The 260,000-nt window shown below is 46.3% G+C and overlaps 4 protein-coding genes across 5 annotated transcripts in view; 1 reads left to right on the top strand and 3 right to left on the bottom strand.

Moving 5' to 3' along the window:
* Window positions 1–272, bottom strand: part of VOPP1 (VOPP1 WW domain binding protein) — a 32,339-nt gene extending 32,067 nt beyond the window's left edge. Inside the window, exon 1 of one of the 2 annotated variants that reach the window (XM_078598377.1) lies at window positions 1–272. This exon is cut by the window's left edge and continues 279 nt beyond it. The gene's annotated coding sequence lies outside the window, so the exon portion shown is untranslated. The other variant, XM_078598376.1, reaches the window with a different exon arrangement.
* A 12,712-nt stretch (window positions 273–12,984) lies between these two features.
* SEC22A (SEC22 homolog A, vesicle trafficking protein) lies at window positions 12,985–22,567 on the bottom strand. The gene is made up of 7 exons (XM_078598375.1): window positions 22,387–22,567; window positions 19,141–19,329; window positions 17,857–18,020; window positions 16,706–16,882; window positions 15,571–15,689; window positions 14,774–14,839; window positions 12,985–13,284 (listed from the first exon to the last, which is right to left on the bottom strand). The coding sequence occupies exons 2-7, from the start codon at window positions 19,323–19,325 to the stop codon at window positions 13,084–13,086; spliced, it is 912 nt and encodes a 303-aa protein (XP_078454501.1). The 5' UTR covers window positions 19,326–19,329; window positions 22,387–22,567; the 3' UTR covers window positions 12,985–13,083.
* A 7,305-nt stretch (window positions 22,568–29,872) lies between these two features.
* Window positions 29,873–70,239, bottom strand: PDIA5 (protein disulfide isomerase family A member 5). Its single transcript, XM_078598374.1, has 17 exons — window positions 70,040–70,239; window positions 66,181–66,307; window positions 56,980–57,067; window positions 56,783–56,857; window positions 56,605–56,650; window positions 54,113–54,205; window positions 48,918–48,978; window positions 44,923–44,990; window positions 43,604–43,695; window positions 39,741–39,812; window positions 39,231–39,367; window positions 38,390–38,460; window positions 36,882–37,045; window positions 35,245–35,375; window positions 34,621–34,691; window positions 32,296–32,430; window positions 29,873–30,887 (listed from the first exon to the last, which is right to left on the bottom strand). The coding sequence occupies exons 1-17, from the start codon at window positions 70,076–70,078 to the stop codon at window positions 30,828–30,830; spliced, it is 1,530 nt and encodes a 509-aa protein (XP_078454500.1). The 5' UTR covers window positions 70,079–70,239; the 3' UTR covers window positions 29,873–30,827.
* A 4,124-nt stretch (window positions 70,240–74,363) lies between these two features.
* LOC144721057 (semaphorin-5A-like) lies at window positions 74,364–233,648 on the top strand. The gene is made up of 23 exons (XM_078598373.1): window positions 74,364–74,903; window positions 130,054–130,364; window positions 143,935–144,034; window positions 146,785–146,830; window positions 185,055–185,117; window positions 188,508–188,606; window positions 189,842–190,055; window positions 190,853–191,213; window positions 192,147–192,282; window positions 194,145–194,370; window positions 194,957–195,149; window positions 195,718–195,838; window positions 197,900–198,117; window positions 201,591–201,734; window positions 206,821–206,853; window positions 209,704–209,863; window positions 218,342–218,612; window positions 219,822–220,070; window positions 221,001–221,171; window positions 222,998–223,153; window positions 224,087–224,140; window positions 225,324–225,652; window positions 226,584–233,648. The coding sequence occupies exons 2-23, from the start codon at window positions 130,163–130,165 to the stop codon at window positions 226,704–226,706; spliced, it is 3,669 nt and encodes a 1,222-aa protein (XP_078454499.1). The 5' UTR covers window positions 74,364–74,903; window positions 130,054–130,162; the 3' UTR covers window positions 226,707–233,648.
* The last annotated feature ends 26,352 nt before the right edge of the window (window positions 233,649–260,000 follow it).

Genomic DNA, 260,000 nt, shown 5'->3' with positions numbered 1-260,000 from the left:
AGCCGCGTCTCGTGTGTGACGATGGGTGGGTGGTGGTGGGGGTGTGTGTGTGTCTGTGTGTGTGTGTGGTGGGGGTGTGTGTGTGTCTGTGTGTGTGGTGGTGGGGGTGTGTGTGTGTCTGTGTGTGTGGTGGGTGTGTGTGTGTGTGACTGTGTGTGTGTCTGTGTGTGTGTGACGATGGGTGGGTGGTAGTGGTGGGGGTGTGTGTGTGTGTGTCTGTGTGTGTGTGACTGTGTGTGTGGCTGTGCCTGTGTGTGTGTGACGATGGGTGGGTGGTGGTGGTGGGGGTGTGTGTGTGTGTGTGTCTGTGTGTGTGACTGTGTGTGTGTGACTGTGTGTGTGTCTGTGTGTGTGTGACGATGGGTGGGTGGTGGTGGTGGGGGTGTGTGTGTCTGTGTGTGTGTGTCTGTGTGTGGTGGTGGGGGTGTGTGTGTGTGTGTGTGACTGTCTGTGTGTGTGTGGCTGTGTGTGTGTGATGATGGGTGTGTGGTGGTGGGGGTGTGTGTGTGTGTGTCTGTGTGTGTGACTGTGTGTGTGTGAGACTGTGTGTGTGTGTGACTGTGTGTAACTGTGTGTGTGTAACTGTGTGTGACTGTGTGTCTGTGACTGTGTGTAACTGTGTGTGACTGTGTGTGTGTGACTGTGTGTAACTGTGTGTGTGTAACTGTGTGTGACTGTGTGTCTGTGACTGTGTGTAACTGTGTGTGTGTGTAACTGTGTGTGTGTAACTGTGTGTGTGTGACTGTGTGTGACTGTTTGTGACTGTGTGTGTGTGTAACTGTGTGTGTGTGACTGTGTGTGTGTAACTGTGTGTGTGTGACTGTGTGTGACTGTGTGTAACTGTGTGTGTGTGTAACGGGGTTCTAACAACAGCGCCCTGGAGCACGACGAGCCAACAATAACCTCTCTTGCAACATGGCGCTCTGACAGCAGCTCACACACACACAGTCTCACACACACAGTCACACACAGTCACACAGTCACTCAGTCACACACACATACAGTCACACAGTCACACACACAGTCACACAGACACACAGTCACACACACAGTCACACAGTCACACACACAGTCACACATACAGAGACACACAGACACACACACACAGTCACAAACATACACACAGTCACACACACACAGTCACACACACACAGTCACACAGTCACACACACAGTCACACACACAGTCACACACACAGACACACACAGTCACACAACAACAACAACAACCGCCATTCGCCACTAAGTGGCGGTGACGTCACCACGACACAGTCACACACACAGTTACACACACAGTCACATACAGTCACACACAGTCACACACACAGTCACACACACAGTCACACTCACAGCACACACACACAGTCACACACACACAGTTACACACACGCTGCCACACTCACACACGTGTTCACACGATGGGTGTGCACACACGCAGACAGCACACGGCACAGTGAGCACCTATGAAGACCGGCACAGTGCACACACACACTCTGTTACACATGCGTGTTCACACGGGTGCGGGTACACACACTTACACGCATGTGCAATACACACGTGCACGTGTCAATTCGCACGTGTATGCGTACACTTGCGAATACACGTTTACAAACGCGAATTAAGGGCACACGTGGCCTCACATGCCCACACGCATGAACACAAATGTGTTCATATACACGTGAGAATGCATGCACCATTAGTATTTGTATTCGGCTTGAAAACTCAGGAAAGCCTCAATGAGTCCCACGACTCTTTTTCCAGGAGGGACCTGCTGGATTTTGGCAGCAGGGAGCAATGTTGTTTCTGCTGTGCGATCCCAATTGAGATATTTACTGGTCATTTTCCAGCAATGGGATGTTTGACCGAATACCGGTTACCAGAGGTGGGACAAAGTCATTGTTATGCAAGTCCAAGTCGAGTCGCAAGTCATCAAATTCATGACTCGAGTCTGACTCGAGTCCAAGTCACATGACTCGAGTCCACACCTCTGCCGGTTACTTAGTTGAACGAAACTATTTTTTTAATGCATGATAGCTCATCGAAGTGGCTTATCATGTGTGAATTTATATCAGCCAAATGTGTCTCTAAATATGGAGGGGAAAACCGGAGGACCCGGAGAAAAATCCACGCGATCACGGGGAGAGAGGCACGCAAACTCCAAATACGCAGCAGCAGCTGGTGTCAGGGTCGGGATCGAACCCACGACCTCCTGTAGACCGGGCGAGGTAGTTAACATCTCATCGCCACCGTGGCGAGACGTTATAATACAATATGTTACAATATTGTACATGAATACAACATTGTTGCAATATTGTATTTGAATACAATTTTGTAACAATGTCAATCGAGCAAAAAAACCTCCATTCTTAAATACTGGCCAGTGCTTATCTCTGAGCGAACAGTGTCATTTAGGGGCGGTCCATAAATGACGTCACGCACCTGGGGGGGGGGGAGGGGTCAGACATTTGTGACGATGTGTGACGAGGTGGGGGGGGGGGTTGAGAAATGAGACGTCACATCAAAATCCGCAACTTTAAATAAATATAGACAACACGTTCTACTTAGTTACATAGACTTTCTAATAAATGTTTTCTCCTACAACATCAGAGTGCAGCGGCACATTTAATACGCACTACAATGACAATAGTTTAAATCGATTTGAAGCATGTTTTATTTTCTAAATGTAAATGTGGTTGGGGGGGGGGCAGAGCTTTGTGACGTCATATTTGAGGGGGGTCTGACTTGTTGTGACGCCGTTTGACGAGGAGGGGGATAAAAATCGTCAAAAATCGCGTGACGTCATTTATGGACGGCCCCTTAGGGTGTAAGGGTGGGAATTTTTTTTCATACAGCCACTTTCAGATCAACATTGCTACATCTTATAATGTATTGACACATTCCAAATAACGTATGTTCTAAATATATATATGCAACGCAATGCGTGGCAGATTCTGGGTGACATGATATGATGGGTAGCGGAGGGGCGGTGTGGCAGTGTTTAGCGCACTGCGTTGTGAAACGGCGACATAAGGTGAATTTATAGTCTTTGGTTCTTTCGGTAAAGTCATGTAGATAGAACAAAATAAAATAAAAATAATCAAAATAATAAACTATATATATTTTAAATAAAAACCAAAAACTCACGACGTTTTGATCGCAACACAAGCGGACCGGAGTTTTTGGTTTTGATTTGTTTTAAATTTAATTTGTTATTATTATTTTATTTTATTCTATCTACGTGACTTTACCGAAAGAACCAAAGGATATGAGTTCAATTCCCGGCCACGGCTAACATCAGTAGCGAGAGATATCTGAACCAGCGTGGTGAAATATGGTGAAGACAACCTCCATGATCGGCACAGCATGGGGTGACTGACCATCCATCAGTGAAAAAGATCATGGGGTCTTCACATTATTATTATTTACATGAAGGACAATTCATCTCTTGTATATATATATTTAGATGTTTACGGTATTTCGCATATCGGTCATGGAAAATTGGAAAACACGTAGATAAGAGAACGTGTTAGGGCATGAATTACATCTCAACGGATTCGAGGGATATTATTTATTGTGTCAAATGTGTAAACAAACACACGCATACAAATGCTCGGGTGTAACTCAACAGGACGAATTGCCTCTCGGTGTGCCGTGTTGAGTGTGCAGCAGCAGTGGCTCTCGTGAATGGCTGGGGTAGTGTGCATGGCTTCACAGTGCCGGGTGTTTATAAAGGCCACTGTGGTACAGCTGCGCCCTGCCCACCACCAGCGCGAATAAACAAGGGCAGCTTTAATTCTAGATTTGAATAAAGAGCAGCTTTGTTCCCACACAGCAGTCAGTCGGGCGGCAGAGTCGTGTGCGCAACGATTCGGCGCTGCATTTTCCGTCCCTGGGTGACCCTCGCACCCAGTGCCGGATGAAACGAGTGCGGGTCCTGGAGCATATATTATAAAGGGGCAATGAATGAAAAAAACACACAAATATTAAACACGCACATGTTTTTACTTGAGTAGTAATGTAAGGGGCCGTCCATAAATGACGTCACGCACCTAGGGAAGGGGTCAGACATTTGTGACGATGTTTGACGAGGGGGGGGGGGTGAGAAATGTGACGTCACATCAAAATGCGCAACTTTAAATGAATATAGACAACACGTTCTACTTAATTAAATAGACTTTTTAATAAATGTTTTTCCTACGACATCAGAGTGCAGCGCCACATTAAATACGCACTACAATGACAATAGTTTAAAGCGATTTGAAGCATGTGTTTTTTTGTGGGGGCAGAGCTTTGTGACGTCATATTTGAGGGGGGTTCTGACTTTTTGTGACGAAGGAGGGGGGGTCAAAAATTGTCCAAAATCGCGTGACGTCATTTATGGACGGGCCCCTAATTGTATTTTTGTCATTTTCTATACAGCCAAAAAATACCACAAATCGCTAACCTTAAACACCCAGTTGTTCATCAAAATTGAAGGCAGTATAGTACTATAGTAATAGCGCAAGTGCAGAATCACTGAACCGGAATTGATAGCTTGGAAGGGTTTAGCGCGGGGCCCTTGAAAGTGCGGGGCCCGTAGCTACTACACATGTACATGTGTAGTAGCTACATGTGTAGTAGCAACTACACATGTAGCTACTACACATGCAGCTACTTTTGCTACTAGGATAATCCGGCACTGCTCTGCGCACAGATGCCCGTTGCTGATATCGTTATGAAGTAAAAAGGCCTCAAGCGGTACTGTAGGCATGAAAGTAATCATTTACATTCATGAAGCGCTCTTAAACAATCGTGCTCAGGGCCACAGCCCCGAGTACCTGTCTTGTTAATGTTTAAGAGAATGTCCTAACACGAAAGAACAAAAAAGTTAACCCATTCGCCGATAACACTGCCTTAAATAGAAGTATGTAAGAAACGACGTTTCAGGCAATAATCCAACGTGTTGTGAAGGGTTGAGTTGAGTTTTTTGTTTGATATTTGTGCTTCTGCAACACTGCCAGTGCAACGTCCCCAAATACGTCAATGCCATTCGAATGAACGATGTTTGAGGATCAGTAGTTGGAAATATTTTAAAGCAAATATTTACGGCCAATATTTCTATCGTGGGGGGAGCGGTGTACTTGAGACAATGGAGTGGTTGGTATGCGAGTAAACTGTAATTAAATGCATGTATCACACTACCTTATTTGCATGTTTTTTTTTGGTAACGTTCATATTTGTGATCCACATCCAAAGAATAGTCCAAACTCGTGATGGAAAGCGTTACGGAATCATGCGTATGCATGGTTTTTCTTCCTTCTGTCTTGGCTCACATTCAAGTAAAACAAATCTCAAAGTTCAAATTCAACTTGGGGAGGTCAATTCTGCTCATCATTCTTCCAGAATCAAAACAATGAACGGCTTTTGGGACAGCAACAATGGTTATTCTATGGACAGAATTTCTCCCACCACACATGGAATTTCCACCACATACTCAGGCTGAACCTATACTCTAAGCTCCAAATGGAGTCAGTTTAAATCTTTGATAATTGAAAGATAACATCCGTTTAGATTTCTATTTTTTTATATGCAAACTATGAATTCCAAATGCGCAGCCTGATTTACAATTACGTAGTTGCATCAAATTACAGCAAGCCAAAAACAGACAATGTCGAATGTGAAAACAAAACGTTTTGGAAAATGTAGCGTTGATACTTTATATGCATAAAAGATCACACCGAACGATGCCTCTTGCAGTCCCATTGATTGTGTAACGGTGGTGGTTTTCTGGAGGCAACCTCACCTGCAGCCCTATTGCCGTGTGAAGGGCACGATTGTGTTTTTTAATGCGCTCGTTATATGCCGGCCCCAGTGCTCTGTCTGCCGCTGTTGATCGGAGAGTGGCAAGCCAGCCAATTACGAGGCTCGGTGCACACTTGAACAACACAGACGTATTTCCACAGGGAAATTAAGACCAACTTGGCGCTCAACGCTACGCTTAGGCAGCTCGGTAGAGACGAACCTGAAAGTGAACGCCTCTCAACGAATGAATGAATGAACGCACGCATGAATGATTTAAAAATAGCTCATTGCATGTTGCAAGTAGAAAAATAAAATGTATATTTCCACAGTTGTTATAAAAATGTGAATTGGGAGATATGTTGACAATTTAGGGCTGCGGTGGTAATTGGGCCTCACTTGTAACTCTCAAAGCTGAACTTGGTGCCACTGGGGCTGAGACGATCGCCTCGTTATCCAAGTCCTGACGCCAGCAACTGCAGTATTCTGAGTTGAGGTTAAATGAAAAATGTCAGGTTTTTTTTATACTATCAGCGAGACGAAAGGAAGATTATGGAGGTTTTGGACGACTGGCGTTCTGCAGGGAATATGATAGTTTACAATGCAATGATTTTTTAAATACCTGTACAGTGCATAATATAGCAGGAACTGGAAACAAGCTTTGGCGGATTTTTATTGAAATTGGCATCATACTGATTTGAAGCTTTCGTGACGGCAGGAATCCATACTCTTTGGTTCTTTCGGTAAAGTCACGTAGAAGGGAAATACATTTATTTTATTATTATTATTTTATTATTTCCCTTCTACGTGACTTTACCGAAAGAACCAAGAAGATGAATCCCTGCAGTCACGAAAGCTTTAAATCGAAAATAATAATAATCCTTAACATTTTCATTCAGTGCCCTTAAAAACATCCAAATGCACGCTTTTGTCAATGTTTTCAGCAAAATGATTTTTTTGAAAAATCCACCCTCCCTCTCTGGAAAATCGTATCATTCTCCAAGCTCTGAACTCACGCAGGGCAACCCAAAACACAAAGCTTATCTGCACACAAGCAGAGAGAGACAACACAGACACAGAGACACACAACTATTGTCTCCGTGTCTGTGTTTTGTCTCTCTCTCAAATTTAGTTCTACCTGATGACGACTGCTTATGTTGCAATCGAAACTTCGTATTCTATTATTTAATGTATTTTATTTCTACGTGTCTTTACCAAAAGAACCAACGAGTAATCCTGCTGTCACGAAAGCTTCAAATCAAGCGAGCGTAGTGGATGACTGAGATGGGCTTGCGTGTTAGGATCGCCGATGTGTAGCTGCGTTACGAAGTGGATCGCCCCGTGTGCTCTTAATAAATAAGCCTTCTACTCGACGTGTCTCGGAAGGCGCTCAATACACATGTATAACACGTCAATTAGCGATGTATTACTTCAATAGGTAAATGTTTTATCTGTTCAGAATGATTGAGAAAACGTTGGGAATAGGATACCAGCACACAATAGCTTGCTCTTCAGAACCAATGTCACAGGATATTTAAGATTTACTTCATAGCATTCAGCAAGTTTTGGTTACTTTTAACAAGAGAGCTGTTGGAAATAAATCATTAAATGATTCAATAACTTAATGGCTTGGAGATTGATGTCCATTAGAGTATGTTAACATTTTAAAAAGTGGCATGGGTATGAGCTCTGCGATTTGTGAAGTTCTGATGTTATTATTTAATGCAGTTAGCTTACACATACGCGTTAGTATATTATATTTTATTTCACAAAGGCACAAACCCCATAGGAACCAATTCACTGAACATACATGCCAAGTCTGTAACCCTCGGTTAAAAACCACCAAAATAAAACTGCAGTGAAACCTCACTATAACGTCCTCCAGATTGACAAACTTTTAATAAATGCATTTTGCCAAAATCCTCGGCACGATCACATGTTAAACATCTCAAAATAACATCATATTAATGTGCATTGCATATTAACTTAATTTTTAAAAGTTCTGGTCATTGTTTACCGCTTCGTACCAGCTTGGTATTGCAGCCTATAGAATCGCGGCAGCCTGACAAGCATTAGCTATGATGTCATCGTGCAAATAACGCCAGCCAAGCCAGTCCACTTGACACTGCCATGTGGCCTTGCTTGTGATTTCTCAACTCGCTGGCGAGAACGAAGCGTGGAGAACGAAGCGCGCCCCATGGATTGGCTGACAGTTTGCATGGCATTGTCATCAAGAGAGGTTGTAAAGGTTCATATTCTTGGTTATTTCGGTAAAGTCACGTAGAAGGGAAATAATAAAATAATAAAAATAAAACATAATAAGATAAAATAAAGTTTTCGTTTTTATTATTTTATTATTTCCCTTCTACGTGACTTTACCGAAAGAACCAATAATATGAATCCATGCAGTCACGAAAGCTTTAAATCGAAGTTGGAAAGGTTGCTGATGTATTCATATATCCATCGAAGACAAATGTAAACACATGAAAATGTACCACACTATTATATTGATTAGGCTCTAGCCTATTAATAAAAGTAAAAATGGTGAAATTTGTAAAACAATTTGAAAGTGTATTTCTTGTAATTTCAGATCAAAGTATTTTCATAATGTAAAAAAAAAGAATAAATACAGGTTATCCACACATATGTTGTAACGAGATTTCACTGTACATGTGTAAGCAAATTGAAAACTCTGAACTGTTGTGTTTAATTAATTAAAAATAAATAAACAGTATTCGGAACCAAAATCAGCTCCTTCACTCGAGCGCCCAAACAGAGGGTTTAAACTTTAAAGCATGAGTTGTTTGATAAAATCACCCAGCTAAGCTCGGTCTCTTAAGAACCTGACGGCTCGAATATAAAGGCAAGACTTAGCGGGTAGCAAGGTGGCTTAGGGGAGTAATTCCTGTTATGGTAGCGAACCAACACTGCAAAAATCCTGTGTTTTAATCCAGAGTTGACAACATGAAGTTACATTTAAAGTCTGATGTTAAGGCATTATTACACTATCATTGTTGTAAAGCTCCGTCGTTGGGCAGGTGACATCGTGAATTTGCATGGTCGATGCATGAACTACTGCGAGAGTTGCAGTGATAACAGCGGCTCATGTGCAAGGGTACGATCGATTGCCACTTCGCAGGACCACGCGCGGTGTAAACGGCGTGGATTGATCATGGCTGATCATATCACAATACTTTTTCAACTATACATTCTAAAATTAAACATTACATTTTTGTCACTGAAACGACGCAAACTAAGAAAAAAACAGACCTCTTATCGTGTAGAGATAGATCTAATCGGTGTTTCAAGCCGACAGGAATATCTTATTTGACAGGTACTAGTCTATTTTACCGAGATGTTGACATCCCCAGCGTTTAACAGTGCTGCTATTTTTTGGTTTTGGAAGCCAACATCAGCTGTAATTCTTGCGGAGGTGCTTAACATCTGGACCTTCCCCTTCTAGCCCCGCCCACCTTCCAGCCCCGCCCCCTCCCCTTCTAGCCCCGCCCACCTCTCCCCCACCCAGTCTGCCACATTAAGATAAGCTCCTCCCCCCTCCCCTTAACCAGTATATAAGATCTTGTCTCTTGGATTTTCCTTCACTTGATACAGTATATTTGGCAGTGACGGTTCCCACCTGAAGACGGAGACTTGTGTTGCCTCCGAAACGTCGTGATTTAATTGAGTTATTTTCATTTATTATTATTTTATTATTATTTTTTACCTACGTGACTTTACCGAAAAAACTAAGAGTATGAATCCTTGCAGTCACGAAAGCTTCAAATCTAGAAGGAATATTACGTTTTGTGAACAATAAAAGATACTTGAAAGCCACAATGAGGAGCACCGTGACAATGTTCCTCTAGTGATGCCATTGCAATGACTGCCATATACAGGACGCTTCAAAAAAATGTTCACACTTCTGTGAATTTGCAACACAAGAAATGTGCCTCCGAGGCTCTAGAGACCACCTGGAGATGATTCCAGGCACGCGTTGACAACGATGACGAACAAGTAGGGACTCTATGACTTTTTGAAGCTATTAACATTACATTTGTCATCATGTTGCAGTTTATTATCCGTTCTTTTCCCATTAAAAACGATAGTCCCTTATAAGTGTTAACATTTTTTGAATCACCCTGTACATGAATACAAGTCATGATGTGTGGTGGCGTCACTGTTATATTAAAAAATGTTATTTCGTCACACTGCATTATATTACGACATATTACAGTGGTGTTCCTGAAAGTCACTTTCAATAATTTTTACCATTAACAAATCTTCAAATACCTGTCTAAAAGCCCAGGGCACACACAGCCTATGTACTTATCAGGGAAATAACCACAAAAGTGTATGTTTTTTAGGCTGTGCCTTCCTTTAATTTTACTCCAGTCGTAGATATGCCTGCATTTATCCTTGAGATGACTGCACTAGAATTGTCTTCATAAAGACGTGACATTTTTACTTAGTGCAATTCTTCAGACGAAATATGACTAATGATATAGCTGTAACTGACGTTACATAATACATTGATATAGCATGGCCAAAGGAACATGGCCAAAGTAAATCATCGCGTAAAAACAAAGTGCGCTATGGATCTTTTCCCTCTGAAAATAACGGAAAGGGCGATTAATTTAGAACATGCTTCTTTGGCCATGGCACAGAAACTAGTATCGATATAAATGGCTAAACCAGTACTTTTTCAGCAGGTGGACCCTCTGACATCCACTGCTGCTTCTGACATGGTCACTTGACAAGCCAACTTTGATGTTAGCACGCTTGAGCCACGTTTGGAAGGTTGACAGTTCAAATCTTGTTTTGGGTTTCGACTTAAAATATTCTCCCTCGGGGGTCAATTACATGAATGCTACTTCGTGGGAATTCAACTGTTGGTTCTTTCGGTAAAGTCACGTAGAAGGGAAATAATAAAGGATAAAACATAATATTTTATTATTTCCCTTCTACGTGACTTTACCGAAAGAACCAAGAATATGAATCCCTGCAGTCACAAAAGCTTTAAATCGAAATTCAACTATTATCATATTGTTGATAGACCACCCCCACTCTATGAATGTGGAATTTACACATTCACTGGATCGGGGATACCAATGGAGATGAGTGGACTATAATGGTTGTTTGGCCAGGGAGAAACTGTGATTTTGGATGACAGTATATTAATGTTATTCAAGTATGTGTTTTATATATATATAACTTAAATGTTAGGAATTTTCACTTTTGGCATTTTGGTTATGACACTGACATTGAATGGTTCATTCTTGTGAATGACGACTCTGTGTTATTATCATTAACTTGAAAGTAGGCAGCATAAGTTAGTAATTTCCTTAACTATTGGGCAGACGTGGCATTGAAAAGATCTATAAAAGAACATTCCATAAAAAAAATATGAACGAGGAATTCAAATAGAAGACTGAATGGAGGGGGATTCACTATTCCTGAGTTACATTTTTTTTACTTTATGCAAAAAATTACTCCCTTCCAAGCCTCCACAGACACAATGCAAACATTTGAGCAACCAATTATAATCTGGCCAGGTGGCACTGGTTATCACACATCTCACATTAAGGTCGTGTCCAAATCTGGTTTGGGGTTTACTCAGCCCATATCTCTCTGATACAATGAGTACCACTTTGTCAGATATCAATTACGATCATTGCATGAAATCATGCTCCCGAATTTCCACCACTGGCTCAGGACCAATAGAAATGAGTGCCACCCCGTGTTTGTAAGGAGACACTTTCATCTTGACATGAACTATGATATACTTATGCAAATTAAGATGACAAAAGCTAAAATGCAAGTTAAATTCACTCTAAATGAGTCAAGCAAGACAGAAATCCAATGGCACAATAGCTTACCAACCACGTCTATACAAGGAACATTTTGTCATGTACTTGCGTTTACTCGAAATACTGGCAAGGGCCGTCTAAGCTCGTGATCACCTTTTGTGCTGGTGAAATGAACAGCAACTGCTGAGGCTGTATGTCCATGTACGTTCAACATCTTTTGCACCGTATGTTGCCAACCGTGCTAATCGGAGGTGTGGAATCGCACCTCCGATGAACCATTAAGTTATTATTTTAATTTGTTTTTAAAATAAATGTAGAGGCTAATAATATTAAACCCCAATTAAAAGACTATGGGAACATGTAAAAAAAAATAGTAACACACATTGTACTCTTCCAAAATATATTAAGTGTTTTTGCTTGGTATGGAAAACATGTGGAGTTTGATTTTTTTTAAGTTGCTCATAATTTTACACGTGTGGATACCCACATTCATAATTTGGCTCGATGGATCAGGGGGCCAATGCCTACATTGGTGCATTCTGCCAGCACTGCTGAGATCCTGGGATAAAATCAAGGAGTCCACTCAAGATTCTGTTGTGCAGCAGATTTGATGTTCTTAGCCATTCGTCAATGATTGCACAATATTAGTTGACATTTGTTTTTGACTAGATATGGTCTGATAATAAAAAAGCCATGGTAACCTATTCGCCACAAAACATGAAGTCTTATCTTGTATTAGGTAAGAGGCCTATAGGTAACACAGACAATAGTCTCTTCCAGGGTTTTTTTTTTCTAAAATGTCACATTGTTACGAGGAATAAAGGTAATTTAATGAACACATTTTATTCGTACCTCGACTTCACTAGAACCCAAGTCCAAATTCAAGTCAAAGTGTTTCGCTGCTCAAACGAGCACCGGGGCAGTGCTCATCTTTGTTGGGTGGCCCAAAGCTGGTGGTGGAAATTCCACATAACTTGAGCAAGTTTATCTATAGGACAAACACGAATGACTCACCAAGTGGTATGCATTTTACCAAACGCAAAAATATGATGGGCTTGGTACAATCCTGATTGTTATTTTCATTTGAAACCCTCGGAATGCTAGTTGAGTTCTCTAGAAGAGTGCTATATGGATGATTAAAGCACAACTTGGATAGGATATGACATTCAAAAGAAACCTATACACTGGAACAGTGGATGTCTGATAGACTCACATCCTCCACAGTAGTGTGGAGTTCCACTACCGGCAAGACTGCCAACACTCATCGGAGCAGAGACGGCGAATTCGCCTTCACCACATGTGAAACAAAAAAATAAAACCACGTAACAAATGAGCAACTTATACAGATGTCAGCTCCCTAAATGTCACTCCGCTGGAAAATCAATTTGGCAGCTTGGCATGTGTGGTAGCCGTTCTCCTTGTAGGCACAAGGTGCCGGTGTGGAATGGGGGTGGCGTGAGTTGGGTGTGGGCACGGAGGGGGTGGGGAGAGGCGGTCGGTCACACGTTGTAGTCGGCGCTCTTCCCGGCGGGCTGCCACGCGCACACCTGCGCGGCCCCCATGATCGACGCTCCCACGTGGAAGAGCAGCTGCCAGGCCGTGCGGGTGTCGGCGAGGCGTGCGTTGCACGCGCACACCACGGCGAGTGACGTGAGAGCTTTGGCTTTCCGCCAATGGCACTGGCGCACGAGCAGGGAGCACTGCGGCGGAGGGGAATGAGAAAGTAGGAGGAAGGACACGTGCACGCACAGACATATATAAAAAGTAAAAAACAAAAGGTGTAGCGTGCTCATGTCACTGCAGGTAAAACGGCCTCTCCTAAAGAGAGATTTGGAGAGCGCCTCTGGAGGGTATTTGGCCTTCTCTTCCACACTCGTGAGAAGACTTGAAAGGGTTGGGGAGTACCCACAACTGTACCCACCACATGCAAACCTGCCGATGGACTATGGTGTACCCATTTATACTGCTGGGTGGACAGGTGTGGGGGAAACGGCGACATTTGGATTGCGAGTCCCGTGTAACAAGAATTACACGACAGCAGCTTCCTGCGTACACGTACAGCCCTTTGTCAAAGCACTGCTGGACAAAGGCCTTCCCATGCCATGCGGGTCGTCGGGGTTATTTGACCATACGTCACCATCCTGCGGTGAAGATAGCGAGTACGGATTTGGAGGCACATAAGTACAGTAGTATAATAGATTTTGCTACACTGCCCTCTGCTGCCCGTAACGTGGCTCCGCACATATCGAAGAAAAGACGAACAAGTCGGCGCACACGGGTAGAGCGCACACGCACACACGCATCTACCTTCAACAGACCGGATTTGTATTATTATGATCATGATTGTATTACGCTTGTTAACCCAGGATAGCCTCACCAAGTCTCATGACTTATTTTTCAGGAGGATCCTGCAGAGTTTTTGCAGCAGGGGCGATGGTTGCTATGTATAACCACAACTGAGTAATTTGTGGGTATTTGTAAAAAAAAAAATGAAGCAAATTTGGACGACACCGACAGACAATGGCCCACTCTTGAGAATGACACCACGGGATGTGCACTGTGAAGCAGACGACGTGATAATGGTTGGTACACCCCACTTGCATTGAACAGTGAACTTCTCCAACAAGCGCAATATGTGGTACTGCTAGGCCAGGGGTTGGCAACCGCATGCGCCTCTTTAAGGGCAGCTTCGTGACGTCGTTTATTCAGGACCACCGTCACGTATTCTCACGTTCTCACGCATCGCAGCTCTTGAAATAGAGCTTTTTTTTTATAGATTTCGAAAACAATGTTTCTTATTATTTTGGTTGCCGACCCCTTTGCTAGGCTATATCACCGCCTCTGACAGATGTATTCATTGTACAAAGATCCCTTGTGTGACGTTATAGACTGTAGGAGTAAGTCATGTGAACAAGCACCGATTATTACAGCTGGTACAGCAAACAATACAGATGATTTAGCCAGTTCCAAGCATTGTTTCCCATCTCCCAAATGCTGATGTATGGGCATATCAGGTACTCATTTAAGCCCGAATTCACCAATGGATGTCCAAGACAAGTTCAATACAACTTGCCACCGATGATGCTTCCTGGACTTGAACACTTGTTGCACGAACCTCTGTGACCCCACTCTCCACACAAACATACACATGCATTTATGTACACTCGCATCCACAGAAGTGCACCGTACCTGATAGAAGGATGTGGAACATGCGAGGAAAAACACCATGATGTTAAACGAGCCTTCTCCATCCTCCTGCGCAACCAAACGACAGAGTAAGGGAGCGACATGAATAAGCATCATTGTGCACCGTCAGCAGACTAATGTTAAACACATAACCAGGTCGTGATGCATACTTCATCATTAACTCCATCGAATAATTGGCCGTCAATATCAGTGTTTCCAGGAGCATTTATTTAAGCAAAGAAAACCATGGATTGGCTATAACTTTCCCGAGTCTCATCAGAAGGATGTGGTTGATTCAAACTGCTACTGGGTCGCTGGGTGTTACAGGCAGAGTGCTCTCCGTGTACATTGTGGGGTCTAATGCCATATTCAGCTGCACTCAGTAAAAAAAATACATCTTTCATAAAAAAAAAACCTTGGTAGACTGGAGGTACATGGCTAAGGTGTTTAACAGCAGAACAAGAAGTAAACCCATGTCTATGCATTGATTATTTAACATCTATTCGTCCTAGGAAGTATTTATTTTGTGACAATCACATTAGCACCTGCGCAAGACGTGCAGGAAGCAATACGTCCGTAAGCAGAGATGGACATCAGGAATTTTTCATCAGCTTTTCACGGGAGGCCACGGGGGACCCTTGACATTTGCCATGACAATTTGTATTTAAAAGCAGGAAATTGGTAAACGTAGAAAGGCGGACGGACGATGGAGAGTTTTGATGACAAGATATTGGGAAACCCTTGAGTGAGAGGAGACGGTGTCTCTTTGTTAGACCCATTGTGAAAGGGAGTTGCCTCACCATGAGCGTGTTCTCGAGGAGGTGGAATCCCCGCACCAGGTTGAGGAGACCGCACACGAAGTTGAGCAGCAATGAGATGGCTCCAGTGACACTAACGGGGCCCAGGTGCGATCGGGGGGCTACCAATGAGAGGACAGGGATAACTGACTCGCACATACACAAGCAGCATGCACAGAACCCCGTAAAAAGTCATTCACTAACATAGAAACACCACAAACACAGCACACCAGAGCTGAGCCAAGTGACTCATCATTGCCGTGGGTCTTGTTGTTGCCTTTTTATGTCAACGAACTGCACACGACGCTATTTTCAGGTCGAGTTGACCATGAGGAGGGCCCAGGACAGGTTCACACACCACTTGCCATTGATACAATTTATTGCTGGGAATAAACACCCAGGTATCCGGGTTTGTAGAACATATTCATTCGCCACTGTGCCGCTACTTCCCAAACACACAGAAACAGACAACAACGACAACCACCGTTCGCCACTAAGTGACGGTGACATTACCACGGCACTTGTGCCTAGGTGCACATTTTTTTTTACTTGTTAAAATTTGGACGATGATGGCGGTACACAATGGCATACTGTTTTGAATGACGTCACAGGATTTTAAATGTTTACTGTGAAGCAGTTGGTACGATTTTAACAGTTAATACACCTGCAGTATTAACCAGGGCGGCCGCCAAGTTCGAACCGGGAACGGCTGCAAAACAAGTGACGAACAAACTACCGCTGGGCCATGTCACCGCCCCAAATGCACTCACCTACAAAGACAAAAATATACCCCGTATAGCCTTAACAGACTGCTGGGGCAAGTGCTGTTAGTGAGCACCTATGAAGGTTGGTACGGCACACGAGGGGGTTTGGTGGCCAGCAAAACGTCCGACCGCCTTTGTCTCCCCAAGTGGCACTGTTTTTACACACCGCACCACCAGGTTCTAATTTGAGGCCGAGTCGACCTAGGGGAGGCCCAGTACCGGTTCAGAAAATCGTCACTGGCGTTGGCCGTGAGCGGGAATGGAAGTCGGGTCGCCGGGTTCGTAGCGCAGGGCGCTAACCGCTACACTACCGCTCCCCACACCCACCCACTAACACGTTTACACACACACGGGGACACACACAGGGGACATACACAGGCTCGTGTGGACCGGCTCTGTACTGGTGGACACCCCTCCGTTGGCGAAGTCTCTCTCCGACAACTGATGCGGTGGCCTCAGGCGCAGCTCGGTCTGCAGCTCGGTGAGGTTGAGGCGAACGCTCAGCGACCGCGGGCTGTTGTACCTCTGCTTCGTCTTCTGGATGAAGGTGTCTGCTCGCCAGAGTCCGACATCACTCAGTGTCACCATTGCAAGGTGAATTCACTCCCTGAATTCGCTGTGCTATGGAATCCAGTAAGAGCCTCAAGTAATTAATTATCATTGCAAAAGTTATACACGAGTGCAAATATTTTCAAACTTGGCAAGTGCCCAAAGTGATTTTTGCCACTACATGGATGCTTTGCTACCCGTGTTGGGAGGGTTCATGATTAAAGGTAGTTGTTGATTATTAATTACTCCAGGTCATTGGCCCCCACATTTCTGGAGCTGTAGACCACTGTCATTTGAGGCTAAATTCACCTAAAAGGGACCTATGACAGTTTTGGATACCATTCGCTTCTGATGTGGCACGTGGTTGGGAATTTAACCCACATCTCAGGAAGCGTAGCATTGTGCAATAACCATTGTAGAGGAGTGCACATACAGATCCCCCATATAGTCAGATTGTGGGGTTAAGTGCTGTTAGCGAGTACCTATGAAGCTCTCCATGGCATACCAGGGGATAGGTGGCCACAACCATGCCCGGCCGCCTTAATCTTCCCAGTGCTAATGTTTGCACACCACAGCACGTACTCATTTAAGACGGAATTGACCTAGGGGAGATCCAGGATCAAATCATATATTTGTCACTGACGTTGACCGTGAGCGAGAAATGATCTCGGTTCGCCGTGTTGATCGCGCAACACAACAACAACCACCGCCATTCACCACTAAGTGGCGGTGACGTCACCGCGGCACTTGTGCCAGGCTATGTGCACTTTAAAGCCATGTGAAGTGTCGAATGCCCGCTGGCAGGGGATCACGGGAGACCCAGGTGCCATGAGTTGACTGATATGACTGGCCGATGCACCACCTGTGCCCCGGTACTAGCGCAGTACACTAACCATGACACTGCCGCTCCCCACACTACCACCGCACCCATGCCTCCTGCCGAGGGATATGCACACGCACGCACGCACACACTCACCGAACTCGATGAGGCAGTAAGGCCGCACGGCGGTCTCGATGCGCGCTCGCTCGTACGTGGACAGGAACTCGCGCTGCAGCTCATCCAGGAAGGAGAAAGCGAGCACGGCCGGGTAGGCGTCCTCGCACACCAGCATGTACGCCACGCCCAGCGCGCTGATGAAGCTGCACGTGCAAAGACAACGACGACGGCGCGAGGGGCAGTGTTATTATCTTCTTTATTTGCGTTGCTGACAGAAGACTCAGCGGTGCTTCGTCATGAGGGGACGTTGGGGTCTCGCTGGTGAAGAAAAAACACCTCAACAATACTTATTTGCTCTTTAAAAGATAAAAATTAGCATTAAGCTCTCCTCCCCGATCACCTTACCCAACCGCACACGGGCTTACGTGCTCTACCGATATATACCCACTGGGAACCCTGGATTTAAATCTGGACAGTGTAGAGTGGTGATGGTCTCAGTCCAATCACCAAAGATTGCATGGAAAAATCACGTTACATTTGGTTTGCCACTTTATTCAGCATATTCCAGCTCTGAGGACGATTTTTTCTGTTTTCAAAGTGACATACACCTCTATAGCAGGGCATGCGGGAAGGTGTGCCACCTGGTGGTGATAAGAGGCGAATCACATAACCTCAGAATATCTCTTTGACATCTAAAGGCCAGGGTGATGCCTTCTCATTGGTGTACAGCTCATTGTGAGCATTCCAAATAGAAATGTATTCATCTCATTAGTATATGCCTATCGTACAACTTAAATTTATTGGGGAGAAAATCAATTCATGGTTTTAATCATGTAATAAACCATATGATATTCTTTGGGTCTTTCGGTAAAGCCACAAAGATAGAAAAAAGAATAAAAATAATAACAAAATCACGACGTTTCGATCGCAAGACAAGCAATCTTCTTTTTTCACCTGACGACGATTGCTTGTGTGGCGATCGAAACGTCGTGATATTGTTATTTTGATTATTATTTTTTATCTACGTGGCGTCACCAAAAGACCCAAAGAATATGAATTCCTGCAGTCACAAAAGCTTTAAGTCAAGATTAAACCATATGATGTAAATGGGCTTTTAGTTGAAATTAAGATGGCATCTCATTCGGTGACAAATGTGGGCATGCCGACGAGCGTGGAGCAGTGCATGCTGCATGGACCGAAGTTCTAATCCTGCAAAGAATGAGATAAAAGTAAAAAGAAAAAGCCTTAATGTCCGTGAGCTTTCAGGTGACCTGAAGAAAGGTGGCATCTCATTAGGTGATCCACAGACGGTGCGGGGCATACTGGATACGCTGGGAGGGTGCGGCGCCCAGGGAGCAGCGGTCAGGCAGAGCGGACAAGCGCCGCGACAAGAGCTTGAGGCTTCGCTTGCTCGCTTGCAGCGCCGCCGTCGGCTGCTGGTCCGTGGAGGCCGACAGAGGCAGCCCGTCGCGCACACGCACCACCGATGCAAAGAGAACACCCGACATGGCCCTGCAGGAGGAGAACAGCACAAGGGTGGCAGAGTGAGAAAAGACGCCAACACCGCAACTAATGATGACGATCTTCTTGGTTCTTTCGGTAAAGTTACGTAGAAGGGAAATAATAAAAATAAAACATAATAAAATAATTCTCACGACGTTTCGGCCACAACGCAAGTAGCCGTCCTCAGGTGAAGAACAGGTCTGTCGGAAAGACAGCGTCTGAATGATGTAAATGAGCTTTTAGTTGAAATTAAGATGTCATCTCATTCATTTCAGACGCTGTCTTTCCGACAGACCTGTTCTTCACCTGAGGACGGCTGCTTGCGTTGTGGCCGAAACGTCGTGGGAATTATTTTATTATGTTTTATTTTTATTATTTTATTATTTCTCTTCTACATGACTTTACCGAAAGAACCAAGAAGATGAATCCCTGCAGTCACGAAAGCTTTACATCGAAATTTAATGACGAGGCTTGAAGAAAAGTATCCTCCCCGTCGAGGTTCTTTCAGTTTAACAGGTAGGCTTTCGCGACCAATATCATCCATAATACAGGTTTGTTGGGTAGGATCGCGTCATATAAACGTGTCGTTAAACCCTCCACCTAACGACACAGCCAGGGTGGTGGCGGGTTTAACGACACATTTATATATTTACGCGATCTAACCCAAAAAAAAACGATGTTATGGATATTGGTCGCAAAAGCCTACGTGTTAAACTAACGATGAGGATGACACGGGGTTTTTAACATCCGGACGACACGTTTTGGTTGTTCCACAGTAAAAGAGCGCAGATGAAACCCGGACACAGTACTCTTAACTGTCAACAGTTGGAGAGGCTCTTGATTAAAACACACACCTCACTGGGTTTGCTGTGCCTCCGGTTTGTTGTTTTGTAACCCATGTCTGGAATGTTATTCATATGCTCAATGTTTGTATGCTGTGACTGTTGTTTCCATGTTTGAATACCTTGAGCAATGTTTTAAAACGTAGGCTTTCGCGACCAATATCATCCATCATACATTTTTTTTGGGTTATATCGTGTAAATAAATGTGTCGTGAAACCCGCCACCACTCGACACACCCAATTAGTAAGGTTTGTCACGTAAACAGAACGTGCCAATTTGTTACGAGTACATCACACCGGTGTATTGGAGAGCAAAGCCACAACATTAACAACCGGAGTATGACGTTTCGCCAGTAATTATAACTAGCTTCATCAGGCGTCGTACTGAGATTGTAAATGTTGTGAATTTGCTCTCAAATACTAGTAACGAATTAGCATGCTCTGTTTACGTGAGAAACCTTACTAAGTGGCTGGATTTAACGACACATTTGATAAATTTATGCGATCTAACCCCAAAAGCATGTGTTATGGACCTTGAGTAATGTTTGTGTTTAAATTGTTAATTTCAATATTTGTCATATTTGAACTTTGATTAAAAGAAATACATTTTTTATGTTCTTTTTGTAAGGTATTCATTATTAGCATGTGCTTCCTGGCTGCAAACTGGAATAAATGTTAACCTCTTTCATTCCTCACCATAATTTCAAGCTTACCAATCATGCTCAACTCTGCAACGTTGCCAAATGTTTGCAATCAAGTTCCCATTACACTCCAAGGTTTCTCACGTGCCAAACGTGAGCTACAGAACAGAAAATACATATTTTAGTCTGGTCTTAAGATTATTGGTTTTCACCATGCTGAATTGTGTGTTATCCTTCTTAAGAAGCTTAATCTCATGATATTGGTCCACTTATTTTCATCACTTGTTGTTGGGAGAATATATTTGGCTAATCTTTTAACTTGTAGTGATTAGAGACGTAACGTAAGCACATTACCTGCTATGACATACTGGAAGAGACATATGGAGGACATTGGCGAAAAGTGTGGAGCTGCACACTCGGCATTCCACTGCAAAGATTAGCACGATTGGCTACGTACGGTGCGAACGAAGTTTAACATTATATTGTTTTGCCAGGTAAGGCCCACTGAGATATACGGCTCTTTTTCAGAAGCGACCTGTCCACAAGTGATAGCTCAACAAAGCGGCTAATCAAGTAGCAATATATAGCAAATACCCTCAATGCATGTTTTCTAAATGTGGAGTGGAGAAGGCGACCACAGGGAGAACGTGCAACCTTCAAATACACAACAGGCGTGTCAGGGTGGGGATCGAACCCAGGAGCGTACTCCTGTACACCAGACGAGGTAGTTAACATCTCGGAGTAGACCACGCACACACACGTCAAAGGGTCACCCTCCCTGTGTGTGAAGGGGACTTGAGCTGGACATGTCGCTGTCAAAGGTTGATGGCCGGTGGGTGGTCAAGGCCAGGGGTGGGTGGTTAAAGCCAGGGGGGGGGGGGGAGTAGGCAAACAACAATAACAAAAACCATTTTTGGTCGCAAATTCTGTAACAAAATAAGAATGTTTCAATGCGCTGGGGTGGCGAATACGAGACGGTGTTGGTCCTTACATTTAAAATAAAAAGGGTCACGAAGCAGTCCCTTAAAGAGCCCTGGTCAAGACGCACGAACCGAGGAGTCGTGACATGGGGGGCATTCATCGAGCAGCGGAGTGAGCATGGCCAAATATCGCAATGCCGACGCGTTACCGCTGCACAAGTGTGTATATAAGTGTGGATATAAATTTAGATTTAAAGCTTTCGTGACTGCAGGGATTCATCTTCTTGGTTTTTTCGGTAAAGTCACGTAGATGGGAAATTATAAAATAATAAAAATAAAACATAATTGAAATCTCACGACGTTTAGGCCACAACACAATCAGCAACAGCGGCAATGCCACAAGGCACCATCCATATTTGACCGTCAACGTAGCGAGGCGTTTCACATCGTTCCCTACGTCGCGTCTTTGTTTTATCGTCGTTTTAATAACCAATAAAGAGGCACGAACACCCTGCCAACCCTGCCCGCCCTGCCGTGTGTGGAGGGTGAACAAGGGGGAGGAGGAGGAGGCCGCGGCTGGGTGCCGGCCACGCCGAGGCCTGCACACACACGGAAGGCCGCAGACGCCACCACCGCCACCACCACCGCCTTCGTCTTCCTCACCTCGCACGCAAAGTAAACCCCGCAGCCTCACGCGGGCTCAGGCGACACGAAGAAGCACGGAGGAGGTGGTGGTGGAGGGGAGAATTGTGTTGTTGTTGTCGCTGTTGTTGAACCCCAAGAGTTTGAGGGCCGCGTCAAACAAATCTCTCGCAGAGGCAGCGCGGGGGCCAGGGCGGTGAGTGGAGCGCCGAGAGCCTCGATCCACGGTGGCCCGATAGGGGGGGTGGTGGTGGTGGGGGGGGTGGGGGGTAGGTGGTGGGGGGGTGGTGGTGGGGGGGTGGTGGTGGGGGGGGGGGTGGTGGGGGGGAGGTGGGGGTGGGTGGTGGTGGGGGGAGGTGGTGGGGGGAGGTGGTGGGTGGGTGGTGGTGGGGTGGGTGGTGGTTGGGGGGGTGGGGGTGGTGGTGGGGAGGTGGTGGGGGGTGGGTGGTGGTGGTGGTGGGGAGGTGGTGGGGGGGGAGGTGGTGGGGTGGTGGTGGGGAGGGGGGAGAGGGGGGGGTGGAGGGGGGAGTGGGAGGTGGAGTGGGGGTGGTGGTAGGGGGGGGTGGTGGCCCGGTAGGGGGAGGTGGTGGTGGGGGGGGAGGTGGTGGTGGGGGGGGAGGTGGTGGTGGGGGGAGAGGTGGTGGTGGTGGGGGGGGAGGTGGTGGCGGTGGGGTGGTGGTGGTGGGGGGGGTGGCCCGGTAGGGGGAGGTGGTGGTGGTGGGGGGTCGGGCATCATCCAGGTAATTTCGTCACAGGCAGGTGCATCACTGTTCGAGTCAAACGGGCAAAGTATTTATTAGAGAAACTTTATTACCATCTTGCCATAAAACGGTTGGTTGGTTATTCCATGTACGAGTCATGATGCGGTTCTATTTGGGAGGCTAGTAAGAAGGATGTGACTTAATATATATACCCACTTACTGTAATGCATTTCTTCACATTGTTTCGTAAAAATACAGTTTCCCTGAATATTCCAATTGATTTGAAATACATTCACGCAAATTTGGAACTTAATGTGACGTAAAGGGACTGAAAAATAAAAACCCATTGCAAAAGTAGATGAGTCCAATTTTGTCCCATGGCCTTTATTGAAGTGGTTTGCATCATATTGTTTTGTTAAAATCATCTATACAACATCCATCAATATCAACAAAGCAGTGCCTTTCTCAGATTAAAACAAGACACGAAGGGCATGTCTTTGCAGGGTTGCGGGGATGAGTGCTTCAGTAATTCCAACTGTAAACACCGTTGATACGAGACAACGTTCCGATTACAAAAATATCGTCAGAATGTTTTCTTACAAAAAAAACACGAAAGCTGCTTTGCTTCATTTTGCATTCAAATTCACAAACGCACATGCGTACACGCAATACCGAAATCCGCTCAGAGGTCGAAAAGGTGGAATTTTAAACAAAGGCATACATTTGTTCAACACTGGCATATAAAAGCAGTGATAGTGAAAACCCCCTATATCTCTACGTGGCTTTGTAAGTCTCTTTGCAGGGTGTTAGCTGAATATATTTAAACACAAACATACAATGACATAGAGTTTCCATGAGCAAACACCTACTAAACCAGCACACCATACGAGGGAATGGCAAGTGAACGACTGCCAGTTGCATCTCCCCAATGCTCATGTATTTCCACCACACGAGACATTAATTTAAGGCCGAGTAAGACCTGGGTGAAGGTTAAATATAGGTTGAGATAACCCTCACCATGTGTGTACGGAGTCAGATATTGAGCCCATGTTTCCAAGATCATATAGCACAGCACAAAAAATGTTTTGCCAACACTCCCCATACACACGAAAACAACATCAGAAACGGATCCAAATTCAAATGTGGAATTTCAAACAAAAGCACAAATCTGCTCAATACGCTTGCATATACAAGCATTGGTCTTACAATCTTCTATATTACGCTGTTATTTATAAGCCTCTTTTATCAAGGGTGGTATTTGCATATATTTAAACATTCACACAAAGCAGCTGTATATGCACCAATGTGAAATTCATAAACTTAACCGTGCAATGTTGCAGAAGGCCAACTCCCTTATGTTATAATTGACTCCTGGATAATGGAGCCGTGATTATGTCCGTCACGCCTTGCAAACATTCTGGCAAGTCCAATTTGTCGGATTGCTTTTAATGTGCAAGTTTGCTTGGTGAATTGAAAGTAAATTATCACTGTGGACACAAACATAATTAGCAATTAAGATTCATTTAGAATTGCAGCAGAGATAAATATTGATGTAGCTTGTTCCCATATATGTGCATGTAAATGTTCAGGTTATGATGTATCAAGGAACAAACATTTAAGCAATTCTCAATCGGAAATTGAGGACACGATTGCTAAACTACGTATTTTAATTGAGGTCTTTCGTCATATTGGATTTTTTTTTAATACTACCGTACCAACAAATGGAAACTCATTTTTGTAAGACTATGGCTTAATTCAGATATTGAAACAGCCCATCATCCCTCCAAGGTGAGTAAAACCAGCATGAATTTGGACAGCAGTGTTTTATAAATTTGAATGCAGTGGAACCCACTCTAGGAACATTCGAACAATCAGATCAGGGCCACTGAAGACAATGAGCAACCACCCCACTGCTTAGGAGACACGTTTAATATGGATGGTTTAATTGCAAAATGCGTTTTTAAGTAAAAAAAAACGTGGCACTTATAACTGTTCACATGCATTGTGAAAAGGATGGACGTCATAAGCACTGAACGTATCAGTTTATAAAACATCTTTCATCTTCATTTACGACCCTGAGTCAGTGTTGTAATTCTACATTCCCAAGCTGAGAGTAGGTCTCTCAAAAGGTCAACGACTGTTGACTTCTCACAAAGAGGTACTAATTTTATTCACTCTCGAGGGATGCCGGACTGAATTATTCTCCCCAACCTGGGATGAGATCTCCAGAATTTGAATATTCAAACTTTCAAATTGAGTCACGTGCTATAACCACAGCGCCACCCAGCCGGGTTAATAACACATCCCCCCACATTTGTAAGACGTACCATATTCTCGTAGCAGGGACTTAGCAACAATGAAAAGTGTCCCCAAAAGGCCCCAAAAGGTTGTAACAGTAGGCAAAATGCATATGGACAAAGCGAATTGGATGAATTGCAACTAATATGTGTGGATGTATACTATATAGACGCCACGTGAAGACCAGACCACAACACTTCATCAACATAAGTATTCAGGAGAAGCAAACACCCAATGTATAAAAAAGATAACCTGGCCATTGGCAGATTAGCGGAAGTTTTTTGGCAGCAATGCTGGTGGAGAACAACGTAAGGCTTGTCATGACATTCCCAACAGTACTCATCCTATGGATAAACCAGCCTCTGTTGCCATAGGAATTTGGAATTCCAGCAGCGGCTCAGGATGACAACATAGATAAATGTTGCCCCAAGGTTTGTTTGAGCAGGCAAGACACTTTTGACTTTATTTATACAGGAAATGTAATAGCAAGGGCAGTGTCGAGAACATGTGGAAATATTGACAGTCCCAAGGGCATGAAGAAGCTACAAATTAAATGCCTACCCCATGCCCACCAAAAGAAGAATGGTAAACCTTAACCATCTGGCTTCGTGACATGTATCCTCATTTGATGTCAGAATAGTAACAGCTAAACTTGCTTTTTAATTACTGTATTCTAAATTAAACGCATTAGCTGACCAATTACAATTTTTTTTAAAGATGCATGTCAACATTGCATATCAATCGTGCGACAGGTGTCATGCCTTGTAATGAAGATTTTTCCGGTGGGACTTTGTGAAAAATGTAACATCACATTATGCAGGGAATGGTCTCCACTAGATGACAATACAGAATAACGTCTGAAGTCATGTGAATACACCTCTTGAACAACACTTAGGTGCCCTGAAAAAGAGTGTTCGTCACGTCAAAATCATACCAAAATGTTTATTTAACACACCTGGATTATGCCGAGTTTAGGGACAAATACCATTTTATGATAATTGAAACCATGAACTAACCACACATGAGCATTCGGTTTATTCCAGGGTGGCTGAAGCCCCAGATTCTAACCCAGGATCCTCATTATTGCTGGCAGTCCTTTAACACAATATTAGAGCCGAACCACCCAGACACCTCAACATTGAGTGTAGATCTCATCGAGGTAGTTTCACCATGCAGGCTTAGGGCTTTAAATTTATATAAACCTGTTTTTGTTTTACCCTTGAGTAACATCACGAAAGTGATGTCTACAAGTAAGCCACGTGGTCCAACGACACGAATCATCATCACCACCACCGCAAGCATGGCTTCGCCACCACAATACAAACACTTTGCGAGTGAAGCTAAAAAAAGTCGCCCCCATAAAACACAAATGTGTAACCCATTCTAATGGACTAACTCACACCCTATAGGACAAAACCAAAATTATTGAGTCTTATCATTATGCAATTTATACTCTATGAAACTAAGATCAGTCAATTCAACGGTTCGAGAACATATTGCGCAAGGCAATTAGAAAAAAATCACCCTGAAACAGACTCGCCGAGCGTCAAGAATTTCCAGGAGGCTCCTGCTTGGAACGTCTGGCCAGTTCCTCGAGTTATAGTAACCCTGTGGATAAACCGGCTGATTATATTTTGCTCTTCTCATAAAAAACTCCCTGCTCGAATTGAGCATGTCGCAGTGTTCTTCTCCACCTGTAGCCGAGTCGTTCATTCCAACTTTACATCAACTCATGATTGGACAGATCGTGGGCTGAAATGTGCACGGCAGTTTATAACCCTTTCCCGTTCTGAGATGTCTGCTAATTCGCCACTGAATCTCTAAACGCGCAAGCGGCTAGTGTTGATTTTATTTAGAGGCGCATTGCTGTTATTTTAAAGACATTGTACTCACCGTAGAGAAATGTAGCAACACGACCGCACTATAATAGTTGGCGCCAAACTGTGCCACGCCCTCGCGTATGGTCCTCTTCCGATTCCGCTCTGATAACGTACGTGTACGTCATTGGATCAGAATGGGAAGAACTTAAGACGTACACATACGTCATCGGAATGGAAATGGGTTAATCCAAAACCTTGCGACTGTGAGTAAAGCATTAAAAATAAGGTACCGCCGAGAACGGACTGTTTTGGCTCTACACACGTCTCCTTTATAGGATTGAGCATGCTGGGGTCAGATGAGTTCTAAATGTGGCAGTTGATAAGAATGTTGCGAGATTTTTTGGATCAAGAGGAAAATAAATGAAGAGGTTCTGGGAATGGGCGTGTGTTTACGGCTATGCAGATACAGCGAGTTGTTCAGCGCACAAGTCTGCAGAAACAACCCAACAATATCAGCAGAAAGAGGGAAGACGGGCATGAGGGTGAAAATAGAAGGGGATTGACCACAAGAGATGGGTTTCTCAAGACAGCACGATTTGTTTACCACTTTTGAGCCCGGGGCCTCACCATGTGAATGTGGAATTTCCACCACCAGCTCCAATTCCGTTGAGCAGGGGGACAGGTTTTACTTGACATTGACTTGTAAATAAGAAAACGAATCTGGACTCTGACCTGATTAGAAGACAACGGATAGAATCATCCACACCCACACGAACTATGTCCAAGCACCAAGATGCTTTCTCGATACAAGACTCTAACCTTGACCCACGTAGGTCACTCACTGTCATTATCCTGAACAATGCATCCTATTAGCCCAAATCTTACTGTCAAGCAAGTGAATATGCTCAGAAAGAGAAAGCACGCAATGGTAAGCACTACAGCATGTCATTTACAAATGTTTTAGTTATAGTAAGATGTTGATTTACGAACGAAAATTTTCAACCAAAAATATTACACCTATCACGGCAACAATATTGTACAGTAAACCTTATTTAAACCGCGGTGATTGTAAATAGTGCAAAGGTACACTGTGACAAGTAAACAAATTGAAATAAAGAATGATTATGGTTTGCAGAAGTGTGCTGGAGTTGCAATGTGAATACAAGTCATCGAAAAACAAGATGTGTGTAATGTTTTCTTTGATACGTTGAGGGTGCAAACTTTTCCAATTATCCAGTGCTGGAAGGTTACTTTTAAAAAGTAATCAGCCTCGGAATACTTAAGATTTTACATATAAAGTAACAAAATTCCACGTGTAATTTCCAAAGTAACTTTATCGAAATTTGATTACTTTTTAGAGCTTTCCAACTTTGGTTGAAAGTGTTTACGGAATTAGCTCTGTCCATCTGTCCCTTAATAGGGGGTGGGCACCAAGACATTGAAAACCGCATGTCAGAAAGCATTACATAATCCTTGCCTTGCACGTGATTTATCCTAACTTGATCAAAATAAATTTAGGCTGGTTGATCCGAAGCAATAACAACACTATGCGATGAATTTAGCTAATGCGCAAATGCCAGCGTATGATATTTCTGTGGTAAGCAATCGTTCGTGACAAACGTGGAGTCTTCATGACAATACTACGTAGGTTTTTTCATGGTTGTGCTGTTTAGATTTACGATGCATTTTCGGGTTGTCCCGTTCGTTTTTCGGCACGTTGTCCGAAGTTTGTTGCGTGACCTACGTCAGCTTCGTCTGCTGCTGTCCTCCTCACATTAATCCAAGCTGCTGACAAGCCATCATTTCCTCCTCCCATTCGGTCTTGGAAGAAACTTTGAATATTTAACGGTAATCATGTAAAAAAAGTAGTCAAGCAGTGCAAGATACATCGTTTACATTCTGACAATGGTTCAATGAGATAGCATTCCCGGAATCTGGCTTTGGTATCTGGCGACAGGAACACGTGACTTGTGAGCAGAGGTCGCAACCGGGTACCCGATACCCGTACCCTACCCGATACCCGGCTACCCGTACCCGGCCGGGTACGGGTACCCGTTTGCGACCCTGGTGCGGCCGGGTACGGGTAGGCCGTGAGTCACTGGTGAGTAACTGTTTGTCACTCATTTCCCAACGTCTTGTCTCTTCTCACAATTCAAGTTCCTAGAATCAACCCACCCGCGCCTGCAACGTGGCTTCATCCCAGAGGTCGCAATCAGGTACCCGATACCCGTACCCTACCCGTACCCAGGCAGGGTACGGGTAGGGTACGGGTACGGCCGGGTACGGGGCCGGGTACCCGTTTGCGACCCTGGTGCGGCCGGGTACGGGTAAAGAATCAAAACCCGTTTGCGACCTCTGCTTGTGAGGCATCACTCCCCAGTAAATTGGTCCCATGGTCCCATGGTAAAGACTCCCTTATTTCGTATGGATCTAAATTTTGAGTAGCAACTCCAAATCGATGTCTAGGTTGTTAATCCGGGCACAGGTTAATCCCACTCGCGCATTTGGAAGAATGCTCGCAGTAGACATAATTTCAGGATGCGTATGATAAACACCGACCATATCTTGGAATCCTCGGCCAAAGCACACGTTTGTTCATGTGCCGCAGCCCAATGAGCAAAGATTTACATTCTGTCGCAGCTGGTACACGTTATTTTCTCAGCTGTTAGGGTATCATCATCATCATTGTTAACTGGAGAGAATGTTTATTTCGTATAGACCCTTTGACAACGGTGAAGTAAAACAACCTCACGCCATCTGGCTGTAAAAGAAAACCCAGTTGGGACCCACAGGCGAGTAATTGTTGCATGTCACAAGTCCGCTTGTCGCCGCTGCACGACTCTCTGTTGTGCTTTGGGATTGTACCGCGAGTTGCTCGGCACAGTGTCTGACGTTGTCCGACATCGGTTCCTGAAGAAGCTCCAAGAGTGTGGAGCGAAACGTCGGACATCGTCCCGAACAACAACAACAACACTCGGCACAACACGAAAACGGATCGTGTATCGCTGGTTATAAGTACGTGCAGCTTCAGAAAATTGTGCGTAGCGGAAACACGATTAAACGTGCAAGACACGGGAGCCAAGGTTAATGGTCATTAATCGATACACCAATGATAGGAAAAGTGTTCATCAGTTATTTCTTTGCTTTTCACACATATGCACGAGTATGATTTTTTTGCCTCTTACCCTACTGTCACATGACTTGAAATGTCTTCACACGTTTTAATGGTCAACAGATAAGATGTTGCATATATACATGAATATGGTATCTCAATGGGTTCGCACATGATTAAATGAAGGGCTGACTGAACTTGATTTAACGACCGAATGATACATAGCCTTGTAGGTCAATACCGTGATAAGCAGGTTAGGCTTTTCACACAATCTCCGAAGGGACCTTCAAGTACCAACAAGACTGCGTTTACCATCGGACGCCAAGTCAGCAGGCGAAAACCCAATTTTTTGTCAGAAGCAGTCAAGACGCTAATCCTGAATAAAGTAGCCTCGTGTTGCCAGGGCTTAAGGGTGGGTTGATGTCGAGGGCCAGTTGCGGTCAGGGTAGGTGTGGAACAGAAGGCGGGGGGGGGGGGGGGTGCACAGGTGGGAGGTGTAGGGGAGCTGGGAAAGACCCAGGAGAAAATCTTTCAGAGTTCGGAATGTGACTTTCCCCGCAGCGAGAGTAGGAAGTTGATAAAGTCAGCCTCCTGCAAGGAGAGACGAGAGAATCAAATCAGACGTCGGGTTACAATACGACACATGCCTTGCAATACTGCCGTGGGTATGCACTGGTCAGAAGGCATTTCAGTTTTAAGTCAAGATGTCAACGCTGTCTGTCTCGCTGGTCAAACGAGCGTGGCGCAGTGTTCATCTCTCTCGGTGGCCCCACGGCAGTGCTGAAAATCCCATTCTTGTGGTGGGGGCCAGTAGCTGTGTTGTACAACCAATACTACCTTCCCACAAAGCGGTCATCATTGAATTCCAAATTCCAATAAGTACAAAGATGTGGTCGTTTAAAATGCGCTGCCATGTATAAATACAACATTTCTCAATACTCTAAATTTGATCAAAACTTTTATTTAGACTGGAGGAATCCGATGAACGAAATGAAAGTCTTTTTCACAGATGCACAGTTTGTCTTCATTTGGATGTACTGGCTAAAATCACCCGCAGTGCACCTGCCAGACAGATGTCAACATCTGAGGAGATTTAAACATGTTTATTACTTAGATGGCACAGTCTGGGCGACTGATGTGTTACAGGCTTGAGCTGTGTGGTAGATAGATTGGCAGTATAATCGATTCTTTTATCTGTCTGTGCAGAGTTTGCCTCAAGCCAAATAAACACTCAATCAAGGAAACACTCAATCTGGATAAAGTTGAAAACCAGTGAGGCTTTCCTGGATAAAATAAATAGCACTGTTATGACAAAGTACACTTTGATAATTGTTTTTTTTACCCTTTTATCTGGCAAGAAAACTGACACCTTTTTTACAAGGAGTCATGTTTGCATTGACCACAATACCTGCGGTCGGAATGCAAACAAAAAACACAACTCTGATCATGTATGCACTGTCATTGAAATTGATTGGTCCACACCCGAGACAGCTTTTCTTAGAGCCTAGTCTCACATGGTGTTGGACCAGATGACCCCAAAAGGCGCACTAAAAAAAAATGGTGTCAGTTTTGTTGCCAGATAAAAGGGTAAAAAAACAATCATCATATTTTTCTACTGGCAAAGGAGGTTCCAATAAAGTAAACTTTAATATTATTTTCCATGATATATTCATTTGTTGCGTTTTTAAAAATTAAGTTGAATTGAAAACTGAATTTATAATGTTTAACATGTAGGCTTTCGCGACCAATATCATCCATAACAGATTTTTCTGGGTTAGATCGCGTAAATATATAAATGTGTCGTTGAACGCGTTTGGCACGTTCTGTTTACGTGACAAACCTTCCTAATCGGCTGTGTGCGGCGTGTTTAACGACACCTTTTTATATTTACGCGATCCAACCCAAAAAAAAACTCTGCATTATGAATTCATATTACCTTTTAAAATCACAGTTGCAAAGTAGAGACAGTATACAGGCAGCTCTGCAAGCCTCCACTCACCTGTCTCCCGCCGGTGTACGGCCCCACAAACTTCCCGTATGTGTAGTGGTTCATGGTGGGGTAGCCCCTCACGCCCTCTTGACTGCACAGCTCGTTATTGTCCTGCTTTGTGCAGTCCACAGCTGCCAGGGCCACCTGGGAAACAAATACAGGGCAGAGGTCGCAACCGGGTACCCGATGCCCGTACCCTACCCGATACCCGGCTACCTGTACCCAGCCGGGTATGGGTACGGGTACCCGTTTGCGACCCTGGTGCGGCCGGGTACGGGTAAGGAATCAAAACCCGTTTGCGACCTCTGATACAGGATGCTTCAAAAAAATGTTCACACTTCTGAGAATTTGCAACAACGCCACAAGAAATATGCTGCCTCCGGGGCTCTGGAGACCACCTGGAGAAGATTCCAGGCACGTGTTGACAATGATGGTGAACAAGTTATTATGAAGTGGAGACTGACTTCTTGAAGCTATTAACATTCATTTGTTATCAAGTCACAGGATATTTTCCGTTCTTTTTCCATAGTCCCATGTAACTGTTACAACATTTTTTAAGCACCCTGTGTGTGTCTGTTGACAGATTTGTACAATAGTCACCCGACGTCTCTTTCATGTTTCGGTAACTTAATTGTATTATAATTCTTGACTGAAAGCTTTCAATCTTCAGGAAGACGACCGCTTGTGTTGCGATCGAAACGTCGTAGTTTTTTGTTATTTTCTTTGAACCTATCTACATGACTTTACCGAAAGACCCAAGAATATTTATTGTAATTGTAATATGATCCGTCAAAACATAATCTGGCCAAGCCGACTCATACTGCAGGGACTTTAACACCGATTCATGTGCCACAGTTTCATTTGCTCCGCTTTCACTATGCTCCACTTGTATTTAACTCACTCTGTCTGTTGTTGTCATCGTTGACGTATCCTCAAATCTTGAAACTCAAGTTTAACCCACTTCCCAATGTGGTATCGACTGCAAACTTGGTATACTTATGTCATACTAATGACAATATTATATTCTATATATAAAAAAATATATATTTTTAAACATTCATTTTTATATGTTATGTTTCGGCTTGGGTCTAATTGTCCACGCTCAACTGACGTTGGCTGTAAATTACCACGGTCCCCTTACGTTATGGCAAGCCACGGGGCCACTTCCTGGAGTTCTGCCATTACTCGTACGGTACATTTAATTAAAGCGTGTTTAAAAAAAGTATTTTTAAATATTACTTATCTATACTGTGTTTGCTTTTGCCGTCTTGATGACACAGGTCACTCGTGAAAATGAGATTCAACCTGGTCTCTTGAGTTTTCATCTGGTTAAACTAAATAAACTTGAAACAGCGCTTCAGGGATGTGGGATTTCCACCACTGCCTTGGGGCCATCGAAAGCATGAGGTGTCGACAAGTAATAAAAATACAATCGCAATCTGCACGCTGGCTTTTTGACAAAATCGGGTTTTTAATCAGCCAATATCTCCCCCTGATGAGCAATAAGTCATTGCTCATAAATCAGACAGTATCTCCCCCTGATGAGCAATAAGTCATTGCTCATCACCATTTGTGGCCCTGAGACAGTGGAGGAAATTCCACATTTCCATCGCAGGGGACGAGTTACTGGATAGCACAACCACTGATGATCAGGATTATAAGCCCAGATTGGAAGATGAACTCACAACTCTATCATTGCGAGAAGCATGTGATACAAATACCTCTCAACCCAAACGGTTTACCCTGTATTCTTGACCAGGACATTGAGTTTTCAGGTGCATACAGCGTACAGCCGTTTCAATACGGGCTTTGTAGGATGAATGTTGAAATGTATAAGGGGCACGGGGTGACCAATCAGGTCTGAATTGGTCTGTAATAAGGTAGGCACTGACAAGGGGTGACAGGTTTTGTGATACAGACTAGTTCCTTTGAGAACCTGGATTAAACTTGGGTGCCTAACACCAGTGAGCAGGATAATGGTTCTGTATATCACGAGACAACTCAGCTAGCCCTGTTGATCATTTAGCACCTGCTCAAAATTAAGCTAGAAGCTCAATTAGTCAATGGTATGGTCTGAGTTAAGTGAACTGATAATCCAAGACAAAGTACCATTTTACAACTCATTTGACTTTGCCCGATCAAGGTTAATAAAGCAGAGGCGCATAAAGTGACCCATTCACTCATCCGCAGAGCTTAAGGGTTCTGTAAAAAGGCAGTGGCTCCGGTTACACAGTTTATATGCCCTTTTCTGTGCATAGTGCTTAGAAAGAATGAGACGCTCACGGTAAAAATGAATCAACAGGAAGGAAGTGGCCATGGTAAACACTCACGTACCTTATGGTCGTCTTTGAGTTGTGCGGCTGCAGCAGTGAAGTGTGGCTTGGCCTGTTTGCAGTGGAAGCACCCTGAAAACAAGAGTCCAGTGGTAATTCAAGGCCTGGATCCAGAATGACATCTCGAAGATTCTTAGAAGCTTCATTGATAAACGACCACAGCACAGCCAGTTTCAAGAATGACCCAACTATACGTGTGTTTCTCAGAAAGTAAAACGAAGGCAGGATTTTGATGCTTCAATTTAAATATATAAAGCTAAGAGTGAGAGGAAGGCACTATTTGCATTGTTACTATTCAATGTTATTACAAATATGCATGAATTGAAGGCGCTGCATAGCAATAGGAAGAGGCTGGAATATATACAACGTACATAAACCACCGATGCAGAGACCGACCCTCGGCATGAGAAAATGGAATCTGCATCATTGATTCAGGGCCAACCATCGGCGTTCGGCGTCACCAAAATTTCTGAACTTGAGCAAAGGAGACATTTGGCTGTGGGGCTACGATTCGGTACGCTTTGCGATGGCCGCGTAGCGCAGCACCGCGGCAACGACAGCGCACCGTGGCAACGGCAGCGCCGGCTACCCGGCGTCCCCACCAGACGGAGGAGGAGCGACTCACAGGGGGCGTAGAACATGAGCAGGGCGTGACGCTTCTTCTTGAGGAAGTCGCGGAAGGTGGCCACCGATAAGTGAGCCACGTCGTTCTCCTGCTCGTCCCACGGCACCTCTGGAGGGGGTGGGGGCTGGGGGCTGCCGGGGGGGCACGGAAACAAACCGCCGCAGCTCATTACAAGGCGAGACGCGCCGGGCCCGCAGTGATACGTTTTTAAATGGTGTGCAGGTGTTGTCTCGCATAGACGAAATTAAACAAAGGGCCTAACTTGATAATGGTGATTATAAAGTGCTACTCCAAAACAAGTGATGTTATCGCCTGACCTCAGCTATGTAGCGTTTAAAAATTAAATGTTTATCTAAGAGAAAAACTGTTTGTGTCAATTTAAAACGGTGAAGGTCAATGTTGTGCGGTATCTAACTAGAAGTCAGTAAACCTGGCTGCCCTCTCTCTCTGCTGCTGTGAAGAAAAGTATCGACTAAAACATTAACCAACTGTGTTTGTTTTAATTAAAAGGCAGCGTGAGCAATAGAGGCAAGGATTTATGTGTATATGCGTGTATATACCGCTATCCATACATCTTAATATTTTATTGATCTGGGTTAATTTACCCGAACAAATGCCTTAATCTGCCCATGCGACACTGTGGTGAGAGCACATGACTCACTGTGGAAAAGTCGTGGGTTCAAATTTTATTTAGTAAAAATTTCTTCTGGGGTTGATATAGATAATATAGAAACACGCAGTAGCGTATATTGTCTAGTAAATCATGTAATTTCCTGTGAAGAGACTCCCCTCGACCGTAGTAATGAGGGCCACTAACACAGACAAGCATTGCACGACACTCGTTTGTGTAGTGGAACACTTTGACTTTTCACCTATTTTAAGCATGTTCTCATAAGTTATTGTCAAACGCACACACGACGCACACATGGCAGGTGCCTGTCAGTACGTATGCATGTAGTTGAACTTCTGTCGCACCATACGTAGTCAACCGTCCCAATCGGAGGTGCGGGGAAGGACAACAAACTAAACATAAAAAAGCAGTTCTAAAGAAATTAGTTTTCAATCTCGATTTAAAAGTGCATAGCTCCAGTGGTGACTGAATTTGTTCGACGGCGAGGCAAAAGCCGCTGCGAGGATGACCGGAGATCGCATGATGGTTTATGCTTCTTGACAAGATCGGCAAGATTTCGATTTAAAGCTTTCGTGACTGCAGGGATTCATCTTCTTGGTTCTTTCGGTAAAGTCACGTAGAAGGGAAATAATAAAATAATAAAAATAAAACTTAATAAAATAATTCTCACGACGTTTCGGCCACAACGCAAACAGGTCTGTCGAGAAGACAGCGTCTGAATGACACACCCCAGGCTTGGAGCGTCTATTTAAGCTGGGATGGAGGGGGAAGGGCGCCTTGACAAAATAATTTGCATATGAAGAGGAATTTTAGCATATTTATGGGAAATGCAGATATGCGATTCGTACTACTTGTGAAAAATGCGTAGGAGTTTTGGCGGGGGGTTTAAAGTCATATTATGCCCGTGCATTATGAAGGATTAGCAGCATCAAAGGGAGAGGATAGGGGGAAGCATTAATAAAGGGAAGATCAGCGAGGTACTGTGATTCATCGGTGGCATACACACTCGCGAATCCAAGAGAGGATCTTGTCCTTGGATCGCAGGTCAGACACGGTGTATTTCTCCTCCCCGTCCTGGAAGAACTTCGTCGTGGGAAAGCCCTTGATGGAGAAGCGCTCGGCAAGGGCTCGGTGTATGGTGGCATCAACAGCTGCCAAGACCCCAGGGCTCTGTGACACACAAGGCATAGATGCACCGTATAGCCTTAACAGACTGTTGGGGCAAGTGCTGTTAGCGAGCACCTATGAAGGCCGGCACGGCACACGAGGGGGTGGGTGGCTAGCACCGTGCCAGGTCGCCTTTGTCTCTCTAGTGGTGAATTTTACACATCGCACCAGGTACTGTACTTATTTGAGGCTGAGTCGACCTCGCGGAGGCCCAGGATCTGCTTAAATAATCGTCACCGGTGTTGGGTATAAGCGGTACACGAACTCGGGAAACCGGGTTCATAGCGCAGCCTACCACTCCCCACTTTGACAAGCAAGCAAAGACACACACAATAAATACATGAATGCCCACTTACAAACTGTAGGGACAAGTTCTATTACTGAGTGCACCTATTCAGGTTGGCAGAGTAGCACTACACTGGACCACCAATGTCTCCCCAGTGCTGATGTATGTTGAACTTCTTTCGCACCATACGTAGTACATACACTGCACCAGTTACCGACCAGGACAGGTTTAAAAACACCTGATCATGTGCAACGGATGATGTTCATCCCAGTTGGGAATCAAACCCAAGTTGCTGGGATTATACCATAATGGTCTAACCATGGCACTACGTGAACACACACAGCTATATGCATGTGAAATTGTCTGCAGTGCTTACACACGTATCTTATGGTCATCGAAACACGTGAGCTGCATAATGAAGAGCTTTTTTTCTGACACCCATACAATTTAAGTAACTGCTTGAAGCTTGTGAATGGCACAGTGAGGTTTGCGGCTTCCGATCCACTAGAGGGCACTGTAAAGAAGCTTTACTGCTATTTGCCTTTAGCTCTGCGGCCTCAAGAAAAGTCATCCAGTAGCTAATGATGCACGCTATGGTTCGCGTTAAACTCAATGGTGTCCAGTGAAGGTCAAGAGGCCAACTGTATGTCTCTTAAAACCTGTCCATTTGTAAACTTTCTTAAAATCTTCGCAGTTTTCTTTGGACCCCAGTGTACAGTATAATTTTCAGCTCCAAGTCCATTTCTCTCTCATCTCTCTTAATCTGCTCTGCAGAAGGTCCTTTGACTGCTGCGATAGCCTATTACTTTTGTTTCTGTTGCAAGGCGTGACGATTATGGCTATCGATGGTCATGCACCGCTGTCAATGCAGTTCCTCAACATTTGTGCAAATCTACACAAAGCAGCGCATCAAGTGACACTTCCATGGCGCTGTACATTCAAACAGAAGCAGCCGCGCATTCATTCATTCGCCATTCACTCGCGTCATTCTTTAATCTTATTTTTTTTACTTTCTAGTTTAGCACAGAAGAGACACTGCATTGCAGCATTAACATCCTCACGTTTTCCTCTTCGTTGAGAATCTTCGCAGCCTCGTCGTAGTCTGGCTTCAGCTTTTTGCAGTGCCCGCACCCTGCGTTGCACATCGTCCAGTTAGGATTAGACGGCTGGCAGCATTAAGAATAAACAAAAAAACGAACGCACAAAAACAACCGTCACATTTAATTTGTTTTGCCCATTAATTTGGCATCGTCCAGCTCTGAGGGTTACCAATTTTGGTCAGGCTGCCATTCAGCGAACACTCATTGCAGGTGTGCTGCTTCATGTCGATAAGAGGATTATTGAAGACATTCAACAGAGGTTCCGTGACGTCATCTTCCATGAAATACCCTCAGGCGCATTGTGATGTTACACCGTTGGCTGTGACATTTGCCAACGGGAAATTGTTTCATAACCCCAAGTGGATAATGGGACAAAAAATAAAACATCAAATTGGGCTGATAAGCTAAATTAAGTTTTACTTCACGTGCGCTTTGACGGAAGAGTGCATCTCTATTGGTCCGTCTTGCGTCTCATTATCGCTTGCACTTTAAGGCAGTAAGTAGTGGGTGTTTGAATAACCAAACAGTGTCGCCAGATTTTGTTTGTATAGAATGGGGTCACATCCTCTATACAAGAAAAATCACCGTTGATTCCCTACCAAAGTGGAACTCGTTTTATCAACCCAGGAGGGTTGACTCTGGACCAGGATTTGAACTCGCTATCCTTCCCCATTGTACGTCAAGCACTCAAAGCACGGTGACATCACTTTAAAGTCACCATCAAATAATGCATCAGCTTGACTGGTCAGCACAGTTAGTGCGACACGGAGTAAAACCAAAATTATTGCTACAGGTGACTTACAGGGGGCGTAGAACATCACCAAAACATTGGGGTGCTTGTCCACAAAATCCTGGAAGTCTTCGTCCGTCAGATGAAACACAGCAGAGTCTGTCTCACTCCACGCCACCTCAGGAACAGTGGGCTTGGGCGATTCAGGGCTGTAGGGGGGTGTACACGTGCACAAGCGTGTGTACACAGACGCGCAAAGATCCTCCGATTAGTCTCGCACTCTCTACAGTGCACGTACAATCGCTTGCCTTGGTCTCCCCATTGCTGCCACACACGTGCGCACACGCGCAAAAATGCTGCAGGTTTTCCAAGCAACTAGATTTGGCATCAAAGACTAACCTTTTATAGTTCAAACACATTCCGCAGTGTTGCTGTAGTCAAATTCGACTGGAAATGGCTTTTATTTATAACGATGAAATGCTATAAATATGCTACAGCAGTCAAAATAAGTAAAACAAATTTCAACTCCAAACACAAATATGAACCACATAAAACACATGAGGCACTATATATTGAACTTACTTTTTTAGCCATTCAATAATATCTTTGGCCTGAGCTCCGTAACTTTGGTAGTTGAATCGGAATTTTCCTTTCCTGGAAGAAACAAGAGCAAATGGCAAAACAAAAAACTTTAGAAATGAGTACCGCGTAAAAGTTTTGCCTGCATTGCAAAATAAAAACAAGCGCGAGATCGGCACTCGACGTAGAGACGTCTGTGCACAAAAAACAGGGACAGCAAACGCGTTTTAAACGGTTGCATTTTTGCACGCACGATCAAATGTAAATATCTCCGTAATTTATATAGGCATGCATACATATATATACAGTATCTACACACCCTTGTGCATGCCTTATTATATGCAGTGAAAAAAAAGTCTAATTGTCTCTGCTTAAATTCTGATTAGCACGGGGTGCAGTGGCCGTCAGTGGTAGGAAATTCCACATTCCTATGGCAGGAGCCACCATCGCGGAGTTCTCCATAAAGCAGGAATTACTTATCAACCCTGAAGGCATAACGGGCTGCTGAATCGATACTCAACTGAAATTTTAACTCACATTATGCATCGAGTGCTCTGACAGTGAGGCTATATTTGCAACAACAAAAAATAAGTCAACAATAAAACAATGCAAGACTTTGAAGGTTAATGCACCCTTCAAATGGGAATGTGAGATGCCATCTCATCTGCGCTTTATTTCTAGAAACACTGTCATAGTTGCAGGCCTCAAAGATCGCCGGACACGCATTGCGGTCACTGAAATCGCCCTCCCACCAAGCAGGTGCCCAGTACCCGAAGCACAACTCAGTCAAATGGCATGGTTGCAATTCAGTTTGGTCACGACTTCAGTGCCAAATCTGGGGTGGCACTGCACTGAACAATTAGTCAGACCTCAGTGGCTCAGGGAGCTCATAATGGCTGTAACAGATCAATGAGCTGGCACCACTGGGATCCATCCAGGGTTCATTCCTGCATTTCAACCATCCTAAAAATACAATGCAATTTGGATTCATATAGCATCTAAAATGTGACCGCATCTTAAAACACTATACAGTACCGGTGGGCACATTTATTTTACAGAGAGGGCCATTCAGTCATACACAGAGGGGGAAAATAGAAGGTCTTGGGCCTGCACCTAATCTAATTTTATATTTATAGAGCGCTCCTTCACTCAAGGTACTTATAACACAGTTTCAAAAATGGTGACAGAATGGAACGATTGAGATGGCAGGAAGTTAGGGGCATGAATGACTGGGCTGACGGGAGTTCAAGAGTATGGGGTGAGCACAAGTGATCGGAAATGAACGGGTAATGAACAAATAAAGTGTTGTTGTATTCTTGGCTTTCAAATACAGCAAGTTTGATGGTCTCAGCACATTGGCAAGACTACAGGAAAAAAACCCAAAATGTAAAATAATTTCTTCAAACATTGATAAAAAAAAAAGTATATTAACTGGAATGATATTTCCAATTTGGTGGTGTTGTGGTTAGAAAAAAAACGAGGCTCAAAGTCTTTTTGTGGAATATTCAAATCCCACTTGGGGGTTCACTAATCCTTCCATGGTCGATATAAAACAGTACCACTTTGCGGGAAGCCAATAGTTGCACACAGAGATGTGAAATTTATACCAATGGCTCTGGACCACCAAGGGACGTGTACACAAGCCCAATGCCTGACACAGCAAGGAGGCCATCGACTTGGTTGGTGGCCCCGTCGAGCCAGAGGTTTGCAAATCCACATTTCTATGGTGGTGGCCAGTCTCTCCATAGAACAAGATCTAAACCTAGTCATTCAACTATTTCTAATAGGGCAGTTCTCATATGATTGACATTGCATGGTGCTCGTCTTGAATTGCCAATGTTTGGATGTGTTAGGGATACGAACAAAAAGGAATACCTAAAGGAACGCAGTTGATTGTGTGGTAATGTTTACCAACATTTCTTCATTTTTTTTCTATCTATGTGACTTTACCGAAAGACCCAGAGAGCATGTAAATAAGGTGTTAAAAACTGAAAGTCAGTCCAGAGTTATGGCAGTATTTCAGTGCTGCATATATAACTGTTGCATTACCTGCCCTCAATCAGTCAAATACCAGCACCTCGAATGAGCACAGTCGGCTACGTACGGTGTGAAAGTAAGTTCGACATACGTACCTACAGTTCTCAATGTGGATGAGACCTCACCGATTCAACAATTACAGTCCCTTTAGTAATGAGGGGGGCTGCCGTCATTGTGTTAGCTACCTTTGTCATGATTAACAAGTCTCATCCACCTCACCCATTCTGTTTTGACACCTGGCCCACGCTTGCGTAACTACTTGTCACCTTGATTTCAAATTTTCTCGGATTTCCAACCTACGCAATGAAAACGCTGCTTCCGACGACTTCAATTCTCTGGGTATAGAGTAAAAATAATAATTACACAGCGAGGAACTATCTTCATTTTTCGAAGCGTTCATACACACTCCTTGGTCTTATTCGGTAAAGTCACGTAGGTAAAAATAAAATAAAAATGAAAAAACAACTACATTTATTTAGTTGTGTTTTCATTTTTATAAATAAAATAAAAAAACAACTAAATTAAAATGAAAAAACAACTAAATTCATTTAGTTGTTTTTTCATTTTCATTTTATTTACTTTACCGCATAAAACCAAGGAATATGGATTATTTCAGTCACAAAAACTTAAAATCCATTCATACACATTTGTCAAGGGTCTTTAGACAATGGTCTAACAGATGTAGCATCTTACCAGTAACATTTAATAAAAAAATACATGTACAGGATATAAATAAACAAAAAAACCCACGTGGCTTGGTAAGCACATTGCAAATCAGCCTCACAGAACGCTCAGCCTCTGACTTTTTTAAACGCGTTCAAGCAGTTGGTCAACTTGAACGCTCGACAATAAAACTGACATATGCGGTGCTTTAACAACCTAATAAAACAACGCTTATAAAAGGGTAGAACTGCACACAAGCGTTTAAAACGGTTGTCAAATGCCATGTCTTTAACAGTTATGTTCGTGAGTAAAAAACACTTTATACACAACTCGAAAACTGTTAAGCACAAGCTACACACGTGAGTAAGTGAAAATTCTAGTCGTGTGGAAAGGGCACGAGGAACTCTTCGGGCAGGCTGGGGTAAGCAACTTGTGGACGTTTGGAAACTAATGCAGGAGGAAAGCGTTACAGACGTATCCCAGAACAGGACGCATTGATAGGTGGGACGTGAGCAGGATGGGAAAGAGAGAACATTACCAAACCAAACAACGTCTAGGCACCCAAAGGTTGGAAACCACGGGGAAGATGGACAGGCAGATGATGCGATGCTCTAGTAGCAGACCTGAGAGGGTTGCGGCTACTGACTGCGCAGCAGTTGTATGATCAGCCGGCGGGCAGGAAGCGATGGTGAGCTGTGATGGCATCAACAACATTGGCCATCGTTACCTCTCATCATCATCAGCAGCAGCCATCATCGATCTGCCGCTGGATGAATCCCTCCCCAAGCCGTCACCTCGCAGCGATCCATCCGGCACGTAAACTGATCTCAGCGACCCATCTCTGTGGTGGATTTCCTCTCAGATGCGTTCAATACCTTGGCTGCCATTACTCTTACACATCATCCATTCAAGGGGTGTGCGCCCTGCCCAAGCCCACTTAACTTTTGGTAAAAGTTTGGATGATGTTATTCACCTGCACATGTTCTCTGATCCACATTCCTCTTTCAGTCCCTCAAGTAATTCCAAACGTGCATCTCTCCATGCCCTAAACTTGTACGAAAGTCTGTGCCTTTCCTGTATAGCGATGCTCTTTGATGTCTCTGCGCGCGTATATGTGTGTGTGTGTGTGCGAGGAACATGCACGGATGCCTATGATGCGTACGCACTCGAAGTAGCAGAAGGTGGGGTAACCAGTCACGTTGAAGTCTGATTTAATCCCATCGAACTCAGCCGGATGTACATTCATTCCAGCCAGAACCTGCAATGTACATCACAGTATTATCACATGCCAGAGTGTAGTTTTCCCCAGTACCATCAATTAAGCTGGGTTATTCCTGCAGGAATCATATTCAATTCTTATGAATCCACGCTGGATAATTCCTCTGGGAAATATTGATTTTTTTTGGGTCTTTCGGTAAAGCCACGTAGATAGAAAAATAATACAATTTATAAAAATAATAACAATATCACGACGTTTAGATCACAACACAAGCAATCGTCATCAGGTGAAAACTATTACGGGAGAGCTGCTGAGGCACAAATATTCTTTCCTGCCTCAACAGCTCTCCCGCTATATTTTTCACCTGACGACGATTGCTTGTGTTGCGATCGAAACGTTGTGATATTGTTATTATTTTTCATTAATTTTATGATTTTTCTTCTACGTGGCTTTACCGAAAGACCCAAAGAATATAATTTCCTGCAGTCACGAAAGCTTTAAGTCAAGATTTAAATATTGATTATTCAATGGGTGAAATATTTACACGTACACCTGAGCGATCACCTGTGTGTGTGTGTGTACATGAATGAGCGAGTGGTAAGCATCCAATCATTTGCCTGTTGCGATGGTTCCATTTGGAAGTGGCAGTGATCTCAGAGATTTTACTGTCATCGCTGGTGGTCCCAGTGCTAGTCTGGGAGGACCCAGTGACAGTCCTAGTGGTCCCGTTGGTCAACCCTGATACCAGCCAGCCAGTCCCAACCATAAACCACCATTGAAATGTATCACGTGGGCATGAGCCATACGTTCATACGGTGCACTGGTGCTTCGATTTGGCTATCCATTCCCCACTGGTCCTCCATTTACCCTGCGGGGTGCACAGCGGCGGTGGGATTTGAGAAACTTTCCCAGTATTTCAAATACCACACCAGGAGATGGAGACTTCTGATGAGACACTGGATGTCAAAACTGGCTCAAAGTTTGCTTGTACTGAATCAATGCTGCAGAATGTTTACACTCCCAGAATGCTGCTGGGCCAGTAAATTGGGTAAGAAATGTTGTTATATTTTACGTGGCGAGACAGACACGTGAAGGATACATTATTATCTGCTTTCGCTATTTATATTCTCCACAATGGGCCACATTATTATATTTCGTTGTTCTCGATTGCAAGTGCAGTGTGATAACCATTACACCAAGGGGGCAGCTGAAATTTTTTTAAACCGATAAGACAACATGAGACTGCGCCGATGTCTGGAAGCTCACGTATGTCTTCTTTGCCATGGTGGCTGCCTCCTGGAACACCGGCTTCATCCTCTTGCAGACGCCACACCCTGTGTCGCACAGCATAGACACATTCGTAGGATAGACACATGCAATGCGGTCCATGATAGGTGATTGCCGACAGCCATGAATGATGACAGCCTTGCCCACAAAGATTTTAATGACTTGAAATGATAACAGGGCACATGCTTCCCCCATTCAATTAACTCTCTCCAAAGTCTAAAGCTTTTATAGGTAATTGTATATGATGTAAATAAATACATCATTATTTACAGTTAATTCTTGATGAAGGCAAGAGGACTTGCATCACTAAGGTTAAGCATGTAATGAATGTACACAATAGGCGGCACCTGATAGAACTGCACGTCGCCTGTCAGATGACCGGTCTGTCAATCTGGGAGCTAGAAGTAAAACTCTTCAATAATAAATTGTACATTTGACAATATCTTCAATAACATAGCGTTATAAATGCGACACAAACACACCACCCTTCCCTACCCGATATGGCCGTATAGACTACGGAGGCAAGCACTGTTTGCAAGCTCCCATTAAGGTCAATGCAATACACAGGGAGTGATGGGGCAAGTGCTCTGCGAAACCGGCGGCATTAATCTCCCCAGTGCTGATGTTGACATACTACACAATGTAGCAATTTTATTTCACAGTCGTTGCCTGTTGGAGGGTACTAGACCCTGCCATAGGAATTTAGAATTGCCACCACTGGCTTGCAGTTATTAGCATAGGCTGGTACTGTCCTCTGTACAATCGAATGTAATAATTTGATCTTCTGTTTTCAGCCGAGTCAACGTCTTAGTGACTCCGTTCAAGTTTGGTTACAGCTGCCATCGCTCTACATGGCCTGGAAATAAGCCAGGCTTGCTGGGATCATAGTGCAGAGCACTAATTGTGTTACCGCAGCTCTGCTTTACACACCGATATACAAAGGGGCAGTGGACACGGCCAAGCGGTAGGGCATTCGCCAGTTTGTTGCAGAGGCTCATGGTTCGAATCTAACGGCCGCCCTGGTTATTATTGTGGTGTGTAATAAACATGAGTAATAGGACACACTGTTTGCTTCATTCACATTGGATGTTAAAGATCCCTGACGTCACTCACAAGAGAAAACATCTCAGGAAAAAGTAGATTGGAAGAACCTGGAGTAAATCCACACACACTAGACCTAGTTCCCAGTGCCTTCCACATGTTCTACAGTTAAAGAAACACTTGCTGAGAAAACAACTTCATAGTGGCAATGCAGTGATATATCCTTTAAACGAGTGGTTTGAGGAGCAAGATAAAGAGTTTCTTCCAGGCAGGAATTAAAGCCTCGGAACATCGAAGGCCCAAATGCATTGCGCCTCAAGAGAACTATCCAAAACAAAAATAACACGGCTTCACAAAAGTCGGTGCTCGCTTTCCGTCAGGCCAGACTTCTTAATCACCCCTCGTGGACGCAGACACACGCGCGTGCCCGCGGACACCGGCAACAATAAGACGTGTCTCCTTAAAGTGGTAAGGAGATCCTAAGTAAGCAAGCGAAGGAATTGGACCTCTTGCGCGACGGCCCGCACAGCCAGCGCCGTCAGCGTCCGCTTCCTCGCTGACCTTCAACATCTGCTCGGCGGCCGAGTCAGCGGAATTTCAGGCCGAGTGCGGCAGAGCGCCGCCCCCCCCCCCTCCGACCTCCCCACGAGTGTTGGCCCCGGTGTTACCAATACGCCGGGACTGCCCCCTCTGGGCGTTAACGGGCAACGCCGGGCGCGAGGGGCGCCTGGCCTGCGTGACTTCCCCTCTCCGTGTTATTCTAAGCCGCCACGGTGGCAACGTGCAGCAGCAGCAGCAGCAGCGTGCTCGTGTGTGGACGCAGCGGTGAGTGGGGGGGGGGAGCGGCGGCGTAGCGGTTAGCGCAACGTGACCCCAAGGTCCACGTGGCTTTAAAAACGAGCAACTGGTGCGGTGTCTTAAACGTCAGCGCGGGGGGAGACAAATCCGGCCAGGCGTGTCGATGGTCACGACACCCCCTCGTGTGGGGTGCCAGCCTTTAAGTGAAAAAAAATAATAGAAAAATAAAATAATAAATGAAAATAAATCAATTATATGACGACGTTTTGGAGGCAACACAAGTCTCTGTCGTCAGGTGGGACCGTCACAGCTAAATTTACTGTATCAAAAAATATTTCTATTATTTTTTTTACCTACGTGACTTTACCGAAAAAACCTGAGAGTATGAATCCTTGCAGTCACGAAAGCTTCAAATCTAGAATTAGCCTTTAAGTGCTTGGTGCCGATATCTGTTAAAGGCTACATGGGGAATCTTTGTCTGTGTAGTGGTGAGTCGGGGCAAAATTCTCAGTGCTCTATGCTTTGGTTCCAGCCAAATGCGTCCAATGTAACTTAAGACGTAGGTCTTTGCCAATAAAATTAACCATATTTGCTTTTTGGGTTAAACCACATGGTCATTACTACTACCACGTGCGGGAGTGGAGTGGCCGTCAACATGCCTGGTTCTCTTTGTCTCCCCGAATGGCGATGTTTAGACGCCGCACCAGCTTGGCCATATGGGTTCCATTTGTGTCCACGCACCTTCGTGGCAAAGTGGTAAATTAGGGGTCCCCTAAACTGGGCACCCACCGAGAGACTGTGAGTCCCATGGGACTCACCGGCGCTGCCCCTGAAATTCGTTGGGCCCTTTCTGCTTCATCCCCCTGAACTTGGCCTCATTGTCAAGCCTGGTCAGCGCTCCTACTCTCGATTCTCTACCCCCTCCACATGTGCCTGCTCTACCTACTTCCCCTAACGCAAAGCATCTCGAGGTGCAATCAAGTTTAGCCGCTGTGGAACTTTAAATTGTTGCAGTTGTTATTCTCGGTGTGTCTTCGTTCAAATTGTGGCCGGACGCAGCACGCGAACATCGGTACTAGGAAGACAATGGAGGCTGGCCGAAGTCCTGGCCACACCACACGATGTGTACGCCGCGCTAGTCCTAACGGCCAAGTCTAAAGGTTGGTCTGGTCTAAATGAGCTTCGGGATGCCTGAGGCAGTGGTGTAAATTTGAGGAATCGACCACCGAGTGAGATTTGAACTCGCAACCGTCCGGCTGCAAGTCAAGCGCAGAAAGCGCAGAACAACTATGCGTTGGCGCAGGCTACCCACACACCTACTGATGCTCCTGCTGTTGTGGAGTGACTCATGCTGCCAGCTATGGCTACAGGGTTTTGGTGGTACATGTTGTTTGTCGTTTATCGTGACATTTCGGTCACAGTTCCTATGATCACTGTTACATTGCTTATGGATTATTTTGGTGATTTTGAAAAGTTTTTTGGTTTGCCCATGTTTGTTTGTTGTAGTACGGAGTTAGAATGATGGCTTTAATTTAAGTTGTCTTGTGGTCGTTGTTGGTGTTTGACTTGCATTCCACTGGGATTTTTGCACAGCGTTGGTGTACGGTGCTTTTTTTTTTTGGAAGACTTTGCAGTTTTTTCCTGGATATTTATGTTTGCGCGTAGTCACTTTAAGATGTTTTCTTGTTCATGTTTTAGTTTCTTGTTTGTTGCGGTTGCACCCGATTCAAGAGCCGAATGGCTCACAGGGCTATACCAAATAATGAAAATGAAACTGAACACCCTCAGGATATCAGCTGATCTATTACGCGATTAGGCAAAAACGACGGACAAATTATTTGTCTGTCCAGTAGCAAAGATGGGAGGGCATTGAGAGCAATTTTTTGTTATCTTACAAATGGCAATTATTACCAGCCATCGGAGCACATGACAGAATGATACATATTCCCTGCGCCATCGCATGGAAAGTGCACAGCTCCCAAGTTTCAAAATGTCTTATCTTACACAAAACATGCATGCCCTGCACAGCTTCAAACAGAACTTTTTTTTTTACTTCAGGCCATAATCTCAAAAACATCATTATCTATTAAATGCCAGGCTGTGAGCTGCGCTTTGTGATTATAGATGGGACTCACAGGGAGCGTAAAACATCATGAGGATGGGTCTTTCTTCTTTCTTGAGCAGTAATCGGAACTCCTGCATGACATAACGGCACAGTTGGGGGAAGAAACATCAGAGTCAATCGAAAGCCATGAGAGTAACGGGGTGAAATCACACACAGCCGATGTATGAATGTATTTTGGAACTTCTTTCGCACCGTGCGTAGCCAACCGTGCTAATCGGAGGTTCTGTGGAAGGACAAACTAATCACAAAAAGCAGTTCTGAAGAAATCAGTTTTCAATCGAGCTTTAAAAGTGCATAGCTCCAGTGGTTTCCTAATATCGCAAGAGCATTCCAGACGGCCGCAGAAGCGCATCTGAAAGCGTGCAATGCGGTGACCGTCTTTGTTCAACGGCCAGCCAAAAGCCGCTACTGCGAGGATGACCGGAGCGCGTGTGTTGCTTTATGATGCTTGAAGAGATTAGCAAAGGTATTGTGGTTCATTTGTTGCAAGCACTTCTGTGTGTAATGAGTAAATCGGCGAGGATGTGCTATCGCCGTGCATTGTACGCGAGTATCTGTGTCCGTGCAGGAGCTGTTTGACGGTAGCGAGTGTACCGCTTAGCGCAGTAAACTTGCAAAGTGACCCAAGCTCAATTCCTAACCATGTATGAATTTTGAGATGAGATTTACAAATGGAGTAAGATTTATTCAAAATGCATATGTTATATTCTTTTACATGTACCAGCGCCTATGTCTAATTAATTATCAATCACGGCGGCGAGATGTTAACTCCCTCGCCTGGTATGCAGGAGGTCGTGGGTTCGATCTCGACCCTCACACCTCCTGTATATTTGGAGTTTGCGTGTCTCTCTCCGTGTGCTCACGTGGATTTTTCTCCCGGCCCTCCGGTTTTTCCCTCCACACTTAGAAACATGTGTTTAGAGTATTTGGTTTCTGCGATATATTTTGCGATAAGCCACTTCGTTGAGCTATCATTTGTGGCCAGGTCGCTTATGAAAAACAGCTACATAGCTCAGTGGGCCTTACCTGGTAAATTATAAAATTGTATTAAATAGTTTAGTATAATGTGACAGATTTATACTGGATGAAAATAGATTTGTCAAGAGAGAGCAAATGATACATAGATGGAATGTAGTTCGATTAATTCATATTTAATGCATAACCATCTTAACATTGCAATTAATATTTTTTTTACTTGTGATTGACTTTTAATTTTCTTCATATAAATCACCGCATTAGGAGCACTCAAGAAAAATCTTTTTTTCAAACAAAGCGGAGTAGATGTTTTATTTTAATTTAGCCTGACATACTGTATATCGAAATAAATGTACCAACAGTCTGACATTCAGACTCTAATTGCTATGAGCTGAACATTCGAGTGAATAGGCCAAAACAGATTCCTATAAAGGGCTGCAGAACGAAACGCCTCAGGGTAGATTTGTCCATTAATCTCAGAGTAATTGAAATTCCCCATTAGACTGTTAAAGTCAACTTCAACCAAGTTCTCTCATCACATGTGCAGGAGAAGTTTGTTACACTAAAAGTGGACTCCCCAAAACATAGCGCACACACACACACACAAATCCCCTGACTTAGCCATAGAGACTGTTGGGAGGCAAGTGCTGTTACTGAGCCCCTAATAAGGTCAGGCACAACACATGAGTGAACAGTGGCCAGCACCATGCCCTGTTGCGTGTTTCTCGCTGGACATTGTGAATGTTTGGGAATCTAACTCCCCATTGCCACAATGCAATGCAAACTACGTCACTCAACTAGTACTCCCAAAATCACGAACACACTCCAACATCAACAGCTGACATTTGCCTCGAACTGGCAGTGACATCACCGTGATGCTTGCGCCAGGCTAGGTGCATACACACATATTCACTAAGCCAAATAATACTTGACATGGGATAATCAAATTGGCATGTTTATGTCACCCGTTTAAAGTTGTTAACGTACAGTAAAGCCCGTGTGGGTCGTGAGAGTGATTCGACCGTACGTCACCACGTCGGCCTTGTGTGGGTTGGTGAATTGGGGAGCGTTAGGTGGTGGAGCACAGCAGCGTACAACATTGTAGTTGCTGCACCGCCCACTGCTTTCACCGCAGCCCTGCAGCAGCCTACAACACCTGTATTATGCACGGTGGCGGTCGCCCATCCAAGCACTATCCAGGCTCAAGAACCTGCTTAGCTTCTGAGGCCTCATGAGATTGGGCCACATTCCGGGTGATTGGCTCAAAGGTGCAGCCAAAGTTGTCTTGGAGAAAAGTCTGGCTGCAGAATGTAAAAGCCACCAACCTATCAGTTGTAAAAAATGTAAACACATGGTATTTACATTCTGTAGAACAGATAGATGCAATAAGCAATCAGCGGATTAACATTCCTTCTACTTCGTTTTCATGTAACAAATCACATACTACTCTTTGGTACTTTTGGTAAAGTCACGTAGGTAGAAAAATTAAATAAAAAGATTATTTTATTTTTCTACCTACCAAAGAGTATGGATTCCTGCAGTCACGAAAGCTTCCAATCAAGATTAAATCACATAATAGATAACATATTTGAATACAATTGAGTTTTTTTTTTAGGATTCCAGCTCGCAACTCCGAAGCACATGACTTGCCAAAACAGACTGCACAGAACAATACTGATGTGTGGCCAGCATTATGGGACAATGATGCGAGATGACAAAGAACAAAATGTATTATTTCCAGCGGCTGAGAAAGGCGACTTACAGCTGGGGCGGGAGGGGGGGAAGAGCGATAAGAGGGAGTGGTGTAGAGGGCAGATGTAGGAGTGAGATGAATTGAAGCTTTTCAGGGCTGGAAGGAAGCCACTGTGATTTCGCAGAAGGCTGATGAATGCCAACAAATAAATACGACACAAATATGATACACTCAATACTTCTCACCCGCGCCCACAAACGAGACTGCATCACTCCCATCCTCATACTCTTCTTCTTGCTCGTAAATTATATCGGTTTTATTTGAACATTTTCCCTTTATAATTTTCAACGTTATGGTCTTAGTCTCACTGACTTCCCTTCGCTCATCCCACTTCTCTCTACTCCCTGTGCCCTCCTCTCAAGTTGCCCAGGCCGCCTCCTGATGACCCCAATAAAAGATTTGCTCGATCGGTGGTTACTCCGCACCTCCGATCACCACGGTTGGCTACGTACGGTGCAAAATAATGTTCACATACGTAGTTGATTTGAAGCTTTCGTGACTGCAGGAATCCATACTTTTTGGTTCTTTCGGTAAAGTCACGTAGGTAGAAAAATAAAATGAAATTAAAAAAAATATTTACTTTATTTTATTTTTCTACCTACGTAGGTGGAAAGATAAAATGAAGTAAGAAATAAATATTTATTTTATTGTATTTTTCCACCTATGTGACTTTACCGCAAGAACCAGAGAGTAAACATACGTAGTCTTCCTTCTCGTCTGCTGCTCTTCATGTCTTGACTACCTTGCCTCTCATGGTCTGTAAAGCCAAATCTCTCCACCAGTACAAGTCCTGGCTATGACTAAAAGCCCTCTCCATTCGAATGTCTTCTATGCAATTCAGAATACAATGAAGCCCGTTCCTACTCTCCACCACATAACCCCCCCATTTCCCTCCCCTATCATATCATTCATCCCCTTCCTACATGTGTCCCTCTCATTCCTATACAGCATGTTGACACGTAGTAATTCAGGTTGACGTAGCTGAGCGCGAGGGCTACGTTCCTGGAAAACGCCAGTTTTGGGCAAAACCGCGTTCGACGAATGCTCCTTATGGCGGTACCCCGGGGTACCAAATAATACAAAATGGCCGAGGTAATTAAATATTTTATTTCTGGGACACTATTTTTTCCAGGGGTGTACTTAACTCCGCGACTGGGGTACCAATCAATCCTAAATCAGTGCTACTCCACGATGTCGAAACGCAGCGAGGACGATTGCGCCGAAACCCTGAACGTTCGCACGCCCCGTAGTGGTGCATCGTGTACAGCTCGTCGAGATGAGTTGATTGCCGCATCGCCGACCATAAACAGACTAAAATGACTGCATCACGGACATTATGCGAGAGCCGGGGTACTATGGTACCCCGGGGGTACCGCCATAAGGTTAAAATAATGGACCTCATGGAAAAATAGGGTTACGTTCCTGGTCCAAAATTATCACCTCGTCCCTCTTTTCTCAACTAATTTTACTTGTACACTCTTTCAATTTCACCTCAATACAAAACCCCCATCTTCATTAATCTTCTCAACACTCGCCCCTGAGACTGGATTGCCAGCCCGACGCCCGCCCCTAACACCGTCACTGGAACTTTAACGATTTGCCATCTAGACGTCCGCATGACTGACGTCCTCAACGAGTGTACGGCTAGATGCATGCGACAATGTGTGCGGTCAACTGCGTTGTGCGCGAGCATGTTGAGTATGTGTTACGTTATCACACGCACGAAAAGAAAAAAAACACACATGCAAAATACTTACGTGGTAAATAAATCGTTCTCAGTCGATTCATTAACACCATAGTACCTTCAAACAGATGCGGCACTCTCACCTCTCACAAGCCTATCTGACAAGAGCACAAGTGGACCGCGCACTAATTTTCGACGCGGAGATGAGAATTTTATCAGCGTCAAAACCGTGTGTCGCCGAAAAATCGCCCTCCGTGTTCCGGAAAATAGACCTCATGAGGCAAACGGTGGTTTGTAGCCGAAGCACGAGTTCGATCAAAACCACGCTCAGCGAGGTTATCCTGTGCTCATATGCTCTGTATATCAAAATAATAATTGTATTGTGCTGTTCGATTAAATTTATACTTATGACAATATGGTTCAAAATGTCGAGGTCTGCTCACCATGAAAGGGCTTCATGAGAGAGTTCGTGTAGTTTTGCTATTCCTCCATTGAAGGAGCGCAGACTACAGTCGTTTACTACGTGGGCCCATAGTTTGGGCTGCGTGGCACTGCTCATGTTCTGATGAGGCTGATGGTTGCACTACCGGTGCCTTCGAGGAATGTCAGAGCCAGGCGGTGCGATGCTTGGTTCTCGAATGAGGCATTTATTCTGGATGTATATGCTTTGTAAGGGGTCGTAGCAGGGTCGTGGCGGGGTCGTAGCGGGGTCGTGGCGGAGACGGGGTGGCCTAGCACATGAGCCAAGCCGCGCGAGCCCCACCCCCCCTCCCCCCCCCCCCAAGTCCGATACCTTATCACTGTGCACGTGCACAACATCCTTGGCATCGGGCTCCTCCTCCCACAGCGGGTCTCCCGTGGGGTCGAACATGAACGCCACCAGCGACTGCGGCGAAGGGGAGGACGGGGACGAGGTCAGAGACGAGTGCAAGCGGGCGACGCGAGAGAGCAGCGGGCGATCGCGCAAAAGACGAAGGCGCACGAGCAGCGGTGAACACAAAGATCCAGGGATAGACTTGTAAAATAATGGGACACCTTCTTGGTTCTTTCGGTAAAGTCACGTAAAAGGGAAATAATAAAATAATAAAAATAAAACATAATAAAATAATTCTCACGACGTTTCGGCCACAACGCAAGCAGCCGTCCTCAGGTGAAGAACAGGTCTGTCGGAAAGACAGCCCTGTTCTTCACCTGAGGACGGCTGCCGAAACGTCGTGAGAATTATTTTATTATGTTTGATTTTTATTATTTTATTATTTCCCTTCTACGTGACTTTACCGAAAGAACCAAGAAGATGAATCCCTGCAGTCACGAAAGCTTTAAATCGAAATTTAATTGGACACCTTTAACCGCTGGCATGGCATGCAATGTCAGGTGTTGTGACCAGCACCATGCCCGGTTGTCTTTCATTCCCCAGCACTGATATTTAAACACCACATAAGGTGCTGCTTTACGGCTGAGCCAGGTTTCGTAGCATAGCACGCAAACCGTTACACGACCGCTCTCCAAGTAGAGGACCATATACACAAAGTCACAGGCACAAACATACGAAAGATTTTTTACAGGCACAAGAAAAAAAACACATGGGGATTTGCACATTGATACACAACCACACACAGATGCAGTTAGGCATATGCAGTCACATTTTGCTAAGCAGCACAGTGCTGCGTAAACAATTGGGCTGTAATAACCTGTGAGTGGGTGGTTCACTCCCCATGTCTGTAACAGTTAGTATCCTCGGGGCTGGGGCTTGACAAAATGAAGCACAACACCTTACAAGTAGTAATTTGTGTGACGCAGGTGAGGGCACGAAACCTGGAATTTAATCCAGGATCTCAGCGGTGTTGACTAAATGACCTTTCACAGGAAAAGCATTAACTACCGGGACACCCGGCTATAAAACATCTCTTTACCAAGGCTGACCATCTTTTAGACAAACAGGCTAAAAATGCAATAAATAAAGAATAAGGACAAAGCGCTTATTCGTGTGCCTGACATTGATGGCATAATCATAGTACGGTTGGTGACACCAGTCAAAAAGTTTCTTCCTGCTTGAACTATCTCCCTCATCTCCTCTGGCCATCCTGCGCCCGCAGTAAAGATCAACATTTCCGTGGCAGGAGCCAAGTCTCCCCGGTAAGAGAAGTCACCCATAACCTCGCAAAAAAAACTCGTATCCAATGTATTGGCACGGAAGGAGCAGTCCGTTTAATTGACCCCCAAAGCAGAATATTAACTCGCGGCCTTGTAATTGCGAGTCAGACGCCCCAGCGACTTTGTCAGCTGACGGGATTGAGAGACATCAGTAATCTAAAAACTACTATGTTTGTGCGATAGCACACAATGCATTCTGCATGCATATGACAATGCTGTGACGGTTGCTTGTGTGGCGATCGAAACGTCGTGATCTATTAGTATTTTTCTACCTACGTGACTTTACCGAAAGAACCAAAGAGTATGGATTCCTGCAGTCACGAAAGCTTCAAATCAAGACTGTGACTGTTCACACACACAAAGGCAAAGATGAAGGCGAGTATGTTTGAAGGGAGGGCCAGACAGCAGATGGAATTCCACAGCGCACAGCCTGGCAGGGGACCTGAAACCAGGCAGAGAACTGCTGTCAATAAAAGTTTCTTGGGCAGTAATCTTCGTGTTTGTTATGTTTTCAAACATCTATTTTGCCAGTGTCGTGTTTTAGTACTCAAGGTCAAACTCTGCGAAGTTGTGCTGAAACAAAACATCGTTTCAGCATGTGGCGCATGACGCATTAGACATCTCAATGTGCAAAGATTGAATATCTTGAACTGCTATCCCACAGCTCCCCGTAATAATCTACAAAACAAACATAATTTCCTGGAAGGCGCAACTAGCATTGACTTAAGCCTTTAGTTTTTATACTTAGACAGACATGGTAAATATAACTGTATTTATATAAAATTAAACACAACAACCGAGAGTACTGGCTGACGGAATTATTGAGTGATGAGTATGTTCACTCATGTCGGAGCCAGTCATTTGATTCCCACTCCATCATTGGCTTCTGCAGGGAATTATCAGCATACATTGTGTTCAGTGAAAGTGCAAAAATCCCATGGTAATATTTGCAACAGTCAACCCATGTATGACAGTCACAGCTCAAAACATGCAGTACAGCATAGAGACTGTTCTTTTCTCCACCGGTGGTTATGGAAATTCCATTCGCCTACGACGGGGGCCAGTCTATCCACATGGTAAGCCCAACTGGTTGGAGCGACAGAGCAGTGAATGGGTAAACGAAGTTGGTACCTTAAATGTTTCAGCACGATCGTATTCCACGTGGAACTCTCCATCCCTGAGGAATACACACACAAAGACAAATAGCCCTCTTGTACTCTGTTGGCAAGATGGTCGGGGGCATTGGGGAGAAACTATTCACGATGCCGGTACGTGAGTGCGTTTGTAGATTCCCTGCTCAGAGGCTCACTTGTAATGCATCAGTTTGCTGGTCCCTCCAGATTCCACTTTCATCTTCTTGCAAAGCTTCCGGCCTTCCGAGTTCCTGTCGATGCAACACACAGTACCGACACTCTGCACCAGCCGTCCCCCCCTTCTTTGGACAATCGATTGCAAGAGGCAAGGGTGAGTGAGAGCATTGCACCGAGAGTGTGAAGGTATCCTTACCCGCAGTCCACCCACGCCACAGTGCCGCTACCGCGCACTGCCTGCCCTACGTCTGACAGAAGCTTTAGTTTCTTGTCCAAGCCAGATTCTGCCACAAACAGAAGCAAAAGGTGAGGTTATAATAACGGCATGTGCAAAGAAAAAGGTGCAGCCCTGCAACTACTGGCTCACGCCACTGCTGGCAGAAGGGCCTCCACTAGAGGGAGTGGTAGAGAGTATTTTGGCCTACTCTCCCACACTGGCCAGATCTCCGGGAAGATGTCGAAGAAACCAAACAATACCCCACCACCTGCGCAACCTGCCGAACGACTCACTGTGCTGTACCCGTTTATACGGCTGGGTGGACCGAGGTGATGTAATTTAAGAAACTCCCGCCATTGTTCCAACTGCAGCGCCAGGAAATCAAATCGACCTCTGGATCAAAAGTGTGTGAACCATTAGACCGGATTCCTCCAGTCTGAATAAAAATCCTGATTCTGACCATGGTAACATCCACTGATGTAGCTACCAGATTACAAAACAAAAACCGTGGATCAATTTTCACCTCCAGTGGATTATAGCAAATGTCTACTCAAGTAAAAGATTATCCACGCTAAAGCAAGCATAGAGGCCTTCAACATGATGTGAAAATTCCAAATTTCCATGACAGAGCCAGGCTCTTCACGGGATGACCACTGCTGACTTTCCACCAAATAATATAATTTCATCGACTATTTTGGGATGACAATGGACCGACAAGACTCCCAAATGGGAATCACTTTGCAGCCTTCTGACTGCGATGAACCATGTCAATTTGTTTCAGCTTTATTTACGAGTGACAAGAGGAGACAGCCAAGGGAGAATGCGCACGCAGACACGATAATCACAGGGAAGATGGCAGAGGTCGCAAACGGGTTTTGATTCCTTACCCGTACCCGGCCGCACCAGGGTCGCAAACGGGTACGGGTAACCGAGTATCGGGTAGGGTACGGGTACCCGATTGCGACCTCTGGGATGAAACCATGTTGCAGGCGCGGGTGGGTTGATTCTAGGAACTTTAATTGTGAGAAGAGACAAGACGATGGGAAATGAGTGACAAACGGTGACTCACCAGTGACTCACGGCCTACCCGTACCCGTACCCAGCCGCACCAGGGTCGCAAACGGCTACCCGTACCCGGCCGGGTAAGGGTAGCCGGGTATCGGGTAGGGTACGGGTATCGGGTACCCGATTGCGACCTCTGGAAGATGGACACACGATATCTGAGCACTTTTACGGGCAGTGCAGCTGAGTGGTGATGTGGCAGGGCAGCCCTACACACACCTCAAAACCCCACAGCACTGACTTCATATCCTGGTTGGAAGTCGATTCAATACAAATGGTGTTCACTACTTAATACATTAATTCTGATACTAAACACTGTTCTGGGTGCATTGCGGTTTGAGTGCCCAACTCTCCATCAGGTGGTTGGAGGTTTAAATCCAGGTCACTCCATCCCATTTGTCCCTTAGTTGATCAAATAAGTCCAGCTGTGGGCAGAAGACAACAATAACAGTTCTACAATCAAGAGTCTGATCACTGCCTTACAAACGTGGAATTTCCGCCACTGCTTAGGGCTGCTATTGGAGATAAGGACTGTCCAATGTGCATTACAACACAGAGAAACACCGAGGCGTTTTAACTCGTACAAATAAAAGAAATGACTGTTGCAAAGCTCCGTAGGTGTTGTATCCCACAGACAGAAGTGATCATTTCCAGGCCGATGCAGAATGTTACGTCTGAAGATGATGATGCACATAAAACACACCCTTCAACATGGCTTGTGAGAGGCAGTACATCAAATTGGCATAAATTGCAGGGCAAAAGCTGTCAGGAGTAGCTTTAACTTGAGGACAATTCCAAACTAACTAACACACAGCAGAGAAGAAAAATACACACTGTCAGTAGATTTAGTTTGAGTGGCTGGCAGCCATGACAATACACTGATTCTGTGTGAGCAGTGCACGCAAACAAAAGGTCAAGCCAATTGATCTTCTGCCACATCACTTGATCATCTAAAGTTCTATCCTGAATTCTCAGCGGCAGCTGCAGAACGGAACGACGAACGCCACTTTACGTTGTTATATTTTCTGACATCCATTATCGGGGCTGGTGGTGGGGTGATCTTATTACTTGGAAGGTCAGGAGTTCATATCCCAGGGAAGTTGGACTCGGGCGAGTGACCCCCTGTGGTTGGTAACAGGAGCACCACTTGGGAGAGACTGCACTGCTCGGTAAGCAGTCAAGAACGACTGCATTAAAGACATGCCAGGCTCAAACTTGTGAATGTGGAATTTCCAACACTGGCTCAAGAACATCAACAAAAATGAGCACCAACAAATGTTGTTCAAGGTCACGGGGACAGGAACATATTTTCATCACTGTGCAATTTATCGCTCCGACAATTTCTGAAGTGGATGCAACTGATAGTACTCGTTACACTCAATGAATGCAGAGATTAAATCATTGGTTATGATCAGCCAAGAGCTCGGTGCAATAGCAGGTTTTACTTATGAGACCTTGAAATCCTACAGAGTGCAAAGCACAAAGATGCAGAACAAGCAAAGCACAATGGGAGTAAAAAAGCCCATCTTCTGTGGGGATGTATGGCCACGTGTGATAGAGAGCTAAGTTGACATTGGCAATATCCCCCAATTGTATTATTTATAACATACTTGGGTTATATCTGATGGAAACTATTGGCAATCAAACCTTTGAAACGAGGCAACCTGGCTCAGTGGTTTTGAAACTGACCACTATGTTGATCAAATATTAAGTAAAAAGCTAAGAGGTAAAAACTAGAAAAACAAGTACAGTATAACAACACAGAGGTCTCAGTCCCGTCACTGATCGATGATGGCACAACTCCTCGACATTTTTATGTTTAATGCGTAAAGGGGTTTATCTAAGCTGTGTCCATTTATAAAAAAAAAAACATAAGAGTTTTATTCCTTGCAAATGAGAACCAAAAAAACCCAATTTGAAGCGATAGTCAAAGGGCTTAAATAGCGTAATATCACTGCCGAGGTAACACCAAGTATGGGAGTGATGAGAGGTGAAAAATCTTTCATGAACGAACCTTGAAACTAGTGCGGGAGAGAGGCAAGGACACACAGCAAAGCAAATATGTACAAGGGAGCAGCTATGTGCATTAATTAGGTATATAGCAGCTCTGCTTAGTTACAAAAAATCTAGTTGATTCCCACAGAACAAACCATCTTTGGAAAGCAAGCCGGTGCTACAAAGGTAGTCTGATGATGCCATCTCCAGGGACCGTTCCCTGGACATGACACGGCACTCACCGCTGTGACGGACGTGAATGGACAACATGTATTCATCTCGATGCTCAAAGCGCTATTGGAAAATAACTGGAGAATATGAATTTTAAAACGAGCAAAATCCAAGGATTTACATATGCAATTAGCTATGGTTTTCTTACGAAGTATATTTGTGATAACAAGTACTACTTACTACCTGAATATCCCCATGACACATCTAGTTTTAGCCAATCATCACCACCACCACCACCACAGAGAATGCTCCCACCACGGGAATGTGTAATTTTCACCACTGGTTCAAAGGTCACCACAGACAATGGGCACACCGCAATCGCTTGATTGAGCTGGGAGATTAATGGCCAATTTGTGTCGGAGCCGAAGTAAAAAAAATCTGTCGAGAGACACGCGTTCAAATGTAATGTCCAAATGAACCTAAAAAAAAACACTTCTTTCTGAACCACGCGCAACCAGAAATCGTTACGCTTGGATACGCATACAACAATACACAACAATACACAACATTAGCTCTGTGAAGTTAACCTAAAATAAACCAAGAGCCAGAAATCTTTCAATCAATCAGTTGGTCTGGCCGAGAGGGGGGGGGGGGTGAGTAGGGGGGTTGCGCTTGCAGGGATGCTACAAGAATGACTGCGTAATTTCCGGGTAATTAACTTTAAAAATGCTCGTTGGCACCACCATGGAAATGTGCAAGCCCCATATAATTACTGGGAACCTGTGGGCTGAGGTTGCATGGCAATTGGTGAGCAATTACCGGTGACCGTGTGTATATATAATAACCTTAACTGAAAAATTCCCTTTGAAGAAACTGCTGCAGTTGACTTGACTGTTTATTGCAAAATTCAACATGCAAACATAGCAGGGGGTGGGATGCTCCAGTCAATCCAAGCAAAGATAACTATTGAGAAGTAGGATCATAGTCTATGGATATTTCGGTAAAGCCACGTAGATAGAAAAATAATGAAAATGTCACGACGTTTCGATCGCAACACAAGCAATCGTCTTCAGGTGAGAGAGAGAGAGAGAGCTGGTCAGACAAGGTCTTAAGTAGGATCAGTTAGGCGAGGGTAAACCAGGGAACTGTACTTATGTAGACCACGATTAGTATGCACCAGTCTGATTAAGGTGCATCTCCGTTAAAGCCAGTGTTGGGTGGTGCTCACCTATTTTGACAGTGGTGGTATTTACACATTGCTATTCCAGGTAAGTTACCACTGACTTCCCGTGAAAAGTAGTCCTTGTTTTTTTCGACCGTGGAGAGCTGAACGACTGGGATTTGTAAGTGAAACCCATTTGATTGAGAGTTGGGCACACTAACCACAATGCCACCAGGCTGATTATTAGCATCAGTATTCCAGAATTTAGTTAGCGGACAAAATTTGAATTTCAACATTTGCAAATGAATCTCACTATACGTGTACACAATGTGTACGTTTTGTATGTAATGGTCTTGAATGTAAATGTTCGAGTGGGAACTTAGTTGTATAAAGAACTGCATATGTGACTGGGAAGCAGCAGGAATTGAAGTAATGATTTCGGCTTGATTGAAGGTTCACCAATAACGAGGCTATGCAAGCCACCCTGCTTTATTTTGTACATTTAATTACAACACAACACAACCATCCCAGGTAGTCAATCTTTCGGAGTTTATTTTTTTACCAACAACTTTTCGTAACCACACCTATTGGCTCATTGGACTTTAGCTTTGCTAGAGTTCTCTGTGTAATAAAGATTGTGGTGGCTGCGTGACAGCACGGTTCGAGTGCTTGAGGTTTTAATTTAAAATCCATGTTGGAGAAGACCCAGCCTATCTTTCCTTACCGCGGTGTTTCTAACAATGAGTTATCACGTTTTTTCTGGAAAGGCAACAGACGTGCAAAAGTGGAATTTCTACCACTTGGTGCAGGGGGTGCGCCAAGGGAGATGGTGACCCTCCACTGTTCATTTGAGCAAGGAGACTCGTTGAATTGGCCAATGCCCTCCCCGTTGAAAGTAATCTCTGCGGAGCAATAATTAAGTGCCGGCCTTTTTGCTGCAAATCGCAGTCGGCATTTAATTGGGTCCATTGTTTGAAACAGACTTCAGTCATCCTAGCAAAACTCTGACAATATCTGCGCACAACAGTGTTGCATTACTCAATCAAACCCACTGCTTCAATACCATTAAACAACAAGATAGAGACTCCCAAGCATAGATTGTATACTACTATCGGTTTTCTTGCGGAGATGGAATGCACCCGACATCACTTCCACCCTCAGGGTGTATTATTTGATAGACTTCTGCTAATCCACATTGATTGAAACCAGGCCTTTTAGAATTAATGAGAAACATGGAAATTAGTGAAGCCACACAGTGTAAATACAAATGTATCTTTGTGTGCGAATGCATATCCACGTTTGTGCAGAGACATAAGGGAGATTAGTGTTATTGGAAAAGGCTAAGGGGTAGAATGGAGAGACCTTTGCATAAATGGCATTAACCTGGGTTAATTGTTAGTTTATCTAGGACAACTGTGAGTGTTCATTTGCCTGTTTGTGAATGTGTACACCAACAGCCAGCTTTCTTTAAAATCATGATACAGTTAAAACAAATGTCCATGCATTTAGCAATGCACCAATAACTTTATTGGACGGTTTTCTAGAACATGACACCAATAAGCGGAAGCGATGTTTTGACAAATCTGTGATTTACAAGTGTTCATTTTTGTTTACATGTGTTTTCTCCAGGCACTCTACTTTCACAAACACACACACATAAAAACAAAGACTGAATTAGTCATCAACCTCACATCCCGAGCAGGACCCTTGCAAAGCAATACATAATAGTCATCTATCTAGGAAAGTCCCGCAAATTATCATGATTATTTGTTTGAGAGGGTCCTCCAATGGGATGTTTGAGCAAATGCTTTTTGAGTATTTTTAAAACATTATGTGGGTGCAAACCCATGTCTTGCACTATCATATCCTGGCCTTCTCACAGCCCGGCAGAATCATTTGCATGCATGACGAGCTCTGTGCAATCCAACAACCTCAAATTTTAAATCTAATCCTCACTAAAAATAGTTAATTCTGGATTCATGATTTTGTGGATGTTTGTGCTCTCGTCATGAGTTCCAATGTATTGTTTGAGTCTTGCAAAATTTCAAGATGGGTACCGTCATTTAGTAAATCTCAGATTTTATTAACATAAAATCTTAATTTTCTTATATTTTGTTCTGGAAATTTACATTTGTCAGTTCTTCTGGCAATCTCGTGCGCAAGTCATCTCAGCCTGGTTATGTGTAATGTAGTCGATCACCGTCTGCATGGTAAGCAGTGGATTGACAAAGAGGCTGGTTGATAAAAACAAAACAGCACCACTTTGTGGGAATTCAACATTCATTTATTTTAGAGATGTTGGCTTCTGCCATCTAAACGTGGAAATTCCACCACTGGCTTCAGACCAATAGTGATGAGCACCGCTCCATTATTGATTTTAGGAAGCACGCATTTGCCTTTAAACAGCACGCGGTACTTTCCGGATAGGGTTGAGTGCTAGTATCCAGGGCTCAAGCGGAAAAGCCAAGTCACCTTCAGGATTCCTCCGGTTCACGTTACGATCTGATACTCAAGAAAATGAATTCAAGCAGAACAGTTTTTTTTACTAAAGCATAACATCACTGCTTGCCACACTATTTAAACTACTAGCTTGTTTGCCCGTCCAATGACGGGTGTATATTGCAGTAAATATGACATTTTAAATAGAAAAATTGTTCAGCTCATGATTATTAATGAGGGGGGGTTGCCCCATGTGGAGTGACGTCACCCGCTAATGGTTATTGGGGAGTGGCATGTGGAGTGACGTCACCCACTCATGGTTAATGGAGAGGGGTGTGGCATGTGGAGTGACGTCACCCGCTCATGATTATTAATGAGGGTGGGGCTCATGTGGAGTGACGTCACGCGCGGGACCCACACACACAGCCTTTTTAGGCTCGTAATATTAGTTACTGCGTTGATTTCTTTATTAGCTTTACTTTCCATAAAGAAAGGTCAAAATGAAAGCTAATTTGCGTACATTCATTTTCATTTCCACTCCACCTTCCTCATGCGGAGTGACGTCACCCATTCATGATTATTAATGACGGGGGGGGGGGGGGAGTCCATATGGAGGACCCCAGCTGTTCCTGATTATTAATGAGGGGGGCTGGTTGCAGTGGAGTGACGTCACGCGTGTTACACACAGACATTCTTGGCTCATTATATTCGTGATAAACTATTTTAATTTGACCGAGTAAGGCCCACTGAGCTATGTAGCTCTTTTTCAGAAGCGACCTGGCCACAAATGATAGCCCAATTAAGTGGCTCATCGTATGGAAATCTATAGCAGCCAAATATTCAAAACACATGTCTCTAAAAGGTGACGGGAATAACCAGGAGGACCCGGAGAAAAGTCCATGCGACCAAGAGGGAAAACAAAATATACAGGCATCAGGGTCGGGATCGAACCCAGGACCTCCTGCATACCATATTCTTAGGTTTTTTCGGTAAAGTCACGTAGGTAAAACATCAAAATTAATGAAAATAAAATAAAACTAAAATCACGACGTTTCGGAGGCAACACAAGTCTCCGTCATCAGGTGGGACCGTCACAGCCGAATTAGCTGCATCAAGTGAGGCAATGATTCAAGATGTAATCCCTTATAAGCAAGTTGAAGGGGGGAGGAGAGGGGGGGGAGCTCATCAGAATGTGGTAGCCAATGAATGGAACGTATCGGGAGGGAGGGGGGCGGGGCTCAAAGACAGCACGGAGTGCTAAGTACAACGCATCGGGAGGGGGAGGGCGGGGCCAAACAAATGGACGACGGCTTGGACGTGGTTGCTGCGGCACACGCCAACACAATGGACAGAGAGGGGGAGGGGAGGCCTGATACACATGATAGACAAAAGAACGAAAATGCCCATGTTTATACCAATGCTGGCTGAACAATGAAGAGAGTACTGTTAAAAAATAACTGGGGATGTTAGCACTCGGTAAAGTAAAGTAAAATAGTGCCTGTCAGATAAGATGGTCCAAAAAAGTGTAATTAAGTCTTTTTTGCGTGGTTGATAACATCTTTCCAATGATTACTAAGTTTGTACCCATCATCACGGTTGAAATTATGTCTGTGTTTGTATATTTGTATGGCTTCGTGTACAAACCTTTGATGGTAGCCGGGAGGTTTGCAGAGAACCTTGGGCTCGGAAAAGACAATTTCATGAGAGCCCACCGAGTTGTAGCAATGATTGGCAACGGCAGAAGAATCAGTTCTGCCGTGTTTCAGATCTGACTTGTGCTCGTGGACACGATCAGAAACATGACGTTTCGTTTCTCCAATGTAGCAATCACCACAAATGCAACTCAATTTGTAGACTCCAGGATACTGTAAGTCATTAATTTTGATGTTTGATGTTTTACCTACGTGACTTTACCGAAAAAAACCTAAGAATATGAATCCTTGCAGTCACGAAAGCTTCAAATCTAGAATTCCTGCATACCAGGTGAGGTAGTTGACATCTCGCCACATAACTTCTCACCAAACCTCGCTTGCGAGGTATTAAGTTTTCACTTTAGGCCAGAGGTCGCAAACGGGTTTTGATTCCTTACCCGTACCCGTACCCGGCCGCACCAGGGTCGCAAATGGATACCCGTACCCGGCTGGGAACAGGTAGCCGTTCCCTACCCGTACCCGTACCCTACCTGAAATGAGCGACAAACGGCTACTCACCAGTGACTCACGGCCTACCCGTACCCGGCCGCACCAGGGTCGCAAACGGCTACCCGTACCCGGCCGGGTACGGGTACAGGTATCGGGTACCCGGTTGCGACCTCTGCTTTAGGCGCTACCCATTCACCGCCAGGCACCCACCTCCCTGGTGGTAGAGCACCAGCACGTTGTTGCGCGTGCGGATAATCTTCCTCAGCTCCTTGTGGTCGTCGGGCTTTTCAACGCGCGGGGCCGACTTGGCGGAGAGCACGGCGCACAAGCACAGGGCCTGAACGGGGAACGCACACACACGCACAGATATTGAACATCACGAGGTCGTCACGATAAAAGGTTTATGCTACCACAAATCACCCGAGCTTCCATCATTCTGCTGTATTTGAGTGATTTGCTTAGCTTTCCTATACTTTGCACTCCGATCGTGTTTTTTTTATTGCTTGTTGTTTTTACCTTCTGACCCTGCCGCCCCTACTAGACATCTGTGAACAAGAGCTTTATAGCTCATCAGATTCCTCCAGGATAATTAAATAATCTGAGATCACACATCTGTTGCATAGTTACCACTTGACCTCCACTATGTGGTGTTAGGTCTTCCCCATGGCCACCGACATCTGAGTGCCCCCACTCAAACACATTCCTGCGGAGGGAGCTGGTAGGAACGTTGGGTTGCTCGGTCAATGGTCAGGGTCAACGGCGGCGTGGTGTATTCCGCAAATATGCCCGACTGTGAGGGCGGGCACAAGCCGGCGTGAGTAGGTTAAACGTTGAGTTTTATAAGGGCACCACGGGGTGACCAGCCCCTCCCCACCCAGCCCCACCCCTCCCACCCAGCCCCTCCCCACCCTCCCCACCCAGCCCCTCCCCACCCTCCCCTCTCCACCCAGCCCCACCCCTCCCATTTTTGGATGCACGACGGACGGACACAATAATCCCCTGTGGGCTGGTGGAACCAGGTGGTTCCTACCAGTATAAATATATACTCTACTGAATGTACTCTGCAGCAGTGGCTGGGAATCGACCCCCGAGTCGATGGGTTCATAGCGCAATGCGCCAACCACAACGCGTCAACGTTTTACCCAGTGCCTGCCACTCCTGTTAAACCGAGGACGGCTGTTAGTGAAATCCCACAGCGCTCATTAGAGCGAGCGGTGTTGTGAATATAATGTGTTAAGACTCCACCCACCACTAGTTAACACCAGAACTGTTGCAAGGGGAGGGAGTGTGAGGCATGCTGCACCCTCTTAGAACCCTTGGCATTCATATACTAAGAAGGGCCATTGCCTGAAACGTCAGCTATTGTATATATTTCCTCAACCGGCATTGGACTGAATTGACAAAAGGGCTGTGCATACAATGATATAGTTAATGTCCACATAACTAGCATTATCTTTATAAAATGAGCTTTTACAGTTTATTTCATTGTGTTGTTTACAGCTATTGTTCATCATATTTTACATACAAGGTTATAGAGTATTGTGTGCACAGCAAATTATTATTTGGTTCTTTCGGTTAAGTCACGTCTAAAGATAAAATAATAAATTAAATTAAATAATAGAATACGACGTTTCGATTGCAACACAAGCAATCATCATCAGGTATAATGAAATAGCGACATAATATCTAACCAGAAAACTATAGACAGACATATTAGCAGACAGATATCACCAAGATACATACATAGCTAGAGCAACACAGGTAACAGAGATGGGTGATCGTCTCTGTGGGGTGGCCTTAAATAGACGTGACTTAACCGAAAGAACCAAATAATAATTCCTGCAGTCACGAAAGTTCTAAAATTAAGATTGCACAGCAAATGTCATCAGTTTTTTTTGCAAGCAAATAAAACGTAGATTTTTGTTGTTGTTGCCAATGTTTAAAATTTCCATTTGTTTTCCATTTGTACGCTTTCGTTTTCACTTGCAAAAGAGCTTCTTCAACAGATTTTCATTGGAAAAAACCACCCAGAAAATCAATCAAAACCCTTTATGGTCCATTGAATAAGATCCACCATTGGAAAACTGAACTACTGAAAGTGTTTGCGGTCCACATGAGAGTGAGACGTGGCATATCCTACTATGCGTACCGGATACTCTTCACGGTAGCTTTAACCCGAATCATGCAAAAAAAAAAATGTACGTTGCCAATTCTCAAAATCCGTGTTTCTGTCAGGGTGTTTCTTGGTCTCTCTTTCACACTTCCCTAACCTTACCCGATGACACTTTTAGCACTCACAATACTAACGAGCACAATACCCATTGGAGTTTAACAATTTAAAATGTGGCCACGTGATCAGTCTGCGTGGCCCACTGCCTCACGTCAGCCACTTGAGTGGCTTAAAAGGTGAGGGAGACAATTTGCTTCCATTGAATGATTCACAGGGACAGGTTCCGTCTGCCCTACAGCCCAAGTGATTATGATTAACTGGCAAGTGATAATGTTTAACTTTACAAATACTTTATAACACCAGTGTATATTGCCAAGCCGAAATGTGTGCATTTCTGCACAACTACAGCTGAAAAGTCAGGTGATTGTTCAGATTTGACTCCCGTACTCCAGTAAGCATTGGGCAGTGCTCATCTCCTTTAAGATTTGGTAATCAACGGTGGAAATTACACATTACCATGACGGGGATGAGTCTCAATAACGCATCAATTACTATTTGGAGAAACGTCTTAGTCATATAGTATGGTACATTCTGGCACAATTACCACTGGCTTTGCACGAAGTTACTTTTTTGTTTGTTATAGTCCTATGAAATGGATCAGTTCCCTATAAACACAACCTTAGGAAGTGATCAAACTGAATGTACTCGTACCACCGTGCTCTTGACACAATCTCTGCTGACGTCCAAGTGTTGGTTAAGTCCTCAATTCTATGACAGCACCCAAGTTTGTCCTTGACGTTCAATGCCGACTCCCCACCCAGTGGAAATTAAACATTTATACGGTTTTGCAAATCGACAAAAATTCAATCACTTGGCACTTCCTATCGAGGCCGTTTGTTGAGTGTTTTTTGGTAAGTTCACTGCTGCTCGTGGGCCTCCCCACGCAGTGTGGTTCGTGTGGGGTCCTTCTGACCATACTTCCCCCCCCCCATGCCGGTCGGCGTAGGTTGGTTAAAGTGGAGTGGAAGGCATGGGAGCTTAGAAGTACAGTACAAGTCACAGCAATGTGTTGATAGAATTTGCTCGCTCCTACCCACAACACAGTCCCCGACTTCCCAGGCAACGGTGTCAATTCCACGTTCACACGACGCGATCAGGTCCATCGACATGACGAGAATCGGCGTCGCGTTCCCGCCAAGCGGTAAAAAAACAAGAAAAAGACAAAAATTCCACGTTCCTATGGCAGGGCCCAATACATCCACCTTACAAAAGTGTTGCTCGTCCCACCGCCCCACCACACACCCCCAGAGGATGATGGTAACGGTGATAGTTTAGCGATACGCCGACGGTGACCTGTGTTTAAACTGTTATTGCATCAACACGATGGTGATACTAATACTAACACTGCTGTTGTTGTTACTGCTCCCTTAACAAGACGACGGCGAACAAAAGTGCACCGCTTGTGCAAAAGTCAACCACAAAGTTACAACCGCATCGCACGCGTGGCCCTAAACTGCTCCTGTACACGCGTAATATCGTCGCCTGGGCAGCGCTTTACAATTCGTTAAGGAACAGAAGCAAACGAAGCAGCACACAATGAAGCTGACGGGACGAACATTTCGCCGCTCCACGTCCACATCACGAAACTGGGGGGGACGTTGCAAGGGTCATTGTAAAACGGGCGCACATTTGCTAGAGCGCTTAAGCATCGACCGCACGTGTGCGCGCACGCCATTGGCTCGCGCGCCCACGTGCCGGACGCGCTCTGCGACGCGATTGGCCTAGAGAGTAAAGCGATGCCCCGCTGCGTCCAATAGCGAGCGCGCACGCCTATCCACGCTGGTAAATCTAATCGCGGGGGCGATGGTGTTAAAGACTATGGGGTGTGTGATTTCTTACCGACACGGCCATGCGGAGAGGCGCGATCTTTGGCAACATCTTGTTGTACAAGAGGCGAATGTTTTGTTGTTAAGCTGAATCGAGAGCAACAATTGCAAAGGAGCGCGTTGCGGTGTGAAGAGAGCGGTTGGCGGAGATGGAGCCACGCGGTGCCACGTCCCGCGAGCTGATTGAGCAGTGGGCGAAACCATCGAGTCCTCAACCGGCGGGGGGGGGGGCGGTTGTGGTGGTGGGCACGTCTTAGAATGGTAAACATTTAAATTGGACAGCTTCAAGTTTAATTAATTTACTTTTTGTTTAGCCAGTCGAGAAGTCCGGATGGTGATCTGGGTCACTAAAAATTACAAAAAACTATTTTCTGTAAAGGGGCTGTCCATAAATGACGTCACGCGATTTTGGACGATTTTTGACCCCCCCCCGGTCACACGGCGTCACAAAAAGTCAGACCCCCCCCCCCCCTCAAATATGACGTCACAAAGCTCTGCCCCCCCCCCAAAACCATATTTCCAATTTGAAAATAAAACATGCTGCAAATCGCTTTAAACTATTGTCATTGTAGTGCGTATTTAATGTGGCGCTGCACTCTGATGTTGTAGGAGTGTCGTTATAACAATTAGTGTTGTTATAACAATTTTATATTTATTTAAAATTGCGCATTTTGATGTGACGTCACATTTCTCAAACCCCCCCGGCTCGTCACACAAATATTCACAAATGTCTGACGTCATTTATGGACGGCCCCTTACTGTGTTTTGACAGTCACTATAATGCATCTGATTTGAATCTATATGCAATATCCCTCTTTCGTCCAGCGCAATTTCCAGGCACACCCGTCCTCAGGATAATTAGAAACTGTTTTTTTCACAGCTTTTGTTCCATTTTCTTTGTCAGTGGTCTCTGTTCTCAAGCCATCTCAAAGCAGATACGAGGCGTGGCAAAGATATGTCACGGTCTTACAGCGACATCGAAAAACATTCTCTTAAAATTGCAATGGCAAAATTATAAAATCAATGTACTTGCATAACTAAAATGTGCTGAGAGTCTTTACGACAACCAATGGAAATTAATCACGGGGTAGGATTGGAGAACTTGATATAAAAGGCTAAAAAAGTTGCGCAAGATGTTAAGAAAAAAAAACAAGTACAATTATTGAAGGCAACCTGGGATCAGAAATAAGGAATACAAGTTGAGTGACAGCTGCTAAAACTGAAATTGATGCTATAATAAAATGGTCAATCCGTGGAATCGATATTGTTTGTAGTACTTGTGTAATACTTTAGATAGTGTAAAATTGTTGTATTTAATAAAGCTATTTTGTTTATTGCTGCGTCTAGATTTTTGTGTCCAATTTACATTTACAATATTGTGAGTCTTTGACCAAATCACCTGGAAGTCAAGAGGTTGGGTCTGGATAGTGCTTGGATGGGTGATCACCATGCAAACACAGCTGTTATCGGCTGCTACAGGGCTATTCTGTGGCTAGCAGAGGTCAGTAGAACAACATACATTGTTGTACCACACTTCTATGGTCCCCCATCTTCACTAACCCTCACTGAGTAGCGTGGTGACGTTTTGTCAAATTACCCGTCACGTACCATGAAGAAGGGCAATTGCCCGAAACAACGTCTCCTGGATTATTTTTTGCAAAGGCAGCGTTATTGACAAATGTGCTAAGTTCTTTCCCAACATCCATCCTTCCACAGCTTCCTTAATAATATTGGATATCTGTGAAAAGGGGCATCATAGCTTATCGGATTCCTCCTGTATCAATACATATTCTGATTCTAAAATCTTTCACCCCTGAGAATTTGTCCAATTCGCGTATTTTTCCGAGCGGCTCGCATTCGTAGGATTGCCTCGGCCGGGTGTTGACTCAATCCATCATCCCGGGTCGATAAAAATAAATACCACTTTGTCGATAAGTCAACAGTGGCTCTCCTACGCAGAGACTCATCCCCGCCAATAGAATGTTGCATTTCTACCATTAGCTCAGGGGTGTAAATAGAAGATGAGCACTACTTCAATGCTCTTTTGAGCAGGAAATCACTTTGACTTGACATCTTTAAATAAAATACTCTCCTGTGAGCGACTGTGGTTACGAACACTAAAACCATGGCTCGTGTAAGCTCGCACTGACCCAAATCTAAATATTAAGTCAGTGTATCTGCGATTCAGCATCTCCGGGACAAGCATTTGAACGACTAAATCGCTTAGACCTGAATCTCTAATCGATGTTCGTTGGACAATTTACACCCCTCCCGTTTGACTTGGTACAGGCCAGGCGCGTTGTTTGTGGGCGGGTCCATGTGGCGAGGGGGCGTGCCCTGCACGTGTGGGGTGTGTCCATTTGGGAACATTAGCATACCGTGTGGGCGTGTCCACATGAAGTGGGGGTGGAGCTTAGAGGGGTGTGTGTATATCTTTAGGTGGGGAATGGTGGCGCAGTGGTTAGCGCATTGCGCTTCGGAAGCAGGGCTCCAGTTTTCCGCTCACATCAGTGGCACATATCTGACCCTGTCCTGGTTCTTCCCTAGGTATACTCAGCCTTAAAATGAGCACCCGGTGCTGTCTGTGTAAACATCAGAATTGGGAAGACAAAGGCGGCCGGGCGTGGTTCTGGCCACCAATCTCCCTCGTGTGCCTTGATGGCATTCATTGGCGGTGCTCGCTAACAGCACTTGCTCCAATAGCCTGTTGAAGGCTATACGGGGGACCTTTGGCGATGTAACGAGTCTCGCGATATTAATGCATCATAACATTGTTAAGCCAGCGATGTTGCCTATTTAACTCATCGTTGTGAATTCGACCGCATTTCGCTCAAACCTACGTCAATTATTGTAACTTTACATCTCTAATACTTGTCACAGCGCACGTGCTGTCAGACTACTATGACGTCACATCATCGATTACTTAAAAAACAACACACGCGTTCGATTCAGGGGTGCACGGTATAAATGTTTCACTTTAGTTGTTTTCCTGAACTTTAATTATTGCCATTTCATAATTATGTTGTCAGGAAATTTAATGTGAAAATTTGCTTTAAGGGCCGTCCATAAATGACGTCACGCACCTCGGAGGGGTGGGGGGGGGTCAGACATTTGTGACGATGTGTGACGAGGGGGAGGGGGGTGAGAAATGTGGCGTCACATCAAAATGCGCAACTTTAAATAAATATAGAGAACACGTTCTACTTAATTAAATATTTTAATAAATATGGTTTGGGGGGGGGGCAGAGCTTTGTGACGTCATATTTGAGGGGGGGGGCTGAATTTTTGTGACGCCGCGTGACGAAGGGGGGGGGGGTCAAAAATTGTCCAAAATCGCGTGACGTCATTTATGGACGGCCCCTTAATGAGATACGATTATCGTGGACCGGATCGCTCGATATATCGTGATGTGGTCATTTCACGGCAATTCCTAATAGCGTGTGGGGAGCCGTGGTCACAATCCCGGCATGCAGAGATCGATTCCCGCGCACGGCTATTAACATCAATGGTGATTATTCACCCATTCTGGGGTTTGGGGCCGTCCATAAATGACGTCACGCGATTTTGGACGATTTTTGACCCCCCCCCCCTCGTAACACGGGGTCACAAAAATCAGACCCCCCCCCCCTCAAATATGACGTCACAAAGCTCTCCCCCCCAAAAACAAATAAAACATGCTTCAAATCGCTTTAAACTATTGTCATTGTAGTGCGTATTTAATGTGGCGCTGCACTCTGATGTTGTAGGAGAAAACATGTATTAAAAAGTCTATGTATCTAAGTAGAACGTGTTGTCTATATTTATTTAAAGTTGCGCATTTTGATGTGACGTCACATTTCTCAACCCCCCCCCCCTCGTCACACATCGTCACAAATGTCTGACCCCCCTCCCCCCGGTGCGTGACGTCATTTATGGACGGCCCCTTAGATCTACTCAGCCTTCAATGAGTACTTGGCGGTGTGTGTAAATCTCAAGACTGGGGAGACAAAGGCGGTCTAGTGCGGTGCTTACCACCCCCCCTCCTTGCATTCGCCATGCTGGCTTTCGAAGATGCTCGCTAACAACACTTGCCCCCACATCCTCTGTACGGTCGAACTTTGTGGGTTTTTTGATTGACATGTAGGCGGGACCACGTGGCATGGGGGGGCTGGATCAATGAAGGGGGGGGGGTGTGAGAATGTTACTCTGTGGGTGGGTGCACATCGTTAGGGGGTGGAGCATGCTGGGTGTGTGTGTGTGTCTTTGTGCGTTCAGCCAGTGTGCGCGTGTGTGTGTGTCGAGGCGGGCCCACAGTGCGTGTGGGTGGAGCTACATGGCCCGTGTGTGTGTGTCTTTGGAGCGGTGAGCATCACCAACCAAGGCGCTCACTTGCATGCATGTGCAGCTGCGAGTTGGGTGCCATTCAGCCCTCTTGGGTTGTTCAGCACATAACGTCTCTCGATGTCTAACACGCATGCTCTGCCCCACCGATTTGCAGACACACGTAGACACGCAGGCACACTTTCAAGAGGCTAACACTCCATCACAACAGACGCACACTCTTTCATCACATGCATCGTCAGTCACTGAGGCTGCGTCATAGACATCGTCTCCCTGTATGTCAGGCACACGCAGAGGGTACCTCGGTGGGTTTCACTCGCCGTCTTCCCATTGTCACACGCACGCACACACACACACGCTCTCTATCTGTACCACACACGACACCACACACACACACTCTCTCTTGTCGCGCAGTGTACAGCAACGCACGCGCGTCTCCTCCAACGGAGCTGCATTCGTCCCAAGAACAAAACTTTGACATCTTGAAGAAGCCACCAAGGTGCTGCCATGCTAGACGCGTTGAGCAGTCTGCGCAGGTGATAATTTGCCGACAGCAGGTAAGAAAGTCCTCTCGTCTTTGAACGGATGTTTTTTTGTTATCGTATTAAAAGTTGTGCCGTGCACATTTTACCGAAATAAGTTGCGATTGCGCATTTTCGCTCCGCCAACATGCACCTGCCAGACTTTTTGCAACAGAGGGCGCTTTTAATAGGTCGTCTGTGGTTTATACGTCCCTGACACTGCCGCATTGTGTAGGCAATGTGAATTGTGGATCGCACGGTTTATAGCCGCACATTGTCTTCTTCCCAAGGACGCGAGTATGGAACTAATTGTGGGAATAACTATACCGCAGAGAGCAGGAATAGTCAAAATGTATTCACATACTATTGATCCTAAATGATCATAATTAATTCCTAAAGTCCTGTTAAGCAACGTAAAATGAATGCATTTCATACCATCAACTACGGGTATCTTTTTAACACGTAGATTTTCGCAGTCGACATTACGATTCGCCGTTGACTTTTTGGGTCAGGCCACGGAATGATCTGAACAAACTTGTGTTGTGACGACCCTTCACCACCCGACACGAATGAATCAGTCACGTGTGGCGCACCAGTTATTATTTCTGCTGCAGCGAAGTGGCAAGTTGCAGACAATTCCCCACAACCGAACAGAGCGGTCGGATTCGTGGCGTTCTGCTTGAGACTAGGTCACGCATTTTCAGGTCAAGACCCGTTCATTATAGCTTATTGTACGTGCGGTGTGTACAGTGCTGCTAGATGTAATTACGGCTAAACGTCGTTCTCGAATTGTGAATGTTGTGGGTTTACTCTCCAACACACCGGTGTGCTGTACTAGTTAAATGTCTGGTGGGTTTAACGACACATTTATATTGACCTGATCTAACCCAAACCCCCCCCCCTCCTTTCTATTATCGTTGTATTCAGTGTTTATATAACGTCAGTGCTCTGTTTCAATGTTGATTCGTGAAGTATACGTCGGTTCTAATTTCTATACCGTGTACGGAAAACACAGCGTTATTATGACGTGAATTTTCTCGTGGCGATGCGGTGTACATTGAATCAAAGGGTGCTTACATTACACGGTAATTGCTTTTTATATGGAAAAAAACCCGACACTCCACACGCAGTGCTGTAATTGTATCTAATTTAGCCCAGGCGTAACAAACTGCATCGTAAGTTTCAGTTTGGCTGGTGGAATAGCATTGCTTTTATGTTGCAATTACAGTTGTGATGTTGTCTATTCAACTATCGTTGGTATCACCGGGTGAACACCCATGAAGTACAATGAACTATTTTGCAATGTAGGGCACGAGAGTGATCTCATCCAAAATCTCTTAAACTCTCCGCGTCTGACTAAAAGCACATTGTGTGCAAACCAGAGGTGGGACAAAGTCATTGTTATGCAAGTCCAAGTCGAGTCGCAAGTCATCAAATTCATGACTCGAGTCTGACTCGAGTCCAAGTCACATGACTCGAGTCCACATCTCATAGGTGGGACAAAGTCATTGTTATGCAAGTCCAAGTCGAGTCGCAAGTCATCAAATTCATGACTCGAGTCTGACTCGAGTCCAAGTCACATGACTCGAGTCCACACCTCTGGTGCAAACACATCACAGAGCGTGTGCTGTATACACGTGCGTTTATTACTGCAACTTATGCAGTATTCGTATCAAAGTGAATTTGCTCAAGCTAGCTATAGGCAGTGGGTATTATTATATGCGTTCGGTGATCCTCAGCCAGTGGTATAAATGAGACATTCGTATGCATCGGGTGACCACTGCTGACTTCACTCACACAATATATCGGTAATAATTTTAGATCTTCGATGTGTTCTCGGGATGCGTACCACTTGTTATTCGGCTTGGTGTCCGACGTTTTACCCCACGTGCTGGCAGCTTCACCACGTCGAAACATCGGACATCGTGCCAAACGACACGCGGCACGACCCGAAAACGCGCCGCACACCAATGCAGTACAAGCGCAAGGGACTGTGAAGTGGTATTAGATGTATTGACCCTGAAGAGACCAAGTCACGTCCACTTGTTTAACCAGGGGAGACCTTACGAGAGCACGATAGTCTCATTTGCAAGAGTGACCCTGGTCTCTAAAATGACGAATGGAAAACAACAGTGGGCTAATTTGAGCTCCACTAAGATTTGAATCGTGCCCCGTTTCTGACAGTGCGGCAAATGCCCTATAACTACAACACCCCCACCCCCTGGCAGGATATATTCACTCAGTCATTCGCGATACATTTCACGTAATCTTTCAAAAATCCGCTCATGCTGGGAAGCTCCTTTTAAAATCCACTTGAATGCCCGCAACAGCATTTGGACTGAAAAACTTCAACATTGGAGAGCATCCATGTCAACAACTCTGCATGGCTCTATGTGTTTGTAAGCACATTCAGCCTGTTCGTGACTGGTCTATGCCCGTCATTAGGCAGCAGCATCTCAGCGGGAAGTCTGCTCGTGGCAATACAGATTTAAAGACACAAACAGGCTTTAGACGCACCGAGGCAACCGTCGGCTTGGGGTTTTCGGTCAGAGCAGTTGGCGGCTCGTGTTGGGTCTCCTGGGGCCGGGGCTGGGTTCTCCTCTTGAGCGTCCTGCGCTGGCGGCTCGTCACGGAATAATAGCTCATCGATGAACGTGCGCAATTAAAATCTGAAACGCACGTGCTGTTTTTGGAATGGCAAAAACGGAGCGACACAGTACACGATCATGAGTCTGCTCCTGAGGATGTCATCATCTCCTTACCATACGGCTAGCGGCGCTGCGTTACGAGTTCGGCGACCCAAGTTAGAATCCCGCTCACGGCGGCCAACACCGGTGACGATTATCTGAACAGGTTCTGGGCCTCCCCTAGGTCGACTCGGCCTCAAATGAGTACCTGGTGCGCTGCGTAAACAACAGTACTAGGGAGACAAAGGCGTTTGGTCGTGGTGCTGGCCATCCACCCCCTCGTGTGCCGTGCCGGCCTTCATAGGTACTCCAACAGTCTCTTAAGGCTATACGGGGGATCTTTATCTTTACCATACTCAAATAGCCTTTGGGTGGTGTCCATCTAAGTTGTTGAACCTGAGCCAGTGGTGAACCATTCCTATTTTAGGGACAAGTCTACCTATGGCACCGTTTTATTAACCCCAGTGGGATGATCACTTTCGCATTCCCACCACGTGATGCTCACTGCACCCTCCACACACACAGACGATCGGCTGAATGGACCTGGGCTGGGATTTTAACTCACGCGCGCGTGAACGAGGATTCGGGATTCTTCTGTGCACTACCAAATTGCTGTGAGCCCAGGCGAACAAGCACATTGGCTGCATAAATGATGTCTCCTACACGACGATTCAACATTTACCGAGATAATATAATGTTGTACTTTGGATGCATGACTGCATGAGTAATTGGCTGACTTAAGGAACGGCTGATTAAATTATTAACGAGGAAATAGACTGACGGTGCTTCATGAATGAATGTGCACGCTGCTGACGGGCACATGCGTGGCGTTTAGTTTCGATGCCATAAGGCTTCGAAACTTTGAGGCTAAATATAGGCTCATAACTGCATTAAGAACTTCTAAATTAGAAGTTGCTGGGTGGCTAAGAGGGATGAACGAATGCCCCACGTGAAACATTCGGCCCGTGCGACTGAGATGATCATTTTGACCCCTGAGCTCCCACGTCAAATGAAACCAGGTTTTCAAGATTTCTCCAACGCAGTCACAATTTGTAATCTCCCTTCGTACGTGTGTTTGTTGAACTTCTTTCGCACCGTATGCAGCCAACCGTGCTCATCGGAAACACGGGGGAAGGGCAAAAAAACCTTTCTTCATCTTGGCCCAATTGTAGGGTATAAAATGTACACACATCCTGTAACGCAGTCGAGGTAAAGGTGCATCTCTGCAATGTCTTGCTCGACACCACTGCCAGCAGAAGAACCCTTCACAGGAGGGAACTCGAGAATGTATTTGGTCTCCTCTTCCACGTTGACCAGACGAGGATTCGAGCCTAGGATGTCAGCAGTGCTGGCTTGAGCACTCTGACCCTCACTCAGCCGTTATCTCACGCTCTGCGGGAAGAGCGGCGTTTTTTGAGCGAAGCCATCTATCCTCCACGCTGTGGTCAGCACGCTGCAGCCAATGCCACCAATGGCATTGCAACTCACCGTCTCTTCTTTCTGATAGTTAGCTCCCTGAGTTGTGAAACCGCGTAACAATCATCATTGCAGCAAGCCAGCAAACTGGCTTGCCGTGGTGTTCTCTCATGCCAAAAAAGACCCCCCACCTCTTCCCCCGTATAGCCTGTAACAGATACAATCTTGACTTAAAGCTTTCGTGATTGCAGGGATTCATACTCTTTGGGTCTTTCGGTAAAGTCAGGTAGATATAAAAATAATTAAATAATAAAGATCACGACGTTTCGATCGCAACACAAGTAATCGTCATCAGGTGAATAAATACAGCAGGCGGACTGCTGAGGCAGGAATAAATATCGTCTGTGACAGATTGTTGGGGCAAGTGCTGTTCACGAGTGCATATGAAGGCCGGAACGGCACACGGGGGGATGGGTGGCCAACACCACACCCGGCCACCTTCGTCTTCCCACTGTTGATGTTTACACACCGCACCAGGTGCTGTACTCATTTAAGGCTGAGACGACTTAGTGGAGATGTAGAACCGGTTCAAATATTCGCCACTCCTATTGGCCGTGAGCGGGAATTTGAACTCGGATCGCCGGTTTCATAAGGCAGAGCGCTAACCACTACACCACCGCTCGCTCCCCAACACGCAACCAGTCTATGACGAACATTCACGTCGTGAGCCACGATTTAAAAACAAAAAAAAGTTCTGGTTCCGTTCATCTCGGCGGCATGGCGGCGTTTGTGAATTTGCGTAGGGAAATCAACGCCGCGTCTGCTGGCGCAGAATGTCACGGGGGTAGGTGCGCGTCGATGATGCGAGGGGTCCCACGTGGGCGCGCACGTGGGTTCCTGCACATCGACAAGACGACTGGCGGTCACGTTTTATTGCTATTGTTATTATTATTATTGAGCGACATTCAAGGACGTCAAGCGCAACTTGTATCAACTCCTTCATTTCAATCATCGTCATCATCATCGTAGGTGTCCACTCCACGTTTCGTCATTTGTTTCCACTTTCCTCTGTCTTGTGCCAATATGCTCGTGCAGTGGCCACGTCTCTCTGGCACCAATCTCTTCTGCCGTCAGGCCATTCCCTGTGAGGTCTTCATCGAAATGCCGAGCGCCTAAAGCCCCCTCAATTGGTCCCAACAGAGCGGCGTTTGTTCAATGATTCACACAAGCGATTTGGCTGGTCACTGCCGATGGCTCACAGGCATGTGTTGCGTCGTGTCTTCCTCGGCGGAAAGGATGAGGATGAATCTGACCTGGACTTTTCCCTAGGTTAACTAGGCCTCAAATGAATCGTACCCGTCGAAATGTTGTCAAATTCGTCACCAAAAGACACGCGTCAGCACTGGCCATATCCATATATCCCCACCTTTTGACACGATGGCCTAAAGAGTTACTCGCGAATATAACTCACCCAACAGTCTATACAGGGGGGGGGGGGGGTGTCAGTCTCCTCTGTGTGTGTCTTTGTGTGTGTGTGTGGATTTGTGCGTGTGTGGTGCTGGCCACCCACCCCCTGGTGTGCCGTGCCGGCCTTCATAGGTGCTTGCTAGCAGCACTTGCCTCAAGAGTCTGGTCAGGCTACACGGGGGATCTTTGTCTTTTGGTAGAGCGGTAGTGTAGCGGTGTTAGCGCGCTGCGCTACGAACCTCGATTCCCTCTCACTGCCAACACCAGTGACGATTATCTGAATCGGTTCTGGGCATCCCCTAAGTCGACTCAGCCTCAAATGAGTCCCGAGTGCGATGGGTAAACATCGCCACTAAGGAGACAAAGGCGGCCGGGCGTGGTGCTGGCCACCCCCCCCCCCCCCCCTCGTGCGCCGTACCGGCCTTCATAGGTTCTCGCTAACACCACTTTCCCCAACAATCTGTGAAGGCTATACGGGGCATCTTTGTCTATGTGTACGCGTGTGCGTCTGCGCTGATTGTACTCACAGCAAGGTGCAAACGAGAGACGGGGGGTAGTGGTAGAGACGGGGGGAGGGGAATCACGAGACGGCCGCTATATTTGTCTGAGTGCCGTGAGAGCGAACCAAACCCCGTGACCCCTGTTGACCCGGGGTTATACTTCACGGAGAGATATACATCTCATGAGCGCGGCCAGACCGCAGCGCGAGAGTGTGCGTGTGTGTGTGCGTACAAAAACTATTAATAATTTATTGTGTCGCCTGTTCACGCCTTGCTTTTACATCCGACCCGATGGCGAGCCAGGTGGCCACTGCGCTTCGAGCGCGGCGCTCTTCATAGCGAGGCCCACGGGCTACTGGCGGCCCCTGGTGGCCTTTAGTATGGCCCCTGGTGGTCTTTAGTGAGGCCCCTGGTGGTCTTTAGTGAGGCCCCTGGTGGCCTTTAGTGTGGCCCCTCGTGACCTTTAGTGTGGCCCTTGGGGGCCTTTATTGCGGCCCCCTGGTGGCCTTCAGTGTGGCCCCTGGTGGCCTTTAGTGAGGCCCCTGGTGGTCTTTAGTGAGGCCCCCTGGTGGCCTTTAGTGTGGCACCTGGTGGCCTTTAGTGCGGCCCCTGGTGGCCTTTAGTGGGGCCCCTGGTGGCCTTTAGTGGGGCCCCTGGTGGCCTTTAGTGCGGTCCCTGGTGGCCTTTAGTGGGGCCCCTGGTGGCCTTTAGTGCGGCTCCTGGTGGCCTCTAGTGGAGCCTCTGGTGGCCTTTAGTGTGGCCCCTGGTGGCCTTTAGTGCGGCCCCTGGTGGCCTTTAGTATGGCCCCTGGTGGCCTTTAGTGGGACCCCTGGTGGCCTTTAGTTGCGGTCCCGTGACGTACCCCGACAAGACACAAATGGTGAAAACACCCCCCCCCCCCCCCATCATCATCGTGCTACTGTCAAACCTCCCAATGTTGTGGCGGCCCTCACACACTGATGATGTCTTGTCGGCGAAAGTGGGCCCCACCCTCTGAAAAGTAGCGGAGAACGCCGTGCTGAGGTCGCCCGACATGCATCCTCTCGCATTGATGGGGGCGAGTAACGCATATTGTGGAAGTAGGGATGGGTTTGCTTGCCGAGGGACCGGTGGCATCGTAAGCCGTTGGAATATCCACTGCTGGATTAGGGCTACCGGTGGGAATGACCACCCGCCCAGCCCCCACGCCCGTGTGAGCAAGGTGCCAATTCAACTTTTTGGCTGCAATCAGAGCATTACTGATAACATTACTAATATTTGACCGTAAAAAAGTGCTGCGTTGTGAGATCGAGGCGTTTCGCTGATGGCATGCTGGTTGATTGCACAGACTCCAAAGTCTGCCGAGATAATTGTCGGGTGTGGTGTGATTGCCGATGTCTTATTCATGAATGGTGTGTTCGGAGTTGAGATGCACGGGATCACGCCTAGCTCCTTCATGCATCCTCGCGTTGTGCGTTGACTCTTTAAAGGGTAGAAGTAGCCTACATTCAGTATTACAAGGGTCACTTTGGAAGGCAATCCATGTCTTCTGCATATTGACTGCTGTAGGTTTTGGAAGTGGCAAACCGGAATCCCGAAGTTGGCCTTTCAAACTAACTCGACTGATGACTTCATTGGGATATACGGATGAAATGCGCCTTACGAATGTCAATTATTCCTATGATTATTTTATTCAAATGAGCATTTATGAGGTTATTTAACCTTGGCAATGACAGACAGCCTTGTGCCACGATACGTGTACATTAGCTGATGCCACCGTGATTGTTTTATTCTAATAACAATTTTTTTCTTAACTGGATTACCAACGATGTCCACATTTTTTAAATAACAGTAATCATGAAACGTAATCAACGGGTTCATGTTAAGTAACTAATATGATTACATACTGGGATAAGGGGCCGTCCATAAATGACGTCATTCACCTGGGGGGGTCAGACATTTGTGACGATGTGTGACGATGGGGAGGGTTGAGAAATGTGACGTCACATCAAAATGCGCAACTTTAAATAAATATAGACAACACGTTCTACTTAATTAAATAGACTTTTTAAAAAAAATGTTTTCTCCTACAACATCAAAGTGCAGCGCCACATTAAACACGCACTACAATGACAATAGTTTAAAGCGATTTGAAGCATGTTTTTTTTTTTTGGGGGGGGGGGGGGGGCAGAGCTTTGTGACGTCATATTTTAGGGGGGGTCTGACTTTTTGTGACGCCGTGTGACTAGGGGGGGGGGGGGGGGTCAAAAATCGTTCAAAATCGCGTGACGTCATTTATGGACGGCTCCTAATAATACCGGAATACCGGTACGTGCCCTTGGTGATCTGACTGCACGAATGCATTGCTTGTGGTGACCTGTGATGCAGGGGTTCACATGCTTAGCGATGGACTTGGCAACTTGTGTTGATTCCTGGTCACGGCTAGCATCAGTGGCGTGTGATATTTGAACGAGTCCCAGGACGCTCCCCAACTCACACTGACCAGCATGGTGAAGTATGGTCAAACACCCATCATGACCGAGGTGACGTGGATTGGCAGTAGCAATGCCCGATTGTGTAACTTGTAACACACGACTCCCCGCCATTGTCTGCTTGCCCCATCACAAAGTTTGCCATTAGTCGCCGCATGGCTAAGGCATTGAATTTTGCTCGCTGAATTCTTAATGCAGAGAATAAAAGACCCCTCGGTCTACCTGCTCCAGCTGTTTACCGTCAATTTAGCACACACATGCTGGAGCGTCATAACATCTGTTGTGCAGACTGGGCTTTAAATTAGTTTTTTTCCATTAAACACCGAGCGCTTGGAGACGCCGTGTAGCAACAGTGCTCAACTCGCAGTTGGGATATTGCGAATTTAAATCACGATAAGGGGTTCATTAATCACCCCTTCCTCTCTCCCATCACCCTGCTGTCAATAAAATGAGCGCCACTTCATGGCACGTGAACAGTGGATGTCTTATGGGTAAAACAAACAATACTGGCGCTTGCCATAGGAATGTGGTATAGTCAACGCTGGCTGCCAATGGAGATGAGCACTGCCCGCATTGCTGGTTTGAGCAGGGAGCCACTCTGATTTTAGACTGTTAATGAATAAACAAAACAATGCGTTGGCTACTTGTTATAACGACCATTTAGCACACGCACATATCATCTGTATGCCAGCCGTTGTTTTAAATGTGTTTTTATTCAACATATGCCATATGCTCCTTCAACAGGCACACTGCACAACATTCAAGTGGCAAAAGTGACCAAGCCCTGTCCGTACTAACAGATCCTATCTGCCTTTATAAACACTGTACGATCATTTTCCGAGGCACAAAATCAGCTACGTTCAGTGCTATCTCTGTGCTGAGTTCGAGCACTGAAAGGGCATTCTGTGCACACGCTATGGTGGGATTCAGTGAGCTGATGTAGCTTGCCAGCGTACTGAGGCAGCTTCGCCAAGAGACCCTGGCATAAAGCCTCGGTGTGAACAAGCGATAAATGAACATTATCGCCTCGGTCTGGAAGGCATTCTCGCGTGCACTGTGTCAGTTCGTTGGCCTCGGACCAGCCACAGTTCAATGCTAAAATAAACTGTCACGAAATTGGGGGTTTGATGCGTTATCCAGGCACGCTTGATTCGGAAGCTAATCAGCAGCCACAACAGCCAGATCGCTTTTGTGGGTCCGTAGCAGTGTGACGCTTGAATTGACTTCTAGCGACTGTGAATTTGGCTAAACCTGCAGAAGATGTTTTTTGTTTCTTAATAAAACGAACGATGCAAATCTGCACAAAGCAAATGAAAATTTCTCGGAAACTTGGCTCTGCAATTCTTTGCTGTGTAAGTAGACGCTGTGTAGTCGAGCATTCTGTTGTTGAGTAGCAAGCGCGTAGTTCGGCACAAATACAATGGTACATTGTCTATTGTTGACGTGAAAGATCCACGTGGGATCATCATGGGTTGAGAGTGGGGCATTGGTGGTCTGATGCAACAGCAAAAGTAACGTTAGAAAACTACCCACAACTACATTCCAAACAACAAATAAACACTGAATGCACACATGACTCATATCACTGGAACTCACCAGGGTGACACTGTGGTTCAACCGTCTTACAATCAAGAAGTTCCAAGTTCAAATATTGGTTGTGGGTAACTTAGCCTATCGTCATCATTCGGAGATAAAAAAAAATTAGTGTCACCTGATAAGGAAGTCAACAGTGAATATCCCACGAACAAACAAGGCCCCTTCTGTAGGGATGTAACGTCGCCAATGCTGGCTGGAAATTGCCAATGGAAATAAATACTGCCCCGTGCTAAGTTGAGTCGGTGGGCACATTTTTGACACGGCCACAGGGACCTATTTCTCCATTTTTGCGCAAGACGCGATGAGCCTTCAAGGCCTCACCTGCGGTTTTCTGAAGGGCATTACCATTGCACGTGAGGTCCTGCATTGTGTATTCTTCGGGTGCCCAATGACGCAATGCCACACAGCGCAGCAACCCCGGGCATTAATGGTTTATAGTTCGCCGAATAACACTTTGCATTTAATTAGCTCCGACACTGAGCCCAGTGTGCCCGCACCACCCCAACCCCCTCCGCTCCACTCCCCAGCCTCACGGCTTACCCAATAACCCACCTCCAGACCACAATCCATTTTTCTCTTCACCGTGCAGAGGGGGGTGCATGCGATAATGAGTGGGGGCTCCCCCCCCCCACCAGCTCGACTCACAGTGCACCTCGCCCCCCTCCCCCCACCTCTTGCGAGAAGCGTCGCAGTCATTAACACGTGGGTTTTTTTTATATATTGCACCGGGATTCCTTGGAAGATTCATCCTCACGCTGTTCGTGAAGCCACCCCGGTGCCTGCTGGAACACGTGACATACGACACGTTGCATACGACACGTTGCATACAACACATTACATACAACCAGGCTGCACCTCCTGCTGGAACACGTGACATACGACACGTTGCATACGACACGTGACATACGAAACGTTACATACGAACGGGCTGCACCTCTTCTCCGGCGTTCGCCCGCTCGTCCTCTCTCTCTCCGTGTCTCCAAAAGGCGTCTGCTTTGTGTGTTAGTGCAGCGCGCGCATCGCCACCGACATTGGACATTGCGCAGTTTGGCTGTGGGTCCGTCTCTTTGTTTTTGGAATGAAAGCATCAACGACGTTGTCACTTTCTTTTGTTTAAGTTTGACTTGTACAACAATAACAACAACAACACAATTGTTGTTGTTGTTATTGTTGGTGGTGGAATTGTCGTCGCTGTTTTGTTTCTTTTGTTTGTCGTCGTCACTAGCCGCGGCCGAGTATTGCCCCACGGCAGTTTTCACAAGTTCATTCCAGAGGAATTCGATATCTATAAGCAGCGAGCTGTTTATATTGATGTGCAATCCACTCTGTGTAGTAGCATGGTTGGTTACGTACGGCGCGAAAGAAGTTCAACATACATACATACAAGTACGAGAATAAGCCCGCTACGATGGGTGCGTGTGTGTGTCAACATGGTCACGGCACTTTTTTATATGGTCCCAGTCACCGACATGAGATACATCACCATCCCTAACCGCAGGGTCAATTGGTACGTTGACTTGTGCTGGGACTCCTCTAGGTCGACTCCGGCTCAAATTAGTACCTGGCACAGTATAAATGTGAGCCATAGGGAGACAAAGGTGGGCAGGCACGGTGGCTGACTCAAGCACTACGTTACATGCCATGCTATCCTTGATAACTGCTCAGTAATAGTACAGTCAAATATAATTTATAACATTACATGGAGGAGCTTGGTTTTTGTACGTATGCAGGTGCGTGGATGTACGTGTGTTTTGTGTCATGTGCACCAGTCACGGTTGTCTGAACCGGTTCTGGGCCTCCCCTAGGTCGACTCAACCTCAAATGAGTATCCGGTGCGACGTGTAAACATCGCCACTGGAGAGACAAAGGCGGCCGGGCGTGGTGCTGGCCACCCACCCCTTCGTGTGCGTGCCGGCCTTCATAGGTGCTGCTCGCCAACAGCACTTGCCCCAACAGTCTACTGAGGCTATAAGTGGATCTTTGTGCAATATGCAAAGCACGCATCTGTAATGAATGATTATTTATCGGGGTGTAATGTCATTTCTTGTTGGAACATCTCTCCCAGCCATGCAATTCGAATACTCGATGGCAACAGTCTTACGTGTGAATTTTTTTTTTTTGCCAAGTGGAATAAGCGTGCACGGCTCACGATACAATATACACTCCTTACGCATTCAATTAATCAGGATGCACGTGACTTTGGTATCGTTGCATTTTGAGACACACTGGGCATGTTGCCCTTCCACTCTCATTGATATCTGGCAGGGTTCGTAGTGCGGGCAAGACGGCTCGACTCACAGCCAGAGGGGAATGAGGAGGTCAGGTCCCGGTGACAGGTCAACTCTGCCCATTGCCATTGAGTCTACAGTGGTAATTCTAGATTTGAAGCTTTCGTAACTGAAAGGATTTATACTCTTAGATTTTTTTCGGTAAAATCACGTAGGTAAAAGTAAATAATAAAAAGAAATAATGAAAGCAATAGAAAAAATACTAGGAATAAAATAATAATTTTATTAAAAAAAAAATCACTCTATTTATATAACTATTTCTTTTATTTTTATTCTTTCTTTTTATTATTTATTTTTTCCTACGAAAAAACCTAAGAGTCTACAGTGGTACTTTTGCCACTCTACTGGCCGCCTGTCATGGTAATGTGGAATTTCCGCCTCTAATTTGTCGTCGTAGCACGTACCGAATGTCGACCCGATGACATGGAGCGGTGAAATCAGCTTGTGTTCAAGTGCTTGAGTCGGTCATTACGTTGTGGGGGAAGGTAGTGTGGTGGTTAGCATGCTGCGCTAAAAACCCGGCGACCTAAGTTCGATTCCCGCTCACGGCCAACACCAGTAACGATGATCTGAACCGGTCCTGGATCTCTCCTAGGTCCACTTAGCCTCAAATGAGTACCTGGTGCAGTGTGTCAATATTGCCACGAGGGAGACGAAGGGCGTGGTGCTGGCCACCCACCCCCCTCGTGCGCCGTGCCGGCCTTCGTAGGCAGTCGCTAAAAGCACTTTCCCCAAAAGTCTGTTGAGGTTACACGGGGATCTTTGTCTTTATCTTATTACATTGCAGAAACACAAGAGGCGGTGGACTACTTGGGGAGGCCTTCATGCAGCAGTGGATTAACTATATGAGCATCATATTAATTTAGAAAAGACGTCATACTGACTTATTATTACACTTATACATAACCTATTTACGTGTGGAACATACATAGCAGTGTATTTTTTTTTTACTGATGGTGGGGTTTCCATTAAACGAGTAAAGATTCAAATTCACGTTTTTTTTAAACATTCGTTTCATATCCGTTCCCAAGACTTTTTCTTTTTTAATTGCCACCACACTTACGAGTAAATCAATCGAACCATTTTCCCCGCAAACAGCTTCATCAACTGCAAGCATTTCTGAAGGTAAAACTCTCCCTCAACAGGTGAGCCTGTTAATAGCCACGGTTTACAATTACACCCTTTCTGCTCCAGAAATGTGAAGCAAACCTCCACGCAGACCTTTCCTTTTCTTCCCGCCCATTTCCTCAAGTAATTCACTATGTATTGCCTCTTTTGCCCCAATTTTGTTTCACATTGATCAACCATGTGAACCATGTGAACCATGTGAACGCGTGCTGAGCGGTGGAATGCGGTTTGCGTTTTGTTCACTCCCCCGAGCTCAACACAATATTTTGTAAAGTTCTTGTTTGCGATCGGTTTCTTTAAATCTCGGAAACATCTCGGTCGTAAAACAAACCATCTACCGAGGAGTATAAATAAACAAAGAGACATACACAGTAGCCACTGATATCATTACACTTAGATCCCTATGACCGTGTTCATTGTTCCCATGAACTTCACTCATTGATCCCTCCACCAGCCACTGACTGTTTAGTATCATCCTGCACTTAGTGTTCAAACACCACCACCGCCACTATCACACTGCAGGTAACAGCAACTCACTCACTCACTCACCCACTCACTCACCCACCGGCCCACTCACACACCCACTCACTCACACACCCACTCACACACCCACTCACTCACCCACCCACTCACCACACTGCAGGGCACAGCAACTCACTCACCCACCCACCCACTCACCCACCCACTCACCGACCCACTGACTCACTCATCCTCCCACTCACCCACCCACTCACTCACACACCCACTCACCCACCCACTCACCCACCGACTCACCCACCGACTCACTCACCCACCCACTCACACACCCACTCACTCACCTACTCACTCACTCACCCACTCACTCACACACCCACTGACCCACTCGCTCACCCGCCCACTCACCACACTCCAGGTCACAACGACTCACTCCCCCACTCGCTCACCCGCCCACTCACCACACTGCAGGTCACAACGACTCACTCCCCCACTCGCTCACCCGCCCACTCACCACACTGCAGGTCACACCACTTCCTCTTTCTGCTTCTTTCCTTGCACTGTTCGACTTTGGAATTCCCTCCCCTCGGATCTCTTTACCAAAGTGCTGACGACCTTGCTCAATTCGAGGCATGTATGGGCGCCTATCTATGACACCAATGGCGCTGTTTGTTGCTATCTGTTTGGCTTTTTGGAACCATTAGGCCTACGTTCGGCAACTGTGATATTATATTATTGGTAATGTATGCATCAAGTGACCCAATAGGGTCCCGTTGCTTAGCAACACATCCTTGAAGCACACGTGCTTGATTCTGTTATGACCATGGGCTCAGGGTAGGCGCAGCCACTGATTAACTGCGGGAAATGGACAATTGACAATGCACAGCAGAATACTACAGGCTGCCTTCCAGTTTATGAGACTTCGTCGCTTATTTTTAAAGGCTCACAGAGCCGAACTGTAATCTCCAAAATTACTGGGATTTAGTATGCACGTCCAAGGCTTATAGATTCATAGTGAGGCACCTTTAGAATTATTAGAGGTTCGTTATTAAAGCCAACACTTCTGATATCCAGACTGAAGTCCCTACAATTTCGTGAGTTAAGTCCAAACATCGCAAAGCTCACATGGGGCACACGCACACACAAAGGGTTTTGTATCGATTCTGGAAAGCTCATGAAACCAAACCCACGTTGCTAAGATGGTCGGGGATTCATGGCTAATTGTCGAGTCTCCCTGCGAGACAGTTTTACGCACGGCACAGCCCACGCTGAAACACCACAATATATTAGGTTTGGAGTGAATAGCATCTAAATGCAGCATGCGGTTGTATAATTACAAGCCCGAACCTCTCCTTCTCCTGCTCCTCTCTGTCTCTGTACCAAAAGCCACAAACCACAAAGCGCCGCAGAGACACCGCCGGAACGCCAGCACGCGACCTGCGCGTTGTTGGCACAGCTCCCAAACAACGCGGGCGTCCACAACACGGACAGGCAGGCAGGCGCACACACAGAGACAAAGACCTCCCCGTGTAGCCTTAACAGACTGCAGGGGCGAGTGCTGTTAGCGAGCACCTGTGTGGCACACGAGGGGGTGGGTGGCCAACACCACGCCCGGCCGCATTTATCTCCCTAGTGGCGATGTTTACACACCGCACCGGGTACTCATTTGAGGCTGAGTCGACCTAGGGGGACGGGTCCAGGACCGAGTCGGATAATCGTCACTGTTGGTGTTGGCCGTGAGCGGGAATCGAACTCGGGTCGCCAGGTTCGTAGCGGAGCGCGCTAAACGCGACCACTACCGCAACACGCGCACGTACGCGCGCTCTTAGAATCCTTAACTGGGAGGGCGTTAAGGAGGCAGCCCTCCCTTTGTGCTCAAGTTGGCCGCTGTTTGTGTCTGGGCTCGTGTCCGCGCACTGCATTCCCTGAGCTGCCTGAGTTTGCGAAGAGGTGGCTTGTTTTTATTGTTGCTTTCTCACCGTGATGCGAGAAATGGGGGGGGTGCTGGAATAATGGATGTGATGGTCAAAATACGCGGTTGGAATCCTACGCGGAATTGTAGGTATGTAGGCATGCATGCGTGCGTGTGTGTGTTTACGCATGTATTGCGTGTGTATGTGTTGCATAAGCGTGTTTATATATGTCGTATGTATGTAAACATGTACGTGTGTTTATGTTATGCGTTTGGGGAGCGGTGGTGTAGCGGTTCGTGCGCTGCGGTACGAACCTGTCGTCCCGAGTTCGATTCCCGCTCGCGGCCAACACCAACAGTGACGATAATCTGAACCGGTCCTGGGCTTCCCCTAGGTCGACTCAGCCTCAAATGAGTACTTGGTGCGGTGTGTACACTTCGACACCGGGGAGACAAAGGCGGCCGGGCGTGGTGCTGGCCACCCACCCTCTCGTGCACAGTGGCGGCCTTCATAGGCGCTCGCTAACAGCACTTGCCCCAAAAGTCTGCTGAGGCTACACGTGGGATCTTTGTCCTTGTGGTAGTGTGTGCACTTGCGCTCTGATTGATTCCTGGTCACGGCTCGCATCAGTGGCGAGTGACATCAGAGCCAGTCCCGGCCTTCTGTGGTGACTCCGCCATAAATCACAAACAATGCCCCCCTCTCGCCCAACCCACATTGAAGTTATGGCCAGACAATCCCCACAACTGACACGCGAGGCCGATATCCAGCAGTGGATTTAAAGACGGGCTGAAATATATTGCCATTATTACGGATTTATGTAGCGTAACCATGTTATACCATGAACAATAAACAGTTTTAATGTTTTTACATTATTAAAGTGTTAAGGCCGCCTTGGTTGAGCTCATTTTCACCTGGGCTTACATACAATGTACACTTTGCCAATGCATGTGTTCTGTGAATGTTGTCTATCTGCCTCCCTATCTCTCCATCTCTCAGCCCACTTTATTTGTCCATCAGGCTATCGACTCACTCGGGTTGTCTGCCAGCCTGGCTTGCTGCTTGTCTCCCTTGTTCGTGTCAGTCTACCTATTGTATTCCTCCTCCTCCCCCTCCTCCTCTCTTCCTTCCTGTTGCTCTCCATGCTTTGATGTCACTGCAGAGTGCAGAATAAGTCATGTGTAGCTAACTCGCCAAGACCCGCTGGGCACACCTGCTGACTGCTGTCTGGTATCTCTGAGCGTCACGCTCATGGTTCGCACATGCGAGGAGGCACTGCCCACATGCTGGTAGCACGGTGTCGACACTGACCTACCGTGTAACAGTCACGCAGGGCACTGATTTGCACAAAACACAAAGACAAAGATCCCCCCTACTGTTGGGGCAAGGGCTGTTTAGCGAGTAGCACCTATGGAGGCCGGCACGGCACGCGAGGGGGTGGGTGACCAACACCACGCCCGGCCGCCTTTGTCTCCTCAGTGGTGATGTTTTTACACATCGCACCAGGTACTCATTTCAGTCTGAGTCGACCTACGGGAGGTCCAGGACCGGTTAAGATAATCGTCACTGATGTTGGCAGCGAGCGGGGATCGAACTTGGGTGGCCGCGTCCGTGGCATAGCGGGCTAACCGCTGCACTACCGCTCCACCCCACAAAACACAAACAGCATAAGAGCCACCCATAGGCCGGAAACCAATCGCCGATTGAAAAAAAGAGAAAGTACTAACCACCTACACTCGGAACACGCGGCCGTGGTGGAATGGGCAGCACACCGGACGTGCAATCCAGAGGTTTTCCGGCTCGATTCCATCTCCTGGGGTGTAAATTGAAACAAGATGGCAAGTGTTCTTAAATCTCCCCCGCCTGCGCGGGTACTCATAACCTCTTCCAAGACTTCTGGTCAGCGTGGAAGAGTAGGCCAAATACCGTCTCGAGGGGCTCTCTGGAGCTCCCTCTCGTGATGGCCTTCCCGCCAGCTTCGGTGGGAGCAAGTAACACGCGGCATATGGATAGTCATACATGTTCAAAGTCGAAATCGTCTTGCTGATTAAACACGCGATGCCGATGGCTCTTAACTCCAGTCTCCTCCTAAGGAGACCACAACTGATGACGCGAAACGAAGCAACTCATTTAATTTCCCTCGGGGGGGGGGGGGGGATAATGGTTCAAGTCGACCTCGGACTGAAATTTGTACTTGTAACTTTCGCACTGTGAGTTGAGGGCTGTAAATCGCAGCGGGCAGCTGGCCTCATTCTCAATGCTGGCAGGAAGGGCCTCCCCCAGACGAGACTCACAGAGAGCTCCCTCCAGAGGGCATTTTGGCCTACTCTTCCTCACTGGCCAGACGTCTTGGAAGTAGTGGGGACCCTCAATTTGGCCCACCACCAGCCCAGCCGCTGTAAGCCGATCGGCTAACTGCGCTGAACCCACTCATAGCGCTGGGTGGAGAGACGCGGGGGATTTAACAATTGCCCGTTGTTGAAACTGTTGCGTGCCACGAGATTGAATCGGACCGGCAAATTCTGAGTTGTGAGTCGAGTGCGCTAACCATCCCGCCACGGCAGCATAACATTATACGCAGTACCACTGCGTGCGCGTAGAAATATTGCACTCGAATCCGCCTTGGTCACCCCTATCCTTCAACAGGCATCTCCACTGCGTCATTACGTAATGTGATTAATTTCTCCAATGCGGCACTGCTTGGGGCTGACTCCTACGAACGACCGCGGTGAGTGAGACCACCTGAAAAGTGGGCCCGCGCAGCCTGGCTAGCGTTACAGGCACGCACCGACGATTTACGAGGATGTTTGACTTGGCCTTGACAAATTAGAGTACTTTGTAATGTGACAGCCAAAGTGAACTGCAAATCAGGGCAGGAGCTCACTTGATACGAGTCGTATATTAGTGTGGAAATGGCGTTTCGCCCAATCAAGATGTCAACGTCAATTGCTGCTCTCAGGAATAACTCCAATGTGCATTCACTTCCCTCTCATCGCTGTCCACGGACTTTTTTTTTTTGGCGTGCGGAATTTGTCAACTTTTAATCAGTTTAGCATCCACTGTGGTTAGAGTGCTTGGCTCACAAATCAGAAGGCGGTGTGTGTGTGAGTTGTAATCCCTGTCAGCAGTCAATGCGGCCAATCATCAATCTCGGGTCAAAGAAACGTTGAAGGCTTCGTGGAAAGTCGGCAGTCATGAGCAGCACCATCATCATAATTAGCCACGATCGATCCCCTGCTGGATGAAGGGCCTCCCAAAGTCGTCGCCATCTCTGCACAGAAGTTGATTTCATCGCTCCATCTCTCTGTGGGGACGTGTTTTTGGGGCGCGTTCCATCACTTTGGCTGCCCACTGCGTGACTAATCGTAACCACCGGCCATCGTCCATTTCCGCGCCATGTCTTGCCCAAGCCCACTAACGCTGCTCAACAGCTTGAATGATGTCAATAACCTGGCAAATGTGTTCTCTGATCCACGCGCTTTCTCTTTCTGTCTCTCCGCATTATTTCACGGGCGCATCTTTCCGTGAGTTTGTGTGTACTTGGGTGTTTTGTTCCAAATTGATGTCGACGACCGCGTTTCGGAGCCACTTCAAAGCAGGTAGTGCACACTGATCAAAAACCTTCTTATTTAGGGACATTGAGATGTTATTTTTCACTGTCAGGTTCAGCTCCCGACTTCACAAAGCTAGTAGCGGCCATCCTGTAGAGATATATAGTAGATATCTATAATAGATATATATAATAGATATATCGTGTCCCCCGCCATGGGAACGTGGAATCTCCACCGCTGGCTCGGGGCCAGACAATGGAGCTGAAGGCCCTCCCGCACACTCGTTTGAGAAGGCTCGTTAATTTTGACTTATTTAAAAAATTCAGGGTTTTGTGACTCATGGATTGATGGGAACTAAATAAATAAATAGGCAAAACAAGGGATGACACACTTGCCAGTGGCTTGGCAGATCATTGGTATGCAGGTCACACTCCTGCATTGAATGCCAGTGTGGTGCAGATTTTATTTTTGAATGGTGGGCCCGTAGCGAATGGCATCAGCACTCACAATCGGTTTTGGAGGGAAAAATCAAATGAAGGGAAAAAGGAGCTTTCGCTATGGAACGAGGGCCAGTGGAAGTTGTTTTTTAATCGGTCTGTCATTGTGTCTGCCGAGTGGCACTGCGTGGTCAGAGCCCCCAATCCTCACAGTCCTGAGCGTGTTGAATTCAAATCCCGGTGCAGAATTGACTCCCTTCCCATCACCCCCTCCCCTAGGGTGATAACATTTAAGTAAAGCTTTGCGAAACTGCAAAACTTGTCATCGTATACAGAGTCTATTCCCACCAGAGTAATGTGGAATTTCTATTGCTGATTCAGGGTTTGCCAATGAAGATAAGATCAACCCTATTCACTGCTCGTTTGATAGGTGGATTTTGAATGCTGCTTTTGGGTATGTACAGGATTTATGAATGCGTGTACTCATCATACAATTTTGCAGGCATATTTTGGACTTAACGACACATTACGGGATTATAATCCATCTCCAAAGGGCAAGTAACATACTTAATGCGGCAGAGAAGCACACTGTCATGTCTCGGAACAGCTTTGGGAGCTGACAACACAGAACGACTTATCCTTCAAACTCTATAAAGTTTGGGTCATCCACATGTCAGTCATATACTATATTTATACTTTCCAGCCCTTCCAGCTGGGATAGACCCAATTTAATAAGCCACATTTAAAGATTTGTTTTGTCATTATAGATTGGACGAGACCATCGTCTCTGTACACTTGACAATGAAGGTTTATCAAAATAACAATAATACAAATATTGAACTCAAGATCTCAGCAAAACTGGGTCAGTGCGCTGACACCGCCATGATGAAACCTCTGAGTTACGGGGAAAAAAAGGTTCAAGATGCAGCCTCGCAAACGGCTGCTTACGCAACTTCTGGCAGAAGGGAGCTCTCGAACGCTTCACTAGAGGAGGGATGTTGGCTGACTCTTCTTCGCTGGCGAGACGCCGCTTTGAAAAATGTTGGGAGTACCTACACCTGACCGATCCACTAACCGCGGTGTTACCCATTGACACTGCTGGGTGGAGAGAGATGGGGGAGGGATTTAATAAAGTTTCACATTGTTTGAAACTCCCGTGCTGGGGGGGATGGAATCGAACCGGTGACTTTTGGATTGCAAGTGCAGTGTGCTCACCATTATACCACTTTGGCAGCATATGAGCCAGCCAGTACCCACGCTCGGTGAATAATAATAACAACAACAACAACAACCGATTTGTTAGCATGTCAAGCCAGTTTTAAAATGTTCAAGCCACTAAATGTGGCAAGCACTTTACACGGCACAAACTTTTAAGATTGCGTCTCATGTCTTTGATCAGCAGAAATTGAATTTGCGCTGAAAAAAACTTTTATACACAGTAAGCTGTATATATATAAATGGCAGAATGACAGCGCTAATGCAGCTCTGCCAAATCTGCAGTCCGTCACACTCGGTTAGGGGCCCTCATTAAAATACAGCAAGTTCAGGGCATCTACACCACGCTCCAAAAGTGTGAAACTTACGCAAGTGGAGGTGTTCGGAATCTACGAGAAGGTTGTGTGCATTCAGCTGCACAGCAGAGAGGAAACGTAATCACATGTAACGAGCTGCGATATGAAAGTTGCGACGGGCTCTCAACGCTCCGTGTGCGTTGGTGATATCGGATTCTGTTCCGCAGTCTCCCCGCTTCTTCCTCCGCGAGAGTGAAGCCCCGGCCAAGGGGTTAACTCAGCCAATCATCATCCCTCCGGGGTTGGTAAAATTAGTCCCACATGGTGGGACTGCAGCGCCGAGCGGGAAGTCAACAGTGAATGTGATAGAAAAAGACTTGGTCTTGGCCAAAGGGATGTGGAATTTATAGGTAAATAATGTTACCGATGTCCATGTATGTATGTTCAACTACCTTGGCACTGTTGACAACAGCGCTAATCAGAGGTGCGGGGTAAGGACAACAAACTAGACATATGGTGGCTCATTGGCGTTACATTCATGCGCATACGAATGTCAAACTATCAAACGGGCAATTGGGTGGTTTTTATTTCCATCGACATTGACAAGGAGCTGCAAATAACATCAAAATCGTATCGTATCCTGCGGATTATAAGGCGCTCCGGAAAGTAGCATGCACGGCACGCTTGTGGCCGGTGACGCTGCGTCCTCCAGACGTGGTCACGCACGAAGACGACCCTGCCGGATTAAAAGACGCACCCCCCGCGACTCTCAATGCCACGCGCGCGCACTGACTATCTCGGATTCCACGCATTCCTTGAATGATATATGAGCGACCCCGGAATTTCGCGGCGTTGTGTAAACGTCGATCTATTATTAGTTCACAGACGTGATCCATACCCGTCCGCGCCTGCACGCAGTTCGCGTTCCGTGGTTCGCAGACGGGAGGGGGAGTGGGTGGGCTGACCGCATGCATTGGGCGAAGCGTCTCTGTGAAATCTTCTAAAACACAGCCACGCCTCTCCATCCCACAATGTCTCGGTCAAGCCGGCAGCAATTATGGATTTCTTTCCACGATCAGTCGATCGCGGTGGGGTGAACTTTGGGGTGGGGGGCATCGTTTTTTTTGTTGTCTCAGTGTGGACCAATCAGTTTCAAAGACAATGCACCATGAACTATACTTCGTAAAATATAGTCACGAAAGCTTCAAATCTAGAATTATACTTCATAAAGCCTACGTGTTAAACATACTATACTATCAGAGCATGTTTCTTGTAAGCATGTTCACCACAAGTATATGTGGTTAATGCTGATATGATTCCTTGCAAAAGGTTTCAGTTTGGCGTTTTAACATCTGAACACTACTATTTTATAGCCAAAAAGTGTAAAACCTATTCTTCTTATTTATTGTTTCGTTTGTTTGTTACAAAGCCAAAAGTAACGCCTCCCAGGGCCGTCAAAGTAGCTTCGCGGAGCGCCGTGGCAGCGTACACAAGAGGCCCTTCTGGTGTGGCTGTGTCACAGCGGCTCACCCACGAGAAATCAACCCACGCGAGAGAGCGTCGGGTCAAAGATTTCGATTTGTCTCAACATAGCGTGGGGGTGGGTGGTGGGAGTCATCTCTTTTTGGCAGCCCCGAGTCAGCAGTGGGAATTCCACAAAAACATGGCAAGGCCATCCTCCCCATCGGACGACCACTGTCGACATTCAACCAAAGGGGCCGCTCCTTCTCTTGTGCTGACCCCCCCCCCCTCTTTGCCTGCAACCCACTTCCACCCAGCTGTCCACGCAGTCGGCTCCCTGCCTTAGTTCAAGTCCCGCTTCAGGATCGTCCTTGTTACCCCGGCTGATGACTGTCTCTTCAAACTAAACTGAACTTCTATTTTAATTCTAACCAGGTAAGGCCCACTGAGCTATGTAGCTCTTATCAAGAAGCGACCTGGCCACGAATGAGAGCTCACCGAAGTGGGATTATCGTCACGTGGACATTTATAGCAGCCAGATACTCTAAATGCACGTTTATGAATGTGGAGGGGAAAACCGGAGGACCCGGAGGCAAATCCACGCGGCCGCAGGGAGAGAGAGACACCGCAAACTCCAAATATACAGACGTCGGGGTCGGGATCGAACCGACGACCTCCTGTATACCAGGCAAGGTAGTTAACATTCACCACCGTAGTGCCCCTAAACTAAATATGTGCACAGGAGATTGCGATGCGGTAACATTTAGTCGCTGTAAATCAATCTAAATTGTATTTCGTTTCGTAGTTATATTATTGCTCCTGATGGCATGAAGGAATGGGTAAGTCCACCGTTCAGGATTAGAACGGACGAGCTGGCGATTGATGAGTCGGGCACTCTGGCTACAACACCACGCAGTCGGGGTTTGTGTGTAAATAAGTTGAGTAAAGGTAAAGGTGCAGCCCTGCGATTTACTTGCTCACAGTACTGCTATAGCAAAACAGCCTTCACAATTGGATGCTCGAGAGAGGATTTTGGCCTACTCTTCCACGCTGGCCAGAGGTTTTGGAAGATGTGGGAGGTAGCCACGCTTTACCTCAACACATGCAACCCGTCAATTGATTGACCGCAGGGTTTTTATTTATTCTGCTGGGTGGAGAGAGGCGAGGAGATTTAAGAAACCTGCACGACTGGATATTGAACTTGCTTGGATATCAAACCTGCAACTTCTGGATTGCACGGCCAGTGTGCTAACCATTGCACCGTGGCAGTAATATATGAAGACTTGATATATATGTATGTATATGAGTAATAGTCCTGTCCCTATGTTACATGCAAAGCACGATTGAAAGTGCACAGTGTTGTTTGGACTGTGACAGTTATAAAGAAATGCATTAATATGTAATAAATTACATTTATATGTCCCTTCAGGCTCCTCAATTCTGAATTTCCTGCCGAGCCCTCTGTGTTCGCCTCCGCTAGTATTGACAAACAGAAAAAAGACCAGGGCGACTTATTTGATTAATTTGAGTTCTATTCAGCTTGAGCCCTTCTGTAATGTGTATCGAATGAGTAAAGAGCTCGAGGCGGCTTTAAAGAATGGGACGGACATTCAAACCGAGCCTCCATCAAGGAAGATGTTGCATGCTATAGTTTGTGGATGTGCTGACAACATTACATGTCCAAACAAAGACAAAGATAAAGACCCCCCCCCCCTCCGTATAGCCTCAACAGACTGTTGGGGCAAGTGCCGTTAACGAGTAGCACCTACAAAGGCCGGCACGTCGAAACAAAGACAAAGATCCCCCGTATAGCCTTAACAGACTGTTGGGGCAAGTGCCGCTAATGAGCACCTATGAAGGCCGGCACGGCACACGAAGGGGTGGGTGGCCAGCACCACGCCCGGCTGCCTTTGTCTCCCCAGTGGCGATGTTTACACGTCGCACTGGGTACTCATTTGAGGCTGAGTCAACCTAGGGGAGGCTCACGTCCAAACACACACATGCAGAGCTACAAATTGGCATGAATGAGGCAGTACAGCAAGTAGGCTGCTCAGTGTGGGTATGTGAGTGGAGTAACCTTGCATGCACGGGTTTTCTCTTGGCACTTCCTCCCCATGAGCAAGAGCACTCTACGCTACGATGAAGACATTGGTCAAACGTCCCCAGCATGATGCTCTTGAAATATGAGTCTTGAGAGTCATTCTCGTTTTTCGTTGCAATGGGAGAATCAATTGTACATCCACGTCACGTACAAGGTGTAGCCCTGCAATTGCTCGCTCGCTCCACTGCTGTGGCAAGGGCCTCGCCCCAGAGGCGGCTCATGAGAGCCCCTCGCATGGGCATGTTGGCCTACTCTTCCACGAAAGAGGTGGGAGGACCCACACTTTACCGCACCTATCGACTAACTGCGGTGGATTTCGATTTAAAGCTTTCGTGACTGCAGGGATTCATCTTCTTGGTTCTTTCGGTAAAGTCACGTAGAAGGGAAGTAATAAAATAATAAAAATAAAACATAATAAAATAATTCTCACGACGTGAGAGTAGACAGAGTCTGTCTACTTGACGGACCTGTTCTCCACCTGAGGACGGCTGCTTGCGTTGTGGCCGAAACGTCGTGAGAATTATTTTATTATGTTTTATTTTTATTATTTTATTACTTCCCTTCTACGTGACTTTACCGAAAGAACCAAGAAGATAACTGCGGTGAACCCGTGTATACTCCTGGGTGGAATTACGAAATTACGAATTAGGAAACCTGCCCGTTGTTTCCACTGCGACGCGTTGAGATTGCGAGCCCAATGTGCTAACCATTACACCGCGGCAGCATCGCTGGCAGTGTATCGTTGGGGGTCTCTCGCGCTCCAGTCAAAAGGTTACAAGGTCAGTTCCTGGTCAGCATCAACTCAGATCGTCGTCCGTCCAGGGTTCAATAAAAACCGATTGTGGAAATTCACATGAGGTTGTCCTATATAGAGAGAAACCAGCCCCTGCCATGATAACATGGAATTTCCACCGCTGGTTCGGGGCTGCCAACGGAGGTGAATGTGGTGCCCCATGCTTGTCTGAGCAAGGAAGGTTCTCGGGTTTGAGTTTTGCTCGGTTGGTCACGTAACAACAATAACAATAATGCACTTTCTGAAGCTGTTCCACGAGACACCCCAAGAGGTACACATGTGTGCACAGGATAATTAACAGAGAATGGGTTCGTCATGTATATTCAACAAAGATGCACCCAAGCGCTATAGCACATCTGTCAATACGATTTATTTCAATTCATGTGTACACGGCAACAACAATGCATGCCTATTGATTTATGGCTAAGTGGCAGGGGGGCTATGTGGAATGCTCGTGCAGGAAGGAATATAACCACGCTAACCTATGAACTTTCAGCTTTTTTTTCTTCCACTTGCACAAAACTAATTGGAAAGGGTCTTTGTGAACAATTTTTTTCGTAATTATAAATCATGCCAGGGACGTAGCGATGGCATGTCTCGCATAGCTGCATGAATGAATACATTTCGGCAAACACCATTCAGACAAAATAAATAGGTGTGTGTGTAATTGCAGTGTGTTTATTGTTGAAATATTATGATTATTGCTGCAATCAGCCCACTTCTTGAAATTATACTTTATCCCTCTCCCCCCCTCGGTGGATGAGAAGTGCTTCGCGTGCCTAAGAGACGAACGAACGAATCGGACTTTTATCTGTCAGCTGCGACGCGTGGAGTCGACGCTGCGTGCTCATGGGGGTGCCCGTCCTCGTGTCTGTCCGCGGGGTTGTCTTGTGGAAGTTGTCTTGTCGGTGAGCCCCGACTATTGCATCACGGGATCGCGAGAGGTGCGGCCACCTCGAGAAGGCCTTCATCCAGCCGTGGCTGGTGACGATTGGCCATGGCTGATAATGGCGATGATGGTGATTATTTGTGCAGCTAGCTGAAGCCAGGGCACCAAGGCAAAGTGTCTTCGTATTCACGCGAGCATTGATTGAGGCATCTAGCTGGATGTTTTATGATTAAATAATAACAATAATGATGAGTATCATTCACAGCCCTTCGTCAACCCAGGAGTGGGCAAAGATCTCTATACCCCCGTGCCGGACATGCAAAATGCTAAAATGGTGGAATAGTAAACCACAGGGGCAGTGGTTCTCACCCTGTGCTCTAAACCCAGCGGCCTGGGCCTCATCCCTGGCCACGGCTCGCATCAGTAGCGGCTCAATTCGGAACCAGTCCAGAAACACCTCCTTCACCAACACGTAGCCAACCGTGCGAATCGGAGGTTCGACACATTAAACACGAAAAAAAGCAGTTCTAAATAAATCAGTTTTCAATCTAGATTTCAAATATGCACTAGCGTGTGAAGTACAGTTGTGATTGACATGGCATGGGCATGCCTTCATCCAGCAGTGGATTGACAAAGGTCGGCAAAATTTCGATTTAAAGCTTTCGTGACTGCAGGTATTCATCTTCTTGGTTCTTTCGGTAAAGTCACGTAGAAGGGAAATAATAAAATAAAAAAAAGAATACATTATTAAATTATTTCCCTTCTACGTGACTTTACCGAAAGAACCAAGAAGAAAAAAGTCGGCAAGTTATCATGAGTTACATACGTCGAGATTTGGTGCAACAACTTATTTCGTTAGAGCGGTAAGAGTCGGTGTGCACACTGCGCTACGATCCCAGCAATCTGAGGTTCGATTCCTCTTCATGCAAATCGGTGGAAAACGGTCTCCGATCCCAGCAATCTGAGGTTCGATTCCTCTTCATGCAAATCGGTGGAAAACGGTCTCCGATCCGGCCCTGGGTCTCTCTTGGGGCAGCTCAGACCTAAACGAGTGCCTGGCGCAATGTGTGAACGACGCCAGCAACAGCAGCAGCAGCGTGTTGTTGTGGCCACACATATCCCTATTGTGCAACGCTGGCTTGTGACCGGTGGCGCTTGCTCAGAGCACTCGCCCCCACCGCTCTCTATGGGTTGAGTGGCTCAGTTTGTGTTGATACAATCAGCAGTAGTCGAGCAAGCACAATGACAGATTTAGACAATCGCAGTAACTCAACTGACCAGTACTGCTGGAAAATGCCACTTTTGTAACAATCACGTACCAAGTCAAACTCGATGTTACTTCCAGCAAATTGCTCCTCCACCCTGAGTAATATTTTTTGATGTTTATTTTTTCAGAGTTTCGCAGGTGACAGTTGCACGAGATGTTGCACAAGTAGAGGTGGGGACATTGCAGAGTTGGGACATTTGATGGGCGAACGTGGTGCTCTGGACCGAGGCTTACACCGAGGTTTCAAATAGTCTCGGTGGCCTTGATGTGTAAGGTGAAGAAGGTTGTGGAGAAGTTGAAATCATTGCTGTGGATGAATGAATGGAGAATACGAGGACATCCGTTTCATTAATGTTCTGTGGAGATCATGAACCATGAACTGTACGACATTCGAGAATGGGGTTAATTCTAATTGAGAGTTTACGGTTCAAACTCGGTATGGCAGTGGTGCTGGCTCTCTGCTCTGGCTAACACAGTCGCAGTGAGCTACCTGGGTACATGAGAGCATTATATGACGTTTTATTGCAAGTCTTATTTAATAATATCAAAACGGTTTGCAGGCGTTCACTCTTCTGAAGCAAAAAAATTGATTTGGTAGTAATGGAAATAAAGTAATAATATTAAAGTAATGTTAAAAATACATTTTCAATTGAAATGTAATTTCTCCTTGGAAGGACAGTAATTACATGTTAAAATGCATTCCTTCTCACCAGCTCTGATCTTTATTGAACGTAGGCACAACTTGTATGATTGCAATTCTGGGCTCATGGTGAGATATTAATAATGAGTATACATTGCTCTATGATCAGATAATTGAGGTATATGTGAAGTCTGGTATCTGTGGCTGCCATTCAATAATGGGGCCTCTTTGCCTGAACAGACTCTGTCTGAAACTTGCATCATTCCCAGCTTGGCTAGACTGTGGATGTATGCATGTTGAACTTAATTCGCATCCCATGTAGCCAACCGTGCTGTCGGAGGTGCGACACAGAATTGCACGGTTCAATTAGTGGTCAGCTGTTATTTCAGCCCGTCATCTCTCAGGGGTTTTATGAAATAGATACCACTTTTATTATTCGATTTAAAGCTTTCGTGACTGCAGGGATTCATCTTATTGGTTCTTTCGGTAAAGTCACGTAGAAGGGAAGTAATAAAATAATAAAAATAAAACATAATAAAATAATATAATTATTTTATTATGTTTTATTTTTATTATTTTAATATAATTATTTTATTATGTTTTATTTTTATTATTTTATTACTTCCCTTCAACGTGACTTTACCGAAAGAACCAATAAGAAGATACCACTTTGTGAGATCTCAATGGCAGGTATCCTACGGAGAGACTGACCCACATTGTGGGATTTATACCTCAGCGAGCACTGCCTCATGTCAACGGGGGTAAGGGGGCACCGACTTAAGAACATATTTTAGGTGTCCACATTCTAATATGCGCATGATAACCCTTGTAAGTATTACTTGAACAAAACGAAAGGCACAATATTAAATAGCGGCAGCGATTACACCCAATACAATATGCATAATGCATGTAATTTCGCACGGCAGGAACAGATTAAAAATTGATTTGTGATAAAGAACAGGGTGCGTCATCAAAATGACAAATTAGGAGAAAAGTAATTGTAATACTCGGGTGTTTGCGTAAGGGAATAAGGGTCAATAATATAAATAATACTGCACGTTAATTAAAAAAAAGTACGAAGCGCAAGCAATTAAAAAGTAAAAAAACAAGAAAAGAAAATTATGTTGATAGATATTTAATAAATAAAGCGCATATCCTTATCCTGCATTTAATGATTATCTTTAACGATAACGTACATTAATTTGTACAATGATACTACTGTTGGTGTGGCGAGCTCCACGCGCAGCTGCCTATGGGGCCGTCCATAAATGACGTCACGCGATTTTGGACGATTTTTGACCGCCCCCCCCCGTCGTCACACGGCGTCACGAAAAGTCAGACCCCCCCCACCTCAAATATGACGTCACAAAGCTCTGCGCCCCCCCCCCCCCCAAATAATATAAAACATGCTTCAAATCGCTTTAAACTATTGTCATTTAATGTGGCGCTGCACTCTGATGTTGTAGGAGTGTTGTTATAACAATTAGTGTTGTTATAACAATTCTATATTTATTTAAAGTTGCGGTATGTTTATGTGACGTTACATTTCTCAAACCCCCCTCCCCTCGTCACAGATCGTCACAAATGTCTGACCCCCCCCCCCCCCAGGTGCGTGACGGTCCCTATGTGTCCGCAGGGTGTGCGGATAATGGGAGGACGACATAAGTGAGGTTTCGGTACCAGTTGTTGTTGATGTTGTGCATGGCCACAAGTCGACCGCAGGTCACAAACTATCATCTCGCAGCGTGTAGACCATGACCAACACAACTAAACAAACAAAGATCCCCCGCATAGCCTTAACAAACTTTTGGGGGCAAAGTGCTTTTAGCGAGTAGCACCTATGAGGGTTGGCACGGCACACGAGCGGATGGGTGGCCTAGCACTACACCCGGTCGCCTTTGTCTCCCCAGTGGCGATGTTTAAACACCGCACCAGATACTCATTTGAGGCTGAGTCGATCTCCGGGAAGCCCAGGATCGGTTCAGATAATGATCACTTATGTTGATCATGAGCGCGTTCATAGCGCAGCGCTCAAACCGCTACACCACTGAACCACACACACGCCGCGCACACACACGCTGAACCACACACGCCGCACCACACACACACGCCACGCACACACTGCACCACACACACACACCACACACACACACGCCGAACGACACACACACACACCGCACCACACACACACACCGCACACACACACACGCCGAACCACACACACCGCACCACACACTACACACACACGCCACACACACACACCGCACAATACACACACACGCCGCGGAAACACACGCCGCACCACACACACACGCCACGCACACACTGCACCACACACACGCCACGCACACACACACGCCGCACCACACACCGCACCACACACGCCACACACACACCGCACCACGCACACACACACCGCACCACGCACACACACACCGCACTACACACACACCACACACACACACGCCACGCACACACCACACGCCACGCACACACACACGCCGCACCACACACCGCACTACACACACCGCACTACACACCGCACCATACACGCCACACACACACCGCACCACGCACACACACACCGCACCACGCACACACACACCGCACTACACACACCGCACTACACACACACCACACACACGCCACGCACACACTGCACCGGCCGATGCATTCAGCTCTCCTGTATTCAGCCGTGATGGACGGGGTCTTTTAAAATCTGGAAAACAAAAAAAATCCCCCCAAGTTGTGCTCGAGCTCTTTGTTGTGTTGTATAGGCTGCTCTTTTTCTGATGGTTCTTACAGGTTTTGTGCAGGGTGGGGTGGTACTATGTGTTCGTGGCTAGCTAGTTGTATCCTGTGTATAGGTTTTTTTTTATTTGAAAGGTTCGGCTTCTTGGGCATTGGGGTGCGCGCGCGTGTGTGTGTGTTTTAACGGGGCTATTGTGTCTGGTCAGTTTCTCTGGCAACAGCATCTTTCAAATGTGCTCCGTTGGGCCAAGTGACTAAGTAAAGCAACTTGACTGCGTGTGTTTGTGGGGAGCGGTGGCGCAGCGGTTCGTGCATTGCCCGACGAGAACCTGGCTGCCCGAGTTCGTGTCCTGCTCACGGCCAACATCAGTGGCGATTATATGAACCGGTCCTGGGACTCCCCGAGGTCGACTGAGCCTCACTGGGGAGACAAAGGTGGCCGGGCGTGGTGCTGGCCACCCACACCCTCGTGTGCCGTGCCGGCCTTCATAGGCGCCCGCTAGCGGCACTTGCCCCAACAGTCTGTTCGGGCTATACGTGGGATCTTTGTCTTTGTGTGAGTTTGTCTCTTCTATTTATAGTGTATGTGCTTCTCGGAGTCTATTTTTATATATGTCAATACCTTTCATCTCCCCAGCTCTCAGTGTTTGATTTCTTCGTCACTGGTGTCTGTTTTTTTCTTCTTTCGTCTGCGTTTATTCGCGTCTTTCTGTGTCTCTGTTTGTACGTTGATTCATTTTTGTCCGTTCCATAATTTGTCTGGCTGTGCGTCTCACGCCTGCTCTCTCGAGGATGGAGGCGCGTCACGCACACACTTTACGCGTAATACAACTGTCCTTCATGGATCGAAAAACGTCGCTGAGTCTCTAGCCCCTTTGAGGAGGGTACGGCATATGACACTTGACCAATTCGCAATTTGTTCTTCATCACAGGAGCTACGTGGCCACAAATGATATCGCTCAACGAAGTGGCTTATCATGTGGAAATTTACAGGAGAAAAATACTCCAAATGCATGTCGATTCTAAACGTGGAGGGAAATATCCGGAGGACCCGGAGAAAAATCCACGCGACCATGGGGAGAACGTGCAAACTCCAAGTATACAGGAGTCAGGTCGGGATCGAACCCACGACCTTCTGTATACCAGGCGAGGTAGTTAACATCTCGCCACCGTGGCGCCCTATGAGCATGGAGACACTTTTTGTTTCGTGCTGAACAGAGGCTCGATAATGGCACCGAACCAAAAGCCATCCCAGGAGCCATTGACGTGCAAAAGTGGTGACGCGGAAATCTCTCAGGAAGAAAATGCCGCCCAATTACACGTAATTGGATGATGATCTTTGGACACTAATTGCACTTGTTCAACCTTCCCACGTCCGTGCGCACGTTTTCGCGCGCGTGTGAAATTTGCGGGAGAAAGTCGAGCGACGGTGCAGTGACGCAGGCTCACACACGACCTCTGGAAAAGGAAATGATTGCTCTCCGACAGCGTCGATTGAATTAATTTCTGTTTTTTTTTCTTGTACATCGCACGCGCACACATTCTCGTTGTTGCGCGTGCCGTTGTTTCATTTAAATATCTTACGTTGCCGTCAAGTGAATCGTTTCTTAGAGCGGTCGATTCACAAATCCCCGGTCCGGATAAAGTGTGCTTCTGGGTGCTAGAGAAGCAGAAATTGCCAGCCTTAGACTTACTTATCGTCGCCACCTTCCTCGTGATGGTTGAGGAATCGCCTGCTTTGTCCCACCAGCCCCACAGTCATCACTCTAAGGGAGTAAACCAGTCCATGTCATAGGAATGCTGAATTTCCATCACTGGCCCAGGACTGTTATAAAATGTTGCCCCAGTCGTTGTTAGCAGGGAGATGCTTGCCTTGATACTTTGGCTTTGAAAAGTGTAGGCCTGTGACAGTCCATCGATTCTGCAATTAGCATTGATTAGTATGCTCCTGATAGATCCCTCGAGATGTGCGTGTGTAACATTGATTACGCATCATGTACATTTAATTGAAGAGCTTTGCTTTATGTTACATTTCGACTAAGGAGGCAAACAGAAACTGTCCAAACGACGTGGAAAAAATAAATATACAAGGTGAAAAGGAGACAAATAGGAATCGATTCCTGCATTGAATCACAACCGCAGATTGTAACGTTCCACTGCATCTCTGGAAGAGCGCATCTGTGCGTCCCTAACAGAATCGCGCGCACCTGGAGTGCAAAGAGTTTTTTTTACTCCACCTGTATAATAATAATAATAAGCTGCAAATTCCTCCCTAATGCATATGTGGGGCTTGCGCGCACCTGACCCATCAATTTTACATATGTACCCTGCTATTCCTGCCTTCAATCACATTAATAGCAGGCATCATCATCATCATCATCACCACTGTCGACATCATTATATTCATTACGGCTCGAGAGCATGTTGTTCCAGTGTGAAATCTTGACTTAAAGCTTTCGTGACTGCAGGAATTCATATTCTTTGGGTCTTTCGGCAAAGTCACGTAGATAGGTTCGAAGTAAAATAACAAAAAACTGCGACGTTTCGATCGCAACACGAGCGGTCGTCATCAGGAAAAGGTTCCTGGCTTGAACGCTGAGTTGTTGTTCCAAAGTTATCTCGCTTCTCTCCCACCAACGAGCGGTGGGAGAGAAGCGAGATAACTTTGAGGTTTTATTGTTCCTTTTCAAGCGTGGTTCTGTAACTTGTCACAGTGAGGTTTGTCTCTCCTCGTGCCACGGGCAGCGGTGGCGGCGGCGCTCGGTGAACGGCGCGAAGCTGGTGGCATCGTCTCGGCTTCCCGGCCACGTCTAACATCGAGCGGCGAGTGATGTGTGAACTGGAGCCGGGCCTCGTGCGTAGGTTAGCCTCCACCTTGAGAGAGTAGCTGGTGGCGGTGGTGTCAACATCAGCACTGGGGAGATGAAGGCGGCGAGATGGGGCGCTGGCCATAACCCCCCCCCCTTATGTGCTGCACAGTACAGCACTTTGTACGTGTGTTGAACTTCTTTCACACCGTACGCAGCCAACCGTGCTAATCGGAGGTGCGGCGGGGGAAAGACCTTTGCATTTTGTTCGTAGATTATTTTGTATACAAGTCCAGCAAAATAACGTAACCTACTTGCTGTAGTACTGTGTCGGACATGCACCACCTCTTTAACCCTCACGTTGAGTGTCCCAGAACAGGTCCATCTCTGTGTGTGAGGCCCCAATCCTGACTTCGAGTTGCTAGATTACATGCATGTGCCACAAAGTCCAGCAAAAACTAATAATGTTGAGACTCAGTGAGACTTCCCTGGGTAACTACAGAGCACGAATACTATTGTTGCTACATAGCACGAAGTTTAAACTATGATTCACGTATCATGCACAACGTTGAACGACTAGATTCATAATTAATGCAACTCTTGACCGCTTTGTTTCGGACCCTGGCCACGTCAGACAAAATGATTCATCCCTGGTTTTGCAGGGAGCCCCATGCCATGGGGTGACCAATAGAGCCAAGTGAATGATTGATGGCTTTTCTCATGTTATTCCCATTAACGGCATTGGACACGGCTGACAGAAGCACTTTGGAAAACCGAAGAAAACCTAAAGAAAATCTTCGCCATATGTGGTCTAATCGCAGGGAAACCCCATTCCACTTGAAAGCACCCCATCCTTGGGAATCCAGGCACAGCTTCCACTCGCCTCTGTGGCCGCATGAATAATCAAGTGGCAAGTGGACGGTGGACTTTCAGCTCTTTTAAACCGTTGAACAATCGACGTAGAGGCCTGCCTACCGTGTATAGGCCAGGATGTCTAACATGAGCTGATTGGCTCGTCGATAAGAAAGTTGTAGTTCTCTTGTGCGCACTCATTTCATTCAAGCACGTTGCGAAGATGATCAATCACGTGTACATTGGAGCAAGCGTTTCCCCCCCCCCTCCCCCACACGTTTTCCACCAGAACACATTCACAAACTCGACGTGCAATCTGTCTGCCTGCTCAAACGAGAAATCCCTTGCACGGTACTCTTATCCACTCGTTGCCATGAGCCAGCACATTGCTCTGGCGGGGTCTACCTTCTCAATAGATTGACCACTCGCGATTTTCAGAAGAAAGTGGTCTTTATTTCATCGACTCCCGGGGGACGATAGGTTGAGTCGACCCCTGACCAGGATTTGACCTTGTGACCTTGCGATTGTGAGTTTGGCACTCTCGCTCTCTGCAGCTCTGGCCAGCTGGACCCTGCGGGCGTCTTGGTCGGTATCTTGTGGGCGTCTTCGCTTGATAACGATCTGAGGACACTGGTTAACGTTCGGCCACACAGTCACACTGCTGCATCTCCGTCGGTCTTGCGTTCGTAGAAGAAAACTCTTACGTCTGCACGTCCGTGGCTCGGGGTGACGGTGACAGCAGCTGCGATTCGCGGTGGCTTATGCAGCCCTGGAAAGGCGCAGCCAGAAAGTGCCCGTTGTGAAATTGATTCATTATGGCGATTCCACCACGAGCACCACCACCAGCACCCCCACTGCAGCCCCTCCGTCATCTCGGTGCCAGCTTCTGGAAGGGAGCCCTAATTGACACGTTGACAGACACCATGCGAGAACTGCATGGACGGGCGCACGCTTGCACACTTGGCGACTGCCTGCCGCGCGTCTTCACGGCGGCACGTGCGTGGTGCTCTATTAAGTGATAGCCCAACAGGTGACCCGAGTCTTGGAGAAAGCCATTATTGAGTAAACCGGTGGCTCTTTGGGAGCGGGTTTGAGTGTGTTCAGACTCTTTAGACGCTGTAGAACACAGGACCGTCCTTTTCAGGATCAGCCAGACACCATTCATGTTTGGCGGGAAATGTTTTTTCTATTCTTTGACAGAAGCGCAGCCAAACGTTTGGCAGCTTTTCCACCAAAAGTAGCTGACATGCGTATTATGTTCACGTGGGTCAGGGACCAAGGTTTACGCTGTTGTTGTTGTTGATTAAATTGTATTTCAAGAGAAACTGAATCACCCTTCTAAAGTTAGTCGAATGAGTACCACTTTGTGGGAAGTTAAAGGCGGTCATCCTTTGGATAGTAAATTGTAAACGTTGTGGATTTACCCTCCAACACACCGGGGTGCTGTACTAGTAAGGAATTGGCATGTTTGGTTTACGTGACAAACCTCTTACTAATTAGCTGTGTCGGGTGGTGGCGGGTTTAACGGCACATTCATATTTACGCGATCTAACCCAAAAAAACCTCTATGGATATTGGTCACGAAAGCCTTCTACGTGTTAAACAGATCCTTTGGATAGGCTGGATCCTGCCATCGGAATTTATAATTTCAATAAGTGTCCCCAACCGCCCATGGAGGTGAACACCGGTTGAACATTGTCCATCAGTGTGAGTTTGGTGTCTTGTTAATTACGGGACTTTTTATGTCCATTCGAAGTGGATATTAAAATATTCTGGAATCTCATTCACAAGAGGAGATTACCGTATGCTGGGTCCACACATTTGAAGAGGGAGGCACGTGCTTTATTTTTGTCGTGTTTGAACCAATACTGGTCTTCTCCTAGGTTGACTCAGACTTAAACAAGCACCTGTTTCAGGGCATAAACATCAGCTCTGAACAAAGATGGTCTGACATGGTTCTGACTGCACCGACTTCATGCCATGCGCTTGTCCCTATGGTCTACCAGTATAAGGTGAAGCGAAGCTATCCTGTGTATGTTTACATATCGAGCTAAGTCCACACACAGTGGCAAGCGCACACACATGGGCAGCTGCAGGAATTAAACCATCGACGCAATATTCGCTGTCTCAGTGGGGAGCAGCCTGGCCACATTACTCTAATAACATATATGCCATGACATCATCCATCATCTACACAGGTAATATTACCTTGTGGTAGTTACGCGGCTTCATTATGAAACGCATAAATAAAAACGTTTCACGGGAAATAAGCTACAAATATTTGCTTACTGATTGTTTATTTTTATATGTTACGTTTCTTTACTGCTCGCAGAGATGACGCAAAGCTTGTAAACCGCAATTGGCCCTTGGTGCGGCTTATTCGGTAGCGGAAAAATGTTTTTTTTATACATTCCCCGTAAATCTCACGTAGACGAGACGCTTTAATGGTCCGGTCCAGGGGTGCCCCCGAAAAGCGTGGCGTTTCAATCGCACAGTCTGCGCATTGTGGACCGAGCCGATAGAATACGGAGGTGCGGGCGGCGTGGCTTGCCAGACCTTTTAATTACTTTCTGCTCCCTGCAAGAGCAGCATGGGGTCGCTTCCTAACTTGTAGCCGCCAGCCGGCGTGCATGTGAACACGTGGCTTCGTTTAAGCCATGTATTCACATCCGCGGTGGTGGGATGTTGACTGCCTCGCCTGGTATGCAGGAGGTCGTGGGTTCCATCCCGATCCTGACGCCTGCTGTATATTTCGAGTTTGCGTGTCTCGCTCCCCGTGTTCGCGTGGATTTTTCTCCGGAACATCCGGGTTTTCCATCCACATTTAGAATGAACGTGCGTTTAGAGTATTTGGCTGCTATAAATGTCCACGTGATAAGCCACTTTGGTGAGCTAACATTTTTTGCCAGGTCGCTTCTGAAAAAAAGCTGTATAGAGAGTTCAGTGGGCCTTGCCTGGTAAAGTATAAATAGTTTAGTTTCAGTTTTACATTTTCTGCTAAAGTCTGGCTGTCGTCTGCCATTGCCCAGTGACAAAAACCAAGGGGTCTGTCGACATCGCTTCCTTCTTTCTGCCAGATTGTGCGACTGCTGCACAGTTGAAATGTCTGAATGAAGTTTAAAATAACTCACAAACAAACACCTTGTGAAAGACCCAACGCAGAAGATCCCTCGGTTTTGATCTTCCACGAAGCTCACGGTCCACACTAAACCGCATCCACTGCACAAACCGAGTCAGCAGCAGATGCGGATACCCTGATGATGATAGTGCACAAATGGAAAATTAAAACCTTCCCAGTAGTGCGCGACTGTGGTCATCCGCAACTGACCGTGCAACGTGTGACGGCGCAATGCCCCATCCACAAACACGACGGAGACATCGCAGCGATTACACTCCGCTTGCTCGTGACGCGGCTATCTGGTGATCTTCATGTGAAGTTGGAGTTGTTCTTCTGCATCGATGCGAGCCGTACCGAAGATGACCACCGCAGCCATCTCAGTCACTTCGTCTCCTCGATGCTGAACACGTGGCCTTCAATATCGCTACCTCCTTCCACACGTGCTATGATGCTTCCACACCACGCTCCGTTTCAAACTTTTAAGCTGCTTACCCTCGCCTGCCATGAATTCCCTGTCATCCTCTGCACGCACCTACATTCAACGGCTAAAATCCCCTCTTTGAGTTGCTTTGTAGAAGTCCAGCGTTCTGGCCCACATGGACATCAGTTACACGCACACAATTGTCGAAATGAAACATTCTGAGCTCACGCTATTACTTATTAATGAACGTTCTTTAATCACCACGAGATATACAACTATGTACCTAATAATTGCATTTATTCTAAAAACGTAATTATTGAATGCCGAGTTCAGAGCCAGTGTAGTTTTGTACAGACAAAACAAATCATCATCATCATTATCGTCGCACATTAACTTTATTTCCCCATGTAAAAGCCCATTGAGACATCGAATTTCTCATCCAAGGGAGAGGCCTGGCTCGAACTTGTGACAGCGACTCTGTGAAAAGCCAACAAAGTTGCACAACCAGGCCAGGTCCGCTGGGAGAACTTCAGATTTTATATTTTGCCACGCGTTTTAGTCAACATGCCAATTACACGGTATAGTGTCGTCGTGAAAACCAGCAGCCAACATGACATACACCCAACGTGCTTGAGAACAAGCATATCTATTTTAAAATCCAGTATTTCAACGCTGTGTTAATTATAAACCGACAACAATCCAGAGAAGCGGCACAGAGGCGTCGTGCTTGATTCACATTTGTAAAGGTTACGACTTCAATTACCACCACGGTCATACCCAGCTCATCAATCACGAGGAACAATAAAATAGGTACTATTTCGTAAGAGGTTAACAGAGGTTGTTCCGATGGAGAGAATGACTGCAGAGGAAAAATGGGGAAAGTAATTGAAGCTTTCGTACTGTTTTCCCCCCGATACAAATTTTGGCGGTTTGACCAACACAATGCAATAATTATAAACCCACAAATCACGTGTAGTATTATTATTAAATCCAATGTTATTTGCCTATTAATGGTAGCCAACACAAAGATGAACCGTACGCCCACTCTCCCCTTTGTTTGGGCCCAGCTGTCTTGAGCGTTCAGATTCACCGTGACAATGGTTTAGTCCAATGGGCTGCTACATCGCAGCGAATGGAACACGCCGATTCCCACAGTGGACGTGCATTCAGGGACCTGAGCGCCATACACTTGGGATACAAAAAGGGGCCCCCAGTCACCCTCCTCGTGGTGGCTGCGTGACACAACTATACAAAAGCATTGTCCATTTGTTTCAATATACACATGTGGTGTACATACACACACACGTGTGATTTGCAATCGCCGCTTTGCCATAGGAATGTGGAATTTCCATCACTCGTTTAGAGCGGTCAGTGGAGATGAGTCGAGCACTGCCTGAATGTTTGTGTTTTGGAATGAAGACAATCTAGCTTCGACCTGGTAAAGTCTTGCCCAGTTTTCAAATGAATTTCGGGAAGGTGCCGTTTTTCATGAGTTGAGGATAGATTTAGCCCATCATCCGTCTTGGTTCAATAAAATTAGTACCACTTTGTGGGACGTCGACAGCGGTGAATCTATTTGGAGGTCTATCCCCACTGTTGCCTTTTATTTTTTTTAAAGTGAAAATAAGTGACGATCGAGCAGCTCACGAACGGACGTTAACTGAACGAAATCTCCTGCGCGCTGCGTGACTTTCCGAGGCGTGGCATTAAAGGAGCACGGCGCATCATTTGAAGAGCGCCTTCTGTAAAAAAAAACAACAGCAAGTTTGTCAACGATGGGAGGTTTTAAAATGGTGCGTCCGGTCAGAAATGGGTGGACAAGAGAGCAGGAGGAGGCGTGATGGAGCTGCGCTGCTGGGGGTGAGGGGGGTGAGGGGGGGTCGAGGGGGTGCGGTGGGGGTAGAGGGGGTTGAGGGGGCGGTTTCGGAGTCGGGATGGAGGAGGGGGGAACGTGAGAAAGTGTGAGCAGGAGAGATGAAGGATGGGAGGGGGGGGGATAATGGGCACGCCGTCCGTGAAAGGAGACAAAAGACAAAAAAAGTGTGTGCGCGTGTGCACGGTTCGAGTTCGTATGTCACGTGCGCGCGCGCGCGCGCGGTGGCACGACCATCTTACGCACAGAAGTTCAATTCCCAGCCCGGCGTCACATCGGCGACAGATGACACCTGGGAACTCGGCCCGGCCTCTCCGTCACGTTGGCTTGGCCGTGGCTAATGACCACTGCATGGGGGGGGGGGGGTAGATAAAGGCGGCCGGGTGTGTTGCGCTGCGCTGGACCGACAGAGGCGCTAGCTGACGGCGCTTGGCACAACGGTGTGCAGACGACGATCTGTCTTTGTCGTTGCGCATGAACGTGTGTGTGTACGTGTGTGTGTGTGTACGTGTGTGTGTACGCGTGTGTGTGTGTACGCGTGTGTGTGTGTGTGCACGCGGGCGGGTCCGCTCAATGTAAACGTGGAGATTGTGTGAGTGAGGGATTTCTGCATGAAGTACGATTCGGTGCCGCGCAGTTTTAATCTCCGTGCGCTCGCGTGTATATGCGCGTGTGCATGAAGACAAAGACCCCCCCCCCCGTATAGCCGGCAGGCACACGAGGGGGTGGGTGGCCACAACCACGCCCGACCGACTTTGTCTCCCCAGTGGCGATGTTTACACACTGAACCGGGTACTCATTTTAGGCTGAGTCGACCTAGGGGAGCCCCAGGACCGCTTCAGATAATCGACATTGGTGTGTTGGCCGTGAGCGGGAATCGTAACTCGAGTCGCCAATTTCGTAGCGCAGCGGAGCGCGAACCACTACACTACCGCTCCGCACACACACCCCACACACACCCTACACACACCCCACAAACACCCTACACACACAGAGATCAGCCTCCAAGAGTCTGCGTGAGTACACAGGGCAGTATGCATTTGTGTGCACGCAGACGTGCGTGCATAAGTGTTCGTTATTTTTTTTTGTAAAAAAAACCACAACATGCTCAAGCATCTACTACTAATACTATATATGCCGCGCGTGTGTTCTGCATTGTGCGCACATGGACAAGGCAGACCACACGTGTGTGTGTCTGTGCTTGTATGGTGGTGCTGCTCTCATGTGGGCTGATGTATTGGAATGTTAATTCTCTTCTAAATGATTGTAAGGGGGTTCAAAACGTTCCCATGGGCAACACAGATTTAACCTATTTCAGCGACTGCTTCTTTTGTGCATTATGCAGCAGCAGCAGCGCGTTTTGTGTTCATCGTTCACAGCGCTGTATTCAAGACACGCTTACGTAAAGATGATAATTTTCGTGAAAATTATCATTTTCAAACATCTTTTGACATTTCTACGAAGGTTCAAACATCTATTTCGCACAGAGCAGCACAAGGGCTTTGAAAGAAAAAAGTCAAAGCCGCATCAAGAGTCCGTAGCGAATGAAACACTGGCCTACGGGTGGCCAATTGTGTTGTTGTTGTACTTCGAGAAGATGCATACTGGATGGGGCACCGCACCGGGTGCCCATCCAAGGTTGAGATGACCTGTAGATGCTCGAGAACAAACCCAGGTGCCACATGCCACCGATGTGCTTGACGAGAGATTGAATTTAGATTGCTGTGGTTGTCTTGCAGTGGATGTGAAAGATGATATTGTGGCTTTAATCACAAGTGAAGTGCGTCGCGCTGCGGTGCAATATCGAAATATAAAAAACAAAAACTCACTCTACAAATTAAAGAGTCCTACCGGAAGGAACATGCACACATTACAAGCAAAAAGAAAGATCACCCATGCAGCTCTATAGAGTGTTGGGGCAATTGCTGTGAGCACGGATAAATGTAGACAGATTTACATTGCACTGTAATCCGTAATGTGTGTTGTGCTGGTGTCAACCCAATTTCATATCATCTGCGTGTACCTGAATTGTTTTGTTATGAAAATACTTTCGGGGAAAAGATCCCCCCAACATATATTATTTTATTAAGTTTGTCCTCTTAGTGGATCTAAAATAAGCACATTCACTTTTACAAAATGTAATTTAAAAACGTGTAATATCAGCATGGAGGAATTAAAATATTTAAGCAAGTTGGCAAAACTAATTGCCAATTTAACACCACCCAATTATCACCACGGCTCAAATAAGTTTAAAATCAAGATGGGAGAAAATTGGAACATTTACGCTTTTTATCTCTCCAATACATTATTATTTTTGCAGATCATGTAACTCTGTGGGGGAATGTAATGACATTGTGTTGTAATTGTAGACCAGGCTGCTTTGACGTGTGTGGCATTAGGAAGTTTCATCTTCTTGGTTCTTTCGGTAAAGTCACGTAGAATGGAAATAATAAAATAATAAAAATAAAACATAATACAATAATTCTCACGATGTCTCGGCCAGAGTCTGAATGACTCTGTCAGAGTCTGAATGACTCTGTCTACTCGACAGACCTGCTCTCCACCTGATGACGGCTGTTTGCGTTGTGGCCGAAACGTCGTGAGAATTATTTTATTATGTATTATTTTTATTATTTTATTATTTCCATTCTACGTGACTTTACCGAAAGAACCAAGAAGATGAATCCCTGCAGTCACGAAAGCTTTAAATCGAAATTAGGAAGTTTCTCACAATACTCTGCAGGCTCAATGTGTTTCATGTACTTGATATGATTTGCTCTATTCTTATGAATAATCTGTCCATATCTTGAGTTATGGCTCCGCCTGTCTCCCTAAGGGCTACCATTTGTAAATTGCCACCCATAAACCACTTTTTTTTTGCTGATCGTGTGCTCTCCTGGCTTGCTAGAGATAACATCTTAAACTCGGAAAAGGAATCTTGGGCAGATATAGCCTATCTCAAGAATCGCATTGTCACTTGAAGTGGAGCAAGTGCGAGATGTCACACTTGATTGACCAAGTACACTGTCCTTTGTGGTATGAAATAGGACCAGATGGTAATACTGTGGATTTTCTATGGGTGCCTTGGTGTCTTTCTATCCACACTTTCTTGTGTATATAAAAAAAGCTATTTGGTAACAAAAAAATTTGACTTTTAAATAAAAGACATTCAGTGTGGTGTTCCTCAATATCAAAGACGTGATTTTGATCTTTATCCTAAGTGTAAGATGATGAGCTAAGCCCTAATATGAAAGTGGAGTTACAATATTGATTGGATCTGTTAACAACTCTCTTAGATAATGTTTCCAGGTGACAACAATGCGTTCCTTGTTTCTTAAATTTCACCTCTCAGCCGTTGAGAATGTGAGGGCTTTTGAATAGAAACGCACGTCTTCCTATACCAAGGATTACAGGCGCAAATTTATGGAATTTATGTTTGTATGTGTGACTGCTGCGTACGGACAGACAAGCCTTAAAAGCAGACGTCAGTTCGCACGTGTCTAAGGTATGCGTTATGTATGTCATCAGGCCTTTGTTTCTTACCTTGCTCTCAATAAACAATTGGACATTGTCTACAATGCACAGGCAGTATTGGAAGGGTTCCTTTTGAAAAGTAATCCGTTTCTGAAGCTGATAAAGTTCCATTATCAGTTTCTGATTACTGTGTGATAGCTTTCTCATTACTGGTGACTCAAGTCACGCGCATTTAGTGTTCTCAAATACCGTAATGCATTCTAGGTTTAAAAAAATATATAAATGCATTTACGCAAACTAACACATATGAGGGCAATGAAATCTCAGGTGTACAAGCACGACACCATTGCCGTTGGCTTTGCAGCATGAGCGATACACATTTGGCGGGTGCTTTCCCACGTGGCAGGTCGCGATTGGTCACCTGCTTGGGTTGTTTCTGCAGTAAAATAAAAACACACACACACACATCCACGTTAAAGCCATCAGCTTTCACATCCTTGGTAAGGCGAACGGTGACAGATAAGGGAAAAGCCCTGCCAATGCCTCGCTTGTGCCACTGCTGGCAGAGGCAACCTCGACTCTTCCACTCTGGCTAGGCATCTTCGAAAGGGGGAGGGGAGTGTTTAAGACTTGTGCACCTTTGTTTCAGCTGACACGCCGGGAGAACGAATAGAGCCTGCGGCCTGCCTCGCAAGTCCAGTGTGCTCACCGTCACACCACGGCAGCTTCACCGCTCAGTAGTGATAACTTGCGAAACTCACCCATGATGGCGATTATCCTCCCAGCGATGCGTCACGGTACCTGCAGCGTGCCGTTACGCACGGCTCGCATCACCGCAGAGAATTCGAACGTCGCAATCTTTTGTCGTGAGTCGAACGTTGTAACCACAGTGCCACCCAGCTAGTTTAATTAACCAGCCACATTAATTAACTTTGGGCGTTGAAAAAAGAAACATTACCGACATTAAGCATTAACAGCACCTCACGGTGCAACGCTGCAAATCCGCGCATTCATCCAGCCTTTGTGTTGCTGCACTATCAAGGCATGAGTGGCCAAATGATCATCGTAAAACACTTGTGTTTTTCTTTGGTTCCGCTTATAAAACGTGCCTCAAGCCTCCGCGCCTATTGCCTGTAGTAACGCAGAATGCCGTTTTCATAAACACCTCGGATGAATCCCTCCCGACTGGGGGCCCTCTTGGCTCCTTGTCCATACCAACACTGCCACCACCATCGAGTCCCGCTCGCGGGAGGCGTGGCGGCTGAAACGAACGGAGAAAGATTTACGAGCATTCGCCTGTTTTGGTCCAGCCAGCAGCATCAACGGGAACACCACAGTCCGTGGCAGATCAAAGGGGTCGGGGGGGGTGTAGGAACCCCGCCCCCCTCCTGACATTGAGATTCCAACAATAAATGCGTTGAATGTGCTTTTTCTACTTATACTTTAACACGTACGTCATCATAACGGAATCGGAGGAAAAACTAAAATAAAATAACTTTATCGGTACCGAGGCTCCCACAATGCCATGCATGTGAGCGTGTGGCACAGTTTGGTGCCAGCGATCATCAGGTGCGGTCGTGTCGCTACGGTTTTCTCTGCGGCGTGTACAGCGTCTTTAAAAACAACGTACGTCATCATAATGGAATCGGAGGAAAAACTAAAATAAAATAACTTTATCGGTACCGAGGCTCCCACAATGCCATGCGTGTGGCACAGTTTGGTGCCAGCGATCATAGAATGAGGTCGTGTCGCTACGGTTTTCTGCGGCGTGTACAGCGTCTTTAAAAACAACGGCGCGACGTCTCTCAGAATATAATTAACGCTGAACCGCTTGCGCGTTCCAAGATTCAGCGGTGAATGGGACCCACCCTGTAACTTGCAGACGTCTCAGAATGGGAAAGTGTTCATTTAGGGCCCTCTTTGAAATAGCCGGCATGCTGGTAATATCCGCCTCTGACGTCATGTCGAGAGGCAGGTCACGTGTGGTGGGGCAAAGTGTGTGCGTACTTCAAGACATCTGGCCAGAATGGACGAGTAGGCCAGAAATATTGCCTAGAGGGGCCCTGTAGAGCTCCCTCTAATGGAGGCCCTTCCACAAGCAGTGGCATGAGCAAGACATTGCAGGCCTGCACATTTACCGCTTTAGGGCAGATCAACGGAGATCGTCCTCTATAAAGAATGGCCCTCGCCGAAGAACTGGAGAATTTCCACTCCTATCTCAGGCCTGGGAATGTCGATAAGCACTAACCCCATGCTCGTTTGAGTAGTGACACTTTGACTTAAAACAAATTGATTAAACAATGCATCAAAGTGCAATGCATTCGTTTGTTTTTGGCAAATTGGTGAAATAGATGTCAGCGAAGGGATGCACACTGGTGATTTTGTGCATGTTCTGTCTCATTAAAAACCTTCCGTTTGTTTACGGAATCATGAGCAATATCTGGCAGGTCAATTTGTTTTTCGTTTTGCTATTTGCGGTAATCCGCGCACATTCCTTTGAGTGACGGATATCTGACACTGACCGAACCCTGCAGAATATAGATAGCAAATTCTAAAATTGTGTTGGACTCATTCATCCAATCTGTCACCGTAGTTTACCAAATTTAAATGTTTTTTCCAAGGCGCTTTGGCATTGTGTGATTGGAATTTATGCAACATTTATTTAGCGAATAATATGTTTACAATTATGAGTAACCTTTAACGTGTCTTACAAACAATATTGGGCAGGTACTGAAATTCATCTGTATTTTGTGCAACATTCTATCTTTGCAAATAAGCTTTCATGTATGTTGATGCATGTTAATTGTATACATACATAGTATCTCTGGCCAACTGAAGCTATTGTTAGAGCGTTCAACTCACAATTAAAGGCAACAGCGAGTTCAAATCTTGGTCAGGGTTCAACTCAGTCTGTCGGCGTGGATACAATGGATATTGCATTGTGAGAAATCCACAATGGTCATCCTATGAATAAACTGGACCCCACCATAGAAATATAGAATTTTCATCAATAGCTCAGGGCTGACAACAAATATAATTTATGCACCATTGCTCTTGTGAACAGAGAGAGACTTTGATCTGACTTTTATTTTCCTTAGATTTCAACGGCAATTTCATAAAGCGTCTTGAGTGGAACGCTTTTTTCTTCCCTTTAAAGCAGCATAAATAAGGTGGAAAATAAAATGTGTTTTATTCCAGCAGCCACAGTTGTCTGACCTCTGCGACAAAACATGAATTTCTTACACCTCAAACACCTTGGACACACAAGCTGACCACTCTACTCTTCCGAAAACTCATTATTCGCTGTTCTGGAACATTCATCACGGCCAATCCACTCACGGCTGAAGGTTTTCTCCAATCTGATGCCACCTCTCACAGACTTCACGTGATGCATCAATCCAATGCGTAGAAGTATGCATCACAATGAAATAAGTAACTCCACAAAGGAATAAACAGCGGTCTATCTCCCCACTTAAAACAAAAATTAGTCAGTGAGCCTTCAATAACGTCTAGCAACCTCAGCAGTCTAGCAACCTCAGCAGTATTTGTTCGACGAACCTTACTCTGCTGATGAGATTTCAAAGGTTGAAACTCGTCCAGAGGTGGCTTGATTGCATGAGTGATGATCAATTATATTAGTCGCAAAAGGACACGAGGTTGATGGGCTCAAAAAGGGTTTGTTTTATGTGGAGAAACTCTTTCATTACTATCCCATCGTAGTTTTTAAGTAGGCTATCAATATTCTGCAATACAACTCGTAACGTATTGGGTTCCTACCGATGAAGAAATGTAAAAGTGTATTTCTCAAACAACCACTTTTTGTTCTAGTTTTGCCGTGTTGGAGTGATCTCGTCCATTTCCCTATGAGACACGTGCCCACTTCTTCTTGGTTTTTTCAGTAAAGTCACGTAGAAGGGGAATAATAAAATAATAAAAATATAACATAATAAAATACAATTCTCACGACGTTTCGGCCACAACGCAAGCAGCCATCCTCAGGTGAAGAACAGGGCTGTCAGAAAGACAGCGTCTGAATGACAGCCCTGTTCTTCACCTGAGGACGGCTGCTTGCGTTGTGGCCGCAACGTCGTGAGAATTTTATAATATTTTATTTTTATTATTTTAATATTTCCCTTCTACGTGACTTTACCGAAAGAACCAAGAAGATGAATCCCTGCAGTCACGAAAGCTTTAAATCGAAACGTGCCCACTTGTGAATGGAGCAAGGCATTGCTTTCATTTCTCAAAACCCACGTGCCACCTGCCTCTTACCGAGAGATGTTGCACATTTTTACTTCAAAGAAAAAAAGTGGTTAGCGTTATAAAATATGTAGGTTCTACAATTACTGGGAGAAGATCAAAATTGTACGTTTTGGCATGGGCCAATACCGCCTCGATATCAATTTCCACGAAGCACGAAGTGTCTGTCTGAATGTGCGCTCGCCTTTGATGTGCGGCCAAATGCATTTACGCGACGTAACTTTCCCAAAGTCACCGTGCTGCATTATGAAACAAACCACTGTCATGTAAGTCACGTGGAACCCCTCATGCCGTTGGATGACAGCGGTGGGCATTTGTTTGAGGAACCGCGTGCCACCAACCACCTCACGGTGTACTGATGCGTACGTTGTTTGTGTTTATGCTGCATCTGTATAGCTTCCCGATGTGTTCCTGCGTTATACCGTGGGCTGTTCAGAAAAATGTCCATCATAACTCACAATCAGACATCATGAAGGATAACAGAACACATCAGAGCGCCACACCCCGCACTGTTATTGCTAATCTGGCCTGGTGGCAATGTTTACAGAACACATACATCACAATCGGAAGGTCGCGCATTCAAAACCCAGTCTATGGTTGCAATCAGCACACCATTTCTCTGGGGTTGATAGAAAATGAATAATCGCTATGTGAAGCTGACAATGGTCATTGCTCTACGGACAGACTGGCCCCTGGCATGGCAATGTGGAATTTTCACAATCCTGTGCAACGCTGCCAACCGAGCTGAGTGCCAACTTAGCGCTCGACTGAGCAGGGAGTCACGTGGACCGGACCGACTTGAAGACCGAGGGCTTCTTGCCAATGTGTGACGCGCGCTCACTTTCACTCAGTCATGATTTAAAACAATAAAAGGTCAAGGAAGTTGGAACGGATCTGTCAGAAGTGCTGAGTTGGCGCGGCGTGAAGGATTAACCTGCGACTCACTGCCAGAGATACTTTCACACGGTGCGGCGCGGTCAGCCAGAATTAATGGGCCCCCAGCCAAATTGATATGGGCCGTGAGGTTGACGTGGCACTTCAAAGCCCTCTTCCTTACCAGCCATCTTTGGGTATTTATCAAAAGTCTACAAATGCCATAAACACACAAGATGGCAAACATAAATCTCGAGTAATGTAATTAATTTCGCTTCGATGTACAGTTCTTTGCTTAACCGGATGAGATGACGTTTAAAAATATTGCTTGGCAAGATATATTGTGCTGAGCGCAGTTATTTATAACCAATTAATGTTATTGTTTTGTAATTTAGTTGGAGGTTCCTTTCAAAGATGGGATTTTGACTCAGAATTCATGTCCTATTCTTATTAATGCTGCGACAGCCGCTTTAACCTTCGCTTGTAAACGGATGCCTCGTGTCGGACGCTTTCTTCCCGACAGACCTGTTCTTCACCTGAGGACGGCTGCTTGCGTTGTGGCCGAGACGTCGTGAGAATTATTTTATTATGTTTTATTTTTATTATTTTATTATTTCCCTACCACGTCACTTTACCGAAAGCGGCGGACGTTCTACCACAAGGCCGTGGGACGGGAAGGGGGCAGCTGGACGAGGCCTCCAGCCGTGGCTTGCACGTTGGTGGCTGATGACGTCGATGATGAATGGGGGAGGCGAGGGTTCTGTTATCGGATGAAAACAGGGTTCTGTATTGGATGATGTACATTTGTATTTTATTTTTCAATCAGGAGACTTGAGAGTTCGGTATTGGACGAGATTAAGAACAAGCCTCGGTGATATTTAGGGGTTCTCTGTTGAACGAGTGATTAAGGGTCCTCGACGTGATAAGATGAGAGTCTGATAGCGCATGAGATAATAGTTGTAGGTGGCAGTGAGTGCTTCACTCACGTTTTAGAGGCCAAATCTGGGAGGGTATCGACGATCATCATTCCACAGTCACTCATACAGCGAGTTCGTCTTTAGTGACAGTGCCATCAGTGGTCGCCCTGTAATCGACTGGTCCCTGTCATAAGATTGTAAATTTTGTAGGAATGGCCCACGTTCACCACCAAACGTGAGGACCACCTCGTGTTCCTTTTGAACAAAAAGGAGAATTTGAAATGTTACAAGTGCAGCGCGCTTGAAGAAAAACACACACGTAGCAGGTAAATGTGCTTATTGTTTGCAGAAAAATGTGCACTACTTGAGTCTATTGGCAGAAGACAGAGGAAAGTGGAAACAACGAATCGTGATGATGATATTGCAAACATTCAAAAGTTTTCCTTCCATAATAGAGGTTTTTTGGGTTAGATCGCGTAAATATATAAATGTGTCGTTAAAACCCGCCACCACCCGACACAGCCAACTAGTAAGGGTGGTGGAGGGTTTAACGACACATTTATATATTTACGTGGTCTAACCCAAAAAAAACTCTATTATGGATGATATTGGTCGCGAAAGCCTGCCACGTGTTCAACTGCTTTTCTTCCGTCCATTGTCCTACAGCTACATTGTTGTAGGAACATGACTGACCACTTGATACATTTAATCAAATTGAGAGGCGGATGGGAGCTCTGCTCGCTCTCTGAGTTTTAGAATTCATGAGCTTTAAAAACCAATTTCCAATTCGTATTTTAGACACCCATCCTCCTGCATGAGATGGGGGGAAGCCTTAAGTTGCCCAACCTTCTCTCATGCAGGCCTAAAATTGCACACCTTAAAATTGATATCAAAAGTCACCGAGTGTGATCGTCATGCTCTCTATATTCATCATGTTCAATATCTCACTTAATATCGCCCCCCCCCCCGTAATAAAATCGGGTTGGTCTTCATAACGACGGTCTTAAAAGGGTTATTGCACCAATAAGTACCGCAATATATGAGAGCACGAGTTGACTTTATGAACATCCAAATGAAAAACCATTATTTAAAACTGTCAGAGATAGGGCCATCAATCAAGCGCCGCGTCTCTCAATAGCTCATAAAACAATAGGCGCAACGGTTATTGGAGTTTGTAGTCCAGCTTGTAAATTCGGCCATTACGAATGGCTCCGTATGAATAGCAACTGGAGTTAACGATACTGAGTTTATCTGACCCACCGTTTGACAAATACACATTTTTTCAGCAAACTCTGTGGGGGTAGTTTCGAAGAAATGTGTAATGTATAAAGGGCCAGGTGGCTGTTTGGGCTCACGCTGTGTCACGTGAGAAGACTTATCAGCGCTTGAGTTTGATAACAGGTATCTTGCCATCCCTATGTTAAATAGGACACTTACATGGAGGGAGTTGTTGGTCTCAGCCCAGTTAGTTTGTGCACACACACATACATACACAAACACAAAAAAGCCCATGAATTTGAGTTTGGCATGTATTTTTTTGTATCCCAGAAGTCGGTCAAATATATTGGATGTGGATTTCCAACAGTACCAACATCCACAAAGGGCATTCGTTTCACGAAGGTGTCACCGTTTTGCCAAGATAAGACTGATCAAATCGTAGCGCGCTAGAAAACAGACTGTACAGCATCCCTCTTACTGTACAGCACAAGGCATAATTTTTTGATAACAATGAAAAAGAAATCTCACGAAGAAACGAGCAGTGCTACAGATACATGGGTTTTACATCTTAAATTATGGCCACACATATATGTAGAAGTAAAACGGCATGATTTTGACCATTCCAATTTTGGGGGCTGCAGATGTCTTTGACGCAGCGATAGAATGCACGCAACATCATCGTCATCATCGTCAATCATCGTCAATCATCGTCGTCATCATCGTCATCGTCGTCAATCTGGGGTTTGACAGCTCTCACTCGCTCGGCAATTTCTGACGTGAGCTTCAAGTGGGGCCGCTCGCAACGTGGTCGTCAAATCTCGGCACGGCTCTGCCCCAGCTCCGCACGGCCACCACGTAAACGACGACAAACCCCGTCGGGTTTTGGGGTTTTTAAATCCTTTATATTAAGTTCACTTGCTTGCTTGCACGACCGTGCAAATCTTTCGATCGTTTTTTAACCCACTTCCCGTGATCCAATCGAGCTGACATTTTGCACACAGACTCGTTGTGCGTGACAATTTATTTTCGTGAAATTTTTTTCCCAAAATTTTACACTTTTTAGGACAAAAAAATTATATTTAATTACCAATTGCTTAATGGTGGCAGGCAATCATCTGACCCATAGGTGGCAGCCATTTCAAGCCAGAGGACGAGAGGACTCTAGCCGCCACACATATAAAAGATTTATAGTGAAAAACTTTGTTTTTACGGGTTAATTTTTTTTCCCTTTCGCAGGCGGTGGGGATGAGAGGGGTGGGGAGGGGGGAGTGGTGTGGGAGTTGGAACCAAAAAAAATCATCCGCTTCTTGGTGTGAAAAATGCAAGGGGCAGCAGATTTTTTTGTTCTCTCTTTTTCGTTGTTGTTACCCGGGCCGTGTGAACTTTATAAAGTGATTCGCTTGAAATGCGCGCACGTTAAGCCGGCGAGCAGCTGAGTGTAGGGTTTTGTGAGACTTACATCGTTGCTGCTAAATGCCCGCGTTCGAATTCTTTTGAGCTTCTAATTTAGTGTGAAGGGTATGTACTCGATGTGATAATTCTTTTTTACGTTTTGTTTTTTTATCTTCAAAACGAGAAGATGAAGAGCTTTTAAAAAAAAAACTTGCTGGAACCGACAGCCATTGGTGGAAATTCAACATTCTGATGCGGGGACTAATGTCTCCATTGGATGACTTGCCCTACAAAGTGGATGTTGTCTACACACAATGCGGTGATGATTTTTGCCCGCCTGACCAGGATTTGAACTCACGAACCCCCTGACTTTGAGTCGAGAACAAGAAGAAGCGCCGTCCATCTGTATTTCTCAGTGATGATGAAGCAACAAGCTTGGGGCGGTGGCATATGACGCCAGTTATGTCAAAACCACGATTGTGCACACAGAGACATGATACAATTACCAATGCAAGGGAAGTCTGGGGGGAGGGGCAGAGCTCCTGTGGAATTTCACTTAATTTTGACTGGTGCCATTATTGTGATTTTCTAAATGCTGTCAGCCACTAACAGCATAAGCACACGCTGTGCTCCGAAATTAGTGGAGGTCAATCCGGTAAAGCAAGTGAAAGGGAGCAGGAGGTTTATTAACACGGTATTAGCATTGACTATACGTCGTAGATATCGTGACGAGAACTTGAGGACATTGTGAGAATATGGAAATTGTGGTGCAATGCCCCTGGCATGTATCGTAGTATTACGTCTGAATTTTGTTTTTACTGCATTGAGGCAATGCTCATCTCCTGCTTATAGCCCTGAGCCAGTGATTTAAATCCCACATTCCTAATGTGGGGGTGAGTCTCTCCATAGCACACCCACTGTTGACTTTCCCACAAAGTGGTAATTATTTTATTGATCCCCAGGGGGATGATGAGTTGAGTCAACCCCCCAGCAGGATTTGAACTCACGACTTTCTGTTTGCGAGATAGACGTTTGCAAGTTCAAATTCTGGATCTGGGTTAACTTGTTTTATTTGTATTATTATTTTCTATGGTGGATAAAACTATTACCAATTTGTATACAAATGCAGGACCCTCCTCAAAAAGTATTGAGCCTCAATGAAGTTTTCTTTTTTCTGAATCGAGGCCTTTATATTATAATTTTTTATCATCAATAAATAATTATGAACAGCATTGGCTCTGATTATAATCAGAACCAATGCTGTTAATGCCATCACAGCATGGCTTCATTTCCTCGGCCAGACCTCAGCTGTTGCACGAGTAACACCCAGCCTCCAGGACCTGCTCTTACAGTTTCCCACCATCTCACTTCAGATATTCCATTGGTCACTGACCTCTGGGTGCCACTGCAATGGCTGCCTCGGTGGCCTGGCATCCTCCACACGGCACAAGTTCCCCCATTGATCACAAGTTCCTTTTTCATTGTACAGCTTGTTTAGCCTCCCTTTTCTTGTGACCATTTTTTGTTGTTGTTACTATTTTTTACTTTACCAGGTAAAGGCCCACTGAGCTATGTAGCTCCATTTAAGCAGCGACCTGGCCACAAATGAAAGCTCAAACGGAGTGGCTTATCACGTGGAAATGTCTAGCAGCCAAATACTCTAAACGCATGATTCGAATGTGGAGGGAAAAGCGGAGGACTCAGAGAAAAATTTACCACGGGAAGAACACGCAAACTATAAATATACAGCAGCAGGCATCAGGGTCGGGATCAAACCCACGACCTCCTGTATACCAGGCGAGGTAGTTAACATTTCGCCACCTTGTGACTCTTACTCATCATTTCACTACGATACCTTAGGGGCATACCTTTAGTTTATAATGTAGATTTGATTCAATGCCTGCTAACATTTGGAAATAGTGTTCAACGTTATACTGTACGTAATTGCAAAGGGGAGATTTCAGATTTATTGCCACAAATAAATATGGGACCCAATTCCCATCGAAATTGAGGTTGTAAAGGACATACCAAAGTGAACAATGTGCATGTCCTATGAATAACTAGAGCTCGTAATTGATTGGAAATTTAATACTCTATCCGTGATGATGAATGTAAGCAGTATCGGCATGCTAGCTCATTATCGCGGAATCAAATTTGAAGCTGCCTTGTCAGCAGCTTTTTTTTTGTCCTGCGATATTCATAGCAATGTGTGCAGTGCAACTCCGACTTTGCATTCACCAACATCCATTCTGCAAATGGGAAGGCGACTTGGCACACACTCACAGCCCGGTTGCGCCGTGGTTAGAGCCTTCGAGTCTCGGTGGGGCATTTGCAAGTTCACAACCATGCTGGAGTTGACTCAGCACATCAAACCTCGCAGGATAAATTCATTTAGAAATCCTTAAAAAGCAGTTAACAGTGGTCAACATGTGGATATGCTCGCGCCTGCCATGAAAATGTGGAACTTCCATCGTCGGCACAGGACTGCTTTTGAAGTTGACTGCCGCTCCCGTCGCACTCTGACTTTTTGACTCGTACCCCGATTGAGATGTCCCGGTCAAATAAATGAAACAAACTCGACCGTTCCTTTGCCGATGAATCTACAATTCACAGGGCTTGTCTTTCTGTGCATTTCTGCAGCTCCCGTTGTCTACAATGCGGCCGTCTGGGTGACTGCCGCTGCCGCAGCCCCCAACACACCCTGCAGCACCCCCCATCCCGCGCCAGCTGGTCCACCGCTTCGGGCACCATGCCGCCATCCCGGCCGCACCACCTGGGCCACTACCGGCCGCCCCTGCCGCCACCGCCGTCGCTCGCGCATGCAGCGGCCGTGGCCTCCCTGTTGGCGAGGCTCGCCGTGTGCCTGGTGGCCCTGGCCGCACTGGGTAGGGCCGGGCCGCAGGACTCGGAGCAATGCGCTCGCAAGGAGCACCCTCGCTCCGGCCTGGCAGGTGAGGGAGGGACCACGGCCGTGGCTGCCTGGTGCAGCGGGCGCAAACGCAAAACGACGTTCTTCAGAAATGAGTTGTTTTTTTTTTAATCGAGATGATTTGAAGGTGCATAGTTTCAGTTGCTTCCTAATATCGGAAGAGCGCCTTTGTTCGATGGCCAGGCCAAAAGCCGCTGTGGGGATGACCGGAGTTCTCGTGACGGTTTATGCTCCTTGACGGGATCGGCGAGGTATCGTGGTTCATTTGTGGCAAGCACTTTGTGTGTAATAAGTGATACGCGTGACCTGTTAAATATCCCCCGTGTGGTGCGGAATTTCTCCTGCTACCCAAGTTAACTTCCCATCGTGAGGGTTCAAGCACACGGTCGACTTTACAGTCACGGCATTCACAGCCACGTTCATCTGATGAAGGTGTCACAAGCAACACTCAAGATAGGTTGGGATAATTTGGTAGCGCAGCTCTGATCTATTGTCTGGATGTAATGCGTACGTGTGTATGTTGAATTTCTTCCGCACCGTCTGTAGCCAGCCCTGCCAAGCAGAGTTACGGTTCGTAATGAAGAGGGAAATATCGGAAGTCTTGCTGAGCAGCACGCCACGCAAACCCGACATCACATCGGAGAGCGCAGCCACGAACACCGGCGTGGCAGTGATGCGACCCTCGTGCTGCGTGGTCATGGATATTCTATTTCTGGAAGATGTTCGATTTTTAATGGGCATTCAGTTACCTCCCACGGATGAGAACAACCTGATTAGTAATCTGCCGAACGTCGCGAGCAGGAGGCTCGTGACAAGAAGAAGAAGGGACAAAGTCGGTGAGGCTGGTTGCTCATGCATCCGAGCGATCAACTGGAAGGGCAGTTGATCGCTCGGATGGTGTTTGACTCGGCCCATCATTTTGTCAAAGTTTCTAAAAACAAAAAATCAAGTGCCGCTCCATGTGAAATTAACGGCGCCTCTCCCGTAGATCGGTGCCTCCGTTGGGATGTGAAACGTTCCTCTCTGACCCAGGGCTGGTGATGCCGTTTGAGCCGCCTGAGGCTAATTTTAACACGGAGACAATTTCACTCCGACTCTCTCGCACCCTGGGATTGAATCCGGCTTTCAGCCATTTGCTATTAAATCAGGTTTTCAGTTGGAGTCAGTTGATGATTTCAGCCTGATCGATAATGACTTCTGGGGCCAGTATCACGCCTGGCTAACTTGGTAATTCCAGCGCCGGTGTTAATGCATTGCGACCGGATACTCAATTGCTCGTTTTAGGTCGAGGCAACCTTGGAGATGTCGTCCATTGCTCGGCGCAGACTCCAAACGCCACTCATTGTGCATTGCTCGCTATGAAGCCTTCGGACGGGTGGCTCTTCAGACGTTAACATTGAAATTGCTTCACGGTGAAATACGAACACGGCAGCGGCGGCAGGCGAGCGGGCTTCCAACATCCAAACGGGCATTCTCTCTGTGCGAACAAGCAGAACAAAAGCGGCTCTTTTGAAAGCGGCAGGTATAAATCTGCTCCGGTGCCAATTTGCGAACTTGGAGAGCGGCTCTTTTTAGCGGCATTGTTCGTTTGGATCAGCGCGAACTGTTTTGCTGCGAAAATGTGGTGGAATTTATGCTGTCTTGGGGATCGGTAAGAGGGTCTGCCGCATTAGCGAGTTGGACGGGAGGGAGGGAGGGAGGGGGCGTGTTTGGATGCTGGACGTGAGAAAGGAGGGAGCCAGTGCTAGGGAGTTGCTGTGTCTGGAGAGAGAGAGAGAGAGAGGAGAGACCTTTTGTCTCCTTCACAATCCGTATTCTGTTGTAGCTTTTGCTGAGAGTGGATGCTGGGGAGGCTGTGTGGCTGTGAATGATTTATTGTGAAAAAAGGTCCTTTATGTCCCTTTGCATTGTGAGTAGCAGGTGTTCAGAAGCTCACTTGGCTATCTTCTATCTTGAAGCTGCTTCAGCTGAAAATCGTCGTGAAAGTGGGAGAGAGAGCGAGCGAGAGAGAGAAAGGGCTTAAGAGGCTTGTCGAGGGGACAGCGATAGACGGCACCGGGGGCCGTGTCTTTGCCGCTGTGTGCCCTCCTCACATGGTGGGGGGGGGGGGTCACGCAAGACGCCGTTCACTCGAGCAGCCCACGCCGGCTGACGGGATGACAACCTGCGTGGATAGATGGTGAAAAATCAAGAGGTCACCAAGAGGTCACCAAGAGATCACCAAGAGGTCACGTGAGACCAAGGTCACGCGAGACCAAGGTCACGCGAGACCAAGGTCTCATACTCTTAGTTTTTTTTCGGTAAAGTCACGTAGGTACAAAGTAAATAAATAATAAAAAATATAATAAAAATTATAGAAATAATAATAGAAATAAAAGACCAAGGTCACCAAGGTCACGTGAGACCAAGGTCACACGAGACAACCTGCGTTGGTAGCAAGTCCCGTGTGAGATTGGTGAACAATCCCCACACACTCACACACTGTGTCGTTAAGTTAATGCCCCTCATACTGGCGCGAGTGAGAAACGCACTCCTGCATCCTGATGAAATGCATTTGGCAGTGGCAACACAGCCGAAGCCGAGCTCCTCCCCGCATCTCAGCGGCTAATGCAGCCCTCACAACCCGATTGTTTTCCTTACCCAGTGTAGCCGAGTCAATACGCCTGGGAAGGCGATACGCTTGTGACCAGGAATCAAGGCAATACGCTTGTGACCAGGAATCAAGGCTCGGTAAGAGCCTCATGATTGTTCAGCGGGAAATATAGATAGATACGTGGGGTTTTTATTCGTTCAAAACATGTTTTGAATTGTTATTTTTTTTATATAATGGCATTCGCAATGGAGCAGGAGGTAAACTTTGGGCAAAGGCGGCAGCCCTGAAATTCCACTGCTCAGTCCACTGCCGGCGGAATGACCTCCGTTAGCGGGAGTTCGCGAGAGCCCTCCTCGAGGGTGACTTGGCCTACTCTTTCATGCTTGCCGGACGTCTTGGAAACGATGACAGTGCTCAACACTTTACCCCACCACAAGCCTCCTGGCAATTGAATTGCAGTGGTGAGCCCGTTTATACTCAGGCAGAGTCTGGGGGCGGGTTGTTTAAGAAACTTTCACATTTCGATTTAAAGCTTTCGTGACTGCAGGGATTCATCTTCTTGGTTCTTTCGGTAAAGTCACATAGAAGGGAAATAATAAAATAATAAAAATAAAACATAATAAAATTCTCACGACGTTTCGGCCACAACGCAAGCAGCCGTCCTCAGGTGAAGAACAGGGCTGTCATTCGGACGCTGTCTCCCCGACAGACCTGTTCTTCACCTGAGGACGGCTGCTTGCGTTGTGGCCGAAACGTCGTGAGAATTATTTTATTATGTTTTATTTTTATTATTTTATTATTTCCCTTCTATGTGACTTTACCGGAAGAACCAAGAAGACACTTTCACATTGTTTCAATTTCCGTATTCCTTCCCCCCCCCCCGCACCTCCGATTGCCACGGGTGGCTACGTACGGTGCGAAAGACGTTCAACATACGTACAGAACTGGCTGCCCCTGGATGAATCGGGAAGTAATGAGATGGCTTTATAAATCTGGGATGGTGGTGCCGTGATTAAGCACTTGACTCACAAGAGTGAGTTGAAATCCTGAGCAGGGAATTAATCAGTCCATTATTCCTCGAGGCACAGTCAGGCAGATGGATTACCTTTATAATCCACGTGGGAGAATAAACTGAAACCAAAAGTCTCTTACTCAAGGGAGACTCGGGGAAAAGGCACGTAATGTAGCAAACTAGAGTGCAAGTTCAATAAAGCCATGGCAAAGTGATATCAAAAGTTAGGCGACTGGAGGAATCCGATGAGCTGCAGATGTCCAGCATGGGCGGGTCAGACAATATGTCCGTGCTATGATGAGCACCGTCCTGTGAGATGACCATATGAGTTTGTCCTGCGGAGAGACTGCCGCTCACTCAGCAAGGGCCCACGGCTGCACCCACGTAACCGCTGGAGCCGGGAGACGACACGGTGACTCCGTGACTCTGTGTGTTCGTGTAAATGTGATCAATTTTTGGGAAAATAGCGAGGCGAGGTGGTGAAATCACGGGACGCGCTCATTAGACGGTGACTTTGACACTGAAAAGGGCCAGGCCCCCCGGCTTCTTCCGATGTCACCGGCTCTCACTTACAAAGGAAACAAGACACGTCATGGCAACTAATAGCTTTGGGCCAGCCTGCAGCCATCACTCTTGTACGCAACCAAGGTGGCAAGGGACGCTTACTCATTTGATGAAAACAGCGACAAAAAAAAAGTCCAGACCCTCGTGCGAGATGCGTCGATGTGAATCTGTTGGACGGGAGGCTCTGAATCGAGAGCGACGTGTCTGGCACGCGATTCCGGCAGACCGCTTCGCCACTAAAGGTCTCTCTCCGCCGCCGCCGCTGCCGTCATCGCCGTTCCCACACCCGGCGGGCGGAAGCGCCGACGTGCCCGCGACGTTTAAACGCCGCATTAGGAGCGGCGGCGATGAAACGGTGAGCCAAATTGCATCGGCGCAATGACTGTGCGGCCCAGGAAGGCGTTCGACCCCGTTGACCCGGCGTGGAAGGAGTTAAATACGATCTGACGAAGCCTCCAAGCACCCCCCCCCCACCTCAAAAACAGAGGGGGGGGGGGGGGGACAGGACGTGGGGGGGGGGGGCGTGGGTGGGAGGGGAGAAAATTCATTTAATCGTGTGACAGCGTGATGCGCTGGAGCAAAGGCGTTTTCGGGCTTTGACAAAACGGTCACGTTTTGAATTTGAAACGCGCAAGCAGGCAGAGCTGAGAGAGATTAGGAGTAAGTACAGTAACATTTTGGACTAATGCATGGTAATCTCGATATTTCGGGGAAACAGCTTTTTTACTTGATTTTTTTCATTAAACTTTTTGTGCTGTCATTACAAGAACATTACATGCTCTTTAGCAGTGTTTTCACAAAACTATGAGTGGGTTCTTCGACAAGGGGGTTAGGGTTCGGGAATATCAAAGTGGCAACAGCGTTTCACCATCGATGGCTGCTTGGAGCCCTGAGAGCTATTTGCTCCATCGTGGGATATTTTTTTGGCAGTATTAAAGTATAAAAAAAAGGTATTACCCTTTCTGGCAATTAAACAGGAGTTGTGTTAAGATGTTCTAACACCAGGAATTAAGTTCCTGTATTAACCACACACGGTACCTGTGGTGAACATGCAAACACAAACGCTCTGATAATACTTTCATACTGGCAAAACAGGTCCCATGAAATAGCTGCTTACCCAAGCTATAAATGCTCTGCTAGTGGCATTGCCTTTGCACTGTTCGTCTTTGGCGTTGTTCTCTGGTCTGAGCCTGGTGAGACTGGGCTCCAAAGAAGGCCGTCTCTGTTTCGATTTAAAGCTTTCGTGACTGCAGGGATTCATTTTCTTGGTTCTTTCGGTAAAGTCACGTAGAAGGAAAGTAATAAAATAATAAAAATTAAACATAATAAAATAATTCTCACGACGTTTCAGCCACAACGCAAACAGCCGTCCTCAGGTGAAGACCAGGTCTGTCGGGGAGACAGCGTCTGACGCTGTCTCCCCGACAGACCTGGTCTTCACCTGAAGACGGCTGAGGACGGCTGCTTGCGTTGTGGCCGAAACGTCGTGAGAATTATTTTATTATGTTTTATTTTTATTATTTTATTATGTTCCTTCTACGTGACTTTACCGAAAGAACCAAGAAGATGAAGGCCGTCTCTGGTGTTGGCCAATCAGTTTCAAAGACAATGCCCACATTATCGGAGCGTGTTTGCATCCATGTTCACCGCCAATACCATGTGTGGTTAAGGCAGTAACTTGATTGAACATCTTAACACAACTCCTGTTTTATTGCCAGAAAAGGTAAAATCTAGACCTATTGCACCGTCTGTCCTCTCCTAGCCACGCGAGGCAGGACCTCATCATTTAGTGTTGCCCGAACGAGCAGCATTTTATGAACCTAACTCAAGCTGGGTGATTTTCGTAAAACGTTGCTATGCCCTGAGCCAACATAGCAGAGATTCTGGGTTCAAATCTGCCTTTCCTATATCGGATGAAACCTGGTAATCATGTGTGTTTGAGTGAATTTAAGTCTTGAAGTCAGGTCAACGATGACCACATGAACATTAAACGACTATGAAACATATTTGGTGTGACTTCGCTTAGCTTGACTGACACCCATTAAACAATCCCAGTGCTTAACCATGAGAAGTCAGATAAATATTTCTCCCCCATATGCACAACTGCATATCGTACATTGTGTAGGTGTGTGGACGCTACATCCTTTAGGAATTCAAACAAAAGCCTTATGGGTTTGTATATGGGGTATTCCACAATGAGATGTGTTGCTGTTCTGTTATTGTCGGCAATGTTCAAGGTCATTTCGCTGGCAGTGTCCACGCTCACATGAACACGGGACTGTGCTCATTTCTATTGATGGTCGAGGGCTATTTGCGGAAAGTCTGCGTTCATCTGGCAGCATCCAGTTAGGTGATTCTGGAATGGGGAAATGCTCGGCTCATGCACGGCGCCTTTGTCAATCGACTGCTGGACAATGGCCTCCCCACGCCGTGGAGGACGTGGCGGTGATTTGACCATACTTCTCCACGCTGGTCAGTGCTGGTTTGTGATGGTTCGGGAGGTAGAGAACAACGATAGATATTGCTCCACTGCCCAGATGATTATGTCTTTAACTATGATTGGTAAATATTTGCTTTACCTCCCGAATCATTGTAATAAATGTCATGCGCGTGTTGATGTATTTGGAGAGCGCTTTGCTAAGACACCGACCGCGATGCCAATATCCCGAGTTCATTTCCCGGCAAAAACGCAGCACCGGTTTCCATTTCCACATTTGAACTTTGCATGGGATTCCTCTAGGTCGTCTTAGCCTAAAATAATCACCTGGCCCAGTATCTTGACAGCGTCACTGTGGAGCAGGCAAAGGCGGCCGGGCGTGCCTGGAGCTGGCCACCCTGGGCCTCCCGTGCCTCCGTGCCGCCCTTAATAGGTGCTCGCCAACAGCACTCGCACCGACAACGGCCTCCGCGTTGGTGTCTCTGTCTTGTGAATACGCCGCACGCGCGCGTGTGTGTGTGTGTGTGTGCGCGCGCGTGTGTGCGTGTGCGTGTTTGTGTGTGTGTGTGCGCGCGCACTGCCCAATTTATCCCGTCGGCAGTGAAGGATGTTTAGTTGTTTCTCCCGCCATGGTTTAGTGGGAGCTGTCTAATTTACTGCAACGCTAGCCTTGCCTCCGCTGCTCTGGGACACGCAACGCGAGAAACGGTGAAGGCGTAACCCCATGGCGAATCCATCCGCACGAGCACGGCACGCCGCTTGCTCGTGCAAAACAAAACCCGACGCCTCGGGTGATTAACCCCACGCCGCGGAGCAGCGAGCCCCGAAGAAATGTGGCATCTGAGGCTGCGTTAGTCAGGTGCGTCACTTGAGGGCTCACCACTGATGTGCACGGGACCTTGCGGGGAATCTCGCCAGCGAGCAGCCCTTCTGCCCCGTTGACGTGAGTTGCGGCGCCGCGCTCGACCCACACGGTATTGCGTGACGCAAAACTATTCAATCCTGTGTTCACCGATTTGTGTGATCGCGCGGACGTGGGACATGCTATGTGCTTGATCCGACGCTTAAATACACGCTGCATTTCGCTGGCTGCTTCTGGCGAACGTAAGAAGCGAATTGGGCATTTTGGCGCAGCATAATGTGAGGAGAAAAAAAAGTTAGCAGAGCCGATAGTTATTAAGAGCGGCCTTTACACGATTGGGGTCACTTAGATTTTAACTTTTTAAAAAGTCAGTGTTTCTACTCTCCACCGAGCATAGGATGGTTGTGGTGTCGATTGGCAAAACCTGAGCCAGTGGTGGTAATTCCCCATTCTTATCGCAGGTGACAGCCTGTTCATGAGACAAATACTGTCCGATTTAAGATACTGATGATACATTTCTAAGCTTTTCTTTGTAATTGTGAACTCTCACAAGTCATCGCTTTCCTCTCGATTTTTTTACGTTCTGGTTTCCCAAAACGCATAGCTTCGGCATTTAATGTTTTCTAACAGCATATTCCCACTTATTCTGCATTCTTCACTTTTTTTCTCCCTTGGGTGTCACTTCCAACGGATACTTATATTTTTTATCGATCTTCACTTTCAAAAATTGCAACTCACTTAAGGATCCACAAAAAACGGTCATCTTGGTCTCCTTGAACAAAAAAACTCCGGCCATTGATTTTGAAACCATCTCCTTTTGTTGTCAGACTCTCCGTGCCGCATGGAGAATGTGTGCAGCCAGTCACATTAACAAAGACGAGGTCGCATATGAACCCAAAATGAATAACATCCACCATATTTGTGGGCAAGGTTGTGAGTTAAATTGCCAGTCATGGGGAAATTCGTAGTTGGGTATTTCGAGGGTTGACCGAGTTTATCATCATTCCAGGGTCAATATCTCCCTTCCCGAATAGGAATGGAGTATTTCCACCGCTGGCTGAGCGTCACAAATAGAGATGATCGCCATCCCACATTTATTTGAGTGGGGAAACACTTTTGAGTTTGACGTGAACTTTCCATGGCAGATTTCGTGAGAGTGCTTTCCTCCTTGGCCTCCTTTTTCTTCTTTTCTTGCATGGTGGGGAACGTTGTATATATTCATTTCGAGGTTAGTGCTCTTCGTATGTATGTTGAACTTCTTTCGCACCGCACGCAGCTGAGCGTGCTACAACAGAGGTGCGGTGAGTGAGCTTCACGAGCGGCCTGGTGAAGCACATGCGGTCAGCTCACGACGGAGGCCAAGGGCAGTGTGATTCCTTGACCACACGGATTACAGAGCGCGTTTGATAGCACGTTACGTGCACCTCCACACGCCACCACTGAATTTACTCACCACTGATATCACTCACCACTGGTACTGCGACCAGGACTCAAAAACCGCGTGGCAGGGCTCATTTTGCTGTGCATTAAACCACTGTGCCACTGCTCTCACCACAATTGTATATTATATACATTCGCAATGTTGGAAACTACTCTCACCTTGAATGTGTACAGCAAAAGATGTTGAACCGAGATAGCTGCTTGGTGTTACGTGTTTCTTTGGGCATCGCATTTCTCTCCATTGTCTCACATTCCAAGCCCCTATTTTGTCCACATGACTCACGTCCGTGATTAACCCGAACTCATCCCTGCTCCTGACATCCGTTGACAAGACCCATGCGGGCATTAGTGAATTCCCAAAAGCCATAGTCATGGCCCTCTCTCTTGTGTATGGTCTTCATTTAATGTTTCCCAAACATACCTTTTGCCTCTTTCACGGTGACTCAATGTGTGCAGGCTGGTGGTGGAATTCACAAACCTTGGCATGAATCTGCCCACAGCTTTACTAAGTGGCGTTCATGTTGCATTCATGGGTAAAGGTACAGATGCAGCCCTGCAATTGCTCTGTCGTGCCACTGTTGTAGGAAGGGCCTCCAACACCGTTGAAGAAAGGCATCTCCAACAGTGGCCCTAAATGATCCATATGACTTATGGGTCAACTGACGGGCCACTGGGTGAACTTTAATGGGACATTATGGGCCTTCTAGAGGTATATTTCACTTATCCTACACTGGCCAGACGTCTTGGAAGGGGGTGGGTGTACTCACACCTTACCCCACCATGCTTATATTGCTCAGTGGACGGAGGGTGAGGGAGGTTTAAGAAACCTCGACATTGTTTCAACGGCCCCGCCAAGAGTTGGAATCGAACCGGTGACCTTTGCCTTGCAAGTGGCGCGTACAAATCATGAGAGTTTGGCAGCTTTGCGTTGTTATTGTGCACATGTGTATATTTGTTCATTTTCATACTCGGATATTGAATGCAATATGTATATACATACATTTATATTTTAATTGTTTATGGGAAAAAGGGCCTTATGTAAACTGGCAGATGTGTTGCTCTTACTATACAGCTGTGCAAATGTTTTTTACGCCAAAAAAAAAATCTAATGTGGATTTCAGAGTGACTGCTTGGGTGTGGTTTCCAAAAATTAAAACACATTGGAATTTATTTTGGGGGGGTGGGGGGGGGGTGTGAGGGGGAACAAGGTGTGGGTTTACTTTAACTGTGTGGTTGCAATTATGGTTTTTGAAACAAATAGCGCGTGTATTTTGAGGCAGGATGCAACAGTGACCACACCATCAGTCACTTTTAGTTTTTCCCCGGTAGGAATTCGCTCGTTTTGGCCACCGCGCGTATCTGTAGAGTCTGCGTGCGCGACTGCAGTTAAGGAATTTATCAGTCTGATGAACTTGAACTGTAAATCCTCACGACTATAAATATTTGTTCCATATCGCAGCTAATAAAGTCTCCAAAATTTATGGACCAAAATATTATTTTAGGTTTCACTGGTAAAACAGTCCCTTGCTTGTTTATTTATGTATTATGTTATGTTGTCATATCTCCTGAGAAATCAATTTACAGCTATATAATTTAGACAGCCTGGCAGTTCAGAACATGTGATTTTACACGAATGATTCATTAAAAGATTACATTGTTCACCATCACGGAGAATTAAGGGAAATAATAAATAGGCAATACTCTGTACATAAAATAGCATCATAATAATTTAGACCATCAACCTTACAGACATTTTGGACAAGTGTTATGTTAGTTTGTACTGTTTTCAAAGATAGAGTCTTGTTTTTATTACCAATAATCCATCACAATTTTACTGATTTTGCACTGAACGAGCCCCCTTGTGTAGATCGATAAGCCTTGCTGACAATACCAGGATAACCGGCAGGATTTGTTTAACGTGTCCGGCTCGACTGATGAGACTCCAAAAGTCAAAACTGACCCAGAGTTTGCATGCATGAACAAATGCTGCAAGAAAACATTGGTGCGGAGAGCGATACAATTTTAATTCAAGTGGATGGGCAGATGCATGGTTCTTTATGTCTGTATATTAAAAATTCTCAAGCTCTACTGAGAAAACCTCGGGGCTCTTGCAGCCAAACTAAGACAATCTTCAGAGGGCCAAGAGAAAAATCCTGCATGCTGCAAAGAATTCAAAGTGTCCTCATGCATAAATGTACCGCGGGAAGGATCGTATTTCCATTGGTGGCCCTGAGACAGTTACGCTCAATCCACATGTTCATGGTGGGGGTCTGCAACTTCACAGGATGGCCACATAATAATTGTTTTTTTACCCTTCTATCTGGCAACAAAACTGACACCTTTTTTACAAGGAGTCATGTTTACATAGACCACAATACCTGCAGTCATAATGCAAACAAAAAACATAACTCTGATAATGTATGCACTGTCCTTGAAGTTGATTGGTCCACACCCGAGACAGCTTTCCTAAGAGCCTAGTCTCACATGGGTTGGCCAGATAGAAGGGTAAAAAACCAATTATCATATTTTTACTGGCAAATGAGGTTCCAAGGATGGCCACAGTTAACTTCCCTGCAAAAGAGTACTCATTTTAGCCACCCTAGACGGGATAAATGACCCAAGTTGACTTCCAAACCAAAAACATGAAATCACACCCTTCCGATTGTGAGTCAAACACTCTATCACAGAACATCCTGGCTAACACGGTGGCCTTGCTATTACTGCTGTTGTCAGTTTCAGATCTAAAACCTGAGAAAATTTTAAGCTCAGCTCTATGTCCTCCTCCTAAGCTGAGCTGCCTCAGCTTGTGCCATTGGGTGAATCAGTGGCTGCTTGAGGCCCTCAATGATCCATATGACTGATGGGCCCAACTGACGGACCATTGGGTAGACTTTAATGGGCCATTATGGGACCTAAACACCGCCATCTCACACCATTATGAAACACAACGTTGGGTGCTGAGCTGTGTCCACTCTCCCATTCCTTTCTCTGTGCCCCTTGAGGCCTAGTGACTGGTCCGGGCAAGGGGTACTTTTCTCGGCAGTAATCAAGGCGAGGTGGGTGGCTGGTGGCCTGCTATGACGTAGATCAAATCAATGGTGACAATGAATCTCAATGGGCTTGCGCCATTCCAAATTGAACTGCCACCTGTTTGGGATTTTGGTTAAAAATGTGCAGGGCACTACAGTGAACGGCATGGCTGAAGTGATTGTATGCGATTGCTATATGCACCAGCTGTAAAAAAAAGATGGATGGCATACCCACATTGAATCCATTTACATACGAGCCAATAAAAGCTTCGCATATTTCTTTACACGCACGCACGCACGCACATATACACCCACACACGCGATGTGTCCTTAGGACTTATAATCGTTCAACACAGACACAAACAATGCCATGTGCTCCAGTTGAGAGTACTATGGAATTCGAAGTGGCTGAGAACCTGCGTTCTAATCCCGGTTTCAGAATCCTGTGGTTATAACAGGTTTGTTTTTGTGTGTTTAAGTAATGTGAGTTTATGGTTTCTTTTCAGTCACCAATAAACTGCACAGAGTCCCACCGCCGGCTCCCATTACGTTGCCTGGTAGGATGTGGATGGTTTCGTTGTAGTTTTCTTGTGTTTTGCGGGATTTTTTTTGCCGTTCTTTTACTTTGCACTGCTATCATGTTTTTGTGTTGTTTGTTGCTGTAACGTTCTTACCCCGTTGCCCTACTGGACATCTGTAAAAAAAAAAGAGCTTGATTGATCCTCGGATTTCTCCTGCAGTATTTACAAACATTCAGATTCCGATATCTGTGGGGTTTCAAAACAATGTGACGTATTCCAGCTCGAAGTTTAACAATAAAAAATACACATTCGTTTTAATGACATGTGACAAACACTCTTTGCCGAGCATTCGACATGTGCGCCCGAGCATGAATAAAGCGTCGGACTGAATTATTTTGGAAGTTGTTCTATGGCGTAGGACCTCATGAGTATTGCCTGACACGTGGTGGAGGTGGTGGTGCGGGCCGTGATAATTTACGGACGCTAATTTACGTCTCCTGACGCATTGCTTATAGCAGAATTGGAATTGAATTTTAAAACAATTCTTTACCTTTAAAATGTTGAAAGTACTACTATACGTGTGATTCCTCACTACTGTTGTAACATTTTTGATATGTAGTCGTAGTTAGTCTTATCAAAACGTATTCGATGCATTGTGTCTTTAGAGAACTGATAACGTCCATTGCAGCTACATTAATAAATGCATTAATGTACTTAAGTTATCTTCTTGATTCTTTCGATAAAGTCACGTAGAAGGGAAATAATAAAATAATAAAAATAAAACATAATAAAATAAAAATGTCTGGTGAGAATTATGTTATTATGTTTTATTTTTATTATTTTATTATTTCCCTTCTACATGACTTTACCGAAAGAACCAAGAAGATGGATCCCTGCAGTCACGAAAGCTTTAAATCGGTACTTAACTTAGTTGACTCAGTGAACAGACGCATTGCACTGCGGTACGTGCACAGCAGCTGATCAACGTCTCACTGGATTCGCGGTAATGTCGAAAAGAGACAGCGGAACGCGGTCAATGCACGAGCTGGTCACAACACGTGTCACTGGAATGCTGAGCGAGCGCACTCTCATGAAACTTCCTCGCTCTCTCCCCTGCCCTGCCGCTCGATGCAGACATCTCCCCGTGGCTCCATAACTTCACCTTCTCGGGAGCGGTCAATTTCTCACAGATCGCCTTTGATCCCAGCCGGGGTCAGCTGATCGTTGGAGCCAGGTGAGCAAGGCCCCCAGCAAACGGGGAACGACCGGCAACAAACAGCAAATAGATGCGATTAAGCACGTTGCTTGTATTGTTGTTGTAAGAGCTTGGGGAACATTGACGACGGGAGGGAATTCCAAAGTTGTGCAGTGCGAGGGAATAAGCAGAAAGAGAAGTGTTGTGACCCACAGTGTGGTGAGTGGGTGGGTGAGTGGAGGGGTGAGTGGATGGGTGAGTGGGTGGGTGAGTGGGTGGGTGAGTGGGTGGGTGAGTGGGTGGGTGAGTGAGTGGGTGGGTGAGTGGGTGGGTGGGTTAGTGGGTGGGTGAGTGAGTGGGTGGGTGAGTGGGTGGATGAGTGGATGGGTGAGTGAGTGGGTGAGTGAGTGGATGGGTGAGTGGGTGGGTGAGTGGGTGGGTGAGTGAGTGGGTGGGTGAGTGGGTGGGTGAGTGGGTGGGTGAGTGGGTGGGTGAGTGGGTGGGTGAGTGGGTGGGTGAGTGAGTGGGTGGGTGAGTGGGTGGGTGGGTTAGTGGGTGGGTGAGTGAGTGGGTGGGTGAGTGGGTGGATGAGTGGATGGGTGAGTGAGTGGGTGAGTGAGTGGATGGGTGAGTGGGTGGGTGAGTGGGTGGGTGAGTGAGTGGGTGGGTGAGTGGGTGGGTGAGTGGGTGGGTGAGTGAGTGGGTGGGTGAGTGGGTGGATGAGTGGATGGGTGAGTGAGTGGGTGAGTGAGTGGATGGGTGAGTGGGTGGGTGAGTGGGTGGGTGAGTGAGTGGGTGGGTGAGTGGGTGGGTGAGTGGGTGGGTGAGTGGATGGGTGAGTGGGTGGGTGAGTGGATGGGTGAGTGGGTGGGTGAGTGGATGGGTGAGTGAGTGGGTGAGTGGAGGGGTGAGTGGGTGGGTGAGTGGGTGGGTGAGTGGGTGGGTGAGTGGAGGGGTGAGTGGGTGGGTGAGTGGATGGGTGAGTGGGTGGGTGAGTGGATGGGTGAGTGGGTGGGTGAGTGGATGGGTGAGTGGGTGGGTGAGTGGATGGGTGAGTGAGTGGGTGAGTGGAGGGGTGAGTGGGTGGGTGAGTGGATGGGTGAGTGGGTGGGTGAGTGGATGGGTGAGTGGGTGGGTGAGTGGGTGGGTGAGTGGGTGGGTGAGTGGGTGGGTGAGTGAGTGGGTGGGTGAGTGGGTGGGTGAGTGGGTGGGTGAGTGAGTGGGTGGGTGAGTGGGTGGATGAGTGGATGGGTGAGTGAGTGGGTGAGTGAGTGGATGGGTGAGTGGGTGGGTGAGTGGGTGGGTGAGTGAGTGGGTGGGTGAGTGGGTGGGTGAGTGGGTGGGTGAGTGGATGGGTGAGTGGGTGGGTGAGTGGATGGGTGAGTGGGTGGGTGAGTGGATGGGTGAGTGAGTGGGTGAGTGGAGGGGTGAGTGGGTGGGTGAGTGGGTGGGTGAGTGGGTGGGTGAGTGGAGGGGTGAGTGGGTGGGTGAGTGGATGGGTGAGTGGGTGGGTGAGTGGATGGGTGAGTGGGTGGGTGAGTGGATGGGTGAGTGGGTGGGTGAGTGGATGGGTGAGTGAGTGGGTGAGTGGAGGGGTGAGTGGGTGGGTGAGTGGATGGGTGAGTGGGTGGGTGAGTGGATGGGTGAGTGGGTGGGTGAGTGGATGGGTGAGTGGGTGGGTGAGTGGAGGGGTGAGTGGGTGGGTGAGTGGGTGGGTGAGTGGGTGGGTGAGTGGGTGGGTGAGTGGGTGGGTGAGTGAGTGGGTGGGTGAGTGGGTGGGTGAGTGGGTGGGTGAGTGAGTGGGTGGGTGAGTGGGTGGATGAGTGGATGGGTGAGTGAGTGGGTGAGTGAGTGGATGGGTGAGTGGGTGGGTGAGTGGGTGGGTGAGTGAGTGGGTGGGTGAGTGGGTGGGTGAGTGGGTGGGTGAGTGGATGGGTGAGTGGGTGGGTGAGTGGATGGGTGAGTGGGTGGGTGAGTGGATGGGTGAGTGAGTGGGTGAGTGAGTGGGGCAGTGAGTGAGTGGGTGAGTGAGTGGGTCAGTGAGTTTCTGTGACCTGCAGTGTGGTGAGTGGGTGAGTTAGTGGGTCAGTGGGTGTGTGAGTGAGTGGGTGAGTGGGCGAGTTAGTGGGTTAGTGGGTGGGTGTGTGGGTGGGTGAGTGGTTGAGTGGGTGAGTGGGTGGGTGAGTGGGTGGGTGAGTAGGTGGGTGAGTTGTTGTGACCTGCAGTGTGGTGGTTGAACACAGCGTGGTAGAGACGAAACAGTCAGTGTCTGTTAGACCAAGTCCTCAGCATTGGTGGAGGAATTAATCAAATAATTCCAGATGTAGCTTGGTTTAGTTGGGCAACAGCAGGGCTCCGTGTGGAAAATAATCTCAAGTTCAATCCCCAGCAAAGGTTGACTGAGCCCCATTGACACCATCGGTACCATCAATATAGCTCACTGCAGTCATAGTAGTGGTAGCAGAACCAACTGCTCTGGTACCACCACTGCCATTGCTACGGCCACGATCTCCACCACCACCATCAACCACAATTACCACAACCATTGCCAACATTTTCATTGCCTCTATAGTACATATTCCGGCTTCCCCATTATCATTACCACCCCCACCATTAGTATTACCACCCCCACCATTATTGTTACCACCCCCACGTAGCCCTACTCCGTTATCAGAGAACGGTTGAAATTCCTCAACCCTGTTTGGAAAAGGCCTGGGACACTGTCAGTCCATCGCATTGTTATTACCTTATCCTAATTCCCTATTGTGTGTGTGTGTCATTGTCCGCAGGAACTACCTGTTCCGGCTCAGCATGTCTAATCTCAGCCTCATCCAGGTGAGTGGCGGCTGCTTTGCATTTCATTGATTTCCATCGAAAACAATTCCGGCGGCAGTGTCGCGCAGTGGCAACACTTGTGCCTCACAGTCAGAAGGAGCCTGGGTTGGATTCCCGACTCAGGCGTCTGTCTGCGTGAAGTTTGTATGTTCTCCCCCTGTTCTACGTGGGTTTTCTCCAGGTTTTCTGGGTTCCCCCCCCAAAGCATACAACATACAATGGAACATACAATATTGGTCAAACATACCAACGCGGAAAAGAGCCCCCCGCAAAATCCTCAATTGGGATCACACACAGCAGCAGCATTGATCCCCTACCGTGGCAACTTGGCAGGACCCTCCTGAAAAGAGTCTTGAGACTCGGTGAGGTTTTTCTGGGTAAACATGCACAATAATAATATATTAATCGTAAGGCCCATGGAAATAGGCTCTCGCGTGTATTGAATTCCAATGGCTACATCAACGGACTCCTGTGCAACCATTTAACAACAGCTTATGTTCGTATATTACTATTGCACAATTGCATTCTACTTTTATAGTGTGCTGTGGAATGTAAATGCGTGGAGTGAACACGCTTCAGCACCACTGCTGTTAACGCTGCCATAAAACAGAAATGGGCTAAGTTCTTCAGGCAATGGCCCATCTTTTAGAGCAAAGAGAAAGGACAATCAGTGTAACATAACAAGTAAATTTCTGTTAAAGCAGCTGGCCTCCTATCGCTGTGCTTACAGCACTTGAATCAAATCCCGATCGTGGAATTAATAGAACAAGTATAATTTCGCGGGAAATTCAATCAGTGGTTTTTCTCTTCATAGTCTGGTCCCTGTTAGAGCAAAATGTGGAATGTCCACCACTTGTTCAGGATGGTTTTGAGGCCTTCGTCCATGAGCACACCGACCGTAACTGATGATGACGATAAAACTCTTAGTTCTTTCGGTAAAGTCACGTAGGTAAAAAATGAAATTAAAATTAATAAAAAATAAAATAAAAATCACGACGTTTCGGAGGCAACACAAGTCTCCGTCATCAGGTGGGACCGTCACAGCCAGATTTGCTGCATCACATCAAGTCGTGATTTTTTAATTTTTTTTATTAATTTTAATTTCATTTTCTACCTACGTGACTTTACCGAAAGAACTAAGAGTATGAATCCTTGCAGTCACGAAAGCTTCAAATCTAGGATGACGATAATGTTCAAGGCCACCGGTGGAGATGAGCACCAGTCCTCGGTTTCGTTTGAGCAGGGAGACACTTTGACTTTTGAAATGTAAAAAAAAGACACGCGCAAAACACAACACAGACGACGGCACTCTGGGAGGTCGGTGGGTTAAACGTATCGCACGGGCTGCGTCGCACTCGCTAAAGGGTTTCACGCGTTTGCCCGCTGGCCGGCGGGTGCCGACGATGCCGGGCAGAAGACGCCGCGCTCTGCGATAGCGAGCCCTGTGAGAGCGCACGGTCGGAATGGTTCTCTCAAAACACGGTCACGCTCTCAAGCAGTGCTGATAGGGCTTTGCCGGTTCAACAGTTTTAATTTTTTTTAAAGAGTACTCTTTATGGAACACCGCAACCCAAAAAATAAAAAAAAAGTCTGAGTGCATCTCAGCACTCAAATAACCGTAGGGAAGGCGTTCGTCGCCTTTGGCAGCCCAGAGCCAGCGATGAAAATCCCACGTTGCCATTACAAGTGTTGCCATTCTGCCTAGAGGAAAACTCCTGTTGGCTTCGAACAAAGTGGTACTTGATGTTGGCAACCTCCGAGAGATGATGATGGGCTGAGTCGCGACCTTCTGATCGAGTCGGACCTTTTAACGACAGTTGTACCCGGCCAGCAAACAAAACACACTCTTACAAACACCGACCACGTGTTATGACGTCGATATGTCACCGCATGTATCCAGCGGTTAATCTGGATTGTCACTCTCACAATGCATGCATTGAATTGGATGTAAATTGATTTCATGCTGACATTATACATGCTAAAGTTACAGTTGGGGTAACGATGCGAATGAGGAAGCACCAACAAGTCAAAACAAACAAGAAACATTACAGATGGGTCAACAAAAACACGATTGGAAATGTTTTATTCGTTCTTGAACTGAACAAGTCTCTGCTGAGAGTTCATCCAATCACCAGGGGGGTGGAAGGATGTGGATGGCGGATTAAGTGAATCGTTATATGCCCTATTAAAACGTTTGCATTCCACGACTGATTTCCCATATGCTTGTGACTTTATATGCACAAAGGGTTCAGAAGCGGTGGTGGATTTTGACCAATCCGTTCGCCCTCAAGTTTTTGTTTTGTATGCCTCTCCCCTGGTTCCTTTTCTTCAATTGCTTTTCCCCCTCTCCTCATTCCTGGTATTCACTTGACCTTATTCCCCCGGTTCCCAGAATGTCACCTACCCAACCACCACCATCCCACCTACCCCACCACCACACCGCCTATCCCATCACCACTCCACCTACCAAACCATCACCCCACCTACCCCACCACCATCACCACGGATACATGCTGGCAAGCCTTCTCTACTGTTCACTGTGTTCCTTTCCCAGAGCGAACGTGGCAAAAACGCATTGCAGCGGAAAAAGCCGAAAGAATGCTTATTTTGATGCCGACTGGTGAAATGTCGAGGTTGAATGGAGGCTTGGGACACAAGCACACATACACACACCAGGCACACAGAGAGGCAACGATCCCCCATTGAGCCTTATTGACTGCAGGGGAAAGTGTTGCTCGTGAAAATCTATTTAAGGGCAACATCGCACCCTAAGAGCTGTTGTGACCAGGTTCTGGTGTTCATACGCCGCACCGACCACTCAATTAAGGCTGAGCCAACCTAAGGGAGGTGCAGGATAGACAATAATTCCCACTGATGCTGTAGATGGATACGAACTGAAGGCAGAGTGCAAGGACCATTTCACATTCGCAATAACATAATGTATGCACATTATGTTGAACTTTTTCCGCACCGTACGTAGCCAACCATGCTAAACGGAGGTGCAGGACCACAGTGCTTGTGCCAGGCTACGTGCACTTTGAGGCAATGTGAATGTCAAAGGCTCGCTGGCAGGAGGTCACAGGACATGCCCAGGTGTTATGGGTTGGCTGACTAAAGTGACTGGCAGATGCATCAACTGGGCTCCCCACTGCGCCAGATTGTAGTGTTTTAGCCACCTGGTGCTCTGCACACCCCAGACAAAAATACAAAGAGCTTCCACGTAGCCTTCAGCAGTTACTATTGGGGTAAGCGACACTAGCAAGCACTGATGAAGGTCTGCTTGGTACACAGGGAGTGTGCAGCATGTATTTGTCCTAATATCCCCATTTTGCGAGTCATAAAATGTACTAATTTTATACTCGGCAAACTTCAAGGAAGGGCCAGGCTAGGTTCAATTAACAATTGCCAGTTGTGTGCTCGGTCAGGAGTGAAACTTGGGTCATTGGGATTTCCACGCAGTGCGTTAATCACTGCACCACCCCTTCCCACGTACAGCGAATAGTTTTAATGACGGAGGGCCAGACTCAAACGCAGAAGCTCAGCAGTTGCTCGCTCAGTGCTAGGAGGCGGTCAGGTTGAGCCAGCGCAGGGCCCTGTCCAGTTGAATCAGAAAGTTGACTTAAACTGGAGGAATACAATGAGCGTTTGTTTTACAGATGTCCAGTGCGGGGCAGGTCAGAACGTTACAACAACAAACAAGACAAAAACACAATAGGAGTGCAAAGTACAGGAAATGTATACACATCGCTTAAAAAAAACAAATGAACTAAACTATTTATATCTTACCAGGTAAAGCCCACTGAGCTATGAGCTTCTTTTTCAGAAACGACTCAGCCACAAATGATAGCTCAATGAAGTGGCTCATCCTGTGGAAATGTAAAGCAGTAAAATGATCTAAGTAACATAGAATACTATTGTGTCTCGGTGTGGAGTTTGAGGGACCAGAAGGAAAGCAATCGCGGGGGAAGGGAAGGGGCAGAGGGCATTCCTGTCACCCCTTATCAGTGCCCTACCTTGTTACAGACCAATTCACACCTTATTGGTCAGCCCGTGCCCTTATACATCTCAACGTTCATCCTACAAAGTCCCATCACAAGGGAGAAACACAAACAAATAGAGCAAAACACTTTTTTTTGCCCGTTTTGAAACGGCCGTACGCCGTATGACACATGACAAGTCAATTTCCCTGGACAAGAATACGGGGTAAACCGCGCGGATTGACTGCTGTGAGAGCACCACAACTGGGCAGTGCATCTCCGCAAGGATTTCTTTGATTAGACAAAGCCAGAACATACAAAACATCAGCTCTCTTTCAAAAAGTGCTTATCGACACGTGGTGCAGCTAATAGTGGACATCTGTGAAAAAGAGTTACACAGCTCATTCGATTCTTCCAGTGTGAATCCATATTCTGGAAATAGCGTAGCCTGCGTGTGCTGTATAACAGAAGCCTTGCCTAAAGCTACGGTAACTTTATCTCTTGTTGTTGTTAGGGGTTTTCACACTTGGGCTGGTCTCCAAAAATGTCCACACAAAAAAATTACCCTTTCACAAAAGCGCAGTTATATTAGTAAGATTTGTTTTGTTTTGCTCCTATTTAAAGGTCACTGAGCACAAGGAAGGTTCAATTGTATTTTACTACAAAAATGCATAAAAGTTGTATTAATTACGTTAATTGTAAAATAAGCAAACATTTAAACAAGGGCTGCATTTATGAAAATGAACACGGCTCTGTGTGAACGTGGTTTCGTTGTTTACCGATACGAAAATATATATATTTTTTATGGCCACCGTGTGATATTTAGTTATTCGCACGTTTAACACTACTCACGTAAAACATTAACGTATGTTGTGCTCGGCGCTTTTGGAAGAAAAAATATATAATAATTGGAATCAAATGTGTGCACGCTTTTTTTTTGTCTTCTCCCTGAGTAAATGTATTCCCCAAACGCAGCTTCACAGTTCTCGGGGCTTTACGCTCCTTCGCTTGACAATCCAGGGACATTTTGTTTTTGCCTCGGGTTAAAATGAAGGGGGCAAGGTGGATTTGAAAGGCTGCGCGAGAACCAGTTTTTTTCTTTCTCCGCAACAAAAAAGTAAAAGGGGTTTCGCTCGCTCTCTCGCTCTCAGAGCTCACAACCAAAGTGAGGATCAAGTGGCGAGTGGTTTCAGAATGGCCGCTTTTTCTTTGGGAAAGTAGGGACATTGCGACGACAGCGGCTGCTGTTGCTGCTGCTGCTGCTGCACGCTCCGGTCCGAGAGTGATGGATGGCGCTTTTGGTTTTTGTTTTGGGAAAAGAGAGCCACGCATTTCTTTTTTTTTTGACGCACACGCTTTGTCTGCTTTGCCCGGTTGCCCCCTGCACACTTTGGGGCCGAGGTGCACGCTCGTAACGCTTTGCTCGACGGCTCCTCCGTTCGCACTTTTACGCCAAGAAGACGCGGGCAATGTTGTCACGGCCGCAAAGTCAAAATCTCGGATGGGGCTCAAACGCAGCTCATCGTCCTCGCCATCGCCATCGTCACAAACGTCGTCGCATGCCTTCTCGGCCGACATCACGTGATTAGCCGCTTTGCGGGAAGTCAGCGAGGGTTGTCCCGTGATGAAACTGTCGCAGGCCAAGGGAGAGCGTGAATTCCTGCAATGGCTTCGGGTTGTTTGCTGTTTTGGGGGGCTCGGGGAACGAATGGCAATTCTTGTGTCTAGCGCTGACGCTGCTCTCCCGAGAGGCTGGGTCGAGTCGGAGGTAACGAGCGGGCTCTCGTGTGTGGCAGTGAGGCTTTCGTATCTTGAATCCGTGGGTCTCCAGAGGTCCGGTTCGAGGCCACTGTGTGAGTGCGTGAAGGGACATTTGTGGAGCAAATATTCAGTGACGGAGGACCCCGAAATCATCGAGGGCGAAACGTTGTTTTTGACATTTGACAGCGTTTCGTGGTTATCTTTTTTTTCCTCTCAGAACGATTGTGCTGTACACATCCTGCCCTAGCATCTTCGTTCGCATTTGTGGGAAGTCATCGGCGGTTGTCCATGGAGTGACTGGCCCCCACCAGAGGAATGTGGAATTTCCATCACTTGCTGAGGCTCACCTACGGAGATGAGCACCGGCACATGTTCTCTCTCTAGCAGGGAGAGACTCTGACTTAAATAAATATACGTGATTTCGCAAGCTGGCGATAGCTGCAAGCTTTGACTCTTTGAGGACACAGACATCTCTATTGATCATATCAATAATGTACAGCTCTTTGTCACTCCGCTGCCGGATGAAGGCCTCCTCAGACCGTGTGGACCGTGTTGATCGTGGGGGTCGTTTGACCATACCTCACCACACTGGTCAGTGCGCATTGGCGGAGGGTCGGGTTCCCGGCTGTCGTTCAGATTTCCACACGTCACCGACGCTAGCTCCCGCAGGTTGCCGGCTTCGTCGTGCGTCACGCTCACCATGGCGCCACCGCTCACCCTTTGACGGTCCCTTATCCCACGTGGAAAGCGAGGATCGATTGTTGGAACAAACCTGCGAAGGTTGAAGGAGCCGGACGCTAAACAATCGCCCACAAAACCTGACAGATCGGCGCGGCGATTCGGTCATGTCGGGGCATGCGCCCGGCGAAGAGTGACCGCGTCCATCGAGAGTGTCACTCGAGGTTTAGTGTCCTCATTTTGTTTCCCCGGCGAGACGTCAGGCCAAAGCTGCCTGCTTGCCCGAGCGCCGCTTGACAATGACGCATGCAAACATCGGTTGGTGTAACACGCCGTCGTGGGCTTTCTTTGGATGCCCCGTGTTCGCTTCACTGGCGCAGACAATTGCAGGCAGGAGGCTGTCCCTGAAGGACAGTGAAAGAGCCTTGAACCACACGCTTGTTTCAATCTGGTGCCAGAAGGTAGTCCGGCGATTGGCAATGGTGAGCAGTACGTCCCAACGAAGAGACTGCTGCACTCATTTTACTGAGTCGAGTACGCCTTGCAATGATATCCGACTGGGCGATGCCTGATTGCAAGCCGCTCGCTCTGTCACTGACCTGCCTAGTTAGGTAATTACAAATGTTGTTGAGTATATGTGGTTTTTGTTTTGATGCCTTTCATCAACACAAATAATTGTATTACCTCGATAGGACCTGGATATATATATACTTTGTTTGCCTGCCACATTTTTATTTCACCAAACCCATTTGTTTTAAAATGTTAAATTTGATTGAAGCACCGCGAGGCATTTCTAAGTCTCTGTCGCACAGCTGTGGTCGGGGGTCTCACATGGTGACAAATTGGTCTTTACGCGATCAACTCCTGAGGATCAATGGACTGAGTTGGCCGCGGTACTGAAACTCTGAACGAGGAATCTTCTGATTGTGAGTTGGGTGCTCTAACCAGATGGGCACAGCTAACCAATAATTATAAAATAGACTTCCGTCGAATGACCAACCTCCAATTAGCGCTGTTAGCTACCTACGGTGCGAATGAAGTTCAACATACATACACACACACACGTACAACCGGACAATCTGTGGGCCCTATGCACCACCTCCCTCCCACCACATTCATTCGTTCGTGCCTCTCAGCACGCTCGCACGCTACTACCGTACGCCCAGCTGCCAAAGTGGCGCGGGCAGTCCAGTCCGTTATCGCTGTGACAGCGCTCGCTGCGGGCAATGCGGGTGCATGAGTCTGCAGGTAGCGTGAAACAGAGTGCCTTCGGCGCACGCGTGACTTGGCGATCTGTTTTTTTTTACTTTATGAACTGCACGCGTCAAGCGGCGCGTGAAAAGTTAACAGTGGCACAATGCGGCCATTCAACAAAGCGTTAATAAACATCGTCGGAGATGCAATCACGCGTCTGCGAGCGAGCGAGTGCGAGCTTGTGGGTGCCCGGAGCTGTTTGGAGTTTAAAGACAGCGTTTGCGCGCGGGCATCAGGCGTTCGTCTTATTCACTCTCCCAAATCTGTCTTCGCATCGTAATGGCGGGTCCTGTTTTGATGAGCGATAGGCAGCTTCGGCGGCGGGCTCTTTTTGGAAAGTAATGAGTTTCTGAATGCCGATTAGTCGATAAAGTAGTGCAATAAAACCTTGATTTGAATGTTTTCACGGTGACATCGTCTTTGATCCAGCCAGATGGTGCTGTGATTATATCGGTACTGTGGAGGGCTGTGAATTAAAATCCTGATCAGGAGTTGCCTCAGCGTATTATCTCTCCAGGGTCGATAAAATAAGTGCTAAGATCTGTGGGTGATCAAAAGTGATTGCCTCCTGTCTGGCAATATGGAATTCCCACCGTTGGTTCAAACAGTCAACAATCTGTCGTTTTTTCTTCCTCCCAATTATGTTCAACTGTACAGCTGGTAGCATCTAATAAGACAAACGAACAACCATTGGGAACGTGGCACCGTGTCAGGGCACGGCCCCGGAAGATGTTCTCGCAGGACCACTTCTGCGATCACTTGAAGAGGCCTCTTTCCACACTCGGTCACTGACATTTGAATAAGCCCAGCAATTAGTGTATGTTATGTGCTACATGAGCTGAAATCTTGAACCTTGTTGAGATGAAAGACGCCACATTAGGTGTATATAACCACATTTCATATTGTGTCATTTTGCATAGTCATAATTGAACAGGCAAAGACCACAAACTCAGTGCACAACCGAATAAGATCACAGGTGGCTGAAACCCAGAATTGAACCCGGGATGTACGTAGGTCGAACTTCTTACGCACCATACGTACCCAACCGTGCTCATCGGAGGATCTTAGCAACACTGGCGCAGTGTTCTGACACAGCATTAGCAATGTCTTCCCTCCCGTGTCGTTACCTAAGCTATTCGTGTTTGAGAGCTGGGCACGTGTCTGTTGTGACCTTGTATATCTGCCACCTCTGAAGACACGGAGTATGTGAGCGTACTGTCAAACTCGCGTGCTCTGAATAACTTAACAACTGTCTGTTCTGACTTATTACGAGGCTCAGCTTTTCAAACGGTTTCCTGCTCTCGACTGAAAGTCCTTGTGAATTCGCATACGTTTCCCAAATTTGTGCATGGTTCAAGGATATGCCTCAGTGTCTTTGAACTAAAGTATATTACGTCTCATATGATTTATTGCTTTTTTAAGAACACCAGGTATGGACTGTCATACTGTCATCCTTTGTAAAGTCAAATTACAAAAAAAACGTTTACTCTGCTCATATGCATGTCGGGTTGTGTTCGTCTCTGTTGGTGGCCCTGAAGCTAGTGGGTAGACATTCCACACTCCCATGGCAGGGTTCAGTCTCGTCGATAGGATATTCCACAAAGTTGTACTTTGTAATCATCAACCATGATTGAAGGACCCAATCTCCGAGAGGGATTTGCACACACAATATTATGATTTTGAGCTAAACACTCAGTACCACCTGACTAAAATTTCGATATAAAATATATTTTTCCCATTCAACGAAATGGGTATAAAAAAAATTTTGCCCTGATATATATCAATATAGATGTTGATTTAAAACTTTCGTGACTGCAGGGATTCAAATTCTTGGTTCTTTCGGTAAAGTCACGTAGAAGGGAAATAATAAAATAATACAAATATAAAACAATAAAATTCTCACGACGTTTCGACTGCAACACAAGCAATCATCATCAAATGTTCTTGCTGTGGATTTCACACATGATGATGATTGCTTGTGTTGCAGTCGAAACGTCGTGAGAATTTGAATGTTTTATATTTTAACTATTTTATTATTTCCCTTCTACGTGACTTTACCGAAAGAACCAAGAATATATATGAATATAGTCTAGTCTACAAAACACTTCGCTGCATGCCATGACACGAGCCGTCCCCGTGACCGCTGGAGGCCGTGACTACGACGCACCGTGTCGGCGGGGTTATCCGCGTGCTTGTAATAGTTGCACGTGCATCGTTTTGTCAGCTGCTGCAACAAATACTCACGTTCCCTTACAGGGGGCGGATGGGGGTGGGGGGGGAGTCAAAGCAGCAGCAGCAGCAGCTGCTGATGTCAGAGGGGTAGCGCTTGGGCACGGCTGGGGGTACGGGGGGCAGAGAGGTCACGATTCGGTGGCCGAGCGGTGACCTCCATCGGCATTCGTGCGACGAATTTACTGAAGAAAACTAAACTGCTGTTAAGTGCCACGAAATAATGACGGGCAAGAGTTAGCCTCCACAAATTGTAGTTCGAATTTCGGGCAAAAAAAAAAGCCGCTCACATAAGTGATGTACCCTATGCACGTTGAACTTATTTCGCACCATATGTAGCCAACCGTGCTAATCGGAGGTGCGGGGGAAGGACAACAAACTAAACGCAAAAAAGCGTTGGGAGATAAATAATCTCCCTCGGTGGTCCTGAGTCAGTGGTCACACTTGTCAATGGTAGACTGCCGGCGTCTCTCCACAGGACAAACTTCTCTGAATTTCCACAAGGGGTTACGAATTATAGAAACCCTGGAGGGATGATGGGCTGAGTCGACGACTTACTGGGATTTGAGGTCAATAATCTTCTGATCGTGAGTCTTGATCTGCCGCAGTGGCGATCCAGCCCGATGAAGGAATATTACTCGTTGCCAAAAACAATACCAAGCATCACCACATTCTGTCAAATATGACACAGGTGGGGCTGTGGTTCTGAGTTAATTTCCTGGTCACTGGTTGACTCAATCCAACATCATCCTTGCTGGGATCATTACAAAGTGAACCACTTTGTGGGAAGTCAACGGTGCTCATCGTGTGGGAGAGGATGACCTCCACAATAAAAAAACGTGGAATTTCATCAGTGGCCATCAATGGAGATGAACATCATTCAATGCAATATTCAGAACAGGGAGGCACACTCATTTAAGAACAGAATCACCCCCCACCCACCCACTAATTTCCAGCAGCCCTGTGTCACTTGACCCCTCTGCCCATTCCCACAGACCTCACTAGCCACGTGTCAATTTTTACGGTCGAGGTCTAAACGCGAAGTTGGTAAATAGGACCCTTGGCTGCGACCTCTTCAAACGCGGGGCCACGCTGTATGTCCGCCTCAATTAGCGAACTGCGTTGGCATGTTCTGTCCAGTTGCGAGCGTTTGATGTGTGAACGCAACTTGGAGTGGTCAGGGTGACCGGGTGGCGAGTGGGGGGGGGGGGCACTGAGATCCGGGGTCCGGTCAATTCTTGATTAAACTTCATCCTCGAATGTGTCGAGCCGATGGTCACAGCCTGATCACCAATGACCGCACAAACGCAGCATCGTAAGTAACTTTAGTCTTTCACTTCACGTGGCGCGTTACTGCTCTGAGAATTGTAAATGTGGGTTTGATTGACATGCAGTGAACACTCTGCAAGGCGTGTGAAGGTTGTGCCACCGGCGTGGATAAAGAGGCCGATTGAAAGGACCGCTGGAGACATATTTCTGGGACGTCATCTTTGGGGGGGCATTGTCTGACACAAGGTTGTGCACCGCTCACCGGGAGCATTTCAAATGGAAATGTTTTTCTTTAATGGGATGAGGCTGATGGCATAACGGCAATATAATTGGCAGAATAAAAAAAAATACATATAAAATTAACACAAATAATGCCATTAGACCAGCACCACATTTTTATTCAAATCAGAGATTCATGTCCTTAACACTACATGTGTACTTAATTCAGATTAATTTCAGAATTAATGAGGAACAACCTTGGGTCAGATTCTAAATCTACTTCATTTATAGGAACATAAAACAGTTCAAACGATGGCTCTGGGTGTTATTTTTCACTAGGTACACACCAACAGTTTGTTACTCAACTGACACAACACGAGTTCTTGGAGGACCTTTGTCACGACTAAGTGGAATTAATCGTCAATTGTTTTACATTGCGGACAAAGTCAGGTGGACACGCAAAGTGTTTCCCCTGCTCCAACAAACGATGCAGCAGTACTCGTCCCTGGAAATGGCCCCGAAAGCAGTGGCAGATATTCCACATTCCCACAGCCAGAGACCAGCCTCTCCAAGGAACAACCACTGCTAGCCTCTTGCTCAGTGGCAGTTGTGCCCAAGGTATAATAGGCTGAGCTGACCCCAACAAGGGCTTAACCAGTCCACCAACATCACCACCTGGCTGGATCAGGTTTGCATTAAAGGTTGCTATGTTTCAATTTAAAGCTTTCGTGACTGCAGGGATTCATCTTCTTGGTTCTTTCGGTAAAGTCACGTAGAAGGGAAATAATAAAATAATAAAAATAAAACATAATAAAATAATTCTCACGACGTTTCGGCCACAACGCAAGCAGCCGTCCTCAGGTGAAGACCAGGTCTGTCGGGGAGACAACGTCTGAATGAGGACGGCTGCTTGCGTTGTGGCCGAAACGTCGTGAGAATGATTTTATTATGTTTATTTTTATTATTTTATTACTTCCCTTCTACGTGACTTTACCGAAAGAACCAAGAATAGGTTGCTATGGTGTAGAACAAATACATTTGAATAAACATCGGCCCGTACGTACTTTTAATGTCCTATTGTAAAGGGTGTTTGACAACTCCTCGTACACACACGGCGTGTGAATGGCAGCGTCAGCCGACATGCAACGAACAATAAGTTCATGATCAACACTTAAGGTCTCCACGTCAGTTGGCATCAAGAGTCCGATTGTCGTGAGCGGAGATGTGACACGCGGCCTTAAGGCTGTCACCTGCATACAGCGATTAGTGCGAGATTGCTTCTTATTGCTTCAGGAGTTACGTTGTTACCCCTCCCCCCCCGCCAGCACGGCAAATTTGTGTGGTTGCTTTTATGCGGAAGAATGCTTGAATTGGGGCACTGATGGAGCGATACGTGAATGAGGCTTCAGACAAATAAATGTCCAAAACTCCGTTGATGCTCCAGCCTGATGTGGGAAATAAATGCGAAATAAATAAGTGAAATATGTTTGAGGGTTCAAATGACCAGCATTGGAGAGGTTATTGCTTCTGCGATCGTGCAATAACCAAACTTGTATCGATTGTTTAATTGCAAATAAATCTGCTAATCTTTGGCTGAAATATGAAAGACACAAACAGCTATTCTATCAACTAGGTATCCAGGTGCACCGGTAGAGAGTAAACGCAACTCCCACTCCTGAGGTCATGAGTTCAATTCCCATTTGTGGGTCGACTCTTCTGTCCTGGGCTTGATAAGTTAAATTCCACTTTGTGGATAACACTGGTCAACACACTTTTTCTGGCATAAGGTATTCCAACGGTTTTAATGTAATTTTGGGGTACTGATTCCAAATCTGGCATCAGTTTTTGTCTATCACATCAGGTTTTTGAGATATCAAATATTGCATTTTCAATAAAAACTGCATAAGAAAAATATTAAATAAATGTGGATATCTACATAAAATTATATTATGAACACACTATCCTAAAAATGCAGCACAATATTTTAACACTAAAGCAGTCACTGACTCGCAACAACTTGCAATCATAAGTGACAGAGTTAATTTTGGGTAAAATCAATGAAAATGGGGTATGCCGATAGCATAAAAATGAGATGTGATAGAGCAAATCTAAGATCAGATTTGGAATCAGCACCCTGAAATTAGTCTAAAACAGCTGCAAAAGTCCAGGCCAGAAAAACATGTTTTTTTGTTGTTGTTGACCAGTGTAATCGACGATTGTTTGCCTACAGAGAGACGGTCACACCTCGGTTCACGTGTTTAGTTTGCCGTCCTTCCGCAGCACCTCTGATTAGCACGATTGGCTACGTACGGTGCCATAGAAGTTCAACAAAGGCATATAATAACGTGGAATGTCCGTCACTGGCTGTAGATCATCAGCAGAGGCGTCCTGCACGTTGCTGCGCCTGCATGGGCACAAGTTTCAAAACGAGAGAGAGAGAGATGTCATATGGATTGTGACTGGTGATTTGCTCCATCGTAGGATGAAATGGGATTGTTCGACGGTGGGGTAAATCTGGGGATCTGCCCCGAAAATACCCAGCAGTCCTTAGCAACCCCGAACCCAACAGAGTGAAACATCACGCTGCGTCTGTCTCACTTTAATACCGGCGGACAATGGATGGGCGCTTGATGGAATTCCAGTGAAAGTGGCGGAGCGGGCGGCGTGTGTGCGCGGATTAGCGGCTGCGAAATTAGAATTTAACGAGGCTGGAGTCGCGGACCGGCGTGTTGAGAGAGGCGGACGGGAAAATCGAGGATGGGAAAAGTCTCGGGGTGCACACGAGCGAAAGTTCAACACGTAGGCTATCGCGAACCAATATTATCCATAAGAGGTTTGTGTCTGACACTGTTTCCCCGACAGACCTGGTCTTCACCTGAGGACGGCTGCTTGCGTTGTGGCCGAAACGTCGTGAGAATGATTTTATTATGTTTTATTATTTTATTACTTCCCTTCTACGTGACTTTACCAAAAGAACCAAGAAGATGAATCCCTGCAGTCACGAAAGCTTTAAATCGAAATTTAAGAGGTTCGTGGCTTAGATTGCATAAATGTGTCGTTAAGAGGTGGCGGATCTAACGGCGCGTTTATATTTACGCGATCTAACCCAAAAAACCTCTATCATGGACGAGTGGAAGAACTCGCTGAGTTGAGGAAGCTCAGAGCTGTTGTGGCCCGATGGTCTATCAGTGGAGATGTGGTCGTTGTCTTTTTTAAAAGTCCAAACGTGCTATCAGTGTGCACTGTGTGCAGAGGAATGTGTCGTATGATGGGTCTAAGATAAGTTCGACCGCGACTTTGTCCCTAACTAACGAACTAGATTCGTAAACAATAACATGAAGCTCACGAGGTTACCATCACGCACTGCCATCTCCTCATTCCTTCGATCAGATCCTGCAGAATTTCGCACGGTCAACATCTGTCCTCCCAGGCATTGTATTTCGTTGTTTTTGCGCGTGTTAAATAAAAGCCCGCTGTCTGGTTTTCCAAGCCGCATTGATACCCAAGTTACGTAGTTGGCGATAAACTTCCTCAGGGCGTGACGACCCTGCCTTACGTGAGTCCCACGCACCGCTGGCCCGGCTGTCAGTACCTGGTAAGGGCCCCTCCCAGGGTCACGTGGTCCTCTCACTCCCTTGTGAGTATCTCAGGAGAGTCAATGGCTAAGGGAGTAAACCCCTACAGAAAATCAGGAGTGGGGCCCCTTAGGCGGTTTTTGTGACGCACAGCGGCACATTCCCGGCGGCCGCGCGCTGAGATATTCGCAACTGCGGCCTTGCGACGGCATCTGCAGTGTCGCCAACAAGAGCGCGGAAGAGGCGAGCGAGTCACACACAGCGGGAACACGACACGAAGCTCCTTGGCTCCAGTGTCCTCGTGGTGCCGCCGTGTCCCCCGTGGAGGAGGCTCTCGGCTCCCTCCAGCAGTTGCAGCTCGCCGCTGGCTCCCGAGCCTGGAGCAGCACCACGGCGGTCAGCGCTGTCGGGCGATTCCTCACCGCGCCGCCACCCATCTCTCACGACGAGCACCGCAGGCTATCCGAATCTAGAAGTAGGAAGGCCACAGGAAGGCCACAGGGAGGCCACGGGGAGGCCACAGGGAGGCCACAGGGAGGCCACAGGGAGGCCACAGGGAGGCCACGGGGAGGCCACGGGGAGGCCACAGGGAGGCCACAGGGAGGCCACGGGGAGGCCACAGGGAGGCCACGGGGAGGCCACAGGGAGGCCACAGGGAGGCCACAGGGAGGCCACAGGGAGGCCACAGGGAGGCCACGGGGAGGCCACAGGGAGGCCACGGGGAGGCCACAGGGAGGCCACGGGGAGGCCACAGGGAGGCCACAGACACAGATTCTGATTCGAGAAGTGGGGAGGCCACAGCAAATGTTAATGAAAGGAAATGGATGGATTGAACAAGAGAGTTAGGTCTCGTTTTTCTCCACTCGAGGACATTACGTTGAGAAAAATGGCAAATAGAACACTAATTATTTTTCTAAATTAATATTGCCTTTTGTAAATTATTATAACAACATATCTACGAAAAACATTTGGACGAAGCACTTCTCAGCAATGTTAAACGTAATAATAAGAACATTCAAGTACTTTCTTGTCGTAACAATTTTGTTATGAGTATCGACGCTGGCAAGGAATAGATATGATTGAGGATTTTCTAGTCAATCTTACCCGTTTATATTTACTGTCTGAGCAAGCAGCTGAATAGCCTTTGAAATTAAATTAATGCACAGCGACTTTGATGCATCTAAGTGTGCATGTGTGGGTGCTACATGGCAATTAGGCATGGCTTGCCATACAATTAACACAATCTGGGACTGCAAATTCATTCCTGTATAATAGTTTTTCTCACATTCTGCGTTCTGTATGGATACGATGGCAAAACGACTCCTTGATCTACAACAGTCAGGTTTAATTCATGGGCACATTCAATGTTGTGAAAATGTTCAGATATTTTATTAATCATATTTCATTATTTTTGGCTCATGATATCAAGAGCCAGAGTTTCTTCGTGCTCGAGTGAGCGTGGCGTGGCAGTGAACTGCAATGACAACCCTAAGGCAATGGTGGACATTTGCCATCCCGGTGGTCAAATTCAGTCTCGACAGTGGATAATAGCCGCTGTTAATTTTTTCCACAAAGTAGTTCAAAAACTTGATCTAGCCTCGGCTCTGTATCTACCCTGGCATGAGTCAGCCCTGAGACAGGATGTGAACTCACAAGAAGCCGATTGTTAGCCAGGCACTTTAGTCACAGTGCCACCCAGTCAGATGAACGGTAACAGAAATTGTGTTTCAGGATGGTGATTTGCAGATTGCTTTGTGCCGTTGAGCACAGCGGCAGTATCTGGCCAGTTAACTGATGACACTTTGAGGGGCCAGCCTGGCACGGGCACCCTGATGACATAACTGCCACTAACTGGCAGATTTTCCAGTTGCCGCTGTTTCAGGCTGTTGTGCATTTTCTTTAGCTTATGAAAAACAATAAAGGTAAAGACGCAGCCCTGCAATTTCCTGCTTATTATTCCTTGCGGTGAATTAGCCGTGATGACGCTATGCGCCATCTGCTTCACAGTGGACGTTAAAGACCCCCTGGTGTTATTCGCAAGAGTGGGCCGTTGTGTGTCGGCGTCAGGGTCGACAATTCTGGCTGCTGCCTGATGAGGCTGATTGTAATTGCCGGCGAAACGTCGTACTCCAATTGGAAATGTTGTGGGTATACTCTCCAACACACCGGTGTGCTGAACTACTAACTAATTGGCACGTTTTGTTCACGTAATGAAGCTTAATAATTGGCTGCGTCGGGTGGTGGCGGGTTTAAATGACGCATTTATATTTACGTGATCTAAACCAAAAACATCCATTGTAGATATTGGTCGCGAGAGCCTACGACGTGTTAAACTAAGGTCTAAGTGTTACCCGTAGCAATGATTACCTCCTACTGGTAGACTCATGCCTGCCTGCAGGCCAGGTGCTGAGTTACATTGTGCCACAGGGACAGCTGCCACTGGGGGTGCCCTTTCGAATGTACTGAGATGCGATGTGAGATGCAAAGAGCTCTGAGTGGCTGAAACAGCGAATATGAGGGCGCTATATCAAACAACCTAATCATGACCTGTAATATAATTGTATTCATATTGTTTTAACTGCCATCCTGGAAGATTGAACCGGCAGTCTCTGGATTGCATTTCCAGTGTGCGAACCTCACACCACATCAGCATTCCTTTAGTGCTAAACTCAACATTGTTAGAAACAGGACGGTGATAATGACTGCACTAGCTGCAGGCACAATACAAGGATATTAATTTCTCATTTTCTGACTATATGAAACTGTAACAAAGCTACGATGAAAACGGAAAGATATGCAATACTTTTTTTTTGTGGCTGTTCTCTTGTGCTGATGGCACCCTTTGAATGATCAAGCGAATTATTCTCTACCGTGAGAGAGGGGATATGAAGTTTGGACTGACCTTTCAAAACCACTAACAGTAATTGGATCAAAGGACAAACCTTAAATTGAGAGGGAAGAGAAAAAATTGACTTGGGCAGGACAAGTTACTCGGACAAATGAAAGTTTATGAAACTGTGTGTGTGATGGAAGGATAGTCGACAAAAAGTACTTTCATTGCTGTCGGGGTAATCTAACGTGAGATGGAGCAATGTATCCAGATCGCAAGTATGCGAATATACCGACACATGGCGATTTACCTCGATTTAGCAGCTGACAGATGACGAGGACGACGATGGTAATGATGAAGATTCATTTAGAAATGCTGCTGGTTCATGAGCTGAAATCGATTGCCAGCATTTCCAAGCATTTTTCAAACGTCGAGTAAAATGTCACCGAACACTTGCATGCACAGAGTTGTCGATGTAAGTAAGGGAGAGGAGGTTGGCATGAGTGGGCACTTGTGCAGGATGGAGAAGGGAAGGGGGACCAAGGGAGACCCCGGAGTGGCACTACGGGCCGGCTACCAAGGGGATACTCTAAGAGTGGGTCTTGGAGGTCAGGCATCAATTGTAATACTCTGATAACAACGCAAGCAAATTGCCCCATGCAAGCCTTGCTGAGTCTCAAGACTCGTTAGGAGCGTCCTGGATCGGGATGCTGGCCTCCTTGCAGCCCCTGCCCAACAGCTGAACAAGGATGGGTGTGGCGCCATCAACAACATTGCCTATCCTCTCTGGTTCTTTCGGAAAAGTCACGTGGATAGAAAAAATTATAAAATAAAACACGACGTTTCGGTCGCAACACAAGCGTCCGTCTTCAGGTGAGGAAAGTATCTGCTGTTGTGGCTTCATATAGGTACGGGAGGGGGGGGGGGGTTTGTCGAGTCGTGGCTGTAGGAGTTCACGGGGGAGAGGGGGGGGGGGTGCGGGGACGGATGGGGCTGGAGAAATGAGCAAGTAAAGGAGCTCGACTTAGTAATCGGACGACAACATTGACTTTTTTTTATTGTGCAAAACACAGAATTGTTTTCACTAATGGAAATGTATAGTCCATGGGATTACCACTCAAGTAAATAAATATGCTAATATTATATGCTGTATTCTTATAGCATCCAAGATGTTGGAGATAATTGCGCAACATACTTCTGCTGATTGTAAAAAAAAGTAACCCACCGTTTATGACAAGTTATGAATGTGAACTAACACTGGGCTAATGGGATTCCCTGATACTAGCATCTGGTTCAGTGGCACTGTGGTTACAGAGCTCGGCTTAGGTCAGGACTGAGTTCAAATTCTGGTCAGTGGTCGACTGAGCCCATCATCCCTCTGCTGTCAATAAAGCAAGTACCACTTTGTGTAGAGTCCACAGTTGTTATAATATGAATATACTTGCTCTTTTTCATTTAAAGCTTTCGTGACTGCAGGGATTCATATTCTTGGTTCTTTCGGTAAAAAAATATATAAAACAATATAACTCTTTTATATTTGTATTATTTTATTATTTCCCTGCTACGTGACTTTACCGAAAGAACCAAAAATATTAATATACTTGCTCTTGCCATGGCGATGTAGATTCCACGTCACTGACGGCTCAGGGACTGCCAACGCAGACCAGCGCTGCCTCATTCATCCCAGAAGAAGATAATTTCGCATTCGACTTGACTGCCCAAAATGTGTTGTAGCCCAAGGAGACGATTTCACTTTTGACTTGGCTTTCCTTCCCATGACGGCGATGCATCACTGGTGGAGAGGGATAGACGGAGATATACGAACGAAACCTTTCTCGCGCAGTTGTGTTTATTCACTTCGGCTTGCCAATGGACGTCGCTGCGCGGTGCCACCATCGTCGTTGTGCGCAGCAGATGTCACGCGAACTGTCCCGACCTTCCGTTGTGCGCGGTGGCGGCAGCGCTGAGCGCCCCTCGCTTTTAGCCGTCGTCTCTGCACAAGACTGCGCGCGGAGTGGGAGTGCGTCAATGGGTCCGCTTGTACGGTTTAGAGGGCCCGTTGCCCTGCCATCTAAGTCAGAATTGCAACAAATGGAGTTTTTTTTTAATCAATGCACCCCCACCCTCCACTCCCCCCCCCCCCCCTTGATAATGTCACGCACATTTGGCTGGGACGCTGGTACCCCCAGTAGCACATGGTTGGCTTAGAGCCACTTGCAAGGGACATCCCATCTGCTTGCGTGGGAACGCTAATGATCCCAAAAGACCGTTTCCAAGTGGGCCGCTCGGTTTTCATGCAGCAGCCAGATTTTTCCATTAATGTATGATAAACCTTTGCCAACCGATTAACAACAAGTATCAAGTGCTATGTGTCAACAGCCCATTGTAGCTATGTGCAGTTATATGGCCCGGAATAAACATTTCCCTCTATTTGAAGAGGTTAAGGGCAAGTGAGATTGATTTCTTCTTATGAGATGTGGGTGGATGCAGTTACGTACGTAGCAGAAAAATGGAAATGCGACCTCATTGAGTCTATAACTTTTTTTCAGTAAATCAGTGCAATCTTAGACAGTCCTCCGTTTTTAAACATTTGTCACTTTTCCCCTCCTGTCATTTAAAGCAAGTAACGTATAAAGATGTGTGCATATAAATGCACACACCAGCCCAATTATCTTCACATTTCGTCTCTTGAGCAATGAGCTGCCAAGAGAAGTAAATGTAAACAAAAACGAAAACGAATGGTTTCAAAATTCACGGGGCCCAATATTTTTAGGGTCATCTATCCTAAGCTTGACCAAAATAGGGATTTACATTATCTGATGTGCAAAAAAATACCCAAGAATAACAATTTAATATTTACAATGCTGTGTGCATACACTTCCTTGACAATGAACAGCACGCTTTAACGGAGACGCGTCTTATTGCAAACAGGGGGATATTGGCACAATAACTCCACCCACACTACTATCACAGTTATCGCGATAATGACTCCATTGCTCACCGGTTAGTTATTGCAGTATTATTATCATTAGATTGTTTTCAGATTTCAAAAGTGTGCTGGGTTAGTGCTGTGCTGAAAACAGTTTGTTTGTGCTCTGGATTGTCTCATGCTTTTGCACAGCTTGTGTTTTCTCACCGTAGCAATATTATTTTGGCCCTTGATATTTATTCGGCTATTTAACAGTGATTCAGTGACTCATGGAATAAAACCAACTCTGACTTTCGTGATACAAGCACTCTGTGTACAAGCTCATCCAACAGACAATACGTGTAAACAAAACAAAAAACATCTCTAATCAAAGACCAAAGGTCATGCATGGTACGAGTGACCTGAAGCCTCTTTTGGCGTTGCCCTCTAACCACCCAGTCACCTTTTTCATTAGGCGCAGTACCGCATCCTGTCTGACCGGTGGTGCCTGCAATCGTTATTATTTGCATGGTGACAATTTGTGATCACGGTTTTTTTTTGGTTACACACGTCAAAGGTCATAACATAGTTCATCACCAATACCATACGTCCCTGGTGCTTTTCCGGTAAATTTGAGCCCTAACCTGACCCTGCAGAATCGAAACTATTCAACTGCGAACTGTGACTGAATGATATCCTGACTGGCAAATGACGTTCCTAATTTCTATTTATGTAGAAGTTATTTCGCACCGTACGTAGTTATCCGTGCTAAGTGGAGGTTGGGGGAGAGGGGAAGGACAACAATCTAAACACAAAAGCACTTCTGAAGAAATTAGTTTCCAATCTAGATGTGTCTGTGTATATGTACAGACACTGGAAATGAGTGACATGCTCTACAACCTATATAAAGCAGGTCACCATCAAGTGCTGCACAATGTCATCAGCAAGTTGTATCTGAACCCCTCGTGGGCTTCCTCTTTGGTTGAATCAACTTTAATTTACTACCTCGTATGGTGGTTGCGGTCACCACCACCAGTCCTGGGGAGACAAAGCAGTTGTTCGTATGACCCTCCTGTGTTTCATACCAAACCTTATTAGGTCCTCACTAACGTCAATTTCGGCAATACTCTATAACGCTCAATGGGTGTCCGTGTCATTGTCAGCATGCGTGTGGGTGGCGTTTTTCTTCCCCTGCATGCACAGTGGGTGTATACAATCCGTATCGAATGTGCAAACGTGATGGATAACCCACAGTCAAGTTGTAGGCTCGGATTAATTACCCACGAAATAAATCTTCCTCTTTCGTTGCGTGCGAAAATGTCAAATTTCATCTTCATCTTGGGCGAGGCTGGATATCACGTGGAGTCATTCACAAGGTTATGGTTGAGACTAAGGTCGTGATAGTAGTCACATCGAGCATGATCGGCAGCTTCCACACGCCAGACTGAATGTATAGAAAGTTTTCCGCTCAGGGTAAATGCCAGAAGCTTCAAGAAACCTCGACAATATTTGCACTATTTGTAGAGCAAGTTCATGAATGGAGAAAAAAAACTATCAATATTCAGCTGAATCTGATTACTAATTGTCCATGTGACGTCTTTTTGCGCGTCAAACGAAGTGCACGTATTGCATCAAGCCAAGCGCCACTCCAAATGTCTTTTGGGCAAGGATGATGGAGAAGAAGGGCACATCCATCCCTTTGTGACCATTCACATGTCCTGAGCCATAGGCGAATGAATGCACCTCCTGTTTATGGGAGACCTAAAATAAATAAATTCATATTACGAATGCGCAACTGAACGCGGGACCGTTAAAAGAGGATTATCTTATCCTCTCGGGAGCATAGATTGTGGCTCTCAAGGGTGCATGTGCTCTTCGAATTCCCCCCCCATGATTCTCTCGCCGCCCATTGTCAGGGCTGCTATCATTGTGTGGCTGCTCACGTTGCGAGATGGCCCTAATTGGGGCTGCTTTGTGAACGCGACTTCATTTCTTTTGCAAAGCGTGGGTCCTTATTTTTGTTATTCGACAAAAAATTCCCCACCCCCAGCCCCCCCCCTCCCCCCAAAAAAGTATCAAGACTTTACGTACTTAATTCTAGATTTGAAGCTTTCGTGACTGCAAGGATTCATATTCTTAGGTTTTTTCGGTAAAGTCACGTAGGTAAAAAAAAAAAATTACTAAAAGTTAAGTAAATATAAAATAAAAATCACGACGTTTCGGAGGCAACACAAGCTTCCGTCTTCAGGTGGAACCGTCACTTGATACAGCTATCGTGCTGTGACGGTTCCACCTGAAGACGGAAGCTTGTGTTGCCTCCGAAACGTCGTGATTTTTATTTTATATTTATTTAACTTTTAGTAATTTAAATTTTTCACCTACGTGACTTTACCGAAAAAACCTAAGAATACTTTACGTACTCTTTGTTTTTTTCGGTAAAGTCACGTAGGTCAAAAAAAAAATGAAAACAACTAATTTAAATCACGACGTTTCGGGCGCAACACAAGCGTCCTTCTTCAGGTGGGGACAACGTAGCGAAAGCACAACCGTGACTTTACCGAAAAAACAAAAGAGTATGAATCCTTGCAGCCACGAAAGCTTCAAATCTAAAACTTTACGTGCTGTCATACGAGGCGCAATCGCCGGAGAAATTAAACGGACGTGTACACGCTGCTGCTGCTGCTGCTGTGCTTCCTGGAAGCACTGCCGTGCTGAATGAGAAGGATTTGCTTGGTATCAATTCTATTCGTAAGGTTCTTGTTTGTTTATTTACTCCGCCACCAGCTTCAGTTTTCGCCGCACTAGGCGGGGGACCGCGACGAGACGTGACCGTCAGTCACATCAGCTGGAGAGAAGAAAACAAACAATTTGTTGGGTCCAACATTGAAATTCTTCCAGAGCTTGATGTACAGTGGTTGACAAAGCGGAGCAACGCGTTAAACGTCGGACTGATCCTATTAATTGATAAAGCCTGCCCAGCTTGGAAAAAAAAGAATCCGCGGGCAGAATCATCCATGCGGCAGTGCTGCGTGTTATAGCGACTTTAAAGACGGATTCGCATATCGACCGGTCGTAACAGTACACGCTGTCACATTTGAACGCGGCCATCGATACGCATTCCGCATTCGATTTTGAAATCAGAATATTCGAGTTCAAATTATTGTGTTAGGGATTTTGAAAAGCTCTGCTGCCCGCCCACTGTTCGCCGATTCCTTCGGTAGCCGATGTCTCTTATCTGTAATAAGTTGGTCTCCCTGATGCAGTTTATCTGCCTCTGTGTGTCAACGCATTTCAAACACTAAGAAGTTTATCTGTAATGACATGTGCTGCTTGCCGTCACCCGGACCTTTGCCGTAAATTAAATGTGCCTTGGCGATGCAGTCTTAGCCAAATGTGAAAAAGATGACACTGTGTAACAAAAATGTGTTTTTGTCCCTGGCTAGTAAGTGTTATTTCCTAATTGCTTATGCCTCAAAAGTACAGAAAATGGCGATTATTCCCCACAAACTTTGCTTTTGTGACCAGGACAGTGATATTTAGAAATGTACCTATTTTCAATGAGAAAACGTGTACATTTGTGTCATTCCTTCGCATAAAGTCCTGGTCAAAAAAATCGTGTTACATCGTGATTGATCAAACATCATGTAGCGTAGCACGAGTGGGTGTGCATATCTGGGAAATAGTCAAAAATGTGTCCCTGCTTCAATTAGCGATGGGACAACGCTTATCTTCATTTGTGGTCGTGGAAATTCCACATTACTTGCACGGGAGATAGTTTATCCCTGAGACAGCCACTAATGACTTCCCACAAATTGGTACCTCGTTTATTTGTCTCGGAGAGTTAGTGGATGGGCTGAGTAAATTCTCGCGCTTGGATTTAAACGTGTAGATGTGTGATTGTGGGACGGGTGCTGATAGAGAAGCATGACGAACATCTCCTGTGTCGCCTCTAACAGACTGTTGGGGCAAGCGCTGTTAGCGAGCACCTATGAAGGCCAGAACGGCACACGAGGGGGTGGGTGGCCAGCACCACGCCCGGCCGCCTTTGTATCCCCAGTGACGACGTTTATACATTAAACTTGGTGCTCATTTTAGGTTGAGTCGACCTAGGAGAGGTCCAGAGCCAGTTTAGATAACCGCCACTGGTGTTGACTGGGAGCAGGAATCAAACTCGGGTCGCAGGGTTCGTAGCGCAACGCGCTCACTGCTACCCTGTACACACAGACACACACAGACAAACACACAGAGACAAAGATCCCCCGTATAGCCTGAACAGATTGTTGGGGCAAGTGCTGTTAGCAAGCACCCATGAAAGCCAGAACGACACACGAGGGGGTGGGTGGCCAGCACCATGCCCGGCCGCCTTTGTCTCTCTAGTGGTGATGTTTTTACGCACCGCAGCAGGTACTCATTTGAGGCTGAGTCGACCTAGGGGAGGCCCAGAACCGGATCAGATAATCGCCACTGATATCAGCCGTGAGCGGGAATCGAACCCGGGTCGCCGGGTTCATCGTGCAGCGCGCTAACCGCTCCACCACCGCTCCACACACAGTCACACACACACAGACAAGACACACACAGTCGGCACAAACTCGAGGCATTGCAAAGCTGACAGCCGACAAGCCGCCCGTTATTCGTGCACTGCAGAAACAATCAGTGGATGGCGTGAAAGGGTCAGTGGACACCGCTTTAACCTTGTGGAGGATAAGAGTCGAGTGCTCATCTTCGTAAAAGGGTTTTCTGGTGAGATGTGTTTGGGGAAACTGCACAACTTTCTTGGAAGAGATGGCGTAAAGTGTCGACAACAATCACGACTATCGGCTACTTTTGCAAGGTCGAATCGGACCTCGGCAAAGTAGTCGCCTAATGGAGCTCATTACCGCGTGCATGAGCAGAGAGTGGTCGTCGTCGTTCGCTCCCTCTGGGGCGTGTCAACCAGTGGGTCATCATTCAGGCACGCAGGACGGAGCAGTGTGAAGTGGGCGATTCATAGACACTGATGCCCTTCACAAAATCTTTAAATCTCAGCACCCCCCCCACCCACACAAATATCGCAGGCTCCTCGGACAACCGAGGAGCGTGCGACATGATGCAGGCGTGCGGCAGTCGTAGCTGGATAGACACGTATGCCAAATGGAGACAAAGCGTCGGCATCGCATGGATGCACGTGCACATGAAATCAAACTCGATTTGGCTCCCTGCTCAAGCTCGAATGGAATTGTGCTCACGTGTTGAACTTAAAAGTAGCTCTCTGAACATCGGGCATGTGTGTATGTATGAAGCATCTACACGTACAGGAGATGAAGTCACGTACACTGGATTACATAAGTCAAACACAAGTATAAAATTAAGTCGCATCAAAGTCAACGCGTCACCCAGTTCAAATAAGCAATTGAATGGCATTTTTCTTGCTAGTGGTGCTCATCTCGTGCTAGAAATTCCCCATTACCATGGCAGAAGCCAGTATATCCATGAGACAGTCATGGCTGCCTTGGCACAATTTGCTCCCCAATTGGGAATTGAACTGGAAACAGGTTTTTTAAAATGAAATACAAATTACGTGCAACGAGATAAATAACTGTTATTATTGCAATACTGTAATGATACATTTTTTAATTAAGCAAACATATGCGCATTCAATGTATATATTAAGCAGGCTAGATATGCATATAAACATAATATTTCACCACTGTCTCACACTGCAACCAAACAAATGAAATATTACAAAGTCATGATGCAATGACCATCATTAATTTACTATCATAGAGATAATTGTGCAATTGTGTGAATATTATAGGCAGTAAATGAGACCAGTGGCTCTGGCCTTAGTTTGTTTTAATGATAGAATGATGTAATCCTGGAATGGCATGAACCTTGCCACTCCATCAAATCCACTCAGATTTTGTTTTATCTCCCTTTAATGTATTTTTACGCAATGGGATTTGCTCAAAGGCCCTCTACAGAATCCCAGCCCAATTATAGAGTCATAGGCAGACAAGTAAGGCACGTTGTCTGGGGAACCGCAGAACAATAGGTATTAGAGTGCAGCAATTATATTTTTTTCACAATTAGAGCGAAGGGCTTGTAAAACAATTTTTGACAAAACTTCATTAATCCGTCCTTCCCCGACAACCCTTTTTAATAGACCAGCCAGACGGGCGGAGGCGCTGATTAGAGCACTCAACTCACAACTGGAAGGTTATGGGTTCAAATCGTATGCGGGGCTGTGACTCAATCCGTCATCCCCCTGCGGTTTGTAAAATAAGCCCCAATTTGTGGAACGTTAACTGTGGTTGGATATGCTGTCCCCACACAGGAATGAGCAACTCTCCTTTGAGTTGGGGGATACTTTGACATTGACTTAACTGCCTCCTATGACGTGCAATATATACTCCAGCTCACTATCCACTCTTTCACACTCTACCAGCACAGTCGTGCTCGACTAGACTTAACAATATTAACTGCCACGGGGGTATAATTGACATTCTAGGATGCAACGCAGCTCACATACTGTGAAATAGCATCATAATAACAAATGCCACAGAGCTATGTATGGGCCACATTTGGTTCAGCGTCTCAAAAATGAAAGCGTTAGAAATAATAACGAATTTTTTGGCAGTTTAGGATGATTCCATCCTGGGAATAGTTCATATGGGCCAGTACCATGAGCATATTCATTCTGCCAGCCCCCCCCATGTGTGATCAAACGACCGAATCACCGGTTGATGCAGTTTTCTGCTGCTGGGAGACTGGTCACTCAATTTCTTGATTGCTGTATTGATACATTTTCAGCCTCTGGAAACCATCGTTGCGTGTCTAGCCATTGTTGATGGCTCGCGGTTAGGCTGTAATCAGTCACTAATGGGATTTAATGGATGATTATGCCAGTGATTCGAAATAATTTGGTGACAGAAATGTTTACATTTCGGCGAGGTATTTGTTGGTCGACGTTTTTGTAATGCCCTTACGTGCTCACCATTACCATTATACAGAGCTCATATTTATGACACATTCGGCGCTTCATAAGGTTTCAATATTGGAATTACAACTTATGTACATTATCAAGGACATAGTTGCTTGCGTGATGGTTGTTCGCCACACACAGTTTTGAAGATTAGCCATGAAGTTTTGCAAAACGGGATATTAAAAGTGCACGCCACGCGATACTTATCATTTGATGTTGCAATATATATTTAATACTTTCAGTTTAGCAACACAAATTATTATTTATGCATTTATATGGAGATTCAAAATTCCATATTGTTACAAGTATATATATATTTTTTCTTTTCGTTTTTTTTCTGGCCAAGTGGCACTAGCAGAGCTCCCGACTCGCAATTGGGGGACTGCAAGGTCAAATCTCATTTGGGGGTCAACACAGCCCATCATCCCTGCTAAGATGAAAAAAAGTACTACTTTGTGACGAATCAACAGTGGCCGTTCTATGACGATTCTGGCCCAGGCCATAGAAATGTGGTATTTCCACGCGGTCCTGCTATTCCACAATCCATATCGCTCCTGAAATATTATCTGATCGAATCGCTCTATCTTTGATCTCATAGTTGTCCTCCCGAGAGTGTCTCCTCCTTTGGTTGCCATTCCATCGCCAGTCTCATACCCTGCCAATGCTTATTTTCATCAACAGTCAATATGAAGCCTCCCACTTACGTTTGTTAATTATATAGTTGTGGTATCTGACAACTGAACTCATCGATTACGCTTCAGATTATCGGGTCGATGACTCAACGTGTCGCATAACATGACAATATTTGCTAGATAAAAAAAGGCCTCACCTCTGTTCCCATGTGTGCCGCTGGACGGGAGGTGATGGAGCGGGGCTTGGTGATGTCATTGGCTACGCCAGTTGCATCATACTGGGTGTGGCTTGTAGGGGGGTTCCTGCTTTCAGGAAGCTGGATGTGGGGGAGGGGGATCTCCAATTTTAAAGAGGCCTGGGTAATGATGGACCACACACAGAAAGTAGTTGATTACAATTTTTGATCTGTCTCACAATCTTGCGGCAGTAACAGCGGACTGCCGCGGATTGGAGGCGTGACGTGATAATTGTTGTTTTATCGTCAGTGCCGAGCAAATTAGAAGCCTTATTTATGCGGAACACATGGTGCGTTCAAAAGTGGCCCCACAGCGATCATTAAAACGTGGCATTGTTGGTGTAGGATTAATACAGGACGATTATGATTCGAATTTGCCATTAAGCATCCACTTTGCTAATTCTTCGTGTGTCAGTAATGAAATAAAAAACGTGTCTGTATATACATTTTTTTTTATCTTAAATCAGGCGAAGCAGGCAACTCCAACGCATCAGTATTCTGATGGCTCACAACTGACGCATTATCATAAAGCTCTGAGGTGGGGCAACTATCCCGCTGCGTTAAAACAACGCGTTAGTTTTCAGTAAACCAAACTCTCCCACGATTTAAAGGCTAAACAAACTTTGTAATGAAAATGCGCCGTTGAAACAGCCCACTGCAGGGCTTGTATTCACTGAATATATGTGTATAAAGTAGCTATTTTGAAATGAAAATTGTGGCTATCGGATAGAAAAAAACATCACGAAACAAGGGGGATCCAATAAAAAAATTACAAATCATAGAAGCCCTCTAAAATAAATATCCAATTTGTTCTGGGGAGTACCAATAAATATACAGAATACACGAATACCATTCGATAAACGGTAAAGGTGCAGCCCTGCAATTGCTTGCTCACGTATGTATGTATGTACGTTGAACTTCTTTCTTAGTGCACGTAGCCAACCGTGCTAATCGGAGGTGCGGGGGAAGGGCAACAACCTAAACACAAAAAGTAGTTCTAAAGAAAAGAGTTTTCAATCTAGATTGAAAATTGCAGAGCTCCAGTGGCTTCCTACTATCAGAAGGAAGAGCGTTCCAGACGGCCGCAGAAGAAGCGCATCTGAAAGCGTGCGATGCTGTGACCGGAGTTCGCGTGATGATGGTTTATGCTCCTTGTACGAGATCAGCGGGGTATCGTGGTTCATTCGTGACGGGCACTTTGTATGTAATGAGTGCAAGATGCTCCCCTCCTGCTCACAGCTCTGAGACGGTGGTGGAGAGCCCACTTTGGCTCACAGTCTCACATTGCAGAGCTACTCAAACACAATCAACGGTGTTTCCATTTACAAGCAAAAGGTAAAAAAAATAACAACAGTTGTGCAATAAATTGTAATTACGTCTCCCCTAAGATTCTATTTCATGTTTTATTGGTTTATTTGACTGCTCACCTTATGAAAACTGTGGACTGTGCATGCTAGATGAACATAACGCAGTTGTTTTAGCGATGCCATTTTTTGTGTTTATTTCTTTCTGTATTATATATATTAAAAAAAACTACGTTATGGGAGCTTTTATGTTTGTGCCACCTCAGCATACAAGTTGTGTGGCTGGGGTGGAAGTAATGTTCAAATCGTGGATGATTTGCTCTCGCTGCGATGTGGGAATTACAGCACACGCGTGCGTTTTGGCCATTTTTACTCAATTTTAAATTCGCTAAGGACGCACCGCGCCTTCGAGTGACCGTGGCCCGCGTGTGTTTTGCAATCTGGATTAAAATAAACCACGTTTTCGTTGTGGGTGCTTGTGATCACGCTCCCACCTCCCGCTGCCTCGATGGGAAAGACTCGGCGATCCTCTTTTTTTTTTACAATTTCAACCCCCGGCGCAGTCACGCCATGTGGTGCGTTTTGTCAAATGTCTAGCGGGGGGATGGGAGAGAAAATGCAAAAAAAACTTTCACCAAAAGAATGGCATTGACTGGCACGGTGAGGTATGGTCGAACAATCCCCATGACCAACATAGTGATGTGGTCTTCAAACAATTATAGATTGACAAATAATGTAAATGTTTAATTGACCACATACCAGGTGATGTAACGTTTATTTTCGATATACACTTTTCTATAATAATAATAACATAATTATTGCATTTCACTGAGTCTCACGACAACTTGTCAGTAGGTTTCCTGCTACGTTGACATGTTTCGCTACTTACATTGAAGAGAGTTTGACTTCTTGTCGGAGCAGACACTCAGAGGTCTGCATTGAGGGATCCAAGAATCCCTCCCTTGCTCTACTTTCATCTCCCTGGCCATCTCGCAGCCAGCCAGCCAGCCCCAACCCCTTCAGTAGTAACTGTTGTTCCCAAGAAGTCACCCGTTCAAGCACTAACCGTGCCCGAACCCTGGCATTGTCAACTCACAATATTTTATTTCGGGGCGGATAATTGTATCCTGCCTCGAGGATGACAACTGAAAGTGCAGTTCCCGAGATGGAAAAAGCAGAGAGCCAGGGAGGTCCCCCCTCCCATAACCCCATCCCCCCTCCCGTAAAATCGCAGACGCTTGTAATTTGTCCCACGTTTCAGATTTTTATTTTTTTCCCGTGGAGCTTCGGCCGCGGAAGCGAACGTTTTTACCCTTCCTCTACCGAGTTTTCTCCAGGCACGTTTTTTGCTTTTGCGTCTCTATGAGTAAAAAGCGTCGTTCAAATTCGCGCGTTTAATTTTTGTTTACTTGACGCCGTTGACGGCCGCACAAATGTCTGGCCCGATCAGAGAACGATATAAATAGGGGAGCATTCTTTTATGTGCACATAATCGAGCTTAACAAACTTGACACGTGCGCGTGTTTTTTTCCCCGCACACCCCGTTACTCACAGCAAGCATCGGATTCCCGGATAAGCTTGAGCTTTTAATGCCCCGAGAAAAAAACCGAGCACCACGCTGCTTGCGAATGGCAGCATTGCTTCTCTGCAAGATCGATACGTGGGCTCTGATTTCTCTTCAACTTTGCTGACATAGGACCGGCAATGGGAAAAGTTCCGAAATTACTCGACAGCGCAACAGCAGCGTGTTCACGGGAGAGACGTGAGAGAGTGTGATGATCCTCGATTGTAGCCCTAATTGTGATGCGAGACATCACGTTGCACGGCCGAGGCGCATTACATCACAGATGTTGCCACTGTGCTCCTTCACGTTCTCCACATTGCATGCTGTTTTCGCAGCCCGAATTGTGCAAATTTCAGTGGCCACTGCTCCATTTAATTACTCAGAAAACAATCTGCAAAAACGTGGGATCTTTATGATGCAATATAGCAACCATTTGGATTGATATAAAGTGTCGGTAGAATAATTAGCTCAGGATATACGTGTAACATTGCATGTCATTTTAGAAAGAAACAGAAAAGGATGCTTACATGTTTATGGACTTTGAACTGTTACGGGGATTATAGATTTTTTGGGGGGGGATAGTATTGTTGACAGGGTTTTTACTCATCTGTAAAATTTAAATATCACTAATTGCACGTGCAGAGTTTAATCTCTCGTTATATATTGGCTCCACCGATGCACAGGGAATTGCGGTTTTGCTTATTGTTTGTTTCATGCTAATTGTTCTCTGGAAATGTAAAAAAACTACGTGATATATATGAAAAAGGGGCCAAAAATGAAAAGTCAGCGTCTCGGCTGCGTCTCTCTTAAATTGCACCAAAAGGGAGAAGTCTGGCGAAAATCTGCACATTTGCCCCATACATCAAATCCCCTAGAACAGAGGCGTTCGAGAGCAATTCGTAAATATTCGCAGGGTATTAAAGTTGCTCGTGCATTTGCGAATTAACATGCACGCGCCTTGCAAACGATGTTGCGGACGCAATCCTTAAACCGAGCATTCACAACGTGCGTGCAAGTTAATGGCACCATTGCACTGACTGGCAAGCCAGGCAAGCCAGTCAATTGATCGAGCCCTTCCTTTAACGAAGCCCTTATTTCATGAGCATACCATGAAATATTGTAATGATACATCCCTCTCGCAAAAGGAGATCTAAGGAAGAAATACAGGGTGCTTAAATTTTTTTAAACACTTATATGGGACTCTCGTTTTTTTATGTAAAAAAATGGACTATATACTGTAACATGATAACGAATGTATGTTAATATCTTCAAATAGTCACTTGTTCGTCATCATTGTCAACACGTGCTGGAATCTTCTCCAGGTGGTCTCCAGAGCCCGGAGTAACATTTCTCGTGGTCTTGTTGCAAATTCTCCAAAGTGTTAACATTGATTTGAAGCGCCCTTCATACGTAGACTTTCACGACCGCGATTGTAATTCCTAAAAGGTTTCTTTGGGCTTCGGTCGTGAGATCTGAGCTCCTGTTAAACCTGACGACGCCGGATGCAAACTCCAGCGAAACGTCGGTTACCCATTTAAATGGCGTTGTGAGATTCCTCTCCAACGACAACGACACCCGTGGTGGCCGCCGCCGCCGCCGTTGCCGCCGCCGCCGCCGCTGCTGCTGAAGCAGACACACGTTTTTGCCACGTTTGATTCACGCGACACGTCTCTTAATTGGCTGCGTTGGGTGGAGGAGGGTTTACGGCACACATTTCTTGCACGACCTCACCCAAAAGAAACCCATTATGCATCACGTGCACGTAGATCTTGCTTTCATGCACAGTCGGGGAGATTAAGTCTGGTTTTTTTTGTTCAGTTCAGGAAAGTGAATGGTGACACTGATGCATTGTGATGTCTATGCAAATGGGAAAGTTTCAGAAACCTCAAAGGTAATAACTTAATGCTAAGTCTATGCAGCTGAACCTATATTCAGGGCCTCCTCCCTCCCATTATTAACCATGGTTCATCACACAACACTGTTGAGGGACTTTCTTTTTTACGTTGGCTTTTCATACGGTGTAACAAAAAAACGAATAAGCATTCATTTGTTAACTTGATAAAAACCCATCAGCAAAAGCGCTAACACTTTTGTTGACTCATTGAATACATTATATACTCTGGATGTAATTGGCAAAATATCACAGGCGTTAAGATTTGTGAGATTATTCTGACTCCGCGAGGCTTTTCTCAGTAAATCTACGTTAGTGGTAATACTAACAACCCAGATTGTGAGAATAACAAGCAGTGGTTTTAAATATTGAAACTCGCAAATTGAATCCACTTTATATATTTCGAGTCAAAGTATCTCCCTTCTGAAACAAGCGTGGGGTAGTGTCCTCATTTGATTGACCTTTTAACCTTTTCATTGTGAGTTGAGTTCATTCATCAGAGTGCCACATGGCTAGATATAAAATTATTACAGAATAACATAGATAATGCATATACTATTCTAACAACGTTTCCACGTTCTCTTCTGTACAGTTTATAAAAGACAAAGATTTCCCAGTATGTCCTTGCAGGCTATAAGAAGTAAGTGGTGTTAGTGTCTGTCGATCAAGGCCAGCACTACACACGAGGGAGGTTTGGTCAGATCCACAACTAGCAGCCCCAGTGCTGATGTTTATACACAACGCCACATTCATTAGGTTGATATTCACATTCTTAGGTTTTTTCGGTAAAGTCACGTAGGTAAAAAAATTAAAATTAATAAAATTAAAATAAAAATAAAATAAAAATCACGACGTTCCGGAGGCAACACAAGCTTCCGTCTTCAGGTGGAACCGTCACAGCACGATAGCTGTATCAAGTGAGTTGAGTTTACCTAGTTGTAGCCCAGGACAGCCTCACATATCAAATGCAACTGATGTTGTGCATAGCCAGGGATCAAACTCAGGTCACAGGGTTTGTGGTGCGTTGTGCTAACCACCGCACCACTGCCCTCCACACACACACACACGAACGCACGTAACACACACACACACACATTGATATGCATCGTAAGAATGATTTAAAATCACTCATCACACCATGCTGTGTGAGCTATTTCAGACCCTAATGCAATGCTCCAATTTGTATGTGAATGGATGGAATTGGCTCAGCCTAGACCTTCGCATGAAAAGTGTTCCGTGTCCTTAGCAGAGCAGAGTGCAATCTCGGTGGCCTCTGACCTCTCCTTGACGACTGAGACAAACCCTCACCCGCCCTTAACAATGACAAACGACCCAGATACCGCGACTCGCCCCGGTCACTGCAAGACGGGAGCGTTTTAACCTTCCGCTTCTTTGGCTTGCAGAAAAGAATAACGTGACGTGAAGCAAATAAGCGTATGAGCACATGACTGACAATGCAACCGAGGCCTTTTTTTGGAACGTGTGTTCGTTTTATTTCGAATGTCTGAATACTTTTCACCTGTGTGCATTGGCATATCTGCGCGTGTCTTTGTTGGGGAGCGGTCGTGTAACGGGTGACCGGAATTCCAATCTCGCTCACAGACAACAGCAGTAACGATTTTTTTAACCGGTTCTGGGCTTCCCCTAGGTAGACTCAGCCTCAAATGAGTACCTGGTGCAGTGTGTAAACATAGTCACGAGTGGTGGCGACCACCACGCCACCCCCTAGTGTGGCCGTGACGACATGCATAGGTGCTACTCGCGAACAGCACTTGCCCCAACAGGCTATACGGGAGACCTTTGCCTGTGTACTGCGAAGGGCATTCTTTCGCCAGATGGGCTACACTTGCTGCTTCTTGTTAGGGTTAGGACCCCCCCCCCTTGCCTCACCCCTCCCTCTTGTTATTGGAGTCCTAAGGGGCTGGGGGTGCTTTGTAATGTGACCCTCGCACGAAAAAAACCCGCCGTTGCGTTCGACACGCAAGGTCCTTGGTATGGAGCAAGGGAATCAACAGTATGTCACCGTACCTGCTGTGAGTGGTCCACGGGCATGAGCTCGGAGCAGTAAATGACTCCGCAATAACAGTCCACCGAGTGTATTTCCTTACTTTATGAGGTCACTCAACCAGGTGGGCGCCCTGTGGCAGAGCGAACGCGACTCGCAATCGGAACGCTGCCAAGTGAAATCCCAGCAAGTGTCAACTCAGCACATCATCCTCTCTCTGGGAGAGATAAAATCGCGTACCGGTTTGTCCGATGTACTCAAGAGAGAGGCTGCCCCCTTCCATGGGAATGTGGATGTTCGCCCATGGCTCGCTCGATGTCACAGAAAGGAGATGGGCGATGCCCGAATGCTCACTTGAGCGCGTTGACTTTTGACTTCTGAAGAACGGCTTCACATGGCACTCTGTGAAATCACTTTGCTGAAGTACGTTCATTCAACCTTGTTCCTTGCCAGGGCTAAAACTGCATTTGCTTCGCAATTGCCTCCACTTTATTGGAGTACATTTTCAACTCATTTAATTGAATTAAAATTGCCCTATTCGAAATCCATTTTAAAATCTCACATGCCTCGCACATTACAGCAGAGGTCACTTGTGCATTATTATATACTTTTTTAAATACACATTTGCCCGGCCTTAAAACAAAATGGGAACAGCAGAATGCTGCTTATCCGTAGAATTCCCGTGTGTTATAAATAAATAACCGCTTGGATGGTGGCGCAGCATATCTGCGTCGCGTGACGCCGCTATGAAGGTGCTCCTTTCATGTCGCTGCGATGCCAGTAAGCAATACGCCGCCACGCACTCGCCAACGAATCCTGGCCAGAGTTAAAAGGGCTCTGTTGTTTGTGAGCAGCGATATCCACGCAGCCCAGCCCCCAAGGCTCAGCTGGTTGCGTTTTACCTTCTCTTTATGTGACCACGTGGTCCACAGGTGCGGTGCCATGGCAGTGAACAACTTGATTTAATATCAGTGGGGTGTTTTTTTTAGTTCTTGTTGTTAAAAGCACTTCACCGTTTAACAGTTTGGCAATTAGCTTGACGCCTGTCTGTGTTATTTGTGGTCTGTGTCTGTCAATATGAATCTATCCGTCCATCTGTGTGCGCATGCTTTCGTCATTCTTAAAAGAATAACTGCTTATGTTTATACAGCCCATTGTGAACCCACTGTTGGGTGAAGGCTTCCGCGCGCATTCTCAGTCGCGCGGGGCGGGGAGGGGTTGTTTTGACCGTACTTCGCTGCGCTGGTCAGTGCAGCGAAGGACCAGTTCAGATATCACTCACCACGGATGTTTGCGATGGCTGGGAATGAAACATGAGTAACAGGGTTCATACTTCACAGTGCATTGCGCAAATCACCGCTCCACCTTCATCATCATCATTCATCATGCTCTCTTGTCTACGTCCGTTTAACTGAATTCAACGAAAACGTTGACAGTACATTGTGTTTACAACGTATGTACATTTTATCTCGTGACAATGTGATAATTTGAAAGTGTACAATTTGTAACGTGGCTGTAAAAAAAAAACCTCCATGACGTGTGTGGATCACAACACAAGTCGAAGTGCATCTCCCCTCAAGCGTGAGATGGTGCTCGTTTCTGTCGATGGCCTTGAGCCAGTGGTGGAAATTCCACGTTCATATGGCAGGGGCCAGTCCAGGCGTTAGACAGCCACTGTTGAAGATCCCCGCAGAGTGGTACCCATTTGATCACTTCTTAAGAGGATGATGTGATGAGTCCAACCCTAACCCGGATTTGAACTCTGCATCCTCCAGATTGCGAGTAGCGCACTCTGCCACCGTACTATCCAGACGGATTTTTCCACATTCTGCCTGTAACGTTTTACGAACGCCAAAATTTCCATTACATCTGACTTTCCCCATAATTACAGCGCATTGGCAATATTGCCGTCTCAAATATGGCCCATGCTCGTGCAATTTGAAGAATCTTTTAGTCTTGAGTCATTTAAGTTACATTTTAAACTCTTTCCATTTCACAAGCAACAAATTTGGCAGGATGAAGACACTGCTACTTGATGACCCCTGCTGCTCGTACCGCTGTGGATAATGCCTTGCTCTGCCAAATTGAGCTTAATGCAGCGTTTGAATTGGACTTTGAGATGCACGTTTTAAAAGTGAAGCGGACCAAATGGGGATCTCACCAAATTGTGGAAATGAAGGGTATTCAGTCGAATCGTCAACTTTCTGGCAGTGAGCACCTACATTGTGTGTGCCGTGAGTGTTTGTGTGGCCACCACCAGTGACGATTATCTGAACCGAACGTGGGCCTCCCCTAGGTCGACTCAGCCTCAAATGAGTACCTGGTGCAGTGTGTAAACATCGCAACTCGGGAGTCAAACGCGGCCGGGCATGGTGCTGGCTACCCACCCCCTCGTGTGCCGTGCTGGCCTTAATAGGTGCTCGCTAAAAGCACTTTCCCAAACAGTATGTTAAGGCTATACGGGGGATCTCAGTCTTTCTTAATAGTGATGCTACAATGGGTCATGCACCGCACTGCAAATCTAGAGTTCGATTCTCAGTCTTGACTAAGACCAGCAGCGAGTGATATCAAAGCTCGTCCTGGGTCTCCGCTGCGTTCACTTCGCCTTGAACGAGTACCTGATGTAGTGTGTAAACGTAAACACTCTGGAAACAAATGCAGTTGGGCTGAGTTTTGACCACACCGCCCCCTTGTGTGTGACGCTGCCCCTTAATAGGTGCTCGCTAACAGCGTTTGCCTCAGCCGTTCACAAGGTTATACATGGAATCGTTTTTTAGTGTGTGTGTGTATGCGTGCGTGCGTGTGAGATCCTGGGCTTGATAACAATTATTTTATTATGTTTTATTTTTATTATTTTATTACTTCCCTTCTACGTGACTTTACCGAAAGAACCAAGAAGAATAATGCTTCTACTTATCCATTTCACAGGCTACTGAATGGAGCTGCACAGAGACCACCAAAGGTTCATGCTTCAGCAAGGGCAAGTCAGAGGTGAGCTCTCAATCACAGCTCCAGGAACACCTCGTACGTTCGTTCATGCCTCAGCTTTTCACAAATGTGTCCATCCACGTTATTGAACGTATTTGGTGCTCCCACTTCTTCCGAGATGTCTGGGCTGGCGTGAAAAGCGTCGGCCTAATCCCCACCAGGGGGGGATTTCTTGCACTGCCTGCAGTTTTTTTCTTCCCCCTCGAATAAAATGAAGTGGTATCAAATTGTCTCCCTGCTCAAACGAGCATTATGGCCGTGCTCACCACAGCTGGCAGCCTTGATTCGCGGTGGCGAGATGTTATCTACTTCACCAGGTATACAGGAGGTCATGGGTTCGATCCCAACCCTGACGCCCGTGTATTGGAAGTTTGCACGTGCCTCTCCACGTGGTCATGTGGATTTTTCCCCGGGTCCTCCGCTTTTTCCCCCTCCACATTTAGAAACATGCGTTTAGAGTATTTGGTTGCAGTAAATTTCCACGTTATGATAAGCCACTTAATTGGGCTATCAATTGTGGCCAGGTGGCTTCTGAAAACGAGTTGTATATGTAGATCAGTGGGCCTTACCTGGTAAAATATTTTTTTAATTTTAGTTTAGAGTCGATGATGGAAATTCTACGATCGGACGACCACTGCGGAAATCCAGGCCACCCACCTTGAGAAATATCGTCGTAGTTGAGAAGCACTTGACTTCCGCTGGCCTCATACAATACCTCTCAGTGCGCATCGTTAAATCAAACGGGCTCCTCCAGCCTCAATGAAGTGACGTCAGGGCGTGGAATGTGAATGTTCCGCGAAGCTGCCAAGAGTGAACTTTTGCAAAAAAAATCGCTACGTGAAGTGGCAGCCAAGCAGGGCCGGGGTGATGCCAAGCGGGAGGAGCTCAACAACGTTTTTTTTTAATTCGCACGTCATTGGCGACATTTAGCAAGCTGGAAGTGACCGAGAGATGACCAGAAGAATGGGATGGCATTTCCACGGCTGTATCGCGACGCAAGGCAACAATATAAAGGGCACGAGGCGAGCGATTCGCATTTTTTAGGTTGGTTTTGATGTCATATTTAGAGGTCATTTAAAGTTTTGTTAGGGGCCTTATAACACCATTTTTTTGCAAGTGAAGTTAATGAAAAAAATCGCGAGAGTTGTTATAATTGGCATCGGTTTGGGAGTAGGGCTTCATCCAGCAGTGGATTTACCATGGCTGATGATGATTATTGATAAAATGTTGTTATATGATTTTGAGGAAGGTTTTGTACAGTGTTTGGTTTTGCCTGAATAGAGAATTTGGGCCTAGCATAGATGTAAACTAGGCCCAAACTTGTAGAAACGTGAACGTGGTTTATGTCACGCAAAGCGCGGGAGATTCACTCAAAGTTCATCTTAAATGCTGCGTGAATCAGGCCTGACAATTAGAACGTCATGATTTGAGATCCAGGTTTGAGGGCAAAATAAGTCAATTATCTTTCTGTAATCGGTAGATTGAATATCATTTTGTGGGAAGTCAATAGTGGTCTTCCTGAAGAGAGATTGGGCCTTGTCATGGGTATGTTGCATTTTGAATACCACCTCAGAACCACCAAAAAAAAGCCACCCATTGCTTATTTGAGCAGAGAGACGTAGATCTGTTTGTCTTTTTGTTGCATTTTGTTGTAACCTTGATCTAGGCAATTACACTCGCTGTACAGAATAACATGTTCGTGCTCAGGTGGCTGAACAAGGCCTCATAACCAGGATCGACATGCAACTTAGCCCCCTAAATCAGCTGCACTCGTCTTCGAGGTGGCATTTGTAATGCCATCCACAGAACATTTTGTTGAGCTTACTGTACGTTAATTAATCACAAGGAGCAGGACTGTGATTGGGGTTTTCAGGAGGTGAATGTGTCAGATGTGAGCCTGCTGTGCCACCCTAATTAATCACAGCGGCCTGCAAGTGTCGCAGCCTAATTTAGACACTGTGACTTTGTGATATTGCACATGAACAGGTTTTTTTTCTCTCTCTTTCAATTTCCACGCTAAGCGAACGTGAAAGGAAGGCACTGCGAAGGGTTGCGCTTATATAAGCACGCATTTTGGCTATACAAATTGATCAGGAAGTGTGTTTTCGATTTTTGGATTTTAATTTGCTGGGAAGAAATGTATGTGCCGTGCACTATTTAAGCACGGCATTTTGGTGCACGCCTATCATCCAGCACGTTGGAAGCAAACGTTGTTGGATTTTTTTGAGACTTCTGACATTGGTTGCAAATTCTGAAAGTAGTTTCCGTAACCAGCACTTATTGAAAACGAATTGGCAGTTGTGCAGGGCCATTCCTTCTGGAAATCAATTGGAGAATTCGTGAGGTTTTTATGGTTAAAATAATGTTATTGTTTGTAAACGTAAAAAAAGCCAAAGAAGCATCCACTGTTTTCAAAAAGCAACCTCTATTCGCTTTCACAAAGTTGATTCCTGGATTTTTATCCTGGCAGCCATCTGTGATTGAAACCGGGTTCTCACGTGAAATGAGACGGTGATCTTCACCCAGTCAGCATTGGCAGCACACACAACAAAACAAAAACTGATGACATTTGTACTTGCTCTTAATTTGGCTCAATTCCATATCTGACAATTAGTGATGATAATCACACTCTCGAAATGCAGGTGGAAAAGTGCTTGCCATTTAGTGTGGATGATAGATTACCTGTAAGGATCTCAGCAATGGTTCTGTGATGTCTGCTTCTGCAGACCATCCCTCACGTGCACTGCTGTGAAACTCCTCCGTGAATGTGAGTTTCAATAGGAGTCTCCGTTTCATTACATGATGCCAATGCCAAAAACAAATCCCTCACGTATTCCTAAGGTATGATGATAATCGATATTTATTTGTTAGGCGCCTTTCACTAATGTCTCAAGGCGATGAAAGAGGATCACATGGGTTATAGAACATACACAGGTTAATTACAACATTCAAACTGTCAGAAAGTAAGGGTTGCGTTGGGCATGCTGCTGGAAGGGACGATGACTGATGGTCAAGAATAATGCTGCAACGGCATCTATGGAACGGAACGTGACCATGAGAGGGAGGATCGTCCACCGCGGAGATGGAGCAATGGAATCAGCCAGTGCTCGGTGGATTGTTACACCGCAGGATTGCGAGAGATGAGGATGCCTTCGTCCAGCAGTGTAGATGACGGCTGATTATGGGGGGGGGGGGCTGCGTTGAAACCCAATGGAGCCTGGAAATCTTTTTGTGTTGAGTTCATTGTCCATCCCCCCTGCGATGAGCACTGGTTGGCTACGTGCGGCGCGAACGAATTTCGACGTACGAACTCGCAAACGACTCCGCAGCCCAAGCTGCCCGATACGTCGCGCGGTCCGTGAGCGTCGGTGTGCGGTTGAATGGTTGGGACAGGAGGAGTGCCACAACTACGTGCGGGTGCTGCTGGTGAGGGCAAGCAGGCTCTTCAGCTGTGGCACCAACGCCTTCTCGCCCATCTGCACCGAACGCACGGTGGGTCGGAGTCTCCGCAGCAAAAAAGATGAAGGTCCCCCCCCCAACTCCCCCCCCCCCCCCCGATGGAGCTTCCGCGGACGAGGGGAAAGTGCTGCTCATGCTCACGCATTCCTGCAGGACCACGGGCGCAGGTGGTGCAGACGCTACTGCGCCAACGCTTTGCATTGCTACACAAAGATACAAAAAAGACAAAGATTCCCCCACGTAGCCTTAACAGACTGTTGGAGCAAGTGCTGTTTGCGAGCAACTTATGAAGGCAAGCACGGCAGATGATGGAGTGGGTAGCGACCACCACGCCCGGCCGCCTTTGTCTCCCGAGTGGCGATGTTTACACACCGCAGCAGGTACTCATTTGAGGCTGAGTCGACCTAGAGCGGGAATAGAACTCAGGCCGCCGGATTTGTCGCGCAGGGGAGCGCAAACGGCCACACGACATGAAGGCGCACGGACAACTCGCAGCCGTAAGCTGCCAGAGCCACGCTAAGCCTACAGGGACGTAGAGCTGCTCGGTCAATTGAAATTTGGATCTCAAATAGCTGGGATTCAGGCTGTGTCGTTTGGGCACACAAGTGAAGATTTGTGGCTGAATCCTACCCAGCCAGAGACGGGGAGCTCGTTATACAGTGCACTGGGGAAAGGCAATTTCCACAAATATTGGCACAAAACTGACCAATTCACAAGACAATGCCACGGATTTGGCTGCAACGACTGCGTGATTCTGCCAACGTTTGAATAGGGCCTGATTTTATTTGAATGTAAGGGCCCCAACAGCACATAGCATCAAGGATGTAACTGATATTGAAACACAGGAATAACAGGGTGTGAATTTAATAGCCATTGTTTTGTATAACATGTAATTTGCAAGCAAAAAAGGAAGCAAACTACTGAGTGGATATTTTCTGAGATAATTTTTTTTACGTAAAAATGTTGCTGGCGAGTTGCCTCTGCAGTCGAGCGATCGGTTCGCAATCGGAAGGTTGCGAGTTCACATCCTGGTTGGGGGTTGACTCCGCCCATCATCCTTCCGGGGTCGATAAAAACAAGTACCGCTTTGCGGGGAAGTCAACAGGGGTTCTCCTGTGGATAGAATCTCACCCACCACGGGAATGTGGAATTTGCATCACCGGCTCAAGGGCTGCAATACAAGAGGGGAGCGCCGCCCCGACGCCCAATCGAGCGGGAATTCCCCACGGCTTGACGCGGACCCTCGTGTGCCCCCTGCCCCCGCACAGCTGGGCAACATGAACCGCGTGCTGGACACGATCAACGGCGTGGCTCGCTGTCCGTACGACCCGCGGCAGAGCAGCGCCACGCTGCTCACGGCGCGCGGGGAGCTCTACGCCGCCACCGCCGTCGACTTTGCCGGCCGCGACCCGGCGCTCTACCGGAGCCTCGGCGGGCAGCCCACCCTGCGCACCGCGCAGTACAACTCTCGCTGGCTCAACGGTACCACCACCTCCCCCAACCCCCTCTGCCCCCATGCCCCCCCACCATCCGACCCCTCTACCCCCAGCGCCCCACCTCTGTACCCCCCCTCCCCGATCGCCCCCCTCCCTCTAGTTTGGTCGTTTTATCAAGATATGGACCTCGCCGAATCTTAAAGCAAAGGGTGAATGTTCAGTCATTTAAAAGTAATATTTTAGGATTACCAAACTGCATAGTAATAGATTGATTCGTCGTCAGTAAAGCCTGAGATCACTGAACTCCGATTACAAAATCCAATGCACATTGGGGGCCTGAGCAAAGCAAATATTTGAGCTCCTCCCCCATTCAATTGATAAAATTCTCTTCAGATGACAGAAGAGTTAAATGAGAGAGACAGAGATGTAGTGATATAATAAAAAATAAAGATGTAAATTAGCTCGTTATGTTTAATAGGATCTGCTTGGGTTCCTAAGCATCTGCTCGGTTCGCGGAATGCCTCGGGCCTCAAATCGTCGAGCACTGCGGACGGGCAGGGCAGACGGAGCCTTTTCCCCTCCGATTGGCACGGTTGGCTACGTACGTAAGAGGTTAAAGCTAAAGTATGTCTCATTCGATACGGGTAAGGCCCACCGAGCTACACAGCTCTTTTTCAGAAGTGAACTGGCCACAAATGATCGCTCAGCGAAGTGGCCTATCGTCGCGTGGAAATACGTAGCAGCCAAATACTCGAAAAAGCACGTTGACTCCAAACGTGGAGGGAAAAACCGGAGGACCCGGAGAAAAAAAAAAAGTACAAGCGGCCTTTGCTTTCCTTGCAGAGCCGAACTTCGTGCTGGCGTGGGAGGCGGGTGGCTTTGTGTACGTGGCGTTCCGCGAGCTCGCCGTCGAGCAGGAGTGCGGGCGGCGCGTCGTGTCGCGCGTCGCCCGCGTCTGCGCCAACGACCTGGGCGGCCGCTTCCTGCTGGAGGACACGTGGACGACCTACATGAAGGCCCGTCTCGACTGCTCGGGGTCGTCGTCTGGAACGGCCTCTTCTGGAGCCGGGGGAGCCGGAGCCGCCGCCGGATCCGGAAGTTCGGGTTCGAGGAGAGGCAACGCGGCGCCCGAGTACCCGGAGCTGCGGAGCGCCGTCTACCTGCCCGAGGCCGGGCTTCTCTATGGGCTGTTTTCCACCAGCGGGTGAGCACATGCAGTGTTGGGCGCGATGGAAAGTGTGTGTGGATGTAACGTGGTCTTGTAGCGTTTATCGCGCTGCGCCACGAACCCGACGACCCGGGTTCGATACCCGCTCACGGCCACCAAGACCAGTGACGATTATTTAAAACGGTCCTGGGCCTCCCCTAGGTCGACTCAGCCTCAAGTGAGTACCTGGTGCGTATAAACATCACCACTAGGGAGACAAAGGCGGCCGGGCGTGGTGCTGGCCTTTCCGGCCTTCATGGGTGCTCGCTAACAACACTTGCCCCAAAAGTCTGTTAAGGCTATACAGGGGATCTTTGTCTTTTTTGGTTATAATGTGGGGCAGTGGTATGGAAAATTTGGCTGGATGACATTGCGGTTTGGCTAACGCTAAACCGTAACATGAAGGTGATAATCAGAGTTTTATAATCTCAATCGCAATGTGGGGACATTCCGCAATTCCCACAGTTAGCGTACCACAAAAGTGACATTCATTTTTCAACCCACGACGGGAAGGTGGAATTTACAGAGTTGGCTCTGGGCCCTCAACAGACATGAAGGTGGTCCCACTACTTGTTTGAGCACAGATACACTTTGGCATCACACAAAGTAGTACCATTGTAGATGTGCTGTGCCTAAGGCTTTAATTAACAGCCCAGCGTCACGACTAATTTGTCTTTTTTGCCTGATCAGCACACGCCTCTTTACGTCTCTAATTTTGAGCACACATCCCTCTGTGCTTTGGGCACTCTTTAAAATAGAGCGGGACTTAGTTTCTCACCGAATATTTTTCTGGGTCGCTTGCAGACTGAAGTAGGCATGCCAAGTGTGTCCACCATCCCGACCACACCTGGCTGTAACGGAGCCCTGGCTGGGAATGAACACTGAATTCACGTTTGGCGCTTTACGTCCGGGCTGTTGTGCTCTCTGCAGGAGTGGTCCGCAGGCATCGGCGGTGTGCGCGTACAACATCAGCAGCATCGCGGAGGCCTTCAACGGACCCTTCAAGTACCAGGAGGGCCCACGTGCAGCTTGGATGGTCCATCCCAACCCCAACCCCAACTTTCAGGTGCCTCTCCCCTACACACGTACACAATGGTTAAAATGGAAAATAATATTATTGCGTTTCAGCAGATTGTGGCTCGCAAGTCAAATCAAAGTGTTTTCTCACTCACATGAGCACGGGACAGCACTCATATCTGCTTTCAGGCCTTGAGCCAGTGGTGGAAATGCAACATTCCGATGATGGCCAGTCTCTCTACAGGGCAAATGTCACCTGTGCAGTGGGATCTGTTGTGTGAAAGTTAAATGCGCAGCCCTGAAATTGCTTTCTCATGCCACTGCTAGCAGAAGGGTCTTCACTAGAGGGAGCTCTAGAAAGCCCATCTAGACCTTTATAAAGAGATGGGAGTATCCACACGTTACTCCACCACATTCCAATCGACTGCGGTGTACCCATTTAGACTGCTGGCTTTTGTTGTGCAGTACAGTGCAGTATAATGCAATTTTTATTTATTTATAAAGCATCGATATTTGACTGCATGCCCAGAGGCTTGTCCAAATAGTGGGAAAACCTGCTTAGAGAACGTTTGAAGAAGATGGGTGTTTTGTTTTGTTAGCTGGGAAAGAGGAGAAAAGTATGGGACAGAAAGTTGAGATGATATATAGTAGTCCTGTGCTGCATATGAAGACGCTTCACAGACAGACAGAGAAAAAGAGAGAGAGAGTATTGGGCCTGGAAATAAATGTGGGGGAAGGATCTGTAGAGTTTGGACAGCCAGAGGAAGATAAGCAACAGAGAAGCAACAACCTCTCATTTCTGACAGGCTTCAAAGCAAAGCCTGACATGAACTTATAGCAAGCTCTGTGATGAGGCCAACCACAGGCCGCTGGCTTTCAGCAGTTCATATCGTTTAATAAGACACTAAACACCTCTTGTACAATTCCTTCTTTCACTGAAATTTACTTTCCCATCCGCACCGCAACACCCTTTTTTGAAATAGTGGCAGTAAAACATCGAGAAAATAGCATCATAATACCATCAGCGAATATTGTTTTATAGGCCTCGCTCTCTGTAGGAGCGCACGAACATTGTAATATTTAACGGCCGTTTGTGCCGCAGGATTTTGTTGTAAGCGTTTTATGTCCGCGAGATGTGCGCTCATGAAGGCGTTGTGAATCGTAAAGTACGCAGTGCAGTCAATTTTAGTGACGTTTCATATATTTCACTTTGCCAACTATGTAACGCTGCTCACTACCGTGCTGTGGCTGGGAAACAATAAAATTCGAATGCATTGCCACATGAAAGTGGATATGAGCACTACCCAAAACTTGCTTGAGCATGCAGAGATATTTACAACAACCTTATGTACCAAAGGCATAAAATTGGAACTAATTACATACATACATATATAAAGCAAAAATAATTGAGCTTCACACACGTACAATTGTACGTGTGTATCGTGGACACAATAAAAAAAAAACACATTTTGAACTGATGAATGTGTGCGTCATAATGCCCCTCTTCTGAATGATGCTAATGATGGCTCGGTACCTTTCCACCCTCGTTACTAATAACACGTCATGGTAAAGGTGCACTCCCAAAACTGCTTTCTGAACGCCATTGCTGGCAGAATGGCCTCCATTAGAGGGAGTTCTAGACAGGCCCTCTGGAGGGCCTACTTTTCCATGCTGCCCAAACGTCTTGGAAGTGGTGGGAATGCCCTCACTTTATCCCACCACACTGTGGTGTAATTATTCACATTTCTGGCTGGACAGAGATGATGGATTTAAGAAACTTGCACCATTGTTGCAACTGCCATGCCGGGAGAATGAACTGAATCGACAACTTCCGGATTGCAAGTCCAGTGTGCCAACCATTACACCGCCGGCAGCAGCGTCTGAACTTCCGACGTTTCTCTCTGCCCCCAGTGTGGCCGAGTGTCCGAGGGCCCCAACGTGAACCTGACGGAGCGCAGCCTGGCCGACGCTCAGCGTCTGCTGCTCATGTCGGAGGCCGTCGCTCCGCTCGGGGGGCGTCCCGTCGTCGCCCAGCCCGGGGTGCGCCTCTCCCACGTGGCCGCTCACAGCATGGCGGCAGCGCAGGCCTCCTCGTCCGGCCGAACGGCCGTCCAACACATCCTCTACCTGGCCACAGGTGAGATGGGAGGGGCCTCTGATAATGAGGGGCATGTGTCTGATTGTGTGGGATAGTTTCTACCAGAGGTGGCGTACGTTCAGGCTTTAAAGATGAAGGTCAGGAGGTCAGTCATCAGGGGCAATGTTGTTCAGTCTCACGCCTCACCATTCATTCGTTATTTTGCCTAGGGGACACACCTGAACTCCAAGATTCACTATTAAAGTATTCAGCATTCGTATTTAGGGTCTTTCTGCTAATCACCTATTTTAAACAGTGTGTATATAAATATACCTGCCAGTGTGTGTTAGATACACATATGTAAAATCATAAAGCTGGCATTGTTATATCACTCAACTAATGGAGCAAAAGTGATGACGTACAATTCCCTGTTGGGAGTTATTTGAGTGAATGAGCTTCTTCAGATGAGACCCCAATTCAGTCCCTGAAGAAGCTCGCGGCACACGGAGCGAAACGTCAGACATCACGCCCAACTACACACGGGACAACCCGAAAACACGTCGGCTTGTACCGCGAAAAACCTACGAAGTGGCGCATACGTGTCGACTGATCGAGACTGAGATCGTTGTTGTCCTCCGGTTGGCAGAGCGTGGCACGGTTCAGAAGGTGGCAGCCGCCACTGGATGCGTCATCGACGAGATGGAGCTCCTCCCAGCCGTCCAGCAGCAGCCAATCAGAGCGCTGCGCGTGGACCCAGGGGGCGAGGCTCTGTTTGTGGGCGTGGACGGCGGCGTTCTGCGCCTGCCACTCGAGAGATGCTCCACGCACGGCACAGAGAGGTGCGGATGCACGCCCACGCACGCATGCACGCCCACGCACGCATGCACGCCCACGCACGCATGCACGCCCACGCACGCATGCACGCCCACGCACGCATGCACGCCCACGCACGCATGTACGCCCACGCACGCATGCACGCCCACGCACGCATGCACGCCCACGCACGCATGCACGCCCACGCACGCATGCACGCCCACGCACGCATGCACGCCCACGCACGCATGCACGCCCACGCACGCACGCCCACGCACGCCCACGCACGCACATGCACACCTGCACATGTCGAGGTATATACCCCCCACCCGCAGTGTGATGGTGTCCGGCCCCATTTACGTGTTTCAAGTGCCACGCCAGGAAATCGAATCGAACTGGCGAACTCTGGATCGTAAGTCCAGTTTGCTCAACGTAACACTACTGTGGGAGCATCCATAGCATCTTGCCGCAATTAAAGCCATCCTTGTATCTTGTCTCTCCCGCTATCTGTCTCTTCCTCTCTCACTCCATTCCTCCCTCTCTCCCATTCCACCGCATTCCCCTGCATCCCTTCTGCAATGCCACGGGGATCAGCGCGTGTCTGCGGGCACGAGACCCCTACTGTGGCTGGGATGGGATACTGAGAAGCTGCATTCGACTCCGAGAAAACTGGGATGGCAGAAGATCCTGGAGACAGGATGTCACCTCCTGCCCGGTGAGCATGGCTCTGCTGCCACAATCCTGATCTATGTTCAACACAAAGCGGTTCACTTCAACGGTTACCCGGAGCATCTTGAGACGCCCACAGAAGAATGGATGACTCAAATAAAAGTTTCTGACATTCCTGAGACATTGCTCCCTGATTGAATGAGCACATGGCCAGGGGTGGTATTTTGAACATTGTAGATATTAGAGTTGTTGCTGATTGGTCGATTATCAAAGTCATGCCGTTATTGTACTGTTGACTGATGATACTACAATGAGAAATGAAAGATTGATGGCCATGGCAACATTAGCTCTGATGTTCCATATAAAAAATATGTTTGGACTGAGATTGATATTCCCAATGTAATTTTTTTCATCCTTCTACCCTTCACTCTCACGATGCCCAATGTTTTGTAACCATGTGGCGCTGTGGTAAAGTTCTTGACTAAGACTCGAAAAGTTGTGAGTTCAAATCCCAGACTTTACGAGAGTGGAACATTGGTCCATAGGCCAGACACGATTAGTTCATGGGCCAGAGAAGAAATTGGTACGACCTGAAATTTAAAAACCTTAGATTCGTGTTTTTATTCAGTCCAATAAAATGTAATCAGTATGTGAATACAGTCTCAGTGAATATTGCATCCAACTGTCATTTATGGTTATAGATTTTTGCAAAGAACCCTACTAAATTTCGATTTAAAGCTTTCGTGACTGCAGGGATTCATCTTCTTGGTTCTTTCGGTAAAGTCACGTAGAATGGAAATAATAAAATAAAAAAAATAAAACATAATAAAATAATTTTTCACGACGTTTCGGCCACATAGCAAGCAGCCGTCCTCAGGTGAAGAACAGGTCTGTCAGAAAGACAGCGTCTGAATGAACACCACCAGGCTTGGCCGAAACGTCGTGAGAATTATTTTATGATGTTTTATTTGTATTATTTTATTATTTCCATTCTACGTGACTTTACCGAAAGAACCAAGAAGATGAACCCTTCTAAGTTATGCCAACTCCTTCGGTGGCACCGACAAGTTAGACATTTGGTCTCAGCCCCATGTAAATATGAGCCCAATTCCCAAGTTGCGTTTGGCATCAAAAAAAGAAAATCGCTTTGTGTTACAATGGGCAAACTCGCCTTACGCGATGCGCTTCTTACCATTTAACCCAGATGTGAATGTGGCCAACAAATAAAAATGCAGAACCTGCACCAGCGGACTCAGAGCGGTGGCGGTTGCCAGGACGCCTTCCACCCTTTGAGGCAGCCTTCCCGATGAATCTGCACGTTTCCGTGGGACACACAAAGTTCCCATTTTTTTAAAATCCTTTATATTAACTTCACTTGCTTGCTTGCTTGCATGCTTGCGTGCTTGCTTACGACCGTGCAAATCTTTCGGTCGTTTTTTAACACACATCCCGTGATCCAATCGAGCTGACATTTTCCACACAGACTCGTTGTGCGTGACAATTAATTTTCGTGAAATTTTTTTTTCCAAAATTTGACACTGTTTAGGGAAAAAAACTTCAATATTTAATTACCAATTGCTTAATGCTGGCAGACAATCATCTGACCCATAGGTGGCAGCCATCTCAAGTCAGAGGACGAGAGGACTCTAGCCGCCACGCATATAAAGGATTTAGAGTGAAAAACTTTGTTTTTACGGGTTAATTTTTTGTCAGTTGTGTAAACAGCACACCAGTCAAGATTGCATTTGTATTGTCATATTCTCTGTATCATAAGATGCTCTTTTTCCCCCTGTATTTTAAAAGCAGTTGGGAGTACATTTTGCAATCCGGTAGGTGTGTGTGTGTGTGGGTCCAGAATATTTTAAACTTTATTGATGCCGGGCGCAACTTTTGGGGTGGCGGGGGGCTGGGTTGTGAGCATCTTATAATCCAGAGGATAATTCAAAGTAGTTCTCCCCTCTTCAGCTGCCGTGAGATATTCCTCTTTCCCGCGATATGTCCCCGGTTTTCTTTTTCGTACCTCCAGATGTGGTGACCCGGAACGTCGCCCCATTCCGCGTTCCAAGCGTGCGCGAGACACCCTTTGACCCCGCGATTCTTTTCGCAGGTGCGCAACCTGACCGTGGACGGCGGGCCGGGACCCTGGTCGGCGTGGGAGCCGTGCCAGCACTGGGACGGCGACGTGGGGGGGGCCTCCGCGGGGGGGAGCTCCACGGGGGGGGGCTCGTCCTGCCAGTGCCGCCGCCGGGCGTGCGACTCCCCGGTCCCCGGCTGTGGGGGGCGGCCCTGCCCGGGGCCCAGCGTGCAGGTGGCCAACTGCTCCAGGTGAGAAAATAATGGAACGCTTAAATGAATAAACAAAAGGGGGTCGGGGTCGGCTTTGCTTACGGAATAAATAAATAGCATTGAAATTACGCTTCGGTCCGCCGGCCAAAAGGCTTGCCTGAAGCAATGTTTTTGAGCAGCGTTTTGTGCAAGCAGCAAACCTCCTTTGATCGGTTACAATTCCCTGAGTTTCATCAGCGATGTTTGTCTTGCATAAATGTGGCTGGATTGTGGTTGCCTGGCGTTGTAAGCGAGATCCATCCACGAACAGGGCCATTCCTTGCATTATTACACGCCATCTGGGTGCATTGTGGGCAATGAAATAATGAATCACATCATATCCTTCTCTCACTCTCTTTGGCTTAAGTCAGTAAAACTCTGCCCAAACGAGCGAGGGGTGGCAATGAACTACATTTGCAGCCCCGAGGCACGAGTGTAAATTCCTCATTCATGTGGCGAGGGCCAGTCTTTCCAGAGGATGACATGGGTGACTGGCTGCCAAGTGACGCTCGTTTCATTAACCCTGGGGAGAGGTTGATGGACAGTCAGCTCATAATCAAACAGCCTTCCACTTGCAAGCGCTCTAACCCAGGCGAGCTCCCTTTAGACTCAGCGCAACAAATGCACCATCGCACAGTTCATTTGCTAGAGTGCAGAGAGAAATGCACATTCACGATGCCTGTCGATAGGGATGCTTGGCTTCTCCAGTCCTGGAAATGGCTTTGGCATTGTGGTACGCACAGATGTTGGAGAGGTGAATGATGATAATAGGCTTGCACTTTTTTGTCGGGTCTGGAAGAAAAATACTTATCTGAGCCCAAATTTTGCCGGTTCATTTCCCAGCTGCCAAGTAATGTTGTGACATTTTAATGGGAAGCATATGTTTGAGCTCGTGGATGTCAAGTATCCAGTTACAAATATAGCAAGTGTTGGCTGGTAGCCAATTGCCAAAATAACATCCACGATGAAAAATACACCAGCGTTTTCCGTAAAACACATCAACCCCCCAACGCACGCGATGGTGCAACATGCCACGCGTGAACGCCGTCCCTTGAGGAAAATAGAATGGGAAAAGTTCGTCATGCCATTTCGTTTTTTCTTTCACCATACTTCACCACGCTGGTTAGTGTGGGTCGGTGAAGGGGTGAGCCCAGGACGAGTTCAGACATCAGTCGCCACTGATGTTCGTCATGGCGAGGGTAGATCGTGCAGTGCCCTGACCGATCTTACACCACTCCGGAAAATAAAAGGACAATGACCTTTTAATGGTGAAATAAAATAGTAATTACTGTCCAGGAGTTCTTGATAGTACACTACAAATTACGCAATTTTATTTCGAGAGTTATACTATTGCAGGAGATAACAAAACCGCACTTGTCTGCCATAGTTAGTCGTTATTTAATTGCCATGATAATTCAATTATTGTTGGGCTATAACTGAATGTCTCATCTTTAAAACTACACAACATACGTGCCTCTTCTTCCCATGATGAACAATGCCCACTCTTTTGTACAGCACCTTGAGACAGTACTTTTAGCTGCTATACAAATCCAGATTTCATTGTGTTGTCTGTATAACGCATTCAATTAAAATACAGTGTGTCTCTGTGTGTATTCATGCCTCCAATGACAAAACAGGTCAGAAGGCAGATCAGTTGACTCGTGGAGATAATTAGGTTAAAATCCCATTCATTGCAAGGTCTCTTCATTGCTAACTTCAACAAGGGCCATTACACGCCAAAAGGTTGTCGATAGAATTCATTGGCCCTTGGCAAACATTCGGAACGTTTTACAGCTGCTAACGAGCATCACAAGGATCCCCCATTTAGCCTTAGACGCATGGGGCAAGTGGTGTTATAGGGAACATTTACTCAGGCTGGCATGGAACATGATTATGACCAGTAGGTATTATAAACATTTCACCCCACCAGCAAAACGACGAGTTATTATGATTTCGGGTCGTTCTTTAATTCAAGAATCAATTTCTTTGTGTAATTTTCACCGTCTGTTTTTTAAAATGACATTCGTGCTCAGCTGTTTCTTCCTTGGTCACACAATTCAGTTCACTCCATGAATCCTAAACATTTGGGTATCATTTGCATATCGATTGTCGCATGCACGATTCGCCGCATCAACTAATCGACATGAATTGATGAGCTGATGCTTTGTTAAGTACGTATTGGCAAGCACCATGCCCGGTCCACCTTTGTCTCCCCACTGCCGATACTGAAATACCACAATTGGCGCTCATTTAAGGCCAAGTCCACATAGAGACAGGATCGTATATCATTTGGCACTGTTTTCATGAATCGTAGCCAAGAATTGGGCCAAGGCCAGAAATCCAACCCCGGCTACTACAGAATATTAAGGACAATTACCGGGGCTGGTGACGCGTCTGGAGAGTAGCACATTTGCCGCTAATTGGAGAAGTTCGTGGTTAAGGGGGCCACCTTGGTTAATCGCACCACGGTGGCGAGATATTAACTACCTCGCCTGGTATACAGGAGGTTCTTGGGTTTCGATCTCGATGACGCCCGCTGTATATTTTGAGTTTGCATGTTCCTCCCCGTGGTCGTGTTGATTTCTCTCCGGGTCCTCCGGTTTCCCCCCCCCCCCCCCCCACATATTTAGAATCTGCACGCGTTTTAGAGTATTTGTCTGCCATAAATTCCCACGTGATGATAAGCCACTTCGTTGAGCTATTATTTCTGGCCGAAGGCGCTTGTGAAAAAGAGCTACATCGCTCAGTGGGCCTTACCTGGTAAATAAATACAAAATGCATATTTTAAAAAGTATTCAGCATCGATACACGCTTCACAGTGGATGTTGAAGGCTATGTGTCCTGGCGTGACCATCCAAATTCGCCAGATTTGTAAAATGACTCGCAGACTATTCAATTGGGCAAGACTGCACAGCAACGTCACAAAACGCAACGTCGCACTGCACCCGTCTGTGAAGCATTGCATCGTCCGGGTAACCTTGCTCTCAAATAACGACGCGGATACTGGACATCTGTGAAACTCCATAATACATGTTTTTTAGGTTAGATCGCGTAAATATAAATGTGTCGTTAAACCCGCCAACACCTGACGCAGCCAATTAGTAAGGTTTGTCACGTAAACAGAACGTGTCAATTTGTTACTAGTACAGCACAGCGGTGTGTTGGAGAGCAAATCCACGACATTTACAACATCTGATATTGTTTTTATTTTTATAATTTTTATTTTTATTTATTATTTGATTTATCTACGTGGCTTGACCGAAAGACCCAAGAATATTTACAACATCTGTGAAAAATAGCTCTGTAGCTCATCGGATTCCTCCAGTCGAAATAAATATTCAGATTTTGTTTCTGAATTCTCAATGTACTAAACAATAATCGTGGCTATTATTATTACTACTACTACAGCTACGACTGCGGAGTCAATCATTAACACTGCATTGCTGCTGCTGCTGTGACTGCTGCTGCTGTAGGAATGGCGGCTGGACGCCGTGGTCCACGTGGTCTGGCTGCAGCGCGTCATGCGGCATGGGCTTCCAGGCGAGGCAGCGCTCGTGCAGCAACCCCAGCCCGCGGCACGGGGGCCGCGTGTGCGTGGGGCAGAGCCGGGAGGAGAGGTGAGGACCACGGGGGGGGGGGGGGGGGGGGGCTGGGGGGTACGGCTTGTGGTGCATCTACTGGTCATCTCAGTCAGCCAACCCGTGGCACCTGCTGGGTCCTGTCCCGAGACCTCCTGTTAGCGAGCCTGTGATACTTCACGCGGCGTCAAAGTGCACTTGGCCTGGCACAGGGGCCTTGGCGACATCACCGTCACTTAGTGGCGAATGGCCGGGTATTGGCATGGGTATTGGGTGGCTGGGCGGGCGGGCTGGTGGGTGTGTGGGTTTGCCTCGGGAAGGCTGGAGAGGATTTGTGGAGAGATGGCAAAGTCCCTAGGAATAACTCCCCCAACACCGCCCACAATAAACAAAGTGCTGGGTAGTACTGATGATAATAATAACGTTGACTTGCAACACTCTCTACGAGAGTGAGCAACTCAGAGGCACGAGGAACAACAGACAGGCAGGCAGGCAGACACGCGATGAGCTGGTGCCAACAATTGGCTTTGCGGTCCTATCTATATATGCTTAGGCGTTATCTCATTTGCACTTTGTTGGTTTGTCTGTAGGATGACGATGGTTGAGTTCCAATAGTAGGGGGCCAATTTGAGACATCCCAGAGGGTTGATGCTCTGAGTCTGTTCCAAGCTGGGATTTGAATTCACAACTTTCCAATTTGAATTTGGGTGTTTTAACCACAGGGCTGCCCAACCAGAGACGCGTGGGATGTGTTATTCCCGTTACGCAGCACCGTGGCGATGCATTGATTGTACCCGTGGGTGTCTAAAGTTATATTTAAAAAGGCAAAACCTTTTTCCGACTCATACCAGTTTACGGGGGCTACTCAACGGAGGAGTGAGCATGAAAGAGGCTGGCTCCCTTGGCTATTTGTATCTTGCCAATGGCTCTGAGCCAGCCGTGGAGATGACTGTGAGATATATACTTTGCGAGTTCTGCAATGCTGTGACTACTTGGTGGGGTTTCCGCGGCTGTGCTTTGTGGCTCTCGGCACGGCGTTTGACGTTTTTTCTTCAAGTGGTGGGGAACGTCAGACATCGTACCAAGCACCGTGCGGTAACAACCCAAGAACACGTCAGGGAGGGCATGCAATGTGATGTTTAATGAAATGTAAGTGCTGTCCCATGTAAGTCGAAACAAATCACAGTGCATAAACACAGAATAATGGTCCAAAACAAATTATCTACCTCTAATGCACTAGCCTGTATTATTATTTCACTAAATCACCAATCATTTATGTTCTTACCGGAAAGTCTTTGCCAAATGGCTTGCACGTGCAATTTGTGCCAGGAATTAAGTGCAAAAAGATCATTATTATTGAAATATACATATATTCAATGAGATTTACAGATTTAATTGTGGCTTCTGTTTTTCAAAATTATATATGCTACAGCTACGGATTCCTCTGTGTCTAAAAACCCAATTGTTTTTATTTTGCAGCCTAAAAACGACCATTCCTTGCGAACGTTTAATTGCACTGCTGAAATATGACTGCCTTCGAAAAGAAGTTAAAATATGTAAATGTGCCGATTAAAAAAAAAATCTTCTTGAGGTGATTTAGAAACACAGTTGACTCTCCTTGCCTTGAACTTGATCGTAATAAAATCTGTACCCAAATTAATGAGCCACACACAGGGTCTCATTTGCATAATTGTCCTAATTGCCATCCAATGTAAGCCATGTAGAGCAAAGCAAATCCCCACCCTCACTGTACTAAGTGGGTTGCTCAACTGCACTTTATTGGACTGAAGACTAAAAGGCCGCTTGCAAGCTGCAACGCCACGAATCCAGTGCTTTGGAGTTATATGTTTGACTTGCCCTGAGCTGCAGGAGACGGCACGTACATAAGATGGGGCATACCTCTCCTTTTGGATTTTTTAAATTCGTGTTTTCATGGGCGTGGGTTTCCTCTGGATATTCCAGTTTCCTCTTTCGTGCAAAAAAAGCAATTCCTGAGTAAGGAATTTGCTCAAATATGCCAATGCAGGATCCTCTCAAGAAAAGAAATGTGGCACTCACCAGAGGTGTGGACTCGAGTCATGTGACTTGGACTCGAGTCAGACTCGAGTCATGAATTTGATGACTTGCGACTCGACTTGGACTTGCATAACAATGACTTTGTCCCACCTCTGGCACTCACTGAGGCTTCCTTGGATAGATGAAGGATATTCTTGGTTCTTTCGGTAAAGTCACGTAGAAGGGAAATAATAAAATAATATAAATATAAAAAAAAATGCTCACGATGTTTAGACTGCAACACAAGCAATTGTTTTATATTTGTATTATTTTATTATTTCTCTTCTACGTGACTTTACCGAAAGAACCAAGAATATGAATCCCTGCAGTCACGAAAGCTTTAAATCGAAAAATTTAGATGAATGATATTATGATTAGTAGCAGTTGGCCTACGATGAGAGTGGTTCCCACCATAGGAATGTGGAATTCGTGTGGAGGGTAGCGCTGCCCATACTTGTTTGAGCACGGAGACACGACTACTCCCTCTCCGTTGGATCCCCACGTAGCTCCCTCGCTCCCATTCACGAGAGCAGCTTGGAGTGGTTTTGGGAAACCGACATTAATCAAGAAAAGTAATGTGCCAATGGGCCTGTTGAGAAAGAATGCGTTTCATCAGTTTCTATTACCATCGAGGACAGATTTGGGCATTGACAAAAAAATATGGAATAAAATCTGAAAAGTTCTCAAGGAAGTGTGGGCAAGCGCACATTTCCTAATTACACTGAAAGTGGGACACGTGGACCCGAGTTAAAACGCAAGTTTAAGACGATATATTGACTGTAAAAAAAAGTAAGCCACCTTGGGCAGGAGAGGTCGCTGGGAGGGATGAAGGACAGAGTAGAAGCCAACTGAGGGAACGCGTTCAAGGGGATTTCCACCACGGAGTCGAAGCGTTGAAATCAGCTCGCGCGAAGGAACGAGATGGATTGTTGCATCGTAAAGCTGCGGGAGATGGCGAGGCCTTCATCCAGCAGTGGGTAGATCACGTCTGACGACGGCGAGGACGAGCTGGCTCACGTCCCCATTGCAACAGCAGAAAACGAATCTGATTAGGATATTAGATGGTGAAGTAAAGGGCGATGAATTAAGCCAAATTAATTTTAGTCATTAAGCTCTTGCACATTAAATTGTTTCGTGCACTCGCGCGTTAAATGTCAAATATTGGCAAATTCTCAAGAACGTCGGCAGCGCATGCAGTGGGCCTCAAGAGGGGCACCCCCTCGGGGGGGGGGGGGGGGGCTAATGGCCGCGTGCTATAAACGCAGGTCATCGTTATGCACGTGGGTCCATAAGTGTGTTAACTGGCCGTTGGTGGCCGTAAACCATAACAAATGTTTGCCGAGAGCCAATGAATTTCGCAGGACAACCTTGCGGTGTGCAGTGGCCCTTGTTGAAGTTTGCCGGGGGGGGGGGGCGGGGGGGCTTTGTGGTGGTGGACCGCACACTACTCAGTGTTTTGAAAAGTAATCAGTCTCCGAGTGAACGTACAGTACGTATGTTAAACTTCTTTCGCACAGTACGTAGCCCACCGCGCTAATCGGAGGTGTGAGGGAAGGACAGCAAACTAAACACAAAAAGCAGTTCTAAAGAAATGAGTTTTCAATTTTAGATTGTATTAGTGCACAGCTCCGGTGGCTTCCTCATATTGGAAGGGAAGAACGTTCCAGACGACCGCAGAAGCACACCCAGAAGCGCACGATGCGGTGACCGTCTTTGTTCGATGGCTAGCCGAAAGCCGCTGCTGCGAGGATGACCGGAGTTCGCGCGATGGTTTATTGCTTGATTGGGAGGATTTGAAAGGAATTGTAATGCAATGTGGTGTTTGCTCTATTGGTATTAACGCAAGTGGACTGACCTCCGAAATAACAGCACAGCAGCAGCAAGAACTCTCCAAGCTGCGGGATTAGCCTTTCTGGTTGTCTGGGATAACAGGAAATAATGCAATAATAAAATAATTACTGCATTTAAATAACATTTGTACAGACGATGCATGTCTTATGGTTAACACAGTCGTAGTAGTAGCCGGGGCATGCACCGGAAACCTCCATGACAAGCAGCATACGCTCAGCCATTGTCTCCGGCCAGCGTTACAATCGTGCATTCCCAAGGATAGTGCGGAAACATTGGAGGATACTTTACTCGTCCGTTTTATGGGTAAATTGTAACCTCGCCAAAGACAAACAATGGATGTGGGTAGACCGTGAACACAAGTCACATATATACGAAGTAAAAAAAAAACAATGACCATGAGATGCCAAAGTCAATCAGGCTCAGTGTCAGAACACATAGCAGAAATTCTAAAATAAAAAAAAATGCCCATAAACATCGCTCTCTTTGCATCGCTATAATATTCATTTCAGGATCAAAATTCAATGCGCCTCTCTGCTCAAGTGAGCAATGGGGTGGTGATCATTTTTGTCAGCCTTCCCTGGGCCAAGGGTGCAAATGTAACATGTTCACGGCGGGGGCAACCAATGCTGCATCTCCATACGACAACTGCTCCTGATATCTCACAAAGTGGCACTCACTCTAAATAATCCCAGAGGGGTCATAGGCTGCACGGAGCTGCGCGCTTTTTGATGAATGCTGAAAAGAAATATATACATATAAGAATAGGCTTTACCCTTTCTGGCAATAAAACAGGCATTAAGATGTCCAAATAGATAACTATTGGAAGGCATCAAGTTTGCGTTAACCACGCGTGCTTGTGCCAAAGTATGCAAACAAACAGGCTCTGATAATATACGCATTGCTTTTTAAACGTATTGGCCCACACCAGAGACAGCCTTCTTTATGGCCTTGCCACTGTGAGACCAGAGGACGCCAAAAGGCGAACAACACAAAGGTAATGCGAGTATCAAAGTGTTCATAGCTCGGGATTGAGCAGTCATATCTATGGGGCCCTTTTTCCAGTTTTTTTATGCTGGCAAACAAGTCCCATCTGATGAATGATGCAATCTTAAGGAACAACACTGATGCCACCGTGCAAACTGTGGTGCAATACATCCCATGTGTACCTAACGCCCCCTCCCCCCACTCCTCTCCTGCCTGGCCACGGCATCGCTCCCAGAACACACAAGCAGACAAAACGGCAGTACTACTGGTACGTTCATGTACGGAAGACTTGTCATTTTCGGTGGAGTCTTTTTTGTCAACAAACATCGCCAACAATTTTTTGTTTTCGTTTACGACATCCATTCAGAGCTGCAGCAGTTACTCAATTGGTCAAAAAAAACCTATTAGATTAGAATATAGTTTGTATAACAGGAGGCAATAGCTTTGATACGACTGACAAGGAATGCTTGAACGAGCAGTGTGGATAATTGCAGGTACAGAATATACGAAATAATTAACGATTCGTCAGTGGGTCAAAATCATTTCCTACGCTCACATTACTAGAAGTTAATCGTGCGTCTAAGATTCGATTTGTTCACAATGTATGCACATTGAAAGATGATTATATGGTTACGTACCTGGATATAAATACCCCCAACAAGATGGAACATTCTAGTTTTGAAGTTTTCGTGACTGCAAGGGTCCATACTCTTTGGTTTTTTCGGTAAAGTCACTTTACCGAAAAAAACAAAAAAGATGGAACATACCATCGAAAGACTACAAATGATAAATTAAAGAATTGGGGGTGGGGGGCAGCAGCAGGGTGGCACTGCGGCAACACCCGTGCCTCCCAGACAGAAGGGGCCCGGGTTCGATTCCCGACCCGGGCGCCTTGCTGCGTGCAGTTTGGATGTTCTCCCCCTGTTCTGCCTGGGATTGCTCTGGCTTCTCCGATTTCCTCCCATAGCAAAACAAAAACCGTACATTGTAACTGACATTGGCCGAATATGCCAAAGTTGAAATTTTGACCAGCAAATGACTCAATTGGAATCACACACAGCAGCAATATCACCCCCCTCTGCAGAAACTTGGCAGGACCCACCTGAAAAAGAGTCTTGAGAGTCAGTCAGGCTTTCCTGGGTAAACCACTGCAATTATAATAATAAACGGTGCCCTATTCTTGTTTCTTTCGGTAAAGTCACGTAGAAGGGAAATAATAAAATAATATTAATATAAAACAATTATTAAAGTAATATAAATATTAAACAATTATTGCTTAATATTTTTATTATTTTATTATTTCCCTTCTACATGACTTTACCGAAAGAACCAAGAATATGAATCCCTGCAGTCTCGAAAGCTTTAAATCAAAATGGTGCCCTAGTTCACATTTCAATGCTAGTCAATATAATTAAACCATCTTCATCACTGCCATGACATGAATATGGTTACACCTTCACGGTAATTTAATTAGCTGTATACGACAACGCTGAAACCTTCATCGTGTGGGAGCTCGACGTCGGCTCATACATTGGCTTTACAAAGCTTAAAAACACACACACACGCATTCAATCACAGCAAACGTGCATCCGGCCCTTCGCATCCAACTATTCCCCATCAGTCACAAGCGAGCTACAGTTTAGGCCATGGCAGCCGAAGTTGTCAGTTGCAGCTCATCATCGACGCTTCCATTCACGCGTATTTATTCGCGTTCTTACCATTTTTTGTTATCATTTGGTCGTCTGTGACCGACAGCCGAGCTGCCTCGCCACCTTGCACCATCGAACCGCCCTGCCAGCATGACTTGCTTCCGGCCCTCCTCGCCGGTGTGCTTGCCCGTCCTCACGCTTGCGCCCGTGCTTATCCGGCGGGTTCGGTGTGTGTGTCTGCCGTCACCGGTGCCTGTTTTAACGTTGATAATTTCCCCGTGTTCACGCACATATACCGTGTTCACACACACACCCTCCGTGGTCTTGCCTGCCTGCCGTTGGCCAATTTGTGCATCGTTGCATAGGTACGAGTGCGCATGTGTTTATTCGAATGTGTGCATGTACGCATAGAACTGTGTATACACACACACATACACGCAAACGCACGAGGGGTGACAGAAAAGTCCGAGTGTCGCATTCCGCAGGAGTAGCGCCGCATCTTCCATCGCCGTGAGGTGATGACCTTGTTTGTTTTATCATGCCTCGTACATCCTCAGCGCTGATTAGCCACCTGCTCTTTTCAAATCTCCCATGCGGAGTGTCAAAGTCAGTGTGCCTTCGTGCTCGATGCTCATGTCCATTCGTGAGCCCGAGCCTGCATTGGAAAGTCCACGCGGCTCAGAAATTGAGCCATTCTGCCTAAAGGATGACAAATTCCGCAGATCTGAACCGGAAGAAGCAAAGGCATCCTCTTTAGAGCTCCACAGGGCCTCTATCCGCACTCTTTGTGCTTTTGCTAAAGAGCTTGACTTATAATTGAAGCATTGTTTACCATCCCTCCAGTAGTGCACAGTGTGTTTAACACGTGTAACCACTCCGTGGGACATCGGCGGTGGTGACCTAAGGGGAGACGTTTCTCACCACTGATTCAGGGCCACAAACGGCGGCGGTCTCGCTGCAGCGTTTCTCATTCGAGCAGGGAGACACTGACATTTTTACGTGAAGCCCCGATGTTTAGAGCCGCCCATCGTTGACGCGCGTGTAGGAAAGGACGATGCGAATAAGCGTGACACGGATGAGCGATGGCGCATTTGGTAGCGCATTTCCCGCTTTCCGCAGAGGTTCGCGGTACGAGCCCGGCGGCCGCCCTGGTTAATACCGTGGGTTTATTTAGCCAAAACAAAAAGCAAAGCGCCATCTGCTTCACAGCGGACGTAAAGATCGCACGGCATTATTCGTGTGCGTCCGGGCGTCACGGTCCACTCTTAGCAAATAACCTCATTGGGTAAAGCGACGTAGCGGCATCGCCCCCCTGCCGTGATCCTCCCAACTACAGACGCTATCGTCACCTGTGGCAACAGCTCCTTTCGCGAGAGCCTCGCGCTACGAGAACGGCGCGAAACACCACCGCACGTACCGACGGTTAGACTTTGATTCGGTGCGCCTCATCGGCACTCGCGCGTGCGCAGGTTCTGCAACGAGCGCGCCCGCTGCCCCGTGCCCGCGTCGTGGGCGCCGTGGGGCCCCTGGGAGCCGTGCAGCGCGCCTTGCGGGGGCGGCACGCGCACGCGGAGGCGCACGTGCACCGCCGACGACGCCGGAGACACCGCCTGCACCGGCTGCGACGCGGTGAGTGGCCACCACCCTGTGTCACCGGTCACAACACGTTGAGCCAAACTACGATCGGCTGTTTTTATTTTACTGGCTGAGGCCCACTGAGCTTTGTAGCTATTTTTCAGAAGCGAAAATGACAGCTCAACGAAGTGGCTTATCACGTGCAAATTTATAGCAGCCAAATATTCTAGACTCGTGACGTTGATTCTAAATGTGGAGGGAAAAACCGGAGGACCCGGAGAGAGCATGCACCACCTCCTGTATACTAGGCGAGGGAGATAACATCTCGCCAGCACAGCGCCCCAAAAAACTGGTCATCGATGTAATATCGATGTAAAATCGATGGCCAGTTTTCGGAGTCTAGTGTGTGTCTACTTTACCATCATAGGGATGGATGACCATGTGGCCACACTTGCCGTGTGACCTCTGTACACTGGCTCCACAAGCCACGGTCAGCACTTGTTGCCGCATTCAGACGTTCAGCGCCTGCATGATCCTTGCTCCAAGGCATCGATGAAATCCCTCCGGTATGAAACGCGAATTCTTAACCGGTCCAATGGACCCATTCTGCCTCGTTATGAGAAGCCGAATTTAAACTCGCCAAAGCACGCACGCGTTTCAAACACCCCAAATGTTCCCACTGACAAATGCCGCATTGAATTTCTTCAGCCGTCGACCCGGGCACGTGCGGTCCCTCCTCACACTGCCCCCTTTCCGTTGGGCGTGTTTGCATCCACGGAGCGGAAGAAAATAAACTGCACATGAGCGGCCGGTCGATGAACTGGCGTTAAGAGAGAGAGAGGGGGGGGAAACGGAGGCTTCAGGCAGCGCAGGTGAGCGGGCTGCTCGAGAGAGTGGGGGCGGTGCAAAAGAACGACGCTGGGTGAGCGAGTGAGGGAGACGGTGGGGGTGTCACGGAGTGGAAGCGATGTGGGGTGTTGGGAGCTGTAGCGGAGCGTTCAGCGCGCTGCGCTCAGAACCTGGTGATCCAAGTTCGATTCCCGCTCAACGGACAACACCAGTGACGATTATTCTAAAAGGTCCTGGGCCTCCCCTAGGTCGACTCAGCCTCAATTTAGTACCTGGAGTGGTGAGTTAAACATTGCCACTGGGGAGACAACGGCGGCCCGGGCGTGGTGCTGGCCACCCACCCCCCTCGTGTACTGTGCCAGCCTTCATAGGTGCTTACTAACAGCACTTACTGTGAAGGCTCATTGGGGGATCTTTGTAAGTATTTGTTTATGTGTACGTACGTATGCGTTAGAGCAGTGGAACACCGGGATAGCACCTTGCGCTATGAACCCGGTGACCTGGCTTCATCGGAACTTCTCGCTAACAGCACTTGCCCCTAACGGTCTGTGACAGGCTACACGGGGGATCCTTTGTCTTTGTCCTCTGAGATACGGGCGTGAGTGCGGGGTGAGGTGGGGGGGGAGCGAGCGGGAGGTGCGCTCGCTCAACCAGTGGCCTGGGGGGGCCTCACGGCGCGCTGCCGCTCACGCACGAGCGGCGCTTCGCCGAGCGAGCGTGCGAGCGGCGGGTTGCCGGGAGGGCATCTGCCGCGTCGAGTGAGGAGGAGGAGGAGGCGAGCGGGGACGTTGCAGCAGAGGGCCGTGGAATGTAGGTCAGAGCACCTTCCCCATCAGGAGACAAGCCTGGCAGCACTGACGGACGCGGCACGAGTGGAGCAAGGCGCTCGTCAAATTCGTAGCAAGCCCTCTGCACGAGAGTGCGCGAGCGTCAAGCGCTGAGAAAAGAGAGGCGGCTGAGCTTGGATCCGGCTCCACCTCACCGTCGCGTGAGCCACGCTCACCCGAATGGGCGCTCGCTAGCAGCGATTTCCCCGAACCGTCCATCAGGCTGCATGGAGGGTACTTTCCCACGCGCGTGCGGCTGCGTACAATTGTGTGCGAGCACCTTTTGAGGCGCACGTAAGGGGGGAGGGTGGTGTGGCAAGCACGTGCCTGTCCACCTTCGTCTCTCCATTGGTGGTGCTGACGTGCGGGAAAGGTTCACTGCGACTTTTCCGCTAGTAGTGCGTTGATCGCAGGTCGCCAGGATCGTAGCGAAGTCTGCTCAACACAGAACCTGTACAAATGGTTGGTTCTGTGTTTTTGGGCACGTGTGTGTGTGATTGTTCGTACGATATCAGGAGTCAGTTACATCTGAATCAGTGTTGAACCTTTTCGAGGTCAACCCAACCTCAAATAGGTACCTGGTGAAATGTGTAAACGTCATCTTTGTGGAAACAAAGTTCACCAGGAATGGTACAGGCCATGCTACACGCCTGAGTGCTGTTTGCAGTCGTAATAGGTGCTCGCAAACAGCCGTTGTCCCAACAGTCTTTTAAAAGTACTTTAAAAGGCTCTTGGGACCGACTGTTTTTGGCACCTCCGATTAACACGGTGCGACGGAAGTTCAGCATACATAGTTATCAAGGCTGCACGGGGAATCTTTACCGAGTGTGCGTGTCTGCAATTGCATGTGAGGATATCCTCTGGTCTGGGTGTTGGCACTGAATATCGCTGATGCGAAGTCAATTTCTGCCCTTGAAAATAGAAATCAACATTTTTGTTCCTGCTCGGCCGGAAAAGCCATTGTCTGACGCTTTCCTTAGTTAAATAGTAAAAGATATAAGTGGTTTGTTTTTTAATATAAATATTAAATGTGACGGGGGTGGTGTGGTGGTGGCCGTCGCTAATGCACTGCTGCGCTATGACCCCGGTGACCTGAGCTCGCTTTCCCAGCCATGGCTAACGCCGGTGGCGAGTGGAATCTAAAGTGGTATCTAAAGTGGTCTAGGGCCTCTCTTCACTAACCCAGAGTGACCGGCGTGGTAAAATATGGTTAGAGAGCCCCCCACAATCAAGCCGACGTGGAGAGGCTTTTATCCAGCCGTGGATTGGAATCGGGCTCCACGTTGGTTAGTTTTTTTTTGTATGAAATGAAGAAAATATTTAACAGTAAAATAGTTAGCAATGATGTGTGTTGAACTTCTTTCGCACTGTAAGTAGCCAACCGTGCTAATCGGAGGCGCGCAAAACAGAATGATAACAGAATGATAACAGAATGATAACAGAATGATAACAATGATTACCGAATGAAACAGGCAGGCACTCAGACTGACAGATGGACAGACAGATATGCTAATCCGGATATAGAAACATTGATCTCTTTAAATGTCGATAGTTTCAATGAATAAGACTTAATTCCCATCAATTGAAATTCCACATTACTATGACGGTCTAACAATTGTACTGACCTCCGATTAGCACAGTTGGTTGTGTACGATGCGAAACAAGTTCAACATGCATACTGTTATTATTTGTTTCTTTCGGTTAAGTCACGTCTAAAGATAAAATAATAAATTAAATTAAATAATAGAATACGACGTTTCGATTGCAACACAAGCAATCATCATCAGGTATAATGAAATAGCGACATAAAATCTAACCAGAAAACTATAGACAGACATATTAGCAGACAGATATCACCAAGATACATAGCGAGAGCAACACAGGTAACAGAGAGGGGTGATCGTCTCTGTGGTGGTCTTAAATAGACAGAGGGGGGGGGCGGAGGCAGAGAGAGGGAGGAGGGTTAGAGAAAAAATTAGCATATCAATGAGTGGTCAACAGACGTGGTGCTGCGAATGCGATGGCACGGCAAGCAAGCCTGAAAATCAGGAGAAGGACACACTAAAATTAAATAACCTAGTAAAATATCGAAATGTTAAGATTGAACCACTTCTTCGGGGACGTTTTAAGCTTACCTTTTTTCTCTCTCTCTGGCGACTTGTTTTCTCTGCCTGTGTCCTCTCTTTAGATTGTTCACACTTAAATTCTAACTTAGCAATCTTTGAAATACGTAATCAACCAGGCTATGCGTTAATTGTGTGTTGACCGACCCTCTGTGAAGGACACACTAAAATTAAATAACCTAGTAAAATATCGAAATGTAATGTAATACAACACAGAGGGTCGGTCAACACACAATTAACGCATAGCCTGGTTGATTACGTATTTCAAAGATTGCTAAGTTAGAATTTAAGTGTGAACAATCTAAAGAGAGGACACAGGCAGAGAAAACAAGTCGCCAGAGAGAGAGAAAAAAGATGAGCTTAAAAATTCCTGCAGTCACGAAAGTTCTAAAATTAAGATTAAATGCATACTGTTGACTTCCCTCAAAGGAATGTCTATTTCATTGGTCCCCAAAGCAATTATGGGCTACGATTATGGTACTTATTGTACATATACCGCCAAAGATAGCCTCTTAAACAACAATATATTGCCAATTTCATACGTGAATGTTTTCGCAATGCCCGATAGATCTCCGATGTGTTTTAAGGGCTGTACTGCGTGTTGTTCGGGCACCGTATTGTAGAGGCTGCTGATAAATACGACATTTAGCTCCACACCCATCCACGTCGATGCGATATTGTTTTATCTGCGTATCGCTTCCTTTTGTTATTCTCAGTTTTTTCTTTGTTCAGATTTCAGAACTCTCATTTCCTTCCCTTATATAACGCACGAACCACCCCATTATTCGGTGCCTCTGCTGTGAATGTAACCTATGAGCGATTGCCACATGCAGTTGTGAAATCGGGTGGAAGTTTGTATCATTGGAACACCGATAATTGGTATCAATTGCCTCTTTTTTTCAACATTAAAGTAGGAGACCCTTTGTTCCGTTCGTCTCTGGAGGCACTCGTGTGGAGAGCCGTTGAAATGTGTCTAAGAGAATTTGGAAGTCGGGAAAATAGCTGCAATTTTTTTATCAAAATCTCATCTCCTCTCGAAAGTCAAACTGTCTCACTGCTCAAAGGAGCGCTGGGGCTACACTCGTCTCTGCTGGCGGATCCTGATCAAGCAATGGGAATTCCACATTATTATGGTCGGAGCCAGTCTCTCCATAGAACCACCGTCAACTCTCCACAACACGCACGAACTGTATTCACTCTAAGAAGATGGCATTATCAGGTGACCCTCTCGCGTGACAACGCAACCTTTCAGCACCACCCGGACAGATTATAGGCATCGCAATGCTTTAATATGATTCAACTCCACCATAAGACGGCTAAGCACAGTTAGCTAGTTAGCATTGGTATTGGAGCACTCTCCAGAGGCAGTCAGCACACATTCAGGAATTAATTCAGTACTTGCAAAAGTCGGCTATCATTTTGCCAGGACAGTAAGTCCTCGTTTAACGTGGTAGATGCCTTCCTGAGAGGTCCTGCGGTAAGCTAAAAAAATCGTGAAATGAAGGCAATTTCCCCATAAATGATGTGACAGTATTGTTCGGCGAGATACGAAGAACGAGGCACATGCAGTGAGATCACGGGGCAAATAACGGAGGGTACGCCGCCACGTTGCTGTATCATCCCACGTACTGCATCACACCGCTCAGCCACTGAGCTCAAAAAGTAGTTCGTCGTCGAGCACTCAGAACCCGTGGTATAACGGCGCACGTTATAACGGCACGCGTTCCGCGTTGTGAGAAAAGTGTCCCTTCATGGCAGAAACGCGTTATGGCAAAAACTCGTTGCGTGGGGACTACGCGTACAATGAGCAAAATCCCAAACGAGAAAGTCCCGTGTCTAATTTCGTGATTGCAGGAATTCATATTCTTGGTTCTTTCTGTAAAGTCACGTAGATAGAAAAAAATGTAAACAAACAATAACAAAATTTAAGCAAAAAAGCACAATAAAAAAGAGTTTAAAAAAATGCTTTTTTTTGCTTTTATTCTTTTCAATTTTTTTATTTTACTATTTTTGTTTTTATTGTGTTTTTTTGCTTTTATTATGTAAATGCTATTTTTTTCTATCTACGTGACTTTACCGAAAGAACCAAGCATATTTAAGCAGCTGCCAAGTATCTTTCATCATCAGCAAGTATACAGGGCTCCGGTACTCACACTAATCCCTGTTTTAATGGGCAGTTGCTGACGTGCATTAGTGCTGTCTGTTGCTGGCCGCTTGGCATCTTGGGCCATTGGGCACTGTGCTCAACAACCATGATTATACCAAACAAACATGATCACCTCCTCCCCCTCCTCTCCTCCCCATCACGACGATCCATTCTCTGTCTTCTGCTGGATGCCGGCATAACCCTGCTTGCATTCACTGCCTCTAGCATCGTGCCCCGCAGCTCTAATCCATCTCGTGCCTGCGCGTGCCCCCCACTAATCTAATGGCGCCGTCATCCCTCGAGCACAGATGATTTAATGGCACAGGTGACGGATAAAGCTGGTTGAGAAGTGCGCGGGTGGCTTTCCAAAAAAAAAAACCCGCTGATGCGACTCTTTCCGGAGCGCACATTACACACAGCTGCACGGCGGGGCATTGAACGTGCCGCGGGCCATCAGTCTTTCGGAGAGGCGGCTCGAGCGAGATAGCCGCACGGAAGCCATGTCCTACATCACAGCCAACGGGCTGTCTGCAACAAAGAAATAACGTTACGACCTCGTGCACACATTTGGTCAATCACTCCCCCCCGTGCGATTCGGCATGGATTTGGAGTTCGGGTGAGCGAGAAGAAATCAAGTGCCTTTACCGTGAATGCAGAGGTATTCTCTCTGCACAATTATTTATCACCGTATTTGCAGCTGCTGCTGCTTTGTTACGAGCGGCGATCCAACAGCTGACCACACAAACGCTTGTGATGAAAACAGCTTTACACTATATACACAAATATAGCCTCAACAGGCGTTTGGGGCAAGTGCTCTCAGCAAGCACCTATAAAGCTTGGCACGGCACACGAGGGGCTGAGTGACCAGCACCACGCCTGGCTGCATTTGTCTCCCTAGTACTCATTTGAGGCCGAGTCGACCAACGGAGGGCCCAGGACCAGTTGAGATAATTGTCACATACACACACACATATATATAATACATTATTCCTAGGTATGTTTTGCCAGGTGATACAATCCTCTGTGCATTGATTATGTGGTGCATGCTATCACAAAACACTAGGATGGATATCTCAAAACGAGGGTCCTTGCTTATTACATTTGGCAGTTCATTAACATTGGCTTAAGAAATGTTGACCCTGCTGATGAAACATTGTGTGTAGAAACTGGGCAAGAGTTTGCTTGAATTGACCTCGTGCTGCTTACATTATGCACTCCAAGAAGGCACGTTTGTTTGGAGGGAAGTGTAAAAACAAAAAATGTTGTTTACGTGGAGGTACAGATACGTAGGTATGTTGAACTTCTTTCCCACCGTACGTAGCCAACCGTGCTAATCTGAGGTGCGGGGCAAGGAGAACAAACTAGACACAACAAGCAGTTAAAAAAAAACGAGTTTTTAATTTAGAGAAAAATATATATATAAAGTATACCAGTCCATGAATGCTCCTCTTCTGGGAGAAAAAGCCATGCATGTCAACGTGCAGTTAATACAAATTTGAACTATAAAATGATTGAGTAGGTTAAACATATTAAATTAGTAAAATGTATCTTATTGGCTGGCAATGTGGTTAAAGTGCTTGGTTCAAAAAGTAGGATTGTTGCAAGTTCAGCTCCTGGTTTAGAGTCAACTCAGCCCAGCGTCACACCAGACGCGACTCCCACACCTGCCACTTGACCCCTCTTCAATCCTTCCCTCCTCTCTCTCTCTGATAACAATCTGCCTCCCATTCCCTCTCCGTCTCAATCTCTCACATGCTCGCGTCTCTCTGTTTGTCCGTCTCGATTGATATGCTTCCAGTTCGCTGTCTCCATCACGGCACCTCACTGTGGCTGCCTCTGCGTGGGGCACACGGGACGACATTTGATGTGAAGGTCCCACGTAGCCATTGGGGGCCGAAGTTTGGTGAGGCAAGGGACCCATGAAGAGTATTAATGAAAGGAGCAAATCATTGAATTCCTGTCCAACATTTCAGAGGACACCTGCCTCCCCCTGCGTCCCCAATATGCACACATTTTATGCACGGCGTGTGTGCGGGTTTGTGTGGCTCTCTCGCTCCGTCATTTCACTCCGCCCATTGTGGGGAGCGGTGGTGGAGCGGTTTGCGCGCTGCCCTACCAAGTTGGTAACCTGAGTTTGATTCCCGCTCACGGTCGACACCGGTGGCGAATATCTGAACCGGTCCTGGACCTCCCCTAGGTCGACTCAGCGTCAAGTGAGTACCTGTTAGGGTGTGTGAAACATCGCCACTGGAGAGACAAAGGCGGTCGGGCGTGGTGCTGGCCTCCCACCCCCTCGTGTACTGTGCCGGCCTTCATAGGTGCTTACTAACAGCACTTGCTGTGAAGGCTCCATGGGGGATCTTTGTAAGTCTTTGTTTGTGTGTATGCGTTCGAGCAGTGGAACACCGGGATAGCGCATCGCGCGATGAACCCGGTGACCTGGGTTCGATACCCGCGGGTGCAATCATCAGCCTGTTAAGGCTACACGGGGGGATCTTTGTCTTTGTCTCTCTCAGTGATCTCACTCGCTCCCTCCCCCCCTGCCGCACCCACCCCTCCTCCTCTCCCCGTGGGGTGACCGCCGCAGGAGCACGAGGCGTGCAGCCTGGACCCGTGCCCCGAGACGCGGCGCAGCACGCCGTGGACCCCCTGGGTGCCCGTGGCGTCGGGCAGCGGCGGTAGCGGCGGCGGCAACGCGTCGGCTCGAGGGCGGCACGAGCAGCGCTTCCGCTACACGTGCCGCGCTCGCCTCGCCGAGCCCGGCGGGCTGGACGCGAGCCGGCGCAAGGTGGAGATGCGCTTCTGTGCCGCCGCCACCGCCGGCACCGCCGGTGGCGCTGACGAGTGCTCCATAGAGGGTGAGATGCTAGGCACCAGCGATGAGTGCTCAGTGGAGGCCCAACGCTTGATTTTCTTCAACCAAAAAAAATCATAATAAGGATGAAATATCTGCTCGAATTTAGACCATAACAGTAAGAAAGTAACTTAATGGAAGATGGGTAATTCGTCGTTTTTGTCTCTGCGTTGTCTGCAGTTCCCTTATCTCGTCTCACTGCATCGCTGCCTCTTGCAGACATCTCTCTCATGGCATGACAAATCTGTCCCGTCTGCGTCTCTCTTCTCTCACCTCATTTCGGATCTATCCACTGTCCACACTTCTGGTATCTAACTCCGTCGCTGTCTCCACGTGTACATCTCTATCGCTGTGTCTTCTGCCTAGAAGACTTTGCTGTTTTTTCCTGAATTTTTCTGTTGCGCGTAGTCACTTTGAGATGTTCCTTGTTCGTGTTTTTGTTTGTTGCGGTTGCACCCGAGTCAAGAGCCGCATGGCTCACAGGGCTATACCTAATAAATGAAACTAAACTAAAACTAAAGCCGCCCCCCCTCCCCCCATGGACACACACTGGCGAGGCTACGGGCTGGAGTGCGGTCTCATTAGCTGGCGAAGGTGCAGGTCCTGTGCCCCCGAGTGGTGAGCCGGATACGAGCGAGACGAGGCTGCCAGACGTCACTGAACGTACACAGCCCCGTCAGCTGCCGAGGTTCAAGTGCCCGAAGCAACAATGAGAAGCTTCAATCCCTATTGGGTGCTGACTCAGCTCTTCATTTCTCCCAGAGTCGGTTCAAATGAGAACCACGCTGTAGGAAGCAACAGCGGTGGCTTTGTGCAGGCAGTGCAAATTGACAGTGGTCTTCCTATTAAGACACTGGGCCCCTGGGAATGTGGAGTCTCCAATGCTGATTTCAACTGACTTGAGCACTGCCCCACACACACATTTTTTCAAGTCATTAAAAAATTATTGAACGCAATTGGTTTGGGTGGCACTTTGGTTAACGCAGTAAAGCATGGGTACTCCAAACTCTTCCAAGCCATTTGGCAGGTGTAAAGGAGTAGGCCAAATGCCCTCGAGTGCAGGCCCTTCTGCCAGGCAAGGCACGAGTAAGGTAATTACAGGGCTGCCCCTTTACTCAAAAGAGCAGTTCGGTATTTTGAGTCGCATCTTCCACTTAAGTAACTTTTTTTTCCTTTTTGCTTTCGCCGCCGATTCTCCTCCCACTCACTGCAGGCGACGTGGGTCTCCGTGCCGGGGGGGCGGCAGCCGCCAGCACCACGTGGTCTCCCTGGGCTGCCTGGTCCCAGTGCTCGCACCGATGCGGCCGCGGCTTTCGCAGCCGCAGGCGTCTGTGCGGCGCCGCAATGATGACGGGACAGCAGCAGCAGCAGTCGCAGCAGCAGCAGCAGTCGCAACAGCAGCAGCAGCAGTGCCCCGGAACCCCGACGGAGTTCCAGGAATGCAACCTGCAGGCCTGCCCAGGTTTGGGACCGCACGCGTCGCACAAGAAGCCGTGCAAGCTTGTGTTCATGTGTTATAGGAGGGCACGATCCATTGAAGCAAATTATTACAACTTTGAGGGGCATACTTAGGAAGTACATTGTGGGCTGTCCAACATAAGAACGGGTTAAAACATTTCTTCTTCGTTGTTGTTTCCCCCCCTAATTGTATTCTAATTGTACAACAGATTTTACGTAATGAGATGATGGAATTTGAAGAAAGAGAATGGCCTGTGGAATGTGATACCACAACACTTCTTATAAGCTTAACTACACTTCCCCTTGTGTTGCTCTATAGACATTCATCACATGGCATTTAAACCGTACATTTATTTTTTCGAATTTGGGAAAACCCCATTTTAATTTTACGCGTGTGTACTTTGTACAATCAATGGTGACCGGGGCTGAGACTCTGAACTCACTCGATTTGAGAAACCAGTTAACCAGAGGGAGGTGGTCTTCCAGATTCAAGCCCAGCCTCTCAGGGGTAACAGCTCAGCCCTCTGACCCCTGAGTCACTTTACCACCTCTCAGGAAAATAAAAACACTTTAAACTAACAGTCGACAAAGCCTCCGCTTCCGCTCGAGTGTTGGTCGTGCAAATCAGGCTGATGCCAACGTTGATGTTGGATGTATGTTGAAATTATTTCGCACTGTACGTAGCCAACCGTGCTCATCGGAGGTGTGGGAGAAGTACAACAAGATGAACACAAAAAGCAGCTTGCAATGAATGAGTTTTCAATCTAGATGTAACAGTGCACACCTCCAGTGCGCAGAAGCGCATCTGAAAGCAGCGTGATGCGGTGACCGTCTTTATTGGACGGCGAGCCAAAAGCCGCCGCCGCTGCCGCTGCTGCTGCAAAGATGACCGGAGTTCGCGTGATGGCGGGCCATGCTCCTTGTCCGTGAGCAGTGGACGGCGGCTGGTCGTGCTGGATCAGCTGGTCTGCGTGCTCGGCCACGTGCGGAGGGGGCCACCGGCAGCGCAGCCGCGCCTGCACGCACCCCCCGCCGGCACACGGAGGGGACATCTGCCTGGGCTTGCACACGGAGGAGGCCCTGTGCAACACGCAGAGCTGCCCAGGTACTGACGGCGCCGCATACTGTAAGACGCGCCGATACAACAACATCACCGCAGCGTGGATTTTCTTCACGAGAAACGCCGCGCTCACCGAATCCTCCCCTGTTGTCATCTTGGACGCTGCGTTGGCGAGATGTTAACTACCTCGCCTGGTATACAGGACATTGTGGGTTCGATCCCGACCCTGATATGCATGCCTGTTTTGAGTTTGCGTGTTCTCCCCCCATGTTCGCGTGGATTTCTTTCTTCGGGTCCTCCGGTTTTTCCCTCCACATGTTGTACCACGCGTTTAGAGTATTTGGCTCCTATGTATTTCCACGTGATAAGCCACTTCGTTGAGCGATCATTTGTGGCCAGGTCGCTTCTGGAAAAAAGCTGCATTGCTCAGTGGGCCTTACCTGGTAAAAAAAAAGCTAAGAGTAAACAGAATGTGAGCGCCGCAGAGAAAAATGGTCACGTGTTCCTGCCTGCTTCTCGACCCGCAAACTCCGTGGATGCGACGGCTGTGTGCGAGGGCTTACACTTTCCAAATGTCACGACGCTACCGCACATACTGGGCACATTTCAGATTTCTTGCGCATTTTTGCTATTCCTTTTCTGACATTTCAAAGTCCGTGTCTGGTTTAATTTGTGTTTTATTGGGCTCTGGGTACTGAAGTGTCACCAGTGTCGGTTTTAAATTAATTTTGCTGCACACGCTGTCAGTGGTCGCCCAATGGAAAGACTTGCCCCTGCCATGAGAACGTGGAATTTACACTATTAAATTGAGGTTTGATTGAGCAGGGAGCTATTTGAATGTTATATAGGCCCTGCACAGTGTTGGAGAGTAATTTGTTACTCTGATTCTTGAAGGTAAGGTACTGGTAATCCTGTATCGTTGCTTTGTTTTCAGTTTGTATTAAAATTACGTCACCGGCTTGGGTTAATGCGACAACACCAGCAGGCAATACACTTCATGCTTCTGTTTCAGATTAATAAAAAAAATACCAAATATTAGATTACTATGTGAGATTAGGGCACATTGCTTGTTGGCATGTAGTGATTAATCAATCGTTATCAATTACTGTGCTCATAATACGTGGATCAAATCATGCTCGTATCAATTATCTATGATTTACGCAAATTACATTAAGCCTAATAGAGCGGGCAACACAAAACAAATGAGATGCAAACTATGCACAATAAAAAAAGAGACGGTACAAACGAGATGAAAATTAAATTGATCCTTGAATAAAAATGAATTTTGCGAATCATTAGAAGTCATTGAATTTGGGGATGAAGCTTTGCGTGCCGAGCGACTTATTATGAATCGCTCAACACGGGAATGTGACATTTCTATCTCCGGCTCAGGGTCGGCAACAGGTACAAATATATCCCACTGATTACTTCGATAGGGAGTTCCGTTTAACCCTATTGCCGTTCCGAGACGTAGGCAAGTTTCAGGGTGGGTCCCATTCACCGCTGAATCTCGGAACACGCAAGCGGGTGGCGTTCATTTTATTTAGAGAGGTGTAGTAGCATCGTTGTTTTTAAACACGCTGTATTCGCCGCAGAGAACTGTAGCGACACGACCGCACTCTATGATAGCCGGCAACAAACTGTGCCGCACGCCCTCCCGCATGGCCTTGTGGGAGCCTCAGTACTGAAAAAGTTATTTTATTTGAGTTTTTATTCCGATTCGAATCGGAAGAAAAACACTGATGACGTACACGCCCGTGCATCATCGGAACGGGAAAGGGTTAAGCTGCGCGAGCGTTGTACAATGCACACAGCAGAAGCAGCAGCAGCACACCCCGTGTTTGAGCCGTGGATGCCGCGTGTCGTGCCAGACGGCTGGTCGGAGTGGAGCACGTGGAGTGAGTGCGGCGTCTCGGGAGGACGGCGTTTCCGCTCGCGCCTTTGCACCGCGCCCTTTCCCGACGTCCGCCGATGTCCGGGCAACAGCACCGAGGAAAGGGGCTGCCCCCTTCACCCCAATGCCATCGGTCAGTCTCTGGTAGTCGTCGTTATTTTGTGTTGTTTACACCCCCCCCCCCCAGCCTCTCCCTTCCCATGCCGCACACCTCGAGGCTCCAAGAGGACTGCTCGGCAAGGAAGCGATTGCAGACCAAATCAAATTTGCAAAAAATTTTTAGAAGTAGAAACAATCAAATCTGTGCATGATGGGGGTGGGAGGGAACCCCCATCATGCACAAATACGACCACAGTCTTGGAGCACGATAATATTTTTCAAGCACTGTACAGAAATGTGTTTGAAAAAAAATAACAACAACAACTGCCTTCGTGCAATGCAAACAACCATCAGCGTGTCCTGAAGAGGTGCATTGTGGTCTTAGTGTCTATGGTCATCGCAAAAATACATTCGGGAAAATGTGACCGACTCCAGTCAAGACAGTGGACGCGGACAAATGAGAGTAAATAAAATCGAAAAGCTAAACTGTGCTTGAGATGACCGTCATTGTTTGTCCACTTCATTTGAGGTATGCATATGCTGTATGGAATTCATGCAGCCTTAAAATGATGAATTGAGAGAATGGCCAAATTCCCCCCAGAGGGGTTCTGTAGCACTCCCTCTAGTGTAGGCCCTTCTGCCCCTAGTGGTGTGAGCAAGCAGTTGCAGGGCTGCACCTTCACCATCGCAGAATATTCCCAGGTAAAGCGTCTCCGCAACTTTTTGGTTAAGTACACACCATTGTTTTGTGGTGATGATAATAATAATACTACAAATACATCTCTAATGTTTTATTTATTTAAGAGTTGTGTTTTCAGTGCAGTAATGGTCCAATCAAATGTCATTATTATTATGTCTGTAATGCAAACATCTTCCTGTAGAATGAGCACAGCCAATGAGTTATCACAATGAGACTTAATTGAACGGGCATGCTTAATGAAGTTTCAACAATGCCCTTTATTTTCAGAAATACCAGTAAATGTGGCATACTCGACAAAGGAAGACAAAAGGAAATGTGGAGGTAAGACGATAATTGCCATGTGGCTAAAGCACATGGCATTTCAGAAACGCGTTCTAATTGAGTGAAGGTAATTCTCCCTAAAGGGCAGTCCGCTCACTTTTTTTGAACAACTTACAAAGCGCCTGCGGGGGGCTTCTCGGTGCTTCGTTGCCTCGCCCGTCGCCCCCACTGATGTCCACCTCTTCCACACCGCCCCCCCCCCCCCAATGTGTGCAGACACGACTACAGGGTGTGTTGTAGGTATATGTGCCTACAAAATACATTTACGTATTTTGTTTGGGGGGGGCATGGGTCGACAATTCTTGGAAGCCTGCTGGATCAATTTTTACCCCCACACCTTCTGAAAGGCTCTCATGAATTAGTTGACGGACAGACAAACGGATAAACGGACAAATTGAACGTGGGGCTTTTACAATAGATAGATAAACACGTGGCTTTACGCAGAACCCTACAGTGTTCTTTCCTTCTTTAATGCCCCCGCTATTTATCTTGAATTTCTCACTCTGCGATGATTTTCTCTGTAGTTTATGTTCGTTGTTCCTTTGCTTTGTCATCAAACGTGCTATTCAATGTCCCCAGTTGAGCAGCTCATGCTTTGTGTCACGGAGTATGGGGGGAGGGGGGGATTTTTTGTGTCGTTAAAAATAAGCTGGAGATAAAATGCAAATATGGATACAGCAACAATAGTTACCCCAATCCAATCAGTCGCACCGCGATTCGACGCCCTGTATACAATTAGAGTATGCAAATATCTATTTAACCAAGCATCGTGCACGTCATAGAACGAAACAAATGAATTCATGTTTAAAATAACAGACACATGGAGAGTCAAGTAAAAACGTCCCCTCTCGACAATGGGGAGGTGCTAATCGCCGTTGGTGGCTCGGAGCAAAACCATCTGCCACGGTTCGTGCAGTGGATGCGCTATCGGATGGACCATGAGCTTCGTGGAAGTTCAAACCCAGGGGTCCTTCACAACGAGATGTTTATCTTCTTGGTTCTTTCGGTAAAGTCACGTAGAAGGGAAGAAATAAAATAATAATAAAAAATAATAAAAAAATAAAACATAATAAAGTAATTCTTACGAGGTGTTTGCCTGCGAGTTCTTTCAAACGTCCGTTCAGCTCTCCAGGGGGTTGAACTCACCGCACGACCGTAACCGCGCTTGTCGCCGCTCCCCCAGAGTTCTCGCTGGCGCACGTGGTGGCGGCCGGCCTCACCTGCGGGCTGCTGGGCTGCCTGCTCGCGCTGCTGCTCGTGAGCTGGCGCCGCCGCTGCTGCTACTGCTGCGGCGGCGACGCTGCAGCCAGGGCCGGCGGAGCGTCGCGCGGGGCCACGCTGGCCCTGGCTCGCCTGCCGCGCGGCCCTCCGCAGCCGACGGGCCTCCTCGCTGGAACGCTCCGCGCGCCCGGGGGGCAGGGCCCCGCGCCGCTGAACCCCGGGCTCAGCCCCGCGCTCAGCGGGCTCAACACGAGCAAGCTGGACAAGTACGACTCGCTCGAGGCCATCAAGGTGGGTGACGACGACGATGATGATGATGGGGAGGGTGTGGCACAGAGAGAAGTGTTGTTGCGTGCCTCTGTCTGTGTGAGTGTTCGTGCGCGTGTGTGTGTGTGGTGCGTCGGCCAGTCATCTCAGTCGGTTAACCCGTGGCACCTGGGTCTGTACCATGACCCCCGGCCAGCGGGCTTTCGACACTTCACGTGGCCTCAAAGTGCACATAGCCTGGTGAATGGCGGTGGTTGTCGTGTGTGGGAGGCATGCGTTGTGGGGAGCGGTGAAGAAGTGGATAGTTAGTGCGTTGCGCTGTGAACCTGGTGACCTGAGTTCGATTCCTGCTCACAGCCACCAACACCGGTGACGATTATTTGAACCAGTCCTGGGCCTCTCCTAGGTCGACTCAGCCTGTGTAAATATTGCCACTGGGGAGACAAAGGTGGTCGGGCATGGTTTGTCGCCACACACCGCCTTGTGCTTGGTAACAACGCTTACCCCCATTAATCTATACAGAATATATGTGAATGTTTGTCTTTTTTTGTGTACATGATATCATTAACTCTGCTTTAATGAACTTATATACTGCATATATATAAATGACTAGTTAGCACTATAATTTTAGCTTTTGGAAGATTAAAATTTCACATTCCAGTTAGTTTCTTCGATCAATAAAATAAGCACCACTTTATGGGAAGTTAACAGTGCCCATGCTATATAATTACTGGTTCCAGACATGAGAATGTGGATTTTGTTATTTTGTTAACATTGGCTCAGGTCCACCAATGGAGATGAGCATTGCCTGTTTGAGCAGGGAAACACTTTGACTTTTAAATGTATTCATGGACTTCTTTATCAAATGTTTTCAGTGTTGATATTTTTACAACAGTTCTTCCATTACCCTCCCTGTTCTTATCCACCTCACCCATCACCTTTTTTCTTTGCAAAGGTTCTCAACAAAAATTACCTGATGAACGAAGAAAACGCCAAGTGCATCAACTCGCACATCCACACCACGAAGACCTTCGCCAACACTCTCTACTCCGACCTCAAGAAATACGACGACTACTGAAGAGAACCATAAAGGGTGCAGCCGCTCCTTCAATTCCTCCTCCTCCTCCTCCTCGTCAAGTTATCTCGTGCAATCGATTTGCGCATAAGCAGCAGCTCACTTCGAGGCTGCAAGCTAAGGAGAATGTGGAATTTACGAAACTCAAGGTCGGAGAGTCATCGTATTCGATGCCGCTGATGTCAGCACCCCTTGCCAACGCTTCCAATCCTCCTGGGAGATCCACAGCTGTTGAGCCGTTGATGCCCGAACTCCAGGGTCTCGTCACCAACATCTGACTTTGGATCTTCCCTTCGGCCGCGAGCCTCTGGGTGCCACTCCAATGGCTGTCTATGTACGCTGCCCTCCTCCTCCTCATTCCCACACTCACGAGTCCTTATCGACCGTAAAGCCAATCGTCTGATTACAGTAATAGAACAATAATTCAAAAGGGAGTTGGATTTTCCTCGCGCATAAGGTGAGGCACTACCTCACCGCTACACGATCGCCGTAGAAGGAAACCCATCTCAATTCATACTCCGGAAGTCTCATTGGCTTCGGCTGTGAAGGCTGCCGCTGAGAGTCCCCGCAATTCTGAGCCATGCGCCCAAAACTAGCGGCTTCCCTTCCGCCGCGAGTTTCGTTACGTCAAAAAAAAACACTCGCGCCGATATTTCCGTTCGGTTTACTCCACAGGGACAAATGTTATTATTCCGCCCCGAGTGGCTGGAGATTTCAATTGCGGCGTTTACCGGTCTGAATAGGGGGTTTTATGCCACCGTTTAATGCTGGGGAATTTCCCCGAGGCTGCTGGCTGTCGCCTCAACATAGAATTCTACGGGAAAAGCCACGTGGGCCCCCTGGCAGCAGCATATAGACCTTGAGAACCCTTGCACCCACCCTTGTGTTATGATAATGCACAATACGTTGGGAGTGAACTGCTACAGCTGAAGAAGTGATGGGAGTAATAACTGTTGTAAAATTTGCCTTCACCTTCAAACTGGAAAAGAAAAGAACTGCTTCGGGTCAAGAGGCACTTACAAGGAACATTGTTGTCTTCTATAATGCAAGATGGTCGTCATCGTTCAATGTTTACGTAAAGTTGTTGCATGACCTTTAACAGCTACAATGAAGTCGACACGGAGCCAGGTGTCAGCATGATGTTATATAATTTTATTACAAAATGAACAAAGGACCATAGAAAGAGGTCATTCCAGCCCGCCAAGATGATTTTGCCAGTTGTATATTGCGGCTGAGCTTTCAAGTGTACATTTATTGAAGTTACTTTCATTAAGATTGGTTGGATACTTGTTTGGAAAAGCATTAAAATTGAAAGTGGTATGTGTAAAAAGTATCCAATACATTTTTAGTCCTCAATATATTTCAAACAAAGTAAAATAAAACAGTTTATTGCTGAGTCGGTCACATTTGATGTAATAATTGCTATTTGCAATAAATTAAAATATGAAATAATACTACTTAAAATATTTTAATAAAAAAATATATAATTTTACACTTCTCTGATGCCATAAGTATGAATAAGGAGACGAAAGGTATTGCTTCTGGCTCTGCCAGTGTTTAACAGTAGACGGTAAAAATGCAGTAGAATTAATTTGATGCCGAGGATGAAAACAATTACATTTTAGTTCATGTTTCAGCCGTTTCTTGTTCAATGGGACTGTGTCCATTGGGATCGAATGGGTTCTGCTTGAGCAAGGCAAAGAACAAGATTACACTTCGCATTCAATTCGGTCAGTTTGGGAAAGTTGAAACATTTCGTGGTTAAGTGGAGTTTTGTGTTTTCCAGCACAGGCGTGGAATTGTTTTACTCTCTCATTTTCTGAAGAAATTTATTTGGAACCTACAGAAACTTTCAGTCGCACACGTGAGCAGCGATTTCCGTGCGCACGGACACATCTCTGCACGTCTTAACAACTGCCAATCGCTGCAAAACAGAGAACTCCTCAGCACGGTCCGTGACGATTAGAGTACGGTTATTCTGATATATATACACGCGTGGGGGTCAAGACGAATGCGAATTTATTTCTTTAAAGTATTCGGCAGAAGCAGGTACCATACCTTGACAAGTAATTGCAAAGGACCACGCTTTGAGATTGTAAATACGATACTTGTTATGGCAAAAGCACTTACTGTGCATTCTCACCCGAGTCCACCTCGGGGCAAGTTGGGCTCGGTGTTTTCGCGAGAACCATGTGCAACCGAGCAGCGCTTGCCCTGACGATGTTTGATGGGAAATATTGGCTTTCTCTGTGGTCATGGGCACGATCATTTATCACCAATGGCCACGTGGCGGCATTCATGTCCATTCTCAATGTCTGTTCCCTTGCTTGTAGTGTGTGACCCCGCAGCTGGAACGGGAACGGCGTGTCCAGGTCTCTGTTGAGGACACGGGCATACAGTCGCACTGTGTGACATGATAAGCACTTAATGGGAACGCACGATATAACGATGCACCGGTTCTCGTCGGATTGTGAGTAAATGATGGCAAAACGATGAACAGTAAAGGAATATTGGTCAATGTGAAAATAAACGTGCAGTTTACTAGTCGACGCGTTTCATCATCGTTCTCACAATCCGCCAAGATGGTGCGGTAGAGATGTCGTACTTTGTCGTCGCCATTCCCTGATGAACTTGGTGGTGGTGGTGGTGGTGTCTGTGGATGTCTCCTGCCAAGGACAGCGAGAAACCCGGGAGCACTGCATGAACAGGCCGCAGCCTGCTATTGAAACCCCTGAAGCCTGACCAGTGCAGGGTTTGCTTGTTCAACAAATGCTCCATTTTTTTCTGGAATGCTCCTTTAGGTCACTGGATTTGAGTGCTATGGTGTGTGTTTCACTAAGTAAAATGAAAGATGCTTCGTATCGTCTAGAAACCTGGTCCTGCATGTATGTAAGTAAACGTTGAGACGTAGCAATTGACCAATGGTCGTTACGCTGGCTAATTTGTACCATTCTTCCTCAGCATCGATTGAATTCTCTGGTGTGTTTGACAAGCGTTGTCAGTACTGTGCGTGTAAAATATGTTAACTCGTGTTGCTTTGTAAATAGAAGTATATTGCGCTGTCGATTTAACTGATGTAACGAAGCGTCCGTACGCGTTAGTGTATTCAATTTAATGAAGGATATATTATACAATGCCCAGTTGAATATTTGGTCGTTGACAGCGAGAAGGACGAAGCCGCGACCTCAACGACACCGAAGGGCAAACATCCCCAAAGGAGAGCCACCCGCGCTTATTTCGCACCACGCATGGCCAATGCAAACGTGGACATGGGTTCTGCTGCTCTCAAAAACAACATTTATTTTGCTTTTTGTGGAAAGGTGGGGGGGGGGGCTGGAGGAGTGGCAGCAGTGCTCTGCCCACTGCGGCGCCATGAACCTGGCATCATTCTGAGTTCAATTCCCGGCCAGGGCTAAAGTGAGTGGCGAGTGATTTGAGAAAACAGGTGGCGTGCCTCCTGTTTCGCACACCTCCCATTGGCGTGGTTGGCTACGTACGGTGCGAAAGAAGCTCAAAACATGAATACATCTCCCCCTTTACCAGCCTGCACCGAGCAGCGTGGTGAAGTATGGTCAAAACAACCTCCATGAGACCCTTCATCAAGCAGTCGATTGACAAAGGCTCAGTAAATTATCATAAAACATATTTTTTAATTCAATATACTGGTGCGCCCATTCCACGTTAGCTAACTTTACACCTGCAAATGCAGCCAAGGTTTTGCGTGTGATAAACATAGGCTTAATCGTAACGCTGGGACACATAAATTGTACACACATTTTAATCACAAGGTCAGGTCGCCTTGTTCATTCATTGTATAATAACCAGAGTCATATCGGTTCAGAAGATTCAGTGTAAGGTTATCGAAACAAAAAAAAGCCTCAATTTAAGATCAAAGTGGGTGTTCAGAGATTCAAAGATATTGCAACAACAACAATAAATTGTAACAAGACTGAATTTTCTACTGCGGGCAGTAGAATATTATAAAAGTGGAATACGCGATTTCAAAAACCTGCTCGTTCCATTGTCTCGGCTGGGCTGGCACATCGTTGTGTCCATAAGAGCACGAAAGCAAGCAGACCTGTTTGGCGAGGTGCTGGATTGAACAGCCGCTGTGCTCATTGGACAATAGTTGCGCTCACGATTGGGCTGATGTGGCAATGCTGGACTGGCGACGACATTGTCGCTGCTGGATCCTTCATCGTCACCTTTCTGTCCCCTCTTAAGAGCGGTCGCGAGTTACCTTTGAACGCTTGGGCCTTGGCCTATGAATGCACGAACAAACAAACCATTGAACCCGCGTGCTTTGATCTGAGCCCGTGCTGTGGTGGGATGCGGCTCGGTTCTTTCCACGGGAACCGCATGGGCAAAGGGGCGTAATGTCTTACGACAACTTAAGAATAACACTGATCGTACCTCAAACGTACGGGTGCCAAAATGTTCTTTCATTTGTTATCCTTAAGCCAAAAATTGCCAACTTGTGATACATTCATAAACGAGTATCGAACTTCGCTCCCAACCCGCAACAATTAAATGATATAAACGTGGGTTTCACCGGTGCATATGCAATTTTTGTTTTATTTTATTTTTAAAAAAAAACTGACTTTAAGTTTGTTCACCCTTAATACTAGCGCAGAACTAATCACACTCGTACATCCTGAACACGAATGCCAAAATTGGGTCTGCCTCTACCTTATAACGTAATGCAGTTAAGAATGTGCCCATCAGTATTACATTCCTGGCTCTTAGTGTTATTGTTGAGTACATAACCATGTCAAAGTGTCTCCCTGCTCAAATGATGGCTTTTAACCAGTCTTAGAAATGTGACATTCCTATGGCATTGGCCAATCTCTGCATAGGATAATCATTGTTTCGGCCCACAGTATATAGAGTAAATCAATGATGGTACTAATTTTATCTACCACTGACGTTGATAGGCTAAGATGATCCCAGATTCACATTTGAACTTGTACCCTTCGGTCAAACACCCAAACCACATTTTCACTCTGCCACTTTGTTTTCTTGCTTAATAAATGTGTTACATTAAACCACGCACGTTATTTTAGATTTTTATATATAATGCTAACAAAATATTGGCTCAATAGAAATTGCTTTTTCAAACACCGCACACAAATCATCCTCAATTCACTTCTAAGAATCCGGTTTGTAACTTTTTTTAATTTCCCTTAGCTGCGTTGTGCACTTGGGGACGGTTTCAACGCTGGGAGCAATTAATGCACACAATTGACTAAAGTTACGGAGGCAAATGAAACTAATGAACAAACGCGTGCACTTTATTTCTCCCAATTGTTGAGTGTAGGAATGCGTTCTCCCATGTGGAAGCGTGTGCAGTGGCAGTGCTTTTGATGCACGTCCCTGCCGTGACTCGCATGCACATGAGTGCACTGTCACAGAGCTCCGCGTCGATTAAACGAGAGTTTCGTGTTTGCGGGTAAAGTTTATATCTCAGTGGTGCTTATTGATTACCACATGCTTTATTCATACTTTGGTTTAAACAACAACAACAGATTTACTCGTGGAAAAAAACATACAATGCACATACCAGCGCCAACATGAAAAAGGTCCCAAGTACAGTATAATAAAATTAATCGTAATTGCTAAGAAGTTTGCCAAGAGAGTAGCATTTTTTCAGCAATACATATTTTCAGTTACTAATTTTGCAAAGAAAATCTGCATTAAACGTATTGAGTTTTCTTTTTTAAATCACCAATCTTAACAAAAATAATTGGACAGTTATCGGCGGTCACGAACCATAATTCTATTTGAAACTAACTGTCTTCCAGTTTGCTAGGTCTAATAGAATACAACTAACGTCACTAAACTTTACGAACATTTATTTTGTTCCTAGATTGCCAACTTGAACACAAACGTGGCATCAAGGGTGTATCATAAACAAACGGCAAGTGCGTGGCATCGTTTGTGTTGTACAGTTTTCACATGTCCTCATTACAGTGCTGTGAATTACTATAAAGTTACGTATCGACTTTGAACAATGGTAACCAACACACAACCATCGAATCAACGGTATACACACATTATATTACATGTACATTTGCTTTTTCTGAACACTGTTTCAAGTTGCCCCCATGTCGTCCTGCGGAACTTAAATATCGGTGTTGCCTGCCACGGCATTGCCCGCTACTGCGTGTGGCCGGAGGTCACTCGAAGCGATCCTCAGCAGTAGCTCTGCATTGTCTACCAACGCACGGTGTCCAATGCCATAGTGATGCACGTGTCAAATAACACGAAAGTGTGTTTTTGTTTGTTAAGTGGAGCTGCCTCGTTACGAGAGCGGGGTGTCTGTGTATCGTGGCGGACGTGGCACCGGTGTTGTTGACGCTGCTGTGCTGTTTCCCATGCGACCCGCGTGTGTGTGTGTACGAATATTGCGTTACATATAAAGTCCTTTTTTTCTTAACACCGTTTCAACCGCCCCGTGTTATCCAACAAAACCGCAATCGTGAAGGTCGCACAGATGTTGGACATCCGTGGGAGAAAAAGGAAGAATAAGAAGAAGTAAAAAAGAAACCGGATTGCTCATAAACACTCTTATTCTATTGTTATCGTCGTTTCCATTGTTCTCCTTGAGACAGGATCGTATAGACGTGAGGTCTGCCTGTGCTGTCATGGGTGGCGGCTGCCTGTGGTCGTGTTTAAAGTCGTGGTAAGTTTCATTTTTAGAGGCTTTTCATTCTCAGCCTGGGGTTTTTTGTTTAAGCCGGGGGCCATAATGCACGAGCGGCGCTTGAGATGCGAATGCACACGTCATGTGAGCCAGTGAAAACAAATGGATAAACACACATTGTATTTTTGTACCTGTACAGTGTAAAAAGGAGATGCCACTTTTTCTTTTTGCTAAAAACAAAAGGGGAATACTGTATGCTCATTGTAGATGCACATTGAAATAAAAATACATGCTACACCAAACAAGATTGGATGCACACTTTGCTTTTTATTGTCGCAGTACTACCGGTATTTCATTGATTTGGATTTGTCATTTTTTATGCGATGTTGACACAATGCAACCCTGCATTTCTTTCAAATTCCTCCACAGAATGTACTCTATGGGGATATCCAATTCATGAGTAATCTAAAATTCCTTTCGAACAAAAAAGACGTCCTTAAAAACATAATTTTGCGATGGCCGTGTGGCTCAGATGTCAGAAGGCTGAGCTGGCAACATTGATTATGCTGGGTTCACATCCTGGCAGAGGCTGGGTTCAAATGCTGGCAGAAGCCCGTGATAACACCATAGTGAGTCGATGATGATAGGCCCTAGCCCGGTCACCAATGATTGCACGAAATATTATCCATCGCATTAATTGTGGATCTGTACGTTGGCTACATCCCAACTCTGAGAACTATGAATATTAAATTGACTGCCGTGCGTCGAATATTGCTCCCATATGCAGAGTGATTCTATCCACTGTATGGACCAGAGGTCATTTGAATGGATCTGAGATGTCGACCCCCTACTGGTATTATAAATCACATTCTTCTCATTGTGAGCTTAGCACTCTAACCACAGTGCCACTTGGCTGTATAATACCGCAATTCTATTGAACATAATAGCTTAGCCGAACAAAATATATACATGCATTTCTTGACTCAGACGAGTTTTATAACTCCCTGAAAGCTCAAACAGGCCGTACAGAATGTCGAAGGAAATACATCAATTACATTTACAAATATAATTTGTTAACGTAACCACTTTTCTTCCAGAGCAGTGGTCGTAATGTAGTTCAAAGCGATTGTGTTGCGCGCGTGTTGGCACGTGTGGGAACGAACAAAGTGCAGTTAAGTGCTTCGCCGTGCCTCGGAGCAGGACGCTAAATGAAAATTCATCTCGTCAAGAACCATTAAGGGGACTGGAGACCGTATGCGGCTCGCCCCATCTCATTACAACTTGCGAATTTACAAGTACACCAGGCTCCTCTTTGCACAATGAAAATCCAATGTCGTACACATGTACACTGCAGCAATTACTTTGCCGTAACTGCTCACGTCGAGGCGAACGTTCAGATTTGGTGGTGAAAGTTAAATTTATAGTGATTAAATCTGCCACCAGTGGTCGGAAATGTAATGATCCTGGCGTCCCTCTGGCGATACAATAATATGAGTAGCACATCGAGGGAATTCAACAGTGGGCACCCTTTGCAAAGACTGTCCCACAATATCGAAGTGTGGCATCTCAACAGTGGCTGTCCTCTCTCTCTCTCACTAGAGAGAGAGAGAAGACAGCCCATCGGCATGAGGAAGTCTAAGTCCCACTGGAAGCTTAGAGCCTCCAGCGGAGATGGGCGCCGGACATTTGTGCGTTTCCTTGTTGCTAATTCAGCGACAGATTATCCCCCCCCCCCCCCCCCAAGATAATCGTAAAAAGATAAAGGTGCAGTCCGGCAATTACTTTCTCAAGCTACTGCTTAGAAGGAGTTCCAGAGAGCCCCTCTAGACGGACATTGCCCAACTCTTCCATGCCGGCTTCTTGCAAAAAAGCGTCAGCACCCACAATCTACCCCACCGCACACGCGCGAGTTGACCTGCCGATGGGAGATTTCGAAAACGTGCCCGTTGCTTTGACTGCCACGCAGGGAGATCGAACCCGCGGCCTCTGGATCGTACGTGCAGTGTGCTGACCGTTACAATGTGGCAGCATGTGTTTCGCCCAAGAACAGCGCCCATCCTAATCTCTCCTCGCGTGTATGTTTTTCAGTGTGCAAAGTAGAAAAAAATAGCAAAGCATTAACCAGCTGGATTTGTGTTGAGTGTTGTGTTCGCTTCCATGAAGATTCTATTGATGGGCGGGGGTCCAGACAATAGACCGATATACCATCTAATCTCAGTCGCATTGCCTTAAAAATACAAAGACCTACGCTTGGAAAGTGCTGTGGATTTGTTTTTAACATGACCGAGCATGCTGGAATTTTGTCACTTTTCTTTCACTGGTATAAATAACAAAAAGGTTATTATTCGAGCTTTGTAGAACAATAGAAACCCCCAAGAGGAATGGGGTTCAACCAGTAAAAAAAAATAACGATGAGGGAATGAAGCGCATCAGAGGCGTTAAATGAGAAGCAGCGTTCGCCATTGCGATGGCGTTAATCCTTTGCTGAAAAGTCGAACGTGCACCTCGTCCGCTCACACACTTGCTGCGACGGCTTGTCGCTGAGACTGAGCCTCGCGGAGATTGCACACGAGGTCCTAAGCTCGCAATCGTGCAGAATGCGTGGAATCTAAAGAAACAATCCCCCCACTTCCTTATTTTAAGAGTCAAATAATCCGCGTAAATAAGCACACACATCGGGCAGTGCTTGGTCCGCGGTCAAGTGGTGACAACCGTCCAGAAATATTTCAACCACCAAGTTGTACTCGTTTCACCGTCCCATCCACGAAAGGCTTAATTGATCCTGTCCTAAACTTTAACTCATGACCTGATGATTGGGAGTCTTTCCGTTTTGTGAATTGGGCTGCCGCTCAGTCACCGCTATTATTGATGAGAATGTATGTTCAAGAGAGACACAACCTAAACTTCAGAGTAATCATTTGTTCATCTGGCACTACGTTGGAGCGTCTGACTCACAAAGGCAATGTTCTCGTCAATCGCTGGCCAGGAGTATACGCAGCCCCCCATTTTCCTTTCAGCTTGAATAAAAACGACACCCACCCCGAGGCATGCCAGCTGCAGCTATCCCCCTGTTTATTAGACTCGCTCCCACCGTGGTAACGTGGAATGGCCACCACCGGATCAGTGTTGCAGCGGAAGATGAACACTGCACCAGGACATGTTTGGACACGGAGGACCTTTTGCACTTCACGATGCTTCTCAAAGTTATGGACGTTTAAAGCAGTGCCGAATTCAGAAAACCAAGCGCTGACAGAACTCTGCCTGCCTTAGGAAGGATTAAGTCCATGAATCGCTCACAAGAGCGGGCAGCCGCTATCGGCTGCGTAATCACGTGTCCGCGAGACAATGACTCCTCGGTGTGTCCGGTGCCAACAGCCGACCGCGAGACGAGCGGGCATGGGGGAAGCCGAATAGAATGAATAACGCAATTAGAATCGGATCCCACACTTTGAACCCCGTGCTTTTAATATGAGGCTGCGTGAAGTGTCCAATGGCTTTGATCTGTTCGTGGGGCCCACTGGTGAATGCGCGTCAGTCTATGGCAATTAGATGGGACAGTCCTTTATTGATGCATGTTGTCTTTCTTTTTTTTTGTAAGGTTATGGAAATTCAATAAACACTCCGCTATTGCACGCCCCATCCTTCCTCATTTGCGTCAGGAGTCACGGGCCACCCGGGCCGATGGGCTCCACCCAAGCGACTTAATTTTAATGGCAGGAAAGAAGCGATGGCAACAGAGGGCCTTGAGCTGCCCCTCGCGTGAACGTTGCCATGGCCTGTCCTCCTTCGTGCCCAATTAAGGGGGGCGGGCGGGGCGAGCGAACGCGTGGAGTTTGGGAGCAAAGTGGCCAGCCAGAGAAAGTGGGTCGCTGGGCCATTTTCAGTTTCCCAGCGCTGCACAAGCCAAAGTCGTTGAGCAGATGCTCAGCAGACTCGTCCCTTTCTCTTGATGAGACAGCAGAGCTGCTTCGTGCGTTTGTTTCGCTCTGGGATGCCATACCAATTTGTTGTAACATGTGTACCGTGTCTTCATTCATTATTGGCTCATTTCGGTTCCGCCAAATGAATTGAATGAGACGTTTAAAAAGAGTACGTGTAGTCGACACAACGCCTTTTGCTATAATGAGTTGAGGAGGGGAGAGGCTGTGGAGGGAGATGGCGAATAATCCTGTGTTATCAACAACAAAAAGCGAGCCGTGATAGCATGACATTTATTTTCCGTAAGAGGGACACGGTCAAGAAGTCTGCAAACGGTCAAGATCGGACACTCCACCAATCATTCATGTCAAGTGAAAGCATCTCCCTGGGCAAACACTAACTGGGTGTTGTTTTGATTTAAAGCTTTCGTGACTGCAGGGATTCATATTCTTGGTTCTTTCGGTAAAGTCACGTAGAAGGGAAGTAATAAAATAATATGTTTTATTTTTATTATTTTATTACTTCCCTTCTACGTGACTTTACCGAAAGAACCAAGAAGATAACTGGGTCTTGTTTTGATTTAAAGCTTTCATGACTGCAGGGATTCATATTCTTGGTTCTTTCGGTAAAGTCACGTAGAAGGCAAATAATAAAATAATAAAAACTATTGTTTTATATTAGAATTATTTTATTATTTCTCTTCTACGTGACTTTACCGAAAAAACCAAGAATATGGGTGTTCATCTTCTTGGTTCTTTCGGTAAAGTCACGTAGAAGGGAAGTAATAAAATAATAAAAATAAAACATAATAAAGTAAAATATAATTTTTATTATTTTATTATTTCCCTTCTACGTGATTTTACCGAAAGAACCAAGAAGAATAAAACATAATAAAGTAAAATAATATTTTTTATTATTTTATTACTTCCCTTCTACGTGACTTTACCGAAAGAACCAGAAGATGAATCCCTGTAGTCACGAAAGCTTTAAATCGAAATTTAAGTACACATTTGTGAGTGAAACCCAAATATGATGAAGAAAAAGCCGTCCATTGCCATAGCAGCCAGCACTGCTCTCATCTGCCTGAAAGCTACAACTTGAGGCGATCTCAACGGCCATCCTCGTTAGAGCAAGGGGACAATTTGGGAGGACGATGTTACGCGTATGCATCGGTTATTAGATCGATATTCTCGTTCTGTCTCTCTGCAGAAATGCGGGAAAAAGTTGTTGTTTTCTTCTTGAAAAGGTTTAGGGAGACACTTTACAAATTTTTAATTATATTTCGCTTGAGTGGCCGAGGGAGCGAGTGTCTCCCCTGGCATGGGAGTGCTGTCACTGCAAGTGCTCTTCACCTGAAACTGGGTCAACTCGGTGCAATCTGGGCCACTGCCACGGGCTTCGGTTAACGGGACACTTTGGGCCGTACCACTATGACACGCGGGGGGGGGGGGGGGTAAAAATCATCATTCGTTTAATACTTACAACAACCTTGATTTGAAGCTTTGGTGACTGCAGGAATCCATACGCTTTGGTTCTTTCGGTAAAGTCACGTAGAGTAGAAAATAAAATAAATCACGACGTTTCGGGCGCAACACAAGCGTCCGAAAACTTGATGACGGACGCTTGTGTTGCGTCCGAAACGTCGTGATCTATTTTATTTTATATCTACGTGACTTTACCGAAAAATCCAAAGAGTATACTTACAACAACAACAACAAGTGGTATTATAACTCAAATTATCCACGGCGATGTTGGTAGACGAACATTGTCCTTCCAATTGTTCGTGGGCTTAGCGGCGATATTACTTCACTTGTACCCGGGGAAATGTTTAGGGTAATTGTGGAAAATAGGAAAAGCAGGGGCAGCAGATGAGAGGTTTTTTTTGTGGACCCTCCACCTCCCGCAGATAATAGGAGTCATGGGTGGCAGGGTCAAGTTCAAGTTCATTTATTAGGTATAGCCCTGTGAGCCATTCGGCTCTTGAATCGGGTGCAACCGCAACAACAAAAAACAAAAACATGAACAAGAAAACATCTTAAAGTGACTATGTGTAAACAGAAAATCCAAGAAAAGACAGCAAAAATATTGCAGGGTCGCGAATAAACGGAGTACGACTGTAGTGCAGCATGGTTTGTGATGAAGATAAGAGAACGTGCGGATTTCTTCCTCTGGATCGGGTTCAGTGTGCCTGATATCGAGCACTTTGAAACACTCAGCATGTCTCTCGATACACCAAGCATGTGGGCAGCCAAGAGAGACGTTGGTATTTAATGGTCGATGCCGGCAGGCTGACCACCGTGCCCATCTAAGTGGGGTGGTTGTTTTACATTCAACCACGCTCGGATATTTGATTGGGGGTGGTCATGCGGCCCCAATGCGCGCCACACAACGGCCTCAAGCAAACAACTTCGCGGTGTCGACCGACAGCCACACTCCGACTCGCAATCCCAACGCCCCCGTCTCACATACCGCAGAGTGTGGCGTAGAAATAGATCCCAATCAAGCCGTTCACTGCTGCCCAGTCTATCCATCTATCCATCTCAGATATTCTCCGAACGTGCACAAGCCACGACACGAACAATACACTGGGCACCCCCCAGTCAGGCTGACATTCTAAACCCCTCCCTGTTGCTGTTCGCCCTTCACTGAAGCGCCCTTTGTTGCCGAACGCAGCTTCAAAGGGAAGCTCTTCTGCCAGAGAGAGAGAGGGCAATTGCATGCATGTGGCCCAGGGCTGATGGGAGAGAGACTAAAGTGCAGGGATGTAGCGGTGACCTTTGTGGGATGTTCTATATACGCGCAAGTGCACGCACGCTCACGCTCGCGCGCATGCAAAGACAAAGATCCCCCGTGTAGCCTTCACAGACTGTTGGGGAAAGTGCTGTTAGCAAACACCTATGAAGGCCGGCACGGCACACGAGGGAATGGGTGGCCAGCACCACACCCTGCCGCCTTTGTCTCCCTGGTGGCGATGTTTACACACCGCACCAGGTACTCATTCGAGGCTGAGTCGACCTTGTGGTGGTGGGGGGGGGGGGTCCAGAACCGGTTCAGATAATCGTCACCGATGTTGGACGTGAGCCGGAATCGAACCGGGGTCGCAGCGCAACGAGCAAACCGCTACTACACTACCGCTCCCCCCCCACACACAAACACCACTAGGTACACACACACACGTCAGCATGCAGACACAGACACGCAAACACAGACACGCGCGCGAGCCATAGAGCCACATCTGTCAGCACGCTCAAGTCGTGTTTCTTGTTGGCTCAGAGGCCACTTGGGTTAGCGAACGTGGCTGAGACTTTTAAAGCCGCCAGACACTAAGCGGCCGCGAAATAATTGAACGTTGAAAGTGAGTCGGTAGGCGCTAAAAACAGGGCACGTCAGTGCACTCTGCTCACTTTGGAGAGCTGCTCTGTCCACGTTGCTCTGCACAGAAAGTCTCGGTGCATTGGCGTTCTTTTCGTTTTTTGGGGGTGTCTCAGATAGGATGGCTCTTCGGCATTATAATCCAATTGCGTTGTGTGAGACCACTTTACATTCTTTGCATACAACCGTTGGAATTGTACAAGCGACTCATGCGGAACACTTCAATTGCGTTTGCCTGTCTTTAAGGGCAGTGTCTGTTTGTTGGAATCTCGACTAAATGTTCATGCGAAATGGTTCGTGGTGAAAATAGCCCGAGGCAAGGAAACACATTGGAGATGAGAAAGCATTTGCTCGAAAGAAGCAGACGAGGACTTATATCATGATCAATTATTGGTCGGTATATTGGTAGACATGTGCGGATAACACTTGGGCTGGGATGGACTTCAGTAAGCACAGCGCTAAGTGAAACAGCGTGTGAGCTATAAGGCCCTGCATGAGTAAAATATACATTTCGAGGTGGTTTAAATCCAGCTGTGTGAGTGTGCGAGCACTGCGCCAAGACTGCTGGGACCCTGGGATTAGACTCTGCTAAGGCCCCACCCTCGCGTAACACGTGGTTCTCAAGTGCACTGCAATAATGGTCTGTCTCAGCACGGTTCTGAACGATGGCACGAAACGATTTTTTTCCCTTTTTCGCCAATTTCATTCCAGTTATGCTTTCCGTGCCACATTACACGGATGAATAAAAATGCACTCGCAGAAGTCTTTCGTCGCGCTGTTCCACCCTATATATAAGAAAAGAAAAACAATAAAATTCTGAGATCTGTTAAGAGACTCTTTTCAAAACTAAGGATTCTGTACTTTTCCCATGTCCTGCTGTATCTGGAAATTACCAATGATACAAAATTGTACATTAATTTTTTTGGGGGGTATTAATTGTTCTGATCATTATTTGATGGTCTAAGACCATACATTTTACACATTGGAGAATTCGGTTTAACTATGTGTGGGTGCCCAGATTCATACAATAAAGCATGCTTTTATTTAATTTGGCTTAGACCAGCTCTGAAGGCAACATTTATATTTTCCACACTGGCAGAAAGCGCGATTCACAGTCGAAAGGACATGTTTAAATCCCAATTGGGGTTAATATTGAAAGTGAGGGAATTAAATTGGTACCATTTTGACAGAAGTGAGCAGTTGTTGTTTTATAAAGAGACAGGTCTGCGCTTAAAAAAGGGAACATTTTCACATCTTAGCTCAGGGCCATCAATGGAGATGAGTGATGAACGTCACCCAACATTTGTCTGAACAAAGACACTTTGACCTTTTGACATTGATATTATTACATCGGATGGTGCCATAACCAAATCACCCGGAATGTATCGGGGATCATTCGGGATAGTAGTTCAATGGGACAAACATCATGCATAAAGCAGGTGCTATAGGCTGCTAGAATGCTACGTGTGGGCACTAGAAGGCAATGCATGAACATAAATGGTTGTACTCTACTCATATGCTCTCGTGTCTATGCTCCCAACCTTCACAAATCCCCACTGACCATATGCATCAAGTGCTGTATGAGTACAAGTGTTCTACTGAAGGTCGCTGGTTTTTCTCAGAGGTCAAAGCACCGAGTCGGCACCAATAAGATCCTGGGTTCGAGCCCTGACAGCCACCCGTCATCACACTGAATTCCTAAAGTGCAGTGAGTTGATGGTCTCAGCCCCGGTCACCAAATTAATATCCAAAACCCGTAATTAGTAAGCTCACATTTTCTCTTAATTTGCCAAATAATCTTGGCGTGAGATGTCGAAATGTACGTTTAACTGCCACTCAATGCCCGTCTCCACATCAGGGCACGCAGCAGTGTGCCATTGCCCCTGCAGGCCGCGTCATTATCCACATTTGTCAAAATATAACCAAAAAGAAATACCTGGATATTATTCACTTCAGATTTCACAAAGTAATATTTCCCCCTGCTGTGAAACTACACCGGAATTTTTGAAACGTATCGCCTTTGTGATAGCTTTGAGCTGCGGGAACGGCGAAGAAAAACCAAGTGTATTATTATTACTGTATTATTGAGAATACATTGAAACGGCTCTCAGAATCAATTCTGTGATGTCGCCTTTCACAGATTTTATCTCATGACGTGACTTAGAAAGCACAATTTTAAGGAAATTGGAAGAAATCACACAAAACATAAATTATTTAGAAAAAAATAACAACATCTCTCTTCTGAGTGACTGCAGATGTTATAGCTCAAAGTTGCAGGCGCATTGTTCGCAGTTGTATTGTTGTCAATACCATTGTCTTTGTTAATGTCTAAAATGGACGACGCTAACGATTTTAAAAGACGCATAGAGACACCTGTGTGACACCTGCTACCTGCAACATGCATACACAGACACCTGAGTGACACCTGCTACCCGCAACAGGTGCACAAAGACACCTGAGTGACACCTGCTACCTGCAACATGCATACACAGACACCTGAGTGACACCTGCTACCTGCAACAGGTGCACACTGACACCTGTGTGACGCCTGCTACCTGCAACAGGCGTCACACAGACACATGTGTGACACCTGTTACCTGCAACAGGTGCACACACACACATGTGTGACGCCTGCTACCTGCAACAGGGCGCCGCGTGCAGAGGCCACCTTTAATTTAATCGCTTTTATGGACAATAATTAGTGGCGAGTGAAAAAAACAGAGACAAACCTACCGCGTAGGAATCGAGTTAATGGATGGCTGAATTATGCACCATCCAAGCTGTTAAGTTTGGGAAATAAAGATGCGAATGGGATGGAATTCAAATGTTACATGTGGAATTAGGTCACATGCTGGCATGAAGCCAGGATGTTGGGTTGTGAGGGTTTCCTTTGGAAATAAATACTTGCCTTGTAAGTATATCTATATACAGCACAGTATAATTGCCTGCCAGCATTAACAATATGTTTCACATAAACCCCTCATGATGGATATTGATTGGGTATAGTTTACCGTGAAAGCAGGATAAACGTATGCCAACTATTTACACATATATACACTACAGTGCATGCCCATTAAGGACCATATTGGATGCATTTTTCCCTTTGAATAAAAACATATGCTGTATAAATAGATTTTAATGATAATGTTCATGATTTTATCGTGGTCAAGATGGTGGTGATGATGTTGCTGACAATTATTATATTAAATATATATATAGTATTTCAAGGACAGGAAATGATTTGGCCAATGCTCCATATGTCAGAGCCTCTACTAATAAGCTGTAACCCTGCATTTTCTCATGCCACCACTGCCGGGAGGGTCTCCGCTAGCGGGAGGGCATTTGGCCTCTTCGTCCATGCTGGCCAGACATGGTAGGAATACCAACAATGCACCCCGCCACAACGCAGCCCTTACCAATCGGCTAACTGTGGTGCATTAAGGTCGCTCTTCTTCCCACCTCCCCCCCTCCAACCCAGCTTAAATATACGCTCCAAGCTTGGTGGTGTTTCATTCTTCACCTGAGGACGGCTGCTTGCGTTGTGGCCGAAACGTCGTGAGAATTATTTTATTATGTTTTATTTTTATTATTTTATTACTTCCCTTCTACGTGACTTTACCGAAAGAACCAAGAAGATGTGGTGCATTCATTAATTTGAGAGTATTTGGCTGCTGTAAATTTCAACATGTTAAGCCACTTCGTTGAGCTATCATTTGTCGTTGGGTCACTTCTGAAAAAGAGCTAATAGCTCAGTGGGCTTTACCTGGTGAAATGAAATTAAAACATATTTTCGTTGTATATAGTTTCAATACTGCTGAGTGGACAGAGGCAAGAGGATTTAAAAATAATAAAAACTGACCCAATGTTTCGACTGCTGCACAAGAAGACCGAACCGACGACCTCTGGTTTGCAACCCCAGTGTGTGAACCGTGACACCGTGGCAACCTATAGGCTGAAACGATATTCTGTTGGCACCCAAGGTGATCGCCACAAAATAGACTTTATCACAAGCTCTGTTGACCATCAACTTTACATATCCTTGGCAGCCTGGAAAAAAATGCCTGTTTAAAAGCTCTTCAATGGCTTGCTCTGAGAGCTTTCATAATCAGGGACTGACTTTGGGGTACATAGAATGGCAGAAACATTTGCTACATTGTATTCCATTTCAAAATGGCCTAGATTTAATTGTTATTGTTATTCAAGAACCCGGAGATACAAAGTAGATTTCGAAGAGAGGGCAAAACAGCAGGTAACGTGAACCATACCCGAAGCGATACACCGTCAAAATTAGGGACCTACCGGGGCGTCTGCGCTCGCTGTCCCACGGCGTTATGGGTAATGATCGGGAGCAGAAAATTGCCTGTAATTTAACTTTCAATTCCAGTTTGACGTGGAAATTAGAAAAAAAAAAGCCATTGGCCAGCCTGCTTTTTAAAACCACTAATGTTCCGGTAACTTAAATTTTCAGCGAAACATTATATCAGCCTAGCAGCAAATATTATATTAAATACGTTAACAACTTTAAACTCTCTTCACTTTGTAAGCATTGTATCTGGCTGAATGGCACTGTGGTTTGAGTACAAGATTCTTAAAAGGTTCAAATCTTGGTTTGGGGTCAAATTAACTCATCCTTTCTCTGTGGCCAATGAAATGTGCGGCAATTTGCAGAAAGTTTGCAGTCACAGTGACATGGAGCAAGAAGTCACCACCAAATGCATTTTGGGAATTCCACCAGTGACTGAATACGAGCATCATTCATTTCTCTATTTAGCAGGGAAACACTCTAACTTCTTACAAGGGTCAGTGAACATGTATTGATACTGGATTACTAAAAGTATGCACCGACTGAAATGAATGGCGGTGACAATTGCCTGGCGGTATCGCGTTTGCCACGTGATGCAGAGGTTCACGATTGAAGGCTCCGCGACCGCCCTGGTTAATACTGCGGACGTATCAAGCACAAATCTCTGCCGCCTGGCTTCATCGTGGATGTTGAAAGATATTCGAAAAGTTGCAGGCCGCGTGTGTTAGAATCGCAGCTCAAATTTGCCATATTTTAATATTCCATTTAAATTACTTAATTGGATAGAGCCACAAAACAACACCAACGCCCTGCTGGCAGACTGTGCACGTGTGTGATGAAAGCGCTTTCGCAATGGGACAAATATCAAATGTACGAATGATATAATATTTCATCATCAATACACTTTTTTTAAAAATTAAATAGTCTACGCTAATGCACAATCACGTAAGCCCACAGAGCACTGCGTGAAACCCCACAATAACTTGTGACCTCCGTACAGCGTGTGAACTGCACAAACAGGCTTGTGGAGCGACAGGCCTTTAAACATTTCACGGTGATTTCACATCTGTGCCAGTTTATTAGGACTTTGAACACGTGCGAGCGAATTAACGCTGCACTGACATGTGCAGCGCTGTGGCTGTTATGTGAAGTCACAAGACGTTACATGTTTCGTAGGCAATTTAAGTGAGGAAAGGAATTCCCATAACCCGTTGCTGGGGGCAGATTTAAAGGACGGCATCAAGTGTGCGCGTTCATAATTTGAGAATAACTTTGAATCACAATATCAACGGTGAAGTGTTGAAATGTGCATATTGTGCATGCTTCCACCGTGCCGAGCAGCCAGCCGCAGAACAATGTCAGCAGGTGGAAAGGCACGTGCCCGTGCACGTACGCGTTCTGTTCGCGAGTACGTGGAGGGAATGAGATCTCCAGTGATCCACACACATTGCGTGGTGGTAAGAGCACCGCGCTACAGTTCTATTCCTGGTCATGCACAACATCGGTATTCGAAGCTTGTCTGGCCCTCCTCTAGTTCGCCTACAATGAGTGACTGCGTGCTTGAAATCAGCACTGGGGAGCCAATGGTGATTGGCAGAGGTGTGGACTCGAGTCATGTGACTTGGACTCGAGTCAGACTCGAGTCATGAATTTGATGACTTGCGACTCGACTTGGACTTGCATAACAATGACTTTGTCCCACCTATGAGATGTGGACTCGAGTCATGTGACTTGGACTCGAGTCAGACTCGAGTCATGAATTTGATGACTTGCGACTCGACTTGGACTTGCATAACAATGACTTTGTCCCACCTCTGGTGATTGGGCATGGTGCTCGTTGCACAAACCCACTCATGATCTGTGCTGGCCTTAATAGGTGCTCGCTAACTGCACTCGCATCGACATTCAATTGACATCTTAACACCGAAATGAAAAAAAAAGTATGCACATTTTTATGCAACAAATGCCTCGATGAATAAAAGCATGCAACAATCATACATTTCACATGTACAGCAGGGTGGAGAAGTAGTTAGACCACATGTAAAGAGATTTAGAGTTCACATCCCAGTCAGGGTTTGACTCATTGCATCATCGCCATGCCATTTGAAGTCAAAAATAATGATTGCCACTTTGTGCAAATATAACACTGGTCATGCTATAAATATCGTCATATGAATGTGGAATTTTCACCACTGGCTAAGGTATGTACACAGGAGATGAGTAGTACCTCATGCTCATGTGGCTTTCACTGGACAACATGATGCATTCTGAGAACAAACACATTGATAGGTGATGCAGCAGGTGTGGGATTCGTGATACCATCATAAACATGGCAATGTTCTGTTTGCATAAGGTAATTTTAATCTCAACCTCAAAACAGCGAGAAAAGCTCAGATCCTAACAGGTGTGCAGAACAGTTATACAATTATCATTTAATTATGTATTCAGGAGAGACACACTGAGTCCTCGAACTCAGGAGGGGAATTTTTATTTTAAGATGTTTTCAGCCAATCAATGATGAGTTGTGTCTATTATTCAAGTCGGAGAAAGCCCATGCACTTGAGGGAGCAACACTCAATCCCCGTATAGATGGAAACAGATGGCGATTAGTCCACTTGATGTACTGCCTTCTCCTGGTGAGCCTGGGTATGGCACCTCAATGGCCACAGGAAGGGGATTTCACAACATTTGTGTGTTTGCATGTGCGCCTTGGATGTGTATTTTCTGAGCGATATGTGTTCAGTATCTTACTTTACCGGATGCCACTCGTGACTGAGTCCATGACTTACGAAGTGCATCATGTATAGGGGATCAACTCGACTCCATCGTTCCTCCAGGGATGAGTAAAATGCAAAGTAACGCCACGCGTGAGAAACGAGCAGCGGTGACACGATGGATGAACTGGCTCCCGCCAATAGAATGTGGAATTTCAAATACTGGCTCGAGACTGCCAACGGGGAGATTCTACAGATTTGTCTGGAAGTATAATTGATGTTGTTTATAACCTGAAACTGGTAATGTAGTATTGCTTGATTGCTTGTGGAAATGGAGGGTAATTAATCAAATAATGATGATGATCCTAAACAATAAATTGCAGTGACTCTATGAGATGGTAATGACCTTCATTTTGTCCCGAGGTCAAGATTCCCCATGTTCACGATTGCCCCGATTGGCTGTTCTGCAGGACCTAAACTATCCGATGACATTGTTAGCAATGTTTGCGACATTTGTGGAAATATCCGCATTGGCTAAATTACCAAGTTGTTCCTTCCTGAGTGATTACAAAGGCTGAATGCCGAGTGGGAACCAAACAGCAAACAACAAGCAATGGTTGGCAGGGAGTTTGATGATGATGATGATAACGATGCATCATTAGTTGTCACCGTGAATAACAAATGCTTACGGGGAGTAACTGAAAATAGCGATTCAGGCCGCTATTGTACTTAAGCGAGTATGTGTGGGCACATTGAGGTAGGATTTCATTTAATTTCTGCGAACGGAACCAAAGGGGTCTGTGGAGCCAAGATAATTCATCATACGTAAATAATTAAGGAGCAACGTTGTTATGAGGGAGGGGAAGAAACAAGCACATTTTGCGTGATGATATATATTCATTAAAAGCGCCCAGCAACTCGCATGAAAAAGTGAGGCATTAAACGCAACTTTTTCGTGCAAATTGATCACAGGTTTGCACAAATTGAATGCACCTTAAGGCGACGTTTCTTTTTTTGGGGGGTGGAAGGGTGCTCAGGAAAGATTTGCCCTTCGGTGAGGCACCATTTTAATAACTCGTAAACAAAATGTATTCGTTTGCTCGGATGAATTACATGCAGAGATCATTAATAATGCGAATGCTAGAGTGTGAATAGAATGTGATAAATGAACCGATACTGGGTTATTTTGTTTAATGCACATCGCGGTGATAGTGCCGCTGCAATTTGTGCCACACTGAATTAATAGTGGCACATTAAACTACGTCAACACGCTGCGCCTACCAGGGAGGGAGTTAGATGACGGTCAGAGGTGTGAATGTTTATAACGAGACGCGGGGAAGGCCGATGTGCAAATGGTGTTTATGTCCCATGTATTTACTGTTTAGAGCAGAACACACTCTTAGAGACGATAATAGTTTAGCCTGAGGTCATGGGTGGGATGCAGACGCTTATAAACATAACGCAACGCAATAGCACAGTTTCAACAGAATTACATCGTAAACGTACAGCATCGCGTTATCAAAACAACCACATTGGTAGCTTTAGGCAGCAATTCCTAACTTTATTTTGTTCCGACTATAAATGTTACTTTTTGTAGAAGATGTCGGACTAGCCGAGCCCTGATCTCCTCGTTCCTGCTGAGGGCTGGGGGGGGGGAAACATCGGACGTCAATCCTTACCTATGAAGCCTCACGTGAGGAACTCACACGCAACAGTGAAATCTAAACTACTCGAAAAAAGAAATGAATAGACAATAACATTCAGGATTTGTATTTATCTCTTTTTTAGAAACTTAATCATTTAACAACACTTATTTGTATGGACCACATTGTCCGTGTATGTTCCATCTTTGTCCAGACACGAAGCCTTCTGAGTCAGAATCTTCATGGCCTTTCCCGGACCAAACGAGCGGGGTTGCCACGTAATAATCTTTTTTAAAATGTTCATGGAATGACATTGATGTGTGTGCAGTTATCGGCAAGCTACGAATATGCAAGTACAGCATATCTAGTGTATGACAAATGAACTCCCATATATTTAAAGAGCTATTTGCATTCATTTAACATTTATTTCAATCAGATGAAAGCCCACCGTTAGATGTATGTGTCTAGACTTGCTTCATCATTCATTTCAGAGCACGCATCAAGCCACGTGGTGTATTATTAAGGGATTATTTTTCACGAAGAACACACCGGTTTTTTTCTCTCCAGATTTTTGCCAAATATTGTTTTCCTTGACTCTTTGCTTTATTTTTCCATCATAATTCAATAGACGAGGTAATTGTATAACTATTTTTAATAAAACACACTTACAAAAATCTACGCCCCCACTTTTCTTGAAATTAGAAACCAAAGACAACCAAAAAAAATATTTGAAGGTTAAACGCTACATTAAAATTAAACCCTATATTAAGTTATTATTTTCTTTCCATATTTAAAAAAAATGTATACAATTTCAGTTGAATTTTAACTTCACGTTAGAAATTACGAACCCTGCCCATGTTTCATCACAAATTTGTTTAAAATTACTGTATAAAAAAAAAACTGTACCAAATTTCATTTTACATTTGAGGATGCTAATCTGCAACAAATGGCAGATTACCATTCTTCACAGTCTTTGGTGTGTAAAATATGCATACAATAACCCGAAACAATTGGTACGCAAATATAAAGCGAGCCGAGGAAACGAAAACGCGTGGTTCAGATCTTTCGTTTTGCCTGATTTCTCTCCCTGGTGGCTAGGAGATGTTGACTACCTCGCGTGATATACAGGAGGTCGTGGGTTCGATCCCGATCCTGACACCTGCTGTGTATTCGGAGTTTGCATGTCTCTCTCTCATCATCATCATGGTGGCTAGGAGATGTTAACTACCTCGCGTGGTATACAGGAGGTCGGAGGCGTGATATACAGGAGGTCGGTGGGTTCGATCCCGACCCTGACGCCTACATATTTGGACTTTGCATGTTTCTCCCTTGTGGTCGCGTGGATTTTTCTCCGGGTCGTCTGGGGTTTCTCACCACGATTAGAATCAACAGCATGCGTTTTGAGGACAGTATTTGGATAAAGAGCTCTATAGCTCAGTGGGGTCCTTCCATGGTGAAATAAAAAAAATTTGTAACTCAAAAAGGATTTGGGGACTCTTTGTAACGAATGCCCTCGGCACGGCGACAATGCGGTTTTGGTTTGAGCTTGGAGGGGGGCGGGGGGGAGACGTATCACGTGGCGTAACGACGTCTTTTGTGCTCGTAGCGATGCTTCCCGTGGGTTCCCAGGAATCTCACATTCAAACGAGACACTCGTGGGCCCTGTGTCATCGCAGCACGTGCGCACAATGTTCGATGCGTTAAACAAACCCAGGCTCGGCCCGTGGTCACCCGCCCCCATTCCCCCGTGTACGAATTTGATCAACTTCCACAACTACTGAACGACAGTCGCGTTCACACTGCTGCGATCCACCCACCTGACGAACCACAGCACCAGACCTTCTTGGTCACCCCGTGCACTACTTATAAATCTGAACGCTCATCTTTAAAAGCCCCATCACTTGGGAGAAAGACAAACAAATAGACAAATGAAACTATTTTTGGTTCTTTCGGTAAAGTCACGTAGAAGGGAAATAAAAAAATAGTAAAAATATAAAACTATTTTATTGTTTTGTAAAATAATAAAAATAATAAACAATTGTATTGTTTTGTATTTTTATTACTTTATTATTTCCCTTCTACGTGAAAAATATAAAATAATAAAAATATACATTTTTATTGTTTTTTTATTATTTCCCTTCTACGTGATTTTACCGAAAGAACCAAGAATATGAATCCCTGCAGTCACGAAAGCTTTAAATAAATAAAAAACGTTTATTTACTCAATTTCCCTGTACAAGAATACGAAAAAAATTGTATGGTTTGACAGCTATGTATTCTCATAGTTCATAAATTTACCCGGCTGTTGCTTCGAAACCTTTGTGTAAGTTTCATTCACTAACGAGTTTTGTTTTCAGCTGCTCACCCGTGTTTAGTGTCCCACCGTTGGAGGTTGATTGAGTTTGAAAGTCTCCACCCGTTTGTGTTTGAAACCCTCCAATCGCACGCGGCCGTTGGGAACACACCCCCACGTGTACAGACCGCGTGTGCATCCATTCAAAGGAGAAGTTGTGTGTTGAAGGCTCAAAGCCAATGATGAAGTTTCATGCATGTTGTTTTCTGCTTATTTAAGAAGGTGGTCTATAAGTTAAATTTCGATTTAAAGCTTTCGTGACTGCAGGGATTCATCTTCTTGGTTTTTTTCGGTAAAGTCACGTAGAAGGGAAGTAATAAAATAATAAAAATAAAACATAATAAAATTATAAAAATAAAACATAATAAAATTAAACAATTCTCTTATGTTTTATTTTTATTATTTTATTACTTCCCTTCTACGTGACTTTACCGAAAAAACCAAGAAGATGGTCTATACGTTGACAACATTTGCACAGACAAATCGAACAATACATGGCGACTTGCAACATAAGGAGGTAAGGTAATGGGTCCGGTATTGATTTTCTCTGGAAACTCAATTCAGCTCAGTGGCACAATTATAGACTCCAAACCTCCATTATTGTATTAGTTCTTGAAGATCATTATCGCGCGTACATTGTTACAACTGTTGTAGGCCATAGTGCCAAATCTACAAAAAAACACTGTGAGACCCATGTTGATGAGAACAATAATTCATAGCCATTTTCAATCCACTGCTGGTTTAAGGCCTCCCTGTTGGTTTTTTGACCAAACTTTACCGTGCTGAGTAGTGCAAGTTGAAAAATTGTGTTGGGTCGGGGGGGGGGTGAGGGTCGCGAGTGATAGCAGCAGCTTTGGGATGTCTTCAGCCAGCAGTGGAATGATCATGGCTGACGATGACACCAATTATATTTGTGTGCGAACTATACTGCCAGCGCCTTTAATATTTCAGAGTATTTGTGTGGCTAATTCACTGCTGTGGCAGTAGCTGTGCTCTTAGTACTTATACTGTTTGTTAGTGTACATAGCCACACAAAGGCTGAGAAAAAAACGATTTCATACAGCCGTTTGATCAAGGACTGGAGCACACAAGCACCGAGAGCGTTAACTGATGTTACAATTTACATTATTTATGTTCTACAAAGAGACTGGACTCGGGCCAAATGCTGCATCCACAAAGCGTGCCCGGTGATAATGCACTCGATGGATTTTCGGCTTTACTCGAAGTCAAAGCACCACAGTCATTATTGAGTCTTAACGATGGGGTGTACGCAACCCAGCGCAGACCACACCACCACCGTTTAGCAGGCGGAGTGTGGCAGTGGGGCGGGGGGGGGGAGGCTGTCTCACGTAAAATGTAATTCTATATCAGGAGTTCACCTTTAACTCACGCAGGGGCACAACCAAAGTTGTGTTTACACTCGGAAATGTGCTGGTACACATTGTCACACCTGGGTGCTTACAAAAACCTTCGGGTTCATTCGCTCAGAGACGAGAAAATATGCGCCGTTTCAAAAATCCTTTGTAAATTTCCCACTGAAAGACGAGGTACTCCAGTGTCAAAGTTCAGAGGTCATCACGGCCAATGCCATTGATGCCCCCACACCAATACAATCACTTCCTTTGCCAGATTCTGCAGCTGCCGCACGGTCAACATCCCACCTCCGATGTCTGCTCCTACAATTTCCCACCATCTTGGCTTTCGCTCTTCCCCTTGGTCCTTGGTCACTGACCCCCTGGGTGACACTCAGATGCCTGTCTCAGTGGCACTGCCCTCTCTCTCCCCTTCAACTCGCACGCGAGTCACGGTCCACCTCAAACCGCATCCACTGCACAAACCGTGGCAGCAGTAGGTGCGGATACCCTAATGATCATGATGCACAAACAAAACTCTTCTTGGTTCTTTCGGTAAAGTCACGTAGAAGGGAAATAATAAAATAATAATAATAAAACATAATAAAATACAATTCTCACGACGTTTCGGCCACAACGCAAGCAGCCGACAGACTTGTTCTTCACCTGAGGACGGCTGCTTGCGTTGTGGCCGAAACGTCGTGAGAATTGTATTTTATTATGTTTCATTTTTATTATTTTATTATTTCCCTTCTACGTGACTTTACCGAAAGAACCAAGAAGATGAATCCCTGCAGTCACGAAAGCTTTAAATCGAAATAAAAACTCTCCAGGAGTGTGTGACTGTGGTCATCCGGAACTGACCGTGCAACATGTAACGACGCGATGCTCGGTCCACAAATAGGAAGGAGACGTAGCAGCGATTGCACTCCGCTGCTCACCACGTGGCTATCTGCGCTTTACCACCTGAACGCGACATCGTAGTTTGACGCTCTGCATCTCCATCAGCAGCTGTAGGACACGAAGAACATCGCGCGTCCAGCCGATCGCGAGCCCCTTCCAAGCTGAACGCAGCTCACGCAGAGGTCACTGAATGGCTCAAAACAATTCGTCTGTGTTTTAGTATTGAGGTCCCGATCGTGCTCGTATTGTCCACGTGCATCGCTACACGCGTGCGCGTTTATCAAGTTTAAATGTCCACATAGGTACACATCGTTCGTTATTTTTTTGTTGGCGAAAGTCGAGTTTGTATTTTTTAAATATTTGTCTCACGTATGAAAAAAATTAATCTAATATTCACAATTATTATTTTTTAAATGTCAGTATTTACCAATTACCAAAATTAGCTGTTTGAAAGAACAAATGATCACGCTTGAGCTGTTTGTGCTCTGAATTCTGTTTATCTTTTTACAAATATGTGCGATGGGTCATGATGATGTCTCCTGCTTTCCAGGCGATTTTTTTTGTTTGTCAACGCAAAAAACAAGTAGCTGCCAAGTTCCAATAACCTGTGCTATGTCCACAGTCACACCACGGTCTTAGACTTATCAGGTTGAAGGTCAAGCTAACAGAACTAAAAACTAAAACATATATATGTCAGGCTTGCAGGCCAAGTCATTAAGCCTATCTGGTATATGGGCACAACAATTTATTTCAAGCGTTGTTCTTGCCGCTTGCATATTCCCTCCACTTCGGTAATGTAAATGCAAATGAGCAAAAGCCCACAACATCTTTAAACCTATAAACAAGCATGTCAATCTATCATATATTTATTTCACCACGTATACATTTATGCTGAGGAGTCCTCGCTGTAAACCAGGTTTGTTGCTTATACACATTAATTTCACATTTTTCCGATGCGTTTCTGATTTATATACCGAATGTTTATTTTTTTTCGCAGCGAGCACAAATACGAGTTCACAATGTATTTACAGTGTGGTCGCGAAGGTTCATGTAAATTCGCAGAGGCTATACCAAGCAATTATGTTCGATTTCATTCATCACTGGTACGGACAACGTGATACTCGTACGTTTTTGGTTGCAACACCAGCTGCAGGCGTGATGATCCACCTGGTTGGCACAACAGCTACAGATCTTGTAGTAACAGGTTTTTACCCTTTCAACTGGTACAAAAACTGACACCTTTTTACAAGGCATCATGTTTGCAAATAACCACAACACAAGCAGTCAAAATGCAAACAAAAAGAAACAACTCTGATGATGATAATGATATGCACTGTCCTTGAAGTTGATTGGTCCACACCCGAGACAGCTTTTCTTAGAGCCTAGTCTCCATTGGTGTTGGACCAGATGACGCCTTAAGGCGTACAACTCAAAGACAGCGCACTATCAGAGTATTGAGAGCTACAGATCTTGACTCAAAACCAGGTTGCAAGTTCAACTCTCGGTCGGGGAGGTACTCAACTAATTAGGATGATTAATCATCGACGTTGAATGTGTTCCCTCTCTATGATGATGAGAAATGGACAAAGTCAACTAGGGAGCGGCTTCCGATAGAAGGTGAAAGAAGCAGAGACAGAGCAGAAGAGATGGCAGTGAGATTAAATATCTTAATAATAGGGGTTTTACCCTTTTTTCTGGCAACAAAACTGAAACCTTTTTACGAGGATTCATGTCTGCATTAACCACAATACTTGCAGTCAAAATACAAACAAAAACACACTATGACAATATATGCATTGTCCTTGAAACTGATTGGTCCACACCAAGGGACGGCTTTCTTTTGAGCCTCGACCCAATTGGTGCTCGACCAGAGGACGCCAAAAGGGTAAAAAAAACCCTATTATTATATTTTGGCACTGGCAAAGTAGGTCTAATGTTGAAATATCTTCATTCATAAGCCACTACCGGACACGGACTACGAAGGAATGGAAGAAAATAGTGGAAGCAGTTGGCCAGCAGTGAGTAGTTACCGGAATGACAACAGCGTTTGATAACACGAGCGCCACCTTATTGGGCATCAACTTGTCGTCGTTCTTACAGAGACCGTTTCCTGAGAGAGAAATGTGGAATCTCCACAACTTGCCCAGGCCTTCGAGTGGTGACGAGTGCTGCACTGGCGTTGTTTGAAAAACAACAACAACAACCGCCATTCGCCACTAAGTGGCGGTGACGTCACCACGACGCTTGTGCCAAGCCATGTGCACCTTGAGGCCACGTGAACAGGCACTTGGGCACGTGGCTTGACGGCAGATGCGCTGCTGTTGTAGCCGAGAACAAAACCCTTTACTTCCAATGACCTTTCCCTGCCAGTGTTTTGCCAGATACCTTGGATCGTAATGTGTTGCATGTGTTTGATGAATAGCACGCGCTTTGTTATACAACAACAGTTGTTTAAGATATAATATCAATCGTGAAAGTCGAATTATAAATACACCACTACGTGTATAATGTAGCTTTGTTTATGCATAAATAACTTTGATTTAGGTTTTAGAGAACGAGATTTTGGAAAGGTAGAGGTCGACTAATCATCATCGTCTGTCTGATCGATAGAATAAGTATCACTTTGCAGCAAAGTTAACAATGGTCACCCTATAATTATAACGGCCCTTGTCCTGGCAATGGGGAATTTCCCCCACCGGTTCAGGGCAGTAAATATAGATGAGCACCCATTGCAGCAGATAGACTCTGCTGGCACTGTTGACTCTGTAGGGTTAGGTGCAGTGCAATAGATCAGTTTAAAGGTAGGAGATTACGTCAAACACTGAAAGAAACCCACACACACGGATTCAACGGTTGGCGCTGAGGCTTGGCGTGAAACGACAAGTTTACAAACCCAGGGATTTTTCGGTCATAAAGAGGCTCTCTCCTGGACGATAATCAGGTGCAGTCACATCTGCTATTTCAATCCACATTCCCCACCGTGTCTCGGTAATGTGCAGCACTTGCAGCTCTGTGCATCTTTGTGCATCTTTGTGCATCTTTGCATCGATATCCAAGCTTCCTGTGGTGCGCGTCCAAACCCTGAGAGATCAATCTGTAAAAAGTGATGAGAAATAAGAATAGGTTTTAGCGTTTCTGACAATTAAACAGGAAGTGTTAAGGTGTTCCAACACCAAATAGATAACCTATTTCAAGGCATCAAGTCTGCAATAGCCACACATACTTGTGTTTGAATGTTTGCATGATTTTTTTTTGCCACGAGTATGTGTGGTTGATGCAGATTTGATGACTTGGAAAAGTTATTTACTTGGTGTTTGAACATCTTAACACCTGTTTTATTGTCAGAAAGCAGCCGTCCTCAGGTGAAGAACAGGTCTGTCGGAAAGACACCATTCAGACGCTGTCTTTCCGACAGACCTGTTCTTCACCTGAGGACGGCTGCTTGCGTTGTGGCCGAAACGTCGTGAGAATTATTTAAGTATGTTTTATTTTTATTATTTTATTATTTCCCTTCTACGTGACTTTACCGAAAGAACCAAGAAGATGAATCCCTGCAGTCACGAAAGAAGCTTTACATCGAAATCTATCCGTGAAGCGTTCTGTCCTCCTCTCCGCATTGCTCTCTGCTTTCCTCTTGTGTCCGTGCGTCTGTCATCATCCCGCATCATCCCGCGCCGCCAGCCATTCTTCTCTCTTCCTCTCGGTCTCTTAAACAAAGTCATATTTCCCTCGGTCGCTTCCTTCAGCGATCCATTCCCTCTTGCCGCATCCCCAATTCAAGTCGGCGTTATTACATTTTGAGTAAATTGCTACCCGTTTACAACAAAAAAAATGTCGATGAACACCGGCCAAAGCTCGTTTGAGCACGGAGAGACCGAGAGACTAAAACGCACAATGAGAGACCCGAATTGTAAGTTAATGTGTCACGAGTGCAGCTTTAGTAAGCTGAAACGCATCGGTGTGCTGTGCTTACACACACCGGTGGGACAGAAGCAATTCGGAAACAAATAGAGTGCAAATTGGAATGTGTGCAGCCAATTGCTGGTGAAATTTATTTATTTTGGCTGTATACGAGGCATGGGCCACTGTTTTATGATGAGCTCTTTCTTATCAGTCCCAAATTGTGGCTGTGTCCCATTTGAGATGTGATATAAAAAATGTCGATGAAGATGACAGCACGCTGCGGCAAAGTTGTATTTATCAGTCCATTTAAAATCACCCTTTATCCTGAATTAGCGTGTATAAGTTTACTTTTTGTGATCGTTTTGATAAATGTTGCCATAATGGGGTTGGAATAAAGTGCAATTCCTATGGTTGCCTAATCGAGATGAATACCGTGCACAGAATTGTACAGCTCGCAGTTGGAAGGCTGAATGCTCAAATGTTGGTCAGAAGATCTACGAAGTCTGCTATCTATCCAGGGATAATAATAATATAAAGAGTATCATCTTCTGGGAAGTAAATGTCATAGCAGTGTGTAATTTACAGCATTGGCTCAAGGCTGAAACTGGAAGGAGAGCCCATCCCCTGATCCTTTGGGCGAGGGAAACCATTGACTTTGACTTTCGACTTGAACGAGTAGATTTAGTGTGTCAGCATTAAGTTGTAAGCGCCCGGGCAGATTTACGATAATTTATTTTATTTGCAGAAGAATGATGGAGCTGAAGGCTTCCCTTCAAACAGCTCTTGTGCCAATCTCTCGTTCAAGGGCAATAACGACTCTGCAATTGCAGAGAAATTAAAACCTATAACACTGCGATGAGTCTGACTGCCCCGTCCCCCCGGCAAACAAGCACACCTGCACTTGCATTGCGTTGCCAATACTTTGAGTCCCATACTCTTAGGTTTTTTCGGTAAAGTCACGTAGGTAAAAATAAATAATCATAAAATAAATAATAAAAATAATCCAAATAATAATAGAAATAAAATAGAAATAAAATATAAATAAAATAATAAATAACGACGTTTCGGAGGCAACAGAAGTCTCCGTCATCAGGTGGGCCCGTTGAGTCCCGTGATCTCATTGGGGTCAGTAAACAGTGGTTAACCTATTACATTTTGACTCCTGGCTCAGACTAACCGACAGATGTGAGCCCCACCAAACGGTCATCTCAGCAATGGTGACGATTTGAACTTGTGACATGGCAGTGACATGGCCGAGAAATGACACCCTCGCCGTTTGTCACGGAGATCCGTAGGTAGGTCGAGGTTAGCGGCCGCCCTGGTTAATATTCGGGTGGACTTTCATGGAAGATGAGCCCATCCCCTGATCTTGTGAGCTTTCGACTTGAGTTTGATTCGTAGATTTATGGTGTCAGCAATGGGTGCTGCCGGCAAGAGCTCTAAATTTGCCACATTTGAAATGTTACTCACTAATTACCCTAATTCGGAAAAAAAACACGTAGCATTTTATGTGACAAGGATAACAGGAATAAGAAATGTACACTTTTTAATGTTATTTGTTTATTTGACTTTGAAACTAACTGCAGCCTCTTGGTGAGTCCACTCTTTGACGATAACCTCTTTCGTCACGTGCCATGGATAGGGAAGCTTTCCACAGGTTTAAATCTGTCGCAACAAAAAAAAAGACAGCCTGACACTTTCTTGCGTTGCAAGACCAGTGACAAAGCCGCTTGACTATGGCACACCCAACCAGCAAGAGCTATACACCCAGGTGACCAAAGCCTATCTCGCCAGGATTTCCTTGCTCCACATGATGCTTGCGTAAAATATTGCAAGGAAAATGCTACCACCGTAAGGCAGTGTAATAGAACGGCAGCGGGTGGCATCTGTTACGTCCAATGGCGGAGCCAAGATTTTCAGGTAGAGGGGGCAACCCCACCAGCAATTAAAAATGATAGGAGTTGTTAGTAAGTAAGGACTTGTCCCTTGCTTTTATTCGACGCGTGTGCGGCGATGGCGCAGTCATCTATCGAGGGTCGAATTCGAACCGCGTTGTGTGATCGGCATCGTGCTCGCTGAAGGTGTTTGCCTTCAGGGAAGTCGTGGACTGTATACGCAACTGCGCACAATTCTGAGTCACTTATAACTGCTTTGCCGTTACTTATTGCCAATTATGGGCTTAGACTATTGTCC

Source organism: Lampetra planeri, chromosome 10 (assembly GCF_965212315.1).
Source record: "Lampetra planeri chromosome 10, kcLamPlan1.2.h2, whole genome shotgun sequence".
Classification (NCBI taxonomy): domain Eukaryota; kingdom Metazoa; phylum Chordata; class Hyperoartia; order Petromyzontiformes; family Petromyzontidae; genus Lampetra; species Lampetra planeri.
The sequence above is the reverse complement of the archived record's forward strand: the minus strand, read 5'-3'. Positions and strand labels throughout refer to the sequence as shown.

Coding starts and splice junctions, on each gene's coding strand:
- LOC144721057 (XM_078598373.1), top strand. CDS start 130,163: ATGCCGCCATCCCGGCCGCACCACCTGGGCCACTACCGGCCGCCCCTG. Junction 188,607..189,841: donor CCATCTGCACCGAACGCACG/GTGGGTCGGAGT, acceptor GCCCCCGCACAG/CTGGGCAACATGAACCGCGT. Junction 192,283..194,144: donor ACCCCAACCCCAACTTTCAG/GTGCCTCTCCCC, acceptor CTCTGCCCCCAG/TGTGGCCGAGTGTCCGAGGG.
- SEC22A (XM_078598375.1), bottom strand. CDS start 19,325: ATGTCGGGTGTTCTCTTTGCATCGGTGGTGCGTGTGCGCGACGGGCTG. Junction 18,021..19,140: donor GCACCCTCCCAGCGTATCCA/GTATGCCCCGCA, acceptor TTGCACGTGCAG/CTTCATCAGCGCGCTGGGCG. Junction 13,285..14,773: donor GTTCCACATCCTTCTATCAG/GTACGGTGCACT, acceptor CCTCCGCCGCAG/TGCTCCCTGCTCGTGCGCCA.
- PDIA5 (XM_078598374.1), bottom strand. CDS start 70,078: ATGTTGCCAAAGATCGCGCCTCTCCGCATGGCCGTGTCG. Junction 56,651..56,782: donor AGCAAACTGATGCATTACAA/GTGAGCCTCTGA, acceptor TGTATTCCTCAG/GGATGGAGAGTTCCACGTGG. Junction 32,431..34,620: donor AACTCAAAGACGACCATAAG/GTACGTGAGTGT, acceptor TTTGTTTCCCAG/GTGGCCCTGGCAGCTGTGGA.